General features: G+C 39.2%; 6 protein-coding genes and 2 long non-coding RNA genes across 28 annotated transcripts in view; 3 read left to right on the forward strand and 5 right to left on the reverse strand.

The window, feature by feature from the left end:
* Positions 1-1,845: 1,845 nt before the first annotated feature.
* Positions 1,846-54,422, reverse strand: NPNT (nephronectin). Of its 5 annotated transcripts, none has more exons than XM_027636169.1 (13): positions 54,315-54,422; positions 52,857-52,957; positions 44,921-44,971; positions 36,750-36,842; positions 29,765-29,884; positions 28,800-28,919; positions 23,772-23,906; positions 22,617-22,739; positions 20,358-20,768; positions 11,573-11,668; positions 11,090-11,188; positions 7,283-7,539; positions 1,846-3,421 (listed from the first exon to the last, which is right to left on the reverse strand). In XM_027636169.1, the coding sequence occupies exons 1-13, from the start codon at positions 54,383-54,385 to the stop codon at positions 3,389-3,391; spliced, it is 1,710 nt and encodes a 569-aa protein (XP_027491970.1). In that variant the 5' UTR covers positions 54,386-54,422; the 3' UTR covers positions 1,846-3,388. The 5 variants fall into 5 exon arrangements, with proteins under 5 accessions (XP_027491970.1, XP_027491967.1, XP_027491968.1 ...); XM_027636166.1 differs by lacking the exon at positions 1,846-3,421 and adding an exon at positions 3,447-5,420; XM_027636167.1 differs by lacking the exons at positions 1,846-3,421; positions 44,921-44,971 and adding an exon at positions 3,447-5,420.
* An 11,798-nt stretch (positions 54,423-66,220) lies between these two features.
* On the reverse strand, positions 66,221-73,409 carry LOC113943597. Its single transcript, XR_003526391.1, has 5 exons — positions 72,228-73,409; positions 70,869-70,944; positions 67,133-67,233; positions 66,769-66,838; positions 66,221-66,438 (listed from the first exon to the last, which is right to left on the reverse strand). It is a non-coding gene; the product is annotated as an uncharacterized LOC113943597 (long non-coding RNA).
* Positions 73,410-74,657: 1,248 nt separating this feature from the next.
* Positions 74,658-136,281, reverse strand: GSTCD (glutathione S-transferase C-terminal domain containing). Of its 3 annotated transcripts, none has more exons than XM_027635558.1 (12): positions 136,238-136,281; positions 130,237-130,668; positions 128,206-128,667; positions 124,741-124,995; positions 123,927-124,020; positions 88,959-89,074; positions 88,693-88,737; positions 88,160-88,288; positions 84,613-84,746; positions 82,807-82,837; positions 78,783-78,852; positions 74,658-75,338 (listed from the first exon to the last, which is right to left on the reverse strand). In XM_027635558.1, the coding sequence occupies exons 2-12, from the start codon at positions 130,645-130,647 to the stop codon at positions 75,202-75,204; spliced, it is 1,884 nt and encodes a 627-aa protein (XP_027491359.1). In that variant the 5' UTR covers positions 130,648-130,668; positions 136,238-136,281; the 3' UTR covers positions 74,658-75,201. The 3 variants fall into 3 exon arrangements, with proteins under 3 accessions (XP_027491359.1, XP_027491358.1, XP_027491360.1); XM_027635557.1 differs by lacking the exon at positions 136,238-136,281 and adding an exon at positions 134,807-135,450; XM_027635559.1 differs by lacking the exon at positions 136,238-136,281 and adding an exon at positions 132,045-133,027.
* Positions 136,282-136,307: 26 nt separating this feature from the next.
* Positions 136,308-153,924, forward strand: INTS12 (integrator complex subunit 12). 7 transcript variants are annotated; one of them, XM_027635565.1, is made up of 8 exons: positions 136,334-136,397; positions 140,535-140,663; positions 142,215-142,378; positions 144,297-144,443; positions 144,993-145,180; positions 148,965-149,124; positions 150,459-150,611; positions 152,967-153,924. In XM_027635565.1, exons 3-8 carry the CDS (start codon positions 142,223-142,225, stop codon positions 153,546-153,548), a joined length of 1,386 nt encoding a protein of 461 aa, XP_027491366.1. In that variant the 5' UTR covers positions 136,334-136,397; positions 140,535-140,663; positions 142,215-142,222; the 3' UTR covers positions 153,549-153,924. The 7 variants fall into 7 exon arrangements, with proteins under 7 accessions (XP_027491364.1, XP_027491366.1, XP_027491368.1 ...); XM_027635562.1 differs by lacking the exon at positions 136,334-136,397 and adding an exon at positions 137,181-137,332 and having other exon boundaries at positions 137,437-140,663; XM_027635564.1 differs by lacking the exon at positions 136,334-136,397 and adding an exon at positions 137,181-137,332.
* A 6,927-nt stretch (positions 153,925-160,851) lies between these two features.
* On the reverse strand, positions 160,852-197,549 carry ARHGEF38 (Rho guanine nucleotide exchange factor 38). Its single transcript, XM_027635968.1, has 14 exons — positions 197,363-197,549; positions 187,274-187,449; positions 184,627-184,750; positions 180,132-180,279; positions 177,193-177,210; positions 173,055-173,254; positions 172,426-172,559; positions 170,672-170,776; positions 169,375-169,497; positions 166,720-167,040; positions 164,593-164,733; positions 163,215-163,413; positions 162,774-163,033; positions 160,852-162,054 (listed from the first exon to the last, which is right to left on the reverse strand). Exons 1-14 carry the CDS (start codon positions 197,547-197,549, stop codon positions 161,869-161,871), a joined length of 2,322 nt encoding a protein of 773 aa, XP_027491769.1. The 3' UTR covers positions 160,852-161,868.
* A 10,174-nt stretch (positions 197,550-207,723) lies between these two features.
* On the forward strand, positions 207,724-245,133 carry PPA2 (pyrophosphatase (inorganic) 2). Of its 4 annotated transcripts, none has more exons than XM_027636031.1 (12): positions 207,724-207,868; positions 209,624-209,688; positions 211,334-211,378; positions 219,781-219,834; positions 222,255-222,374; positions 224,131-224,217; positions 225,525-225,651; positions 233,188-233,315; positions 235,089-235,174; positions 236,692-236,761; positions 241,279-241,318; positions 242,359-242,541. In XM_027636031.1, the coding sequence occupies exons 1-12, from the start codon at positions 207,739-207,741 to the stop codon at positions 242,385-242,387; spliced, it is 981 nt and encodes a 326-aa protein (XP_027491832.1). In that variant the 5' UTR covers positions 207,724-207,738; the 3' UTR covers positions 242,388-242,541. The 4 variants fall into 4 exon arrangements, with proteins under 4 accessions (XP_027491832.1, XP_027491834.1, XP_027491835.1 ...); XM_027636033.1 differs by lacking the exon at positions 242,359-242,541 and adding an exon at positions 238,157-238,194 and having other exon boundaries at positions 207,753-207,868; positions 236,692-236,762; XM_027636034.1 differs by lacking the exon at positions 219,781-219,834 and having other exon boundaries at positions 207,753-207,868; positions 242,359-245,133.
* Positions 245,134-254,593: 9,460 nt separating this feature from the next.
* LOC113943791 lies at positions 254,594-286,126 on the forward strand. Of its 4 annotated transcripts, none has more exons than XR_003526451.1 (4): positions 254,594-254,951; positions 283,266-283,664; positions 284,948-285,015; positions 285,508-286,126. It is a non-coding gene; the product is annotated as an uncharacterized LOC113943791 (long non-coding RNA). The 4 variants fall into 4 exon arrangements; XR_003526449.1 differs by having other exon boundaries at positions 283,266-283,358; XR_003526450.1 differs by having other exon boundaries at positions 284,948-286,126.
* TET2 (tet methylcytosine dioxygenase 2) overlaps positions 273,773-288,358 on the reverse strand; it is a 71,450-nt gene continuing 56,864 nt past the window's right edge. The window contains exons 5-10 of one of the 3 annotated variants that reach the window (XM_027636029.1): positions 287,082-287,290; positions 286,145-286,295; positions 284,351-284,440; positions 281,642-281,779; positions 279,861-280,221; positions 273,773-278,522 (exon numbers count right to left, since the gene is read on the reverse strand). In XM_027636029.1, the coding sequence (XP_027491830.1) occupies positions 277,123-278,522; positions 279,861-280,221; positions 281,642-281,779; positions 284,351-284,440; positions 286,145-286,295; positions 287,082-287,290 (2,349 nt within the window). In that variant the 3' untranslated portion in view covers positions 273,773-277,122. Of the gene's footprint in view, positions 278,541-279,860; positions 280,222-281,641; positions 281,780-284,350; positions 284,441-286,144; positions 286,296-287,081; positions 287,291-288,358 lie in introns of all 3 variants that reach the window. The other 2 variants (XM_027636028.1, XM_027636030.1) reach the window with 2 other exon arrangements.

Genomic DNA, 288,358 nt, shown 5'->3' on the forward strand with positions numbered 1-288,358 from the left:
CTAGACCTGAATTAGACCTGAATCCAGGGGTGTAAGAATGCATTTCACTGTGCCACTCTCAGTATTTTATCTAGACAGAAAGGTCTGGAAAAGGGGGAGGAAGTTTAATTGCACTTGGCATTCCAAAATGGTATTAAAATCCAATGAGTAAGTTCCAGCATTTGCTGGTATGAAATAATAGGCAAGAACCTTATTCTTTTAAGACAGCCAGCTATTTTTTCCTTGATTTAAAATTTGGATGTTGCCTTTGATATGTTACTCTCCACGGAGTTCATGGAGAATTAATTTCTGTTAAAGTTGATGTTATTACAAACTGAACCATTTTGAAAGGAGAATCTTTCTTAAATCAAGTGGAATATTACATGCCTGTACCACCAAACCCAAGTGGTTTTGCACTGTCTATGGAAGCTTAACGTTACCAGCCTCCTTGGAGAGGAAAAGATGGGCACTCACTAAGATACACACCCAGTCCTTTTGTTGTTTCGAAGTCAATTTTTATTGAAAGGCTTTTTTTTCTGTTCTTTGCAGTTCAAAGATGCTGGTATGGAACTGGAGCGCATGCACGCCACAGTAATCCTGCTTCATACGTAGGGGAATTCTGTCTTGAACCATCCTAACAGGGAAACTCTGCTGAGTCCATTTCTTCAAGTTTTTGACCTAAAGCAGAGGCAGGGGCAAAAGGTAAGGGTGGTGTGGTTCCTCCCTTCTGCTGGGGCAGCAGCGGTATCAGAGCAATGATGGTGTCTTCCTGAAATTCTTGTGAGTGTCAATCTCAAACTTTAGTGCTTGTGTTGCATACAAATGCAGTAAAATCATTCTCTGTGTACATGCTGTACTTCGTCTTTCCAGGTATTTGGCACACCCAAAATAAACATAAAAACTATTCAGGATGAGAGTCTGAAATGAGAACATGGGCTGTTGAAAAGCATGGCGAGGAAAAACCTGGGAGAAAAATGTGACAGAGGACTTCACCACCTGAACAGGAGGTAAAAAGTCATAAATTAGAAGGCTAACAAAAGTTACTGTAAATGCGCTGTAGTAACTCATGGTCAGAGGAAGGCAGGATTTGGCTGTATCATAGAGAGAAGCATCCTTATCCTGTGTGCCAGATACATCTTGGCTTCCTTGCTCAAACACTTAATACAGGCCTCAGCCTATTGGGCATGATATGCATGTGTGTGCACAGACAGAGTATATGCCATCATACATGAGTTCCCCACTTAGAATACATAGAATATGAGATGCTGTGGAGATGGCCCCTTTGCATGTGATGTCCGTGATACCCATAGAAGAGTCATTTCATGGCAGTGGAGGCTTGTTCCTGAATCTTGAGGAGATCTTTAACAGCTGGATTGCAGGAAAACAGTGAAGAGGCAAAAATTTGACCATATGTACAGAATGAGCTTAAATATTTCTTAAACAGAAGATTGGTTGATTCTAAACATATCTTGGGAAGCAAACTGAGGAAAAATAATGATGGAGTGTCTGATCGGTAGAGCTAGGAATTATTTGTCTTTATCCAGAAAATTCAGGTCCAATTTGCTCTGTTGTTTGACATGTTATTAAGAAATTGAGGGATAAATCTATGCTTTTGACATATATCAAGCACATGGAAGCATGATATCCCACCTGGCTCTCTGCTGTTAAACTAGAGATTTCTTAGAAGAAAAAAGGCAACCTAACATGAACCCACAGTCCAAGAAGCACTCGCATCCAAGTAATTGGATCAACTATCCTGTAATCCAGTAATGTTATCCGGGCTGTTTTTCAACTTACAGATGAGAGATAAATAAAATATAACCCACTTTTTTTGCCCCCAAAATAGGCCATTTCAGCTTAGAGCAATCAGCATAGAACACTGTCTAGAGGACAATTTGTTTCAAATCAAAGGACCAGGTTTTGGAAGAGGTCACACAAGTGCACAAGGAGAATTGGTAAGAGCAGACCAGCTAGAATGTGATTTGATTCATTTTGGTTGCATAGTCCTGAAAACCCAAACCAAGATGGTTTTTAAACTCTAGAGGTGCTTCAGTCTGTACTGTTATAGTTGTCTTTGTGGTCCCTGATGGTCTTTAGTCTGTTGGCATCTTCCTCTCAAACAAATGGAGCATTACAGATATTCCAAATGCATTTCTTCATGTATTGCTAGGTCAGTTTAATGCAGTAGATGAGGTCTGACCATGCATTAACTTTCAGATCTTGAGGAGATTTCTGTGATCTTTCAAACGACTTCTGAAACTTACCACTAAAATATCTCATATTTATTTCTAAAGTTGCAGGTTTATGCCAATACATCACTCAACTTCTTTTTTTTTTTTTAATTGATGTCGACAATCTGAAATGTCATAAAACACTGTGTGACTATAGGACATCAGGATAAAATAGCAGGTAAGAAAATATTTTAACCACCAGGAAAACTCTGATATTTTTTTATTTGAGATATAGATCTATATAAATAAAAATTGCATAAGATTTAACTGGGCCTCACTTGCTAATTAATAACTCTATACATCTTACATTCAGAATTCAAATTTTGAAGGCTGACAGCCATAGTTTATCTTGTTGCATATCTTTAAATGCAGAATGAATAGATTTCAAGGTGACTGTCACAATGCATAGCTTGATCCAAAGTCTATAATTTTAGCAATGTTCCTGACAATTACAGTGCCTCATCTGCAGGGAGAAATAACCCCTAATAGGCTATGTGTATATAGAGAGAGCTGGCCCATGGGTTGGAGGCAGGTGCTACTGTGGCACCTTTTCTTCATGAGAACAGAGCAGGATGATGGAAGGCTGCTGTCAACAACATTCTGCTGCTAAGGTTTGTCTTCTCATGATTATATTACTCTTATTAGGGTGGTTATTGTAATCTGCAACTACAGTAATACCCAGGTTTTGACCTCCAAGTCTCAGATACCTTATTTCTGCCTACTTTCTGAATTAATTCGGATTCTGGGTTCTAGGTACCATTTGTAAAAGAGGCAAAAAACTCTGACAGTGTTGCATAGATAGGAGATAGGTTTCTATTTTAACCAGGGAATCTTAATCTCAAAAAGATGTAGTAATGTGTGAAGATGTGGTAAAGACCATCTTCATCCACTGTACATGAACCAGACTAAAATGTGTTATTCTTCTTAGATTCCAAGGAATATAACAGTTTGTACAAGTTCAGTAGTGTGAGAACTATGAGAGCTGCTTCTTGTAAAATGAAGCAGAAGCTCTTAAATTACCTGTGAAACTTCTCTTTTAAAAAGTTAGGTTGAAAATTGTCATTCTTCCTTTTGAATAATACATATAATTCTCTCATCATATGATAGTGAAATGTATTTTGATTTTTAAATCTGTTAACAAGACCTATTTCACTTTGGTTGTATTATCATCTTTTGGTTCATTTCACTGCAATGAAAATGAGAATTTCAATCTAAAAATGAAAACAAGATTTCCAATTAGTAGCAAGTAACAGTCTCCTTTACTGATTACTTTAAAATAAAGACAAGGTATTTCAACTATTCACAAATATTTCTGACTAATCACAAAGTAATGTAAGAGAAAAAAGATCATGATCATATTTGAAGCAAAATAGTTTAAAATTTAATGTTTACAAATGCCTTGGGTTTTTTCCTTTTCAAAATGTTTGCTGGTACAGTTTTGCAGGAAACTCTCTGTTTGGTCATGTACATTTCTGCTATACACACTGTGCTTTGTCCTAGGGGAGAAATGGGAAAAGTATTTTCAAAGTGGTACTTCATCAGAAACGTCTAATATGACATCTAATGGTTTTGCAATTTTATCTCTGTGGACTTTGTGTGAGACTTTACATGTATTTTTTTAATGATGGTTTTATAACATGATATGCAGCTGACATTTATTTTACACTGTATTTAAATATTCAAAAGATCTGAGACCTATTTTTTCTATATATACATTTTGAAGCTTTAAGGCTGCACCACTAATGGCATTTTACCACTCTTATCATTTTCTTAAATGTTAAATTACTTTGTCAAATTTAGAATTGTTAGCAGTGATGATGATGATGCCAATTTAAAAAATCCCAAACCAAACAAAAGAATTCCCTGGGAAACTGCACACCATGTGCATGATACATAACTAAAAAATTAATCCAAAGTTTTGATAAATACTTATTTCCAACTAGAGCTAATAGTTGTTCTAGTTCTAAAGGATAAAATGTTTATTATATACAGAAGATTGGATGGAATATGGACATTTGACAAAGATCACTGAAGGCATTTCACGGTCTGAATTGTTTGTACAGTGCTAATGCAGCTGCCCTTTTTGCTTATGTGTAGGCTTGTGCCACCTGTGGGAAGGGAACATTCCTGGTGGCGTCAACAGGCTCCACCTTACAAGATCCAAGTTCATCTTCTCCTGGCTTCTCAGTCTTCGACTGAACCAGGAGATTCTTGCAGGACTGAGAGCCTTGCATCTGAGCTAGATGCAACTTGTACACCATTATCAGATGCCAGTTTATAGCAGGTGAGTGTTTGGTCTTTTGCCTTCAGGACATTACAAGATGAAAAACTGCACCAGAGTTTTTCAATGAGCACCATTAACTGACTTTGGTAACTTGGCATGACCAGCGGTATTGAAGAATATGCTGAACTCCTGTCTTGTACAATAAGAAAGTACAGCTGCCAAATACCTTGGAACTAGAGTCTGTAAATATTAAAAACATAAATATGTTAACCATACACATATACACAAAACACAGCAGTAGCAATATTACAGGATGCAATGCCTAGTCTATATAACTGGTTTTTGTTAATACAGATGCAACAGCAAAATAAATGCTATTTGATATAAAGCAAACCCTTCTTCAAAGTTCAGTGGCAGTAAGCCAAAGTTCAGGTCCAGGCTTTCACTGATCCAGTGTGACTCAAGCTACATCAATCCCACTGTCTGTTAAATCTAATCATTGAAAGAGTAGCACTATGGGATTATCAGTTAACACTGAAACTTTGAGCTGGAGCTTTCTTTTGCCATCATTTGAAATTAATTCTCCCTTTTTCATGAGTGCTCTTTCTGTGAACACTCACCAGACTTAATAGGGGATAAAGTTATTACATAGAAACTATGATTTAAGGGTAAGGATTAATAGAAAGAACCAGCCTGATTGGATATCCTGAATCCTGGGAGGTGCTCTCCATGTATTTAAGTGAAGTTTCCATGAGATTGCACTTGGAAGACCACTAAGAAGTTGTTGCTCTCCCACTTTTTCTTCTTATTCATGCAGTTCTGTTTCAAAGCTTGGTAGGAATTCCATAAGAAGGGCGAGAGGAGATGACTGTGCTGGTCCATTGTCTTTGCTAATGCTCTTCAGAGCAGCGTCCTCTCCTCAAGATCACATCATCTAGCCCAATATCCCCAGTTCTTCCTTTCCCTTTCTCTCCTTTGAAAATAACCTAGGAAGAGAAATAGAACACTTTGAGGGGGTGGGGGGGGAAGTAAATTGAAAGAAGCATTGGTTTAGAGAGCCTCAACAATAAGGAAGCAAAAGCCTAAGAAAGCTCAGGCAATCATAACTGACTCACAAAAGCCTATTTATTCTGCTTAGAATTATGGCTGCATTTTCCTACTCTTGATCCTCTTCCTTCTCTTTGGCAAGATCTTTGTGAAGAACCTGCAGTTCAGGACAGACTTGCTCCATTGGGACCATCTGCTGAGGTGAGATGAACTTCCACAGAAGAGGATCTTGAGGGCTTTCCACATATCATCTCTGCACTGTCTTCACTGTCCCTCATGGAAACATGTAAAATCCTCTGTGTTCTCAAAAATGCTGCCTAAAAGAGGAGCTTTCCATTGCTAAAGCACATTGCATCTACCTTAGCTGTGGGAACTAGAAACACCTATCTTTTATTTAACCAGTTCTGGGTCCTGTAGTCTCATGATGAAGCACTGGTTCCTTGTGAAATAGTGGCAGAACTTTGGGCATGGATTTACACAGATCATCAGCAGTCCACATTTAGCCTGAGCAGAAGAAATTCAACACATAAAAAGCCTGACTAAAAGGACTGCAGCATAGATTAAATATTCAGAATGGCCAGCTGACTTTAAGAAACACTTCCCATAAATCAGTACTGCTCACCTGTGCTCCTTCTGTAGATTCCGAAGCCTGAATTGTTTAATATGGTCAGCGTGTCTGACCAGGGCTTAGAAATTATTTGATGCCTACAACAAAACGTTGTAAGAGTCTCCTGTTATCACTGAGCTGGAAAGAGTTAATACTGCCAGAAACGTGAAACTTAGCAAGAAAAAAAGGTAAAAATATAGCAAATATATTGTTCAGCTGTTACAAATGTCCATACTCTCAGTCTGACACTCAGGTATCTTTGTTACTGTTGCTGAGGTAAAGTTTTCAGAAAATTATCTGTAGTAATTACAGCCTTAATATTAATTTTAGGACTATATACTGTGTGTGTCTCATAGTCTGCTCCTACCATGAACATTATGATGTGTGAACTTTTCACACCACCTGATATCTAAGTCAGAATAAAACAGGCCCTGAAGCACCTAAGCCAGTTCTTCAGATCTGAAATAGAAACTACCTTCAAAGGTAAGCAGAGGTTGAAGAATAACACTGAGCTTTTGATATCAGTTTATCCCAAAATGTTTTTAAGATTTCCAGGTATTAAAAGATTCTCCACGGTACTTCAGACATCTTCTTTTGATTGCACATTTTGTGTTATGGGCATAGTTAGGTCATCATTTACCTCCTTGGCCAGATCAGCTGCAGGTATGCTGAAGATCATAAAACCACATGTGATTGCACATGTAACCTCCCTGCATTACCGAAACCGACTTATTTTGAATATCTTTCCCCTGGTTTAGCCAGTTACCACTAACCCACAGAAGACGATGCTTCCTTTCTCGGGGCACTGCGTTATTCAAAGCATTGTTCACAAGGAATCTTGATACAGGTTTTTTTTGAAGTCTGTGTACAGTATGGCTCTGTCCATTAGGCTGCTCTTTCCCATATGGTGATTCCCTTAAAATGGACTGTGCAAGGTAGCTCAGGAAATCACAAAATAGCCTGTACTATGAGCCTATTGCTGTAGGTGGGATTTCTTTTTTTTTGCATAAAACTAATTAAAAAATATGCCCAATGAGTCTCATATCCTTAATGTGATTCCATTGACAGGGATCAAAGTAGTAAAACACAGACTGAAATTGGATGCAGAAGACAAAAAAACCAGCGCTACACAATTTAAGTGTCTTCAGCTTCTCATGCAAAAAACCAAAAGGCAGCACAAGCATCAGTACTTACACTCTTGATGCCTAGTCCTTGTAAAGTTATGTGTGTCTGTCTCCAGCCATGGCCACCATTTCTTCCCCAAACAGCTGGTCCATGAGCACCATTTTTCCTTACAAAGACTTGGAGGGCACCAGAATGCAGTCCAGGCACCTTATGCCTGAATGACAGGCACAAGTCTCTGGCCTGAGCCATGTGATCCAAGGGGAGGATAAGATGTGCTGCTCTTCCCTCTTGGCCTCTGGGATCAGAGATGGTAAGATATTGTCCCCCTGCCGTGGAAAAAAGAGTTAGTTGTTTTTTGGGATGTTTTTTGTGTGGGTTTTTGTTTGTTTGTTTGTTTGTTTTTTTAATGCTACTAGCTTGCAGGACCAAATGCAGAGCAGTTATTAAAACATTAAAAAAAAAATAATAAAAAAGGGCTCCACAAGGTCCAGTGAGTGTTAAATAAGGCATATAGAACCAAGATTGGTGCATCTGCCCCCTGCAGGGTAAGATTTACAGTGCTGCTCTTCTCTTTACATTAGTACCTGGCTAGGTGTTGCCCATCTAATTCCTTTTGACAAGGCAAATAATACCGCTCCTGAAAACTAAAATTTCATGTATTCCTAAATTTCTGACGACGCCTTGGTGACTGCGTGATTTTAAACCCACAGTGACATTAAAGCCACCGTGTGAATTTACGCACCTTTCAAGCTGCAGTGTTTTGCTCTCGAATAGATGAAGGAAAAGGCCTGAATAAATGCTATTATATAACTGAGCTATGATTCTGTCCCTTTCCTTTTGTTTGGGAGCTGTGTTAACAGGTTAGGTCTCAAAGCATATCCATTTGCAACCATGAATAGCGTTTTTTTATTTAACCGTAATATAAATTCTTGATCTGGATTTAGATACAGAAAACTAGAAGAAGTAATGATTTCAACATGGCTGTTAACCCTGAAGTCTACTCTAACAGTGGGAAGTTGTCAGTGAACAAACATCTTAATTCAAAACCCTATCGTTATCTCTGACCATGTATGAAGTAAAGGTCCCTTGCAGAAAACACTTGGAACATGAGAAGCTGAGGATCTCAGATATGGCAACATCCATTAAACATAAAAAAAAGGCACCCTTCACACTGGCACTCAGAACTGCACTAAATGAGACTTCACATCTTGGAGGAAACCCAGACCGGCATTTGTTCTTTGCACTTTTCGTTAAAACTTTTGCAAGGTGGATGATAACTTCAAAATCTGAAATTACTAAATGGAGGAAAGTTCACTTTTAAAAAATAATAGTAAAAGAATTTTTATCTTACAGTGAACCTAAGAATCCTTTTTTTATGAGATCAGATTTTAGATTTTTTTTAATCAAAAATCCAAGTTTAATGAACTTAATCAGAAAATCCAAGTGTTTTAATGAACTTAGAGTATAGGTGGCATTTAGGCTCCTTAGTTGAAACCGATGATGTAGAAATATTTGGAGTTTGTAATATTGTTGACATCCACAGTCTTCACTCAATTATAGGATAAAAAAATATTTTCTATTTAAATTGTCTCCCTGTTACTATTCAAGCTTTTCTTTGAAAGTCACAATGATTTCTCTCAAAAGCTGTGAGGTTTAATGACAATTAAACCAGGGCTTGTTGCATACTTAAAAAGAAAGCCAACCTTGTCTCCAATTCACTATTTCTACATAGGTTTTAAAGTATTTTGGTCTCAATGAGATTTAACAAAGCAAAGTATTATGCTGCTGTCTGGGCCCCTAGATGTTAAAGCCTTTGGTGGGTATTCTTTCAGATTTTTTTTTTAGTATTGTTTTTGCATCAAGGTCACTAACTGCTAAAATAAGCATAATAGAGTTTAAGTAACTGTACCTGTTTGTTGAAGATACAATTATATCACTATAAAAGTACTGACTTGACTCATTAACTGCATTGGTTTCAGATAGTTACTGTGACTGAATCCAATCAATAGGAAACAGATTTAGGTAAGCACAAAGCAAACGTAGCTGTAGGCAAGCCCCTGCAGGAAAAGGTCCACTCAAATCAGCATTTTCTGCATGCAAGATAAGCTTATAAGGCTTCAGCACAGCACCTTTTAAAATGCAGATTCTGATAAACCAATAAATAGCAGACTTTGAAAGGTGAAAGCAAACACTCAGGAACAAGCTGTGAAAATAAATCCTTGTAACAAGGTATTCCAGACAGGAGGGAGTGGGTGGGTGACTTCAAGGGACTAGTTTTAACAGGTTATGTCAACAGCAGCAGAACATACACAGGAAACAAAAAGCTGAGCTTGTCCCTGACTACTGGAAAGCAACACAAGAGAAAAGTCTGACAAAAAAAGCCAGTTAAAAATCATAGTTTTGGAACTTAATATATATTAATAGCAATTTTTGAGTACAGATAATGACTATGCTTTGAATGACTGATTTAGAAAGAAAGCACTTTTAAAGCCATTGTTTAAAAAAAAAAGGTATGAATTACATGTGATCATTTTTTAAATGTCAGTCTGCAAGCAGGAGACAGCTACGGGTTTTCTCATCTACAGGAGGAAGGCACTCTGCTCTCCGAGTCACTCACAAGACATTATAAGTGTTGTAAGGAGCACCCAAAATACTAGAGCATGCCTGTGTGTGGGGAGGGGGCTTGCCCAGCAAGTGAAGACAGCACTTCCACTAAGCGAGCTAAACAGCCTGGAAAAGATGCCAGGTCACCTGCTGCGGTGACAAATGACTGTGTCATCAATGGTAGCATAAGGACAGACATCTGTGATGAGGTGGTGCATAAGGAAAATGGCTCTCAGTGCCCTTGCCCTCCCTCATCTTAACTTATAACATTTTACCACCTGAGAGCGTGGTTCCTTCCTCAGTCTGCCATCCCCTCACATAATGTGAGCATTGTGCACTTCAAAGGCTGCTCTTCTGGGTATGAAGTAATCCCATCATTATGGGGAGCCAGGGATGTGTGTCTAATCCCCAGCACCGTGGGGCAAGCACTGCTGGGGGAAGGGTATGCAGGCAAGGACAGCCAACCTCTCAGTGCCATACAGTAAAGTCAACAGGGGACAGAATACACGCGGCTTCCAGCAGTGTGGATGTGCACTTCTCCTGGGACAGCAGAGGTGTGTGAGGGGAAGGGTTGTTGCTTCAGCTGACCAGCAGCGCCGATGCCAGTTCTCTCCTACTCTGCAAACCGCTAGTACACACTCCTCTGTAATGTTCTTTGTAAGGTCACTTTTTACCATCTCAAACAATCCCATCTTCAGAAGCTTCTGCATATGAGCATTTAACTTCTCTGTGTTCTAGTTACTTAACATTTTTTCTACATACAGATTGCTGTGGCTTGGAGTAAAATTCAATAAAATCAAACTGAGAGGTTAATCTAGAACATTATGTTTGGCAACAGAACAAAGACTATTTCTAGCACTTTCTATAATTTTGCTAGTGATAGAGAAATAATTATGTTATTATATAACATGGTAGTTTGAAAAATAAGCTTTGTTTCACCATAAATAAAAGTTGTTCTCAAGTTCATGTTTTTGTTCTTTCATATTCTTTTAAGAAAGATAGACTTTTGCTGAATACATTTACTACTCCTTCAGAGACATTCCTATTTTAAAAATAACAGGTATGATAAAAGTGCAAGTTTTCAATTGCTCTTTCCTGCTGGGAATCCTCAATTTTGATTTTTATACACAGAAGGAGTGTGAAATACATCCCAGAACTAAAGGGAATGGAAGCTGTGTAATTTGTTCTAATGCAGGAACCGTCATCAACCTCAAGCCTGGGTGGTTCTGCAACTGCAGGATCATACACAGTGATCATATACAGTCAACTTACCTGACCCATCTCTCACTGGTTCCCAGTGCAAGTCGTCATCTTTGTCCTTGATCCATCCACACAGTCCACTATCAAAATTACAGCTGTGTACCAGCACACCTGGCAGAACAGAGCAGGAGGTCACAAAAAAAAATAAGTGTTTGGATTGTTTTGGTTTTTAATTTCCAATATGGTTGACACTAGCAAGTAAATATGAAAATTAAATGTAGAAGGAGCCCCAGAAAAAGAATCTGAAAAAATACTAAAACAACAAAAAGGACACTTTTATTATTAACACTTCATACTATTTTTGTGCTAAATCTGTTAGGAAATAAAACTTATTATAAAGGTTCACATAGGCAGTGGTTTGGGTTTTTTTTTCCTTTTACAACACATAGTTAAAACAAGCGGCTTAAGATGTAGGAGTCATGTAAAAATGTATCAACACCCAAGAAATCAGAAAATCCTAAACCCTAGGCCCTGAATAGGAGACATGGTCTTTACCTGGGTCATCATTTGCTTCAAATTCATCAGCAGTAATCCCTCTTTCAATTTCAAGTATTTCTAACAGATTATTGCTCACTCCAGGCTGGCGTGGAACTGTGAGAAAAATGAACAAGATAAGGAAGTAGGTCACTAACTTTAACAAAAACCAGCAGAGCAGCTCTAGGCATTGTGCTTTTCTTCGAGATTTCAATATATTTAATTATATTAGACATGAAGACTCATAAGCTTTATGCCTATGTGATTTATGATTTATGTCCTAACATTTATCTGAGCACTGTAAGAGGTGATCCCATGTCTCCTAAAGGTTCTTTGAATGAAAGCTCCTTTTTAACCACGGGGGAAAGCTTTAACCTTGAAGCACACTATTGCTTGCCAAATGTATTTTTAGAGATAGTGGTTTCTCAATAAAATAAAGCCACATTAAAGCTCTTGCTAACCCTTCCACAGACAATTACAGGAGAACCTCAACAGGAGGCAGCAGTACTTGGAAAAGGCACTTAACCTTTGAAATACAGCTGAAGGTACATCCATCTATTTGCAAAGAAGTAGAGCTCCCTACACAATTATCAGGATTGTACTGAAAGTTGAGAAGGAGGATCTCTAGTGGAAGCTGGAATTCAACTGTAATTATACTTTTTGCTTTCCAGCACAGTCTGTCCTTCAGCTGTTGTTCCCAGCTGCAAGGAGAAGGAACAGCTCTTGGTGGTTAAGAGGCCCGGAGGTTATTAGACATTCAGCATCCAGGACAACCTGAAATTTAAGAGGTCTTTGTGGGAATGATGGCTGCCAAAGTCAGGTGGCTGCAAAGACTCCCACATAGTTCTGAAGATGCTGTGCCAGTCTGTGTAAGCCTCCACAAATAACATGCAGTTGTCTTGCCTGATGGACAGCTGTCAGTTAAACAGACTGCACTGAATAGAGCTGTCTTGGAAAATTCCTCTTTTAGAGGCAGGTCTAGTGCATAATTCATAACAGTAGTAATGTGTTTCAGACATGTCCTTAGATGTCATAGGTACCTCTGACACCTAAGGTATTTGTAAGGGTCTTATCTATTAAAAACTTGACACATTTTCCATTTGCAGTGCTAAAATAACTATCTTAATGTCTCAATAGACTTCTGAGGCAAGGGAGAACAAGAAAAATTGAGACAACTGAAATAAAGTACTGTTGTTTTCAGAAAATCAAATCAAAAGGTAAGAAGGAACTTCTTTTGCACTAGGACAACGTGTACTAGTACTGCTGCACAAGTTCCTCTAAATTCAGAAGACAGAAAAGCAAAAGATTTTTGAAATCAGGACAAAATAAGCAAACACTAACGTATTTTAAAAGTGCTATTCTAGGCTAAAGATCTTGAATTGAAATTTTTTAAGGTTGACTTGGGTAGTAGAGGACTGTTAATTTTTAAAAGATATCTTGTTTTTAATAGTATTTTTGCTGCTTTGTTTCATCTGGGATTTTTTGCTTATGTTATTAAAAACTTTGAGATTTAACATGAAAGAAACCTTACAAATGTGCACAGTCCACACCACCTAGGCCAGTAATTGCCCTGCAGTACACTGACACACAAATACTATATTCAATTATATTAAAAAAAAAAAATCCATTACCTCAGGCAGCAAAGAATCAAATAGGAATGCTCCAAACCCATCTTTCACCCTTAATCTCTCCCAGCAGTATACTGCTGTCTTTCCTTGGAGCTCTGTCTAATATGAAGGTGGGACAGCTGAACAAGCACATCCTACAGTGGCAGTCACATCTGCACCAAGGTGCTGATGGTGACACAGGCTGTCCTGACACATTGCAGCAAGCACACTCTTACATTGTTACAGTCATGGACAGCCATGAGCAGTAGCTTATGGAGCAGACACCTGTATGAACTGCCTGTGAGTACCCAGACCACTGCCACTATGGCACACACAGCAGCTATCGGCACCATTTAAATTCAGCTGAAGTGGGTTTTCTCAGGAATGTTAAAAACCGGTAATTGCATTTTTTGGACTTACTGCGGCCAGCCAGCTGGGACAGCAAATTTTGTGGGAGCGTGTAGTTACAAAGTCTGCTAAACTAACAGCACCCTGTCAGTCACTTACTGTCATTTCTGGTAGGGCAGAGCTGTGACTGAAACTTTACCTCAGACAAGCCCTCACAGGGGAGTTTCACCTCACATTACAACCACATTGCAGGCTGCTGCTCCCTATGAAATGCAGCACTCCCCACACATGGGACACATCTATGCTGCACACCCAAGGACTACCACCTTGCCTTTCCTCATCTCAGGTTGCACTGAGGGCAAAAGATACTATTTATTTTCTATACTGTGAAGAACAAGTTGGCAATTAGCTTCAAAACTGCGGAGCACAGCATCAGTAGATACAGTAGCTGCTAGTCTGGAACAGTGTCTTTACATCTGCTGCATCCACAGGACACAGGGATGGAAAGAGGCCAGCCCATGCGAGCAGATAGAAAAGCAAGTTGTCCTCTCTCTGGGCTGCAGGATGACTCCCGACTTCAAAGAACCTCACAGACATCACTCACGATCCCCCACGCACTCACCAGCAATGGGATGCTCCTCTTATCTAGGGAAACACAGAACAACACACTGAACCTCCATATCTTCCTGTTCTTCCCCTGCACCTTATGATTTTTCTGAGGGATCAAAGGCTGAGGCCACAGGCTCACAGACAGGTAGTTACAAGGTTCTAAATGAGCACTGTGGCAAAGAGCATTGAGGAAACCCACTGCCATGCTTTAAGATTTGTAGGATACTCAGGGGGTCACAGTTTCAGGGTACGTGCTTGCCCTGTGTACCCTCTTCCCAGCCTATGGGAAGTCTATTTCCATAAACCAAGTCTATAGCCTTGGTTTATGGAAAATAGTGCAAGAAATATTATGAATTTATTTTGCAAACTACTACAGTTTACCATTTCTAATGCACTGCTATTTTATACAAACCTGAGTTACATCTGTGCACACAAGCATTCTCCTAATAAAAGTTGATATATTTGCCTATGATCAAAGCTCTAAAAAAATATTCCTTCAAAAATTTCCCTTAAGTCATTTCCAAACACTGTTTTTATGAACTTCTAGAAGAATGTGTTGCAGTGCATTAAACCAGTCACTTCAGTCGTCAGACCTAATTAGAGGAATGTGCACTCAATTTGAAACAAGAGTTATCATAAGAGATTCAGGATGCTAAATATGATCCAGGTGTACACTTCTTTTTGCTACAACAACTAATATATTGAGTGGCGATCGTGGGAGAAAGTATTTTCTGCAAGCTTTCCAAGCCCTTTCTGTGTACTTTATATAGTGTATCAGTGTGCTTTTCACTTAACTTCAATGGTTTGATAAAGCTTGTTAAATATAAACTTGGCTTCTTTTTCTCTTGGAGAATTTTATAAGCTGAGCGAGCCAATACATCAACACTACCATATTCTCAAAGTTCATGAGCTAAGTTCTTCATGAGTCTGGGGGAAAATATTAAATAACTGCGTAAGAATTATTTCTTTCCAGTTTTTCAAACCTTTGGGAAAACAATAGGGCTTTTTTTTTTCTATTTACTTGCTAATTGCTGAGTTTAGGAGTATAAAAAACTGCATGTACATATATCGGCTTGTTCATAATAAACAGAATAACTGCTGTTTTGGTGTTACAAAACAAAAAAGAGAGTGCAACTTCATGTTATTAGTAATTGTTATTACTATTAATTATGCAGTTCTCTGGCTTACAACAAACACTGGTTTTGCACTGTAAGTACACAATAATCATGATCAAGCTTCCCAGATAACAACAAAAAAGGACAAGGAATTTTTTGATTGAATTGTTATGACTGAAAGTGTTAAATCCCGCTTCCAAAAAATCCCCACAAGTAATGAGGTCTCACACAGAACCAGTAGAAAACAGCTAAAAGTAAGGGTAGTCCAGAGGTCAGTTAGACTGAGAAAACAAGAATAAATCCAGTTTTCCTCAAGGGAAGATTTTGATATATGCTGGGCTAAAAGGAAGAGGCAACAGAGAGGTACACTTAACCCTTTTGTCTGGACACCCACAGTGTCCAAGATATGTTTCCTACAATTCTGTAAAATCAAATTTTGCAGTAAGATTTATCTCAGGAAGGGCTTTCATGGACTGTCCCACCCTCTACAGCATCATTTGCATACAAGGGGAGAGATGCTACCACTCTGAAGTCCAATCTTGCATTTCTCAGGCAGTTAAGAGGCTCGTTACCCTTGACCACAGTCAAGTATCTTATTACAATATCTTTCCAGATTTTCTGCAAAGTAACCTGCCTGTTTTTCAATGAACATCCATTCTGGAGGTGCAGAACGCCAACTGAGTTTCAGGGAAACACAGTTAAAACAAGTAGTCTACAGAAGCTTGTATATCAGATCCAGGGATAAAAGTAGCTGGAAGATTGATTGAGGGTGTGATTTCTAAGACTCCTAGATTTTATGACTGAACTCCAGGGTATCAACAGGAACAAAGTGCCTATCTTAAATGCTTAAATATTAAAACATTTTAAAAGGTGCCAGAACAGTGAAGACAAATGAAATGCTACTCTAATGATATAAAGGAATAACAACTCCCCCATTCTTTTCTTTTAGCATTTCCCTTTATTCAACAGCTTCATGGATCACACAACTGCATTTACTGCACTGAGGCCTTTTCTGTCACTGAAAGGAGGAACAGAAAGAATCAAGTTTTAATCTTTAAATTTTTTAATAGCTGTTATGAGAAAAGTTTCCTAATTCCAATCTTTCCAGCTCCACTAAGGGCTAAGAAGGAAAACTGCTGAACTGTCTCTTAATACAGATAAGGGGTTTTGTTCTTGCTCTGCTGATATCTAGGATTATGCTTTAAGTTTATGATTTTAATAGTTATCACCCAGATCCCACTGGTAGCAGAAATTCATAGTCCTATTGAGAAGTTTGTCCTATTTGTTAGAGACTTATCCATCTGAGTAACTAGAAAAGATTCCTCTGTACTTCACTGTAGTTTGTATCAGTCCTGAAATAGTTAAATATTAAGCCATCACTGCATTCCTCCCTCATTGCCATTCCTCCCATATCCATATCAGGAGAAGATTATCCTTGGTGCCAGATTCCACTGTCTGCTTCAGACTAAGTGGTTCAAAGGCCAAGTGTAGGAATTCTGTTTTAAAAAATACTAATTTTTTGTTCTCTAAAAAAGCAGCTCCCCAAAGTCACTGCAGGCATTCTTAGAAAAGGGGTAAAGCATCTAAAGAAAAGCAACAACCCAATACCTTTCACAAATTGCAAAGGCATTTAAATAACATTATCACCATTTTTATAATTTATGCTCATTGTCACCACCAAACAGACCAATTTCACTGGTCCTCAGCTGATTTCAAGCTGAGCAATGCATTCAAGAGATCTCTGAAGTGAAAGCCTAGAACAAATTTACTCACTGTGTGGGATAGCAGGTCAAATAACAACACAGGGAGGAAACAGGCAGCAACGAGTCACCAAGGGTCAGCCCAGGAAAAGATTAACTAATGAAAAATTGGAATTTGAGAGATACAGAAAAAAAAAGTACCCTTGCCCTGACTTGCTTCCTCTCCTCATGTGAACCAATCCTAGACCACCACGATTTGCAGGATTTAGTCTGGTACACTGGGACATCTATCCCTGTACAGCAGCCAATGACCCCTTTGCCATAGACTGCCTAACAGAAGTACCACCTATTTACTGTCATGCTGCTTTGTCTAAGTCTGGCTAAGGCTTCAGAGGCCCAGGGGGAAAAACGGATGGAAAATGTCCATGCATCACAAGATAACCTAGTTGAAAACACAACTTTAAATACTGAGGTCTTCAGCAGATGTTATTGGCTGGAAGATCAGAACTGCCAGTGGTTGCTGGGTACACTGCTCTCTGTGCTGGGTTCTGCCCACCCCTGTGAGATAAAACACCACCTTTTGGGACTGTTTGGGATACCACAGCCCTTGGCGACACAGCAGGAAGCAGTCATCTAAGATGAGACGGTAATTCTTCTGAACACTTTCCAAAAACTGAACAGTAAAATCCTACTTCATTACCCGAGTGGATCTAATATCAATTTTCCCCTCTGTTTTCCAAGACAGTAAGTGTTACAAGACCACTGAGATGTTGTCTGCATTCTCCAGTGGGAAACAAGGCTATAAGAGTGAGGCTTTTTCTTCTCTTTTCAGGGAGGCATATGGGAACCAGAGTGTGAATTAATTTTTGAGAACTAGCTTCTTTGCTGCCTTGACTGGAGAAGCAGATGATGTGTGGAAATGAATCCAAAGAAGCTCAGCATAAGCCGAACGAAATAAGCTCATATCCACAATCCAGGAGTGCTGCAAAGATGTCTGATGTAGGTGAGACTAAACCAGCAACAGCTTTAAAGAAGTTGAAGGAAGTAGCTCAAAGCTCCCCTTCCCTGAGGAAATATAGAGCCAAGTGAAAAATCCACATATGTTTTTGGAGGTGGGGAGGATTTGGCACATCCATATAGCAGATAAGAAGCAAGTCAAAGGTTAGCTAAATGTTACTAGTTATCCCAGTTTGAAATTCTGTATTGTCTCAACATCATGGTTTCTAACACCGTGTTTGGCTGCAAGGAACACTTTTTGAGAGGCACTGGCTTACACTGGGTGAGAGCTCTGCCATCCTGAGCTTGCAGTGCCTCACACTGAGCAGCTGCCTCACACTGAGCAGTAGGTTTCAAATCCCTGACAAATGCTTTCGTGCACTCCCTACATAAATGCCTCTGAGCAGAGAGAAGGCAGGAGGAGACATCAGTCACCACTACCTAGAAGATACTTTTGAGGTGTCCAGAAGATAAAAGAAAGAAAAAAGAGCAAAAAGGAGAGTGGAAAGGAGAGAAAAAGATCAAAGAGAGAGGATAAAAAGGACACCAGCTTTGTTAATGATTACACTACTAGCATCATCTAGAGCACAAGTGGAGTATGTTTGCAGTCACACAGTTATGTCACACACATATGTATATCAACTGTATCTCTGGCAGGAGATAGGAAAAAAAGATATGGGATTAAAGACAGACATCTGTTGACCTATCTGAGGAGCTATCTGTCTCTGCATTACATACTGGGGCCAGTAAGAGCTGATGGTGCTTGACCCGTTGCAGTCCTGCAGTGTTGTTCACTTAAGCCTTTGAAGCTATGTATGTATATCACAAACTTCAAAGGGGGGCAGCTGACCTAAACAAATAGTTGATAAACACTTTGCAAAGATCCTGTGTTTGTTATATGTACCATAATATAAGCTTGCAGTCAGATCAAACCCAACTTAAAATGCTTTTACTTTCCTGCTTTCCAAACTCCTGTATCTAAAGCATATCTCTTGAAAGCATTAGCTTCAAAATCTAGCCTCTAGGGACAATACGGAAAAACTAATAGTAAATAATAAGCTTTAAATAGAGGATTGTTATGACTTCATGAAAATAGCTGAAAACTATTCGTCTGCTTTAGAATTCCAGAGAACACTTGCAACACAAAACACCCGAGAAGCGCAATGCTAGAGTCTATAGTCATTTCCATAAAACTCTTTATTTTTAACTATCAGTTCACATTACACAAGTTTTGGGAGTCTTTACTATATTTCCTTTTAGAATGTTACATAAGCATGCTTTAATATTTTTAACTGAATATAGATTGTTTAAAACATAATCTTGAAAAAGTCAAAACCACACTCTACTAAGTAGTACCAGGATTTGTCTTCTAAATTTTAAGCCAGCTTCTGTCTCCATTTTAAATTTATCTAACTGTCCATAACAGATAAAATGTCACAGGGAAAACTTTTCTACAAGGAACAAAATATTTCTCTATGTAATGACCTACAGCAGCAAAGTCCAAGAAGATACCACAGAGATGACAAAGTAATTGGAAAAAAAACTCCCAAGTTGCTTGTGCACCTGCTCGGAGACAGTAAACTTCTCCTCCTACAACATTGCTTCAGCAGCTTTATTGTACAGCAAGCTGAAGGAGAAGGTCTGATCCAACACACCCTCCCCATCTCTAAAATTAGCGGCAGAACTAGAGATGAAATCAGGTGTTGAGTATTTCTTGGCAGATATGCATAGCTCTGTAAGTGCCAGTAATGTCTGCTGTGGTATGCACTAAAGCTGGCATGTTAGTGCTGTACATTTCAGAGAAGCTCTTAAAATGACACGTGTTCATTCTATGAGAATCTTTACTATCTTCAGCTTTTCATGTATCCCTTCTCATCATAGACACAGTCCATAAAACTACCCTGTTATTTTTATGCAATCTTCCCATTGCTTAGTCATGAACATCTGAGACTATTTGAATTCACACAATATAGGTCCCATAAAAGTCTTTAGGTAATCAGATATGGTCCCATTTCTTACCATTCTTAAAGCTATGGAAATATGCTAAGAGTGACCCTCAAATCCCTGAATTTGAATCCATTGACTATTTATGAGTTATGTTGCATTTCAATACTTTTCAATAAAATGTCTTTCATTTCCCTAAAACTTTCACCTGAAAGCATAATTTAGTACTTATATAGGACAATATACTCAGTAATTTCAGAGAGAAAAAAAAAAAAGAGAAATTTTTAGATTAATTGATTCAGAACTTACTTCCCACACTTTTTGTTAGGTAATAAAATCAACTATTTGCGCAGCTTTACCACATGACCATTTCATGCCTTTGTTCTCATTAGTAGAGTGTTCCAAACAAACCAAACAGTACAGTGTACGCTTTCACCTCACTGCATCTATAGGTCTGATAAATGAAAGGATATGTAAAATCACTTACTGAACACATCTCCTCGGGGTTTCTGAGGATCTGGCTGAATCCTGTTGTCATCTATAATTCCTTGCGAAGATGTAGTTTCAATGGGAACTTGTGAAGGTTCTTCAGTTATTATAAGAGGAGGTCTTTGTGGTGGTAGTGCAGGTCTTATCGTTGTAGGTTGAGGTGGTGGTGGAGGCCTGGTTACTGGTGTCATTACTGGCCTTGTTGTCACTGGCACATATCTAGTGGTTGGTCTTGTTGTCACTGGCACATATCCAGTGGTTGGTCTTGTTGTCACTGGCACATATCCAGTGGTTGGCTTTGGTGTCAGCCAAGTTGTCGGCCTAGGTGTAGGTCGGGTCGTTGGTCTGGGTGTAGGTCGAGTTGTTGGTTCAGGTGTAGGTCGAGCCGTTGGCCTGGTCACCGGCTTTTCTGTAACAAAAGCAGGTACATATGATGGTCTGAGGGGTTGCCTTGTGCCTCCAGCATCAAGAATCCTATTCGTTATACCACCATCTCCTTTAGGGGGATTGCAGTTGTCGTTGAATATATGATATGGACCAGGTGGTTCAACAGGAAAACACTAGGAATAACTGCAAAGAGAATCAAAATGGGACCATAATGGACATCTGAGCCTCTCACTCCAGAAACTTAACAATCTATTTCATTATGAGAACAGAGAGACTTTGCTGAAATAACTTTTTTCTTCTGAATGTTTCCATCATTTAGAAACATACTTCAGCATCAGCACTGCTGAGTTATCACATCCCCTTAGATAGTACTTCTCATTGCAGCAGTTTAGAGATCATTTAGAATGACTGAAGGCCAAGAGACTTCCATCCCCACCTCCTCCCAAGCACTACGTCTCTTTCAGAGTTAGTAAAACTTACCCAAAAGCACTGCTGGTTAAAAAAGCACAGGCAGGAAGCTGCAGGTTAAGCAGACCTCTAAACTAGACAGGTTCATAATCAGGTGTGGAAGCAAGTTTAGTAAGATTCCAATGTTACAACCATTTTGGTCACAGAAGGGCAGATACCTTTGGCTTAAGAAAATTATCTTTCAGACCCCTTCTTCTAAACTTTTCTCCTTGTCAATAAGCAGTAATCATTTTACAAAGACTGAACCTAAGCCAGCCTTCATTTAAATCTTTACCTTTGCCAAGCATCAGGAAACTGAGTAAATTACATTTTTTCAGGCTCCACAAAAATGAGGTGAACTGAGTACCACCTACACCACATCTCCTCCACTATTTCATAAAGAAAGGACAACAAACTTTAATTTGGTTTCACAAGGGGAGTTTCTGCAGACATGAAACACAAGAACATCTGTTTTGCTACTTATAATTTTCTATTTGTTAATAAGGCTTTTATATCTCAGTGGAGATCTTAAAAGGCCCAATGAGAACTCTAGTCTCATATTTTGTTTACAAGTCGTTCAAGTATAACACACGTTTAAAATTAAGAACTACTGTTTGTTAAGCAATGAACTGTTTGATGATAGCAGGTAAAAAAGTTTTCCCTCTGGCCACTTGTGTATATTAAAATATAAAACATACCATAGGACAATGTCCCAGTAACACACGTGGAATGTGACCACATATAATTGCAAGCACTCCAGTTGTGAAAGGTCACCTTTTACCATGATAGCTACAGCCAAAGGAAAAAATGGTATTGGCCTTTAAAAAAACCAGAGTGTCAAAGACCAGATCCCACAAATGAACACAGGGTCCTTGAAAACATTCAGCAGATGTCAGAGCTGCACAGTCCTGTGGGATGCCAAATGTGGGGCCTATTCAGTACCAGAGGGAATGGCTGCTTCTCCCAAGAATAAGGTGAGGAAGCAAATTCTCCGACAGTGAATCCTTTTAGAAAAACCCTTCTTCTCAGCTCTGCTCACATCTGGGAAGCAGCAGGGAGTGGATGGGGTGAGCTGCTGAAATGGGCCAGTTGTGGAGTGTACACAATAACAGGGTATGAGTAATACGTACTGTTTGATCAGACCTACCCTGCTTACTCAGTTGTTCTCATCCTCAAGCAATCTCTAGAATCAAGTTGTGAATAGGGAGAGGTGAATTTCTTTCTAATTATGAAAATGTCTCAGGGAAAGGTATTTTTACCAAGGCATGCTAAGACTTAGAAAACTCCAACTACATTCCCCAGCCCCTTGTTAAGTTTTAAAAATAGCTCAGAGAAACTGAGCCTGATAGTGCAGTACCTTAATGTTTACAAAATGGGATACATTAACTTTCAGAATCTCTTTTTCAAAAGGAGCACTACATACGTATGCAGTTTGTTCCATTGTCTCTGTAACCTTCTTTACATTTGCATTTGTAGGATCCTGGAATATTGTAACAGTGCGAAAAACTACCACACTGATGGTGGCCAAGGGAACATTCATCTATATCTGCAACAGAGATTTACATTAAAAAAAAATCATTTGCTTCAAAGAAACTTGACTTTCTGCTTATCCCTGCAAAAACACAAACGTTATTATGATTATTTTAAAAAAGTAATAAAACTGAATTGCCAGTGGGAAAAGGAAGGTAGATAGTCACAAATAATGTGGTGATACAAACATTAGGATAAAAGGGACTACTGGGCAACTTTCATATTGTTCAGCTTATACCTAAGCATCACCTTCAGACATGCCTTGGGATAGACTGAAGTTGAGATCATGAAGATCACAATTTTACTAACCACTTCTTACAGGTGACATAATAAGAAAAGAAAACCAGTGCAGGAATATTCCAGTGCTCTGCATAGAAATTTCTCTGAAAAAAATACACTTAAACAAACATAGAGCAATGCCTCATTATCTCCACATGATCATTTTTTCAGTGAAAGAATCATAACCAGTTGAGATCCTGTGAAACTAAGGCAGTGGGACCTGGGAATATTTTCGTCGAAGGGCATACACGAGCTGCATTCCAGTCTCATGTCCAGACACAGACAGGTTATTTCCCAACTCCTGCCTTCTCCCCACCTGTCTTCAGGGGAAGGAAAGTTGGGCAGTCTGGGATGGAAGTAGCTGGGGTGTGCACATTTCCTTATCTTGGATCTTGGGGCATGCCATGGAGCAGACCGGTGTTACAGCTCAGATACAGTCTAAGCTCATACGCTGCTCCAAGCCTACAACTGCCTGTGCACAGTGAACCCTGCAGGGACAAAGGCTTTGGAAAGGAATTCCTGGGGTCATCAGCTCTGCTCTCTCACTAACTTCAACACAAGAACCAGTTAGGAGAATGTGGGCCAAATATATGCTTTCTCTTTCATAGTCTATTTCTGGAATCCACCCTTTCTTAAAATACTGATGCAGTGTAAAAGAGTCTGCTTCAATACTTCAGCCACAAGAAATAAAAATTCCTCTTTAAACCATTAATTTCATTTTAGAATATGAAGTTCTATTACAAACATATAAGAAATAACTTGTTTTTACCATGGCATTGGTATTTGCCTCCAATGTACATCAGATCAAAGCCTTGGTGACACCTGCAAATGTAGCTTCCAAAAGTATTGACACAGTGCCTAAATCTTGGACAGATAACTCTCCCAGTAGCACATTCATCAATATCTGTGGAAACAAAGGAACTGTATTATTCTCAATAGCAGTTCAAATACAGTTTATGCTGTCTAAATTAAACTGATTTCATATAATGGAAAGCTAAAGAATAACCAAAATATTTTTCATAAAGTCCCTTGGTCAGCCAGCAGTAATACCTGAGCACTACTTCTGACTGCCGTCTTACTTCAGCTCTTGGTTACATGCCCAAATTTTTATGCCTCCTATGTGAGGAGCCTTTTCAAATGCTGCTGTGAGTAACAAGAGATGCACTGGCATAACAAGCAGTGTTACCGAATTTTGAATGCTTGCTCTATGCACTTGCTATCCTGGTACCCTTCCCCTTGGAGAAGAGACGTTTTCTAATTCCCCACAGAATGGCATGACAACTTCCTCAAGGTCTCAAAGCACTCATCTTTGAGACTCTAATGGTATTTGTCTGAAGAGAATCTATTCCATGTTATTTGTGTAACTTTCATTTGCCCTGCTAAGCCCTGTCTGGTTATAAAGACAGCACCTGGATTTACAGGCAAGGAATAATAACTAAAACTACCCCAGTAATTCTTTTTCTGAAACATGCCTGAAATATTGTTCCTGTAGCACACGTCATATGTGCACATTCAAAGTACACAGTTGGAACTGGCTTGTTTTCTTAAAATCTCAGGTGTCCCTAATCCATGACCAGCCCTTTGAGCCTATCAGGGTATCTTCATCTGTTCAGGACTTGCTCTAAACAAAGGGAGTTCAAGCTAATGCTGGGGCTGCAGCATTTCTGACCCTCCTACCAGTTAGCTGCCACAGGCCAAATGTTTTTTCAGTACCCGTTCTTTTCAATCTCTTATGTTGCACAGTGCCTGGGCTGCAGCTGAGGCCTCTTTCACAGAGAAGCTGGTTACTTAAGTGACCTTAACATGTCTCTGAAGTGCTGAGATACATGGCTCCCAGCAAGACCTGAAGCAGTGCTGCTGTTCTGCATGCTGACTAACAAGACAGGCAGACGCCCAGGGAGCAGCTGATGCTCACCCAAGGCTGCTTTCACTGCCTGGGAAACTCTCAGGCGAGGTCAGGCTGACACACAAAAGCTGCTTGCGCTACTACCACTCATTCTGTAGTCCTTGGATCCTGAACTGTAGCCTGCTGAGTGCTAGAACACTAATTCTTCACTGAGGCAGAGACCTGCCATGCACGGCTGCCTCTGACGCACGCAGCTCCTGATGTTTCTTGGTTATCTACAGGGCACAGTTCAAGCCTTTGCTCTGCAGCTCTATCAGGCTCTTGATCTATGGGAAAGCAGGATTTTGCTCTCCATGCAATTGTTGTCCCAAAAGGAGCACTTCAGCTGCAGATGTCAAGAGTGCAAAACAAAGCCGAGTGATTGATGCCCTGCTGCTTGTAAAAGAGGCCTGAACAGGGCAAAGAGAAGCGGGAGTCTCTTCTACCACAGAGAAAAAAATGTTACCACAAAGCCGCTGGTTAGTTAGGGTAGCCACCTGAGGCAGGGGAGAGGTAGCTTCAAATTCTCCAAGATGTGTTGTTTCCCACAGCCAAAAGAAGTGACTTACAACCATGAAATTACTGGCCAGATGGATTCTCCCAGTAGCTCCTTCTGGCACTGTCCCACTCTGCATGAAGAATTACTGAGGACAGGAGGGATTCAACCCCTGAACTCCCACACTCCTGGCCTGTCAGACTGTTCTGACATAGCTGCAAACCTATGGAGAGCACTGCTGGAATGGTGCAGTAAAGGCTTGAATGAGAAGGAAAACAAGACCAATACTGGGTATCTCTCCACAAGCCTGAATCTTCCTATAAATATCTTCCTGATTTGAATCTATTATTAATGTTTTCAGCTTTGAGTACGTTATTAAGTTTTACTCTACCACATTTTTCACTAGAATTTTATTTACAAGTCACAGTTTTTTACTCTTTATTAAAATATTATTTCAAGGCTGCAAGTTTCAGACTCTTGATTACTGTTAGTCGTGTTCTTTGTTGGTTTTGGTTGGGTTTTTTCAATCTTTAAACCACAACTTCAGAAAGTAATTCAATAAGGAAAAGATTAGCCATTGAATATATCTCCGAATGGATTATGATCTTTAAAACCTAATGTAGCTTGTCCTGCTTTTCCCTCTCCACACATTCACATCAGGCAAGTAGTATGTTAGACGATGAGAACAGTGTCGTGGTATTGTTTCATTTTCTAGGCAGTTATACCTCTTAAAGATACAGGACTGAACTGCTAATCAATACACTTTTGAAAACTGATACAAAAATAATGGAAAAATATAACAGTCTTCTACATGCATTTAACAAGAGATGCATGGATGCTCATTATTGGGGGGAAAACCAGGTTCTGAACATTAGCTAGAAGATGATGTGTGAGTGTTTATGATTACTTTCCTGCAGTTCTCAAATAGTACAGTGACAGTGGCTTCTTTCAAGTCAATTCACACGTGGACCAAACGGTGTAAGGCTGTTTACCTTTGCCTGCTACAACATGTTGTGGTTCATACCTGCTTCCTAAGAAAAGCAAGGATGAAGGGGTGAGTTGTATTCTCATCTCAGTGCCAAGGAGCTGCTTCAAAGGCACATAATGCAGACAGCATCTAATGAGTGTGATGGTTAGTGTCGAACAGAGAAGCAGAATTACAGTCTTGTTTCTCTCTTGCTGTGAGGATGACCATATTACCAATTCAAGCACAAAACAACTAGGAGACTGATCTAAAACCAGTATGATTTTTAAGTTTACGATGCCATATTTTCAAATTTTTATAAAAACACACACACAAAAGGGGAAATAATTTATTTTATAGTGAAAATCACTATTTTCAGTCCTCAAATAGTTTCAGACCTTCTGAGGCTGAAATGTATCCTGCTTTCATTAAATGAAAATCCCAGTTCAAAAATCTGGCAACACTGATTGATTTATTGATTCAACAGTCATTAATCAATTAATTAGTTGCTTAATCCACATTTTCACTGAATACTTTGCTGATTTATTTTTCACTTTGTTGTCATTTAGTTTATATGATTTACCTTCACAGCCAAATTTGTGTTTTTTTCATGACTGTCTGGAAGGAACATTTTAACAAGAGAATGATCAGGACAGGTTAAACTAAGAATAAAATAGTGCCTAGAGGAATTTCCACCTGTGCTAAAAAATGGAATTACATTCCCAGCTGTTCTTCAAACTCTCCTCAAACAAGGACTTCCTGAGATGTAGCCAATGCACAGTTCAATTTTCTTACCATCATCTACGCTTCTATTTGCACTGCAGCATTATCCAGACCCTTGTTGGAGCTGAGAACCTCCCAGCAGTGATGGAATTGTACACATGTGAGGAAAAGGCACAGCCTTAGACCCCAATAACTTCAGTTTTTGCAAGCATTTAATACAAATCAAACTTGATAGAGAAATGGCACAAAAAGGGCGCACGTTACAATCACTTCCTTCATACCAAAAAAGGGGAGTACATTATGTTATGATGTGGAAAGAACAGACATCTCCAGCTGTAACTACTTTCTCTGTATTGTACAAGCCTGTTCTGAAATTTTTCTGGAAATTTTAGAAATGGGTTATGAGATCAATCTGAATGATGTACACCCAACTGAATTGTGGGTACACAGTTCTTCACCTTTCTGGGAAAAAAAGTGCTTTTTTAAAACTACTCCGAAGAACTGAAAGAGCTTCATATGACTGGTTTGAGTGCTAGTCTTTGGCATTAAAGTACACTTTATTTATCTCAAAGTATGAAGTTTGCCCGAATATAAAAATGCACACTAGGAGAATGTTGCAAGCATTTTTTCTAGAAAATTTCTCTACTTGGCATAACTCCCTTGAATTTGTACTTAAAATCACTCAGCTCACTATGGTATGGCACAAATATCTTCCAAAGATCTCTGTCTGCCATAATGTCCAAAATGCGATTAATCATAATTTAATCCCTTCAGCACGTAACAACAGTGGAGTTTTTTTCTCCTTCTTTCCATTCTTTTCCATACATAAATATGCCAATGATGTACTTTAGAAAGCCCCCAACTTAGTGTGGAGCCTGCTCTTCACATCAGAAGATCTGAAATCTGTCCCTTTCTCTGCCAAAAAATTCTTGGTCAGCATAGGTCAGGCACTTGGAGAACTACCTGCCCTGTAAACAGCCAAGACACCCTAATGGATGATTAGGACATCCACATTTTCTTGCATTCTTTCGGGGTTGTTACTGGTTATGGAACTGTAGCACTGCATAGGTTATAAATAATAAAATCACTGGAGCATTATATACACTCAGGATGTATAGTTAATGACTAATAAAATCACATGTCACACTGTTCTTCAGGCCACAGTAGAATCTGATTAACCATAAGCACCTTTTCCATGTCCACAAACAGGGAAACAAAACATTTCACTTTTATACACTCTGAATTCCTGAGTTTATTTTAACCTGGAGTTTTCACAGTATGGCAGAAAGATAGTAGATTCAATTACATTAATACTGGAGCATGCATAGACCTCTGCCTTGTTCAACTGTAATCTCAATGACTTTTGCAAATTATCCCTCTACCCCCTGACCTAGGCACCACCTTGTTGGGTATGAGGGAGAGCTGACCTCCCATTCCTTTTTTTATGCAGGCAGGTATTTTGGAGTCTTGGGCCCAAGGGTCTGGATACCAAGCAGTCTGTATGGGCTTTAGGCAGACAATGAAACTTGTAGGACTGTAGGAAAACACTGGCAATCTCTGACACAGATCACTTGAGCAACACGCCTCATTATAATTCTCATTAGCAACATCTTTAAATTGCATGTACAATGCATTCTAATTTCATCTGAAACTCTCTCGAACTCCATTCAGTGTAAGGATAAAAACATTTTGGAGAAAAAAAAAATTAAATCTACATTTGATCACCTACCTATGCAAGTCCTGCCATCAGGCCCAAGCTGCAGCCCTGGAGAAGGACACCGGCAGCGCACTTCCCCTTTCAGCACATCACAGCCATACTGACAATTTGCCATCAAGCAAGAAAGGGCATCTAGAGAAAAATAATTGAACATGTTTAGATAAAGGCTCTGATCAGTACTAGAAAATTACAGAAAACTTTGGAGAATTAAGATGTCACATAGTTATGATAGAAGTGGAAAAATGTTTGTTGAATTTGACAGGTATCCTTTCAGGCTTCAAAGAGCAAATGCAGCTGCTAGTAAACTTTTTCTCCTCAAAAACTGCATCTCGGGGGGGGGGCGGGGGAAGAAAAAAATAGAGAAAACCACCACAACTGTAGTAAGTCATGCCATAGAACACAGCCCCCATGAGGAATATAAAGCCCAGTATGTATCAAACTCTCCTGGACAATACTGCCGTTTTAAAATAGGAGCATCTCTAGTTAAAGGTAATTTCTCTTCCCTTTCCTCTGTCCAGACATTCAAAATAACCACTTTTATGGGAGCGAATAGGAACCTGATCTCCAGAGAGACAACAGTACAGTTTTATATCAGTCAAACAACCAACATCTGCAGCATTAAATATTTTACATTCATAAGGCCATAATACAGCAGAACTGCAGGTGTCTTGCTGCAATGAAAACTGCAAGCACTTGTCCTTGAAGGCCAATTAACAGTGATTTACAGCACTGAAGAATGCTTCTGGGGAAACTTGTAATAAAACTAATAAAATCAAAATAATTGCTCTTAGGTTTTTTTTCAGCCTAATTTTATTAGGCAAAAAAAAAAAGAAACTCATCTTGCGCAACTGCCTAATTTCCAGGAAGATTAATCTTTTACTTTGGAACCCGTCTTCGTTTCATGAAAGTTTCCCAGGGAAACTCAAGTAGGGATTTTGAGAAGCCTGAAAAAAAGCAAGCAACAAGCCTTGCCGTACTCGAGCACGTTCCATCTGGCATAAGCATGTAGCCGTTCAGACAGTAGCACTTGTAGCTGCCGTAGGTATTCATACAGCGGTGTTTGCACGGCCGTGGCTTTAGTCCACACTCATTCAGATCTGAAATGAAGGGCACAAGGGAAGAGGGTGGGAAAAGAAAACACACAAAGCGTGCGTGACAAAACTACTAGCTCAAGTTGCTGATGAAAGAAGGAAAAATATGGCAATTAGCTTTTTATATGCAGTTCAGCTGATCCAGAACGTTCTGTGTGAAGCACTGTTCCTCCCTCCTGCCAAGTGGCTTATTGTTTTTGGTTTCATTGATATCTTTTTAGAAATGATAGCATTAGTATTAGATGAAGTGTCAACCATTTCATTAGGGAACGCACAAGCTCAGGATGCCGCTATTTATGTTGATGCCATGTCCAGGACCAGCCAGCACTTTGAAGGAGCACAGGAGGAGGAAGAAGAAAGCAAATGTCACTCTGTAATCACTATCAGCAATTCTGATAGCAATTCAGTGATTCACTACCATGCTTCAAAATTAGTTGCAGAGGAAGGTAGGAGATGTTGATGCTAACCTACTTTAAACAATCTCACAGAGAAAATTTTTTTATTTACTATCGAAAAAATACTAAAAAAAAAAGTATCTGACATCAGTTATATTTGTCAAGGGCTGTCCATGAAGGTCTGTATTCCGGATTTACAATTTAATACAGAATTTAACACAAAATATTCAGCCTACAATTTCCATATTAGTAGACAGGGCTTTAAACAAGAAGTAAAGATTGAGTGATTCCCTTCAGAATTCTCTTCCAAGAATGTGTTGATATTAACTGAGTAAACCAGAATACTGTAACAAATGTGGATAAAGCCTTCCCAAATCTTCGTTCGCGAAGCCCAGCCATGATGATGAAACCATAATAATTTGTTACTTAGTTATTTGTATACTGATAAACAAAGATGGCAATAAAGGTGAAAGTAATAAATCTATTCACAAATCCAGCCAGTGAGTACTTAAAAAACTGAGTTAATATTGCACAATGCTCTTTGGAACTCTGTCACAGAAGGAAAACTGCCATTATTTCCAGAATTTTTCAAAGAGCCATCTCCCACTATTAAGCACTATCTCATCAAGTGTCAATCCCTCATCCATGTAGCAGAAAAGTAAGCCTTGGTGCTCCTACCATGTGGTAGACCCACACACACAGTAGCCACTTCATAAAATAACTGAGGAGGCGACACATGCTTTCTGCAGGCTAGAGGTGAAGGCTCAGGGTTAAGATGTTAAAACAGAAAGATAAATTTACCTCTTGTTAGAATAAAGTCAGTAATAAGTTGATTGCTTTTCAGACTAAAGTAGAAAACTTAACAGGGTCTACGTAGTAAATGGAGTGAGGAGAGTTACATTCACTGTGGAGAAGAAATTAGAGAAAACATTGCTTCTAGACAACTATGCCTGGAATTTTTCAAGTTCCTGATGTTTGGATTTTAAATTAATCCTGAAACACTGTAATCACTTAGTTTTAGAGAGCAAGATTCTTCATCTTATTCTTTTCAGGTCAAAATATTTTTAAATGGCATTCTAAAACTGAGAAATACTTTCCCTTTCATTTTGACTGATAAAATGCAGAGCCACCAAGAGAAAAAAAAATGTATCAGACTAAAAGTCACTGACATAATCCAAAAGCAGCCAGAAGGATGTTGCCTGTTACATCACTGCTGCTCCTGAGAGCTCCTAACAGTGTTTATGTGTATCATAAAATCTGTTGTCTTCTGACCTACTTTGTTTTCATCTTCATGGGGTCAAGGAATAGCGAGTGAGGTATTTGCCCTTCCCCTCAACCCTTCCCCCAGCTGACGGATATGACCTACTTTACTTCATTTTCCAAGGCCTTGGGAAGAGCAGCATGTTTAGAGACAAGAATACTTCCTGTTCCCCTCTTCCACAGGAGGGTAGTGGTAAGGGATAGAATTTCCTCTTTCTTCCTATGGAAGGCTGACCGAGATGTTTCTAGGAAACCTGAAGGGGAATATTTGCTCCTCAAGTGGTAAGGAAGATCAGGTGAGTGTACACTGGACTTCACTGAGGAAAGGTTGCCAAAATAAGGGCTAGACCTATGCCTGATAAAGAAGGAGTGATGACCATCCCTGCAGTCCTCCTATGGATCATATGCCACACAAAGAGCACTCCATTTCAACTCTCACTCTTTGGGAGTTTCAGTAGTTGCTAGGAGAACATACTTCTCCAAACAGGCACCAATGCCCCAATCACAAAAAAAAAAAAAATGCACCTGCTAGGTTTGAGAGAAACAGTTGTAGAAGAATGTACATTTAGTCATGTGGAAACAGACCTGCAGGATAGCATATGTGCCTAGGTCGAACGGGAATGCAGCAGGTGATTACGTTAGAGGGGAAGGACAAGTTTTCATTGTGAAAACCTTTGAGTAAAAAAAGCTTTACATAAAAATGTTCAATAATAAACAGATGAAAGCTCACATTTTGGAAGTTAAACGTCTCTCGGCAGCACCAAAAAAACCCCTGCTTTATTTTTCCTTTCTTCTGTAAAACATACAAATAGGTAGTTCCTGACAGACATTATAACTGCATGAACATATTTATTACACATACAATGTGTCTGTTAAAAAAGTCATTGTTAAATTAAAAAACTCTGCTAGCATTTGATTTCAATTCATAAGCGTATCCCCAAGGAGCCCACACTATTGAATATACTGAGGTTCACTGACAACCATCATTTTGAGATGTAAAGTAAGAGAAAGTAAAAAGTAAGAGGGGAAAAAAAAGAGTCCTCCATGTGTAAGATACGTGTATTTTTCCTCTTTCGTACAAAAAGCATGACTTCACAAAACAAATGTGTAACAGAACTAAGTATAAAATACTTAACTAGAAGTACGGGCAGAACAAGGAAAGGTAACATTGAAATTAAGTTGACAGAGCAGGATTTTAACAGTGCCTTATGTTAACTTTAGTGCTTAAATCCCCCTGCAATTCAGCTCCTAAGTTTAGTTACTCCTGAAGACTTAAGAAGTGTCTTGCACTTACTTCCAGAGTTATGACCACAGACTCAAAGTTGAAAATCATAAAAATTTATGACTGTTCCCAGTTTACCATCTTGAATAAAGTACAGATTACATTATGAGCCTTAAATAATTGGATCTTTCTGTAGGACTCTGAATTCTACACCACCATTTGGTACAAAATATTCTTAGTACAGAAATGAAAGTTCTGGTACTGACAAATAGACAGCTATTAGTAACATACTCTGAGAATAACCTGGTATTATAAAGCAGGCACAACCAACTGTATTACGATATCATATCACATGCTTTCTATTTGTAGAATTTTGGCTCTAAATTATTTCTATTGCCTTCATTTCATTATATTTCTGTCTATGAACAAATGCTGTCTGACTCCTCTGATTCACATCTTAAAAAAACACCTTGAAAAATAAAAATTTTAAGTTTGGCTGATGTAACAGAAACCTAAGGTCACCAGATAGCAAAAGCAGGCTGTTAGCACAACTCCACTTAAACCTAAATCTCATATGTCATTTGTCTTCACTTTTGCCTTTGAAACTGGTTATTGAAAGATGTCTTTAACCTTATGGAGTCAAAATGAATGCTACTGTTCAGGAAAACAAGTACTGGCAGTGCTATGGCTACTCAAGAGAAAAGCCAGCCTGCAAACAGATTAGGTGTGTTAGAGCATACTGCTCAGCCCATCTAATTTTTCCCAAAATGCAACTTTTCTTCTTTTCAGCAGTGCACACAGGCACATACTCAGAAACCACATGACAAGCATCACACAGTTCCCTAGGAGGCATATTGTACAATTCCTAGCAGGTCCTACCAGTTCTACATAAAGGCCTTTATGAATATGCTGACAGCTGCCCTGATCCACCTCCATGCACCCATAATCTGCAGCAGTATACTTCCCTAAGAAACGTCCGGATGTGCTGCACAGGGACAGGGAGTATTCCTGCTATTTATATACTGCTATTTAGATCTGTTTGAGAGTTTCTTTTTCTTTAAGTAAAGGTTACTTTTCAAGAACAGGCTCAGGCAAATGTCAGCAGCCAAAAAAAATCAGCCATAACAACACGGCTCTTGAAGAAATGCCGGTTACTTATCAACTGTATATTTCAAGCAACCTCTATAAAGACATCACAGTAGAAATGTCTATGCATCAAAAGAGGAAATAAGAAAACAGCAGAAGTTGCCTCTAAAAAAATTGAAAGCTAAAATGTATAAACTCAAAGGGTAATAAAAATAACATTTTTACATCGTTTTTTATTTTAATAAAATACGATAACTTCTTTTAGTCACTTATAATCTCATACCAGCATTTAAAATATAAAGTGTAACAATATTAAAAAGTTTAACAAATCTCTTTTATTTTCTTGTGGGGATGTCCACTCACCGTCCTATACCCGGAAAATTTCATTGATCAGCCATTTAATTTCCCACATTGCCTACAATTGTACAGTCAATGCAAAACCAGTGTTCTTAATTTCAAAATAACATAAGAGTACAGCACATAAAAACAGACTGACAGTTTTGAGCACTATGGAAAGCAGGTTCATAACAAACACAGGCTGCTGAGCACAAGTATTTTATTTTTTAAAGATTTTTAAAGAAGTGAAATGAAAATATGAGTACAAGGAAAGGACAAGTGCCTTTTGCTGGCAAATCCGGATGTGAATTCTTTGGTTGCTGTGTGGTGCCACACACGATCTTGGACCAACTTCAGTGAACATTTAACAATGGGGCGTTTATCCCTAGCAAGATACAATACACTTCTATTTTTAATTAGCTTCTGCAGACTCCAGTACTCAGTTTTCCTGCCTTTTTCTATCTATTAGCTAACTTGGATCAAGCAACACAAAAGTCAAATATTCAGTACCTCATTCACTCAACTTTGACAATAGAAAACAAAAGACCAGAAACCAAGTACAAAAATTAAACTGTTATCACCATGCTATAAACAGTAGATCAGCTTTCATTTCCAGCAACTAACATCACAGTACCATGTCAAAATCGAGAGATCTGTAACCCCCGAAGAGAGTTTTGTTCACATCACTTAGTGTGATTAATCAACAGCTGCCAAATGCAGAAGTTAACCCTCATTTTCTACAACTTCCAACTTTATCTAAATCAGTTTCATCTTCATCTAACCTGATAATCAATTTCCATTGCTCTCACTTTACAAAGGAAGTTAGAAAAAAATAAAAAGGGCAGGCCTGGAAAGAAGAGCAGAGGAAAGAAACAAATGCCAGTGACAACCATGAGTGTGGTGGAGAGTCAATACTCTCCAGAATACAGGCATAGAACATCAAGGTAACACAATCAGTTATTTGCTCTGCATGCTAATGGTACTGCAGGTTCAGCTTTCTCTTCACAGCCATCAGTCTATTAGCCTCCATCCCCTTTGCAAGAAATTGTACTACTGCTTCAAGCCGTGCAGGTAGAAGGATCACACCACCTGACACACAGGACCACCTCACCCCTTGACACCATATTTCTTGCATGATGATCCCAGGGGGTGGAACAGAAGTGTTTCACGTGGCAAGAACACATACTCTGATCCCAGGAACAGCTCGAGGGTCTCATCATGTAATACAATAGCAGTAGTCACCTGAACTGGTGTACATTTGGGGCACCACAGTCAGTAGGCATCTCAGAAACCTCATGCACCTCGGTTGCGGCAACTTTGTCACCAATACCATGCAAGAATATTTGATCAATACTGCCTAGAAGACTTCCTTTAATCATTTATCAACACAGTTTTTTCCTTTTTGCCTTCCATAGCATTTAGTGGCAAGTACATAGTTTAGTTCAAGATTGCAGCCTCCAGCAACTTGCACAGCATTTTTTTTATATTATTAAAGTAATTAGTACATATAAAACCTGTTCCATACACATACAACAACTGCTAGTTCACTGCACTGTTTTCTAAAAATGTTCTAGACTGACTAAAACATGTATAGAATAAAATCATAACAACCCATCCTTTAAGATGTCAGCCCAAAGTAAGGGGATAAGAAGACAGGATAATTTGACAGATGACAAACTTGTAAAAAAACTGAAAACCACAACATTCATTTCCACATCAGTTCAGGAGGGATTAGTAAATCCAAAAATAAATATGTATCTATTTTTAAAGAAAATAACTCTAAAATTCAACACATCATAAGAAAGTTAGCCAACATCAGGATATATTTTTCAACAACAAAACCGTTCTAAATATCACACTCTTCTACCATACTTCCTCAGCACTCAGAAAATGCATTAACCTTCCCTGAAGGCTGAGACAACTGAAAAAGAGAACAGTCTCACTGAGATATCTTTGTTTGTATGTTTGATGCTTGGCCAACAAAATCTAATAAATCATGTATTACAATTCTGTTTTATACTCTATGATCTTTATACCATGACATGTTTTGGAAGTAATTTTCAGGAAAAAAAAAACAAACAATGAAACTATATTGATAATTCAGTAAAACAACACAGTCTTTACACCAACTCTTCAGTATGTAGTACAATTTGTTGCTACCTAGTTAGTTCACGATTAGAAAAACAAAAATGAGAATGTATGAATGATAGGGGTTTTTAATTAAACAAATACTATTTCACTATCCAAAACTGAAAATTGTGACCTTGTAAAACAACAATCCTGACCACAAGTTTTAAATAATTTGTTTCAGATTCAGGAGAGCGTGTAAATACATACTATATACTATTCACATTGATTTCAGCTTAATGAAAGCCATTTTTCCCCTGTGTCATCCCACTGCAGATGTCATTCTGTCTACAAATGTCAGTCCCAATCAGAATAGCTACAGCAGTAACAGACCTGGTATATGAGTTCATTACCCTATAAACACAGGTGACACACATAGCATTGGTAGAAGGGGGTAGAGGGATCAACAATACTTCCATAACTTCAAAAATAAACTATTTCTTACCTTGGTTGCAGGTTTTTCCAGTGTAACCTGGGTGGCACTTACACTTGTTTGGCCCAATGCATTCACCATGTTTGCACCCTGGCTGGCATATAGCTGCAAATAGAGGAATACTCATTATTTTTCCACTCCAGTTACAGCTGACAGTGCTTTTACTTTGAAACAAATGGCAATGACCTAACAAATAGTACTGTTTATGTTCCTCCCAACAGCAACATTATATGCTTCAAATACCACTGTTAACATCAGGTGCACTTTCAAAACCAACCACCACCCCAATACTTGTGGGAAGAGGGAGATACTTGTAAGTAGTCTATTTTTGTACAACACTACATCATGCTCTTTCTGGCATATTAAACTTTTAATACCTAATCAGCAAGTAGGCACTATGCCTTCACTTGCTCTGTGTATGTATGTATGTTCTATGATTCAAGACATTAAATTTGATAAACCTGGAATATGCCCCAGCTATACAGAAAATGTGTACATCAATGTCACTGGCAACACAAAAAGCCCTTGTGCAGTTATTAGTAGGCAGTAGCAGAGATCCCAGCATTCACTGCCTTCCTCTATGACCACAAGGCAACACTCTTTACCCTCTCATTGAGCAACATTTTCCCTGAACCTCTCCCTTTTGGGTGCTTGGATTCTGGTATAGGAATTGCTTTTTTTTTTCTCTCTCTTTTGTTTGGGAGGAAAAAAGAACTGGGCAAAAGCAACACTTGACTGTAATACACCACTTTATCACTGCACACATCCAACTCACTTCTCTGAAAATTTCAAGCGTTTATTATCCACCCTGCTGTTTAGATACAGTCTCAGAATGTACAGATCATAGCTCAGAAATTATGGTCCATTCTGCTTCCAGAGTCAAATAAACACAGAGCTCCAAGAAACAGTAGTTAGGAAGCCATTTTTTGGTACCTCTCTCAATATAACACAAACAAAATTCTTAAAGCAAACTTTTAGAACTTCAATAACACAAAGATAAGCATTGCTTTTGAAGAAATATGACAATTCATGCACAAATTTACACTGATGCAGGATTAGCTAATAGGAGTATTATCAGAGTGCAATGAATTCTGCAAAGCTCCAGAAACCATTTGACAGATGAAAATTTTAAACATTTCCAAGTTCTCTTTATTAGAAATGTTTTTCTGTTACAAAACATAGTGTTTCAATCTAGTGGAAAAGTGAAGTATTTACTATGCTCTGTAATATTGTTTATCATTATATGATAAAATGCAGATGCAAAGTTCTGGTGAGCTCACTGTTTAAGCAAGACAGACACCAAATAGACAGCAATCAGAGGGTGGTATAACTTTATTAGCCTGTAATCAGTAATCAGAATTTATCTATTTACCCTGGCTTTAAGTTCATTTCATAAAGTAACAGTATCATTTGGAATTTGCAAAGTAACTAACTAGATCCAGCTGTAATATTAATTAATTTGACAACAGGCTGTATCATAAAACTGGATGTATTAAGGATGTAATTTAACAGAAATCTCCAGAACACACTCAAAAATGTAGCTTGCATTCTAGCCAAGCTGTTCAACAGGGTTGAATTAAACAAAATTAAAACAAAACCAAGAGATTAGTCTTGGTTGTGGAAGAACCATGCAAATACATCTCTGACCTTTTAAAATCTTTTCCATAAGATTCAAAGCATTCAGAATCAGCAATTCCCTCAAATACATATATAGAAGCAACTGCTCGCATAGAAGGAGTTTGCTCCAGTTTTAGGACTGCATTTGCCCTTTATTATCATTTTTGTTTAAACATAGTATATACATATGGTCAGTGATATCCACTGAGAACATAAAGCCTTATTTTAAATCTACAGCACTGCTCTTGACAGATCTTTCTAGTATGATGGTGAGGTCCCTTTCCAGAAAATTGTGTTAAGGAATATCTTAAAAGGCAACAGAAAAGGATGTTTCTTAATTAATGTTAGATTTTTTTTTTCTCCAATACACACTGTCCAGAAAAAAAGAAATGGGATTCAGATTCAGAAACACCTCTCACTGACAGTGTAAAGGAAAGGGGCTTCTTAGACTACTAAAAGGTATGTTTGGAAAAGTATGCTATGCCCTCATGGAATGGACAGATCTGACTGAAGAGCAACTGCTACATCATGAGAAAATTCTAGAACATTGTACTTGGAAACATTTACTGCTTTTTTTAATCACGATGATCATAAACATAAAAAAAGTATCTTCTTTGTGTAAGAGCCCATTTAGACACTGAGAATCATCTTCCTGACATCATAGACCCAAGTCTAATTAGAGGTGATGGTGCCAAAATGAAAACTGTGAAGACCAACATCAAAGTCACTAGGGGAAAAGAAAACGTAATCTAAATCACAGGAGAAAAAAAGAAATTACTATTAATATGTTTTTGAAAGTTTCCATTTAATTTCAACCACACTACAAAGAAGATCCATATTGTGAAGTGGGATACACTTAAATAAATCCTTTTAAAAAACACAAAGTACCATGGGATCAGCTTGGTGTGAAGTATAACAGTTCAATAGCTTAACCTGTGGCGACTTCAGTTTAGTTGACTTTAAAGCCTATGTTTCTCCCTCAATTGCATAAATTGTACATTAGCAGCAGCTCAGATAGAGGAAAAAACCCTCATGCTTGAAGATGAAATTATAAAATACAGTTATGAAATAAGATGAAATTATAAAATTCAGTTATGAAATAAGATGAAATTATAAAATTCAGTTATGAAATAAATGGGATTTTAATTTCATTTAGAAATAAAAATATTCCTCTAATTCAAAAGGTCAAATACATTTGTATTGGGAATCAGATGTTTTGCTTAATTCTCTCAGTTACCCAAGCAGGTCATATATTGTAATGAATAAAAATTGCATATTAGCATTTGTTTAAAACAACTTCTACAGATATGAAACATGCAACACAGGCCATGTTATTACATCATGGAATTGGATCTATGTGATCTCCAAAATCTAGTCCAACACATCTCAACAAATGTAGTTTCACTTTATGTACGATATAATGTCTTGTATTACATACAGGTAGGTAACAGTTGATCTAGTCTACCTCCTAGTCTCAAGATATAATTAAGAAATGCACTTAAATCACATGACAGATATCTCTCTTTTCTGTTTTTAAAAGTTTCAGTTAAAGGAGATCTCAGCCCCTCAACAGTCTACAGCTCAAGAATCTCTACTACCCCAAGGAAAGCTTCCTAATGATTAGAAAACCACTATCCAGAAAGTCAAAGTCATCATAAAATGCTTTTTTTTGCATATTAAACAGGTATTTGGAAACCTTTGTGTGCTGCCAAACACTGTACTTGAAGAAATCCTGCTTATTAGAGTACATTCTATGCAATTTGGCTACTTAAGCATTATGCATCTTATTTACACACAGCTGACATTCAACACAATGTTACAACTGAAGAATTTATATATAGAGGAGAAAAATGTTTTAGAGTTAACATAGCAACATCTGTAACTCAGCCAAAACCATAGATAAATCTCATGGCATTTCCAAGCCACTCTCACAAAAGGTCTTGTATATCCTCCCATTAACTGTAATGGGGCTTTGCAGGGTGCTCAGGACTTAAGAATCAGATGGTGTTCAAGCAAGCCTGCATGCCTGGCTAGGGTTCCACCAGGGACATCTGCATGCCCTTCCCACTGATCCCTACCAGAGTGACCAGGCTCAGAGAGGTGGGCCAGCTCCAGCTCTGCCATCTGCATCCTGCAAATATTCCCTCCCTTCTCCAAAGGAAGAGATGCCCTTGCATGGCAGCAGATACACTCACTAACTCACAACGGGTTCTATTTAAACACTCTAAACAATGAGATCCAGGTATAAAAATAAGCTTAAGCCTGACTTTCAGCATTTCTTTTAATAGCAAACGACTATTTCAGCTGTTTGGTATGAGTCTGAGCATATACTATGTGTGCCCATGTGACTGGGTGTTTTCTTTTAATTTTTCCACTCTACTTGTTTTCTTGCAAAATTCCAGATACAACAGACCAGAATACTTCAGTCGCTCTGCTCACACACAGACACATGGAGTTTATCCATTTTTTTAAACAGAAGTAGACTCCCAAGTAGCAGGGAAAAAAGTCTCCCAATTAGTATTTTCTGCATCTTAACAAGCAAAAAATTCCTCCACAACCAAGAAACCATCATTTCCCTCCAATCAATCCACATTTACAATGACTGAAATAAGCCATGTCGATTGACTTCAGCCGGTTATGTAATACTTGTTTCCCTACTAGGCAAAAAGGAAGTGTAGATAGTGGAGAGGTACACCAGGCTGAGAAAGTCACTCTCTTACACACTTAGGGCAATGAAGTACAGAAGATAAGAGTGTGAGAAAGGTTGACAAAAAGAAGCAAAACAATAGCAATTATTTTAAACGAAAGTTAAATTTACGCTTGTATAGAAAAGTGCCACTAAAAATGAGATTGCTAATTTATTTTTGAATCAGTATCAAGATAGACCTATCACTTCTCCAAGTATTCCTCTCCGAAAAGTGTTAAACTGTACTCCCATTGGGCAGTAGTGTGGGCTGAGATAGACAGAAAAAAATTCCTAAGCACAGCTGTTTTTGACTTCAGTCAAATGTTGCTTATTTTATCTCTGCCACTGAATAAACAATAACCAAACTTCCCTTTTCATTTTGTTGACCCATCCATTCAAGAGACATCAGCAAATAAACTCTGCACTCAAGAGTATTCATTTCAGTTTGATCATTTTAAATTCTTTTTGTTGGGCTGGATGTGAAGATTTGCTCCTTCTCAGTTCCCACTAACTTCAATGGAGTCAAGGAGGTATCCTGAAGTCTTTTATCTGGCCATAAATCTAATGGAGTACCCATTTTAAAGGTTGACAAGAACTACCTTTTTCCTCCAAAATAAGGTGAAAAATATCACATTTTAAGTCTCACTTAAACTTCAGGACAAATTAAACTTTCTTTAAAAATAACACAAGGAACTGAAACATGAATGAGTGGTTTAGGCTTACAACTATGTTTTTGGGTTTCTTTTCAATTGTGGAAGAGAGGAAGGAAGAATTTCTGGTGAAATACATACACTGTTAGCATGTGTTATGCTTGTGTAAAAGCCAGAAGCCACCAATCTTCCCAGTCACTGATTGCTGCTGGTGGTATTTGAGTATGACTCAACCATTCTGAATTATTTTTTTAATTGCTGCATAAATAAAACAAACGAAAAATACATTCAACCTATTCATTACGGGTCTATAATGCTGGTTTTTAAAATTTCACCTGTATTTTCTCCTTGCACACAGTTCTCTCAGAACAGCTTTGGAAGTACCCCTCAGGCTTTGACAGTTCCTCTGCACTAAGCTATCCACCTTTTGATGGCATGGGCGACTACCACATGCTGTCCCCCTCTGTTCCTTCTCATCTAGAATTTTAACGTTAATGACTTAGTTCTTGATTACTAAACACTGTTTGGTGGAGTCCTAACCACATGGTTGCAATGCCTGGTTCCTACCTGCCTACCTCCTCCTCTTCATTTTTGGCCAGCAATGGAAATCCCTGAGCTTTCTTAGTGGAGTATCTCTAGCAATTTAACTTTTCATTGGTTTTTTCCCAGCACTCCTAGCTATGTTTCATCAAAACAGCGTTGAGTGTAATTCTTATGTTCTTTTTCTGTGCTTTGCCTCTTAACTTCTGTTCCTTAATAGAGGGTTTCTTTGCCAGAAGTTGCCCTCAGCGTCTTTCATTGCTTTTTGCATCCCTCCACTGAAATCTGCCTCAAAATGCCAAGCTGCAGATGTCCAGCGTGTCCTTGAACTTCTGTTTTCACCTCTTTGAATCTAAAAATATACACAAAATACCTGCATCTGAAACAACCTATGCTGACCATCTGCCTGAACAATCTTGTTTCTGCCCTCTCTTCCCAAGTAATATATACCCCCTTATTTATTCTGACTCCAGATCCCAGCTCCTTAACATTTAGTTTGTTCAAACACAGAAAGCAATTTGTGCAGCAGCCCAGAAATGATTACATATTATTTAGTTCCACAAACTTTTATTGGATCCTCTTACACTGATGATTGCAGAACTTCCAATCTTAAGATTGCTACTTACATTCCCCTGGTGCCAATTTTATAACAGGACTTGCATGCTGATGAAAGAAACTTTCCTCTCTGCTGCCTCTCTCAACTGAACCTGGTTGCCTTTCTCCCATGGTGCTAACAGACCACAAACTCAAGTTCTATCATACTTTTCTTCAGCTCACACCTGTCTCTGTCTATTTTACTTTTTGCAGTTCTTTGTATATTATGCAATTGCATAAACACACATTCAGAAAAATTAATCTGTCTTACTCACAGTAATTTTGGTCGAGGATCCCAAAGGTATGAGCCAATTTGTAAAATAAATCACCGTAACTCCTTCAGAGTTACATATTTCTTTTTTGTTCAACTACATACTTCAACTACTCACAAATGCCGGAGAATGCATAAAGCTTAACCCACCTCAGAGTTACCAGTAGGTGGTAAAAATGCATCATACCCACAACTCACATTACAGAATTACTTCCAAAAAAGTGACTTTGCTTCCCAAATAAGTAGTCACAATATATATCTCTGCAGACCTTATTAAGCCTGACTAGGGCAACTGGGTATTAATTTTCAGATCATTTCATCTGCACAACATTCCTTACTCTATTTTTTGTGGAGATAATAAATGTCCTTGACCAACTTCTATAATTAGAAACCGATAATATCATCAGATAAAACGGTAATATCTAATGCCTGAATATTTTTCACTAATTACTTGCCCTTTTTTGTGCCATCCATGACAACAAATGTTGTCAAAAGGCATGCTAAAGCTTCCATCTAAAACATACAGTTCCTTTACATATGCAGCTCCTAATTTTTCATGCACAACTACTACATTTGCCTGGGTAAATCAGTTACTCCATTTGCACATATGATTCCGGTAACAGCACATTAACATGACAAACTGCAACCAGTGTGGGCTATTCATTGCACTGAATTCTTTGCTTGGCTGTGACTGCTGCCAAATATGTTTCTGAACCGCATGGACAAATCCAGACCCTGGTTCATGAATGCCTTCCTATTCAGAACAGCACTAAAAAGCATGCATAACTTAAGCATGGGCTAAATCAACTGGATTTAATGAAGTCAGTGGAAGTTAATCTAATGCTTATATACTTAAATACATCTGATCTAATACTTGTAAAAGTAGAAAAGCAAGAAATATTTCATGCTTTGTCAATCTTTCCGTGTTTGCATTTCAAGTTGTTCATTACAACTGCCAAAAGAATGGTGCTCTATCATCTCAAATGTCTGTTCATTACCTGAAATCCTTCTATGTGTCTACTGAATTCCAACAGGTAGAAGCATGAATGTCTCTATGCCTGGTGGCAGAAGACAAACTGGGTCCTATTGGTATTTTGTTTATTCAAATATAACATCCCCTGGCTTCAGTAGAGTAACTCCTGTATCACAGTAACAAAGCTGACTTTCCCAGACAGATGAATAGCTGACTGACATTCTCCCCCCCATTTGAAGACCGGCACCCCTGCCACAGGGGTAAGCAAACAAGACATATTAATTCCTGAGCAGCAGGAGACTACAGCCCTGGGTACCAATGCAAACTAGTGTAGATTTCATTTTGCTCTGACATGCCAGGTTGTACACTGCTGCAGACCTGGGGCTGTAAAGTCTCCCTGTTCTGGGAATGACAACCTGTAGTGGAAGTGCAAAGCAGGCAATGGGGGGCAATAAGTGCCTCAGGCATCCCAAATTAACCTCCCGTTGTTCATGATTCAATACTCTGAGAGCAAATTAGGCTTCCTAAATCTGACCGCTTGTAAATATGATGCGAAGAGTATAAACAACTTGCAGGAAGGAAAAAATATTGCGCAGGGCTTGAGGGTAAAATAAAGAAAAAGAAGAAGAGTGAAAAGGGAAAAGTGTAATAGTTTAGAAAATAAGTATCTCATTAGGTGTCTGGGATAAAATAGCCCTGTTAATTTCCTTCCCGCCTTATCTTCCCCAAATCAAATATTTAAAAAAAAAAAAATCTTCTTGTCATATAATTTTATGTAAACTGATGACTTAGAGGCCATAACTCCAAGTCATAACCTTGCCAAAGTTATTTCAAGAAATATATTCAGCTAACCTTTGGGCTGGCACCTTAGGCTGGCTATTCTCTGCCTTAAGACGTAGAACGCTGCAAAACAAATATCCAAAAAAGAAATTCCAGCTTTTTTTTTTTTTCCTGTAAGGAGGATGGACTTGGTTGGGGTTTTTATCAACTTGTTACATTCCTGGAGAATTACACACATTCAACATTCAGAGTTTTTCTGAAATAAAAAAAATTCTCGTACACATTTAAAAGTGGAAATACCTTACATCAGTATTTCATAATGAAATTTAAAAATACATTCTGATATATAAGTGTAATTAAATATAATGATGTGATGCTATTCTTATTCAATCAACTAAGGAGCTACACTTTGTCATGTTTCATATGGTACATAGTTGTAAAAATTCTCATGTTTCATGGTTTAGGTTCAATGCTTCCATCAACAGAACACAAATGCTTTTCTTAAAGAAACAGTATCCTTTCATTTAAAAATAGGTATATATTTTTAATTTAATGCTGCATCTCCAGAGCAAACATGAAGGTTTAGCATCTGGATGCTAATTTGAGAGCAATTAAAATTACACTCATTTATAAGTATCTGAACATCTGCAACCAATAAACCTGTTGGCAAATAAATTTACTGGTAATTTTTATAATGTTTAAAAATTTAATGTCATCTAAATTAAAACTAATATTTAAAGACCTTTTCAGCTCTTACTACCACATGAAAAAAGATATGCTACAAAATTTAAATAAGATGGAAACAGATATATGTTTAGGCTACTTTAAATGAAATTATTTGCCAATAAATTTAACATTAGCAGGATAACTTGTTAGGCTACATATCCTTATTAAAGAAGACTGGGAGTTAAGCAACAGCAGCTCTTTGTATTTTAAGGAGTATTTTACCCACACTCATGGATTTTCTATGATTGCAACTTCTACTGATTTAAATAAGTTTTAACAAGAAAGTCCCTTAGCATTTGTTACAGTGGAGAGAATCTCTCCAGGTTGTTGCTGGGCTTTGAGAGAAGCTCCAGATACAACTATACTAAAGCTGTAAACAGACAAATCGCGTATGTGTTGACATTTTCTTGGGAAAAAATGGGCTGCAAAACTATTACTTCATGTATGAAGTGCAGGAGGGATGCAGCAGGGAAGTAGAAAAGGATACTGTATCTTTAACATAGTAAAGTCATAACTGCTTTAAAAGCATAAAGGTTCTAAACTGAAAAAAAAAAAACAACTGAATAAAAATAGCAAAACCTCATTTTTTTTTCTTCCATAGCAGCATAAAGCAGCACTGCAATTCTGTATAAAATGTCTTTTCTTTGAAAAGTACCAGGGATGCACAAAAATATTAGTCATTTTATAAGAAGCAGACATTCTGCACATAAATATTCATTAAACATTGTCAATACAATGTATTAATACAGACTGTGTTCTTGCAGTCACAAATTCAGCAGCAAAACTCTTACTGACTAAGGATGTTTCTGCTGATCAGCATCCTAGAAGCCAATATTTTCACAGCTCATTATCCTCACAATCATGGTTTTATTTTTGTGCATCGTGGACTATACAGAATTGCCGTTCCCACTGAAAGCATTGTTATGTGCAAGAAACAGAAGTCCTAAGCACCTCGTGGCCTCTTCTCCCATTGATGCATGGGATGATTTATGGGGGTAAATTAACATTAGTTATACAAAATCTCCTTCTATGCATCAATGAGAGCACAGCCACCTCTTCCTCCCCCTCCCACTACCCTGCATCTCTGCAAATAGATTTGCACAGTCTTTAAGCTCATTAGGACAGGAGCAGCAGGAGAGACACGAAGTTTCTTCACAACTGTTATAAAAGGCAGCAGCATGCACAGTTCCCAGCAAAGCACTCAGTTACGCCTGCATCTGTTATGTATCAGTTTGTAAAAGCTCCCCTCTTGCGCTTGCAAGTCCTTTTAAGAACTTCCTGAAATTGGATACTTACTACTAGGCTTGACTAAATCTACATTCTAACCTGACATCCTTCAATTAACATTTTCTAATGATGCAAAGCTAAGGGGAGGTGTAAACTGATGGTTTGACTTTACTGTATTCCTCCTGATTGCTTGGTCCCTAGGTTTTTAAACCAATTTTCAAGGGTTTAGTGCAAGGTGGCGAGAAACTACTTTGCTGACCTTTTCTGGGTTTGCTCCCTAAGTAACACACAAATCTCAGCACAGGGAGATAACCAGATGGAGTTACAACAGATGGGTGCTCTGAAAGGACACACTCATCTTCACCTTCTCAAGAAGGATTTTATTCCTGTTAAGAAACTTCTGTTGGTCAAACTTGCTGCTATCAGACAAAATCTGCTGACTCCAACAGCCATGTAGACTCCCGACAACAGAGGATCCAACAGTAGATCTGCATCTGTTTATAGCAGCTGCAGATCTAACCTTGTATTCTGTACATAAATGAACACAGCAAAAGGAACCATTTTGCTATCACCTCTAGCAAAGGAGTTGTCCAAACCGTAAACCAGAATGATAATTCAAGGTGTTTTATATTGCTTTTCTTAAAAAAATCTTGCTTAACCTTTTAAATCTATGTTAAAGTATTATCTCTTTCTACTAGGTTATTGGCTGTTAAACTGCAGCTAAAATTTTGAAGCAGTCTTTACATCTTTAGTGTACCTTGACTACATACAACTATTGTACAAATCAATTACAAATAGACACACAACCATGTACAAAGCAGGTGTATTTCCTTCACAAAAGACACACACGAATGGAAACAATTTGTATAGCTTTTGAAAGAACTACATGGATATTTGTAAGCCAGCTAAAAGCAAGGCAGGTAGAACATTAGTTCTAAGAATAATTTTCAGGAAACCAGATCGGATTAGCGGCAGAAACATCCACAAAGAATTATTTTTCAGATAACTCCTAGCACAGCCTGTCAGAAACTGAAGGGAAGATCTTCCACTTTCATACTGGAAAATAAAAAGCATCATACTGCTTCTCACACAAGTCTCTGCATGAACTCAGGGCATTTCTTATCTCGTATTTTAGTTTTCTGATAGGCCATCAGAGTGCAGTATGTGAATATACATTCACAGTTGATTTCTCTACACTGGATTATCAGCAAGGGTCAATCAGCACTGGTTCCAAGGACTTTCCTGCTGCTTTATCTATCTCCAACCTAACAGAGACACTTGGAAAACAAGGTCCAGGTTATTCTTTTCTTGAGAAACACTCAGAAAAACGCCCATCCCTGACAGCAGAACACTGCCACAGACATCTTATTAGGGGGATAATATAACAGGCTGCATGCAGCAGGTTTCCCAGACTACAGTAGCTAAAATAGAGGAATGGACATGACTATTTTCTATTCTACAGTTGACATTTTTCATCCAGTTCAAAGAACTGAGCTCCAACCCTACCACTGCTGAAATTCTCTTCCCTCAGATATTTCAAACAATGAAAATCAATGCTGAATAACACATTAAAAAAAAAAAAATTAATGAACTTCTTAAGGCAATTCTTGCTGCTGGCATGCAGAAATACATTTGTACAAGATGCATGCAACGATTCATGTCCCAACTTGTTTTCACTGTGTCCTTTAAAACCCACTGAATGGGTTTTGGGTTAGGACAATACACTCAGTACCACAGATGCCGTTGCCTTACTTTTATTTAGGAAATAAAAATGCAACTATTGATACCTGCTCTCACCAGAAACACTATGTCACAGGAAGTCGTCTCCCCTACTCTGAGAAAAGAAATCCAGAAGAAATTCTTTCTACCCTCACTTTTGCTCTGGCCTATAGTTTTGCTGTGTGCACAACAATAACAGATAAAAAACAACCACCTTCTTTTTACACACATCTCATCAGTTACTTTATCAACATACCATCTTACACAGAGGTAGGCTTTTGTGTGATTACTCCCACTTAACAGCTATTACTCCCACTTCTACTAATTAAGGTGCAAGTAAATCCCACAGGCTGGGCAACAACATGGGATTTTTGGACAAATTTCAACTGGGGTATATAATATCTAACTTTAAAGCACTGATGCTGTGAGTCCCTCAGTGTAAAGGAGGATCAGCTCTACCAATGATGAGGGCACTTCATGTGAACTAATAGTTAGTGCTTAAACAACATTTCTGCTGCTTCCAAATTAGCCTTTCTACACACCAGGTTTAACTAATGAAACTGGTTTATATATCAAACCCAAACCTCAGAAAAGCTACTTAGTTACATTAATAATCAAATATATCCACAGTTCTAAATCTAGGCCACTAAATAACTGTGGATGGACTTTTAATTTACAAAGACTGAGAAATGCCAATGAATTTGAGTTACATTTGTTCAGCTCCTTTGAAAATCTCAAAACGCATCTAGCTGCCTAAACCTTGATCTTACTTTGGTATTCACAACCTGCAAGAAAGAAAAAAAAATCCAACCTGTTTCAAAGTTCTTGATTATTTCAGTTGGAAGGACACCTTCTAAGTGCCTTTGCTGGAACTGGAAAGGGCACTGGGGAAGGGAATTTCATGTCACTGCAGAGTGAATGTTTCCACTAGCTCAGATATTACAGCTGCCACTGACAGGCTTTGGAAGCAAGTTTACAGACAGATCAGACCTACAGGCACAAGTCTTGATTGGTTTGGTTTAATTTATTAAGAGGAGACAGAGGAGGTTGTAAAGGAAGAGTGTAAATTAAAGGAGGGGCCCTATTTCAGCTTCTTCCTACATGTTTATAAGAGCAGAAGGGAGCCGAGTTATGCTGACTTGCATTAGTAAGCAGCAGTAAGCACAACTATGCTCTGTGTGCACTCCTTTGTCAGTCAAAGGGACATAAAAGGAATAACTCCACACTTCACAAAAGCAAGTTTAGCTAACACAGTTCAGTTTTCATTTGCAACTGTATGGATGGATTATGGATGAAAGATCAGGAACATGGAATCACCAAGGCTTAATAAATTACCACTTGTCAGCTATGCCACACTCCTGCCTCGTTAGAGCTGATGTAATACAGGCTTAAACATTTGTCACAATTAAACCTTTGCCTTAAATCACACAGTTGGTTTACACTAACACATTTTTTTCTCAATAGCTGTGGGCAGAGGCCATGCCACATGCTTTTGGTGGAGCAGCTAAGTTGGACAGCAGAAAACGTATCCAGGTATGTTAGCGATCACTTGCCCATGGCATGTACACTATCATGTATCAGAGCCTATATGCCTGCTACACTGGCTCCAGCATGGCTCTCACCTTATACTTATTGTCAGAAGGATAAATTCAGAGGTAATTAGTGCCCACACAGTAAATTACGCATGAGTAAGCAGGTGAGAGTCCAAAGGTGCTGTAGCATTTTCAGGCATACCAAGGATGGCCCAAATTAGTTTGAAAAAAAAGCAGTTCAAGCTCACTAATAAAGAGCTCAGTACTATTGCTGGAATATTTAAAGCTTCTTTTTTAGAGTAATTTGTAAACTGGGTCTCACTACTAATTTTTAAGCCTGACTCTATACTTACTTTCATTGTGCAAATACAACTTATTCTAGAAACAACAAAGAAAACGTACATCTAGTAGAGAAAGTCTGACATCTATTTATGCCACTCATTTCACGGACAGGACTCAGAGGTTTGCCTTTATCCATAGAGAAAGCTGAAGAAATAATCATGTACTCGGCTTTTTGGAAAATTTTCTGTGATATTCCTTTGTACAGTTAAATACCCAAGTTTTCCTTTGAGGCCAGGAATGCTGCTTTCTGTGCCAGGTTAATCCTTCATACTGGGTGCCACATTTCCAGGTGGAGAGCTGACTACAGATTTTCTATTTGGCTGTAAGCATTAGAACGATTCACTTTCACTTAGTGTAATCTCCCACGTCGTGATATGTCTGGAATTTTCACCACCCACAACTGGGGCAGATCTTCTTGCTTTATTTTGCTAAGAGGTTGGCTCCCATTTAAAACTAAGAAGGAGCTGTCATGGTTTTGGTAAGGTTTTCACCCAGATACCTGAGTCTTTTCTGAATCAGCAATTAAAAATTATCAGCACCCAATATGAAAAAGAAAAAGAGGAAAAAATGCCTTTAGACACCTGAGTGATAAACGTATTCTTTTGAAAGTCTGGTCCCAGCTATTGGAGATGATCACAGAAAATACACCTCTACACGTCTTCTAAATGTGCATGGAAAACAAATCTGTGAATAATGGACTACAATGCAGGGGAAGGAGGTGAGAGAATTCACCTGGCTTTACCCTTAAAAAAAAAAAAAAAAGAAAAAGAAGACCACTTATAGTACCTGGAAAAGCTGGCACTAAAAATACTAAAAATTACCTTATTGACAAATTCAAAGAGTAAAAAATAAAAAATACTTTCTGTGTATTATTACTTCTATCTCATTTTCAATTTTGAGTTATGAATCTTTTGATAGTATCACTTCATGCTATTCCTGTCTCCCAAGATCATAAAAATGCAACCAAAAATCAGAATGGGCAATAATGAGAAATAAACTTCCACCTAAACATAAGCTGCAATTTATGGTCACAACACAGGAGACAACTTGTCCAAGAAAAGGGCCACAGTGAGACAGTGGTCTGGGCTTTTTTGGGTTTGGTTTGATTTTTATAAACTATGCAAATTACTGATATTTGCCAGTTAAGCCTCCATAGCCTCAAATATTTAAATGCACAATGATCCTCAAATAAATCTGTATTATGAAAGGTGGGCACAGATTCTGTTGTCTCTGGAGTAGCCTCAATCAATCTACTACTCCTTGTCCTTCCTTCTTTATAAATATTCACCTCAAGGAAAGGACTACCTGTTACCAATTAGGGCCCTAAAAATCAAAATGATTCATGGTATGGCCTGAGAGGTATCAACCTGAGAACTCTGCATCAAAGAAATAGTATCAGGGATGTTACATTCCAGAAGTACTTCACATAGCTTTTACAAGTAATCTTATATACGTATTAAACATTGTGGGCTTTTAACACATTTGGGAAGAAAGAAGCCAGTCTTGCTGTTTACAGATTTGAACAAAACCTTTGCTGAGAGTTGCATTGCCAATGCTATATCTATCTTTTGCCTAATATTTGCCACCTACAGTCACCGCCCTGCAGACTAAGCAACTTAAACATTTAACATCTGTTTTCCTTTAAAAATGGCCTGGTAGAAAATAATCTAGTCTGTATATGTTTGTATCTAAATAAAAAAACCTAAGGACCAGTGTCTATAGGTTTGCTCCTGCATAAATTTCAGGGATGTCACTCATGCATGCATTGTTAAACACATGAGCAAGCGTTCCCAGTATCAAAGGCTGTAATTTTAACAAGCTGAGGTCTCTATAACACTCCTCACAATTTTAACTTCTACACAGTACTAGCTGCCACCACAAAACACCTCTTGAACATGTAGTTAATGATGAAGACTTCTCTACTGGTTTATCCCACTATTATATCAAAGATTCTAAATAGATGAAAGAATCTCAGAGATGCTCCTCTTCACGTATGACCCAATAAAAGGATGCTGTCAGGCAGATTTACTCCCTTAGTTTGGGGTTTGCAAAAGTATGTTTGAACTTAATACTAATTGCAACATCGATTTTTTAAGAGAAATATCAATAATTTGGGTTTCCTTCTTGGATGCAAATACTCTTGCTCCACAGTGCTTGTAACATGACACAGCATAGTAACATCAGGTTATCAGATCAGAGCATGAAATGAAGCAGAAACCGAACCAAACTTCCCAAATTCTCATTGCTCTAACTCAAGTTCACCTTACTTGATTGCAATTGTTTTTAGTTGAAAACAAACAGAATTTCAACATGACAACATCCTTCTAAGTAAGTCAGACTCACACATGCAAAAGCCTAAGCCCTGTGTTGTAAGAATGTGTGTGAACATGTGAAAGACGTGACTAGGTGTGTCCAAGCCTTTTCTACAAGTGACTAGAAGCCCCAGCAGCAATGATACTCACGCTGGCATTGTCCCCAGGACACTCGGGCCCAGCCCCAGCAGCAGTCAATTCTGCTTCCAAACCGACAGAGTCCTGCAGAGGAGACCATGTGTCTGGGCCACCTGAACAACACAGTCCAAAAAGGTCTGGTGAAGTATTTTGAAAGTAGCTAAAATCATCCTAGATTTAGAAAAAAGAAACACTCAAAAAACAAAACCAAACCAAACAAACAAACAACTAACCAGTTAAACAAACAATGACCAGCAACAGCCTCTCCTGCATGGAGATATATAATCTTTTTAAAAGAAAAATAAAAAAAAGAGTAACTGCTCAGTAGAGCTGAGCCGCTAATATTTCTATCATTAATACTTTGTTTAGTTCAAAAAATGTAAATGACTATAGGTGAAGAGGCGAAAAGACAATTAGAGTAACTCAGCAAAGCTTGAAAAAACTGACATGCTTCGCAGTATGCTCACTGCTGCCACTCCCAGGCTGGCATTAAACAGATTCAGAAGTCTGAAACAGAATTTATAATATGGAATAAACACCATCATAAAGTTTCGGCATTGGTTTATTTCGCAATATACAGTCAAATTTTCTGAGTGATATGGCCAAATTTTCGCACTGGAACGTCATGGGAAAAATTCAAAACAAAAGCTTCCTGGACAGTTAAGTAGAAATCAAATACAAAGGAAGAGCTGTAGTCTTCCCTCGTCCCAAGGAACTGATACCACGTCTTCAAGTAGTTCTAAAATATTGACATGAATCAGTAACGTTTCTTAACGACAAGCTGAAACCCCGTGAGCGCTGCACTTGAACAAATCTAAGAAAGAAATCCCAGGAGAGGGAGGGGGTCGCTCTGGCCGATTCCCACGCACACGGCAGTGTCCGCTCCCCGCAGCGCCGCCGATCGCGACACCTGTCACGACAGGGCGAGGCCCGGCGGGCACGCGCGCCCCGAACTTCGTGTTAAAACCTGAGTCGCGATCTTCGCCGTCGTCTGCTGCAAGTGCCTCCCGGCGTCAATAAGCTAATTTTACCTTTACAGCGTGCGAAGCGCTCTGGTTTTTTGGGTTTTTTTTCAATTCGCGGCCCTGGCGGCGCAATAAACTTTTTTACACCTAAGCCCGAGTTTAGGCTGCCGAGCAACGGGGGCCGAGAGAGCCCGTCCTGGTGAGCCCCGGGAGCAGCACCTCCAGCACCGCGCCTCCACCGCGGCCGTGCCCGCGGGCACTTCTTCCCGACCGTGGGGGGACGGGAGCGCCGGGACACGTCCCGCCGAGGGCTCCGGGGGCCGGTGCCAGGCAGGAGCCCGAGGGCCATCACAGCGCCCGCCGTCGAAGCCCCCCCGCCCGCCCGGGAAAGAGCCCAGGCTCCCTCCGCTTTCCCCGCGGGGGCTCCGACCTGCCCGAGGACACACCGCCCTCTCTCCCTTGCCCGGCCGGTCCCGGCCGCCGCCCCCGCTCGCCCCGCGCCTACCTTCTGTCAAACTCGCCGGCCGCCCCCAGGGAGAGGCAGGACGCCAGGAGCAGCCTCAGGGAGAGCTCCATGGCCGGCGGGCGGCCAGGGGCGGGCGGCGGTGGCCGGGGCGCTCCCGCTGCCGGGCGGACGGGGGTACGGCTGCCGCCCACGCCGCTGAGCTGCCGCGGCTCCGGGGCGGCGGCGGCAGCTCCGCGCTCCCCCTCTCGCTCTCCCTGCCTGCCCGCCCGCCTGGCTGCCGGGCGGAGGAGGCGCCGCACGGGGAGCGGCAGCGCCGCCCGCCCCCGGCAGAGGCGCCCGCGGCCGGGCCGCCCTCCCGCCGAGGGGCACCTGGAGACACCTGGGGCAGGAGGCAGCAGGAACGAGCCCCCGCGCCTTCGGACGGGGGTCCCGCGAGGCAAAAATCCGCAGTCTGAGGGCGCTAAGAAGGGTGGGCTTTGTTATGATAAACTTTTCTAGCTCTAACTTCCTGAAGTAGGACGGCTACGCCCTCTTCTTTGCAAGTCCTCATCTAAAGTGAAGAGGGTTAAGATTTGGTCTTCTTCTAACCAACCAAACCTCCCTCAGAACAAAGCTCTTTGAAAGAATTACAAGGTGTATATGGGGTTCTTTTCTGGCTCAAACACTCCTATTAAATAGCTGTCAGGTGTTGGCATGTGCGACATTAGATGTCCCAGCCCTCGTCCAGAAGAAAAAGTGACAAGTTTAAACACTAACCACACAGCGTGTAAGGACATCCTTGCACCACTACTGACAGCAAGGACTGCATCTGTACTCTACATTAACATGTTAAAATAGAGCCGTTATTTTTGTTTGGTTTCTATGAACTACCGTTCTCGGGACTTACCAAGGCACACTTTTAATAACAGTCTGTCACCAATTTAGGGTCAGAGCTGATCAGATTACAGACAGATAGGGTCAACAACTTGGACTGGGTTGCAGAAGTGGTTTTGATTTGTGCCTAAATCAAGGCTAAAGCTCATCAGCTGTTCCTCTAAGAGTCTGGCAGTAGCTTAGAAGCAGAAAACAAAGATCTTCTCTGGGTTGTGTTGTAGCACAACGCCAAATCCTTGAGGAAGCATTTGGATGCCAAACACAGCTTAAAGCTTCAGATTTGAGCTGGTCGTTCTATACAGAACATTTTCCACCTCCAAAACACTTCACAGATAATTCAAGCAACACTGCACAAAGGTAACAACTTTTTGCACAAAATACAAATTGTGCCATTAAGCTTTCGAAAGTTAAGCCCTCCCCGGAGTGGTTTTAACACTTTCTGCTCACGTTTGAACAGAAAGCCCCCTCCAATGCTCCTTCCCCTCTTCTTGTCATCTTTTCATGACCATATGATCCCATGCTAAGCATTCTGTCCACAGCCTCAACCCAGAACTTTTCAGACACAGAGGAAAAAAACAATTGTAAAAGCTACAAGGTGATGATTCTGCAAGGTGCTTATTACCTATGCTCAGGTAACAAGCAAGCCCCCTTAGAGGACTCAGATAGATATAAAAACTGCACTGAGGACCAAACCTGGTTCCCTTCATTCACATGAGAAGCTGATAGCAAATCAGTGAAGGCAACAACACAGTGACATTTGGGAAAGACAGAAGAGCATCTGGGTCATATTAGATCCTTGCTGAAATATAGAATTGATTTCCAGCTCTTGACTGATCACTTTTTTTTTTTTCACTTGTTTGTGTGTTGTGGTATAACAGACCATACATAATGAAATCACTGTCAAGATTTAATGGGCAAAAGGGGAGGAATCCTATTTGTGATAGCCACAAGGATTTCTTTCTAGTAACAGCATCTGCCTGCATTTCTCCAACTTGTAGAAAAAAAGTGTCCACAAATTACACCACAGCCAAGTTCAGGATGAGTGACAAAAGTAACATCACTGTGAATTAAGGTCTAGGGCAACGTGACACTTTACTTCTGATGTCCATGTCATAAAGTCAATTCTTTTCATGCAATGCTGCATAAATGGTACTTACATACACAGCAACTTTAAAGCACACGCTACTTCTTTAAAGCATGTACACTCACAAATGACAGTAAGATCACTTAATCTCTCCAGACTGCACTGAGTATTTAAGATTTCCTCAGCAGCCTGTTTGGCAGTCTTGTATGTTAATACTAGTGTGCTGGTCAGATGTGGTGCCTACTGCAATTAAGACTGTCTGCTCTTGGTTAACTGCCTCTACAATTTGTTTTGGAATATACGCCTGAAAAAAAACAGTTAACCACTCACTGAAAGATCATATACTGCACTTCCATACCCATCAGTGGGACTGAACATCCAGTCATTTATGAATTCATTTACTTTGGCAATGCTTTATCAATACTAGTGGAGTTTTTTTAACAAGGTAGTTTCTCATATCCGTGACAGTAGAAGGATTACTGAGTGAACTGTCAGAGAACCAAATCTCTTGACAAGTTAAAGGTGTATAAAGTCGTGTGGGTATACATCAAGGTACTATACAGAAGATGTAGAAATTTTTGGCAGTATTACTAGGAGCACTTTCATGCCTTATGTTTAGTGAAGCAGTATGAAAGTCTGGAAAAATGTTGAAGCCATGGGGTGGGCTGTCCTGATGTTCAGCAAGACTTATCTCACAACAGTAAAAGTCCACAAGCTGTGCATCAAGTGCTCAGATGAATGAGCAGAACGAGAGTCCAAGAAAGTTTTTTCAAAAGTATTGATAAGACACTTGATTGAGCACAACATGATAGTCAGGGTTTTAGCTGCAAATTAGCAACAGTGAAACAGAAACACAGAGGAAGGCAGTATTTTGTACAGCACTGCTGCTACTCTTGTGCATAAAAAATGTCAAAACACATAGAAAGGTAAATTTTCACTGAAAAGGTGTTAATTTTATGCAAGCATAGTGATCCTTCCTGCTTATTTTACTCTTCTTCATTTCCCCATAAAGATCTTTACATACTTGGTACCAAAGAAGCCACACTATCAGCCACAATCCTTGTCTTACTTTCAGTCTCATGGATATATTCAGCTCAGTTCAAGACCCTTCTATGCATATCAAGACTTAAACTTGTAAAGATATGCTGTGTTGGTTGAGAGCAGAGGAAGAGTCTAAAATACTTGCAGCTGACCATGCCATTAGCAAGCCCATTAGGTTCTGAATTATCTATAATTTCCCAGGGGATGATGTCAGAGGTATATATTCTGTTGCTGTTATTCTACACCGTAAGTGATACAGGCATATGTGACTGTACACAAAACTGAATTTTGGTGATAAGGTGGCAGAGGGTGAAGAAATGCCAGTTCTAATGAAGTGAAGCTTACCTACAGTTTTCTCTAGTGAAATAAACCTTTCTTGTATGCATGAGATCTGCTCCTCTTGAACAGCACTACTTACTTTTACTTCACATGGGGTAGACTGTGCCCAGCGGTCTCAAATGTTTCAAACTTCAGCTGCAGGGCTAAGTACAGGTTATTAAAAGCTCTTTGTTGCTATAACCATTCCCAAGAGGGAAAACCAACAGAACAAAAGCAGTTTCTGGAATACTCTCTGGCATCAACTGGACAGGCAATATTAAGAAAAAAAGACCTGAAAAGATACAAGTGGCAGATATATTAGGCTGACAGATATTGGTAAATACAGTAGATGATAGAATATGGTAGATATGACAGAAATCACACAGAAACAACTTTAAAATTTATTTTCATTGTTTCAGGCAGCTGTGAATTGGACAAACACACAGAAGACATTGTTTTCAGGGTATTCTGCTGCCAAGTAACTTTTCTTTGAGGGAGGCATTAAATGAGTAACTTCTTTCAAATCCACTTTTTTAATATTAACTTTCTCCTTGTTGTCCTAAAACACGATATGAATATTAGTAAATTAAGTCCTCTATTCAGTAGAATCAAGCAATACTATGGTAACACTCACATTTACATAAACAGAAATTAAGGAACAGAAAATTACTTTTCCACAAATCAAATAATCTGTCATCAAACTAGAAACAGATCTCCTGTTTTCCAATTTCATACTTAGACCACAAACCCATCCCTCCTCCCTTCTAAGTATTTCACCCACATTCAGGCTACAGAAGTTGACCACAAATCCCACACTACTCCAAGTCACTAAATCACACTATGACATGTGTAGAAAACACTTGATTTGTAGTTAATGGCAAGCATGATCATAGTCTGCATTTGTGGTGCTAAAGTAACATGTATATTTCTTGCAAAATGGAACAGAAGAAAAGAATCCAAGTCCAAATTATCTATGAGACTTTCAGTGTCATTACTTTTTCTCTGGGGTTATGCAATTCTGGTTTTCAACCAGCTTTATATGTGCTATATTTAAAAGTAGTATTTATAAGGTAAATATTCTCTCTCTCATATGCTAGGTAAAAATCTCTATCAGTCTCATCCTAATAAGAAAACTATGAGGCATCAGGAAAACACAGCAATCCAATCAGCTAAATCAATCTTGGTACTCCACCTCCCTCTTAGTAAATGTTCTTAAAAGGGTAAAAAAGTCATCAAGCCTGTCAGACACTGTAGCATCCCCTTACCTTCTAAACAGATAAACCCTGTGCTTTAGATACTAGTTCAAAAGCTTCCAAATGCTTTTCCTGCATCAGGTCTTCCAAATTAATTTGCTTTTTCTAAAAAGTTTCTTCCACACATACTTGATCCCTTTTTACAAACTGTGAGTGGTATTTGTTTTGAAGTTTACTGCATTTCCTTACAGTGTAAAGAAGTTATTTTCCCCCATAAATAAACAATAATTTACCTTTCAAAGCCCAGTAAAATTTCACCTCACTTAGTCTGTGTAAGGTCCTACTGTTCCAATAATACACCAAGACCATGTCCAGGTAGCTCTTGAATAGCTCTAAGGATAGAAACTCCTCGACCTTTCTGGGCAACCCATGCCAGTACTCAGTCATCCTCACAATGAAAAAGTGTTTCCTCCTGTTCAGGTGGAATCTCCTTTTGTGTCCGTTGCTTCTTGTCGGACACCACTGACAAATGCCTGGCTCCATCTGCTTTAAAACTTCCTTTCTGGTATTTGTCCACATTGCTGAAATTCCGCAAATCCTTCTCTTCTCCAGGCTAAGTGATCCTGGTTCTCTCAGCCCTTCCTCTTAGGAGAGATGCTCTTGTCCTTTAAGCACTTTAGTGGCCTTTTGCTCAGCTCCTGTCCAGTAACTTTGTATCTCTCTTGTATGTGGGAGTCCAGAGCTGGACCCAGCACTGCAGGTATGGTCTTAGCAGTGCTGAGTAGAGGGGAAGGATCACCTCCCTAGACCTGTTGGCAACAATCCCCCAAATGCAGCCTGGGATACTGTTATCTGCCTTTGCAGTGAGGGCACACTACTGGCTCATGTTCAATTTAGAATCAACCAGAACCCCCAGGCTCTTTTCTACAAAGCTGCTTTCCAGACAGGCAGCTGTCAACATTCAGTGCATGGGCTTGTTCCTCTGCAGGTGCAGAGCTTTGCACTTTCCTTTATTAAACCTCATGTGGTCCTTGTCTGGCTTTTGCTCCAGCCTGTCAGGGTCCCTTTGGATGGCAGCACGACCCTCTGGCTTGTCAGCCACTCTCCCCATTTGGTCTCATCAGCAGACTTGCTGAGGGCATGCTGTGCCCCATTATCCAGTTCATCAATGAAGCTGTTAAACAGATCATGATCCAGTACTGACCTCTGTGAAACTAGCAATTTATACCAATAAAGTTTTCATATGTTTTAAGTCAAAACAAACAAACAAACAAAAATCTCTCATATAAATATAGTGTAGTAATAGTCACATAAAGCATGTGACTGGTATGATGATAAGTAGACAGCTGCTTGGGAGTCTTTTAATGCCTTTCAGCATTACAAATTCTGTTTGTGGTTTTCATTAGGTAGGATTTGAGAGACAAAGTTGTGCATGAACTTCACGTCTTCAGAATACGCTGTGAGAGACTTGAGGATACAAAAGATTTAAGATGGATTTAAGTGCTCAATATGAAAGGAAATTAAGCAGTTCTGGGGTTATCTACAGGTTTTGGTAGACAGTTACCGATTCTTCTATATTCTGCTACAACAATGCAGTAGCATTCAATTTTACTTTGTATTATGTTCTTTTTGAAGCTATATATTCAAACCTCAAAAGTACAACTAACACTTTTGAAGACTTTTATGTGTTTTACGGATATCTTTTGAGACAAGACAATAACTACTGTGCTTGTTTTAAAATGTAATTCAACACATTCCTGAAGTGTTGGAATAAACCACAATTCTCCTGAAATGTGATTTTCATAAGGCAGAGAAATAAAACAGTTCTAGACTGGGAACACGAGACTAGAAGCTGTCTCCATCAGTAATGAAGAGACTGCAGCAGACAAAGTGAGAAAATTTCAAAAACAGAAAAAATATTGGTAATGGCTAGCATGAAAGGAGAAGGGAAATCTAAGGAAGAGACTGCAGCAAATCTATTGACAATTTTAAAAACTGTTTTTCAGATGATACCAAAATATTCTTAGATGAATTAAAACCAATCCTGTAAAGCTCTACAGAATCCACAGGTAACAAACTTAATGACAGAATTAATGAACAGTTCTATGGACAGACAGATGGAACTAGGGCAAAGCAATAACAGTTGGTTCATGTCACATTTCAGAAAGAACATTTTATTCCTGTCTTTTTAGTTTTAATACAAAAACAGCCATAAGATCATAGAATGGCTTGGGTTGGAAAGGACCTTAAAGATCATCTAGTTTCAACCCTCTCTGACCATGAGCAGGGACACCTTCCACTAGACCAAGTTGCTCAGAGTCCAACCTACTCTGCAGAGCAGAGTAGGACAATCCCGTCCCTCGACTGGCTGGCGATGCTTTGCCTGATGCCCCCCAGGACACAGTTGGCCCTCCTGGCTGCCAGGGCATTGCTGACTCATATTCAGCTTGCCATCAACCAGGACCCCCAGGTCCCTTTCCACAGCACTACTTTCCAGCATCTCATTCCCAGTCTATGCGTACATCCAAGATTTCCCCAGCCCAGGTGCAGAATCCTGCACTTCCCCTTGTTGAACTTCATATGGCTGGTGATTGCCTAGTCCTGTAATTTGTCAAGGTCTCTCTGCAGGGCCTCCGTGTCTCTGAGGGAGTCAACAGCTCCTCCCACTTTTGTATTGTCTGTAAACTTGCTCAGTATCCCTTCCAGTCCTGTATCCAAGTAATTTATGAAGCTGTTGAAGAGCACAGGGCCTAAGATGGAGCCCTCTAGAATCCCACTAGTGACAGGGCACCAGTCTGATGTCACCCCCATTCACTGTTACCCTCTGTGCTCGACCCCTGAGCCAATTGCTCACCCACCACAAGATGTGTTTATCCAGCTGTGTGCTGGACAGTTTGTCCAGAAGGATCCTGTGAGAGACAGTATCAAAACCTTTACTGAAATTCAAGAAGATCACATCAACTGGCTTCCCTTGATCAGCTATGTGGGTTACCTTGTCACAGAAAGAAATGAGGTTTGATGAGCAGGACTTTCCTCTCACGAAGCCATGCTGGCTGTGACCAATGACTGCGTTGTCTTTCAGGTGTTTATCAGTATATCCCAGAATAATTTTCTCCATAACTTTACCAGGCACTGACTGACAGGTCTGTAGTTTCCAGGGTCCTTCTTCTTGCCCTCTTTGAAAATCGATACATTTGCCAGTTTCCAGTCAACTGGGACATCTCTGGATTCCCAAGACCACCCAAAAATCATCAAGAGAGGCTTTGTGATGACATCAGCCAGCTCTTTGAGGATTCTTGGGTGGATTCTGTCAGGCCCCATAGATTTGCAGGGATCCAGCTGGAACAGCAGTTCCAACAGAATTTCAGGGTTGACTGAGAGTTGATCGTTCTCACAGTCATGGTCCTCCAGCTCAGGGCACTGAGACCCCCTTGATCCATCATCTGTGTTGAAGATAGAGGCAAAGAAACTGTTAAACATCTTGATTTAGTCTCTGTCCCTGTTTGTGAGGTGACCATCCTCATCCTGTAAATGGGCCAATGATAGTTCTGTACTGCCTATTGCCATTAATATATTTGAAAAAAACTCTTTTTATTCTGCCCCTCCTTCCTTCTGGCAGCTTCAACTGCAGCTGAGCTTTGGTTGCACAATTTTTTTTCCCTACAGTGGTAAGTAGCATCTCTGTATTCTTCCCATGTCACTTGACCTTGCTTCCACTGGGCATACACCTTCCTTTTTTGTCTTACTCTAAGAAAAGATTCCTGTTCAGTGCATTTTGTGCATATGTGTGCCTAGATTTTCATGGTTAACAGACAAACTTCAGAGAGACATTAACATTCTTCAAGGTTACATTCATAAGACAAATTTTAAAACTATATTCTATAGTGATCTCCACACAGTACAGCAAATTCTGTATAAGGATGGTAGAAATGGTGCTGTGTTATCCTCAGAATTTGAATGCTCCCACTTCTTTTAGGCAAGGTAAGTGCTAACATCATATTAATTAGATTATTTATGTCTGTCAGGTAGGCAGTGCAAATGTCAATGGCATTTATTCTTGTAACAGTAGCTTTGGTGTATACCAATAGTACACAGATACTCTGCAAATGCAAACTTACCAAGAATTAAAACCAACTGCAGTTACAAATTCCCTCAGTAAGGATTTTTCAGCTGGAACATGTTTCACTTCAGAGGGCTATTTGGTATTTACTACAGAGCACATAAAAGCGATCCAGTTGTAGTAAAGATTCATAAACCAAGCAAAGGTTTCAACTTGCATAATTGCTTAAAATCCCTTTAAAAAGGATTTTATTTTCCAGAATCCTACTTTGAACGTGAAATGTTATTCCAACAGGGATGAGGTATCTATTTATAACCAAATGTTTCTGTGTAGTGGTCAAATGCAAAAAAAGAGGAATTGAATGTTTATTTTAGTCTTGATTTTCTTCCAATACCTTGTGTAATTTGTCCTGAAATTCTAATTATATCCCCCTATATAAACACTGCAAATATGAAAACCGAAAGACTATTTGCTACAGCTTTTTTCCTCCTTTTTTCCAAAGTAAAGAGATGCCTGTGGTCAAATTACTTAATGAAAAGAATTCAGTGTGTCAGTGATCATTCCAACAAAGAAAACATGTCCATTTACAGTATTGTTTAACTATTTCTATGTTGGTGACCACATTAAATGGGTATTTGAATGGAAATATGCCAGATGAATAAAAACAGCCTTCATGGGTGCCAAACATTAGCTATTTCTACAAAATTAGCTAAAAGTTTGCAAAATTACACACACCTATTATAAGTGCTGGCCTCTTAGGCAACTCAGAAGTCTATTGCTGATGTGATTTTAAGAAAGCAATGCCAATAAAATACACCAGGAGTTATTACCAGCCCATTATTTCATCATCAAAGCTTATGTTGAACCACAGCAATATATATGCATTATAGCTCAGGAACTGTGGCACAGCAGGAGTATAAAAATGGGTATCTATTTATGAAAGAAATCTACACTTTATGCTGAAAAGTAATGTTAACTGGACAAAACCCATAATAACCAGAAGCTGTGCAATTCAACAGCCTTTTCGTAGTTGCAGAATAAAATTGAATAAAAGTTAATTTTAAGAAGTCAGCCACTGCAGACCTCAATTAAAGGAAGGTGCCTGGGATTTGCAGTAGTGAATCGGAACTCTGATTCTTCTGGTTGCCAACAGTGGGCTGAACTGAAGGCCTCTGAGAAAGGAGCAACAAAGTTTTTAATGAATAGCAGTTGGCCGAAAAATCTTGGCCTAAGTTCTAAACCATGAGGCTTCTATCCCTCATGATCCTTCCCTATCATCCATTAAAACTATGTGTAACTTCGTTATCCTTATTTAAAAACCCCTCTATTTAAATTCTTGATTTAAAACCTAGCACAATGGTAGTTTGTCATAGGAAATTCCACTGGCTAAATACAGATGCCACAAAGAAACATGCACATTATAAATACAATCACTTGGCTTTGAGTTTGCAAACTTACTGGCACCCCTAGAGTGCTACACAAAGATGGTTATGTTATCCCAGACCACCATTTTTGTATTTTCTTTGCAAAATAATAGTATTCTTTTTAAAAAATCACCTACATGATTTTCTTCAGCTGATGCCTGTGTTTTAATATGTATTTTTATATATACTGAATGCAACCAAATTGTAGATCAGCTTGTCACAAAAAAAAAAAAACCACAAAAAAACCCCATAAGCAGCTCTTACCTCTATCAATTCAAACAGCCACTGATAAGCCAGAAATGGTCCACAGTCCAGGAAATACCAGATTAAAAACCTTTCTACAAACATATGTCAAGGTAGGGAAACAAAATTGCTAGAGGGAGAGAGTTCCACAGCTAGGGTATGTCAAATACCCATCCTCCATTCGACTCACGCTTCTCTCTCCACAATTATACCTCACTGCTCCTCTCCATATGCCTACACCAGAAGTACCCCAGCTCTCTTGAAAATATTAGATTAAAACATCTGATCAGTGGAGTAGCTACTGTGTGAGGTTTTCCTCCTTTTTTTTTTTTTTTTACTCAAGTAAGTTAACAGTTGCATTTTAGACTTGTTCATGTTTATTTCAGAGGTCAGAAAACTTACCTGTTTCCTCCATGTTTAAGATTTCCCATCTTACCACAGCTACAACCTGTTTCCCCGACTTGGATACAGTTCTCTAACTCATACAAATCCATAGGAGTAGAAAGGACCCATCTGAGAGTATTTGGAGAGCTGGCTGGCATCATCATGAGGCTGCTGTTTACTGTCTTTGAAAGGTTGTGAAGCCTGGAGAGGTTCCCCAATCATTTCAGCAAGAAGGACAACACAGGTAACTACATGGAGGTCACTCTTTCTAGGTCTCCTGGAAACCCTCTAGCCCAATACATTTACGATTTCCATCTAACTCTGCAGCCTCCTTAAGAAATGAGTATCACCTCCCCACACAAGCTCCTAAAACTACAAAACTTTATCCTGCTTCTTACCTGTAACACCATTTTGAGAATGTTTGGCCTATTCACCCCTAATAATTCCAAAATGTTACATTTCTAACTGGAGTCAAGGCCTTTGAGATGCTACTGTTTGTGAGTGACCAAAATTACAGGAATTCAAAGAAAAAAACACTAAAATTGAGAAAGGCATAAAAATTTGATGTCAAGACAATGCTGGAGATAAGGAAAGCCAAGTTTTGAGTTTTCTGTTTCATGGCACAGATGAATCTACTGTTGTATTGTTTACCTTGGATGTGCCTTTTCCTCTTTATTACTTTCATATAACAAAAGTTATTTTCTTTTCTCTGGACAATTAATTTCACTTTACCGTAACTGAGAATTATATTGGTATAATTGAAGGAGCTGGAGGTACAATACAGTCGTAGTGCTAACAGCTCCAACTAACTTCATACATTCAAAAATACATTCCTTCAAAACCCTCCAAATTCTAATTATAATGGTAAACAAAATGTTACAACACTAACTGCAGCAGCTTGTTTATATATCAGTTATTCTCAAAGAAAATATTTTTCTTTGGATGTGTGCACAACCTGTTGCTCTTTCAATCTTCTGGGCACTGAAAACACAACATTTCCACCAAAATATCTACCTGAGTGCATCCTGAGAAATAGAAGGCCTCTCACCCCAAGCAGTGCCTGTTTCTTTTCTCCCATACAACACCCACTGGCCACAAGAACTACAAAGCTTTAGCACCTTTCCCCCAGAATCAATGACTACACTGTGGTGAAGAGAACGAGTGCTTTTGATTGGTCAAACCAGGAGTGTTATTTCCACCTGTGAAAAGACATCTCTGTCTACCAGCAGAGTCTAACATAGACTTGACTATACTTAAATTAATCAATGCTTTATTTATAATTAAATTCAAGAAAAATAGAACTATATACAGGAAGAACTATGTATACAAAGAAACAAGTCTTTACACAGCCTATCCCCCAAGATCCATCTGAGTCTGTCTGGAGAAATAGTTCTCATATATAAATGGGATGATATTTTTCATGACTGAGTTCTGTCCTGCAGGCTGGGCAAGTGCTGGCAGTCTGAAGAGCAACAGGGAGGCATCAACTGCAGTAGACACGACCACAGGGGGTCGATGCAATCAGTTGTTCACTTTGCGCAGTCTGAAAGAAAGAAAACCACAATATGTATTGGGAGGAAAGAATATAAGTTTGCTGCTCTATTGGCACCAGACAAACAGGACTTGTAGTATTTGGAATCAGTAGATTACTACTGCTAGAATAATGAGGGACCCACAGATCTTCCAGAGCCATCTTGGCAGGGGTTTCTCTCTCTATGCACAGCACCAAAAAGTGACTTGTGGAGCTTCACAGCAAGGTCTGTGCTTCAAGCTGCCCGTAGCATCCCACATAAGACAACCGAGTTGAGCAACTCCCCCTCTGCCCCAATCCCCTCCCACAAAACAGAAAGGATGACAACATATGGATCCTTACCCATGAGTAGCAATCCATGCAAATCCCATGGAAGACAGTACCAGAGAGCCTTGTATTACAGAGAACAGAACTAGAAGGAACATTCAGCCATTAATTTCACCATGCATCAAGGGTTATGGAAACATAAAAGGTCAGAAATTAAAGCATCCCCTATTCTCATTTAGCAACATCCCAGCCCAGCAACACACTCATTGCAAGAACTTTTATGTACTGCAAGCACTTCAGCATATCTCAAGCCATATAGCAAAAAACATTCAATAATGATTTCATGAACAGAAGGGAAAAGCCCAAAAACTTGGCAAAAACCTGTTTCTACAGTATATCAGAAATCAGACCTTAGAGAGACAATTTATATCTCACATACCCATCAATATCTCCTTGTTCGTCTTCATCATCACTAATCAGTAGCACTACTGGATTATCTGCTGCTCTGGAGACAAGTGGGTGCTGGTGGCCCTGCTCTGACTGTGGCAATAAGGTAGAAATGGAATCAGCTTAGGAACCACCTGAACACCCCCTTCCCTGCTCCTCCATTTCTGTTCCCTAATTGGATTTCAGCTGGAGGTGTTTGTTTCCCTCTTTCTCCTCCAAACAGGCAAATTCAGCTGTGATAGCCACAAACTTTTGTGTAAGATCAACAGCTGCTGCAGAAAGGAAACCACAGGAACTGAGAATAAAGAATTACAGTTTGTTGCTCTGTTGGCACCAGGCAAACAGGACTTGAAGTATTTGCAAATTGTCAGTCACTTCTAGAACTATAAGGAACTATAAGATCTGCCAGTGTCATCTTGGCAAGGATTTCCCCCTGAATGTACACCATCAAGAAGTGACATGGAGGGTCATGCTAATTGGAGCATCAAAGCAAGGTCTGTGCTTCAAGTCAACAAACTCCCAGTCACCAGAGCCCTCGGAGCAGGACTCCCCATGGCGTGGTAACATTTCATGCCCAGGTAGCAGGAGTGCACTTTGCATCCTCATAGAGTTCCAGAATGCCTTGCCTTGGAAGGCACCTTGAAGATCACCTAGTTCCAACCCCTTGCCATGGGCAGGGATGCCACTGGCTGGATCAGGGTGCTCAGGGCCCTGTCCACCTTGGCCTGGAATGGGGCCTTCCAAGGATGGGACATCCACAGCTTCTCTGGGCAGCCTGTTCCAGTTTATCACCATCCTCAGCACTTCTTCCTAACATCCGATCCAAATCTCCCCTCTTCTATTTGAAACCCATTCCCCTTTCTCCTATGACTCTCTGCCTCCTTTAGACACTGGGAGGCTGCAATGAGGTCTCCCTGGAGCCTGCTCCTCTCCAGGCTGGACAGCCCTGGCTCTCCCAGCCTGGCTGCAGAGGAGAGCTGCTCCAGCCCTCTGAGCATCTCTGTGGCCTCCTCCAGCCCCACTCTAACAGGCATATCCTGCCTGGATGCAGCACTCCAGATGGGGCCTTCTGAGGGCAGATCAGAGGGAGACATTCACCTCCCTCCCCCTTCAGCCTGAGTAACACTGTAGCCTTTCCATGGCTAAGGAAACCCAACCAAACACCCCCTAAAAAGAAACTCAAACCCTTCCTTAGCCTTCCTCCTTCATTATTAGTCTGTTGCTGAAAACTCTTACAAGACTGCTTTTACCCTAGTAAACAGCAATTAAAACTAAATCAATTTTTTTTTAAACTGTTGAAAATCCAACAGTTTAGATCCTTATTTCAAGTCTCTGAGGTCTTGACGTTTTCAGGCGTTCAACTATTCCTCTGCCAGCATTTCACAACAGGGCTGGGAGGAGGTTTGCTCTGCTCCTGGGGACAGCACCTTCCTACCAAGGCCCTGCTCTGCTATGAAAGGTGAGACACCAAAAAAAGTCAAATTAAAATTCTGTTTGCCTTCTAGGCAGTCTGCCACTGAACCTGCATTCAGAGGGATCAGCTGGGGCTTCCAAGAGGCAGCAACCCTGTCTCAGCCCTGCCAGATGCAGGAATGCTCCTCAGCCCCTGCTCCCATGGGTGTTCTCAGGTGTGGGGAGGATGGTGAAAATTCATCTAATGCTGTGGATAGTGTAAGGATATTTTCAGCTCATGCTCTACATGAGGAGGTCATTTCTTACAAAAACTTCTGTTATGACAACTCTTGCTTTTAGGTAATTGGCAACATGTTGAGAGTTTGAATGGGTAAAGATGACTTTCCCATTTTCCTGAACCCTGTGTCTGGGAACTGAAGCAAAGGTTTCCGTCATTCTATTTGCATACTTCGTTTCTCATATTCAGTGCTTTGAAACTGGTATGAAGTACTTAATTATTCATATATTAAATATTTATTTGGAATTAATTTAGCATCTTAGCATTTTTATATCAAGCCTTACATCTCCTTTAGGATTTTTGTAATCTAAAATTCTGCCCTTTGGACCCAACATTTTTGGAAAGCAAAAGCATTTAAGCTGAGATGAAGCACAAGTGGATTTACTGGATTATGAACATTCCACATGTTAAAACAAGGAGCCTGTCCACTCACGCTCCAGGTACAGCTGAGGTTGGCTGAGTGGACTCAGCACCACTTGTGTTTTGGGGCAGGACTGGAAGGCTTTTAGCAGGAATGTGTCCTCAGGGGTAAGGGAAGAGGGAACACTGAGGAAAAGGAGGGGCACCTTTTAGTAAGTCAAACATTTGAAGGCTATTGGGCTTGATCCCCCTCATTGCTGCTAGACAATCGCAGCAGGGGGCTGAGAGACCTTTATGGTAAGGCCCAACACTTTTTAATTAAACCTGTTATTGAAAATATTCATCACTCAGTTGTGGGAGGGAGAGAAACCTCCTGTCCATTCTCTGCAAATGCCAGGGAAGCTGTAAAGGCCACATACCTGTTTTATCTCCTCCCATGTGGGCAGTTTTGAAGCAAGGTGCAAGACCTCTGAAACAACCTCTGCCTTTCCACCACAGGAAGGAAGAAGTTTATCAACTTCCAAAAAAAAAGGTTAATTATAAGAGATGCTGATTTTGAGCTGTGGGTAGACAAACAACTGCACTCCACAAGGTGGCAGAGGTCCAGTAACCAGCCCAGTCCTTCAGCCCCATCACCATGACCATGGTTGCCCACAGGGCTCCTGCCCACAGGGCACCCAAGCGAAATGTGTTGTCCTCATGTGTTGTCCTCATGGGCTGCCAGGGATTTGTAGCTGGTTATTGATGGGGGGTGCGAGACACCCGGCCCTCCACATGGCTCAGCACAGGAACAGGGTTGCACTCCCCAGAGCAATTCGGCAGACCAGTCCCTCTAAATCCACCATGGGGAAATGTCCCTCTACATGCACACAGAAATAGGAAAGGATTACTAAAAGGATTATCAAAAGAAGCCCTAAAGAGATGTTATTATTGACAAATAATAATTTGTACTAGTCTCACTGAGGATTGCATTTCACTTCATGTGTCAATATGTGCCTTTGCTTGACTACAACAATGGCTGTGACTTCAGAATATGTTTCCCAAAATCTTCATAAGGAAGTGCTGGTGGGTGGTCTATTAGAGAAATATATATTAAGGCTGTTCAGAGTAAGTAAAAACATTTCTGACGTCCCCTGATGGTAGTCCGTAGTGAGTGGCTTCTTTTGCAGAACTAAAACCCAGGTAGGTTTCTTTTTGCTGGGGCTGCTTTGCACCTTCCTTAATACCTTCCTAGTACTTCTCTTGGCAAAGGATGGAGGCTTTGCAGCATCTTCCATCCTCCAAAAACCTGGATATGCTTAGGCCTCCTCCAGTTGCCCAGGCTTGTCTGCCAGCTGAGGAGTAGGAAGGCTTAGCACTGGAAGGAGTGGTTTGCTGGGGGTCTGGGTGGTATTTCAGCAAATCTCAGTCCCTGGTCCTTGGCACAGGATGATGATGGGTCTCACTGAGTAACTATAGCCTGTCAGGTGAAAATTGTTATTGTCCTATAGCTGTGTTCCTTCGCTTTTGAGAAGCGCTGCTTCCAGCTGCTCTCTCAGGTAGTGTTAATACTTGGAGTCTGTGTTTTCTAAGTGAAAGTGAGTAACATTATTCCCAAGCGGAAAAAATGAAAGTGAAAAGGCATCACGTTCGCACGGCATAACACGTGCCCGTGATGGGGACAGGGACAGCAGCTTACCAAGGTTCAGGAAGGCTTACTCCTGTTCTGCTCTGCAGGTTTCATGTCCAGGAAAACACATTTCAGGCCTGAAATACTGCAAGTGAAACAGAAACCAAGGGAGGTTGCAACTTCTGATCAGCTTTTTAGAGGCTAATATTGGGATAATGTTAACTCCTCTCCTTTTATTTTTTTAATTGACCTGATAGTTTATTATAAAACTATCCTCAATACCCTTACCTATTTCAAAAATACAGGTATTTTCTTAAATTCACTTTGAGGAGAAGACTGCAGAGCAGGATATTTCATTCGATTTCTCATTAAAGAAAAGCTATAAGCAAAGAGAAAATTATTTTGGTTTCAGTTTTATTCTTTGTGTAGAATCTTAATATATTAATGTAGAAAGTTTAATTTCCTTTTATGATAATTGTAATAAGCTGAAACTTGCTAAGCATAAGCTACTGAACCGAAACCATGACAGCCAGGTAGTTTAAGTGCAAGTCTGAGCACGGAAAGTTTGGAGGTTGTCTTTATTTTATTAGAGGTATGTAAGTAATACCAGACATATAGAGAGGTAAATGTATGATACCTAGGTTTTCCTTTTGTTAGAAAAGAACGGTAATAAAATCATGGCAACTTAGACTGAGACTGTATTTCAGGAATTTGTTATGACAGGAAAATGCTCCCAGGCAAAAACACTGAAAATACTGTCTGGCTTAAAGGAAAATGTGTTTTTCTTTGTGCTGACAACTGAGCACTAAGACTGAAAACAACTTCAACTGTTCAGTTACTTTTTGCTAATCAATGCTTTTCTAGCTTAATACTTTTTTCAAATTATATATATATATTCATTGAAAGGGTAAATTACTAACGCTAAATCAAAATCTTAAAGAAAATTGCCACAGCTGGTGTCTAGCCAAACTACCATCTATTTAAACCCATTATAAAATCAGCTGTATGCCATTTCATTGCAGGTTACTTAAAGCTCAAATTGACTTGACCTAAAGGGTTTTTTAATTGTTCTTTTCAATGAGAATACCTGGCACATCATGTCACCTAAGAATACAGCTATTTAAAACAACATTTCTGCTTATTGTCATTTCATCCACCAGTTAGCTAAAAGTTAAGCAATAATGAGGAATGGAAAACATCAGTCTAAAATTTATGGCCATTCTATGAATAAATCATTTTGTATGTGTCTTTCTAAGAATGATAATTGAATAATTTTGACAACTTGTAATTTATCTACTAGGAATGTCCCTTGTTTATTACTACCCCTGCCTAAATATGGCAACACGACTAAGGAAGCAGATCATTAACACACTAAAGACAAAAATTAAAAACCAAAAATAAAGATACATGTACACACAGACAACTCACTTTAACAGACAGAGGAGCTCAGTTCAGTTTGGTCATCTGTTCCTGTTATAAGCATACTTTTTCCAGCATTACAGGCTACAAGGGTAACATAGAGGAAGACTGTCAAAATGATTGAAAATTATGACTGTGCTAGGACAACATTTTGTTCATTCTACAGCTGGTCCCAGTGGGGCCAGACACAAAACAAACACAAATAGTATTTAGGTATGCTCCTTGGACATCAAACTAACTCCTTGCATAACAAGCAGCTAGAAGAACAACAGCTGTTCACTCACCAGGACCACACTGTCTAGTCACCTTGTTTGGGGAAGTCTAGGCTCTATTAATTCCTTACCATTTATGTATACAGAAACATAGAGCAAAGTAACATACCTAAAAATTGTGTTCACATTTCTAGAGAAAAGTACATGGCAGAGTAGCAATTTAATCTGTGGTAAATTAGGTATTATCAGTTGTTGCAATTATCTTCTGCTTTTTTATGCTTTTTTTCATCTGCTCCTCTTCAGTTTTCAATAAACATCATTTCATCTCAAGTATCATTCTTTATTATTCATACTAATATAGCTCCATCCTTAGATATAAGGAGGATTCTGTTCTGAGAAGAAAAGAAACCAGAGCCCATTGATGCCAATAGCAACAAAGTCACAAAGCAGTATTACAAATGGAATGCAGTCTCACTAATCCTGTAAACCATCAAGATGACGGATACTGTGATATGCCATCAAAATATTCCCAGTCTCTAGGGGAAAAAAAAAAATTGTCACAAGCTCACTTTCTATAGTTTGGCTTATCCAAGAAAAATGGGATGTCATGATGCATATAAACGCAGCTCTACTTTTACTCCCTTGCATCTATAAACCTTTTCCTCCTGTGAAGCCTATTTCTATGTGGGGCAGCAGATATAAAATAATTTACTTAAGTCACAAATAAGAAACACCTGTGGGAAACTGTCATCAACATGAAAACAGGTACTTTAAAAAAATGGGGGGAAAAATCCACCACATGAAACAGAGATTGGTATTCGGATTCTTGTGTGACTAATTGTTTTTCTTGACCATTCAAAGCCCCTAATAACCTCTTAGACTATTTGTTCAAATAAGGCTCCTTTTCCAACTCTCTTTCTAAGAAATACTGAAATTTTTATCCTTTATTCAGTAGCACACATGCTCCCTGTGGCACATCCCATATAACTATTATAGACTATTGATATAGGTATTGTAGAAACTGTGAAGCATGTAACAACACAGATCTTTGCTCTACTGAAAGCCATTTATTACTGCATAACATCAGATCATGCCAAATATTCAACATCACCATAATTAAAACATTGATAATGCTACCCATTGCCTGGAGCAGAGCAGTATGAAAATCCTTACTGTAAACAGCATCAAAATTTCCAACAGGTATCTCACCTTGATGAGTTCTTCCTTCAGCACAAAAAGGCCATGAAGAAACATTTTCTCACTCCAGAAAAGTAATTTAACATGTTCAGATTGACACACCACCATCTCAGAAAGCAAATTCTCTTTGGGCAAGTATGAGAGAAAACCCTGGAGATAATTGGTATCACCATGTATTTTATACCTGCCATTTATGCCATTGCCATACCAACCTCCAGTTACTCCTGTAACTATAAAAAGTTGCAGAACTCAGGCTAAAGGTAGGAATTCACTCCTACTTGCTCACTTTTGTGCTTCCAAGTAAGTGGGCAGCATCCTTCAGTTTTTCACATGAAAAAAACCCCAAGCATTTAGATCTTTTAGATATCTAAGTATCTATGAAGAATAAAATATTTCAGGGTCCTTTTCCCCCTCTAATATCTATTGTTTGTAATTCAGCTTGCCACATGCACTGAAGCTATGTTCACAGTTTTCAAACTTATCATTATTTAAATTAAAACATGGCAGAATTCATAAATATGTAAAACCCTTAAACATGCAGCAAAAATTTCATTAGGAGCTATTTTCCATTGTGTTAGTTTCAACAGATGATTTTAAATTAGGGTAGAAAACTGAACACAGAAGGCTTATTTTCATTTTAGAGTAACATGACTGTGACTGATCTTTTCAAATCGTTCCACAATCGCAACTTGGACCAAATTTTAAACTGATAACAAAATCAATGAAGATAGAGTATATAGACGCAGGAACTATTCTTAAAAATTTCTTCTGTCAGCAGAGTTTTTTACAAATAGGAAGAAATACACTTGAATACACTTCACTTAGCAAAGGTGATAATGAAGTATGCATTTGCTGACATCATCACTAGCTCCCACTATCTGGTCAATGGATAACTAGGGGCTTGATTTCTTCAAACACAATTTCAAATACCTGCTAACAGAATTCTTGTGTAATACTTAATACTTAAATCTTGTTAAAAAATGACTGGCAAGTTTGAATACATTTTTAATAAACAGAATGAGGCCCAAAGTAATCTGATGAACTTTTATTAAAAATAATCTTCCTACAGTAGTATGGAATTCTTTAGCAAAGTCAAGCCACCACCTGTTCCACATCCTTCTTCACTAACACCGTAAATCTGATCTTTTCTGTTCCTCTAGTGATCAGCACTTCTGGCTGATAACTGCTCCGCTTATAAACCCAAACGCAGCTTTTGACCACGAACGCAATTTTCAAGCAGCCAAGAAACAGTTTTACTGAAAAGGAAACCACCTTCCCTTCAATGAGACCAACTTTTTTCTAAATCTTTACAGATGGATATAATTCCATGCACAGTCATTAGATCCAGAAACTTCTCAGAAGAGAACCAAAAGTTGCTTAATGACACATCGCAAGTTGATTTGTGATGCTCTGCATGCAGTTTGCTTTTTAAGACTTTTTGGGCTGCTTCCTTTTCCGAGTGCAATGCATTCAAGATGCGTGATGTCTGGTTCCCAGCTCTGCTTCTATCTGCTGGATGTCATTATGCACTGAAGATTTATGTTCTATTTCGAATCGAATGCAAGTTTCACACTCTAAGTAGGGGTGCCCACAAACATATTGTTCTTTGGAGAACAACTCTCTGGCTCCATAGATATAACTTGGACAGAGTAGTTCTGTTCTTCTGCAGCCCATGCCCGATCCAGGTCCACAAGCCCCATACACTGTTTTCCTAAAAGGAGAGCAAGGGAGAGCATGGAAACTCAGAATGTAGAAATGTTATCAGAAACGTGCACTTCAATATTTAATGTTAGGAAAACACATCAGTAAGCCATCTAAACATAAGTTCCACATCTACTTTAAAAACCATCTTAATCTGTTTTACTTCAAATAGACACTCTTTAATAGTTCCAAATCACATCTGTGACTTGTAACCCTCATTTAGCAAAGATCTTGAGAAGATTATTAACTCTTTATATATGGAGAAAGCTTAAAAACAGTCGTGCCTTTCTCAAAATGTACAGAAAAATCCATACTTTAATGTAAAAGCCACAGGAGGAAGAAAAATGCCTCGTTTACCCCTTAGCTCCTTGAATTTCCAAACTTCTACTCCCTTTATGACCATAACTGTTTTCTTCCTGTACTTTCATCTAAAATCTGAAAATCTCTGATTATTGAACTTCAACAAAAGACTACAACACAAAAAAGTTATCCAGTCTAACTGATTTGAGACATATTAATGTAACTACTTGTAAACAAGAATACTACATTGGTAATGCAAATTAAGCTTATCTCAGATTTATCTGCAGAAAAACAGGAAGGATAAATGGAGATTTTCAGCTTAGACATTTGTATTACGATACAGCCATGCCAAGATGATGGGACCATTTGTCTTTACTTATTTACTCATTATAATTGATTATTATGTTCTGAAATACCAAATTGACTTGTCAGATTGTATTTCAGCAGTTTGAAACGCTATTGCAAGAAAGGTTTAACACTTCCCTGAAACATTTTATGACTAATAGTCATACAGTCTCAAGTCCTGAACAGGGCACAATCCTCCATCAGTCTCAAAGCCAATGATCCTACCTCTTTTCCTGCTCCTGACAAAATTCCATAGTTAAATATATTTGGGGTCTGAGACCAAGGGAAGAAACAGGAGCACATCGTGTTTACCATCAGGATATGAGTCTGGCATATTCCTCTGGAGCTCCTCTGGAACTGCTTATCTCTTCCCTGAATGTATACAGAGCTTTTGCATCTGCACCATTATAAGCCCTGTTACGCACCCTGGTTAGGTGCCTGCAGAAGTTTTGGTGGGTGGCACAAATGCTCCTCAGAATCCTTGTATTTCAGAACAGCTGGTGCACATCACACTTTAATACAATACTCAATCCAATCTATTCTGTCCTTCCACAGTGAGCTGATGGCCAGAACTATCTTCTCCTTCTCAGCTGAATTCCTTAGTTACAAAATAATTTCACTACTTTGAATTCACCAACATTATGACATTTGGACTCTGTTCTGTTGGTGGCTTGGAATTTGAGAGGGGTAGTAATTGGGTAGGAGACAATTTAGAGACAAAATATTAAGGGAGGGCCTAAAAAAGAACTTTGCAACTCAATTCTGTATGGATCTATATGTTGCAGGGAGAAATTAGCAGTTTATAAACCCAGGCCACAACTCTGCAAATTACTCTTTGTGGTACTATTCTTCCCACATTTGTTGCTTCATAGAAAAATCACCTTCTGTGGCTGGTTGAAAAAAATGGTATGTACACATTCCTGCCACTGACAGCAACATCCTTATTATTCCATGTGTACACACTAAAGGGCAGCTGGGATTGTCACAACTGGGGCCTGGTTCCCTGGGTGCTCTCAGTAAGACTGTGTGAAATGCATGGAGCAGTTCTGTGTGAGCAGGTGGGCTGTAGCAATGTCCACAAAGCCATTTAACCATTCTGTTTGCACTGCTGCATATAGTGTGTAAAATCCACATTTCCAGTGACAATGATACACAGAACTTTGTTCATTTAAAAGGCAATTGCTGTGTGTAGCAGAACTGAGTTCAACTGTATATTTTTACCTTCAGAGATACTACAGAAATCAGTGATAACTCATCCGACAAATGTGTTGTTTCAGCGATGACAATCACAGACAAATGCTGTATTTTAACTTACAGGTAATGAAAGCAAATGATTTGTCACTTATCTGAAGCTACATAAATTCAATGGTAATTGCTAAAATGTAGTTTACAATATAATTCTAAAATATTAAAGAAGTAGCAGAATAAGTGATTTTTGCCACCATTTACAAGAGAAGAAAAAGCCTCCACCTGTTCAGGAATACTCTCATTAACTGAAATACACAGTTTTCTCAATACCTGCTCATGCACTTACCAAAAATGTTCTCACCATGACTGTAACACTGATCGCATGTAATTGTTTGCAAGGAAAACGTAAAAATACTGCTAAACAGTATTCCCACAAAACCAGTTTCAAAGCTGAAGCAGAACAGGGAAATGGGAACCATCTTCAATGAAACAGACTAATATTACAGGGAACTTTAAGAAAAAGTAACATTCTTGAAAACAGAAAAAGCAATGATGTAGGGGAAGAGGAGAATAAGATTTGTATTTATGGGTTTTTGTCAGAACAAAACATGTGAAAGTTACATTTGTGGAAAAAAACCCTGCAGTTTCAGACATGGTCAACAGATAAAAATTCCAATCTTTCAAAAAATAAATTTGGGTCCTATTTCAATTTTCAGTCCACAGTGTGGGGTGCTACACTGGTAACTGAACACTGCCCGTTTTAATTTCTTTTTTTCAAATACTGTGATGATAACAAAAGAAGATGCAAAATTTCTCATCAGCTTGTATACAGAATCTGCATAACTTTCTTTTTGTGCAGTGAGCATAAGAAATCTCTTGAATGCTTCAAATTAAGCTTTTAAAGAACATTATGATTATTTGCTACTACTGCTTTAATGTAGTTTGTAAGTACTTCTTCTAAGCCAAGAATTCAGAGTTATGTTCTTAGAGTTCCAAGCCTCGTCTGTCTTTTCTGACCTGGAAGCTCATTTACAGCTTCCATCAGAACAAGGACCACGCTTTTGTAAGTCAAAGCTTACGCCACGTATTTGAAGTAGTTTGTATTTTGCTGTCCTTCTGACCAAAGCCAGCCCAACCTCTGCAATTTACCCTTTTTGTTTGCAGCTGGCATTAGATGTCTACCCTCCTAAGAGAGTTATCCCCAGTGACTATGAGCAGGACAAAGGGGGCACAGTGAAAGTCACTACTATGAATAGTCTGTGCTTTTAATGGAAGATGAACTGGCAGTAGCAGGACATCAGTGAACTTTACTAAGATCTCATGCTCTTCATAAAATGGTAGGGGAAAAAAAAAGGTCAAGCAATTAAAAAAAAAATAAAATAAAAAACCAAATCAGTAAAATGCAAACTCTCTATCTTGTATTGGTGATTTTGACATAGGGGAAGTGTTTCTATACCACAGAATGGAAGAGTAAGAGTGAAATGTGACAAAACTAAAATTTTTCAAGTTTTATGTGAAGACAGCAACTTAATGCCCCATTCATAAAGGTCTACTTCTTCCTTTATATATCAAGTGAAATCATTACTGAGATGGTTTACACAGCAGCTGCGGAAATTCATACCAATTAGCCTGCGTTCAGGTGGAAGCTGAACAGCTGTCTGATCTGCAAATCTGCAAAGAATCATGTGCTCCTAAAAAAAAAAAAAAGAAGATAAAGCACGAAAAATCTAATTAAATGTTTAAAAGTATTAAAAGTGCTATTACACTGAAGACTGTATTTCTAGAAAATTTATCTGTGTGCAAATCCCAATTTTTATTCTGCAAATGTGTGTAAATCAAGATTTTGTAATCACTATCTCATTTCTCCTCATCAGTATTTGTTCCTTGCTAAACTTTCTAATTATTTTCAGCACTTGAATTGGATGCAGTGTATACAAGAGAGCATTCTTCAAAGACATACTGCAGACTAATTTTGCCTTCAATAACTGATAAGCAACACAGTCTTCTTTTAGTGCAGTCATCATAGGGCTGCACCTCTGCATCAATAAGCAGCCAAGATAAAATTCTTAAACAGGTGATTTGAACTACTGCACACTTCTCCAAGCAGTGATTTTGAATCCCAGAAGAACAGCCTCATGGTCAAACTTCCTCTGCCCTGCCAAATCCAGTCAGGATCAACTCAAAAGATCCTGAAAGCAAAAAATACCTGGCTGTGAATAGGAAAGTCTCCTCCATCAAAATTATCATAATGCAATTTCAACCTATCCCTGTTCCACTAGGAATTTTTGCAAAGGCTTCTACAACAGCTGCTGTTGATTTCTTCCTATCCTGTCACCCAGGAGGATGGTGCAGTGGACGATGCATTTCATTCCCTGTTTAGATCACTACACAAGCAGGCAGAACCCCATATCCTCATTTGCCTTCAAATCCCACCACCTATGTCAGCATTATGATTGCTCAAAGACCAGCAAAGCCAAGGAATGCAAGTTAGCCAGATGGTGAAAGAAAAAGCCTTGCAGGTGTAGCAATGAAATGAATGCTCTGATGACCGCTGTGTTCTTTGGGACAGCTGCAATATTAAGTACAGGACAGCGTAAATCAGAACCATCTTAGAATTGTACAATGTTCCCAAGTCTCCTACAATGTCACAGGGAGAAAACAGAAATGGACAACAACAAAAAGTGCTCTCCAAAGCAAAACTTCCAGAGCTATAGTTCTCAAAAAAAGGCATGTGTCTTGCATCAAAAACATTTTTTTTTTTAATTCTTGCCTGATAAAAAATTATGACATTAAAGAGTTGGTTCTTGTACCAGATGGAGAGAGCAACTTCACCTAAGGACACTTCAGGTTCTTTCAGTATTCTGAAGTAAGAATACTTACTCCACCTTTTTATCAGAGGGATATAAACATCCAAGAGTTTCTATTCCACTAAAAAGCTTCATATTAAATCAAGATGGTATCTACCCCACCGTACACTTCATCCAACTCATAAATTTAATAGACACCTGACTGCAAAAAATTTTCTTATATATTATAAAATAAAATATTATCACCATTTGATACTCAAATATTACTAATTTAAACAAATTTACACTATCTTGAGGTAAGGATATTTGTTCCCTAGTACAGCTCATTGGCATGAAGGTTTCCAGCTCACAGCTTCATAAAAGATATGGAAGCAAAATGAGAACGTGTTATAATACATTTAGGACTTACATTTACTCAACCCACCCAGTTCCATTCAAATGTGGCTATTTTTGTAGTACAAAAGAGTTGAAAATGTCAACCCAGACATGAGTACTGGAGAACAAAGGACAAAAAAGGGCCATGGGCAATGTGGCCACTACTAGGAGAGAAGCAGCAGTGACAGGCAGCTTGGAGAGAAAAATAGGGATTTAGAGGAGAGGGAAAAGATCCATCTTAGCACACAACTCCTCACCAGCCTTCAGGCACCCAATACAACTTGGCTCTTTGCAACATCAATGTTCCAGCTCTTTGGACCAGACCAGAGCCAAGGTGAGCCTTATCACTTAACCTGAAAATCTGGACTGACTCCAATGCCTTGGCTTCTTAGAGAGGTGATCCAAAGAGATAAATTAGAGCATGTTATGACTACATTGTTTACCCATGACACACATTAAATTTTCAGAAATAAGAAGAAAATCACTTCTAAAATAATGAAGGTTATAAACTGCCCAAACTTTGTGTGTGCATAAACAGTTAACTTGCTTACTAGAACACCCTTACCTTCAATTCCTATTAAATTTCCAAAGCAAAAAGTATATGCAAAGTTATACAGTTCTACTTTCTAATTCTCCTTGTGTCTTGAGAAACAGTCTCAAAATATATCATGGTAGAAATCTACAGATACCTTATTCTTTGCAACTATAAAATAATGAATTACAGCATAATGTTCTCATCAAAAAAGTTTTGGAAATGCCAGACTGCTGGATGTCTTTTTAGATCTCACGAAAATAAAAGATAAGAGAAATTAATTTAAAATGGGAACTGGAGGGGGTGACACAAACAATGTCTGGCTAACACATGGCAACTTTGGCTGCTAGCCAATAACCTGTAACAATTTATTAATATGAAATATAAAAATGCATACAGCTAGCTGCATAACAAAAGTTATTTATAACTAGGATTATTGGAGGCACCAACCAGCCTAGACCATTTGTATAGAATCTTATGTTATTAAGAGCAGCAATATTTTCTAGCCTTGTCTTTGACTCCTGTGCCCTTTGCAACACAAATAATAAAATGATGGAATCTACAGTGTTGACAAACCCTGTGATTTAAATCTCCATGGATTAACAAATTAAGAAAAAAATTCACTGAGTTGTAATGAAGTTATACACACTATTCTAATCTAGGCATCCCTGACTTTATACTGTCACCATCTCCCTCTGTACTGTTAACTAGTTTATTTTAATAATGTTAGTAAATTAATTTCTTCTGAACTGAAACCAAAGTTCTTTGTGATTATGTGTTAGAAACACATAAATTTAAACAAGGGGAAAAACAATGACAGGTCTAAATCCATTGTGTGGCTTTTGTCATCTCAACCTGTGGGCATTTATTTCCACGTAAATTAGCAAAGTGTACATAAACCAGACTGTCATGAATGTAAGATTAGTGTATTAGCAGATAACTGAATTTCCCCTAGAAGATAGCTGGAAATTTTCTTAATTTTTAAAACTCCCCCTCATTTGAGGATTAAAAAGGATAATCTCCATTTTCCTGCCACATACAGCATCTTTGCACTGCTCACTGTCCCCAAAAAACATTTGGATATTACAAATACCTTCCTTTGCTTTCATATTTCTGTTATAAAGAATTATTCTGCATCTCCAAAATTCATTTCTACATTGTAAACACCAAGACCTCTGTCTAGGGTGTGACATGTAAATTTAGTAAAGTTTCTCTATAACCTTGCTTCTCTCAAAAGGAAACATTTTCTTTCCATGCACATTAAGTGCATCTAAATGCTCATGACAAAGTTTAACAGATCAGTACCAATTTTCTGCTGTCCACCTCTCTGCTCTTGTCCTTTTTCACTCCCCTGTTATCTTCACTCTGTCAGATCTGTGTGCTTCATTGATTCTTTCTCCCACATTTCTCTCGGACTATCTCCACAGACCCTTCCTTTGCAGGGTCAAAATGCACTTGAATACTTTCAAAATAATTTTGAAAAACATTTTTAAAACAATCCTCCATAAAATTCTTGATGATCAGTACAAGCTTTTCCTGCTTGGTATGTCCAATCTTTTAGACATAAATTAGAGGGAAAAATCTAATGATTTTTAGAAAATAACAGCTCTATTTAAGACTTAAATAAATTGGCACCTTGTAATTGTTAATGGATACATGCTGAAGTACTTTAGGAATGGCTCACTTATACATTATGATAAAACAAGGGGTTTTTTGTAGAGAAACTATTTAATTTTACTGAAGAAAAAAAGCCTTAAAACATGGATGGTGGAGAGAAAACACAATGACATCTGCACTATTAATGAACATTGCACATAACACATGACACTCCTTGCAATTAAAAGATAACCACCTATATTTCATTCGACAAGATGACCCAGTGAAACACAGGAAACTGCACATAAACCTTCCCACCCTGCCATTTTACATACCTTGTAGGACAAAATTTCTTTGAACTGATGACTGAAAAAAAAATAAATAGACCAATTTAATTAACATCTAAAACCAGCAGAGGTGGAAAGTAGGAGCAATTATTTAATACTTGAACACATTTTAAACAAAGTAGCAGTATCTGTATGCTACAGAAAGGCTTTCAAAAATACCAAACCCCACTGCAGCTCCTGTTCACTAGAAAAGGAAAAGTGTACCTGATAGTGTCTTTTTTTCCCTATTATGTTATTCATAAAAATATTCTCTCTCTAAATCATTATAAATACTAACACAGATTTACTGTTCTTTCCTCATTGTCATATAAATACTTTATATATATTTAATAATACTCTAGACAAGCATATATTTTGTCTGTATTACAAAAGTAAGGGGCCTCTACAAAGGAATGGACTACAGAACACAGACACTACGGGGATATGGGCAGACTATCATGTTTTATGATCATATAACATAAGGAAAAAAAGAAAAAGCAAACCCTAAAATGCAGCTCGAAATAGGGTTAATAATTTTCTACAGAGGCTTGTGATGCTAGATTCAAAATTTTATCAAACACAAAACCCTAATTTATATTCTTGCAGCATCTATAGCAACAAAACTTTTCTAACATAGGGAGCATTTCTAGTCTTAGTGGTCCAAAAACGTAACTGGTCAAAAGTCCAACATTATACAGTCAATTTTAAAACAAGCCAACTGAGAAAAGCTATTTGCCTGCTAGTTTTAGAAGACTTAAAATTTTATAGCCTCTTCCTTAAGAAAACTTATTTGTTCTATTGTGTTTCAAGAGAAAACAAAAATGGACACACACAAAGAGATGGAAGAATCAAATGGACTAAGAAAACACGGTTAAATCCAAAGCTTATCAAACTGACAAATTCTAAATATTTACTCTCTATGCTTCTGTGCCAGCACACTTGGGTATTACAGAAGAATATGAAAATATGAAAAATATTTAACATAGATGCATAAGATTTTTTAGATTTATTGATTCCTTGTCAGATTGCATGTTTCAGTTTGTTATTTTAGAAAATATATACTTCTGTCAGTTCCTAGTAGAATTAAATCTTGGACATCAAAAATGCAAAGCTCAGCTTTATGAAAAAAAAAAAAGCCAACCAAAACACAACCCTCTTCTGCCACCTAGTTCTGATTGAGAAGGCTGTATCCTCTTACCTTCTGCCACTTTATGCTTATCTTTTAAATTTTATTTGTAGCAAAGGCATTAAAATTCTTAAGCATAAGATACATAAGTATCTCCCACATGGCGGATTTGAAGACAAAATATGTACACAGTCCATTGAAAAAGTACTAAAAATATGAACTGAAATACAGGAGAGCTTGTCTACTTGGGAATAAATCAGAGAAGTTTCACGAGCAGTAAACTATGGTATAAAGCAGACTCACTTCTTAAGCTGATTGCTTACATCTTTCTGCAACATTAAAATGTCAATTCCCCTTCTTACAGTAATTTTCGTGAGTTTTCTATTAACTTTGTGATTTAAAGGAAAAAGGTCTGCATATTACATACTGTATCTACTATGCTCCCTGCACAAAGTCTCCTGAACTATGAAAGATGAATCCAGAAAAAAATAATCCAGCAATTACCAATCTGCCTCCCTTTCATGATGGGTTGGCATAGACAAAGGAGAAAACAGTTTCATTCTAAGTGTGAATCAGCTTAGCCCAGAAACTCGCAATGATCCTCAACTGATTAATTCTATACTCTCTTAGTATTTTATCCCATTACTTAAGTTGATATTTTAAGGCTTATCTTGTTAGCTTTCGTTTACCTTCGTGGATATTTGAACTTGACTGTGTTTTGAATGAAGCCATAACAGCACGGGGAAATGACAAAGGCTGCCCGTGCCCGGATGCAGTGCTCAATCACCATGTCTGTGGCCACACCACAGGCGTGCAGAGCCACCTACAGCAGTAAAAACAAAAACCAAGGAAACAAGAAAATTCCTTACAGCAACATTCTAAATACAATCCTGTTGAGCATCAACACCGAAGAAGCATCACTCACCAAAAGTACTCAGATGGAAGTGCACAACACTGTGATATCAAATAAATTAAAAACAAAGTTCTAGAAAAATAGTTACAGAGAAACTATTTGTGGTAATTAGTCAAAGGTTTTTGTCAAGCAAAAAGGACTTAGAAACACAAAGAACTATTTCAAAACTGGATTTTAACTTAGCAGTAAGAGAAGTAACACATATACCTGAAGGTCACATTCAAAGGAGAAAATTTAACAATGGAGGTGAGGGGAAGCATCAAACACAACTTGCCCTCCTTTTTTTTTCTTCTCCTTAATGTTTTCTTTCTTTTTCTTAGTGATGGGCTCTTCAGTTAAAACTAGAATAACATTTCATCACAACTACCTGTGAACCTTGACATGTGTTTGGGCAATGCACATTTGGTTGCACCCAAATTCTTCATACTCTCCTACAAAAAGGCAAGTTACGGCAGTACTCAGTAAAGTGCAAGGAAAGGCAAGCAGCTTTCTCATCTCTGTGATGCCAAACAGGCCAGGTGAAATGAAGACATTACTTACTCTGCCTCGTCCCATGTACTCTGTACCCCAAAGAGTAGGCCTGGTGCATAGATATTGCTCTGTGTTTTCATTGAACTAAGGACATTTTTGAGACATTTGTAATTTTATGCAGCAGTGTGGATTTATAAAACTACATTGTTTTCTTTGCTTTTGGTTCACTGTAAAGCTTTAAAGGGAAAAGATTTCAGGATTCAAAGTTGTTTTTCAAGGTAGAGCACTTGGAAGATAAAACCTTTGCTCTCAGATATAGATTAAAACAAAGTCTTTTTTTGTTTGCACTCTGCTTGCTGTAAGCTCAGCTGAGCAGACCATTAATCTTCAACTGAAATGTAACTGCATACAGACGGAAACAACTATTTTTTTCTCAAGTAGAACATTACAAAATTAACAAGAAAATAATTTCACAATGAAAGTTTTCTGCTCATATGAATTTAACAAGAATAAAACTAGTTTAACATAAGAAATAGAGTCAATATCACAGCTATCAGATTAGCATGGAATGTAATTATAGTTACTTCCTCATCTATCCAAGCAGAAAACAAAGATCTTTATTTTGCTTGCACATCTGAAAGAGACCGTAAAACAGCAGCAGATAAAACCAGTAGCTTTGCTGAGCCTATATGACCTGTTACACCAACTGATTTCTTCGTGTTTCTCAGAACCAATTTACTTAAGGAAAAAAAAAATGATAAAATTAACAACAAAGCTTTCTCAGGATATCCCGTATATCCAACTCACTGTCTGAAACAAAATAAATTGTGAAGACTAAAGCAGATATGCAGATATTTGTTCCACAAATCCAAACACCTGTAAACACAGGAAAGCAAAGTGGCCCCTGATGAGAGCAACAGAGCTAATGCAGTGTGAGACCATTGTCCTGTATTAGCCCTCTGGTACTGCAACTGCCCAGAACAGTCCAGTGCACACAGAAAAGCAAAGGGAAAAGAATGTTTCCTGAAACTTCAGGTTTACTTTAGTGATCTTAAAAATAAGAGTACTCAACACGCTCAAAAATATCCCTGCTCTCCAACCAAATGTTAAACTTTTCAACTTGTTCTCACAAATTAGCTGAGATACTGTGAGTACTACAGAAATATTAAAAACAGCTGAGATCTCAGACTCCTCTGGGTGTTGGCATGTAAATGAACACTGCACGTAAGTATTTGGAAGCTTTCACTTTAAGACTGAAATAATTTATTGTGGTAGGTGGTTGTACTACAACATGTAATAGTACAATGCACCAGTACATTTGGCACTCAAACATGTTGTTTCAGAACCTTGACCATCATTATCCCAAGAGTTCATAAGGGCAGAAATTTCATGCAGACCAAAAGGGAAGTGGTTCACACAGGGTTTTTTAACCTGCTTTTGAACTCCTGACAGATAAAAAATAGCTAAAAAACGTACATTTGATCAAGGTAACTAAAATGCATATAAACCTATTTTAAACTAATACCAAACCCAGAGACGGTGACTTCAGTCACATTCATTTTTCTATACCTCTCTAAATTTCAAGTACTATAACCAGTGAATTCGTCACTGTCCTTCCTCACATTTACACTATTGTTTTACTGAAAATGGTGAAGTCATGCAATGAGTGAATAGCTTTACAAGTCTCAGAAGATGGGTTTAAATATGGTACATTGATAAACTTTTTATTTATCTATGTATTATGGTATTTATATCCATTTTTGTATCAGACCAGTGTTTATGACATAACGAGGCAAAAGTAGCTTTATATAAAAGTATAAACTTTATATTTTTATGTTCAAACATAGGTCAGCAAACCAGACAGCTCCCATCTTAAATATGCCAAGGAAAGTTAATCCTAGGTTAATGAGCTAATGCTGAAGAGTGAATCATGGTATGATGTAAACTAATTCTGAAGCTGATACTGACACAGGTCTCCCAAAAAGGGAAAGCTCCAGGTTTGTCTGTTGAATAGACAAATCAAGTCACAGAAACTGAAATCACAGGCCCAGAAATGAAGCATTTCCAAGTGAATTTTTCTGACATATACTTCAGTATTTTCCTTGTCACAAAACTTGAAAGAGAGAATATAACACTTTTTTATTAAATAAAAACTCTACAGAAATATTTAACATAGTACTAACCTTTATAATAGACTCCCAAAAATTAAGACAGGAATTTCAATGATCACAAAACTGGAGACGCATTTCACAGAAAAACTATTAAACATTTCACACACACAGTTCAGTAAATTATTCACAAGATCCTGATATTCCTGAAATAGATCTTTAGTTCACCCACTGAGATTTATATGACACTCTAGCACAAAAGCTAAAGCCAGAGAATTGAAAATTTACACTTGGAAGGACTGGGCTAAAACCATTTATTCTCTCCTCTTTCTCCCACACTGTGTTTCTTTTCCTTTATCAAATAAACCAACCAAATAGTTAAACAGCACTGTTCATATACCATAAACCTTCAGCATTAAATGTCCTCAGCTACAGCCAAAACAAGCCCTTAGATGGATGATTTAAAGAATAATCAGTCTTGCATGGAAATCTTGAGCCTTGCCACAGAAATTCATATTCTAGTAACAGAATAAAAAAAGTAGAAGACAGGAATATATAGAGTTACAAAATACTATTTATGCCTTATTCTTCACTAGGGCTGCAGAGTTCTAGAGAATGTTCATCTAATTTATTTTCAAGGTCTGTAAGGATATAGAGAACTTTCTTCTCTCAGCTATTTTAGTTATTCTAAGAATAATGAACCAGACACTGAAGTTTTGAACTGGAAAAGTTATAATCACTTACCCCAATGTTGAAAGTCCCATTAAAATAGTCCAAATTTGCTTGAATGAACCAAATGTTGTTTAAACCTAGTTCATCACTTCTGTCTTTAGCACGGATCAGAGACAACTCCTTATTTTCTATGAGTACCACCTAGATTTCACACATAGGAGAAAGGCAAAATAATACTGAGAAATCAAAGTACAACATTACCAAGCAGAAAACTTTCTAGCTTAGTTGAGAAAACCTCTGAATTACTTGTGATAGAGTTTGTGATCTATAAAATGATTATCTGGAAACCCAATAACAATTGAAGGCATTTAATACTTGCCAATATTGATCAGTTTTCAAATATTTTATATTTTCCTACAACTTTTATCTTCTCAGGAAAGCACCACACACATTTGGGAGTTATGCTAAAAATTTCCATGTTTCAAACCTAAGTCCTCTGCTGAGACAACCGTGATGTCATGTGCCCTCCCTATATGCATATCTTTTTAAGGGGATCATCAGAGATCAAAAGCTCATACTATCTTTACTTTGTATTGAGAATTTACCTGACATGATGGCATCATGTGAGCAAGAACAATTCCAACATGGCCCTGTGAAAACAAAAACAAATGACATGGTCTGAATCACTTTTCGGTGTTCCCAGCTGTTCACTCATTATATGATGAGCATCTCATAAACAGTGACAGAACCTTTGAAAGCAGGTAAAATTTCGGCATTTGTACTTCTGCTTTGCTCTGTGGCAGCAACCACCTAGAACTGCAAAGATGAAAGCTGAAATAAATGGTACCACATAAACAGAAATATACATTACCCCTCCACTGCAAAAATCCACAATCACATCTCCAGGCTTTGCAAGCTTTGTCACCACTGCTACCAAATTGTTCAGTTGCTGTTGCTTCCTGAGAGCCCGGTCTCTAGACATCTTTCCTGGGAATGACAAGAGAAAATGCCTAAGTAGAGAACAGCAGTTCTCAACACTGATACTTTTAAATTGGTAACTGCAAAGGACTGGAAGTGAAGTTTGAGGTTAAAACTGGTTGAAACACTTGTGCATCTTAATCCACTTAAAACTAAATTCACATATTTGGTAGAGCTTTCTCTAAAATTAACCTTCCACTTGTTGCTGTTAATGTATCCTTAGGAACAGACTCACATAAACTTAATGTAAAGCAATCAAATCGGTGTAAGCTCTAGCCTGACTATACTCTAATCCTGTGATTCATTCTCAGAAACAGTGTTCAAACTTTCCCTAATAACCAGTCCTGTTTATTTAAATGACTGTGTGTGCAAGGAGGTACTTTTCAAAGCAACTATTCTTACATAGTGAAGTCTGGCTTTCCATCCCATCTGTAACACAACCAGAAATGGAAAAATGACTTATTTCTTTCAAATGTGCTTGGTAAAATCAAACATCCAGTTGCTTCAGATATAACAAATTTGTTTAGCCATCACTTACGTATTTGTAAAAATGCATTTTGTCTCAGTGGGGCTGAGTGCTGACAGACCTATTTAATACTCCTTTTGCTTGTTCAGAAAGCAGAGTTTGGCAGAGATATTGACAGCTCATCTTCACGATAAGAAAAAAGGTACTGAAACAACTCTCTTGAATGAGTTTTCACAAAGTAGGTTTAGGTGTGCCAAACAATACAAATGTTCTCTGAAATAAGAACATTTTTCTTACTTGGAGCATCACACTATATGAGAGTATGGACACTCTTCAGTTTCATATAAAATTCCTTATATTTTTCTACTAAAAATTTGTGTTTCCCAGTACCAAGTTGTATTTTAGAATAAAATCCACAAATCAGTGAAGTTTCCTGGTTACTATAAATAGGAGTAGTTCAATACTCATCGTCATCATCAATTGCATTTATTATATAGTTTATTGTTTAAAACTCTATCCTGAAAACGTATACTTTTGTATATTTTATCATAAATAACATTTCACTTTACAAATAAACCATCAAATCCAACAAACAGATAAAATTATTACTACATTGCTCTACACAGACTGAGAAAAAAATCACTTTTCAAGATACTACATTCTGTACTGTCAAGGCAAAGAAAAGAGAAAAACTGTCAAGAAGAGGCAGAGGAAGTAGGGCAGACTTCATTATGTGTAGTTACTGCACACTTTTTAAAAACACGGAATAATGACATTTTAAAAATATATTCCTAGGCCACTGCATGGTGACGTATTAAAATGTGTACTAGTTCTTAATGGAAATAAGAGACTGAACACAACCTCCTCACTTATCAACTCTCTGTGTATAAAACTGTGCATTTTATAAAAATAAAAACATGGTTATATTTCAAACATTTTTTAGACTCTGTGAAAGTTACCATAAAGAAGAGTCCCAGAAATTTTATCTTGTCAATGATAAAAATGTATACAAGGACTATAGATATGAAACTTTTAACATATTACATAAAATGATAAATACATTTTTAGGAATCATCACTTACACATGAGTAGACCCTTTGAAAAAAAGCTTTTATGAAAGATATACTGGAAACCCTAATTCCTTGTGTGTGTGTCAAGTATCTACGTGAACTGCTCCATAGCTTGTCTCTAATTTCCATGCTTCCATCTGATAAACTAATGTTCAAATGTTCTCAACACCTACAGTTCTAACTGTAGTCATTGAAGATGCAGGAATTCCAGCAAGTGTAAAATCAAGTGCTGTCATGATGTTTGAGCTAGAAATTCAGTTTCTGAGGTCAAACTTGTAATTTTTTAGGTAGACAGGTGTTGTGATTATTAATACCCAGAAAATCCTATACCTAAACCTCACACAAGTATGTTCTCTTTACATATGTACACGTGTGTACCTTCACATACCTGCACGCACAATCACAATGGATTGAGTTTTAAAAAGGAGCAGTTGTCCTGAACATAATGTTAATCCCACTGAGGCTACCTGGGTAATAAAGACTCAAGAAATCTAATTCATACTTGTCTGTTATATGCCCCAGACCTGAAATACAGATGTGGCAAGGGGAACACAATTAACGGAGACTTTTATCAGGATAATACAGGCCTCTACCTGGGTTTGTTCTCATCAATCAACATATCTTAACTGCTGCAGCCCACTAGAAGCTGTCTGTGCACAGTATCTACATCTGACCATGATTACACAGCTCTAAGAGGTGTGACTGCAGCTCAGCACGGTAAATCTGAGCTTGCTTTAAACAACCTAGTTTGGACACCAACAGCAACCCTGCTATGACAGCCCTGCATTTAGGGCAAACTAGTCTTTCAAAAATCTGTTCAGCTCCTATGCTGCTAAAAACCAAGATATCATCTTAAAATTAGCTCAGCTTATGTCTATAAACTGAAAGCACACTTCTAACTGCAGCATAAGCCTGCCCTTGTGGTTTTGCAGGTCCAAAACTAATGGACAGCAGCAGCAGCAGCAGTAGCAGGCCTAAATAGCAAGAAGTAAGCAGGGATATATCCTGGATATTATCCTGGACAGAATTTCAAGTTCAGCTAAAAACAGAAAAATGGGTCTTTCAAAAACACAGCAAAAGCATAAGCAGAGGTTTCCCTTTGACGGAATTCAGTATGGACTTGCCCTTTTAATAATCTCAAGATTGCCAAAGCACACAGAATCCCTTAGCTAGAAATACACCATGAAGATAAAAGGTGAACTCTGCTCTCCAAAATGAGTTTGAACACAATAAAACTTGCCTCATAAGTTTAGGTAGCTTAATTTATACTATAACTCATTTTTAACAGGGGTTGGTTCTCACAAGAATTATCTTAAAAAAATAACTTCGACCTTCACAAATTTTCTATTGGTGAAAACAAGTAATATAAGTACTTAAAGCTCATTCATGATACAAAGCTGCAAGCTCCCTCGGTAGAAAGCCTTCAGAATTCAAGACTTCCTCAGCTCAAGTAACTGTCACAATAAATTTACTGGGACTGGTGTAAATGTTTTTTTTCCTGATAACTTTGTATTGCTCCCTTATATCCACTTTCAACTTCAATCTTCCTAATTATGAGAGGGACCAGGTCAACAATTTTGTTTCCAATCCTATCTCTCAACAGGCATTAACACAAATGTTCTGAGTCATTTTCCTGCACAACGCTGAAGGACAGAACACACCTGTCATGCCTCAAACAGCACAAAAATTCACGTATGGAAATGCTCATACTTCCTTATCCAGCTTCTCTGTTCTTATTCTCCAACACTAAGGTTTTCCCAAGAGGTCTGGGATTTATTAGTATCAAGTCCAAATCCTGAAAAGCACCATCAAATTTTCATACTGAGCAAAGTTAGCAAATAGATTATACAGTCACTAAAAATCAGAAAGTAAAATAGTAACAAGTTTCATCAGCAAAAACAGATCCACTGCTTAGTAGTCAGTTAGTTGATCTCATGAATATTAAATTAATAAGAAATACTTTTGTAAAAAATTAGCCCACAGCCTTTAAAAACTCTGGAAATTAACTCTTCGTGATCACAAACCAACAAGGTTTCATCCTCCCTTAATGTGCAGGCAATAAGGAGTAAACATTCCCTTGAAAGATGGATAAAATCAAGCTTGAATCAATAGGTCTTTTGTCTGCTCTACCTCTGTATTTTGAGCTCAGTAGCTAGAATTACAGAAACACAGCAAGCTCTGACACATTGCCTGTAGAGAATGTTAGTTAGTATGGCTAACTAGTACTTCATTACAGCAAACAGGCAAAAATTCAGCTAAAACTTCTGTATCTAAAAATACTACAGCTCACTTCTCATTTCTCAAGCCCTGTGATAGCAAATAATGTTAATTTTTGTCTGGAAGAACAGTAAGAGAAAGAGTAGCTTGAAATTTAGCCCTAGCAGGCAAAACCTTGAAGAATGTGACCTTTTCCTACAGTACACTGAAAGGCCCCCATAAAATGATTTGCTCCCTTTGTAAGAACCCAGCTGACACACTGCAATACAGTCCCAGTAAGATTAATTTTCAATAAATGGTCACAACAAAAATATTTTATTAGGCTTCACAATTTCAACATTACTGTTAATTTAGCCCTTGTCAAGCAGAACTTTAAAGTCGCTGTGGCACTTAGAGGTCTTGCATTTTGGCACAAATAAATATTAACTTTTCAAACGGCAACCCCCCCTTTATTTTTGTATTACCTTGGTCAGTGTTCAAGTTCATATAATCCTTTAGTCCTCAAATAATACTTTCATATTTCCCAAGTTAAACTTAAAAAGTCATTAAAGTATCCTTAAAAAAAGTAAACCCCAAATATCACCTCTAAGAATTTAACCCTTTTCAACTTTGAAGTCCTAACGCAGTACATCTGAACACTGCTACCAACACACACACAAAACACACAATATGTGCATTCTCCTATTCCACAGAGTTCAACTGCATACTTAGCACAAGTATCTTTTTATTAAGTTTTCCATAAGCTGCAGTTAACTAATTCAAATGATAACATGACTCTACTTTTCATGGAAATTCAGGGAAAGTATATTTATTGCTATATTGATTAAAGACAAAAATAAGTACAGCCAAAAAGGCTCAGTAACTACAAAGGAACAGTAACAGTTTTATTACTTTATATTAAGCTGAAGAAGTTTTTCTGAAACCAATGCTCCAATGCTTTTTTTTTCTTCAGGTAGTTCCTTATGATAATTCAGCATATTCTAATTACTTCTTAATACTCACAATATGTCCTTCTAAACTGTTTTTGATAACTGTTTGGGGGGGTATTTGATTCTTGGTTTTGTGGGTGGTTATTGTGTGTTATGGGTGGTTTTTTTCTGTTTACAACAGTATTGGTCAGATATAGCTGTACAGTGGTTTTCATCCAACCACCAGAAAAAGCAGAATTCAAAAAAATAAAAGTTCAGCTGACATTTATTTACAAAGATATACTCTTAACAGTCAAAAACAGTACGACCTTCTTTTAAAGGGCTTTGCCAAATCTTGCAATAAATACAATTAGCAAAGACAATAACTTTGCTGTGGTCCATTGATCACCTTGGTTACTTGAACAATATCCTTCTTCAACTTTAGTTGCTTTTATTCAATCTGTGTGGGCCAGTCCTGAAAGCTGAAGATCTGCCCTCCCATTCTGCAGCCTGAGGCCACCTTCCAGCTGCCTCCTTTCACTGCACTGACCTGTTTCCCTTCCCCTCCCTCCCAAGCAGCAAACTGTTAGCTTTCAGCAACATCTGTTTCCTACTCTTATTGCATGACTACACCAGAGAAGAGAGGAGAAGTATCAGGAGATAGGCCAGCCAGTCTCAGCATCATCTACAAGTATGCCACGGTAAAGGTCCAGTCAAACTGCAGTTTGAAATACACACTCCACCAAAAGGCATAGAGGCAAACATATCTCAACTCTCCTCCACCTCCCACTCTCCTTTTATAATGGTGGGGAGAGGCAACTTTGATCAGGCAAATTGAATGAGCACTATTTGAATTCAATACAGCAAACAGTGTGTTTGAGATTTTTACACTTGGGTATAACTCAAAGTAGGGGACCCAGAAAAGAAAATGCGGCTGTTCAGAGAGAATTCTGACTACATCCTGTACTGGGACTTGAATATCTCCTAATTGATATAAATCTGTCTGTTTAAAAGCAAAAAGTTACATTCTTCAGAGTATGGTTTCAGCTTTGGGAATAAAGCAGGCTTTCACTCCAGAGTAGCTGTAAAACAATTAACACCACGAAACGTCCCTAACCAATTCCTCAAGGCAGTCTAGATCACAGAATGACACTGACCTTGGCTCTCCACTTTTCAGGCCCAGTATAAATTGTTTTCCTTATGTCCAACTCCCTTATAGTTGTGAAATAATTCAGTCTGGCTGTTTGAGTGATAATGGACTAAAAAGTATCTGTCACTGGAAGCCTGCCTCTTAGCTACAGAGAATGCACTCCTTTACAAAATATATGAAGTCTATTAAGTCTTTAGGTCAGAGCTCTGACATTAATGCAGCATTCAAAGGCTGGCCTCTAATGGAGTAGTTTTGAAAAAGGATTTTGTATATTTGGTTTTGCTACTTTACATTGCATTGTTAGCAATAATCTTGCTTTTTCATCTTGAGAATCCTTTTCCTTTCCATTGCTAAGTAAAATATTAAGGAAGACCTAAACGTAAAAAATAAGTCTGAGTCCACCCGGAAAAGGAAGCCTGATCCAGACCAATGTTAAACAAGTCATTTGACACGTTAAAATCTCAGAATCATAAAATTATAGGTTTTGGTTGGAAGGTACCTTAAAATCCATAGGGACACATTCTACTAGACCACACTACTCAAAGCCCCATCCAACTTGGCCTTGAACACTTCCAAAGATGGGATATCCACAACTTCTCTGAGCAACCTGTTTCAGTGCCTCACCACCCTCACTGTAAAGAATTTCTTCCTATTATCTAAACTAAACCAACCTTTTATTAGTTTAAAGCCATTCCCCCTTGTCATATCACTACATGCCCTTGTAAGAAGTCCCTTTCCAGCTTTCCTGTAAGGCCCCCTTAAGGAACTGAAAGATGCCATAAGGTCTCCCCAGAGTGTCCTCTTTTCCAGGATGAACAAACCCAACTCCCTCAGCATGTCTCCATTTGAGATGCGATCTCTGTGACCCTCCTCTGGACTCACTTCAATAGGTCCACATCCTTCTTATGAAGAAATTTTAGAAGCTGATGAAGATATAAAATAGACTGAGAAGCAAAGCTGAAAATACTCAAGAAACACAAAACCTGTTGAATTTGATGATGAAAGTACTTCTTATTATAAGAAATTCCACTGAATCTGCTGGAATTTACAAAAAAAAAAAAATCAGTCAAATTGTCAAAAAAGTTTCATTGTTTTTGCATTTTCTTCTATATCAGTTCCTTCTAAAATCTAATACAATTAATTTACACAATAGGTGAATTTTCAAAATCACTCTCATTGAAAAGCAAACAGAAACATTTAACTTGGAAGTTAAGAAGGTTAAAGAAGGTATTTAATCAGCATCTTCATTATATTAAGGAGATGTTCCTCCATCATCCTACCTGCAGGAATGTAAAAATCTAATTCACATTTTGGAAGGCCAGGAAAGAGAATCACCAGAAACAAAAAAAACTACTTTGAAGGATCTCAAAGTATCAAGTATCTCTGCAGCCAAAGCTCTATGCTGGAGTTTATATTTTATTGTAGAGAAAACTACAGAAAACCTTAATTTTTTTCTTTTTTAGTCTTCTCATCTCATTGCCTTTCCAAGACCTTAGTCCCACAGTATACCCAAAAGGTAGATGGGGCAAGTATATGCTTTCTGGCTCTGCAGACCATCACATAAAGTTATAATGTGCTATAAAGACAGAGGGGCAAGAGATCTCCAAAGACCACCAGGACAACTCAATGCTCAAGGCTTTTCAAGAGATATATCCTACAAGGTGCATTGGAAAGTGCAGATGATGTGTCTGCACAAGATGATGTGTCTGTACTGGTTTTTTGAGTGGTTCGAGTCCTATTACTGCAATGTTAGACAAAAATTCCTTTGTCTCTACTCCTACTTTTAGAGATCCTCAGTGTGTTTCTCTGTAAAGTGCTACACTGCCATAGGACATAAGATCTCTCGCTGCTTATTCAAGCATGTCCTAGTGCTCCACTCCACATTTACTTGGTATATGCACACTTCGGCTTCCTCACTGGCCTTCTCTATGCACTGTGACATTGCCCCAGAAAGCTGAAAAGCTTTTAGCACTGAACAGAATTGTTTTGTACTTACAAAGACTGCTTGTGATAGTTCTTGTAGGCTTTCTAACGCCTGTGTCCACGACTGAAGCCCTTGAAGTGTGTATCACTTCTTCTCTTTAACCACATATAATTTCCTATGCAAAAACCAGACTAGAGGATAAGCTTTAATATTTGTGTCATCAAGAGACAACATCAGCCATCCTTTTCTTTTTCCCTGATTTTGGATACAATATTAAAAGAATCATAAGGTACAAAAGGAAGCTTGCTCACTAAACAATTCTCATGAGAAAATGTAGTGTAAGGCGGAATAGCACCTATGATAAGCAATCACTTCCTTCATGACAAGCTATCATTATTTTTTAGTTCTCAGAGAAAGAAGAGTCTATTACATTACAATTAATCGATGGGTTTGTTTACAGAGGCTAAAACGTTTGTTCAATCACATACAAGATGAGATAGCCTACGGTTATTATTGACTCATTTGCTCTTCCTTTACATTTGGAAATTGCTATTCTGATCTCCCTTTATCACAGTGGTTGTGAAAATATATATGCACATATATACACATGTGTGTATATATATACACACATATATATATGAAAGTATTACATGTTTTAAACAACTATGTAGATACAAAAAATTAGTATCATAGAAGTACACTAGAAATATGCTTTCTTTTCAGCTTGGGCTTCCTGCACTGGCTTAACTCGATTTTCTCTTAAAACAGTGTTCTGATTTAATTTCAAAAGTAACAGAGTTGGGTCAAATTAAAAAAAAACAACCAACAAATGAACTAGTTCTGATTGTATCAATATTTCCTTATTTCTGCATCAGAATTTTAATGCCTTAGTCCTATCATGAAACATACTACATAGACATTATAAAACAGAATAATTGAGTAACAAACTGCAGCAACATTAACTGAAGGACTGTGCTTTTATTACTGTCCTCCACACCTCACCTCCTCCCATTTTTAAGCTCTCTCTCCATTCACTCCTTGAAAATGAAAGCATGAGCTAAAGATTCAGTGAAAACACTGTTATATAGATCAAGTTGCAACAGAGAAAGCCTCATTTTTCTTTATTTTTACATTTTACGAAATAACTTGTTTTATAAAATGCCTGTTTGAAGTAGAAACAAACACAGCCTGCTGCCCAGAGTGTATTTTTATGAATAGAAGTAATCAGCAGCCACATTTATCCAAACAGTTCAGAGAAAGGTGGTTGGGGTTTTTTTGTTGTTGTTGTTTGTTTGTTTTGTAGGGGTTTTTTCACCCTGAGTGGATGTTTATCAAAATATATTCTGGAACTATGAGGTTTGGATCTACTTGTCAGCAAAAGGGCATGTAAATGCCTACTTTTTAAAAGAAGTAACAGGCACAATATGCCAATTCTGCAGCTTCATGTATTTCTAAAAGCAGCAATCTCTACTAAATGAACAAACTTACTGTTGTCTTGGCACAGAGTCTATTCATTATTTCCTATCAGAGCACTGCACTAATTTAGTTAATCACAACAATTATTAGATTTTCAGGAAAGTTGTGTTATTTTGGTTTTTAACTAACCTCTGAGGAGGATGGGACCTACAAACAGGTTGACAAAAGCCACCATTTGTTGCCCAGAGCCCCCTTACAGCCAAGAACACAAGACTGCCCTGCACTTTGCAGTTCAGGATGCACCAGTCTACATTCTGCAAAGACCAGACTTCAAAACACTTGAATGTTACTGAGAGGTCTAAGGGAACAAACAGCATGCACAAAGTTACTCATACACACATATGTAAAAACAGCCTTAGCAGTCACTGGGGTGGGGGAAAACAAACAAACAAAACCTCCCAATCATTACGAATAAAGCCTATAAACTACCCTTTTGGGGAATGTGTAGCATGCACTGTCAGTCAACAGGTAAGGCCAGAAGAGAAAATCTCAGTCTACATTATTTTTTACAACATAAAGGTTTTTATGATGAAATGTGATGACGTTTTAGCTGCAGTCAAGGGAATAGGAGAAGAGAATGCTACAATGCCTAGTTTAAAATATATGGGGCAATAATCAAAAGGACAGGAAAGACAACTGAACTCCATGAGAGCAATTTATTGGGGTTTTTTTTTAGATAGAAGTCCCTCCAGATCTTACTAACCAATCTGCTCTTTATTAAGGCAAGCTGTGCAAAATAGCTTTATCACTTCAGGCATAAAAACCCCCTTCATCTCACATACACTATCTTAGTGTAGTCTAAAAAGGTCAGACAGCTATGAAAACTGACCCTCTTGACAACCTAAGCAGGAATTTGGCCTCTTTTCTTTTTTTTCATTAGAGGATTTTAAGCAAGCAAAGAATAAGTCACCTTTAAAAAACAAAGATCAACAGATGCCAGTAAAAACAAATTAAAATTAATGTTGGGGTCCCCCTGAATGTAACTGTATTCTACTAAAAAGAGATTCGTTCTTTGGGTTTTTTTCCAATTGCTTATCTTCAAAACTCATCTTCGGAATATTCAACAAACACCAAGCCAGGCACAAACAGCTAACATAATGTTTTCACATTAATTTACTACTTATGCTACTTTTAAACTATTTTGTACTAGATTATGAAGCCTCTATAGGTACTTAATGAGTGCTATCCACGTGAATATGTATCTGCTAGCCATGCTCTTCCAAGTTTTTCACATTATAATACTGCCAACAGCAATCTTCAGAGAAATCATGCATCAGCACCTTTCCCAAAACACTAGATTAGTTCTAAAATTCTGAGCTACTACACATTTCAGCTAACTGACAATGTCAGTTCATCCTTCTCATTTTTAAGCCTTTTTCTAGAATCCCAAAGATCAGGGAATTATTTTGTTTTTAAATGTCATGACAGAACAACAAGAGGGAAAAAAAAAGATTTGCATTTACCCTTCTTTCACATTTTTGCACATAATTCATATATTGCTTCTCTTCCACTCCTCTCTCTTTTTCTTCACATTTCTCCCTTACCTTCACTCCTTTAGGGTCAAGATACCGTAAAGTGAAGGCAATGCATTCAGAATTCATGAGCAGCTGCAGGACCTTGTGAGTTCCCTTCCAATCTAAATTACTTAATCATTCAACAATGGATGTGTTACAGGTAGTAAGAATGTTAAACATCTTGCTCAAAAAGCAGGTGTCAGAGCAGTGACAACACAGCAGACAGGTTTCTAACAGCTTTAGTGCAGTGGTGTTCCTTTAAATTTTCACCTCCTGTCCTCACCTTGCCTCCTCAGTCGCTGCTACCTACAGCCCTTTTGCCTGTACCCTATGTGCCCAAACCCACCTATCACTTACAGTGAAGCGTTTAAGTAAGATGTGAGGAGGAAAGCACTGCAAAACAAACCTTAAAAAGTGAAAGATGATAAAACATTTGGGGAAGAATAAAATAAAGGAAAAAGCAACCACTGCAGTACTAAATGTTGGAAAAGATCTAAAAGATCTCTAAAAGGAGTGCTGTTCTACCTACACACAATGCTATACCAAATGTCAGCAACATCCAGGCTTATGAGGCAGAGGGGTTGCTCACTTTCTGCAAAACTTCTTCAGATGAAGATGTCACTGTCTGACAACAAAACAAGAATCAAACGCTTTCTTTACCTCTCACAAGCCTAATATACTGATTAACTGCTACTGTCTTGCTGAGAAAGGGGAACAACTAGTTCCTGCTGAATTCAGTGTTCACCAGGGGCTAAGAGTGCTTGTCTCCTGCAAAAACAGGAGAGCTCCTTCCCCAGCAGGAACCAGACACGGCTGCTACTGAGGTCAGAATAAGGGCCAGAAGCCCCTGCCATTCACACTCACAGCTGCTCAGCAGCAGGTTGCCTCCAGGGGACCAGCTCTCAGTAGTTAAGAGGCAGCAGGAACAGAGATTTTCCTTCCTGAGCTCTGAATGCTGAATTGTTTATAACTGAATGTTAAGGAAAAGGTAAGGGCTAAATGCCTCTGTACAGTAAGAAGTAGTGAATCACAAGGAGTTGAAGGAAAGACCAAAAGATCCATCTTTTGATAAATATACCATCTCATTAATTCCCATCACTGCCTCTAAATAATAAAAAATTAAATGTTAAGTATATTAATAATTTAGAAGATTCCTGTCTTGATTTACTTATCAATTAGAGTAAGAGAGCCTGAACTAATCATCCAGAAACACAAAAAGCTGGTTCACAAGGCAGACATGTTTCATTTGGCCCTTAGATGTCAAGCAATTGAACAGCTGGCTGCAGGACAAACAGCAGTACTTTCAGCTTAACTTCACACCTTGTGCCTGGTTACTTTACAAGGGTTACTGGCTGGAGGAATCCCTCCAAAACACTTACCCTGATGAAAAGGAATTTCATCCTTGAAATTTCATCCTGCATTTCAGTCATTACAAAAATTAAATCCCACACTGCAAATGTGGGACTGAATGACTGAATTAATAATTCATTGCCATTTTAATATGCAAATAACAACATTATTTCACAATGGCTGTATATAACTTCCAAACAAAGGCATTTTAGTTGCACACAGAAAGACCAAGGTTACAGATTTCTGTATTACACATTTCTGCAATTACCACAGCACTTACAGCTTCATCCTGTATAAATCTGCAGTTTATGAAGATTTTAGTAAATTCAATCAGATTTGCTGTATTAAATGAGCATCTCTGGTATTCATGTGGTTTACATTAGTCAAAAGGGCTGAAAAAACATTCAAGAGTTCAGAGGAAATATAAGAGTTACAGAACTCCATCATAAGCTTTTAATTCACTAATAGTAACTGCTTGACGACTTAATTGTTTTCCTTTCATTTCTTATTTTTCCAATTAATTTTCTAAGCAAAGTGGGGGCAGGAGAGAATCAAAATGAACTGCAGTTTATCATTAATTAAAGGAATTAATTGTCTTTGCTGTCTACAGTTTAAGTGAGTCACCAGCTTTGGATAAGTGCTCTTTTAACCTCTGATGTTGAAGGTCAGTATCTGCTTCTGCCATGTTACCAGTCTGCCACTGTAAATACTGATGATCAGCATTTAAGTTTGTATAACCTCCAGAGTTCACTCTATAATAAATAAACTTTTGTTGTAAGTAGTACACACGACAGATTAAAACCCCCAAACAACAACAACAAAACCATTTCAATTAGCATTTCTCTTTCCGTAGTCTTTTCCCTTCAGTGCTTTCTCATACCAGGGAGGCAAAATGAGTAAGCCACCACTGGCTGAGACAGCAGTCCTTCAGCCATAATTAAGTAACTGTTAAATAGTGCCTGCTGTGCAATTTTGCAGGTGGCATACCACAGCCATGTAGGGTTACTAAGTAGTCCTTTGATATGTTTACAGTGCTCTTGGTAACCAATTTGGGTCAGAACCAACAGGTATCTCAGCATTCTCAGCTTTGAGGAGTTCTGTAACTATGTAGAACCAGATCACTTGCTAATCAACGTTGCATTTACTATCACGAAAAAAACCCCAGGTTTTGTAAAAATATAAAGACAATCAGTCCTTTGGTACCCCTTCCACCTTTATAGCTGTCATAGACATTTATTCACACTAACAGAATCAGGGCACTTAGCGGAACGCTCCTGTTCAAAGCGCTCCTTTACGTTGTTGCCAGCTATCCAAAGCACCCATACAAATTCTGCCAAGTTAGGCAAAGCACAAATTGACTATAATCAGCACAAGCAAATTATGATGCAGTAGAGGACAACCCAATGAAATGAAAAGGATAAATGTCCACTCCTTTCCTTTTAATATATAAAAATAATGGTGGTATTATCTGGATCACACTACACAGTGATAATAACCCATTATGAACAAATGCTACTTTATTTCACCCTTTATGTCAGAAAGATTATGAAGTTAAACAATCCTGCCATCAACAGAAATTTTTCATGACAAGTCAAGAACATGCAGTGTGCAGACAATAACCTTTTACATCAAGTTTAGAAGAGAAAAATGAAATAAAATTTCAACATGTTTTAATGCATTTCTGAAAGATTACAAATGAAAAAGGTGGAAATGCCTCTCAATAGAACTGTCAGCTTATGCTATACAACACTTCACAAATAAATACATTCCTAGAAGATTTTCAGAACATGTATAAAATACCAGTTAGAGACAATTTGAGTGTATCAATTCGGAAAGCTGCCTGAAGATGGATTTTTTTTATTTTAGTTCTTGCTAATTCCAGTGTAAGATCACCTCAGAAACACTGCTGAAAAGCTAATTGTGCATACAGTTCTCCACTACATATATGCCTGACAAAAGAGCAAAAGAAGGTCTTCTCTTACTGATATTATAAGAAATAAAAGCTTGAGAAGGTTGTCAAAGGTTAACTTACTTTCCTGAAATACAAAGCAGAGTTGGATTTCTCAACTCAACCAAAATTGAGTTTCCAAGACAATAAATATATACAATTGGCACTTGTTGCCCAATCAATGGTTCCAATAACAAAAGGCTCCTTTTACTTGTATCTTAAGCAGCTTTTTGCTTTGTATTATTCTTACATAGTTTATGAAAGTAAGTAATCAGGAAAATCCATAAATCCCTTCAACCATCTTTGATACAGAGAACTGGATTTAAATGGAAAAAAAAGTTAATGAAACTGTAGCATAAGCTCAGTACTGCACTCCAGTTCCCCAGGCTCTACAAGTAAAAAGCATTAGGAAACAAAGACATGACTTCATTTGGCCCTTCCATAGCAAGGGACTTGGAACAGCTGCCTGCTAGACAAAGATCAGCATTTTCAGCTCAACTTTACACATCACTTCTGTTTACTGTACAAACGACAAGCATACTTAAGTCCATCTAACTAAACAGAAAGGTCATCCATAATCTTATCTCCAACACAAAAACTCAGTATTAATTAATTTAGAGGAGGAAATGAATGATGGTATCCTCTTCCTTTTCATGTTCTTCCTTTTCATTACTTTATTATACTTGAACAAAATTAGACAAACAGTTTTGAGGGGATGGAGAGAAACAGAAAAACTGTGTAGTGTGGACCAAAGTCATTCAAACAGCCTGCTGAATTTCTATAAATTGAAGCCAATAGAAATGAAAAATTATTAACTCTTTTCCAACAAAAATTAATCAACTCCGTCAACTAAACACTCAGGCTAAAGAAACATCTGCCTTCAGAAATTTAAAAAGAAAATATATCTCCCACTAATTGCCAGGAGGCAGGTTCATCAAAACATCTTCCTTTATGAAAAAACACACAACTAAACACAAGCAAATAGTAAAAACATGAGGTAGTTGAAGAGTAGTATAGAATAGAAACCTGAGATTTTTAAAAACCAGGCCATTATTTGTAGTGCAATATGTAGAAGATGGTCTCTGTCACCAACTTTATGTGCCAGTGTAATGTCAAAGGAGACAAAAAAGCTGGAAAACAATAAAAAAAACCCATAGCAACAAGTCATCACAGCAACATTTTTTTTGGATAAGACCTCTGGAGGCCATACTGCCCTTCTAGTGCAAAAACCATCTCAGTGTTCTTTTTTCTTCATCATCATCATCATCAGCTGTGGAGTTGTGGTACTGGAGGTCATACAGACACATTTACTCTGTCACCATCATAGTATCTGTGGCTACAGACCCCCTCACCATCTAATAAACTGTGATAGGGGATGTTCTAGTATTGAAAAAAAATGAATAGCTTATGGACTTTATAGAAGTACCTGTCTAAGAAATGCCTCAGTAGTGCATCTGCTAGGCAGTGCCTCAGCTAGTAGTTCTTAAACATAAAATCTATTCTAATATTTACAAGCATACATATTTCTGATAAACGACTGCAGGAATGCTTCACATCATTTACAAATGAGGACACTAAAATCACTACATAAAAGTGCAAAATTGAAGATATTATTTTTGAAATTATTTAACTTTTTAAAATGTACATATACAAAACTTAAGCCACTTTAGCATCACTTCCTCCTTAAAATTTCTTCTTTTATATATATAATGTAGAATTAATAGGTTTTTATTTTCTCAGGCAAGCAAGCACAGTCATTAGTGCTCATTACTATTCTAACCAAATCAAGAACCACTGCTGCTAGAAAGATGAGAATATAAACGACTCAGTATACCAAGCTCAATAACACTCACACTATCAAGACTAATAAAGAACCCAGACCAGTAGCAAAACAAGATATACAAAGATTCTATACTGCAAGGGTTGTTTGGTATATTTGAACAAAGTTTGCCTGTCACACATGTCCACACACAAACGGGGCTTAAGCAAACGCTGAAGCTCAGACAGCAATGCAGTCACCTTCTTCAGAGTGGGATTAATAGTTTGCATGTTTTGTTAAACTCCACACAGAAAAATCTGCAAGATTCCTACTGCATCCCATTCTACGTACACTCTACGCACTGACAGCCAGCATGATTTTTCTGCACTTGTAACTGTGTGGGGAATTGAGAAGGAAATATGCCAATAACACCAGTCTCAAAGAAATCAAGGCTCCTCTAAGTAGCTAAAAGGAACTGAGAAACGTAGGGATCCTTCACCTTTGCATGGACCCACCTTTGAGAGCAAGGAACATGCACACTCCTGCTGATAGTTCTGACACAGATGTTCTGCAGATGCTTGAGCCCTCATAGACCCAGAGAGCAAAGTAAGCATTCGGAGAAGAGCGAGCTGTGGGGGTACTGACGTTGTGCACAGTTTCGCCTTGAGGCCAAAGACACAAAACTGTTTTGACAGTAACTAATACAGCATAGCACAAAGCCTAACCTACAGTGAAAAGGGCCATCAGTCAGATCAATAGTGTTATACAAATACAATCCTTAAAATGGATGCTTCTGGTTTAAGAGTGGGATTGTTTGGGGGCTATTTGATGGGATTATTTTATTTAGATGAAACCACTTCTTGAGTAAACCAAGCTGAAAAGACACAAAGCTAGAACAAGCATCTTTGTATTAAAAAATTATATTGTAATTACAGGGAAAAGATTTTATTACAACAGAACAAAAATCTCCCTATGCACGAGTATCAGAGTATCCATTAATTAATTAGTACCAAGTTGAAAATACTTCAGAAAATTAACTTCAAAAAAATTCGTTGAGCACTGTGCTCAGTCCCTCTCGGACACACAACAAAATTAAATCCAATGGAAAATTAATGCAGTAGGCAACACTCTACTATGCAGCATATTTGTGATATAAAACTGAAAAAATACATTAAGATTCTTAACATTTATTTCTTTGGCACTGTGTATACTGCACAGTAGCAGACCTAACTGAGTCACCCTAACGTAAAATAAAGCTGTGATTCTACTGGAACTCTTGCTGCTCAGTTTTTACACATGACCTCAACAGGACTATTTCTATCCTGAAACAAGGTACACATTGGTACACAATGAGGAAGAGTAAGCTCTAACAGCCACCGTAAAAATTAAATTTACTGAATTAAAAACAAAACCAAAAGGAAGTTTCCTTATGCCTACTTAAGTAACTTGAGAAACAAGTATTTCCTGATGGCATTTATTAAAATTAACAACTTACACAAAAAAAGTTCTACATTCATAAAGTGTCTTGAACTAGATATGACATATTTTCTAATTATTAGAGATTAATTTATCCTTGCAGGACCTTCAGAAAAAAATATACCACAAAATCTGCTCATCTCTCCAATAGCAAAATCACATAAACCTGCATGTTTTGAACTTGACTCAAAACCAGGTGAAGTGGAATCTACAAACTACTACCATGTTTTGCAGAAAGATACTGCAGATTTTCAGCCCCACTATTTGCCATTGCAACAGCTACAAACCTATCTTTATATAAAATTTTTGATTTATGGGTCAAATAGGAGCTCGACATTGATAATCTTTGCCATATGTTTTACTTGCTCCCTATAAGTGAAAATCAACTGTGACTGTAATCTTCATGCCACAGTTAAAAATATACAGAGATGTAAAATGCATGTATTAACCACAAACAAGAAGAAAATGGGGGGCACAAGCACAGAAGGAATGATCCAACCTTTGTTTACAAAACAATTAAGATCCAAAATGTCAAGACAGCTTGATTGAAGGAATGATTTATTTTCTGCACCACGTCCTACCTAACATCATACAAATAAGTTACAGAGCTTGTAATGCCAATATACATCAAGTGAGATCACAAGTGGGCCAGAGCATCCTGTAACAAGCACAAGCAGAGGAATGTCAAGTACGTGCTGCAGATAAGATGGAAAGTAATCCATTTGGCAGATGTTTCTGAATAGCATAGAACAGAGGATTAAGAAGCGTTCTGTCTCAGCTCAGATGGGTTTTTTGGGAGTTTGTTTTTATAGAAACAGATTATTTTAATTAAGAAATCATTTCCAGTCTTTCAAAAATGATAAGAGTATACTGAAAAAATAACGGCAATGCTTCAAAAAAATTGTACAGCAATAGACTCAGCTAAAAAAATAATTTAGAGAACACAGGGACACTAACAATTTTGAAAGATGGCTATATATCCATTTATGTTGGCTTTCATATTCCTGAATATTCAGGATTAGCCCACATAGAAAAGCTATACAGTTACTTTATGGCTAAAGTAAAGGGCCAAATCACCTACAAGAATAAACTCAGAAGCTGTTCAAGAGTAAACAGTCTTTCTTAGCCCTTCATTCTAAAAGTAACATAAAAAAGAAAATTACTCTAAACCTCCGAGTTACAAGACTTTTCGCAGTACTTGCTTATAGCTTCATCTTTCCATTATAAGAAGAAGGAAACATATCCATATATACTAATCCATAAATATAATTATTTTAAAAGATGTCATAAATATCCTACAATACACTTTTAGACTAAAAATACATTCTTGCTACTTGCTTAATATGACACCACCCAGGTCAGTAACAGGTTTCTGGATTATAGGTAAATTAGGCCTGGAAATCCCAACTCATTGTTTTGGAAACCATTAAAATTATTATCAGGACTCCACAGTCTTCAAAAAGCAAGGCATAAATTCTTATATGTGTGTTATTATAAAGATAGATCTATAAATTCCAATATTACATAGTTGTACGTTTCAGATTAAGCTATTTACCAAATTTATTTGGGCTGCCCATGTCTCCCTGGATTTTCCTCTTTCCCTGAAACTTTAAAGATGAAAAATTGGGAGAGGAAAAATTATTCTAAAACCAGTTAAATCCCACATTTCAGCCCAGCTACAATATTCAGAGTCCAGCATGATTAAAATGTGTTCATTCTTACATTATTACACATCATATCTAAACTTTCAGTTTTGTTTGAGGAGAAAAAGATGGGTAATTGGCTTGCATGCTAACATGGAAGCCGGGTTTCAGCTATTTCTTATTTCTCCTGTGGACCTTCTCAGGCACATCAGCTAAGCCCAGTGCCTCTGCTGTTATGTCCCATGTCACGAGTCAGCTCTGAATTTTAACATCTGAGAAGCTGTAAATTACATACCACCGTAATAGCAGCAACATAAACATCTACGATTAAAAGGATACAACTGAAAGTGTTCCACTTCTGGAAGAAACTTGTGAAAGAGAGCTATGTTGGAAAAGAACAACCAAGGAACAATCACGCTGCAACAATGCACTCATCACCACAAATTTTAAAGGTACAGACAATTAAAGTATTTCAGAGGCTGAAATACAAGGGGGGAAAAACATACAACAATTTGATTATAAAAAGCAAACAGGAAAAGAGATTGAGATGAGCATTACGTGTGCTTTCTTGTGGTGTTTTTTACTTTATTTTTAGTGTCAACATATGCTAAAAGACTAAACATATATTAATCCACCTCCTTCTGTTCTGCAATCTCTTCCTCCTTCTTCTACTAAAAACCACTAAATACTACTAGGTCAAATACAATCAGGATTTTCTGAAAAACAGAAGTCAGTAATAAGAAATGTTAAAAATATACAGTCCTGTGATTATATTAATTGAATATGTACAGACATATCCAGGTAATTGGCTTGCAAATAATTGCAACTACCTGGATAAAGACAGAACTAAGACTTGATGTCATAATACCTACAATTTGGTTCAAAAGAAAAAACAAAACCAAAAAATAAAACCCCTTAGTACGACCTTGAGTTTCCTTATTTACTGATTTACAGTAAATTTACTGATCAAAAATGCAGTCTTCTCAATGAAATTATTTCAATATCAGTCATAGTACTGAATTATTCTCAAAAGAAACAAAACAGTACATTGGTTTTACATTAGTCCAGACTTGGGCTGAAAATGTTTTCAGAGTTTGTGGGAAACAAATTTGATAGTAATGAAATGGTGTAATGGACAGACTTATCATACAACCTTTCTGATGTTCAATATGAGAAGTGAAGTTCATATTAGAACTGAGATACCCATAACTCTCTGTTACACTCTATATCCTTATCTTTTCTTCCTCAGGAAATTACTTTGGAAATTAACCAAGTGGCGGAATAAGACAACCCTAGGAAGAACAAGGGACAGATTCTCCTGGAAACAAGTTCTGGGACAAGGATTCTAAATACAGGTACACACAGCTTTAAGCAAAAGGAAGGATTCAAGATCAGGTGGAAGCTAAACAAGTTATTAAATCATGCTTGTGTGCTACTGCTACTGGACCAAAATTGAAGGTTCCTCATATGGCAAAGCATTGATTCAATATCCCCCTGGGGACTCAAATAACAGTTCTAATTCCACCCCCCTCCACCCCTCTTTTTTTTTTTTTTTTTTTTACATTTATCTTGTGCTGAAACAGCTTTAATTTAGCCAACGTTCTCTCTACAGCACTGTTTTCAAGCCAAGTCAGGTTTCAGGTGTCCTTTCACGACTAGCACAGCAGTATCTAAGCACAAGTTCCAAACTGTGTGCTAATTTGTCGCAGATACAGTAGCATGCCAATGTCTAATTCAGATTAGACTTGTACTGTAAAGAGATCTGGCAGTAAGGCCATTGCTTATGTTGTTAAATTGAAGTGCTAAAAGAATACAAGCAACAGGGAAACCTCGGCCTTAGAACTCTGCAGACCAATAGATGACTACTATGATAAGAAAACTCAAACAGTTTTGTAACAGTAATATGAAGCTTGTTAAAAGTAAAACTAGTAATTCTGTCTGTAATAGTTGAGAAGGTCTAAAGAATTAAAGTTAAAAAAAGCCCAAATCATCAACTTAAAATATTAAAAACATTAGAAATTTATCCATATTAATGTCAAATTTGTCATTTAAGTCCAAAAAATTTACCTTATGCAGCAAGTCTGGTTTCTCAAACTTAACTATATATATTTGATACCCTGGCTGATTTTTCATGTTACTACTTCTAAACAAAGATTTAACTACATCCTTTGCCCTGCATGAGGGGGAAATGAGCTACAAACACCAAATCCCTAGTTACATTATTGAAACATACAAGTAGTTTCTGTTGATGATACAGAAACATCAGAATTAGATAAATAAATAAAATTTCAAGCAAAATACACCCATTATTACTGTAAGACACAATAGAAATATGAGGTATTCATAGGTATTATATCTACAAATTGACTTATTTCTTTCACAAAGTTAGTAAATATGGCACAAGTAACAGCACTGTCTTCTTTCCTAAAGACACCAGTTAATTAAATTCCGCTGAACTTGTACTGAAACACATGTACCATCCAGTATTCAACATGAAATGCCAGCTCATGAAAGTCCGTCACACATACCAATATTTCCCCATGTCTTAAGTGAGGAAGGATAGGGAAAGAAAGCCAGTTTCCATATGCAGTCCTGAACATCACACATCCAGCCTAGAACCATTTACAACCTGATCTGACGTTCAGTGCAGCCTTAAAAATATCAAGTACAAAGTTTAGGACAGCAAGGAGTGTTTGTATAAAACAGAGAGAGGTTTAAGAGTGCATTTTTACTTTTGTTCAGTATACTCTAGTTCCTAACAAATGAAATTCTGCAGAAGACACGCAATGCAACCAAGAGCCAAGATAAGAACTTTGTCCACTTGAGCTTCAGGGAAGCACCCAGAACAGTTTATACTGGTAAGAAGTATCTTACTCTTTAGGGTGTGGGGATGTTCTTTTTTTTCTTATGTCTTGTCTCTAAAAATGCAAGAACACACAAAAGATCTGCAAATGGGATATTCAAAAGCATTTAAACAGACTTAAGAGCACTTCACCAATTAGACACATTAGAAAGTTCCAGGTAGGGTGTGTTGATGGAGTGACTACAAGAATAATACCTCAACTGGTCTGCTCTCAGTAGTTACATAAGCCATTTAAACATCCACACAAAGACCAACATCTCTGTGACAGACCTGCAAAAGTTTTAAAGCACACACTGAAATAAAATAAAATAAAAGCATCATATCTCTCTCCATTGTATCTTGATTTTTAGGTCAATGTTCCAAACTAAGAGGGGACAAATTTTATTACTTCAGATTAGGTTTAACTGATTTTAATTCTGAGATTATTCTCCAGTTCTACACTTACAAAATAATTCTGTGAACAGATGAATTTCCTACTTGCCTTTGCTCTTCAATACTTTGAAAGCTTTAAAGGATGTGAATTCCTTTTGATATTGCTATAGTAGGATGCCAGAAATTTGACATGAGACATGCACCAAAAATTAACTTTTTAGAAGCATTTCCAGACCATCTGGAGAAAATGCATTTCAAGCACAAAATAATGAATACCACCTTCATTAAAACACTAAACGTACAGTAATCTGGCCTTTCCTTTGTGCAATTAAAAGCTTTGAAAGTATCAAGCTATTCAGAATAGATTACAAATCATTCTTAACAAAGTAATTTTACCTTATTTTTTTAACACTACTAAGTTTATGGGGTTTTTTTCCTAAACACAGCAGTGCTGTCTTCCTTGAAACTGCTGATTAGATGAACAACTGTGCATAAAAACTCACTGTCAGGAAGAGCCAAAGTAAAACTCCTAACCTTACCCAATGTAAAATTGTATCCAAATCAAGTAATGCATTCATGGTTCTTAGCACGGATATCTAAAAAACAGTGGAAGTGCAGATGGAAGCCATAAGTAACTTCAAGACACAGAAAAATTCTTCCCTAACTCATATTTTGTCACAAGTGATTTACGGATTGGAAACAAATTCTGTACCTCAACTCTGCACAAAAATCTGGGTAATCACAAACTCTGGAAACAACCAGTAGCCTGAGCAATAACTTCTTAAGGATATTAAATACTAAGTAAGAGAGATGAATAGAGTTTCAATAATCAAGTAAAACAAGAAACTCTGAATATAGAATACAGCTTGAATTATTTTTTCACAAATAATCTAACGGGTTCTCCAAAGACCATTACAAAACAAAAAAAATTAAATCATCTATGAAGCATTTCTACTTCCAGCAAGTTCTCTTCTACTTCCCTCACAAATAAGTAAGAAATAATGCTTTAAAGAACTTATTTCCACAACAAAATATGTGTGTCAATAAACTTAAGTGAGAACATTATATAAATTTATTTGAAGGGTTTGCAGCATTTTGTTACCGAGGAAGAGGAGAAAGAGACGCATTCAGGCTCAGTTTCATTTGTTTTTTAGGCTGCAGTCTTTTCTGTGCTCAAGTACAGAAATTATACCTTCCTTCTTACATTTAGCTAATCTTCTGATCTTAACTTCTGTGTAATTTCCCAGCGACTATATTTTTGAAAGCAAGATTACATCAGGAAGAGAAGTCATAAGAGGTTCAATTAAGAGAGAGAATCTTTTGTGACTTGTTTCTGGCATTCATTTTCAAACTTTTGTTTAGGCTAGACAGCTCTTCACATTCTGACTACTTTCCTCACTTCCTAATGAAGAGGGTCACATATTCTTATGCGCTCACTGTGTTCCTACAAAACAAAAAATTAGTAAATTACTAGTTAGTTGCTTTACATCCTTTCATTTGTCTATTTTTTCTTCTAACATATTAAATAAATTATTTCCCTTTCCAATGAATTCCAGCCATAACCCAACCTTCAAAGCTACCATGTTTTTTAATTAACAAAACATTGGCCCTTGAACTACGGCAGGCTTTATTGATCAACTAAAAAAAAAAAATATTTAATCCCTTGCATAAATCTTCTCATGTTGTTACTTGTAAGCCAGGAAAAAATTGCTGGAAATTTCCATTAAGCTCCTCATTTTCTTACAAATATCTTCTCAGTATTATTCCTTTATCCCAAAGAATATAAAACTCCAGCAGAAGTTGAGCTGATCAACTTTCTCCCTCCCTCACTTTCTGCTCAGCTGTTACATCTTTTCTTAGACTTGAAAACATCCAAGGCAGAAGGTGTTTACATAGCACCTAGCAGAACAGACTCTACAATTTTTGCTTTTAGGTGTATTCTAACGCAATCTAATACATCAACTGTTAAATCATCAACTCTAATTTGAAGAGTTAAAAAAAATGCTGTAAATCACTTTTTCCAAAAGGTCATCCCAAAGTTTGGGATTAGAGGTTACTGAGCTGAGAATTGCCATTTAAAAAGCACCTTTCTCTTGGGTGACCCCTTAGTCACAGAGTACAGCTCCATCCATCCAAGTACCGCTCCACATCCAAAGACATTCTGCTGCCCTCCTGTGGCCTGTGAAGATTTTAACCTTCAGAAGTCACACACGAGTTCAGTGGTGAAAGAGCTAAGAAAAAATTCTCATTCTGCTCTTGAAAGACAGATTGCACAGCTCAACATTACACTTTGAAGAAAGTAAAAAAGTCAAAATGCTGTTGCAGAGGTATTGAAGGTCTCTTGATGCCTCTCTTTAAAAGGTCTGCTTCGACTTTGTAGCAGAAACACAGAGAACTCACTTAACAGTTGAGCTGATAAATTTAAAACTCAGCCATCTCTCAATTACAGTGGGTACAAAACAACGATGTAAGTGACCTATAAAAATACTGCAAAGAAAAGTAAAAAAAAATCCCTAACTTTAAGTCTTTGAGTTCATTATGCTACATAACTATGTGAATTATGAATCCCCCTATCCTGGCAAGTGGCAAATGGACAACACACAAAAGACCTAAAGGACACAAGCTGTACAACCAATCATCGATGTAGCTGGGATTTAAATCTAATGAGAAAACTTAAAGAACAACCTTCAAGTAAGCAGAGAAGACATTTTATGGCTAGAAATACCAGAATATTGAAGCAGATTAAGTACCTCTTTTGCTACAGAAGATCAGTTTAAATCATACAGCAACTGGAAATACTAAGACATTAGTATATTCTGGGAAAAAATTATGAAAACTAATGTCATCAAAATTTGACTTTTTATCAAATAGCATATTCAGAATATTTGGAGACACATGGGTGTTAACTCCTTCTCCTCCTAAATCTTTCTAATTAATAGAAGTATGATAATACATATGGAATTAATTACTATAACATTTAATTAAAATATTTAGAAAGTTAATACATCTTTCAAAAAGTGAAATATTGCCCAAATAGAGGTAAAAGTAATCTCTTTCACTTCTGTATGTGGAAACAGGACAGGATTTCTTTACACATCCTTAGAATTTTTTAGATGGTATCCAAAAGTTTTTAAAGGAATTTATATTTCAAAACCAGGACATCATTACAAAAGCATGATAAAAGATTAGGTGCATACAGAATTAAAACTGGATGAGGTACAAAAATAAATAGGCTGGAACTTTGAACACCTGATACACTTAGTTGGAAAGTTCACATCTGCTAGTGCAAAGAGCGAAACTCCTGGAACAGGCATTTAGCTCTTCCTCACAGTGGCAGACAAAGTCAATTCTGACCACACCACAGGCAAGCAAGAGAACATTAACAAAATCCACAGAATTCCTCCATCTAATTAACTGTTTATATTTCGCTGAAACGGGTAAATTTTTTGACAACTAGTTATTCAGCTGCCATGAGGACCTTCTGAGGGCCTGCAGTAGGCACAAAAAGGAGAAAGAAATGCGTCATCACTGTGTTCTCTATGAAGCGACACTTTGTATCACAGCATCACTCCTGAGTACATCTTATTGACTATTAAAGGAGATAAATTTCTATATAATTCCTCTTCCCTTGAAATACACTGATTTTGAGCCAGGTTCAGCAGAAAATGTCATTTTGAATCACGTTAATCATCTGTCCTGGATTTTTGCTGGACATTGTTCCAAACCATAATTGCTAGAATGGATCATCATTCCTTCATTCCTTAGTAGTAATATTCCAATGACCTGCACCTCTACACTGTGGAGTACTAAGGACAAACTTAATCTCTAAACCTCTGGCTTAAGAGATAAATAATACAACTTTGGGGCTCTGCTATCCCATGAACAAGGAATATAGAAATTTAAAAGAGAGAAAGAAACTAGTAAAGTCCACTACAATGATATCAGGAGGAAAAGAAAGATTAAATAGTTCAAATGAAACAAAGACCAGAGTTACACAGCAGGCTATTTAACATTCATTAAAGATTTCTGATTAAGATATGGAAAATTAATTTAACAATTCTGTTAAAAAATATCTCTAGGCATCTACGAGTTAGTGGTTTTGGGTCTTATGTCTTTCCATGTGTTTGAGAATTTTAGAGACAAAAGAAGAAAAAAACCCTCATAGTCTAACGAATAAAACTACTTTTTCTCTCTAGGGCAGATCACACTCAAACTCCATCTAGATACAGTCAGTTTAGGCCAATGACTGTCAAGTGTAGACACTTCATAAAAGTTCACTCTGGATTAATCAAGAACATGCTTCAATTTAACTGTCAGACCTAAGACTACTGCGAATTCACAAAAACTAATCATTAAGAATTGCCTTCAGCACCGAAATCATAAATCTGTAAAACATTTCAACTGGCAAGTGCAGTATTTAATTTTAATCTTTATCTATGTTCAGAAAACAAACACAAACCACAACAGCACTAAAAAAAGCATACATTGAACTTTATATACTGTATTTTACAAAACAAATCTCTCAGAAACCTAATAAACTCACAATTAACAAGGACTTGTGAACTGTAAAATCATACCTCTAGGAATTAGACTTCATCAAACCCTAAACTCCTGTTGTAGGGGATATTCAATATGAAGCATTAAGGCTTCAGAAATTCTCTGAGGGCTTACACTTATTCCACAAAGCAAGGCACTAAAAACAAATGTGACATTTTTCAGTATGATTATCAGTCTTGTGAAAGTCCATCAATCACCCTCACCACAACAATATTTTACAGAATAGGCCAAACACCAAGGAGAATGTGTCTTAACTGAATCAAAATGCAGCTGTTAGAACTTGGTATTATTCTAGTATGATTTTCAAAAACACTAGCAACTGTTGTTTTTCCTTTGCAGATTTTGAGTATTTCAGAGGCTGTAAGCATGTAATTTAGATCAAACTATCACAAAAAAATGCAACAGACTTCAAGCAAACATAAATGTACTGAACTCGTATCCCTCATAATGCATAAGCACTGATTTCATGAGGCATAGAAACCATCTATGTTTTCAAAGAGAAGTATTCATTTTAGTAAAACATTGTGCCTAAAAATCATTATTCATACTAATTTAACTTAGTCATATAATAGCTTTGCCTTCTATCTCCAAATATGCATCTTAAAAATATAAAATAATTAATTCCCTTCTCTTGTTGTGCTTGGTAACTAAGACAATCACAAATGAAAAATGGAGGAAGAGCACAGAGCAGGAGAAACAGTGTGCCTTGTCATGGATGAGTTATCTGGTTTGGTGGCATGTCTAAGTTATTACTTCCAGCTACGCATAAAGAATTTTTTGTCCAAAAATTAGTAATTGCATTCAAACTTCCACCAAAATTGTCCTCAGGCCAACTGTGCAATCTTATATTCCTGAACAGTCAAAAGATCCAAAGAAGTCACATATGAAATCTGAAGTTTTTCAAGAATCCTCAACGAGCCATGTAAAAGAAGAGTGAAATCAAAGTAATAAACTTCCATTGTCTTATATTTATCACCTCAAACACCCATGTTATCTATACTGAAAAATAAGCATTTTCCTTTCTCTTTGTTACTGAAAATTATTTACCTCTCAAGTGTTTATCAAGAATATGAGGCAACCTGACTCTATTGCCATCACAAGTTTTTCCAGATCTTGAACTGCAAAATATAATACACGCATAAATGTGGTTTAAACTTATTTAAATGAGTGCAGCAAAACTGTAACTTTAAGGAGATAATGAGAAGCAGCTTCAGTTGAGTTTCCCTTGGATTGTTACCCATGTGGCTTGCAGGCAAAGAGCTGTCTGATATGGAAAAATCAGTTGAAGAAGAAGGATGAGTTCCTGCTTCAGGATGCCTGAGATACTGAAATAGGCTAAAAAAACTCTTGAAAAAAAAAATCTTCAAAGTCTTTTAAAAAGTTCTGACAGGCTTGAAAGGGAAATAGAGAACTTTAAAGTGTTTCTTTTAACTCTTTTTGTTTTACAGAATAAATGACTGTCTGGATCTAATTTTAAAAAATACAGTTGCTTTTAATATTTAAAGTAAAACACGTAATTTGCATCTCTTGATTAGCAAAAATGTTAATAAACTATCAGATTCCCTAAACCAGCTGTGATTTTTAAGCACCATGTATTCTCAACTCAGAAAGTCTCTCAAGTCTAAATATTCAAAAGATAATACAAACATAAAAAGCAGAACAAAATAAAATACCAATGACCTATCCTCACAAAACAATCCTAGAAACAACTTGAATATATTGAATCAATTTTGACAAAAATGTCTTATCATATAACTGCATCTAATACAGCATTTATTCCACAGTTATTATGTTAGTCAGTTCTATGAGCAATTTCAAACAACTTTAACATGGACACCAAGTCACAAACTTGTGTGTAATTATCTTCTAACCAATATATGGTTAGAAGATAATTACATCATTAAGTGCTGTTCCTTTAATTAAAACTAATTTTATTTATGATGAGGGTTAGAAAATTTTCAAAATTTTCTTCTTTCCCTGTTGAGAGGCCACACTATATTAAAGTATCCTTTACTTAATACCAGTTCTGGAAACTGAAGCTAACACTGATCCTTCAGGGTTGTTGTCTGGTACGCCACTAAGACTGTTTAATCCAGTTAATTCCACAGAACTGTAACACTGTTCTGTGTTATTGTTCCAGCCTGTGTTATTCAAAGGTACTTCAGTTTTGAAGACGTTTCTAAACTATAAGTGTAAACTTTGTTTTATTCTTGTTGGTCCACCTGATAAGTTTAACAGAAGTTCTTTTTAAAAACTGGTATCCTTCCTAAATTATTCTTTCACTTTACAATATCTAACTTCATCTAGTTTATCTAGATTAAGTCTACAATATCTATTTTTATCTAGTTTAATCTCCATTCTGGAGAACTAAAGTCATAATGTGAACCTGCTACTCTTCCTTCAACCAGGTATCTTTTTAACATTAATATTCAAGCAATTACAAACTCAGTTTATAGCCAGAATCATATAGGAGACAGGTACAGATGATCATACCATCTATCTAGCTTTAAAATGTATGAACTGATGAGTTTAAAAGAGTGTTACTGATATAAAGAAACAGTACAGAGGTATTACTAGATGAGTATTTCAGATCCTGAACAGATAAAAGAAAATAAGAGTTATCGGGAAAGGCGGGAGGGTAAGAGGAGCTGGGGAGAGTTTGAGGACCTGAGAAGTCATTTTACAAAACAACACCCTATTAAACAGGTAAATGAATTTTAAAAATAGCCTCACAACTACTTGTATATTTAGACTTCAAAGAAAGACAAGAGACCTTATCTCAACTGTAGACAAATCAGCTGATGCCTTAATTCATAAGTTATGCACACTAGAAGAACAAATTCTCAGTTGACATAAATTATTTAGAAAAAGAAGACAACAGAAAGGCAGCTTTTTCAATATTATATATCTCTATTTCCTGAATGCTGCTTCCTTCCACCTCCCCTCCAAAGAGAAAAAAAAAAAAAACAAACTCATATTTACAGTATAGTATTAATGATTCTGTGGCTTATAAATCAAGGTAACAAGTCTTCACAACAATGATTTAAGGGACAACCTTTTCACTGAAAGTAGATGTTGGGCTTTCCAAATTTTGTCTCATTTTAAAAGCTAAGCATTCTAAAAACCTAGCAACTTTCTCAAAAGTCTGGAGACTGGAATGCAAATAAGGGGCATGCATCAGTCAGGGTATCATTTTATTCAGGTCAACCTTTCTGTGACAGCTTTACACAGCAATTTAATTTGGCCATCAACTTGCTGCTGATCACAAAGCAAGGATAAATCAAACAAACTTGATCAGAGTCATTCTGTCTTCAGCTAGGCAAGGATGCATTGCCTTGCAGTGGATTAACACCCTTTCCTATGTGCTGGACACAGAACATGTAAGGCCTTTCCATCTTCCATATGGGCTTTTTAAAATTTGTACATAGAAAATTTCACCTCCACAAGTCAAAACACTTGTCCCAGTCAATTCAATACTAGGAATCCATTTCACACTAAAAATACTGAAGCGTGTTATATACTTGACATGATTCACTGGGAACTGTATTTATATACAAACCATTGAATTTGTTTAAAACCATAAAGTAAAAGGGCTACATGTGTTCCATTGATTGATAAGAGCAAGCTGCATTAGTAAAATGCAATCACTTATTTTGATCTAACTTTATTTATCTGCCTACAGTTTTTTAAACAGACTTCCTTCACCTCAAAGTCTTCACACATTTTGTAACTGACCCCTCTATCTCCTACTGTGCAAGCACAGTGGTCTTTCCAGTTTCACCTGACAGTAAGTCATAGTTCAGCTAAGGAGATCTTTTTCTGACCTACTAAATGCCTTCATTAAGAAAAAAATATTTTCATGAGGAAGAGAGCATCATCTACAAGCTCACAGAATGTAGTTTCCTACTTGCCACATTCATTCTGTGAGCAGTTTCTTTGGAAAGAATAGCATAAATTTGTTCACAATTAACCACTACCTTCATAAGTAAACAGCACCACATGCATACTGTCAGTCTACGTGGTTAATTTCAGAACGAGATACTATAAATGAAAAACATAAACTGCTTAACAAGTACTTCAACTCGTGAGAAAAGAAGTAAGGGTTTGTGAAACTGAGGGACAGTTATTTCTCATTCTTGAATTTCACATCGGTAAATAAAAAGCTGTTTTAGAGAAAAAAATAGATTCCTGTGGAAAAAAAAATCTTTCTTCTTTGTTTCACAATGAACACAATGTTTGATGAAAAAACATGACAGTACCAAAGAGTCTATATATCATCAGAATAATAATGCAGTGACAAGGGTTATCACTGTCCAACCCCACACTGACACACTTTCCCACCCCCTTTAATGTGCTTTGGGTGAGCCTAAAGGAAGCACCCCTAATCATAACCAGCCAAACTGATCTTAATATCCATAAAGTCTTTGCAGCTGGTAGGAAACTAACCTGAAGACAATGAATGATTTCAAACACTTAGGACCAGGAACACAAGTGAAGACTGAAGTTACAAAAAGGATTAAAAACCCTCTTTCTACTGCTGCCTGTGAAACCACAGAAAAGATGTTGCATTTCTTTACTGCTCACAAATCTAATTAAATATAATCCCCTCTTTCCCAGACGTCACATTTAATCAGCAGTAGCACACTGTTTCCATTCATTATTATTTCAACAAGCACCTCTTCCCAAAATTTCAGCCACTGCCTTGCCAGGGAAAAAGGTGAAAACACTTTCTATAACGACATACATCGTGCAATTATTTCCTTGTACTGATGTATCTCATTTTCCTTCTGTCTCATTTTCTCTGTCTCTCTTTCCCTCCTTTCCTGTGACCACCTATATTTACATATTCTGACCTGCCACCCTCTTTTTATTGTTTGTACATATTGACAACAACATGTACCTTTACTTCTATGGAAAACTCAACACAACCAAGTACTGAGTTTGGTTAGAACTTTTGGATTGTGCCTACTGTCAACTGAAGTATTTTTTGCAAGGAAGTATTTCAATAAATATATTAATGGCATACAAGTATTTGCCTCTAACATAATTTAGAAATTCTTTTGAGATTTTACACAAATTATTTTTTCAATATCAAGATATATATTTAGCCAGACAGACTTGATTTGTGTGCTTGGGGATAAGTCTTTACACACTACGTGATTTGGAAGAAACAACAAAGTGCTGAGGCATTTTGACTTCTCTATTTAATAAACAATAACAACATATTTCTGACCTAAACATAGATTTGGAAAAATAAAGTACTGGCCAAGTTTTTTATGCAGTCAACTAGAAGAGAAAACAGCATTTACAATACATTTTTAAATAGATGAAATATTTTGTGTTAGATTCCTTTAAAATGGGAAAGTTTGTAAGAACGACTCAACGACTACAATATCCTAGAACATCAACAGTTACAGAAGGCATGAAGATACCATACAACGGGATATATTCTTTCAAATACAGTCCAGATGCTCATAGATTCATGTCTCAATACACACAACTGTACAAGCCATACATTTTGGAAGTAACAGCAGAAATTTAAAAAGTTGGCGGATATCTAAAATGTAAACATGACTCCACTTTGGTCAATCACATACCTTTTATAAACTGGATCAGGACTAGAACTAACAGAGGTTTGTACATGGAAGTGGTTCAAAGCTGCACCAAGGAAGGTATAGACTGGACATTAGGAAGCATTTCATTACTGAGAGGGTGGTCAAAGAAAGAAAGAGGCTTCCTAGAGAGGTGGTGATGCCTCAGGCCTGCCAGTTTAAGAGGCATTTGGGCAATGCCTTAACAACCACCTAATTTAACTTGATCAGCCCTGACGTGGTATGGCAGTTGGCCTTGGCAATCATTACAGGTCCCTTCAAACTGAAATAGTCTATTCTATTCTATCTCATTCTGTTTCAGAAATATGACTAAGCAAATGAAATGCAAGTCATGATGTGAAAATCTTTAGGTTTGGAACAGTAAATAATCCTCATCAAAAAAACTGAACCATCTTAAATGTATAATCTAAATAATACGTTAAAACTGCAATCATCTGTAATTCTTTTCTGTAGTAAATAGCTGTGACAGCAAGGTGGTCTAATTAGACTTACAGAGTAAATCATTCAATCCCAGAACTTCTACATACATATAACACAAATTGTGAGCAAAGAAAGTATACCACGCATGCTATTAAATTAAGATTCGCTGGCAAATTAAATTTACTGTGGATTAAAAAAAAAGGGAGTTTTTAACTGAAACATTCTCTACTTTGTCTATCAACGTTAGTTAAGAGGAAATTTATTTACCAGTTACAGGGGTAATCTGTTTGAAAGCTTGAATTGCATTTCTCAGATCCAGTTTAAAACCCTGAGAGAACCAGTGACTATTTTCTGAGCATGCCAGGTAGGATTTAGTAGTAAAATATTGAGAATTCAATTGATATAACAATGATTAGGCTGCAGTAGGAAAAGAATTACGAAACAGAGAACAGTAGCACTTAGAACAGCAGAGGCAAGTATGCAGATGTATCCAACTGAAAAGTAAAATCAATTTTCATATCAGGAAATGTCTTTTTGTCCTGTGTGACTCTGTTGCTTCCAGACTAAATGGACAACCATTTGAAGTTTCCCTAAATCAGAAAATGGCATCAGCATTATTGTGATCTTGAGTGAAGGAAGCCAAAATCTCTCTCTCAGCACCTTGTTAAGCTAGCAAAACTTCCCAAAAAATGTACTGAAAATCAATTTCATAGATCAATGTCATTAGTAACCATTTCAGGAAACATGAAGAAAAGAGAAAGCAAGCAGGAAACACAGGCAGGAAACAGTAGAAGCTGAGTTTTCTTCACAGTCTAACCAAGTCCAAGAGCCTCCTCACAACAAAAGATTTCCAAATATATATTCATTATGTGGTTTTGTATGTTATGCATCTTTTTCACAATTTTCTTTCAAACAGAATAGATCTTGACAAAAGTATGAACTAAAACTTTAGCCCAAACCCTGAACATTGGAAAGGAGCAAAAATGTTCATTCACTTCTGACAAAATACTGGAACTTGTCACAGAAATTCAAGACAAATAATCTTCCCAAGCATTTCAACAGACTACAAAGGCTATTTTAACATAAGAAATAAATCCAAAACATCCACATAAGTCTGAAGAAGCATGATGTAACATAGACAGAAGCAAATCTAAGTTTGGTTTGGTTTTGTTTGTTGGTTTTTTTTTCCATGCTAAAGGAAAGAATCTATAACTAAAGTGGGGTGTGCAACATCCCAGTAAACATTTCTCTCAGGACAAAGTCAGAGGAAAGCAGTGTTAGAAGGATGGACACTTTCTATAAAATATAAATCTACTAATGGTACACATGTGAGTTTTGTCACAGCTTTGTGAACTACACACAGATCCAAACCAGAGGAAATAAACTTGAAATTTTACCTTATTTTTACAGCTTTTATATCATAGACAAGAATACATGATTGTATTCAGTTAGTTAATTTTGAGTTATTTTTTGTAAATGTATAGCTCTTCACTAACTTCTTACTGTCTGGCAGCATGGATAAGACATTTCAGAGGACATTCTACAGCATGGTGGAAGAGGTATTCAATATTCACAACAGTGATGAAAACAATAAATGTGATAAATCAGGGGGGTTTTTTTCTGTAGAACCACAGCCCTTGGGCAACAGAACTGCCCTGCAATCCAGCAAAGCAAACTGCCCCTATAGGGCAGGGAAAAGTGCCACTCAGTATGTAGCTACCAAACTTTGCTAATTACTATTATTTTCATCACAATAAAATCATCATCATCATGCTGCTTTGGGAGACACAGTCCATGTACAACTTTTGTGCCAATGACATTAACATCATGTAGTTTACTATTCTAGGTATAAAGAAAAGCTTAAGAAAGCAGGAAACAGTGGAGGAAAATATGGTTCAGAATTCAAGGTCAATTTTTTGTTCCCAGTTTGGTCATCAGCTGTTGATGACCTGTGAGGGAAGTCCTGTCACCATGTGTCAGAAACAGACTGAATTTTACAACAGATTTAAAATTGCTTACCTGTTCCACAGAGCTCTGAAACACGTTGAAAATCTACATATTTTCCTAGGAAACAGTTAAATGGCTTCACCAGAAGAAGGCACTGTTAAATATGCACACGTACATAAAACCCCTTACCTTCCCCAGGATTGACTGCAGATGGTAGACTGGTCCAGTCTAGGGTCCAGTTGGGGCACGGATGTGGAAAAAACTTTGCTTCAATTCCATTTTCCTACATGAAATTAAGAAAAAAATAAGTTAAGACCCTGATCCTTTACCACTAAAGTTGGTATCAAAATTCTCACTGAATTTAATGGCATCAGATCAACAACAACACCTTCAGCCTAACTGAAACTAAATAGGCAGATGACTCTACATTATATGAAAGTCAAATTATATGAGATTCAAATCATGTATTTCTCTCATTTTCACAAGAAAGTCCTGTTAATTTTTTAGGAAATGCTGTCAACCTCTATGCAAAAAATACTGAGAGTTATGGAACATGATGGACAGTTTTCTTTAACAAAAGTCATTAGAGTTCCCAGATGTTCAAAGTTCTAACAAATAGCAAAAAAAAACCAAACAGAAAGAGTTGTATAATGAAGTCAAACATAAAAGCAACAGGGTTTTTTGTCATCCTTTACATGAATATCTTTAAAAGATGAATACAATATGAAAATGTAAACAAAAAGTTACTTTGATTATTCTGAATTATTGACAGGGCTTCCAGCAGTCCTATCTTTCCTCAATTCCTGAATTGATCAAATATCAGAAAAGAAAGAAAAAGTAAAATCAATTCTAAGTCAATGCATATCAGATATAAGAAAAGTAAGATGTATTAAACTGCTCAAGGCTGTCAGAATTAGCTTCTACAATTCCAATAAAATTTTACTTACTACAAATCAAGCAGAATATTGCTACTAAAGATAACTCATTAAAAAGCTTAAATTACCATTAATTTAGTCATAGTTGGCCTTGGACCACCTATAAAATGACTGTCTTCGTTCTCCTCTTCTAACTCATCAGGAACTGAAGAGAAGTCCTGTGCCTGTTCCTCTGGAGCAGACATCAACTCTGGAAGCTGGAGAAGCTCCATATTGCATTTGCCAGCAGCTTTCTTTACTCCAGGTACTTCTTGAACTCTTCGATACCAAGTGGATATCAGTGGTAAATTTACCAGGTTTCTGCCTTGCTTCTTGCTGGAAACCTAAAAAAATAAAATGGGAGGGTTTCTTCCTACAAGCCACTAGAAGGCATGAACTACAGAAGTGAGCTCAGCTCCATGCCAGGCCTGTGTATTCATAGTATGATGGTAATAAAACTGCAGGTGGAATTGCCAGTTGGCCATTTAGACTTTATCTGCAATCCCTGTTAGCTTAATAGGATGAAAAGATTTACATGACCAATGTTATTCATAATTTCAATCAGTAACAAAAAAGCTCAATTTAAATAATGTTCTTAACTGCATGCCATTTCCTAACATAGGAATGATTCATTTTGGTTGGCAGTCAGAGAAAAAAACCCAGTGCAGTAATTTGCCATGAATACTGAACTCTAAGCAAGACCATCTGAATGTTGTTCTTTCCCACAAGTAGCCTGAAGTTCTTAAAAGCTCATCCACCAACAGCTGTTTTGCTGGGATCTGCAAGCCTGAAATACCTTACACTATGTGGCAACAGTAAAACAGAAACAGGCATACATTATCCTCCTTCTTTACTAAAGTCTTTTCACTACATCTGCAACTTTTTCTAGTAGTAGTGAATCAAATTTATTTCTTTTTTTTTAAAGTCATGTATTTATTCAGACTTTTTACAATCTTAATTACATATTTTATACAATAATGGTAACCAGTATATTTCTTTTGTGAATTAAGTGTATATGATTATGAGTTGATGTGGCCTTTAATAGAAATTAGAATTTTAAGTGTAAAAAATAAAATAAAAAATTTCTTTAGTAAGAATATGTTGCACATATTAAAAAAATTACACCACATCACAATTTACATGAAGTCCAGTTACTTTTAAAAAGGATGCATTTGATGAAATTAAATCACTTTCTTTAGATTCCCAAATTTTTCAAAACAGTGAAGATCGTCCTCTTAACAGGAGAGGTTGTGAAGTCTCCATCCTTCGAAACACACTCAAAACATGACTGGACATGATCCTGGGCTCTAGCTGACCCTTCTTTAAGCAGGGGGGTTAGACAAGATGAGCTTAATTATTCCAAGCTGAACTACTTTGTGATGGTGTGCCTGCTTTAAACATAAAATTAAAAATCACGATTACAGGAAAAGGCAGAAAAGGCCACGCAAAACCAGCATTCTTCCACGTACCTGTCCGCAGTATGGAAGTAGAAATTGGTAAAGAACACTTGAAATGACGTGAAATTTCAAGCAGCTCTCTTGCATGCTGTGTTTATAACATGCTTAGGATAATCAAAAGTAATTAGCAATAGCTAAAGGAGCAAAGGAAGGATGAACTGTGTGATTTTAGCATCTAATTTAATACCCTAATAGTAACACAGGCAAAGATACAATAATTCAGTTAAGGAAGAAGTCTTTTGGAAAGCAATTCTAAGAGGCATTGTTACACTTGTTATCAAGTGTTCTAAATTGTATTTTAAAAACTGAAGAGTGGTGTCTGCCAGATGAAGAACTGAGTTTCTGTTACATTTTTATTAATTTTCAACAGTTACAACTAATAGAAAGTGTACCAAAGCTAACCTTAGGAAGATAACTGAATTGGAACGAGGTAATGAAAAACAACTCTTCAGCTTCATTATCTTACTTTTGGTAATTATAACTACAATCAGCTAGTCAAGTCCGCTCACATTTATGGTGTGTTACTTTCCAGACACACACTCACTGAAGACTTCATTATTATTCACACCTTTAAATCAATGGAAATGCAACTATTGTGATTTCTTTAAACACAATCCAGGAAGTCCAGCTATACAAGTGACAAATAACACTTTAATATGGAATTAAACTCTGGCACTTCCATCGAGAGCAATTTCAACTCACTGCTTGCAAGAAGCTTTCAGATGCATGTTATTCAATTTCAATGATAACTGTAGGAATCAAGGTATAATTTCTTAGAAAATGATCACTTATCAGAGAAGAGAAATAAAGTAACATTACCTGAGAGCTCTTGTAATTCAGATAAAAATGAAACTGAAAGCCAGGTTTTTAGGGCAATCCTTGGCATGATCTACACAAGTGTATTATAAAATATATAGTTCATAAGCTACTGAGCAGGGCTTAAGGGTCACACATACAAAGTAAATAAATACATCATTCTCAGCTGCTCACAGCACATCTACAGAACAATCTCAATTGCATTGCTGAAATCAATTAAGCATCTGATCCAAAAATCTTCTCATGCCCAGCATCAGTAAATTAAAAAATTACTATAAAAAGTTATGGTCTTCTTATTTAAAAAAGTCTTGGAAAAACAAAGATGGAAATACTTCAAAGATTTTTAAATAGTAGAAAAGCATTTTGTCTTAATACTTTTGTTTAGTATCATCCATGCAGAAGTTGCCGTTCATCTTCAGTTACGTGATTCACAAAACAAACAAAGCAGAGGTGAATTAAGAACCATTTCTGTAAAATAATTCATCATCCTAATTCAGAGGCAGTCATATTAACCTACTTCTGGACTCCAATATTGCTATCATCAATCCACTGAGGATTATGATATTGGCTAAAGAAGTTATAAAGTGGATGTTTATCACATTATTAATGTTTGATAGTCCCTATCTTGATTTTAGAGATTGTTTCTCTCAATCTGACTAGCAGCATCTTCTCCAGGAATTCCCTTTGTTTTCAAACACCATAAGGCAAATTTGGCAAAGCAACTTGCAAAATCAAAATGTCAATACCAACCTCACTCAGAGCTCTTCCTGGCAAGAGACACCAGTGTAGCTACAAATCTCATAGCATAACTGCAGGAATGCTGGTAGCAGGCAAATTCACTGTATCATTTCATTGTAATGGGAAATAAAGACATAGCTGTCATTTCCTTAAATCATTCCTGTGTATATCCTTATAAAACTAAGTACACAGATTGTGCTGAGCAAGATTCTTGCACAGTCTTGCCACAGAAGTTTTTCCCACTCTAGAATTGGTTTTGAAGTTGAGCTCAAGTCACTTGTACCAGTATTCTAAAATTACTATTTTCTGGGCAACTTGGTACCAAAATATTTCAGTATAATATTTTAACAGTTAATGGTGTTTACTAAGTAATCTCACTAATCCCTGTTTTTTGTGTTTGTACAAAAACAAAGACATATCCTCTGTTTTGGGTAAAGGTCACACTGTAAATGCCATAATACATTTTAAATAACATATTTTACAACTTTCGAGTTCTTAAAAAACATACACACTAGTTAATATTTGCAGAATTTGTCATCTTACCAAGAACTGATGGATGCATGGCAATAGCACTATATCTGCCACAGTAAAATAAAGCCCTTCTGCAAAGATGTGGTCCAAGAGCGGAAGGTCAGAAGTTTTTGTTCTCCTGATGTGGGAGGCCTCTCTGTTGACTGCATCTGATGCTTCCTGGACAAGTAGCTTGGAGAAAGCTACACTCAGTTCCAAACTTGGGGGTGGATGCTCATGCACTTCCCCTGCTTTTAATTCCCTTTCTGCTTCTTCACCAAGTATGGGCACTGCAGCCTTGGCACCTGCCTTCTGCTGTTGAAGTTTTTGCCTACGAATTTTGTCATCATTATGTACTCGGACAGGTTCTCCAAGCTTCCTTTCAAACTGTAAAATGTCAGGAGGAATAGCCTGACAGCGCTCAGGAGATGCCGTCAAAAACCTTTCCACAGCCAGAGGAATGCTGATCTCACAAAGTCTGGTCCACTGGCTAACCTGTCAAATAAATTTATGTAATTAATGTCTCTACAGAAAGAGAAACAAAATCCAGGATAGATTTTTGTTCACTTTAAGGAAAGAAATTCCAGATTTCTTTGTTAATCTTAGAAACTCAGATATTCTCTATTACTTTTGCTACAGCAGAATAAGGAAGCTAAACCTTATATATAACAGAATGAACAGTTATCCAGTATAGCATATTTTTATTCCTTATTATTGATGTAATATTAGGGTGGCTGCATAACTCATGACAAGCAAAGCTGTGATCAATCTCTACCAAATGGTGGTAATAAGATCCAATTACACCAAACAGATTTTGAGCACATTTATTTTCAGAAATGCATTATATTATTAGTGGGGTTTTAATATGCAACATCAAAAAAAACTTTTGCCTAACTGAACAGCACTTAAAAAAAATTACTTATTTTTTTTGACGCTGTTATCCTTGTCCTCTTTTTCTTATTACCTGTACTTAAAGGTTTTACAGTTTTTAAACTCTTTTCTTATTCAGTTCACTCACTTTGCAGCCCTCTGAAATACAGAATGAAGCTCTCCAGCAGTTCCAAAAGATTACAGAGGTTTATGGAGGATGTCAGGGACAACTTCTTTACACTAGCACTGTGTGCACTAACACAGAGATGTGCTCCTCCAGATCTGCTACACACCAACAGGGATGAACCAGGTTGGAGACACAGTAATCAGTGGCAACCATGGATGTAGCAATCCTGACAGGCTGGAGCTCAGCCTCCTGAGAGAGTGAGGAAGGCAAGTCTAGATGGATGAGCTGTCAGATGAGTAAACTGCTATGTGATAAATAGACTGAAATCTCAGCTCAAAGGGTAGTGTTGGTTAATGGTTCACATGCTACCTGAAGGTCAGTTAGCAGTGGAAATCTTTAAGGGTCTATGCTGGGGCCCATCCTATTTGATCATCTTTACCTGGAGGGGGGTGATGGATTACACTCACATCAAGGACAACAGTGAGTTGAGCAGAGCAGTCAACAAACTAAAGAGCTGCTATTCACATGGGCCTGCACAGGCTAGAGAATGGGCTGACAGGAATAGAATATTCCACACCTAGGAGGGACCAAACTCCTGGAATGGTACAGGCTAGGGACTGGCTGCCTGGCCACGTTAGCCACTCTGCTGAAAAGTCAGTGGACAACCTGACGAGGATAAGCTAAACATAAGCCAGCTGTGCACCCTGGCAGTGAAGGCTAACAGTATTATGGTGCTCTTGAAATCAAAATTAAAAATAAATTAGATAGTTTTTAGTTTACTTCAAACTTTTGAACTCATTTATACTGCTAGTCATGAAACAGAGATCTAACATACTTTTTGAATTTTAAGGGGGTTTTGTGCTGGTAAGTAGTATCTTCAAAAATAATTATTTTCATCTTTATGCCAAAGTACAGATATTTCTCCATTAAGGAAATTTCATTTTCTAAGCAAATTTAATTTCTCACTAAGAGAAGTTAGTTTACATCAATATTAAGAGTCTACTTCAGAGTACTTAATGCTAATAAAAAAAAATTTTAATGTATCTAAGAGAAAGAAAGGCACTCACTTCAGCACAAGCTTTTAAGCAAGTCTTCTTAAAGCCCAAGAGTTCCAAAACATCCTTTTTAGATGGATCTGCCTCGTATGTTTTCTGTATTATATGCCTTAAGACAACAGAAAGCCCAGCTCGGCAGAATTTGCCATCTTTCACAACAACTGCAGGTAAACTGCAGCTCTGCACAACCTCTGGAAGCTGACACCTGGAGATTAAATGCACCTCAAGATCGCCAGGGAGGTTTTTCGTCACACATTGATCACCCACATCTTTGCCAGTCGGCACTAAGAAAATTTTAAATAATTTGCAGTCACAGTAGGATAGCAAAAACAGGGAGATAGATGTATGAAGAGGAAAGATACTCTCTCTGTACTGATGAGAAAAAGCCAAATATAAATGTTCTTCAGTGACACAATCTTTCATCTTCCTCCTGAGTTGAAGTTCCTGAAACAGAAATCAGAGCACGACATTCATAAAAGAATACAGAACTTAGAACAAAAAAAGGTTTAAAACACTGGTTCTTCCACTATCTGCTACAACTGATTTTAATATAAGACACTACTACAGACATCCTGCCTGTATATTTGGACTGCAGGCCTTTTTTGAGAGAAAGAACAGTTTCACATATACATTGTCTCCACATACAGATCATGGATAGGAAAAGTATTTGTGTACCTTTTTTTTTTTTTATGTTTTAGCATATTTCTGACATCAAACAAAACAAACAAGAAAATGTTTTCAATTTTTAAGTGCATAAACATTTTATAGCAAGGTTTTTTGGGTTTTTTGACTCAAAATCTCCCACAACATTAACCATGTATTATTGAAAAAGCAAGTTCCTGAGCACATATCTACAACAGTCAGTTCTGTAATACACACACTTGTCTTTCTGTAACTGTTAGAAGGCATTTATAGAGGGTATTTAGGCCATGGGAAATAATATTGGTTTCTGTATTAAAAATTAATCTAGAGCCTGGTGACATAATAACTGAAGGACACATAGGAAAATAAACATTTCTTTCACAAATGCTACATGAACACCTCAAGCACCCAACTACTTTAAACAGTTGAATATAACAGTAGCATAGCTGAAATTAATATCTTCTCAATATATTAAAAGCTAAAATTAATTTTCCTCATTGTGGGTGGAAAAATTACATTTTTCCTATTACAATATTCCATACCAGTTTAACATAAAGCACTGATGCAATAATTTGAATGCTCCATTCCTCAGTGGAATTGCCCATAAACCTACAAATCGCAGCTCGCATTGAAAAGCCTTAGACACTAGATGGGGCTCTTAGAGCAAGCGTTACAGACGACAGCTCTAGTGCAGCAAGAGAAAGAAATTTGAATGTTGCTAAGGAAGGCCAGAATGTTTTTTATATACATATATACAAAGCATCGGTGACACTGGAAAAACATGAGTCTTTCAAATAACTGTCTGGATTAATAAGGTCTTTGTGCAGTTACATGAATATGCTGGAATTATTTAAAAAGCAGAAAAAGGGTTTTCATTTGATATATGCTGATTATTTGATTATTTTTTCTTCATGTAGACATGTACATCAAATTTACTACTTCATATTATCTATCACGGGGCCAAATCAACTGCCTAAAAGAAGGCAGTGGAAGAATAAAACCACATCCACCTGACACTAAGACCATACTAATGACTGTTATAGCAAAGTATCTTTAAACTATTACATGACATGTTATTGTCTCAGAAGAACAGTGGCTCTACTATGAGTACTGTTGCTTTTCTTTAATTAATACACCTGCCACACAAAGAACAAGACAATACATAATGAAATACCTACTTTCCCAGAAGCTATTTAAGTTGGATAAATCTTGACAGCACGTAAGTCAAGACAGACTAAATATCCTAAGTATAGCTCTGTGGCAGAAATTACATAGTGAAGGCACTGCTAAGGAGGCAAGTCAGAAGAGTTAGTCTTACCTGTTAAATCCATAGTCACCAGCACTTAAACTCCTATTCTTGACTACAGTACTACTTTCAATATTAAACAGTACCCTCATATGCATTTGGGTTATTATTTTCATTTTCCATGGGAACTCAAGGAGCACACAAGTCCATCTTTTCCTGGCCACTCTGGCCACTCAGACATACACATACATCTTACCAATCACTTTAGTGATGAATGTTTTCTTCTGGTTGACCTTACTGGACACAATCAGTTATTTTGGTCATTATCATGCTATATAGAACTGATAAATACTTCGGTAAATTCTGATAAGGTTTCTATTTCCAAAGTATATTATTCTATGGTTTCCAAGTATTGCAACCTGTTGTTACAAATTATTCTACATCCATCACTCAGGACTGCCCAAATAAAACACTAATCTTTTCACCACATAGGTACTCTCAACAGGTACACTGACCCTTGCCCACTTTCATCCAGAGTAGCAGCTCTGAAGCACTGTCTCACCACAAAGGGTAATGTGTCAGTAGACTAAAAATAAAGCATAAGTATTTAAAAGATGCCCAAGCAGAGGTACTACTAATCAGACTACTGCTTGAAAACTGGTAGATAAAGGGGTAAACAGCCTCAGTGTGAATTCTCCTCTAATCTGTTGAACAAAATTACTTCTACTCAGTAGCAATGAGTAACAGACAGCAGCTGTCAGACAGTCCCAGTGACAGTAACGTACTGGAAATAATGACTTGTTAGTTATCAGCCTGCTTTGTATTCAACCCAGTAAACACAGCTCATGCTATTCTATTAATCCACCTGTATTCTTTAAGTTTGAAATATTCCTGTCAAATTAAACCATTCTCATCCTCAGGTATAAAACTATCAAAAATCATGCAAACCATATAAACCAATACTAGGATCTTGTTGAAGCAGGATAAGCAGATGTAGTCCAGAACCACCCACTCCATTCTCTTTACAGGGTCAGAAAATGGGAATATGAATTCAGGCCATTTCATTTAGTCTGTAGTATCATAACTTCAAGTTACTTCTCTCAACCATTTTAGGTAAAGCTCTGGATTTTGTACTGAAGAAAAGGTACATTCAGCAAAGGTCTGTTCTTCCAAATGCCTTGAAGAGAGAACCTCTGGGAGACAGCTGCACTGGACAGTTTGAGGGTGGTTACTAACCTCCTCAAAACTCAGACTAACTTTCGTAAATATACAGTCATTTACCACTACTCAGCTGCAACATGAGCTGAGTATGACATGACAGAGAGACTGAATTATTTTTCTGAACCTAAATGAACTTCTACAAAGACAAAAAGAACACAGAAACAGTGATATTTATGATCTACTTACTCAGTAAAGCACTCATAAAAATTTTAGAGATTGATTTAATTCAAGGTGAAGGGAGAGAAGAAGGGTTAAGCTAAGACTCCTGTTTCAGTTAATTAAACTCTCCTCACATAGGAGGAGTAAGGGAAAATCCAAAGATTAGTATTATGGTCAATATTACGAGAATTTCTTTTTTAAGGAGTCACATAAACAGTGACAGTATCAATACAGCAACAATTAATTATTCCATTTAGTAATTCTGAACCAAATAAAAACAAACTGTAAATTGCTAAGTTCTAAAAAAAAAAAGTGCAAGCAACTAGTATCTTACACTTAACAGTGGAAAAGATTCCAGAGGAGGTGACAACTCCAGCTCTCATTGCAAAAATACAAATGTCTCATTTCTTTGGTTTTCAGGGAGAATTAAGAACATGGCACATTTCACAATATCAGGCTTAAATCTGAGAATAGGTACTTACATACACAAACGATTTCCAGACCTGAACAAATTAATCTCTAATCATTTATATGACAGCAATTCATTTTGGTTTGTACAGGCAATCAGATCTCTCTCAGCTAAAGGCCCTGATCCTGCAAGTTCTTATGGTACCTGACCTGAAGGCATCTTTGCAATATACTGTTCTGCTATTTTAAAATATAGTCCTAAATTCTTCTCATACACTATACTACTACATTTTTTCTTCTCAAAGCCCCAAATAACAGGAAATATCAACTACAGGGATGGTTAAAGCTGCATACTTTTCAGACCAGGAGAGCAAACTTTAAAAGGTAACGAGAGCAAGCATTGGAAAACCCCACTCTGCTTTTTGCATTGAGCTTTTCAATACCAACAGAGCTAATACTTTAGTTAATTAATACTTTAATTTCCACAAAAACTTTAAAAAGTAATTTTAACAAAATGGGCTTCTGTCATGACCACCTTACATATTTCATTAGAATAGCAAAGCATTCAGTATGTATTTATTTGTAAAAACTTCTATGTCCCTTCATCACAACAGTGATTGAACATCTCCCAAAAAGCCTTGCAAGATGCAAGTTGCCTGTGTTACCATTATACATGTGAAAAAATAGAAGTACAAAGAGAATTTTTAGTTCACTTTCACACAGGGAAACCTAAAAATTAAACATTTTTCTTAAAGGATTTGTTTTTCGGTTGGTTGTGAGATTTTGGTATTTTAAGGCCAGTCTGTGACAATGAAAATTACAATCAAGCTAATTTTATTCTCAAGTCTCTCACAGAAGAGAAACTATATTAATCTGCCCAGGAGTTCTGTCTATAAGTGACTTTACCTGTGTTTCCATATTGTTTCCTGTGAGAAGATAAGACCACTTCAAATTGTCACCTCAACTGAACTGTACACCCTTACACTGCCATATCCTACCCCTCTCCCAACATTTACTTCAGAGAATTCCTCCTAACACCTTGACTCTAAGCACTGACATTTATAAAGTTGTTCCCTATATTTTTTGTTCCCAAGACAGGTGTTTTTTCACACTGCTTTGACTCTGCAGAATCTACCTTCCTTGTGAATTTATGCACAGCCTTTCGTCTCAATAGCCTACCTGGCTGCTTGTTCTCACTTAAGTGTTTTCACATAACTGCTACCCTTGCCTTAAATGTGATACATTGATTAATCCCTTGGCAGCTTACTAAGACAACAGCAGACATAGACATACACAGTAAAACAAAACATGCAACACAGAACTGACAAAATCTAACACAACATTGCACTATTTGCTCAAAACATTTTTCCCAGCACTTTTTTCTCCAATTAGACTATAAATTCTGTGGGAAGAGGTGGCTTTTTATTCTACTGGCCTTATTTACAATAGCCGCTATTTGAAAGAGGGGAAACGAGAAGCAATGACCCATACAGGATTTGCACAATAATGTAAAGACAAGATAAATAATGTTGTCTACCTTTGGCATAAAAGTCACCGTGTAACACTATGTAAGTATAATGTTTGCTAACTGTACCGGTTTTTACCATTTTCTCTTCCCTTTCAACATGCACTAAACGACAGATTAATTAGTTTCGCTCAGCTGCCGCGTTAACAATTTAATAAAGAAAATCACTGCTTTAAAAACAAGCATTTCCTATGAAAAAGAAAAACTAAAAAATTCAAAATTGATAAGTAAGTACATAAGCATCCTCTTCCTTTCAGTTTGAATGAAATTCATTCCTTTCAGAATTAAAAAGATATCATTCATTTGATGATTACTACAGGGTAACACAGAACTTTTGCTAAAGCAAATGCATTAAGGCTTGAGAAACGCTCAATATAATGTCATTTAAAAACGCAACAAATATTTAAATTAGTGCAAAGCAATATGTGTGCCTTAAGGCACATAACTTTGGAGGATATATTTCTATTCAGACGACCCATTTGCTGTATGAGTCCAGAGCCACCACTGCACCCGCGAGGGAGCCATGAAGCTTTTCATGAAGAGCTTCAGACACGACTACCAATAGAGTGGAAGTTGTGGATGGTTCAAGAAGGCAGGACACTGGTTACGAAGAACAGAACCAGAACTCAAGGAGGCAGCGCGCTGGAACTCGGCTGTCGCAGAGAACAACACGGCCGAGCTAGAACTCTCTCACAGACCCGCTCCACAAAACCTCTGCTCCCAGCTCCTCTCAGCGCTCTGCCACCCCACCAAAACCGGACCCGGGGATTTAACTCCGACCGCTTTTCCTCTTTTCGGTCTATTTTCCTTACCCGGCCCGGCCGCGTCCGCCCCGGCTCCGCCCCTTCCTGCCCCGGCCCCGCGCACCGCCCGGAACTGCCGCCCGCCGGACTCGGGGCGCGGGGGGACCGGCGTGGTGGCGGACCCGTCTGTGCGCTTTCCCCCTCCTCCTCGTCCTCCTCCTCGCCTCCGGTGAGACCTCAGCGGGCGGCTCTGCGGGGATCGGGAAGAGGGGGTCTGGGAGGAGGAAAGAGTGGCTTGGGAGAAAGAAAGGGGGTTTTGGGAAAAGGGAAGAGGACGGGTTTGGGGAGGAGGAAGAGGGAGGAGAAAGAAGGGGGTTGGGGGGCGGAAGAAGGGGTTTAGGAGGGGAAGAAGGGGTTTGGGAGGGGAAGAAGGGGTTTGGGAGGAGGAAGAAAGGGCTTGGGAAGAGGGAGGAAGAAGGGTTTGGGAAGGAGGAAGACGGTGGAGAAGATGTTTGGGAAGAGGAGGGGGGGTTGGGAGGAGGAAGGAGGAAGAGGCGTTTTGGGAGGAGGAAGAAGGGAGGTTGGAATGGGGGAAGAGAGGGCGTTGGGAGGAGGAAGAGGGATTTAGGAGGAGCAGGGAAGAGGGGGTTTGGGGGGAAGGAGGAAGGAAGAGGGGGTTTGGGGAGGAGGAAGAGTGGACCCCACACCACACTTGGCGGCTCTTACCCTCGCACCCGGGTTGAGCTCTGGGTCTCCTGTGGGACTGGGAGGGGCGGCGGCCGCCGCGCTGTCCCGGTGGGTGCCAGGACAGTCCCTCCCGGGCACAGGGCACCCCTGGAGCCGCTGCCCTGAGCAACTCGGTGCAGGGCGGTAACAGGGGCAGGAGGGTGGGTGGGTTTTTATTATCTTAAACATTTTAAGGTGTTGCTTTCAGGGAAGAGGCACTTTGTGCATTCCTAAAGGGAAATCTCAGGGAGAGATTTGCAGCAAGTAGGTTGCAGAGGGTCGTGTTGTGGCTTTGGTGTAACTATTTCAGAAATTCCGTTTCAACTAAGGTTTGATTTTGTCACCAAGAAGTTTCCAGGAGGATGATACCCAGGAATTTGTGAGCTTGATGAGTTTCAGTATACACTGGATTAAGGAAAGGTGAAAACAGTAGTGGAGGTAAACTCAATTTGCCGGTGACTTAAACCAATGAGCAATGGCACGTGTTGAAACACCATCTTCAGGTCTATCTTCACAGAGCTGCTTTTTGTCATCTTTTAAAGGCCATGAGACTAGGGAGATCCCAAAGACTGGAGAAAGGCAAATTTTATGCTCATCTTGAAAAAGGGCAAGAGGGACTAGCAGGACAACTACAGGCCTTGCTGCTTCCATCTGGAAAGATCGTGGAGGAGGCCTTTTGTAGGCATAAGGAGGAGCAGGTGGAGACTAAGGCTAGCCATCTCAAGATCTGCCAAGGATAAGTCATGCCTGACTACCTGGCTTGTCCCCTGTGGCAAAATAGCTAGATCTGAAGGTGAAGGAAGTGTTGGATGCCATCTGCCAGGGGCTTAAGGGGACCTAATGGAAGCCTTTATAAACCTAAGGAGATTTTTGAAAAGATAGAGCTAGTCTTTGTAGTCAGATCCTTTGAGGGGGAATGAGAGACAGCACAAGTTAAAACTTCCAATTCCAAACAAGGAAATGGGGTAGTGAGGCACTGGGACAGGTTGCCCGTAAGGTTTTTCACATTCCTGTATTTGGAGGTTTTCAGGATCCAACTGGAAACGTCCTGGGCAAATTGGTCTGAATTCAGTGTTTACTTCACTTTGAACAGGAGCTTGCACAGGGTGACCGTGTGACATCCCTTCCACACTAAATGATTCTGTGATTCGTAAATAATTCACTGTTTCTGAGGAGAAAACGGCATATGGTGTAATCTTAGACATTTTGGATAAATGGACTACAGTGATATTGATTGAAATATTAATTTAGAAGTATATTATAAAATATGGTGTGGAATAGAATGTAAAATTAAGGATACCAGTACTAGTAACTACATAGCAGGAAATTTTACTCTAGTCTTAGAAGATTCTTTGAAGAAGATAACAGATAAATGAGAACTGATTAATACAGTTTTCCAGACTACTGAAGTGTGTGAGTTTTGAAATGTCCCTTGTGGAAGGTAACTGAGAAATTATGCTGTCATGAATCAAGTCCTGATTAAGATACAAAAGCAAAAACTGGAAACAGAAGTTTGTTTTTTCCTGCTTTTAAGATTTTCCTTGATCTACTTTCTTAAGATTTACATTACATCTGGAAGTGATCTGGAAGAGGTATTATTGGTAAATAAGCAAAATCTGCCACTGTCACTGATTAGTCAGGAAGAGAGTAAGTTCTGAGGAACAGAAGAATCTAAAGGGGAGGGAGAAAGTGAAATGATGTTATCATGATAAATTAATTATTGATAAACACAGTGAAGTGAGTGTGTTGGCAGGAATTATGTGCTGTTGTTTCATGTGACTAGGTTTTAAGTTTACTGCTACATATGTTGAAGGTAGCTGAAAAGGATATGTGAGCGGAAGTCCTTTTAATCATCAGTGTCAGTGAAAAATAAAAATATTTCCCAGTTTATAAAAGAATGGGTTTGATAATAACGTTGCAATATAAACTGAAGGTGTGTGCTTTCTTGGAAAAATATCTTCAGTAGTACACTTGTCTCAGAAAATAATAGAAACAGGAGTTCAGAAACAGATGGATAAAAATACGACCATATCTGAAAATGTAATGGAAGTAGATCCCTTTAACTGCAAGTTATAATGAATAAAATAATAGATATGTAGGTATGCAACATAGTAGATGGCAAATAAATAAAAAAAAGAGGGCTCTTTTTTCCTTAAGATCCTAGAAATCTAATAAGTCTATTAAATTGGAGGACCATATATTCTGTATAGTACTCCATTAAACTTGTATGTATTTGGCAGAAGAACAAAGTATGCTCAAGAAATGAGAGAATCCAAAAATTCTTGGATGTTTTAAAAATAACAACCTACTAATTAGCATTATTTTTCCCCACAGGGATTTAAAACACTTCGAATAGTACATGTTGGGAGGCTACTCCATGATTGTTGGTTGTAGGATTCTTAATATAATCTCCGATACTTCAGGGAGTTTTGTTGCCTTATGTTTGGTCTTGTGTATCCATCATCAAACAGTTCTTATATAATAGTGAAGAAGTACCAAACAGAGACCTAAGCTGAGAAAGGTACTTTTAGGGCTAGGCTGATGGCTGAATGCTGAGTTGCAAGAAGGGTGCACTTGCTTTGAGCAAAACCAGTTCTGCTCTGGGGTTTTTTTTAGCACAGTCATCTAATTTCACAGCTGAGTTATCAAACTGCTAAGGAAAAGACAGTGCTATACTTTTTTTTCCTAAACAGCATTTGAATTATTTCTTGTACAAAGATTCCCCTTCAAGAAGAAAGTCAAGGTCTGTCTTGCAGAACAGCCTATGGCATCATTGTTAGAACACTGCTGTCCTTATCTCAAGGCTATCACATTGCTGTATGCTGCTTCCACTGCCAGAGGAGCAGTTTATGAATGAAAACATGAATGAATGTAGTTGGATCTTAGGTTTATAAGTGTCAAACCACTGTTTTATACTTAAAAACTGTTTGATCTGTAAACATCTGGAAAGGGCTACTACCAGAAGCAATAATTTGCCTTTTGGACCAGGTCAGTTACTGGTGTTAGTCTGTTTGGCAGTTGTGTTGTTATGGTCCAGTAAGGAGAGCATAATTATCAATTTACTTTTTCAGGTGATTCTTTTTTTAAGACAGCTATTGATGTGTTCATCTTCCCATTGAATAGACTTCCTCTAAGTCACAAATAGATTTTTTTTTTTTAATTTGAAAATACATGCCTAAGCTGAGCATACTTGAACTGTTTAATAAACCCAGTTCCTTCCCTTCTCTTGAGAAATTTCTTGTGATATTAGTTGTAACTGAAGTAGCCTATGACATTAAAACTTATCCTCGAGAATAAAGAAAGAATTGCTGGAATTTCATAGCAAATAAAAGAATAAATACAGAGAACCCTCTTGAAATTTGGGGTTTAACAGTTCCTTTCAATATATGTCTTTAAAAAACTAGAGCTAGAAAGAAATCTTCAACTAGATGAAAATTGAATTAGTGTGTTTATACTTGTTCTCTAAATATTACAGGCATCCTGAATTGGCTGCTAATGACTGTTTGGCTACCTGTCCTTCCTGTAGACAAGTGTGTATTCCTAGTAGAAGCCTCAGAGAAGAACTGAAAGTATTGTTTTTTAGCAGGGAATTCTACAAAATTTTTGAAATTAGTGTTTTGATTCTACTTTCATTCAACAGAGGGTTTAGCAGAGTCCTGGTATAAGAGTATGTGACACTGACTCTTGTAAAAGGCATATTCACAGAACAAAGAAATGGAGGAGATAACCTACCCACAGATCTTGAGAGCAGCTTGAGCATCTGTTAGAGGTAGATGCATTAAAAAAAGGGTATCTGCTTTCCATGCACTGTGAATTCACTTTTTGTAATCATCAGAGAGAGACCGAATTGTCTGGATGGGGCTTTCACTGCAGTCTCTGCTTGATCTGTGAAAAAGCAGAGTAGCTGGTGTGTAGTATTACTAGCAGAAGTTCTGTGGCCACCAGAAAATGATTTGTCAAGTAGCAAAGATTAAGGAAGAGAGAAGAGGCTCTTGAAGAGGATTCTTAACTCTCTACTGGGTCCATTGATAAAATCCCTATGAAGTCTACTGTATGTTGAACTCCTTGATGGTCTCAGTCAAGTGATTCTCTGGTGTCTCGTGAAAGCTCAGCATGAGATAAAGGTTCCTAGGGACTTCTAGGCAAGTGTTAAGGGAGCAGGCTGCCACTGCTGGTGTTTTGGCCAGAGAGGTAAAAGTTCACTGCCATGAATATCAAAAGGAATTAATCAGACAAAACCTTGGAAGCTCCAGCTAAAAAAGCTGTCCAGTGCTTTTGAGCAGAACTGATGAAAGGCTTTTCAAGAACATCTTCTGGATTATTGTGTAAAAAAAACCAAAACCAAACAAAACCATAAAGCATCCTGATGTGTTCCCATAACTTCCCACGTTATTTCTTAAATTATTGTCAATTACTGATTAAGTTAGATCTTTTTAAGTACAATTTCCAATGTAAATGCAGTTCCTTAGAGCTTTTGTTAAAGAAATGAACCGAGAAGGTTCCAGAGTGCCAGAATGTATTGCTCTGAAGCAAACATAATATTTTTAATTAGTTCTAAACTTTTTCTCACTTTGTTCCATTTACATTGTCACTGTGGTGTATTGAAGCCGTGGATAGTCATTACTTGACATTAAAACTCAGACTGTCACATGGGGACGTGGTTAAGTCACAGTTTAAGTTATAAATTTTCTCGCTGTTCCAGCTAAATTTAAAAATGGATAGGGTGTTTTTTCAGGTATTTGTATAAAATAATACACTAGCTGTTTGTATCTTATATTGTATGCTACAATGAGCTGGGTTTTTGTCAGAAGTTTCAAAAGTTAATTTTTCTGCAAGTAAGATTTTTTAATTACTCTTAAACAAGCCATGAGTTAGAAATAACTGTAGGTGCAAATAATGTTGAGGAGAAGGGTAGTAATTGCTTTCCTTGAAGTTAACACTTGTTTTGCATACTTTTCAATATTCTTTATGTATGGAATATCAAGAATATGAAATATTTGTTTCATTTACCTGAGTGTGATGAGTTTAGTTTCTGAATATCAGATATGCCAAAGAATTAATTTGACATAATTTCAGATGTAAAGTCAAATTCAAGTTTTGCAACTCAAGAGTTCACAATCAGTCATCTTCTAGTGATAATTAATTCACATATCATCCTTCCTGTGATTTGATGTCATTCCATTTTGCAAAAAAAATAGATCTTCTGTTAGCCACAATGGTGTTTGAGTTATGCTCCAAATGAATAAAGTTGTCATTGATTTTCTTTATTTGTTTGTTTGTTTGTTTTTTTGTTTTTTTTTCATTCAAACTCCCTCTGAAGACACCACTATGGCTGCTACAGTGAACTTGGAGCTTGATCCCATTTTTCTGAAAGCCCTGGGCTTCTTGCATTCAAAGAGTAAGGACTCTGCAGAAAAGCTGAAAGCACTTCTTGATGAGTCTTTGGCCAGAGGAACTGAGTCAAGCTATCGTCCATCTCAGAAGGTATTGGTGTTAGAGAGCATGGGTCATTTTTGTATGCCTTTACAGAGCTCCTTCTATTCCTAGTTCCTCTTTTATAGCTGGAAAGTTAAAAGAGAATCAGCAGTTTAGGAAAAAAAAAAAGTAATTATGGAATGTTCATATTCATCGTTTCCCTTTTATGCAACATAATCTATTCAATTAACAGAAGTTAATGGGGAAAAAAATCTCTACCTTGTTGATATACCAAGACCTTTAAAAGAGATATTCAACATTATATCAGACATGCTATGTAAGGTGAGCCCAAACTTACATATTTCTGCAGTTACATTTCAGAGCTAAAAGGTCTTTAAAATGCCGATTACTTTTGCCACAGATAAATATGAAACAGAACAAGCTATTTACTGATAAAGCTGGGTCTCTTTCCGTGAAATTCTGTTGATGAAGTCATATGAGAATGAAAAACACGAAATGGTTCAAAGCAGAAATGATTTGCAGTCTGGAACCATTGCCGTCCAATGGACAAACATTATTTTTCATCTACCGAAAATCACTGAACACCTGCTAGAGGGACCATTTGAATCCAAATTAGTGAATGGAAATAACCAAGCGGGGATATACTCGTACTTCTACATACTACCATATGGATAACGAGGTAGTGTTCTCCCCTAGGATGCCTGGAAGTCAGCCTGGTATGTTATAATGATGATCTGTATGCTGATACATCAGTAATATTTCATTTCTACATCTACGTGGTTCCAAATAAGTAAAAGGCACTATTACTGCTCAGCATATATCATGCTTGTACGGTGTGGTCTAACTCTTTTCTGTTCAGCTCCCTGAAACCTAAACTGCAGTTCCCCCTAACACAGGTCTCAAAACTCTCGAGTGCCCTCAGAGCTCAAAGAAGCGATTTGTGGTTTAAAGAGGAAGCAGAGAGATCAATAATAGTGCAAAGAGGCTTGGGAAGCCAATTCTAATAACAGCTTGGCTGGCAGTCACCTGCCCTCAGGTGAAACTGAAGCTCAGGGCAGAGGAAGAAATCTTTTGTTCTCTTCTTTTTAGTATGTCTCTAGTATCAGCTGGATTGCAAAGCTCAAAAATAAAAAAAAAAATGTAATGGTTTCTTTCCTTGCATTCTTATAAGGCTGCAGGATTAATTTGTTTGACCATGAAATCCAAGAACAGAGTAGGGAGCACAGAGTTACCACAGTCAGTCAGATGAGGATGCAGCCTGACCCTGGATGCAACAGGAAGTCAACAAACTTCAGAGAGCTGAAGCTCAGGGCTTAGGACCTGTCTCAGTACAGAGCAGAGAATTACTACCTTCTTACCAGCTGAGAGGGGGTACCTTGCTCCTGTGCATTAGTGTGATTAATCACTCATTTACAGACTCTCTTGGTTATTGTCCATTGCCGACATTAAGGCATCATTAATGAGAACTATTGATTCCTGTTGAGATCTAAATTTATTCATCTGCTAGATGAATATGGACTGAGATTCAGCAGAGGTCAATGTTTTTCTCCGTGAAGGAATGAAGTATTGATGTCTGGTTACATCAGATGTCGGGTTATGTTTTCAGCTTATATTGAATTTTGTCCTCAGAATTATCTGAAAATTTGTGTTCATTATCTCTTTGAATTTTAAAAGCAGAAATGTCTTCCTTTTTAATTAATGTTCCAAAGAGGATCTGTCTTTGGAAAAGGAGCACCTTTCCCTCTGGAAGGTGAGTGGTAAGGGGAGGTTTTACTAATTGTCTGCAACCTATACACACTAATTTATTGATGTGGTATGAAGATATTTAAGAAATGGTTTTTTTAAAAAGTGTGTGTGTAGATGATTGGTGTTGTATGTTGTTTGCCTATCCTGGTATCTAACTAATTGCAAACTGGGAAGTATCTCAAGTGTAGGGTTTGCCTTCAATTTTTGTTTCTGTTTTTAGGAAGCCGAGCAACCAAAAGTATCTGTTACCAAACCTATTAAGCAAGAGCCTAAAACTTCTTCTAGTTTGCCCTCCGGCAACAACAATGGCAAGCCCACTGCATCAGAAAAGGTGAAAAAAGAAACAGAAAAGAGATCTGCTGATAAAGTAAGTGATTTTTGTTCTCTATTGAGATAACTTGGTATATAACCTGGAAGGTGTTTTAGATAGAAGGTTCCCTTTTCAGTCTCTGTAGCTCAACTCATCTAGTGGTGCGTAACCTGTGAGCTGCATTAGCCAATCATGCCTTTAGGCACTCCAACAAAAGTCTTGTTATAATTATTCTGTGATTGTTTTCCCTTCTCAGTGCAGGGGGAGTTGGATTTCATGACCTTTAAAGGTCTCTTCCAAGCCAAATCATTCTGTGATTCTCTGTTTTGAATCATCCTGATAATAACAAGGTACTAAAATGTAGCAAATTGAAATGTGAGTTTCCCAAAGCTTTTTCAAGGATTTTGAGGTGAAGTACAAAAAGTGGGCTTGAGCTTCTAGTTCGTAAATATTTTGAAGAAAATATGTAATTAAAGAAAATACATTGTATTTGTCCTCTATAAAGCATACCTTCTTATACTGCTAATCTAATTGTGCCAATTATTTTCTCATTTTAATAATATCTACTAGCATTTTGAGTTTTCACATTCTGTATGTGTTTAATAGACAAAAGGGGATACTGCTGAAGGAACTGATGCACCAAAGAAGCCCAAAGTAGAGAAGCAAGAGGCTCGTTCCTCTCCTATTACAGTTCAGACGAGCAAGGATTTATCCATGCCTGATTTATCTAGCTTTGAGGAAACCAGTGCTGATGACTTTGCTATGGAAATGGGATTGGCCTGTGTTGTTTGCAGGTAAGTCAACGTCTTCATTGGTAGGTAGTTACCTTTTTTTTTTTAATGTGTACCATTGAGTTAATGCTTCTTTTAGTTTTTATTCTGGAAATCACTTAAGCACATATCCAAAGTTGACAATAGATTTAAGCATCCTTCATGAATAAGAATAGTTTCTTGAAAATAGAACGTTTAATGAGAAAAACAGCTTTTCTTCAGGAAAAGGCAAGTGAAAAATAAAACTAAACATGATGCAAAACCTATCATGACAAATACCAGTTTTTAATTATTGGAAAGCAGGTTAAAGTATTAACGGCTAATGATAAGCAATTTAAAAAATCACTTCTCTCCTGAAAGCATTTGTAAGTGGCATTATTATGAGATGTATATGTGTTGCTCCTCTTTTCCTAATCATTTGACATTAATTTACACATAGCCATGTTTTCTCAGTAAATATATCTGGCAGTGAAGACAGGTTCTTTTTACTTTCCAGTAAGGGCTCTAAAATTGGATTTATTAACATTGTGCTAGCAGTACATTTAGTGTTAACAGAAGTATAAAATTCACTTTTGAATCTCTACCCTAGGATCAAATCACTCAAACCAGGGTTTGGTTTCACAGATGATTTATGTCCTTGTTAAGCCTCCACTGCTTCCAAAAGGAGCAGTTTGGCTCTCCCAATTGTACCTCCTTCCCTGTACTGTTTAGGGGGTGTATTGCACACAGGGTTTTGTGATGAGCTGAATCAGCTTCTGGATCAGCTTTCCACTTCGGTTTTTCAGTAGGTTTAGGTTTCAGTCAGCTTAGTGAGAGTAAATGCTTGTGTTGGCACATGTGTTGATACAAGAATGTAGAGCCAGGACAGAGAAGGGATTGGAACTGGTAGCAAGTATGTATTTCAGCTCAGCTTAAGTTGTTTGTGAAACTGGGCTTTATAACTTCGTTGTTCCATCATTTTCATGGTCATTCCGGTTGTGTAGGTAAGGAGGCAACTGCAGTCCAGGGATGATAAATTTCTGTTGTTGCAGCTAATTATACTGGTAACCAATTGTGAACTGATGAGATTTCATGTCACATTATTTCCATATGTTAGCTCAAATGTTTAGTTTCTTAATAGAGACACTGAAAAAGGAAGAAGTATGAAATAAATATCTCAATTTTACCTTTTTTTCCTTTAAATTCCACTTTTTCTGTCCCCTAAAAGGGGCAAATCCCCGTTTGGTGGTATGTTAAAATGCTACTAAGAATAGTATGGTATTAAGTTATTGGGCAGGAAGGGATAACAAAAAGAGTTTTTTAGACAGTCTTGAGCTGTTGTGGATTATTAATTTTCTGTCTTCCCTGGCAAAAAAAAACACATACAGGTATAATGAGAAATGCCTGCAAAGTAAAGAAACTAAAGAAAATGCAACTCCTGTGCCCAGCATGGCCAAGACTTTGCTTTGAAAAGCACAGGCTGGGTATGTGGTTCCATTAGCTGTTCCACAATCAACGTTTAACCTGGCTGCTGAAGGTGTTGCTTCTACATGCTCATGGTCACCAACTCAATTGTTCTTGCAAAAGACTTTTCTGCCCTGGCTAACTAAAATAGCTCTCATTAACTGATACCAGAGGGAGGGAGAAGTACTGCAGGGAAAGAAACAACCTGTTAGAAAGGGGATGGCCACAGTCACCCTGACACTCACGATCGCTTTCATTTTACGCAGAACTTGCTGAGACTGATGTCACATGGTTCTTCACCTCCAGCTTGTACTGAACTGGACGCTTTTCGGAGGATTTGCGCTTTGGAGTTCTGACTCCAACACACTGATCAGACAGTATTCCTCTATTCCAATATGTGCACTGTTTTTGGGGTGGCCATCTTGAGCTAAAATAATAGTATCCCCATTCATATGAAGAATAAAAGCACTGGATACTCTGTAAAATAACTCAAGTATGAATAGTATTTTTAAAATGGCATCTTCTAATAACTCAGTTATTCAACCAGTTGTGAATGAAAACGTCATGTCCAATTGCAGAGTAGGTGGAGTTCATAGCAAAAGAGTTTATATTTACATTGCTTAAGAAGACAAGTTGATAAGAACCCAGCTGTGGGTTCACAAATGCAAAAAGTGCATTCGAATATTAACTATTCCTTTTTATAGATGTAAAAACTAAAGCAGAGACATGAAATGTTTCTTCAAGATTTGCCAAGTGTCAAATGTATTTTCACAGTGATTACGAGTATTGCACTTCGATGCCTATTGTGTTTTTCTTCTTGTTCTGTTATGCCAACTTAGGCATAAGGAGGGAGAGAATATTAAAATAACTTCAACTTCTCCAGTACCTGTAGGTCTTGCAAAAACAGGACCCACCAGTTATATGACTCCTCAGTTATATGAAGAGGAAATACTGTATGTAGTTTGTAGATGATTGTGAAGTTTTCATCCCAGAAAAATCTTTAAAAAGCACTGGGTTCGAAATAACAAAATTTCAAATTTTTTGTTAATACCTTTTTTTTTGTTTTTTGATAGTAAAAAATTGTTAGGCTTGTTTCTTAGTTATCTTATGATTTAAAAGTAAGTGGTTTAACTTGTTTCTGATCATGAAGAGTTCCTGACTTTTTAATCAGTCTGGGATTGTTCTTTGTAATTTTAAAATAGGATGAGTCTCCTGCCTTGACACATGAGGTTGAAACATCACTGCTTTGTTCTGATCCAGTTTATTTAGGAATGAGAAACAAACAAAATGTCTTTCAAATACCCTGCATGTAGAATAATGGACCCTGGAATTTCAGAAAGGTTTCTCCCTCTGGTTTTAAATTGCCTGTGTAAAAGAGAAATATTTCTTAGAAAATGTTGTAGTATCAGACTTCATTTTTCTGTTATATAAAGAAATAAGGGATTACCTTTCCCCACCCATCTACAAATAGAGTTTCCATGGTTACCTGGGTACCTGCTCCTCAGGGATATGAGCAAAAGCAGCTTAGCAATTAAATAGCTTGATTTGTCCTCTGAAAGAAGAAATCGTTAAGAAAATGGTATTCGGCTAATTCACAGGCAGACTCCCAGTCACGTATATGTCACTAATTTGTCATTTATACAGCATGATTACTTTCAACAGAGGCCCATGCAAAATGAAGTCCTCATCACCAGCTTGCATGTTTGCTTCAAGGCAGGACTGCACAATTAATCCTTTCTATTCCATCTTTCCACAATTCTGGTATTATCGCAAATTCCGCGTGTCTGTTTATGTAGTAGGGACCAAAAGGATGGCTAATAAAACATCTTCAAAGTAGTGTAGAGCTTGGATGATGATGATGCTTTCAAATCCTGCAGCAGAAAGCACTCTTACCAGCTTGTCATTGCGAAGTTATTTGTTCTTGAACTGTTTTGCTCTAAAGCTTACAGCAAAATTGTACAAATGGAGACTAGACCTTTCATATACTAATATAATGAGGAAGTCATGTTTGTTATAGAGTGATATATCCATAAATGCCCAGGTGAAGCAAAGCAGGCAAGACTTATATTTCTAATATAAAAATCAAACAGAGAAATCAAAACTGTCATACTCGTGTTTAATATTGTGGAAGTTTTAGATATTCTTGAAAAAAATTACCTTTTAAAAATATCAAGTTTCTAAAATATTAGTTAGGAAGAGCTGATACAGGAAGAAAAGGAATACATTTCATTTGCCAAAGGTAGGAAATACATGTGAAAGCAAAAATATTTTTAATTTTTGTCTTAAGCCTTGCAAAATTTTCAACAATTGGATAATCCTCTAAGTGCTTTCTTCCGTAATCTGTTCTTAACTATTTGCTCTGCAGGCAAATGACAGTTACTTTTGTGAATCAGCTAGTGGAGTGTCAGGAGTGCCATAATCTCTACCACCAGGATTGCCATAAACCTCAGGTGACAGACAAGGAAGTGAATGATCCTCGACTTGTATGGTATTGTGCCCGCTGTACCAGGCAGATGAAGAGAATGGTAGGAGTCAGTTTTTTGTCTCGTGTGAGCCCTATTTGAATACAGCAGGCTATTTCTACTATGCAAGGGTATTTTATGGGTTAGAGAAATCTTTGGAAGCATGTTGGAAAACTGTTTTTCTCAGCAGTGCTTCCCTTGCTGCAGGTGTGTTTTTTAATGTAGCATCTCAAAGAGCATTCTGTAATGTGCTTCTTAAAAAACGTTTTTTTAAAAATGCAAAGTTGAGTGAAGAGGAGTGAAATAGGATTATTTCCTACTTGGCAGGCAGCAGTTGAAACTTTTTATTTTCTTTATTTCGGGTGATACTCAGTTTTTAGCATATATCTACCAAATAGCCCTACAGTTTTAGTTTTCTTCTCAGCTTTGGACATTAATGGTTGCTTTCCTGTAGGACAAGACTGCAAATTTCAGTCCAGATCTCAAGCATTGAGTTTTCTCAGGCTCAAAAACAAGCTGAGGGTAGCACATTGCAGTAAAAAAAAAAATGAAATTAAAATCTTTATTTTGGTTGATCTGCATGTTAATTTCTTGACTAAACAGGATCCCACTGGAATTGCACTCGTCTCATTATGAGAAATGAATATGAGAGTAAGACAGCACCTTGGGTGCATGAAACATTAGTGACTTTAGTTCCAACGTTTTAAAATCACACCCTTTTATACAGCAGAAAGTGTGTTTTGAAACTTCTCTGTGATAACTTAGCAAGTTGTTATCTTTTGAAATGGCTCTACTAAGAAACAAGAAAAAAAGGCAATGTAAGATCCTGGCCTAGGAATTGTCATCACTGACTGAAATACATGATTATTCTGATGGTCATCAGGCCTTTGAACTCAGAGGAGTGTTTGCTGAAGGTCAGTTCCTGCACAGGATAGCAATTGCAGCCATTCAGTAGTTGCCTTCAATATGACCTTTCCTTTTTTCTTTTTTGGCATGAATTCTGCCATTTTGCCTGCCACTTCTTAGCAGGCTCTTGCAGCCCACATCCCAGTGCTGCTGGATTATGTCCCTTTCTTCTGCAAGTTCACCTTCCTTTGCCTTATTCCTGTAAAGGCCCAGTGCTTTCCTGTTCTCTAAGTGTCACCACTGCAACTCTTTCCACGCTGAAATAGCAAGTTCTATTCAGGATGCTTTGTGGCTGGACCCTGTCTCCAATACCATAACCAGCACTATCTCCACATCCCCTATTACCTCATTTCTCATGGACCATTAAACTTGAAGTTGTAAAGACTAGATTGCAATCTTAAAATGCTCATGCTTTTTGTTAACAGTCAAAACAGTCAATGTTATAGGGTCTGTAACTAATTTGGCATGGTTTTTTCCTACCACTTACACAGGCTCAGAAGACACAAAAGCCACCTCAAAAAACAGCTCCTGCAGTGGTTTCAGTTGCACCAGCTTTGAAGGACCCATTGGTCAAGAAGCCAGAAATTAAGTTAAAACCTGAGACCCCACCAGCTTTTCTAGCATTCAAGAGAACAGAAGTCAAGGTAATGTAGTTTAAATTTGCCAGAGGAAAAGTTTACATTTCACTGCATAGATTATAATCTTTTCTCACAAGAATCATGAATGAAAACAATCTGCTATACCATGCAGACTGAGCAGCACCATAGCATTAACACTGAAAGAACAGGGAAAAAACCCTCACTTCAGCAGTAAGTCCCTAAAACGTCCAGCTCTTGACTGTATTTTTGTGTTACAAGGGAAAGAACAGAAGTGACGCTATGAAGTTTTTTAATGATGTTTTATACAAGTAGAAATCTTTATAAATGTGCCCTGGCAGCCTAGAAGGCCAGCCATATCCTGGGCTGCATCATAAGAAGCTGGCCCAGCAGCAGGTTGAGGGAGGTGATTCTGCATCTCTACTCCACTTTTGTGAGCCCCTGCCTGAACTACTGTGTCCAGCTGTCTCAGTGCAGGAAAGACATGGACCTGTTAGAACCAGGTCCAAAGGGGACTGCTGGAAGGAGCTGGGAAGGGCTGGAGCCTCTCCTATGAAAACAGACTCAGAGATCTGGGGTTGTTCAGCATGGAGAAGAGAAGGCTCCAGGGGGCCTTCCAGTACCTAAAAGGGACCTACAGGAAGGCTGGAGAGGGACTTTTCACAAGGATATGTAGTGATGGGACAAGGGGGAATGGTTTTAAACTGCAAGAGGATAAATTTAGGTTATATGTTAGGAAGAAATTCTGTATTGTGAGGGTGGTGAGACACCGGAACAGGTTGCCCAGAGAACATGTGGATGCTCCATCCCTGCATTTTTTCAAAGTCAGGTTGGATGGGGCTTTGAGCAACCTGGTCTAGTAGAAGGTATCCCTGCCCACAGCAGGGAGGTTGGAACTAGGTGATCTTTGAAGTCCCTTCCAACCCAAACCATTCTATGATTCTATGAATCATAGAAAATATATTGTTTGGTCTCTGTGGTCAAGTAACATGTGTATTTTAACAGTTAGGCTTTTCTTCCTCATAACAGTGGACTTGGATGTGCTGACTTTACACTTTGAGTTGATGATCTTGAAGGTCTTTTCTGGCCTAGACAGTTCTATGAGTCTACAATAGGGAAACTCTAGCTGACTCTGAGATCTAATTTAGGAGACTGCTGCTTCTTACACATAATTTGATCTAGTGGGTAGTGTGGGCAAGGGTGTTGGAACTAGATGACCTTCAAGGTCCCTTCCAACCCAAACCATTCTGTGATTCTATTCCACGATTCTATGTTGCTTCTATTTCTCTTTTTCCCAAGTTAAAATACTGTCACAAGTTGCTCAAAGGTGGTAAACCAGAGGCAGTACAGTAAAAAATATAACAGTCTGATAAAGCGTGACCCTTACCTAGGAAAACACAGCTTTAACTCAAAATCAAAGCAACTATTCATGCGCTCAGAGTTATGTTTACCATTGCTCTGCCTGGATGCAAACCATCATGAATAATATGATGGGTATTGCTCAAGCTCTTATACTTGAGAATACTTTTTTCACCTCAGCAGACTTATTTATTTGCCTAAATGGGTTGTTAGACCTGAGGCCTGATTTCATCCATCATCTTTACTGTTTAGAAACTCTCTGGAAATACTGTAAAAGGGATATTACTTAAATAGAGGGGTTTAGTTTTCATTTTAACGCTGCCATTTGCTGTAACTCTGGTTTAATAACGCAACATATCATCCCCATCTGAAACCTGGGGGTTATAGGGTTTAAGGTGTGGGAACTCAGGTAATGTGTACAGCACTTTGCAAGCAGGGGAGCCCATGTGTGCAGAAGGTTTGTGTTTTGCAGTACCTGAATGGGAAGAGACCTACAGAAAAGAAGTGCAGTGACTTCTTTTTTTTTTTTTTTTAATTCTCTCTGTGGTACAGGCTTTTAAGAACCAAGGGAGAGAAAGGAAACAGTTTAGATACTGCTACTTTGACCAAAAGGCTGTAATAAATGCAATAATAAATTGCTCAATGTCTGATTTTTGTCTAAGCATCTGTCATCTTGTTGAGAAGTGACACCAGGTAACAACAGTAAAAAAAAAAAAGGAAGGCAAGCCACCACCTTTTATATAGTTCACAAATTTGGGCTTTTATTGTTCATGGAGGGATCACAATGCTGTATGGTAGCCTGCTAACTGTATAGAAGAAAGGAGAGAAAAGGTATTATTTTTTCCATGTGGCTGGGAGATTAAAAGTTGGCTACACCTGGCATCCTTTCTTGTTCATGTTAGTACTTTCAACTGCAGTAAGCAGTGATGAAATATTGTCCATTGGATGATCCTGGGAAAAGAACTGAAACAGAGGCTCTGTATTCCTACTGTGATGTGTTGCACAAATAGATCCTACTATAATAAGAATGCTTTTTTATTTTAGACCTCAGCAACAGTTTCGGGGAACTCTGCCAGTACAAGTGTTTCCTCTTCAGCAACGAGTGGCCTTACAGGATGGGCTGCTTTTGCAGCCAAAACCTCCTCTGCCAATCCATCCACTGCCAAACTGGGATCAACAGCACAGAGTGCCAGTGGGAAACCGGCAGCTTCTTCAAATAACCAGAAACCTGTGGGTTTGTCAGGGTTGGCAACCTCAAAAACAGGACTAGGGTCAAAAATAGCTTCTGCCAACAACAGCACAAACCCTGTTCAGCTGAAACCTCCTCCACCTCTGACACTGGGGAAAACCACCCTGAGCCGCTCAGTGAGCAGCGACAACGTCAGCAAAGTGGGTCTCCCGAGTCCCAGCAGTGCCGCGCCGAGCACCAGCAGCCAGGGGAGCAGCGGGAATGGCAACAGCGGGAATTCAGGGAACAGCGGGGGCAGCACGAGCAAAACCACCGCGGATACTGGTAATCAGTCAGCCTCCCTAAAGGGCCCAACTTCTCAGGAATCTCAGCTCAATGCTATGAAAAGGTTACAGATGGTCAAGAAAAAGGCTGCTCAAAAGAAACTCAAGAAGTAGTACGTCTGCTTGCGAATTTTGTTGGTTATGTTCTGTGAAACAGCAGCATTGGTGTTTTTGTTAAAGGAAATCCCCCAGTTACTGGACTGAAATGGAGGTTAAATCAGGGAAGCCCAAAACTCATGTTATACAGGAGGTCAAACTTCAATAATTCTGATATTCCTTCTGCCTTGTAAATCTGTGAACTGAGTATGTTGGAGGAATTCACTGTTATATGCTCCTGTTTCTGTAGCTCAAAGCCCTGAAACTTAAAATTGTAAAAGTTGGGTATTTTTAAATATTAAAGCCCCCACATTTATGGGGACACTTAATAAAATGAACTTTCTGAAACCATCATTCTTAAATGTTAATAATAAAAGGATTATTAATCTGGGAAGTCATTGCCACTTTTCTTTCACCTCGTATTCCAACACCTAAAATGCTTGAGGTGTTCAGAGTTCTCTATATTATGCAGAGTTAATTATCTCAAATTATCAGATTCATCGTGGAAAAAAAATGCATTTTCATTTAAACATTTTCAAAAATTAACTGTTAAACAACAGTATATTTAAATGGCAAGTTTTTGGTTGGTAGTTTGGTTAATTGGCCTATTTTGGTTTTATACAGTGAGAAACTTCATGCAAAAAGAGCGGAAGAGAGTCAAGGCAGTGTTCTCAAGCTTTCTTAAACTGTAGAGGGCCTTAATATTGTCCTATTGAATAGGAATGGAAAATAAGTGGAAACTAGTGTATATTTTAATTGAACAACGTTGTTGTATGATGTGAGAGAGGGGAAAAAATAGAAGAAAATGAAGGGAATTGTCTTGAGTGTTAGTAAGTTTGCTTCCTTTCTGGCACACCTGAAACACAGAAGACTTTTTGATTACCTAGGTATTCCTTGCTGCAAAGTATTGCTGTAAAATTCCTGAGCCTGGCATGTGCCAAAGAAGAATTGCCTGCCAGCTGGTCTGGAAAATGAAGCCTCTGGTCTCTCCACTGTTCTGCCACAGGCTATATGATTGTTACCTACACCTACTGCTTTCTCATACACAGAAGGAACAGAGGGATGAGTTTGTCTCTCTTCATTTTGCAGAGCGTGAGTCCCCTCTACTTCCCTGCCCGAGCATGGTCTTGCACTTAGCCCAGCTACTGTTACGAAGGAGATTTGAGAGCTCTTGGGAGCCTCCTATGGAGGCATTCCTGACTTTTTCTTAACTAGACCTAGTTTTTACACCCAGATGTGTCCCTTCAGTTGTTTCTACATATCCTGCCAGACTCTGTTACAGCCATGTGTGGATTAATGCTTTACCACCCACCTAAGACAGGTAGTTGGGAAGTATCACGTCTTCCAGCTCTCCACTCCTACCCCTGAGCTCTTCTTCACAGTTTGTGGTCCCTGTCTTTGTCCCAGCTGGTCCAGGTTGGGTTCAGCTCTCCAGAACTGGTTCAAGCTGGGCACTGGAAAATGATCTTGAGTCTTGCTCTCTGTGACCAGCATTTGGCAATTTCTCTCTATTCCTTCTGTGATGAGGGGAGCATCTCTAAACGTCAAAACATCTCTGACTGTATTGGATTTGCATGGCCAGGTTTTGGTAGTGAGGGGGCTATAGGAATTGGTTCTGTGAGAAGCTGCCAGAAGCTTCCCCTGTATCTGACAAAGCCACTGCCAGCTGGCTCCAGGATGGACCTGCCACTGGCCAAGGCCAAGCTCATCAGCCTTCGAGGTAATATATTAAGGGGAAAAAAACTGTGCAACAGCAAGTGTAGCCAGAGAGAGTAGTGAGAATATGTGAGAGCAACAACTCTACAGGCACCCAGGTCAGTGGAGAAGGAGGGGGAGGAGGTGCTCCAGGAGCTGAGGTTCCCCTGCAGTCTGTGGTGCAGACCATGGTGAGGCAGGCTGACCCCTGCAGCCCATCAAGGTCCATGGGGGAGCAGAGATCCACCCGTAGCCCATGGAGGACCCCATGGTGGAGCAGGTGGATGCCCAGAAGAAAGCTGTGACCCCATGGTAATCCTGTGCTGGAGCAGACTCCTGGCAGGACTTGTGGCCCCATGGAGAGAGAAGACCACACTGGAGCAGGTTTGTTGGCAAGACTGGTGACACTGTGGATATCCATGCTGGAGCAGTCTGTTCCTGAAGGACTGCACCCTGTGGAAGGGACCCATGCTGGAGCAGTTCATGAAGAACTGCAGCCTGTGAAAAGGGCTTGTGCTAGAGAGGTTGGTGGAGCACTGTCTCTTGGAGGAGGGACCTCACAGTGGAGCCTGGGAAGAGTGTGAGGAGTCCTCCCCCTGAGGAGGAAGGGACAGCAGAAATGATGTGTGGTGAACTGACCACAACCCCCATTCCCTGTCTCCCCACTGGGAGAGGAGATGGTGAATTCATGAGTAAAGCCTGGAAATAAGGGAGGAATGTTTTATTTTCTCCTTATCATGCTCTGATTGGTAATGTCACGTTAATCTTCCCAAAGCTGAGTCTGTTTTGCCAGTAATGGTACTTTGTGTGATCTCCCCCTGCCTTTAACTTGACCCACTAAGCTTCCATCTTATTTTCCAGCCCCCCCTGCCCAGCTGTGGAGGGGAGTGGCAGAGTGGCTTTGGTGGGCACCTAGCATGGTCAACCCACCATGCAGACTTTCATAGGTATCCATTTTTATCCATCCTGTATTTTAGGTATGTGTAAAGCTGATACATGCAGCTATTTCCCATGCCTCATTTCCCTTCTCCACAATTAAGATTTAGGCTAACGTTCCTTAAACATTGAAAGGAATCGTTTCATTTACTCGGGATTGCCTCAGCTACCTGGGAAATTTGCACATTTTTTCAACTATTTTTTCCTTGGGAGGAAAAAAGACTTTGTAGTGCCTGTGGCTTCCAGGGCTATGTAAAAATAACAACATGAGCAGGAGGAATCCAGAACTTTTACTGCTTTTTGATCAGCCCATCCTTCTTCCTTTCCAACAGAGGGTTTTTAATGGTGGTATACTAGGAAAAGACCCCGAAGCAGTTTCCATTAGCAAGGAGAAGGCATATTTTCTTCCTAAGTGTTAATCAGAAGACTGTTGCCTAGATCTAAGTAGTAGTGTGAAGATAGATTCTTTAAATGGCTGGAGTGCTGCTATGTAAAGTGTTCATTCCAGTAGTAAAACCTGCTCCCAGAGGAATGTTCAAGGTGCTAGCTGCCTCTGTCTTGCCTCTGAACATACATGTAGCTTCACTCATAAGAGTTCAGGAGCTTACAGCTGAACTGTGCAGATTACTTTAGGTGCCACCTATGGGGTAAACACAGGCAGAACAAAATTGGTCCTTGTTTTTAAGTTGTGGTAGCTAATGCCATTTAAAATACTTCTGAGACCTGATTCAAATATATCCTGATGTTTTTATGTCTATAACTCTGGCATGGATTGACTGTAGGGTATCTCCATTCAGAATAAAATAACTTTGGCTGTACCTTTAGTGCATACTGGTCTTTTCCCTCTAATAAACGCAATTCTAGCTTGACTTGTCACTACCCCTGAATTAGCAAAATCTGCAATACAGCTACAATTTGTATCAGCGAAAGACTTTCTTCCACTGTAACTTTCCCAGCTTCTTAAATGAAATATAAAGTCTCCTTCTGCTGGTATAAAAATGTCAGTTAGGATTGTGATTCTTTGAAGTATTATATCAGGAAGGATTTATAGCAGAGACCAGGTCTTCTAAATCAAGTGTTTAGCTTGAATATGTAAGATAGGCACTGCTGAAAAACAGAGTAGATTGAAGGGAACAGTTGCTTTCTGCTTTGATGTTATAGTTAGGATGGAATTAACAACTGTATTTTCAGGAAAGGAGTCTGTTCTACAGGATTGTTTGACTGAAGTTGTACGTCAGCTTGAGGAACATAGTGTAGGGCAGAAAGAAGGAAGGCCTGTCTGAATTTTGAGAAGCATACCTCTTATTTAGAAAAAATAACTGGAAAATAGTCCTGTGATTTTTCTGTCCCCAATACAAATTGCCCTGTGATTTACTATAAAAACAGCTACATAACTTTCCTTAAATATTTTATAAATTTGTGGTAGTATTTTACTTCTACTTAAATATGATGTTTTTTTCACAGATGCCCAAAATTTGATACCCTCTGTAATGTGAAATGATAGGTTACTCTGGTTCCATAAATATTCCTTCTGGCTGGACTAGGGGATGCTGGTGATATCTGAAGAAGGTCTGACACAAAGCTCTGTAATTTACAAGCTTTTATCTACTACAAGTCATGACAGACCTCTGGCTGGACAGAGCAGTAAGTAACGGTCACAACCTCAGGAACAGCTAGAAAAGAACTATACTGATATTTGGAACCTTGAAGTGTATTTTTAAACTGGCTTAGTATTTTGAGTGTTTGACAAGTTCTAATATTTTTATCTTAGAACTTTTTATAGATAAGCTAGGATGCATAGTAGAAATGGAACATTTTGTCTGAGGCAACTCTGTTTCCTCTGCTAATTTTGCAGGCAGATGTTGGATAGCATATAAAGCATTTTGCTTCTGGAAAACATCTTGTTTAAAAAAAATAAATAAGAAGAAACATCTTTACAAAAATAGATTTTTATTATTGCAATAATTTAAAGAAGAACTTTTCCACTATTTCTGAACAAACAATATTGTAAGAGGAATTATCAGTAATAGATCTGTGGGAACAAGGATTGTCATGGCTGTGCTTCCTAGTGCAGGTGTTAGGTCCACTTCACTTTTCTTCATGTTTAAAAGCTATCTTAAAATGACAGCAGAAGTATACTTAAGTGTTTGAAGGAGGCAATTACTCAGTGAAGCTTTCAAAGATGAAAATTCAGAAGGAATAATTCTTCAATCTGTGTTTGCATTGAAGAGGTGAACCCCTACTTAAAGTTCACAGCACCACCCAAACAAAGGGAAGATGGTAAAGCACATAGGTGCCGGAGGTCAGAGCCTAGGACACTGCTGTTCACTGGACTGGGCATTTTTGGGGGTCCAGAAATGCTTAAAAATCCTCCCTAAATGGAGAAACCCTTCAGTGTGAGTGGACCCAGTCTTGGAAGTGCTTGTACATGTTTACTGTCACAACAGTTCAAGTAAGTAAAATGCACATTTGAACAACACAAAACCAGTCCATTAAACTGCAGCCTGTCCCTGCTTCAATCAAAATAAATTAGTTTTGTCATTAATGTAGAATACTGTACCCTTCCCTACATTTAAAAAAACAGCGGCAAAAGCATTACGTATTCTTAGGAATTTCTGGAGCCCCAACATAGTTTGGTTTCTAGTATTTAAAGCACTATCTTAACAGAAATGTGACTGAACAAGTCTAATATGAAGTATTGTAAATCTCCTTAATGTCAAACAGCTTTAGATTCAAGGAACATCTCTTAATTTTTTACAATTGTTGTTTGCATTCATCTATTTTAAACAAAAATAAAAGTTTGCAATATATTCATATCAAATGATAACAGCTAAAACTTTGAATTTCTGAAATGGCATAAGCCAATCCACTTGTGTACCTAATGAATTACTTTTTCTGGATCCCAGAAGTTGTGAGGCTAAAATAAAGTCTATTATCCCACAATATAAAAATTATTATGGGTCCTAACCAAACACTGGTGTTTCATTTGACCTGTGAGGAGTTCCTAAGTCCCCTAGAAATTCAGTGAAATTTAGGTGGTCAACTCCAGTATATTTCATCCTTCATTCCTTGTTACTTCAGGATCAGGATTCCTAGTGAGTATTTTGGAGAGCAGCATTTAAGTATGCTTTGAGACACCTTCACAGAGCCTGATTTTTCATGGGGAATGTGCATTAAGACTCAAAATCAGAGCTCTCCCTATGACTCAAGCTGAGTTCTCAGAGCTAAGACTTAAGAAATCTTTTTTTACTGACTCTTTCCCTTAATTAATTTCACTGTCTGACATACAAAACTTCATCATTGTGCTTACATGACTGCATTAAGCTTATTAAGTACAATTGTGTAATTTCTAAAACTGTTTCAACTAGTGCAAAGTATAGATCATCTCCAAATAAAAGAATCTAAATTGTAAAACATAACTGCAAAGCTTCTTGTGTGTATCTTCCCCATAATCTCAAAATATGAAAGCCAAAGGAGTGCAAGCTTAGTAGGGGTGAGTCTTTCAGTCCAATCTTTCCAAGCTGATACTCCCTCTCCACTTCATTTACTTCATTTAACTAAAGGCGAAGTTTTCCATAAAAGCAGCTCCATCCATTCATAAAATGAATGAGAACCCTTTTTTCTTGCTATGGAAATGGCAAGATTACAGTGCCCAAAGCATAAGTACAATAAGGCAAAATAATGCTTTATCTATTGTTACTGCTCACTGGATAGCAGTAATTCACAGAGATTCCCATACCAGATTCTGAATGTCCATCTCGGAGAACTCTAAAATTCTCTCTATTATATGATTTAATCCAGCACAAATTTCAGGTTCTAATCTCTGTGATCCACTGCATTCATCCTCTGAGCAAGACTGACAACCTTTTCTACCCTTTTATGAAAATAATCTGAAAATTGAGGACATCAAAGAAAATGAAGGTAGGTTCATTAGCATAGCAAAAACTATTGTTTGCATCAACTACCTTAACTTTTCTTATCCTTTCTTTGTTGACAGGTTATTTCCTATTAGATCTTGCTAAACATATTGAATCAGTTCATCTTCAAACCTCACATTTCAACTATAGGAAGTAGAAATTTACACAAAACTTTAGAACACTTTCTGTGTACCCTCAACCAGCAATAATCCCACCCTCACCTTGATTTTAATAGTGTTGACATTTTAATGGTCAGTGTAAGAAATTATGCAATACAGAAAATACTTGACAGGAGTTTACCTTCAATTACATTATTTGCTGCAGACATAATCACTTTTTTTGTTTCCTTGTTGCAGTGCTTAGCACAAGAAGGTGTTCAGTTATCACTAGAGGACCTTGGCATTGCTGTATTGAAATACATTGTGACAAACACTTAGTTATCACTGGTAATCCCAAAGAGATATTTTTTATCACTACTCAGTCTGGCTTAAGTGCAGGACACCAGCCTGACTTAAGGAGCACTGTAGTCAGTGGAACTAAAGAAGTGCTACTTGACGTTCGGCTCTTTCCTTGGGATGTCTTGTTTTCTATGCTCATTGAGGATGCAATGTGGACTATATTAACTTGTAAAACTGGCCTCATCTGTTTTGAGGATAGTTTAGCAAAATATGTCTTTTGACTCTGAAATCTGCAAACAGTGAATGAGCTCATTGATACATTCTTCACTGTTCAATCTAACATCAGACACTTGGAGAATGATTTTTTTTTTCTGGAAGAGAAATTTTGATGAATCTTAACTCCCAGCTTATTCACTAGACAATATGATCCCTGTATCTGACTTAAGGAATCAGATAGGCACAAAATATTCATTCAAAGGCACCACTTGACTCTTCTTCTTCTTCTTTTTTTTTTTTTTTTAATTAATAAATTTCCCAAGATAATAATACAGGTTTCATTTCACTACACAGATTTTGCACTAACTGCTTAGTGTGTAGATATATGTGGAATTTCAAATCTGGGGTAATTCCGTATTGCTACAAACTGTTTATACCATACAAAGCAGTTGTGTAATTCTTTTGAAAATTGTAACTTCTTTAATTCACAGTAGTTGTTTCTTGTGTCCCCTCTTTTCCCCCCCGGATTTCCATATTTAACTAAACATACTTTCTTCCCTGGGACTAGTCACTCGTACCACCACGCTTGGTATATTGTAAGTTGAAATGTTTCCTAAAAAATTAAGCCCCTTTTCTTTTCTCAATCCAATAATCTCCACTGAGAAAAAAGTTCATTACAAAAGTGACTGAGGATAAAAACAGACAGTCAAAAAGTTCAAGTTTTAAGATCCATCTATGTTCATTGAAATAGCAGTTAAGGAACAATTCAGCCTACAGTATCCCTGATGACTGAATTTGTCCTTTTTCAAGGCTAATTCTCTTCATCCTGAATATTATTTGCTAAATATTATGGAAGAAAAACATAATTTCAGCTGCGATTTGTACTTGTAGGTTGACTCTTGACACAGGATGCTTTGACAAAAGAGAAAATTATGGGGTAATAAAAAAGTAAGCTCTTCAGGATGTTAATCAGGATCAGTCTCTCCGTTAAATCATTCTTCACTCAGATCTTGACAAGGTGATAGCTTTTGGAGGATGGAGGTTCTCAATATCATTTGTGTGCTGGATACCATGGCTTCTGTCAATCACTTCTGAGTTTGCCTTGCTTGCTGCAAAATGTAACAGGTGATTATTCTGTTTGCTTCAGAGAGACTGACTCAATGGGCTCTTCTCTTCCTAAGCGTATGTCATCTTCCCGAGATAATTAGATGGTACATATCCTTTCTGACCTTTTGCTTCGGCCAACCACCATTCTTTATTGCCACTCAGGTCAGAAAAACGAAGTATCCTAACCTTCTGGTACTCCTGAAGACTGAGTTCTTGGTCATTTCTTGCTTGAAATGCGTAAACAGCATAGAAGGTCTGAAAAAAGAAAGCCACACAGACCAAAATAGGAATTTAAAAATGTAGCTACATCTTACCCAGTCATTGTGTATTGGTATGATTTCTGTGTACAGAAAACATGTAATAACATATACAAACCAGTGCACAACCAGTGCCTGGGATTGCTGGACAGGGCCAAAATAAAAAGTAAAATTGAAGGTTCTGGGGAATTCTGCATGAGGAGAAACGAACCAAACTCTAAGATCTCTTCACTTTACTATGCTGGTTTTCAGCTCACACCAAGTGGACATGGATTGCATGAAGAATTTTCCAGCAAGGTTTTCTCAGGGAAAATCACCTTTCACAAAGCTCTTGTATTCGAATGTGGTACATGGGTCACTTCTGTGCTGTGCTGATCAGCATTGCCACAGCTTTCTTGTCAATGGTAAGTCTAAAAATGCCCCAAACTGAGCTATTTTGCAGGTTCCTGCTCCATAGAAGAACCATGAGGCATTGTACATGGGATAATGCAACAGTCTATTTTCTGTGACATGGGACTGCAATTCACAGTTTAACTGATTATCTTTTCTTCCCTCATAGCTACTTAAGAACAGAGGATAACAAATTCTCGTGTCACACTGATAGATTAGTGCCAGTCTTTTATGGCGTAAAATGAAACCATTTAAGTTATAAACAGTATAATTCTAGATTTGAAATAGGAGCAACAAGAAGACAGGCACAGTGTGTATCATACTTACATGCTGATCATCCATATCCTGAAGAGCATCAGTCCCTGTGCCATTACTTGTGGGATTTTCACAGATTTGAAGAGAAGAGCTGCTGTCCCTCTTCTTGTGCCCTGGACTTCTTATGCTACTGTCAGTAGAGGGCCGTGAAGAGACAAAGAGGCTGATATTATCAAAATCATCATCACTAAAGCCGTTTTCTGTGACATCCTTCTGTGCTTTGGCTGGATTGTAAGGCCTCAGGAAGGAGGAATACACATACCCTTTAAGGACTAGAAACCAGAATAAAGAGACAGAAAATAAACAAACAGCAAAACACTGTTAAAATCATTTCAAAACCAGCCATTTTATGCAGCTGTCAGTATGACAGAGGCAAACAGATGGGGGCAGAATGAAAAGAAATCAATATCACAAAGGGAAGCTGTTATTGGGATCTTTGTGCAGAGAACTTACTTCCTGTGTCAACAAGCCATCTGCTTGTACTTCCGAAGGGGTCCTTTTGCTCCACAACAGCCACCAGTTCTCCTCCATGTAAATCAATATCAAATTCCTGAGTGGCATTGCACTTGCGCTTAGCTTGGTACAGCAATTCGGGGCTGTACGTAGACAACAGCTTGGACCTGTGGCCTTCTGTTTGACGTGGGGACTCCAGCTGAAAAGCAAAAAAAAAAATATTCAGACTCAATAATGCTGAGGTCATTTCTAGAGCAACTTAGATGCAGAAAAATCTGTGTGTGCTGCCAACGGACCCCACGTTTTTACATATAGACCAAGGAGTTACTTAGACAGCTATATGTGACCAAATGGCCTTTGCATATGCAGAAAGGACCTGTCCAACTGCTATATTATATATTAATAGGTCAGCAGTAAAGGGCAGATTTTAAATAAATGCAGAAATTTCACTAATTAAAGACCTCTTAAGTCTGTCCTCTGCTCTCAAAGGGATTGTGTTCTGTATGTGAACTGTCTCTTGCGTAATTGTTTTTCTGAAGCAATGATCTTTGTATTCCTATGTAATATCACCAAAAAAAGCACAATCTAAAAATGGGCTGAGGTGCGCTAAGACCACATAACAACTTGCATGGTAAGGCACTAGCCAAAAAAAATCAGTGGTACCCAAACTGTCTGCTTTTTGGGTGAAATTACCTCCTTAAATGAGGCAAGGAGCTATTAACTGCTGGAAGCATATTTGTTTCACAGTTTGGTCAGAGGGCAGAGAGGGATGTGCTGCACATCAGTATTATCTTAACATACCACAGAAGCAAGAACACATTTGCCTTACTGATGCTAAAAGGAATCCTACAGCTTCCTCAGCTTCTCCTGTAAATCTGCACTTGAGTCTTTACTTTACTGTAAACTAGACTCCTAAAAGCTCTGGAAATGTCTTATAAGATTCAGAACCAGGGGGACACAGATTTCCCGGTGGATTTTTAAAATCTGCTGTCTAGGTGTACGTTTGTGCATATGTGTGTAAACACCAGTACATATAACCACAGCTGAGCATGGGGGAAAAAATCATCTGAATTACAAGATTAAGATGAACTATAAGAGTATTTAACAAAAGAAGTAACCCAAGTTATTTATGCAACTTTAGACTTAACATGTGCTTAAAGGCCTAAGGGTAATCCGAGCTAATTTCAAGTAGATTTTCAAGATAATACATGAAAAAAGTGAAAAATCTTCTAGTTACTAGTCAGTGAAACAGCTTCACTCCAACAACCTGGTTCAGGAAGAGACCAAGCCCAAACCTTTAGGTTGCATAAAAATGGATTTGTTTCAAAAGTGATCAAAAGAGGATGCTTCATACACAATCCAGGTGTATGGTACTCACAGGAGAAGGGACAGGTTTCTTTCTTTCCAAGCTCAATTTTCTCTCAATAAATGTTGCACTGCTGTTTTCTTTTACAAAATTCAGCTTGTGAACCTCCTCTATCAATTGATTCTGCACTTCACAGATGCTTGAGGAGGACAGCTGCAAACACAAATGTGGGTTAGATCTCATGTACAAAATGGTAAGGAGATTTGAGAGAGAGCAGATTTGGCTTAATGGGCTGAATGCTAGGAGTCAGGAAATCTGACAAGTTGTGCCAGTTTTCTGCAAAGCTCATAGTGCAGTGTACTCTCTACATACAGGATGTATAGAGAAGAAAGGGTCTTGCTTAAAGAAAGTTTCTAGTAATTGCTATTAGATTTAAAAGACATGGCCATTGAAGTTAAATCATTAAAAATATTCTGAACGGTGCTGCAAATGAACAGTCTTGTACTTATGCTACTGAGCCACCTGCTTTCAGATGCAAATGTGCATCTCAGCAGCTATCAGTGTGGCCAATGTGCTGCATGGCTTGGAGTAGCTTACCCCGCAGCTGTGTGTTTGTGCAACTGGGTGCCAATAGGTTAAAAATTATTGGGTAAGCTGAGTCTCTGTCTGTGGCACTGGGTAAGTGCTTTTGGTCTATGCCTTACCCCAAATGTATCTGCTGATGTAAACAGAAAAGAAAGAAAAAGAATTTGATTTTGTAGCCAGACCTTCACAGAAAACAATGCTTGATACAACAGCTTTCAAATTTACAGGGATGCAATTTCTTCATGTGGGAAAAGTCTTCATTTTGCCATTAAACACACAGCTCTGTTTTGACCCTGACCTTGCTTTCTTAATTTTTTTCAACTACCCCTGACTATAACGTGCTCTGTTCAAGCCTTGATGGGAAGGAATACTCTAGAACTGCCTTACTACAATGTGTTTCCTATACAGTCTTGCTCTGGTTCAGGTGAGTGGATTTGGATGTGTGGAAGGCACTGTTGCAGCTATGCTTCTCAGGGGGTTCAAGTCCTCTAGGCAAAAGTATGACATAACTGAAACACAGTATGATTTTCACACAACTTGAGAATAGTTTTTCAATTTCAATCTTCAGGTAATGACCATAGTGCCCAGAAAGAGTAGAGTGGGCTGGAGGAACTAATGCTCTCCTGCGTAGCCCACACAGGCTTCTTTGGTACTTTTGGCTACATAAATGAAATTATTTGGACTTTCTATGCCAGCATAGACAAACCTATTCCTTACTGCCAAGAGATGTCTGCAGGAGCTTCTGCAGCATATTTGGGTTTAAAAGCAACTTGCTTTCCATAAAAATTATTTCATCAGATCTCCTAATTTGTTTCTCTTTTGCAGTCATCTGTGACTGCAGCTCTAGCAGTCACAGAAATGTTTATGTACTTTCTTAGAATTTCTCTTTCCTGCATTTTCTGGGCCATTTAGGGTAGATGCTAAGAAAGAAGATTAAAATGCTAGCAGCTGCCTCCTTTTTGCCTTACTGTAATGTTCTTGCCATTACTATCACTGGAACAGCTGGAATAGTTCCATTAGGATCATTCTCTACAAAAAGTCCAGGTCTGAAAAAACTTGAGCTCAGAACATAAGTTCCTCAGAACTCAGGTCTGTGGAGTGGCCTTCCAGTACCTAAAGGAGGCCTAAAGGAGAGCTGGAGAGGGACTATTCATCAGGGCATGTAGTGATAGGACAAGAGTGAATGGCTTCGAACTGAGAGAAGGTAAGTTTAGATTATATATCAGGAAGAAATGCTTTACTGTCAGGGTGGTGTCAGGAGGTATTGGAACAGCTTGCCCAGAGAACTTGTGGATTCCCTATCCCTGGAAGTGTTCAAGGTGAGGTTGGATGGGGCTCTGAGCACCTTAGTCTAGTGAAAGGTATCCCTGCCCACAGGAGCGGGGTTGGAACTAGATGAATTTTAAGGTCCCTTCCAACCCAAATAATTCTGTGATTATATGAATTTAACCTTTGCTGAGCTTGCAAAGGAAAAAAAAAACACCTGATTGTGCTCAGTAGAACAAACAAAATCAGTGTAGCTTGTAGATGTGTCCTACATAACTTTAACCAAAGCATACAGAAAGAATAAAAGACAAATTAAGTCAGAGCTATACCTGTTTCTAATGTACTTACTGGAACAGGCACTATGACAGCAGAATTTGATTGAAGTGCTGCAGACATAATATTCCTGAGGAAGGTGATGAAGCAGTGTAGGCAGTTCAACACAATCTTTTTGGCTGCTCTGTTGAATACCTGAAGTTCTTCCACTAGCTGTGCATTTAGAGCCTCATAGTCTTTCTTTGCCAGGTTCAGCTCTTCTCCAGTTGACCTCTGAAGGCAGCTGTTGTAGTCCAACAACTTGTCATAGCGCTTCTGGATGAGTTTCTGAGGGCCTGAAAACAAGGCTTGTAGTGCTGAGAGAGGAGTCAAAATAAGCTTGTCCAGTTGAGCCATCTGGAAAGGTATAAAACAGACCTACTCATTACTTTATTCATACAGTCCTTCAGACCCTGTAACAGGTTGAGCCTGATGACAGCCTGTCAAGCAACCTGCTAATTACTCTTCACAAAACATTGCTGTCAGTGGGCCTTAAGCAGTGTCCAGCATGACTTAGAATCTCCTTCGTAACACTGCAAAGGAGGGATATCAGTTTTGCAGTGTCTGGTAATGGCAGTGGTCCCTTGGAGGATGCAGCCTGTGGTACTGACCACAGGGTGTTACCACTGGGGAAAACAGCAAGGATTGGTATAGTGGTCCAATAAAACCGGGATTTCCCTAACTGAAAGGCCCATGCCAATATACAGCCTAAAGGCAATGAGGTCTTGTGAAGTGGCAGTCTTTTTTGCCTTTTTTTTTTTTTCCTGGAAACAACTGTAACTCAATTCCTGTTTAAGCAAACACAAACAATCACTTGATTTGATTAAATTAGGTTATGCTTGTTGGTTTTATCTCTAGTAATCAACAAAATTAGACACCTGGTAAAAAAAAGTCTCAGACTTTTCCATTAGTCTCTAATTGTCTCAAGGGATTAATATTGCATGAAATAAATTTTTGTAAGCCACTTGTTCAGATACAACACAGGTTTGTAGTGAGCGAAACTCATCATCATATTAAAGCTCTTGGATATTCTATGTGAATTAAGTTGTTGGATTGAATGTGAGAACACAATCAGCTGTCTCTGTACCCTCCAAAACACATCACAGTTGAGGACACATCCATTTTATCGCCAGAATTGCTCTCCCAAGGCCAAGATGACATACACTGGCTAGATAGCTCCTATTTTATTTCCACTTGAAAATTTTCCCAAAAATCTAATGAGATAGGAAGGTATTAATTATTGCACAAAGGGAAAAAAAAATTAACCCAAGCCCAGTACTGAGATCTACCTCGATAAAAGCGTTTCAGGAAAACATGTAAAGAACCCCATGGGTTGTTCAGTGAGAACATATACCCTGCAATGTCAAGACAAAAACCTGTTTTTAAAAAAACCTTACACATAGGATAGAGAATCCTTGTAATATTGTAAATCCAAGACGCAGAAATAAACAGATAATTTAACATGGTTAATAACAATGCCCACAGTTAAAACAAATAAAATTAAGTTGTTTGATGTTTTCTTAATTACATAGACCTTCAGAATAACTGGATCATGAGCTGATAGGTGTTACAATTTTTTTTCTAAAAAAAAATTGTTTCAGCTCTTGTGGAATTACTTTTACTTCTCTTTTATGTTTCTAAGTACGAAGGCAGCTTCCATAATGAACACACTCACCATTGCAATGATAGAGGGGTACTCTTTTGCACTTTATGCACTCTTTCATTGTAAAGACATTGAAAATATCTTTCTTTGAGATATTTTTGAGATTAATTTTTGAGATAATTTTCAAAGATGCAAATTTCAGAGGAAAAGATATACATCATCTTACTTCCCTGTCATTATCCTGAAGGCTGGGGTCTGCCAAATAGCATACTTTTTCTTGCAGACTGAGTGTTTTGGAAAGGATTAAATGGCTATATTTTAGTCAGCACAGAGCTAGGAAAGTGTAAGAAAACCTTCACCTCCAAATTTTTCCAGCTTGAGCAGCACTTTGAAGAAGCAGCCTGTCCCATTTTGAAGAGACATTTTAGCTATCTTATTAGACCCAGACATTAGAGTTTATTTGAATTTTGAAAGCAAAAGACTAGTTGAAAAACTCTCACCTTTTTTTTTTAATTGCTTTATTAATTACTATGGGGTATATTCAGATTTTTCATGGTTTACCTATTGGAGCACCTGACAGTGCTGTCTTAATATCTGCACTGATCCTAGAGACCTTTCCTAACCCAAACCATTCTATGATTCTATGACTCTAAAGGTAATAACTTACTTGAAAAGTCAATAAATCTGAGATTTTCACAGATCTGCGATTCTAGAGCTAACAGTACATGAGCACAATAGAAATCACAAAATTCACTCTTAAACTGCAAGTGCTGGTAATGAAAGTACAAAGGCAAAGTCTGCTGCTCTTGTCTGAAGACATAAAAATTTAGCACAAAGATTTTAGTTTAAACCCAGGAATTGAGCTTGAAAAGTTTTCTTTAGTTCTTTTATGGAAAATGCAATGCATTTACACAGAATTTTATCTTATTTTTTACAGAAACTAAACCAAAAACCCCACTCATCTTTCCCAATGGATTCCTAAGGTGGAAGGGGGGGGTTAGTTCCCTTCTGTCCTAGTCTTCCTCACATACACCTGTTTTCTCACACATACAGAGAGCTGTGTAACACTGGACATTGCATAAACTTACAAGGTCTTCACAGAGATTTGCAGTGTTGTTCCCTTTTTTCAAACAGTCATTTACTTTGTCACCTTTATCTTGCAAGATTTCCTGAAGCCCAACTATATTCTGGGCAGCCAGATGTATAGAATCCTAAAAAAGAAGATGGTAGGAAGATGAAACAGTATTACAATCTATTTTAATATACTGTGTTTGCTCGGACAGATACTGCAATAATACTGATGGAATTTTCCATCTCTGACACTCATGCAGCTGCTGTGCAGTTTCCAGCCACTGTGGGGTTGTTTACTGTGATAATATTTTCCTGTGGTTTGTCTATTTTCAATGTAAACTACTTAAGAATTAAGTTGTTAATGTTCATCTGAAAAAACTATGCCCTAAACTCATGAATGTCCCACTGGAAATCAGCTACTCCTCAGCAAGAAGCCAGCTCAAGACCCATGCATCCTCAAAAGCCTCTTTTAGCGGACTAAGTAGAACTAAAGTGGTGTATTTCACTTACTCAGAATTTTAATCTTAATGAAGTGTGGATCCATTTGGATAAGGAACTGTCAGCACCATTCCAGGCATCAACCCTTGTGGGCTGAGCTCACCGGCCTCACCCTGTTTGCTGAACCAAACAAGGTGTATTTGTAATAAGCCCCAGCCAGCTGGCTTTTGATCTTACCCACCTCTCAAACAACTTTTGAGTTTGGTTAGGGCACACTTACGCTTTGGCCTCATGCCAAAGTTGGCAAGTAGTCCATGAGAGGAAGAGGTTGATAAGTCACAAGCCAACTCTCAACTTTGGAGAGGAGGGTTGAAGCAAAGACATTTACAGAACTTGAGCACTCTTTACATCTAATGCTAGGCCTCAACACAACTTAGCAACAGGAAAAAGGAAGGAGTCCTCACATCCAAAATACATATTATAGGACATTTTAACTCATATGGCTGCAACTCAGTTCTTCCATTTTTAATGAGAAGCAGTTTGTGTTTGACTGCAGCAGATGGGTGCGACAGCTTCACACAGCAATTGAAAGTACTAACTGTGCCACCAGACAGCACCTTCTTCTCTGCGCTGCACCTGTGGATCTCTACAAAGCCTGCTTCTGTCAGGGCAAAAATGCAAAAGAGGTGGCTTCAACACTTCTTTGCCATGGGCTCAGCAATGCAGCAGCAGCACAGCTTATTTATTTAATACTCTGATGTAGACAGGCCTGCTTATAAATAATTTTGGTGTTGCCTAACCAGTGGCAGAAATCTGTGTCAAACTGGTTATGGTCAGGATTTTGTGGCCACAGATTTCAAAAAGGCTTGTACTCACCTGTAGATGTTGTGAAGAGAGTGAAATGTTCTTCACACACAATTTCACAGTCTTCTCTAAACTTCGAAACAATTTTTCTTCCCTATTAAAGATTTGATCTTTCACCTAAAATAGACATTTCCACTGTTATTTTGGCGGCCCAAAGGAGCCTGGCTAACGAAAGAAACATCCAAAGTGCTGCTAAAAAAATCCCAAACCTTCCCTGAACTCCTCCCTTTGAAAACAGATCAACCCTTAATTCTCCCAAACTCCAGTTCTAATTCAAGAGAAGTCAAAACCACAAGGCAACATGACAGAGAATTTAACTTTTAAATCCTCGTGGAGCTGCTTTTTTACGAGCATACCAGCGCGTGCCGACAAAACTCTTATTGTTGCTCCGTTTGAGGCGAGGACGGGGAAGATGGTGAGATGTTTTGGTGTCGTGGCATCACTTGCCCGGGTGCCGGCCCGTGGGTGATGGGGCGCTTTCCCTTTGGCGGGCTGTAGGTGGCGCTGTTACCCCAGAGTCGTGCCAGCCCTTCCCTGGAAACGCCGGCAGCTGGGAACGGGCTTGTGCTGCTTCTGTGCGCCAGCTGGAAACACCCTGAAAACACGTTTATTTCTGCCTACCTCTCACTTTAGAAGCCTGAGAAATCTCAAGGCTCGTCTTAGGGGTCTCGCTGTAAGGGTCACAGCATGTTTCAACATGTGAATTGGAAACTTTCTTAGTTTAATTAAGCAGCAGAGACGGCTGAATCTTTAACAGATGTATTCTGACTCTAAAATGATTCTCAAATGTTTCAAGCTTAATGAGAAACAAAACCAAAAAACATAAACCAGAAGCTTCTAAAGGGAAAAAAAAAAAATCACATATCCTCTTAATCAAATTTAATTCCGGGTTTTTTTCTCATTTTATAGCCTTGCTGGTGCCTGTCACATTCTGAATACAAAAATTTCCACTGTACAAATAAATGAACAGAAAAAAAATGTGGGTAGTTTGCATCAGAGAAAGGGGGAAACCGCTGATAAAAAACAAAACAGGAAAAAATGGCATGTACCTTGTAAAGTCACATCTAGAAAGGCAAGTGACCTTGCATGATCAGCCATCTCATGCAGTGAGGTGTACTGGATATAATTTTCAAGGTCAGTTGCAATTGATTTTCTTTGAGATTTAGATTTAAGCTTTCCTGAAAATGTTTATCCTGCTAGGTTTTGAATTACAACTTTGAAATTATGAAGGAGCATTTTAATTTTGGCTGCCCAACACCCATCAGACTCATCACAGAGTTCTTTGTCTCTGGTAGTTTTGATGGTTTCAGGTCTTTACACATGTAGAGGCAAACCCCATGGCCTTTCCTAATTAGAGGTATTGCTCATCTTCCTTAATGGGTTCCGAACCTGAATGCTACAACACGGAGCAAGACGGACTGAACATGTTCTCAGCACCAACAATAACTATTGCCAGTTTATCTGCCAAATGCTGACCTCAGGCTTAGTTTTACAAAACTACCACTCACTTCCTTTCTACTGAAGATCAGAAGTTTGAGAAACTCTTGTGTAAAAAAAGGAAAAGGTGGAGAACACATTACGTTATTTTCTATTTCAATCACAAAGATCTTTCCTGTCTTCTCTGACAGTCAGAAAATTACTTTACAAATTATGCAGAAAAAAAGCGCAACACCACAAACTCCATTTCCAATACGTTTCGAAAAACGTCCAGTGCAAAAGCAGAATTGAACCTGTTGATGCAAATCTGCAGTGGGATGAGTAAGTACCTGAGGTTCTCCCCCTGTCAGTATTTTCAGATGGCTGGTGACCCTCTTGGATTTCTTGCTGATGGAGTGAATATTCAGTCGGGAAAACTTTTCTTTAAGGGTTTCATCATCATCATTCTTCCTATACTTCAGCACTGCAGACAGAGAATTTCATTACATTAATAATCTGTATTCGCAGGACTTTTCAAAGGGACAGGCACACAAATATGAAACCATTTGAGAGCAGACACTTTGATGTCACTTGCTGTAATCTTGTGTGAAAATGCTTGAGAGGATGAAAACCCTGTTATCAACACTAACCTTGGGAAGAGTGAAGTTAGGGCTTCAATGTGGCAAGTCTATAAGAAATATTACTATTACTGCATCTTAATTATTATCAGTGTTTGCAACTGCATTACAGACAATATAACATGAATTCTTTCATAGTTTTGATACTGGAGTTACCAGGCAGATAACATAGTTGGCTGAGGATAAGTGACATTAAGGCAACTGTTACCTTCTTGAAACTCAGTGTATTGCACAGTGTGGGTGGCACCAGCCAAAACTGTTGTAGTGAAATACCTGGAGTTGAAACCTCTCTTGTAATGGACAGCCAAAACCTACAAAGACTTACTGTGCTTTTTTCTTACCTAAATCTTTCCTCCTTTTAAGTTCATTGATGTTCACATTAATGTTTTTCATGGCAAAAAGGGCATCTTGTAGCGCCTTATGGTCAGGGTGAGAAGCAGGAGTTGAATTCAAGAGTTCATGGAGTAACAAGGGATATTTCATCACCCGTTGCACTGGTTTAATCATCAGAGATCCCATGTCCATTAGATTTGGCTTTCCTCTATAATTTATACCAAAAAAAAATTGTCACAAAATAAGAAATTCCTTGAAGGCAAAACCTTGTTATTATTTCTGTCTAGTGATTGAAGCTGCTGCCTTTTATATCTTTCAGCTGAGCTTTCACCTACAGAAAATATCAAAACCAGAGAAATCCTTTGCACTGAGTAATAGCCACTTAAGTGCAATTACCATTTAAGTCAAAAAATAAGATGCAACTGTCAGGGAATGGAGCCTGTTGTAAACGAAACTCTCCTGTTGCCCCCTCAATGTGACATACACCCAGAATTTTCTGTATTTTCAGCAACCTACCAGACTATTGCTTAGACATTACTTCTGAAATTGTCCCACTCAGTCTGAGGGTGCGTGTGGTATAACTTACACATCACAACACCCAGGAAGGGAGAAGTAGGTGGAAGAACAAATAACAGGAAGTTTGAGAAATGCGTGTGAGCAGGGCTGTTACATCCTGCTCTGGCACCTCAGGCTTAAAATTTCAACATCTACATGCTGTGAGTAACTGGGATGCCAGCTCAAAATGCATCCCTTCTCACAACATCTCTGACTTGCCACCGTGACCTGACCCTTAAGCTTTACTCTCTTTTACTTGTGGCTTTTCTTTGCTGGCTGCCAGCTAGTTATTTCTAATGATGCCTGAGCTTTTAAAGGGTACCAGACTGGGCCTGGGGAAATGTTGAACACACAGGATATTCACCCAGGCTTGATCCAACCTGCTGGAAGACTCCTTACACAAAGGCAAAGCAGGCAGCTGGTCAGGGTGGCAGAAGGACAAGAGTAGGGGAGTCACAGCTTCCAGCACAGGCAAAAAGGGTGCTTTGTGGATCTAGGGTAAACCCCCACAGGCTGGGCAAGGGCAGCAGAGCAGCTTCTCCAGGCATCCAAGTGCCTCAGGCCATGAAGACCACTCGAGCTCTTGGGCCCCAAGCCAGCTGAACTCATGCTCCAGCCCTGCTCTGGACAAAAGCCTTTGCTTACACCCTCCAGGCTTGAATGGAAGAGGCTGTGCAGCGTGCAGGCTGTCACAACAGCCTGGAAGGAAACAGGGAAGGGCAAGACCGAGCCATACGTGCCTTCATTACCTTCTGCGTGGCTGGTAGAAACATGGGGTCTCCCCGGAACAAGTAACACCAGGTGATCAAGTCCTAAGACCAGGCCCAGCCACTGCTGAACCGCCAGCAGCAGGACAGACATGTCTGTGGCCTCTCCTCACTGCAGTGCTCCTCAGCAAACCAGACAAAGCTCCAGCACGAGCTACCTGGGACCTCTCTCTTGAAACTTAGCATGAGCTGCTGGTAACCATGTGGAGGGCAATAAAGCAGAGCAAGCTTTCCATTTGCATGGCCAAAAGGCTGCTTTGGAGCAGAAATGTTGTTTGACATTAACTATGCAGGAGTTAAGGGTAGGCAAAGAAGGATTTCTGCATGTGGAAAGATGAAATAACACAATGTAGGAAAGTACAAAGAACAGGGAACAGCCACTTGGTTTTGCAGGCTGACATCTATTGTTTTGTGCAGCAGAAAGAGTAAAAGAAAAAAAAGCCTTCATTCCCATTTTTATATGTGTAAAAAATACAAGAGCCAATCCTTACTGCTGACTAATTAACTAAAAATTTGAATGTCTTTGAGAAGAGACATCTGCATATTTAAACCATCTCAAACATGATCTGTAAAAAAGTTCTGCATGAAAAAAATTAACAGTAGATGCCTTTTAAGGCTTCTTGATAACCTGAAACCTTCTCATCATTTCAATCCCCCTCATTTTCCCTATACCCTACATTAAATAGAGAGCTATTTTCCCTTCTTTCAGCTTCTGGTGGTAATAATGACAAAAAAAATCTTAAATTGTTATTGTTTTCTCTGAAAAGCCCCATGAATGCAAATCTATAAAAGCTGCCTCATGAATGGAAAAATCTTCAAGTGTTTTCTCTTTATATAGTTGCTCTTTGGACAGCTGCCTAAGTGATAAACAGTCCTCTGTTTAGTATCTGCATGACACAGTCTTGCAGTATGGTGTGAGAGATAGCAGGTTTGTTATAAGATAATGACTCTCAGGGGCACAAAATGCCACAAAGTTCAACTCATCTGATTCTCCCCAGCACTATTAGCTGAGATAGCCACTCTTCCTGGACAAGTCCCATTTGCAATGCATCCCAGTAGGACACACCCAACCACTGGGCAGGACACAGCATTGCCATGCAACCCAAGCAGGAGAGTAATGGTTTGTGACATCTATTGTGCAGAAAATTAAATTGATAATTCATTTGTGATGCTACTTCAGCCTTCCCTCCGTGTTATTGTGAATTTAGCAAGTATTCTAGATCATACACAGCTGTACTAATCTCATCACAAATTATTACTGTAGCTCTGCAGTAAATGCAGCTGGTATAACTGCAGTGAGCTTCATGACATATCCTTCCTGCTGCCTCCCAAAGTCACACATACAGAAAGATTCCCACCTGCTTAAAAAACCCGTGGTGGTGAGGTACACAAAGGCAGGTGATGCAGGATTTCATTTCATTTGGTCTCATTACCTAGCAGCTTGTTCCAGTGGCAAATGCAACAGCCAATGTGGTACAGCCAGGCTGAGGCTGGTGGGATATGCAGCTTGCCAGTTTTGTAATAGTGTGCAGGCATCAGGCTGCAGAGCCAACTTAAAGTCTCGGGCTTCGTGGTTTGCTATGAGGCTTCATTTTAGTACAAGGCATGTAGGACAAATAATTCATTGTGCCGTAAGCCTCTCATGCAAACCCAGGGAATTCACTGAGGTCACGCACTTGTTAAGCCAAGCAGAGTTTTTAACCTATCGAGCTGCTAGCAAAGGGCAGCACTGTCTGGTATTTATGTAATTGTTTTCTTGATCATGCTTGAATGAAAAGCAATCTGGAAGCAGCAACATCACAGACCATTTGGAGTGAGTTAGGCTGTATTTTTCAGTCCAACGTCAATTGGATTTTTGGGTGCAGTCCTGCCACAGCTCTGCAACCTCTAAGCTGAGTTGCAGGTGATGGAATTTCTGAGCACTCTGCTGGTCAGCAGGGAAGGCAAATGCCACCACACCATGCGAGGTAGCCAAGCTCAGGGACAGGAGTATACAAGAATGGCCTTTATCAAAACAAAAGGCAGAAAAACTATTTCCTATCATAGCGTAAAGCTTGGAACCCCCAACTTTAGAGTTTCAACATGCAAATCCTTTGAAGTGTATTTTACGCAGATCATAATTATGACATGTGAATGACTGACTAACAAATTCTCTGATTTTACAGGTAGGTCTGTTCCTCTTCTACCAATATAGACCACACTTGTTCCTCTCTTCTCTTAACATTTCATCTGAAGTTGTAATCTTTTCCTTCCGTTCAGACACCCCCTCCTGTTGACCTCTCACTGCAGGTAACTACAGGCATTGCTGTATTTCAATGATCCTAACCTGCTGGATGTCCAGAAACTGCAGCTGTGATAAATTCTCCTTTATAGCGTTTCAAAGATATCACATTTTGCACAGAAGTCCCTTAACCACAACTCACCAGTGGCTGGAGGAGTTTTCTGGCTAAGCGTTGCAATGAGCTCGTCATTGTCACTGTCAGAAGGAAAATCCTAAGGTGGGCTTCTCATATAAGGCTACTGAAGGGGTCATCGGGTTAAAAATACCTCTACCTGCGAATCTGTCTGTATTGTAGCAGGTCTACAGCAGCCTATGCAGAAAGATTTCAGAATGTCTGAATTTCAAAAATTGATGCTATGTTGTTGACAAGCAGCCTTGCAGACTTCAGAGCCCTCTACATGTGTCCTGGAAAAATCTTTGGCTTATACTGACATAAAAAGCTTGTCTTCTTAAAAGTTCCACCTGTACAGTTTTAAACATACTAAAGATAAATTAAAGGTATTTTAAAGACTATTTTACATGTAAGAAAGGCAAAGTACTTACTCTTCTTCATATATCTTTCTGCAAAAGAGAAGAAAACAAAACATGTATTAGATTCCTCCTAAAAGGATTTATACAGATCAGGAGCCAGATTCTCAGATACATTTCAGTGACACAGAGCAGCTGTAACTAGCCAGTTAACTTAGGTTTATGACTGCTTTGTGTCAGCAGAGCTGTGCAAAACAGCCAGAGAGTATTGGTTAATCTGGCCCTATAACTTTTTGAAAGGACAGACCCAAACGAGAAAGGATTGTCAGAAACCTGGCTTTGGCTATGAGAGCCAGCCTAGTCCTCCCACTGTTAAGGAAGTTTGGATCACTCTGCTAGCAATTGTGAGAAATATTAAGTCATTAATACAAAAAGTAAAATTAAATATGTCATTCTTATACTTTACATACATTCCTGTCTTCTCTCTTTAAAAAGAAATGTATTTCTAAATGAGAAAGAATACCTTTTAGCCTTTTAGCATATAGAATCAATGAAGCTGTTAAGCTTTTTGTAGACTACACATCAAATGAAACCTCTCCAGAGCAGGATGGAGTAGATTTATATACTGAAAGCAGCAGGGACTTACAATTGTAATTTGCAAACATGCAAGCACATGCACGGAATGTTTTCCTTGTGATATAAATTCACTCAAATGCAAGAGAACCAAATGTCCCCCCATCTCTGCATTAGGCTTTCCTGACATCACATCCCCAGCCACTTCTTTTTGACAGCCTGCACTCTCATCTCCTTGCCCACCACTGTCTAACTGAGCATCTGGAAACTGGTGCTTTCATAGCTTTTGCACTGTCAGCATTTTGTGTGCTTAGGACATCCCTCTGTCCCTGTAACATGTGACCGAGCTACTCCAGGCTGAAAGCTGAGCAGGTAGTTGCCAGCGTCCTTTCATTTCTACCAGCTGCATTTCTTTGGCTAAACTAGCAAACAATATTCCCAGTTTGCATAATCACAGCTGAAACATGAGACTCTACAGAATTTGGATTTGCACGTCTCCAATGCAGACACCTACATTTTGGGATGAATTTTTTTCCTCTTCAGTCAAAAGGAATAGGAATCTCAGTATAGCTAATTAAATCTGATTTGCCTGTACAGATGTGCAGAGTGCCACTCTTAAATTGCTCCTGATACAGAACTTGTTTTTCACATGTCAGATATTACTCAGCTGAGGAACAGAAGTCCCTAGTAATGTCAGCTAATTTAAGATTTTTTAAAATGGAACAGTATTCTTTGTAAGGAAAAAAAAATATTTAACAAGTAAACATTTTTCAAGACTAGTCATCACCAGGCCACACCCACACACCCCACCCCACCCCACCCCCTCCCGTCCCCCTACTGCCCACATTTGTTATGTCTCACAATGGAAAACAGCCTATAACTTATTTGGTAACAATCCTTCATAATTTTCTTCCTAGGGCAAACATTTTCCAATGGGTAGTAACAGGTTTAAATGACCACAGTTCTGCATTTTAGCATTTGAGCGTGCACTTTCAGGTCTTCATTGACTGCAATCTTTAGGCACTGGGAAAAAGCACAACATAGTATACACACACCAGTGCTTTTATCGTTGGTTCCTGTTTAAAGGCTAATCAGGAAAGAAAAAGACAAAACAAGGCTTCGTTGTAAGGAAGTCTTTGTCACTTCCTGCTAGCAAAGATACAGTAGCTCAGCACAAAATATCCCTTCTCTTCAGAAAGCTCAGCTGAGATGTTGGAACAGGAGCACCTCTTGCTGGCTCTGGAATTCAAGTGACAGCCTCCACCCTAGCATGTACATGGATTCTATTTTTTATCTTTATTTTCTTCCATGCCCCCTTCAGCAGCAGGGATGAATGACAGTAGCAGCTTCTCTTGATTAGCCAGGAAAGAATATTGCAGGCATCAGCAACTAAAACATTCCCTTAGGGGAGATACCTGGTCATCCATTAGCCTGAAAGCCTGAGTTTATATGAAAATCTATTTCTTTCAACTTCCAGGGTAGCTAAAACCTGAGTGCCCTGCACATATACTTTGTTATGTATTTAATAACTGGATATATTGCACAAAATAAGCGTCATTTTCAACATAAACTGTTCTCAAAGTAAACATTTCTCTTTCAGTGTTGTTGATATTTTCCTCCACCACTCTTTCCAGATTTCACTTGGACATACTTCCCATCTCCTAAGTCTTAACACAACTCTGCTCTGAAATTGTGGCATGTTCCCTCCTGACACCTCTGTGTGATGCTTTTGGGAAAGTAAGGGGGCAAGAGAATTTATGGGTGGAAAGAGAAGCACTCTCCATGGACAGGATGAGCAGGTTCCAGTGACTGGCTGCGGGAGGAAGCTGTGGTGAAGGAAAGATGGATCTTTTATTCTGAGGCATCTCCAGTTCTTGACACATTTCCCCAAGGGGCTGGCGCTGAAGCCGATGGAATAAAGCACCTCCCACTGGTGAGACTCGGCAGCTTGCTCCATCACTGTTCGCTCTCAAACACCCCCATCATGAGGGGTTCAGCACCACACAGCAGCTCCAGACCCCTGGGGCCTTGCAACAGGGGCCCAGAAACACCAGTGCATTTGAGTAGCTCCATTACAGGCTATTTAAATTCAAGCAATAGAATTGCTGAAGACAGGGGGACAGCAAGTTTCCTGGGAGCTGGGCAAGGTGTTTCCAATAGCCCATGATATGATGCAGCATTTTTTTTATTTGCCAGTATGGGGCACTGAAACTAAGGGAAGAGCAACCTTTCTTGTGCTATTTTTGGCCATCTTAGAGAGAAAGAAATCTAATCATGGCCCCTGGCTTGTCATCTTTTCATGAAAGCAGCATAAGCTAGAGCTCCCAGCAAGCCTCATAGAACTGCAGATTTACAGGGGACCTTTCATCTACATCCATTTAAAATGTTCCCTGCCAGGCAAACTGACTATGGACGGAAATCATCATTTGAAAAGATCTTACTTTAAGGACTGTACACAGTCTCTTAAATGCTGCTTCAGTTCTTCATCCTTTTCATAGGATTCCAGCATGGTGTGTGCATCATCATGGTGATAGCAATAGATTTTATATGTGTCTTCTAGTGGGCCTTTAATCTGCAAGAACACTTCCCCTGTTAAGGAGAAAAACAAAGCATGTCAAGTCAGACAACAGCATCTCAGAAGGAGTTTTATTATTCCACCACATTAGCCGTGAGCTAAAAAGGCTGGCTTGCACTTTACTTCCCTTAGAAACGATCTTGCGTGTTTATGTGCATTATTTATTACATGTATTTCTCAGCTGCTCATCTTTGTCATAGCCAGGCATCATTATATCAGTGTTAATGCAAAAAATTCCCTCAGGAAAAAGCATGAAATCTCTATACCTCGCACCCCTTCAAACACAATCTCCTAATTCACTGCCCCAGCTTAATGCCCCTGCATTGGAAAACACACAGCAGAGCTTAACTGATAAAGGGAGACCATTTTTGTGTCATGGGCTGGCAGGAGGGATGAATGTAAGCCTGTTAGTTTTCCTTTTTGACTTTTTTTTCAACTGAATATAAACTTAATTCAGTTATAACAGGAATAATGATTCTATCTTACATTAGCCATTTCAATTTTATTTGTTTTGCAAAATCCTGAAATGGCAATTGTTATAGCCTAGAATAGAGAATTTTCTTCTCATGACAGAGGGACAATTTCCACCTCTCTCCTCATTAAGTAAACCCACAATGGATTACAGCCATTTTTATATAGTATCTAGGCTTATATACAACTGAAGAGGGAAAACACTTCCATTTCAAATCCACCACACCACCATTTTCCTCCAAAGAACAGGTGGGAATTTTAGAGGCACTGAAGTAGTCTTACACTCATTTTCCATTTAATTCTGGAGCCTAATTCTCTCAGCTTAAGACTCCTGTGTCAGTTTCTATGAACGTTAAGAAATACTATCCAGGTGGAGAAGGCATGCTTCATCTCTTCTGCTAATAGATATTATTTTGGTTCTTACACCCTCATGTAGCAGTGCTCTGATCAGAGTCCTTGGAAATACATATAATAAAAACCAGCAATGCTAGAAACTCCTGTCTTGGGCATTTACTGAAAATTACATCTATGTGGCAACAAGTCCAACATTTTATAAACATTCCTTTTGAGTTATAGCAATGATTATTAAAGTTAAAAGATGAACACCACATTAATTGGGAGCTCTCTATTCATCCACAGAGCAAGCACTGAGCTGTCATGCATCCTGCATGTTCCATCCTGACCAGAGTGCGCTGTTTCATAATACATTGCATTGAACTGCTCCGTCTTAAAGTGAAAAATGATTCAGTTACCACAGTAACACAGCTCTGGGTTTTTCCCCCTGGCAGCGAAGGTTAACTGGTCTGTCTAATGCATGTTGGTTTCAAGGTGTGAATAAGGGAAAAACAATGAAGAGCTAAGACCACCAGAGTTCATTTCAGTTACTGTAAGGGCACAGTTAGAAAAACACCAGTATCCTATAGTTAATGCTCTTTAGCTGTCTTCTCTGTCTTGTGTTTGCTGCTAATGTTGAACGCTACCAACGCACATTGCATCCTGACTTTCCCATGAACTCTCTATGCAGGTCTTTATTAGCTAACGATGTAACAGGAAACCTTAACGAGCTTTCTCTTGATCCTGAGCACTTGGTGCTTGATTCTCAGAGACGATGAGCTCTCACAGTGCTTAGCACCGCCTGTACTGTGCTAAGCACTCGAGTGAGGTTCCGTTTTCAGTGGAAAAAATGCAAGCTGTAGACTTACAGCTCCCTTCAGTATATACTAGGGGCTGGAAATTATCTTCCCCAAGATGAAAGAGATGAGTAAGTTCTGTTCACTGAAGTATTGTGCCACAATGACAGATACTTTCATTGATGCTCAGTGATGAGAAAAATTATGTGCTGATTTCGTGGATAGGGCCTTTTAAAAGCAGATGGATTTCTTAGCCTAAAGCCCTTCTTGGTTCTGAGCCATATGGACCGAATCAGATGAGTTTTGGGCATATCACTGTGGGAGCTTGCTTTATGGACCAAAACTACACTGTATTTGGGCACCAATTTAAAAATACTGTGACAGATGCAAATCTGCCTGAGGCCTCTTCTGGAGTATGGTGGTCATCAGTGTGAAAGATAAAATCCTAGGAGGAAGGCTTGAGTAACAGAAACAGTTTCTCCCCATGGCTTTCAGTGGTGCTTCCTGTGTGGACAGCAGCAGGAAAGGGAAGAAGAGGGGGTTTAATAGCTACAGCTGAGTCAAGGTTACTAAGTCTTCATATTCCTCTATATACAGCATCCAAAACAGAGAGGAGAAAAAATTCAGGGGAGAACTGTAAAGGGTATTTAACCTCAGAGGCATTTAGCATCAGAAGACCAAGCACCACAAAAGGTCTGCCTACATTAGCACTTCAGCTCAGATTAGGAGAGGGCTTCTGAAGCCAATCACTCATTAGTCCTCATCTCCCATGCCTTGTATGTGTGGTGGAGCAGTCATAGAGACACAAACTGGATCTCTTTTGGGGTGGTAATTACCGGAAGACACACTCCAAGGACACATTCTATGCAGTCCAACCACAAAGGGCATCTCTCAAACCACAGGAACAGGCTACAGCCAGTCTGAACTAAGGCCTCTTGAAATGTTAGTATGGATACCAGCTCCTTAGCAGAAGCTCTTTAAATCTGCAAGTCTGCTCCTATTGGACATTAATACTTGTCAGTGTGGACATAGCCTAAGTGTGGAGAACATAGACTAAAATAAGACATGAATATGAGCAACCACATTGTTTTGGTTTCAAAGCGCTGTATTAGCAGTTCTCCTCAATCTCATCATGATTGGGTTGCCTTCCAAAGTATGATACTTCAATGCAAGATATTTAAAAACATTAAACATGAGGGAAGATGATGGATGCGTTAAAACATTCTCGGTCTGGTTTTTCTATAGGCTGGCTTCAACAACTTTTACACTGATTGTTAAGATCCCCCCAAAAAATTACCTTGATGTAGTTTTACAGGACAATAAACCTACTAACTTACTGCTTATAGTGATGCAGTTATTCTCCCCGCTTTTGTCTCAGCCTTTGAAAGAATGTCTCACACCTTACTTGACAGCTTTTTCCCTGCCATAGCTTAGCCAACTCTGTGATCCACAATACCGTACATTTTCATGGTTCTTTGTCTGATTCTGGAGAAATACACCTAATAGATGGATGAAATTGTTTGTCTTTACTTCTGGATGTGACAGGGAACTAATAGGATGATTCTCTTGGCTGTGAGAAAGGCACTTCCTGCTAGAATAGAACATTGCTTATTAAGAGTATGACTCATCATGATGCACTTTCACTGAAATACTGCCAAACAACAGACGTGTCGAACTACGTTAAGCTGTTGCCTTGGCAAACCTGATTGAGACGTGCTAGGATTAATACTTTTCCCAAGCCTCATATGCTTTAATATCATGTTTCTTAGTCAAGTGGCAACCAGTATTTTTTGCCCCCTTATCCATGAGAAGAGGGGTACTTTCTATAACGTGTTACCTGTGGTATGTGGTCAGTTTAGAGAAGAAAGAACCTCTCTGACCTCTGAATCACAGCTGGAAGTTTTTTAAACTAAACTGTCTGAGTTTTCACTAAAGTAAATCAAATATTCTCACCTGATCCCTTAAGATGGCTCACTTAGGGCCTCTGCACTGAAGAAGCAGTTATAGGAGACCTAATGAGTGGTAACTTCTTAAATCTCTCCAGTTGTACCAGAATGTCAAGTGAATCATAGCCTTAACATTCATGGCCTGAGCTGTAGAACTTGTGACTGCTGTGACATATCCAGGGCCAACCCATTTGCTGAAAATACCCATAGTCCCTACAGACATTCCTACACAGAATCCCACAAACTTCAGATTCATTACAGCTTTCTTTCCTGTCCAAGTCCCTACTAAGCACACTTAACCACCTCTTTACATGAACTGTGTCTCCAGTGGATACATGTTTACAGTGTTGGGGTAGGGGAGGGGGTGGTAGTGTCATATGACATGCTTGTTATTCCAATCATTTTTAATGCTTTTCCTGAATGGCATAACAATGAGTATGCATTACAAGAGTTGGTATAAGCATGAGTGGATTTAGGAAGGCAATATCAAACTCAGTGAAAAGGATCTCATCAGTAAGTTGTATAACTCAGTGCTGCAGGTTTTACTCATTCTAAACTCATTTTCTCTTTCCTTCCTCCCCTTCAACATCCAGATGGATGGAAAAAAGAGCATCATAATCCTACAAGTACAGTAGAACAACTGGACAGGTTTCACATGTCATTTTTCCTGTGTCATTATGGACAGCTTCTAGTATGCCAGCTTCTGGGAGGGATACTGGGGAGGAAGTCAAGTCTGATGAGAATGGACAACAGGAGAGAGTTATGTTTATTCTTTCACGTAGCTTTGTAGAACTCAAGAGGACGGTAAACATACCGATTATTTGCATGGGTGGCTCCACATCTGTTGTGGCTTCTTCCAACAACGACAGCAGTTTGGCTGATACTTGATGGACCAATTCAATGTTGCTAAACAAGCCATCCACGTCAAAGCGAGCAATCTAATGGAATACAAATATTAAGCAGCTACTGACAAAGGATAAAGAAGGACATTGTGTATTACAGACCTTCTCTTGCTATGCCCTGACTGTTCAACACTCCAGGAAGCACCACTTCTGTAAAATCTCATATAAACATCCTCCTTGTGATTTCAAGGACACATATACAGTTTTCAGATTAGTATAATACAGTTGACGCAGTTAACAAAGGGTATGTTATCAAGTGCTTTTAACCTTTATTTTGAACTATCCCTAATCTGAAAGCGTTTACCTAGGAAGGAAATAAATATTATCATCTGAATAAAGAAAAGATCCTTAGCTGGCTTTGAAATGTTTGTTTACTTTCCCACTGAGGAAAACAATAGTTGACAATGGGTTTTACTCTCTGATTACCACTCATTAACAGAGGCTGTTAAATAAACTCAGACCTTGGCACTTTGGTTCCAGCTAACAGGTACAACGACTTCTAGAAAGCTGGTATCATTTTAAGTTAGTTGTCCTATAAATCCAAAAATACAGTCAAGATCATATAATTTCCACTAAAACAAACACTTTTACCATTTTGCGTATTAATATAACCTAACGAGCTTCCTACAGAGCCTAGGCACACAACATGGACTTCAATGAACTGTATCAATTTATACCAACAGAAAATTTGGTACTGTGTCCCTACTCATTTTAGAGGAAGTAAAAAATTTCCAGGACACATATTTTTCATTGCACAGCAGGGCAATAGTTACTATCTGGGGACAGCTGGAGATAGCCAGCGGTAATTTGCTAATATTGAGAACAAAGACAAGACCAATTTCATCATCCATATTAATACCCTCGAAACCTACCTCTCCATTTGGAACAGAATTGCTGATTTACATAGCAGCTTAGCAGATGCCAGGAGGATCAAATTGCATGCTATTGTAACAGAATCAGAAAAATACTTCCAGTACTAATGCAGTTAATTTCTTTAGAAATATTATAGGGGCTAAAACATGTTTTATCCATTTGGAAATATGAAACAAAGTCATTGTTAGGCCAATTTTCTAAAAACTATCCTTCTCTAAACACATTATAAACTTTCAATATGGTAGTTTATCTGAGAACTAGCCTTAAAACCATATAACATTCTTAAAAACCTTTCAAAAATGCAGACGTTATTACATTAAGAGAGTTATAATCTCTACATTACTTTTCCTGTATACATCTAGCACAAGACTTCTGACCTATTCCCCAGAACAATATCTACGTATATCCAAACTATGTTGTGCATGGACACTTACAGAGGTTAACACAGAATGAATGGTTTCAGTTGACTGAAAATGAGCAAAAGAATACAGCACATTTGTCAAAAATCTCAAGTTCAGCCAGGCAATACTCTTGTTCAGTGCTGGCCAGGCTGGGGAGGGAGCCATGTGGAGACTACTAAGTAGATGAACAAGTGAGGAGGAAGAAGTCAAGAACTCCTTAAAGTTATGTCATCAGAGGCCAGCTCTTCTGAAAATGGGTTATTCTTCCAAAAATGGGTTGGAACAAATTCCGACAGAGTTTTAGGAATGAAAAAAGGTCCTGCAGGAGTTTAAGCAGCACAGAGTTCAGCTGACCACAGCGTTTCCTGAAGAGGTATTGTCAATGTCAATCTAAAGACACTTTGGCCTCTGCACCTGTATTTTATCACCAGTTTCATAAGAAACTCTACATAAAGAGAACCTGAGTTAAGGTCTTTTTAAAATTATTTTTATTCCATATTTGCAGTAGATATAATTAGTGTAGCCTCTCTGAATGCTATATTTCAGGCCCCAAAAATACAAATCTTTCTCTTCACAATCTCTTCTATTCCCAGCTTTCAGCTTCACCAGTTTCCTACAATTGAAATACTGTCAAGGAAAAGGTGCTCTTTGAAGTCTCAGCTAAAAAAGAAAATGGCTATCATTGGCCTAATGAGATCTTTTGCCAGAAAGATAGTTTATGAGCCTTCCTTCTTAAATGTACCTTTTCCGTGTAGAGTGCAAATTTCCCAAGTGCTCGATGGCCTCTCAAGCATGGTGTTTATCCACCACAGCTGCCTGAAAGGATGGATAAAGTTATCCTAACAACTGAATTTAAACTTGATGCAGAGGTTCATTCCATTCCAGTTTCTATTGTAGAAAAAAACTTGGTTTTATTAGTTGTTACTGCTTTTCGAGGTACCAATAAAGATCTACCAGGGCATGTAAGAAAAGTTATAACTACAGAGCTGTACAGAGAGCTGGAAGCTGCTGTTGCAGCCCACAGGAAGGTATATAGCATCCAAGCTGGCCTCTGGGCGAGTACCTCAATGCAGGCTTTATGCAAGGGCAGCACAAGTGTCAGGAGCATATCTGACCTTCCTCTCTCCTCACCAGAGCCCTGACATATCACTTTCTGGAGCGTCAGCTCCAGCACCACGTCACTCTCGTGCTGGCACTTGTGCTTGCATTAAGACTGTCCAAAAGCAGAACGTGGGTGAGTTGAGACCTTGACATCACTGCCTTGTCCTCCACCCCCAGCACTCACCTGCTTGTTTCTCAGGGGCTGAATCACTTCCTTGATGCAAAGATCCAAGTTGCTGATATAGTCTTTCTCCGTCTGCATGAGTTCTGCGATGATTTTCACCCTCTTGGCCATCATGCGTCTACTGACTTGTTCTTCATCCTCCTGTGGTGAGGTGGCCACCTGTGGGGCCATTTTTTCTGTTTAAAAGAGAGAGAAATTTGTAACAGTGCACAAAGCTTGCCCTGCACAACCATGGGTGGGGAAACATATCTGGTGCCTGCTGGAAATTCCCAAATCACCATGGAGAGCAGGAAAAGAAGCATAAGAAGAGGCAAACCCAAATCAGACTGGGTGTCATTCCATCTCCTTCCTCTAAAAGTGGACATGGATTTGGGGAAGGAAACTGTTCCTTTGGCATTAAGAGGATAACCCATCACCAGCTCCCCCAGCTTAGATGTTATGTATTGGGCAGAAATTTTCTGTGGAGCCCAGGAAAGTCTGATGTTTGTTACACTGAAATTCAAGGATAGCTGATGCCCTTCTACTCCTTTGAAAACACAGTCTTGGTCTGACATCTATTATGATTTGGAGGATGGGAAAAATATACTCTGTGAAAGAAAAAGGCTGTTTACCATAAAAAAGCTTCACAATAATAACCTTTGTTTCGTACAATGTAACATTGAGTCTATTCATGGGAAATTGAGGGCAGCAAGTACTGGAAGACAAACTTTCAAATGAAGGCAATGTTAGTAACAATAATGATGAATCCTCTAATTCTGTTTAAAAATAATCTTTTGAAAGAGGCAAAGGAATTAAAGGACAATATGAGAAAACCTTTAATGATCAATAACAAACGTTTCTTGGAACAACAGAGATCACTAAGATCAGGACATTCTTAACTGTTTTTCAATACTTAGCACCTAGAATATCTGATTTGTTTCAAATACATGAAAATGCAAGCTAGTTTTCTACAGATGGGTAATTTGCGCACACTACACACAACCTACTTATCTGTAATGATGGTTTTCCCATTTTATGGTTTGTAAGCCAACCTGCAGAGATCCATGCCCTGTAAAAAGGGCACTGAGTTTTATCTCTGTACGCTGACAATATAATCTGTTTTTTTAATGAGGAAACACACATACACACACAAAACCAAAACATTAAAAAAACAAGTGAAATACTTCAGAGGCTATTCTGGTGTTTTTCTGCTAGCCACAAGATGGTGCAGAGTACCAACAAAGATGCACATATCATTAGATGCTCAAGTCTGCATTACCCAGGTCGAGCTTTGACAACATGTGCTTTTATTGCTCAACGGCAAAGGATGGGAATCTCTGCTGAGGATCAGACTGCTACACCTTTGTGTCAACTTCTTGTAGGGAGTGGAACGAATAATGAGGAAACAGCAAGCAGTACCAGGTGCTTTGCTCACTGACAGCCAATACTGCAGTTGTTTGAACTGATGGTCAAGGGCGAGGTCATTAGCACTCAAGTGAGCATTGAACAGCATGAGCTCACCAGTACAACACCAGCCAAGGCTCTAGATGATAACCTGGAGCTGGACTTGTGGGAAAGCCAATCAGCTTTCAGGACAGAGAGCCTCGAGCCATCTTCCAACAAGAGGTGTAAAATATAATAAACCCAGTGTATCATCTTCCCCAACTCTTTCTACAATTATGCTGACCACTGATATTCAGAAAAGACAGGTTTGCTATTAAAGCTTCTCTCACCAGGTTTTGTAGTGAGACTGATGTGACCACAGTTCTTTTCAAATAGCTGCTCTGGAACTGCACCTCTGTCTCTATACCACTAGTTTTAAACAGTGAGGACAAAGAATCCAAAGAAACTGGGACAGGGGCGGGCTGATTTTTTTAAAACCTTTTTGTGTTTAGATGTACTTTTCAGGTCTGAGTTTTTAGCCTTGAAGTCTGTATATAATAGGCATGAACAGTTTGTCCTCAGACAATAAAATGGAAACATGAAGAGGATGTCTCCCCTCCACAAGGTCTTGGCTATCAAAAGAATTTTAAGCTGAATTTTGCCCCAGTGAGTCTGTGCTGGTGTGAGTGCATGAGCTGCACAGGAGCTTGTGCTGCTGCAGAGCTCATACACCAAAGGTGCTGTGTGCTGGATAAAACAAACTCTGCCCTTATGTTAGTGAGGAGAGCAAAACTGGTACCACTATCACTTCAAAGCTCCCTCTGAGAAAGTTTCTGCTAGGGTTGCAGAATGAGACCACCTTTCCTGCTGCTGATGTACTAAACCAGCAGATACTTTTTCCTCCAAAAACTCATAGTATGTAACCACACTAATAAATTCACAAGGAACCACGTGAACAATACATTTCTATTCCAGTTCTGCACCAAAATCAGGACTTTTCTTGAGATTGGCTGTGAAAATGTTAGCATGCATGTAGCCGTATGTGTGAGTTTGGGGTAGCTCCTAAGAAAGTACAGAGAGAACCAGATATCCTGGAAGATCTCAGATGTGTTGTTTGCTCTCTGATACAGAACTGTTATGGTATCAGATAGAATTTTGAGGTAAGCATGAGATGGTGTACAAAAGAATTTTCTAATCTCTTATTCTGGTGACAGGGGAGGGCATGTGACTTCAGGCTGGAAGTCACAATCCCTTGAGAGGCTGTTCTTTCAGTTTATGCCATTAGATCTCCCTGATCAAATTTGATTCTTGAATTATGTCAGGGCTCATCTATTATCTTTATTGCATGATAGATAATAATGTGAGGAAAGAAAAGCTATCCTCAACAGGAAGAAATAATCATGAGAAATATCAGTTAAATGCTGTTTCCTTATAGAAAACATGTTTTTTAATAAATGTTTCCTTTTGTTAAATGTAATATAATTTTCCATTTTCACTCAATATGTTCAGTTTTTCATTTCAGGCATATCTGTCTCTATAGAATGCAACAGCAAGATCCTGAAGTGATGATTACAGCCCAAACGTATGATTTCATGTTCAGCTGATTGCTTTTGACCAGTTTGAGAACATTAGTATCTTGCTGAAATCCTTGTGGAGTGAAAGTTTAATGAATGCACAAACAGCAAGTGCATATCTGGAATATAAGCACATTCATTTCTACGTGGTAGTGTGTACCAGCCCTGGAACAGTTGAAGAGAGAGGATTAGCAGGAAGAGATATCACTGAGGATTAACTATTACATTAAGAATTTGACTCATTCATCCTTAGAGATGCCAGGTTGAGAAAAATGAAAAAATAGTCCATTGAATGGTATATTAAACAGTCGCACCTTAAGCCCAGTTTACAAAAAACTAGGTGGTACTTTTAGTAGGCATAAAAATAAAAAGTAGAATGCAATGTTTGAATTGTTGTTTTGTGATGTCAGCTATCTGCAGGAGTCACCATTCTGGAGGACTTTGCTTTGGAGAGGAAGGTGATGACTTTGGTTTTCCAGCTGCATATCGAAGTACATGGCTTTAGTTGCACTCAACAAGAGGTTCACTATGTGATGACATGGACAAAGCAGCCACATGTCTTACAGAAGCAGTTTCTTGCAAGTGTGAAGTCTAAAGATATCCCCCAGATGGAGACATGCCACAATGCAGCGAGAGCATGGAGGAACAGAGTTTGCAATGTGCAAATGCAGCAGCCCTTCTCTAGGCTCAGGGGAGGTATTGGGAGACTTACAGCAAGTGACTGGAGGAACAGCCATAGCAGGTTTGCAAGACCTATGCATGTAAATTTCCCTGGTTTCCACACCTAGAGAGTGAGAAGCTTCTAGAGGTCTGCTCTATCCATCCTTCCAGGTAAGATGGTCTGGTTGGGTATTACATCCACCCTTGGGGAGGGAACCCAGGTTTCTCCCTATCGAATGCTTCCCATGTGGAACTGACAGTACTGGCACAAAATACAAGAATGAGTACAGTGATGTCAGTGAATGGAGTGACTAACAGGCCTTTCCATTCCTTAGGCAGCATTAGGAGGACACCACACTTGCACTGCACAGATATGGGGATTTTACCTGGCACAAGGGAGTGGTGAAGGCACAAGTTATCAAGGTATAACAAACAAATTATAGCATTACTGTGTTTTTACGTGTAAAACATGGGGCTCGTACCACCCTGGATAAAGTTATTCCTCTGTGAAAGCAAGTCCTCAGATAGCCTGTAGCCTCAGATAACCTAACTATTACACACAGGAATGTACACCGGCTCTTATCAGCTGGATTTGGGAATGAAATGCAGGCAGCCAAGTTTAGAGACTGCTGCTGTGGCAGCTTTCCTCTTCCTCCTCACACCGTCTCTCCGGCTCTGCCCTCTACACCCCTGCTTCTGCTGGAGATGCTGGGAAGGCTGCGGGTCACAGGGACACTGGGATCCTTGGAAGTGAGGGAGCCTGAAATAGGACAAACAGTGGGGAAGGATGAAGTGTCCCACTGTGTGCAAAAGAAGTGCATCACATGAGCCAACACACAAGGAGTTTTACTTCAGATGCCCCTCCCCTTGTGAGGGATCACTTCATAAGGGCTGTCCTTACAGTTTCAAACTGGAGTTGTTACAGTGCAAACATGGTGTGAATTAGACTGCTGAACTCTAAGTTGGGCACTGAAATAGGAAAGGATTGGGAGAGGTTTGTGGAAAACCTCTTTTTTTTTTCTGACTCAGAGAGGTGTATAACAGCTGCATTGTTCAGAAATAGGTTTGTTGTGTACAGGCTATGAGCTACACATGCAAAAAGCCCTTTTCTGAATCCAGCAGGAAAGCACTGCAGGGCCAGAATGACCTTGCACCTGTATTCCTGGGCAACAGGTTTCCTTATAAAATCTGCATCAGAGACTTCCTTGCAATTAGGTCATTTGATCTTTGATCATTTTTCTGTTCCATAAAGTACAGAAAATATTTACATTCAATGCGCAGGTTCTTTCTTCAATTCCTTGACAGCAGACTGCTTTAATTATGTGTGTGCTGACAGGACTACAGAGAGCTCCCATGTGACCACTGTGGAAGGGAAGAAAGCTTATCATCAGGTGACAGAAGAATGCCCTCATTGTTAGTGCCAATACTTACAAATAAACCTTTCCAGTGTGTCATATACCAGCATAAATATACCACTCCTTCAGCACTGAGCTAGTATGTTAATAAAGTAAGAACTGAGGAAGGGTTATATCTGAACCTCTTCCCCTGGGACTCACATACCTCAAGATTTGGGGTGGATTAGCTGTACAAACTGCGAGCTGTGTGGCCCACAATGCAAAGTATCCCAATTAATAAAATGTTTGCTAATATGCTCAGAGAAGGATCTGTAAACCTCCTTGGGTCCTAGTCTTCATTCCTTTACCTGAGCTGCTGTTACTAGTTATGCTGTGGTAGCTCCTAAGAGTCCTGAGCCACAGGGCACGGCTTGTTGTGCTAAGTGCTGTGCAAACACAGTGGCATGAAATGGATTCTGCTCTGAAAAGATGAGCTCATTTCCCAGCCTGCCACTGCAATAAGTTCAAGGAATAACTCCAGCTTTATTGCAGAGCAAGTTAGCAGAATAAGATTCTCCAAGCTCAAATTTGCATGGGAGAAAATAAAAGTATTTGTTAGATCGTGACTTCTCATCACAGGGCACAAGGGAGTATTTTCATTGAACCATCTCCTGCACTTCAGGAAATAATCCAGACTTTTACTCCTTACTGTTCTTTAGTAAACCAGCTGCTCCAAAGATCATTGGATGCATATATTTTGCAGTGAAATAGGATATTTCATTATCTACATTGCAGTCCATAGAAAATTAATCAGTAAGTACAGCACAAAGCAAATAAGGAACTGAAAAGAGGCGCAGAGGATCTTTATTTCTAGTGGGAGGTACCAGAAGCTGAGTGCATGAGCAGCCCATGCAGGAAGGAGTGGTGAGCTCTGCAAGCAAGGAGGAGGATGGGATGGAGAAAGTTGCCCTGTTCGAGAAGGAGCAAAGGGGGATGAATTGCCTCTGACGGGGCTTTTGTATACCAAGGGATAGCACCTTTTCAGGAATTTGTATAATTTCACAGGTTTCTGTTTCATTTCTGGAGCTGGTTATTTCTCATAACTACATTAGACACAGAAAACACATGGCATTCTGGATTCAGATACAAGCTCTGAGGCAGTATACTATGATAGCTGTGTGATTTGAATCACTGCCTATTACTGCTATGTCACTGATGCATTTTAAAATGAAATGTGTGTAAATCATTTACCAGGGCAGTTGACCCATTCACAGCTACAGTTACAAAGGAGTTAATATGTAATAATTTGTAAGACAAGGAGTATTATCAAGGCAGGCATTGTCTTGCTGAACACTGCAAATGTGATCTTTGATTCCTTCAGGAAACCCACCATTTTCTACTGTTCATTTTTCACAGCAAGCACAAGTTTGGCATATGATTATTAGCAAAAACCAGCAATCTGTCCAAAACCTAACAGTCAGTGAACTATGCTTTAAATTCCTTTTTGTGGACTGCCCTCTTTGTTTATTAGTATCTATCCCCATGACACACTGTATGTTAATCTGCCCTGATCTTGCAAACATTTATGTGCCAGTAAACCCCTTTTACCAAAATACATAGGTACTCACAGACTGGAAGCTTTAGATTAATTCAAAAACTGATTCCAACATTCATATAATACATAAATATTAATATAGCTACTTTTAAAACTGCTGCTGATGGATTTTCTCTGCGGAAAAGAGAACAACTCTTACCAGCTAAACAGCTACAGATAATACATTTGAATATAGAGGTGCTAAATACCACTTTGTGCCACTGCTTATGGAGACCAGCTAATTCTTCATTTTTCTGGAAAATACAAATGTGCAGAATTTTCTAGTGAATGCAGAGCAGAGCAATGCATAGAAACATCACAGGAGCTCTGTTAATACTATTTCTGCATCCACCACAAATGCTAGTAAATATATCTTCCTTAACCCCATTCTTTCCTCTTCAGAAAACTGATGCTTCTGTCCAGCTAATGGAAGAAAAAAAATGTATATGGCTCGATCAAGATATTCCTGGACTCACCTAAGACTGCAACTACAACCTGGGTTCTAAATGCCTGCATGGTTGTATCATGAACCTGACATTTGATAGCAATCACCTTATTTTCCTCTATCTAAATTGGGGCTGCAGGCACTTGGTTATCTCACAGGATGAGCTGAAGTAGAGGCACCAATGCTTGCCAAGCTCCTTGAGAATATAATAGTTACTTTGCATCTTATTTCCTTTTTAAAAAGAGAAAAGTCAGGAGGTGTTGCATAGCCATTCACACCAGATAAGGTATTGAATAGATGTATCCAGTATAGTAATTAACCATGAAAATACTTTCTTGTGTTCTAATGATTCCTCAATTTTAAAGTGAAAAACACTCGCAGAAGTTTTCACCTTTGACAATGCCTTTGTACTTGTGTTTGTAGACTGACAGAGCAAACCACCTGGATTACCCTGGAGATCTGGGTAGTAGGCTCTCTTTCTCACTCTTTATAGAAAACATTTTGGATTCTGCATAAAATAGCAAAACTTCAGTAAAATCCAAGGGCAGAAACTGAATTCTCAGGAGTTTTTATGCTTGTCTGCTTGCTCTCTTGTTTTCGTTTGGGTTTGGTTTGGTTTAAAGGCTTTTATTTGGGGACCTATGTTTCCAACACACTAAGCAGTACTTTGAACATACACTTCAGAGCTGCTGGAAATGGCTGTAGGGGGCAACAGCCTAGTTCTTACTCAGGGAACCCTTTAAAGCACATAAAGGGCTGGAAAGGCCCTTGAGAGATGTCTCACCCATGCTTCACCTTGCACAAATGTACTACAATGCCGAAGCAGGCACTAGGATGTGTAAGGACACCTTGGTTCTCCTGCTCTGCCAAGGTTGCCTGCCAATAGCATAGGTGAGGGTCCTGAAGCCCCTGACTTTTAGCTGTGGAAACCTGACCCCCTCAGAAAAGATTCCCTTCTGCAGAGTTTGCTGCTGTTGCATCTCTTTCTCTTACACCTCCTTGTCTGTGCTAATACCAACCCCAGTTCTGCAGAGTATGTGTTAGAGAACACATTAACAGGAGACTATAGGAGGGAGCGGCAACTAAACACTGAGTTTTCCCCGCAATTTGTATGGGAAGCAAGTGCAAATTAGCATTTGTTTTTGGTTTTTGTTTGTGTTTTTTTGGTGTTTTTTTTTACAAAGCATTTACCATTCATGGGTGATCAGAAAGTCCTGACCTGGTGATACACAACAGACTACCTGTCACCAACAGAGCCTGGGTTTTCTTATCAGGAACGGAAAACTCAAAAGCTTTGTGCCAACAAAACCAGTTCCCTCCCCCTGAAGTGAGCTGCTTTGCATTCAAGTGCTACTGAGAAAAACAAAGAAAATAAAGGTGTAGTATCATAGCACATTTTCAGCATTGGCAGGTAGCACGTTAGGTCCGGGATCCGTGATCGTTATCAGATTCAGGCACATCCAGCTCAGGAAAATTTGATTCAGGTCAGGCCTTGGTACACAGCTGCATTTCTTTCTATGGCAACTGTAAATATACTTCATGGGAATTTCTACTGCCTTTGTATTTTCACTCTGAGGACAGGCAACCTCTAATCCAATATAAAGCCTGCAGGTACCTTGTTAACCCATCATCGTTTTTCTTGAACAAAAAGAAGCAAGCGGAGTGAGCCGATACCGGACCAGTGCTTTGCAATATGTGGCCGCGGCAGTCTCAGCTGGTGGCAGGAGCTGTAAAGCTGGATTTGCCGTCTCCTTGGAATGCTGCCATAAACATAACCTCACATTCTGCCATGACTTCCTAGGCTTCCCCACCTCCTTTGCTTCAGATTTTAAACAGGAGACATTCATGGCATGAATACAGCCATCATGAGACAGAAAGATCTCACACTTTTTGCTGGATACTGCTCTGATAACCTCGACCTCACCTGGACAACCCCATTCATGACTTACAAACTGTTTTGGTAGGACGTTTGCCAGGAACTTGCCTGCTCAGCCACAGCAATCCATGCCTGTGCCCTGAAACACCCCCACCAGATCTCTGAAGCACGGGCCTGACTTAACTGAATATTTTTCATCTCCTCATTGATTAGCTATCAAGAGGAGGGAACAGCATAATTGATGAACCACTCTGTTCTCAGCATATGCAGCCCCCATAGAAAACCTATTATTTTCAGGTTTATTACTTTATTTTCTGCTTTTGTTGTCTTTCTGAAGCAATGCTACTTCCTAATTAAGTGCATCAAAACCACAATACAAGTATTTTTCTATTTTATTTCTCCATAAAGGATTATGGTCGCAGGAGTAACTGTCACTAGATAGTTATATGACTATTAGTAATACACACAGCATAATAATACTCAAACCCTGCATTTGCGATGGGACCCTGTTGTTAAAAGACCCTGGAAACCCACAGGAATTCATCGGTTCGTGTTCCAGAGCACTCTCAGAAATAGCCATTCACATTCTTCATGCTTTTCCTCAATTTGTGGCATCACATTTAATTTTTGATTGACAAGCCCAATACTGGCATACTTTACTACAATTTGTAGTCCAGATGTAATTTGGCTATTTGAAAAGAAACCCTCTCCATAATGGTGTAATTTGAATCAGTATATCCATCCAACCATGTATTTGGACATACTTAGTTCAGGCTTGTACAAACTATGCAACGGATAAATACATTATAAATCCTGATATTTTTAACTGAGAAAAAAAATGCCCTTGATGCTTCTAATTACTTGGCATAAGATCCACTTGGTACAACAGCCAATGACGGATAGGACAGAGGAATCCTATTTTCACATAACAGTTTGTGCTGCAAATGCATCCTGGTGATGAACAAGAAAGACCTTGGTTGCATATGCGTTTTGCAGAACTCAGCAAAACCTTAGATTATATTTTGTGTCCTGTCTACACAACACTATTTAGAAAAATTAGGGGAAATATTTCACACCCTGGAGATGAGGGGCAAAGGTGAGAGGGGCCATTGCTTATTCCGACTGTGAGTGCATGGGGGCAGACATGACCATTCCCTTCTTTATCTCAAGGCTGCAGCCTGGAGGGCATTGAGATACCACCCCAGCTCAGAGCATCCCTAGCACCAAACAGGCTTCCCCAGTACCTTGTAGTTTCTGGCTGTACTCTGTCCTGTCGGACTGACTCCTCCTCAAGGTGCCATGGTCCCCGGCGGTGGTGGTGCTCTCCACCACGGGCTCTGTCCTCCTCCTCTCCCCCATGTACAGCTTGTTCCTCAGCAGGGCCAAATTCCTGTTCCTTCCCCCCACGCCTTCCTTCCCCGGACAGTCCATGCTCGCCGCGGACAGCCTTGCTTGGTGGTGGTGGCAGGGTGGGCAACAGCTTGATTTTCAGGGAGGTGAACTCACCGCCCAGGTGAAGGCTGGTTGCTTTAGGCTTGGTTTTGGAGCAGGGCTCCCCAGGCTCCGCAAGGCCCCGGGCTCAGCCCTGCCACCTGTGCCGGAGCAGCTCCACCCCCGGGAAGGTGACGCCCCAGGCAGCGTTTGCATTCACCTGCCTTGTGTTCAAGCGCGCCTGGCGGGGCTGCTTTCAAGGGCCAGCCCCAAACCGCAGCCATTCACGGATCCTTTCCTGCTTCAGGGCACCCTCCTCGCCCTGCCGCACGGCCGTGGGTGCCGGCACCCCAAAGAGGGAATTGCATCCTCCTGGCTTTCCAGCAGAGAGATGCCCGAGTGCGACAGGGCACTGCCATGCTTTCACCGGACCCCTTCCCTCTGTGCGCTGCAGGGGCAGTGGGAAGCAGAGGCAAGGCAAATGGGAAGGGGAGGTCAGCCACCACCTTCACCCTCACTCCTCCTTCCCCTGGGCTAATGCCCAACCGGCAGCCTGGTCAGGACCCCAAACTGAGTTGCATCTGCCAGTCCCTCAATCCCACTGAGAGGTGTAGCCTTTTCGCTGGAAACTCCGGATCTACAGGTTTGAAAGGAGACCTATCCCTCAGGCTAATGAAGAGAAGGGCTGAGAGGGAGACAAAAGCCCCTCTGGAAGGTGGCAAGCAGCGTGGAGCTGACACTTGTCTCAAACCAGGTTCTGTCCTGCTTTACACTATGCACAGGGAGGGCAGAGCCAAGGCAATGCCTGCCAAGGACATGTGAAGGTTGCTGTAACAAACCACCGTGCTCTGATGGCTGAGGAACTGGACACCAAAACACCTGTTTGTCATACCTCTGGATCAGCCCCTGGAAGAGATCTTATTATCCTGTCTGTTAGCAACGGCCTCTGGCACACACGTACTGTCTAGTGATCCTCTGTAGTGCTGGTCTAATCAAGCTCATGTCAAAACAGCAGGAGTTGCTGGCATCTAAGCTTGGACCGGACTTATCCTGGAAAGAGACCCAGCAGCCATCAGTAGCAATCACTGCTGCTGCTGTGATACCCAACCCTGTGGCCCTCGCTGCCACAGGAAACGCCTGGTGGGAGCCCCGTGGTGCAACCTAATCGGTGTCAGTCTCACACACAGTCATTGCCACAGCATCTGCCAGGGGACAAACTAATGTCCCTCTGACAGATGCTGGCAGAGCTTATAGCTTTAGCACTGCCACACTGTGTCCCTGAAGGAGTGTCTAGTAAAAAACAAGTGGCAATGAAACGTAGTAGTGTAACCTCGTTTCCAACTTTTATTTTTCTTTACAAAGCTGGTCCTGTCATGCAACCTCCTGATCAAAGACCTTCATTTCTACTCAGCAGTGAAAGGAAAAGGTTATGAAACTGTTAAGCAATTTACTACGTCAAATTGCAGCACCATGCCAGTGCTGCACAAAGTGTCCAGCCCAAACACAATCTGGCAGAGGAATAAAATGTGAGGGAAATACTTGGAAGACTTTGTGCTCACACAGAGAAGTCACATATTACATAGGCAATTCATGTGTTACGTCTTGCCTCCTCTCTGATATTTCCTAAGAAACTCTTTATTCTGCAAGTCAGACCACAAAAGTTCCTTGAAAGGCAGAGCAGTGGTGACAGCAGGGAGAGGCGTAGGCAGGGACAGGCTGGTGTCACACTTCTGACAAGCATCAAAGCCCCAGCAACAAGTAGTACGCAGATTAAGATGTGAGTTGAGGAAAATCAACCACCCCATTTCCTTACCCTGGGACTTAGGGAGGAGCTTTTTTTGAAGCAATGGCTTGGCATTCATTGAGGGTGGTAAAACTGGTTTAAACAGTCACCACCCTGATTGCCCCTCTTCCCCAGATGATTTTCTTCCCATTCTTGCTGCAGGGTGTAAACACACGAATTTGAGATGAGATGGAGAAATTGATCTGGCAGAAAACTCCCTCCCTCACCCCTTTTCCTGGGGCTATTTTCCATCTGGATATGTGCTCCTGATTAGTTCATCACCCAGCTACGAAAGAAGTTGTGGCAGCTTGAGGCAGGGGATGACGCAGGGATCTGAGCAGCTGTGGGTAGGACTAATGGTTGCTTAAACCAGAGTCACCCAGAGAACGTATCTTCCCCTACCAGGATTTTACAGTGTCATGCATTTCGGAAGACACAGGTCCCATAATTTACATGAGATTTCATCATATTTATTTAAATTGAGATGGTTTGGGGGAGAACTGAGGAATGTATTTTGGCTGGGTGGAGGTGGAAAAACAAACTTTATTAAAGTCTTGCCTTTGTAGGCTCTGCCACAATATGCAGTGCTACAGCCAAGATAGGATATAGTAAAGTTTGCTCAGGTGTTTATTACGACAGCAACCTACCCACATGCAAAAGTGGTCTTCCTCTTCCTCCTCAACTCAGTCACAGAGTGTGAAAAGGTGTGTGTTCATTCAGCAAGGCAATTATTATGGGGAAAACCAGCTGTAGTCTGCTGCTGCTGTTGTACTTGCTGGCTTCAGAGAGCAGCATTATTTCAGAGGCAGCCAGGAGCCCAGAGCAGGCTTACAAAACAGTTTAGAAACGTACATAAGTACTTTCTGCAAAATTCAAAATACCTCCTCTGTGCCACTCACCATGGAAAAGGCTGAAAATACCATGTCTTCTGTAATATTCCAAACGAAGGGGACACATTCAGGACCAGTGGCTTCCCTATCTCCTCTGGACAGAGGGAGGTTTGAGACATGACTTATCCATCTTCACATTAAATCCCATCATTGTTTTACACTAGTGGATTGTGCCTGTGCAGTCAACAGGAGAAATATGTAAAAACAATCAGATGAGTATTTGAGTAAGGTACCCCTATAAACTCTTATTAGTGTTTACCAAACTTTATTTTGGCTATAACAACATGCCACAGAAAGCACAGTAAGAACTGCATGTGAAGTACTTGACTTCAGCTGCCATAGCTGCCATGCACAATAGTATGAACAACCCTCTCTCAATTTCAAGTTATTCCCGCTCTCTTCTGGCCCCAGTGACAACTGATGGGCACGCAGTATCAAAGTCAGTAATCCATAAGACAAGAAGGAATATTTGACATCTATGTGGACAAAATGCTCATTTTACAATTAATGTGATAATCTCTTTAACCACTCTATGTTGTGCTCATTTAATTCTACAAAACAAACTGGAATCCAGTTGATGCGAGCACTCACATAGGAGTTATTTGCATGGAAGCCACCCTGCTTAGGAGACAGAACAGGTGCTGGTGTCAACACAGAAAATATTGGCATTGCGTTCCCAAGCAACTGTATTAGGCACATATAAAAGCTTATTGTTGCACAGTCAGTGCTAACCTTTATCTCAGTCCTGAGCTATAAATGAACCAGGAGCGCCATCAAGACTGATGGCCATTAAGTAAGCAAACAATTATTTGTTTTCTTGTAATGCCTCACAGCTGTTACAAAAGATTTCTTTTTAACTTAGTATCCCCAAGGATACATGAAAACTGTTGGTGTGGGTTGACTATTGTGCCTGTTCCCTTAGAGGGGAGGCACAGACCACTGCTGGAGTCCTGTGGCAATAGGACAGGACTGGCATTTTCGAGTTTGTTCACTGCAATGGCCAGCACAGCCACCAAGTAAAAAGACAGTCTCAATCTGCAGCTGCAGGGTGAATTCACCAGCCAGTACCAGTATTGTTCAGGTAAAGAGATAACATTCAACAGGCAGTGGAGAAGCAAAAAGGTACCATGGTACTGTTGCAGAAAGCTGTCCTACCCTCCTCACAGATGCAGCTCAACAGCAAAGAACGCAGATGTCTCTACAGCTGCCTGCCTCCATACAGAGAAGCCAAAGTGCCTATAAAAGCAAGCCTGTATCTCTTGTCACTCTGCACGAGTCATAGCAAAGATGTCTTCTGAGGGACAAAACGTTTAGGCTTTGATAAGAACAATCATGCGTAAGGCCCACCGAGGACTTTGAGCACTGGAAAGTTGCTGGTACGTACGCCCTACCTGCTTGCAACCATACTGGTAAGATAAGAGAGTGACAGGTGGGGATAAAAGCAATAAAAAGAGAAGGCTTAAGGACAGGTAAAACTGAAGTCTACACACTGATTTTTCACAATGAATGAATCAAAATTACTTTGAAATATACATAGAAAAAAACCACTTCAAACACCTTTCAATAGTACAAAAAGAGAAAAAAGCCTGTCTTGTAGGTGAAAAGTTATTTAGTGTGGCAGTCTCACCTTCACTCTTACTGTTGATCTTGCCAGACTGGTGATTCCTGTAGAGAAACAGGTCTTTAGAAGTAAGTGCACAGCGATAATTTCTTTTAGCCCCGTCTACAGTATTTCTTGTCTAAATATTTGTAGGAAAAATTCATAAGGTACATGCCTGCCGGGGCTCAGGCTAGACTGCTGATATTTCTAAGAAGGGATGGCTCAACCTTTCAAGCTATGCAATCCATCTTCTCCAACTGCTGTGATGCTTTTTTACTCCAAACAAAGCCTCTGCTCCAGTTTACACATACAAAAGGCTGACACGTTTTCTGCCTATAGAGCGGGACCCGTCTCTCAAATCAAAACACCTGCCAGAGAGGAGAAGGGATGCTGAGAGAAGGGTCGGCAGGGCTTGCATTGTCCTTGCAGTGCCTGTGGATCTGTCACTATCCAGCTGGGCTTTGTGTAGGTCTGTGAAACAGTCTCAGAGCTGGGCCAGCTCCCAAAGGCGGACATCTAAGGGCAGTGCTGCTTTGAAAGGGCTAGGAGGTGAGAAGGAGAAGGAACTTGCTAGGAAACTGAGCAGCCCTTTGATTTCTTCGGAGTTACAGCTGCGTAGTTATTTTCTAAGGAAAATAAACTGACTCTGTTGATCAAGTAGATGGCACTGTGATATCAAAGCTAATAAGGAAAGACAAGCAACCGAGTGAGGCACAGGTAAAAGAACAGGAAGATGAATCTTTGTTATTGTTATGTGTCAATGTAAAATAGGGGGGTGTAGAAATTACCAAAGGTGAAATATTTTCTCTAGGAATCTTTGAGAACCTTATGTCTGGCAATTCACAAATCAAGATGGGAATGGAGCCAAAAAACTATTACGAACAACAGGCAAGATTTTCCTTTTAAGTCCCTATTTTGAATGATTATAGATTTGCAGCTTCACAATAAAACTTCATATTTCCAGACAGTATTTTTATATCATGAACTGGAGCCTTTTTTCCCCTCTCTTTATTTGTGTTTGTGCACTTATGTGAAAGAATCAATGAAAGAATGAACAGGAAAAGATACTATTTCATAATTTCTGTTTTGTGGTGGGGAAGCTGCCTTGGGTATCGAAGATAAGAGTCTTAAAAAAAAATAAGTTTTAGTTTTTACTCACAAACAAGTTTTGATGAGAGTTAGGGTAGGCTGAAAATCCTTGGTTCACAGAGCTTAAAATGAACTTAATACAGATGTCTAAGAGGAAAAAACCTGCCATAGCCTACAAAACGTGACTCAACTATGGTGTCTTGGCCTCAGGATAGCCAAATCACTTCCTAGGCAGAGGTCCAGAGAAGCTAAGTCTGGCAAGTGAATCCTAACATACATTACAGGGAGCCTAAACAAAAAGCATGGTTAAAAAATAAACAAACATCTCAGATAAACAATTTATTCAGAAAAAATCCAGGATGTAAACTTTACGTCTTACCATTTACATGGTAATGTAAATCCAAATTTTGCATAAATACAGAGCATCAGTCTCTTTAAAGCAATTGGGTTGCTGAAGTGAATTCACCCCTACCAAAAAAAAAGGGTTCACAGTCTGACCCAGGGTACTTAGTTTCTTTGGGATAGGAGTCTATGTTTTTATTCACACTGAGAGGGAAAGTAACATAACTTGACAAACCTAATTCTAGTTACTGAAATAGAAGATTATTCCTCTTAGCAAGATGATGTAGTGTTTTGTTGCCATCAGGCATTCATCCGTGAGCAAAATGGAAATACGTGTGTGAGTAGGCTGCGCGTAGACATCCTCTCTAGATGTCCTCTCCCAGATCCAGCTGTGCCAATGAAAGAGGTTACTAACTCCCACAACTCATCCTCCTCCTCCTGCTGCAGACTGTCAGTGCACAGATCTGCAGGAGGAGTTGTTCATGCTCCTTAACTTGTTTTGGCTGTAAAGCAGCCTGACTAACTCAGCCCGATGTCTCTAAGCTGCCTCAGCTGGCCTTGCTTGTCTTGGTCTGATCTAGGGAGCACTGGTACGAGCTGATCCATCAGCACCTTGGTGAGATGGTGATGGCTGAACAAGGAAACACTGGCAAGTAAGTGCAAGCAGCGACCTGTTCCACAGAGGTGGTTGGACAGGGAGGATGGCTATCCTCCCGCTGGCCTCTTGCACACAAAGAGCAGCACAACAGAAGGCTGGCAATGGCAGGAATTGATTCCTTCAGATTAATGGTCTTATAAACCATGGAGATAGAAGTTCTATTACAGCAAAATTTAACGATAATGATGTGATCACCAGTCAAGAGCAAGTGCACTGAAATAGCACATAGTGGTACTAATGAAATTCTTCAAAGCCTTATTAGCTGAAAAGATGAAAATTATTTTCATTCAGGAGGATAGGTGTCTTTAAATTATAATACAATGTTTTTTGTATTTAATTTGCACAGCATTTTCATGGGCAAAAACCTTAATTTTAAAATATATAGGTATGTATATAAAAATTTATCTAAAATAAATGTAAATGTGCACTGCAGAGTACAAAGTTTTAAAGAAAGCATGTCCTTCAGGCTTAGATGATTATATTGTTGCTGAGTTTTTGCTATACTCCAGTGGCGTTTTGCTGGAATGAGATTCACCCCTGTGCAGAGGGCAAGCATAAAACCTAAGTACCATGTAAGTCCTACTTAAGTCTTAAGGATCTTGTTCTAACTCCATTGAAATAAATAGCAATATTTTTATTGTTTTTCAGTGGGAGCTGTTTCAAGGTCAACAAATGGGATTAGTCCTATAAATGCCTATTGCTGGCCCAACTGGAATCATACTACAAGGATCTGGATGTAAAATGCTTAGGAATGAATGTGAAAAAATCCCTTGGTAGTAAAAGACTTGGTAATTCTGGACAATTTGCTTAAGGTAAATACTAGAACAAAAACATTGATCTGTTTCAAAGATTCGAGGATGTTAGGTAGATTTATTCTAATCAGGAAGCTATCTTACCCAAATATGACTCGAGGAGTTATGTGCATACTTCTGCCATATTCTGTGTAATACAATGCACGATACTGAAAAATACAGTAAAACCTATTTAAATCATTATCATTTCTTCAGTAGTAGGGTAATTTTGGATACCTCAGAGTCCTAAAATGTGATGTTCTCTGCTCTGGCAGCATTAATAAGGTTTCTCTGTGGTTTTCTGCCGTATCATCTACCCTTGCTAGGTAACGTGATGGCATCAATCTATGCATCTAAACAGTACCTGCACAGAAACTTATTTATATTTTATAAATTAAAAATGAAGTGCTTCACAGCCCATTTCCCATTACAGATGAGAGAGCTTTAGGTAAGACCATGTTCACAACACAAAGCAATGGAGAAGTCTGTGCTCAGACTTTGTGCATCTTACAGGGACTTCTGGCCACTGCAGTGTATTTCACTTTCAAGCCTGTATAGGGAAATAAATATGTATTGGACTCCGACTACAATAACCTTGCACCCAACTGCTAGCTTTGCAAGTGTAAAAGTACTGTGTGCGTGCTCAGTAAGTGATTTTCAAAGGTTCTGACGTTCCATAAATGAAATCCAGATTCCTCAGAACTCAGCAGAGGCGGAAGGCTAGGCCCGTGGCACGTTTCCTTTTAACCTTGCCCATTTCAGCAGCAGGCCAACTCAAAGAAAGCACACAATAGTAGATTTTATTATAATAGAAAAAAAAATCCAGGTTTTCCCTTTTTTAACTATTCCATATGAAAAGCAGATTATTTGCCCTCTTGATAAACTTAAAATATCAGTAACTTCAGAGACCTTCTATTACCTGAAGGGAGCCTACAAGAAAAATGGAAAGGGGCTTTTTAAAAGCCCATGTAGTGACAGGACAAGGGGGAAGGGGGAATGGCTTCAAACTGAAAGAGAGTAGGTTTAGATTAGGAAGATGTTAGGAAGATATTAGGAAGAAATTCTTTACTGTGGGGGTGGTGAGGCACTGGAATTGAGAAGCTGTGGATGCTCCATCCCTGGAAGTGTTCAAGGCCAGGTTGGACGGAGTTCTAAGCAACCTGGTCTGGTGAAAGATGTCCCTGTCCATGACAGGGGGAGTGGAACTAGATGGTCTTTAAGGTCCCTTTCACCCAGGCCATTCTATGATTCTATGAAAAATTTCATCCCTACATGTCAAATGGAGGGTATTAGCCCGATAACCTTGCATTTGATGAACTCAGTGAAGAAAGATGCCAACTCCTCTAGTGGAACACGAACTATTATTTTGCAGCTTCTGCAGAAGTGAGCAATGGGCCTGCAAAATAGCATGGAGATAAGTCTATTGTCATAAATACAGCAAGCAGTGGCACAAATCAGAGAAGACCACAGCTTTTTTTTTTCCCCGGAGCCTTCTTGTAATGGAAAATCTACATACTAGAATACAGATTCATTAAAGATCCAGAGCAGCAACTAACATATTTCAATGTAGTATATGGGGGACCAGTGACTGAGGCCATCATGAAAATCTCCTGCTCCAGTGTAAAATCATTCTTTGTCCTTTCTGCAAATGCTGAATATACAATCCTGACTCTTTCCTGATCTACCAAAGTAGTAGAGGGAAGAAATAATGGGAAGAAGTAGTTATATGCTGCTTAAATCTGATTGAAGAGACTAAGCCTTTCTGCTGCAAATTGATAATTCCCAGTAACATTTAAAATACTGTATAAAATAATGAGGGTAACATGGAGTTACCCTGCAGAAATCTTTCAAGATAATTCAAACTGAAACAGCTAAAATTCAAAGCTAATATTGACCACCTTTAACGGTGAATACACAAGATAATTGGCTTCGGATTTAAGTGATGATACAACAAAAGTTGTTGTCTCATTTTCTCCATCGATGAAATGCAAATAGTGGTATCTGCCCCTTTTCAGGAATTTTTGAAAGATCCACAAATAAGGAGCACTACTCCAAGAACTATCACCCTTATCAACAGAGGAAATTAATTTGAAATTGCCCTCAAGGATCAATGAAAAGGGAATTCAAAGGAATCAGATCATATGTAGAGGTATTAAGCTTTAAAACCAGCACAACATGAATACAGATGATAATCTAATATAAGTATCAGCACCATTCAATATAAAAATTCACCTGTCATTGGCAACCCATGCAAATAGCCCAACCATAAGCAGTGCAGACAGACTGGCTTGAGTGACATAAAACCATGTGCCAAGAATAAACAAACAAACTAGGGAGCAGTATGGTAGGGTCCTCACACTGCCATGGGCCTCAGGTAGGGATAGCAACCCTACTACCATCACCCCTAATTTTGCATCCACACATTACACAGAATCACAGAATCGGTGTTTGGAAGTGGGTCATCTGCTCCAACCTCCCTGCACATAGCACAGAATTACACCCAGACAGTTCTTGAATATCTTCAGTGAGAAAGACTCCACAGCCTCTCAGGGCAGCCTGTTCCAGTGCTCGGTCACCCATACAGTAAAGAAGTTCTTCCCCATATTCAGGTAGAGCTTCCTGTGCAACAGTTTCCGCCCGCTGCCTCATGTCCCATTGCTTGGCATCACGGAGAAGAGCCTGGCTCCGTCTTCTTGGCAACCCCTTCCATGTAGCAGTGCTGGTGGCCTGAGAACACCTCAGCCTGGGCACAGCTGGGGTACGACCCTGCCCAGGCTTTCCTGGCTCCCGCTGGTGGTCACCTGCAACCTCGTGTAGGGGTTGGGTTATTATTATTATTATTATTATTATTATTATTATTATTTTCAACTCGATGGAGCTCTCCGTTGAGGCCGGGCACCCCACAGCCTCCCTCTCCGCCTGAGGTGCTCCCCCCGGCCCCGGCGGCCCCGCGGCCTCCGTGCCGGCGGGGGCAGGCGGGGCAGGGGCCGGCGCAGCGACGGCGGCCGCAGGAAGGGGAGGGCGGCCGCCGCCATCATGCGGGCGCCGCGGGGGCTGTCGCGGCTGCTGCTGGCGGCGCGGGGGTGGGGGCGCCTGGGCGCCATGGCCCGCTACAGCACGGAGCAGCGAGGCCGGCCCAACTCGCCCGATTACCGCCTCTACTTTAGTAAGTAGCAGCCCCCGGGCTCCGTAAACTCCTTCCTTCCTCGTCCCGCGGGGCGCACGGAGGGGGAGAGGCGGCGGCGGGTTCCCGCTCCCGCGGAGGCTCGTCGGGCTCGGTGAAGTGTCGCCCCTGAGCCTCCCCTCTTGCTGCAGGGAGGGAGCAGTGTTTTCTAGAGTGTGGGGGCGGATCCTTTGGAGATCCCGGCTTTTGGAGGGGATGCTGGGCCTGCTCAGCCCCGGCTCTGCCGTGCCTTTCCCCAGCCCCGGAGGACGAAGGGCGCCGGGGGTGAAGCGCCGCCGTGTTGTGGGAGCCTGGGCGCGGGGGGCTGTGGTACCCCGGGGACAGCCGTGGGAGCCTCTGCGGTGTGACAGCGCAGCCTGTCCCTTGTGACCGGGGCACCCCCCCCTCCCTCCATACACGTCACTGAGACGGGAGGCTGGCATCCAAAACGTGGGGCTCCGGCCTCGAGGGGGGTTCCAGCCAGTGGCACGGCGAAGACACGGGCAGTGCTGCAGGAGGCTTCTCAAGGCCCGCTGAGAGCTGAGGGTGTGCCGTGTTCAGTATTACCCATTTTCGTAACGATGTTGTCTGCTTGTGTGCCAGTTCTCTGGCAGTGGTTTTTGAAACAGTGTTGTCTGTCTGAGTGCCAAATCTCTAGCAGTGGTTTTGTACGTTTTTGGTCCATTGACCTATAAGCAGTCAATTCTGACGTCCGCTGGTGTGGGAGAAGCGGAGGCGTCGCGTACCCGGTTGGCAGCGTCCTGCCAGAGCTCCCTTGTGCTCAGTCCCTGGGGCTGCCAGCCCACGAGCTCCTCTAGGAAAGTCGCTTTCTTTAGTGGGAATAAACAGCCTAGCGCTAAACTTTGTTTTGTTTGGGGGAAGCATCTGGGAGGCTTCCAGGAGTTGCAAATCAACTCCATTCACTTCTCTTTGCTGAGGTGGTCAAAGTTAAGTCCAAAGCTGAGTGACGTTCCTTGTCTGCTTTTCCCTTTACTGTGAATAGAGGTGCTAGCAGAGGAGAAATTCCTTGAGGTTTGAGTTAGTGTTTGCACTGTTTTGACGTGGTACTTGGGCTTTTAGTATGTTGAAAAAAATTCAGTGGAGTAGTTGGAAAAACTTAAGCATCCTCTCCAATGAATTTTGTTTCTTTCTCGAGTGGGAGCAAGGCTGAAGTGCACATTGGGCCCCCTTTAAGTTAATGTCAGTTTCTGTGGTATTTCATGTCTAGGGCCTGAGCAACTGTCCTGTCCCTCACTCTTTTAATCAAACTTTGGCCTGCTATGTTGGAGGATTTTCTCTTTGTGGTCCTGAAACCCGGTTTATTAGAAATACAGTGAAATCACACTGTTCTAGAGACATTGCTAGAAACCCAGATTAATTCATTTATTGCTGATGGACATGAAGTTCCTTTGTTTTTTTTTTCTCTGTTAATGGTTGTGTATGGCCAGTGAGAAGAAAAGAGAATGAAAGGATCTTTTCGTCTTTACATAGCTTGTGTTGCCAGGTAGTCAGAAGAGGAGCACGGTGTTGAATACTAAAGCAATAAAATTGATTCTAATGAATCCTTATCAAAACAATCAAATTCCTTGTCCTGCATGTAGGTTAATTTTTAGTACTTGAAATTAAACTTCGGAAGAAGTTTAACTGATGCATAATCGTAGCATATATACATTTCTGTATTGCATGATATTTAGCAACACCAACATCATATGGCACATCTTTAGGTTTGCAATGCTGCTTCTTTGTTCTCTCTTTCAGAGAATGCAGATGGTAAATATATTTCCCCATTTCATGACATTCCACTGTTTGCTGCATCTAAAGAGGTATGTACTTATGCCTTGAAACACAATTAATTTCAAGATTTTTGGATAGTCAATGGAGGGATGTATTGTACCAGAAAGGACCAGTCTAACCCAGGCTGATTCCTTATGTAATAAAGGCACAATAACTCCACCAAATTTTCTCTACTGAGTTCAGTAACTTACAATGAAACATAATGACTGCTGTGTAGGCAAGCTTAGGTGTCTCTCTAAGTCCTCAAGTGACTGAGGGCAGGAGGAACCCTCACTGTACCTTGTGTTTATTCTCTGTGTTTAGGTTTGTGTTTATGTGTGCTTGAATTAATTTTCTGTTGCTACTCTTTTTAAATTGGTGGTTTCCTACATCTGCAATTAAAAGCGTACATTTCTTTGTAGTATATGTACAGCACGTGCTTGCGCAACTTACAGTGTACGTCTTTAATTCCCAGAAGGAGCGTTGTAATTGTAAGGCAACACTAATGCCCAAGAGAGAAGTGGTAATCACACCTTTGGAGAATGGCAGTGCGTGAGGTGCAGCTGAGCACTTTCACGTCTTGTTAGCCACCCTCCCTGGGGCTTCGTTATAGCAATAATGAAACGCCTGTTTTGTCTGTCACTGGTGGGAGAACTGCCAGTCTTCAGTTTAGGTTTAGGTTTGCTTATCATGGTGTGCTTGTTACACAAACAGGTTGGGAGGGTTTTAGCTGTTTTCTTGATCTGTTGCCGAGTCTCTATGGATGATATGAATGGTGTGAAAGGTCAGTAGTTTTAACGTGTTCAGATGGAGACTTCTGAACTGATGAGCCAACCTTGTGAATTATTAAAACCGAGAGATTTAAAATATGAATGAAACCTTTTTTGATCAGGAGACCCAAGTGCTAGTCAATGGAAGAGGTAAGTCATTCAGAGTGTCATTATAAGATGCCCTGTTCATTGGGTGCTAGTGCTGGAATATTAATGGGCATTTTCATCACATGTTCTCTGTTGGCCTTGCTGTTCATGTATGTAGAGTTTAGAGTTTGTAGGAGCGGGCTATAGTCTGTAATTTTTCAGTAGATTAAATTAGAGTACAGCAGTGTCTGATCAATGTGGAGAGACTTTCATTTTGGTATGTGAGCAGGAAAATAGCATTCCATCTGACAGAGAGCCTGGGCAGGGCAGGGTGGGGGGTGGCAAGAAGGGGAGTCATTGTGAAGCTCTCCCTTAGTTTTGCCTTCTTTGTCAGAGGAGGACTTAAAGAGTTGTATGTTACAGGCTTTCCACCTCGTGGTCTAAGCTTTGTGGACTTTATGATGGATAACTCCAGCCTTATTTTCCATACTTGTTTTGTTTATTTGGGATTTTTTTTTTTCTTCTTTGACTGTACAGAAGGATGACTGTGTTTTTAATCAGTTGAGGACAGGCCTAAATTGCTGCTTAAATTTCTTAGTAGTTGGGAGACGGTTGATGTATCCATGTACATTTTTTATCTTCTTCTGTTAACATCTCGAAGGTAAAAATGTCACAGTGAAACAGAACTGAGTACTTACTTTTAAAAGTTATAGTTTAGGCCTTTATGCTCAAAAAGGAGTGTTTCAATTGCATTGCAAACTACTGTTGTCTATAGTTATGTGAATACGGTATTCCTCTCTGATGTTCTTGATACACTTTTTTGCTTGATTCCCTATAGGATAAAGAAATTCCTGCAAAGAGGGCAAAGACTACTGGATCTGAGGTACTGCTACGTTTTGGGTTGGGTTTTTTTTTTAACTGTGTCGTCTATTTACTTTCCAACATCAGTTCACTATTCTGCAAAGTGAACTTGCTCTCAGTGAATAAAGTTGACATGTCATCAAATGCAAGTCTTTTAGGAGGAAAAGGCTTAAAGGGATTTAATATTCTCCTCTTTGAATGGACTGGAAACGTCAGAATTCTTTTATTCGTCAAGATGTTCTCAAAGGCAAACACTTATACCACTGTTTCAAAGGTTTGTTGTGACTAGTACAGTGTAGATGTGTAGATCTTTTTTACTATTGCATTCAGAAACATTTGCAGTTAAACCTCCATTAATGAAATATTCATTATGCTCTGTGGATAATCTTTGTTATATATACAGAACTTCAAAAGTCCTAAGTATCTTAGGGCAGAAATTATACTAAGTATCTGCCTCTCAAAATTGAGGATATGTTGTTTTCTATACTCATCTGGGAAGCCCAAAGGGAGAAAAATCACATCTGCTAATAGTTCAGCATTATCCAGCACTGAATTTAAGCCTAACAGAAGCCCAAAAAACATGGAAGATCTGCTCAAGCTTTTTCTGTGAAACAAGATTTGTTTATGCAAGTGTCTTTTCCAAAATGTAACACTTTTTGCTCTGCTTTGGCTGACACGGGCTCATCTAAAAGTTAGTAGAAGAATGTGAAAGAAAAAAAAATGAACCAAACTATGTTTTAAGGCCATGATGTATGTATGTGGGTAGGTGTGTGTCCCAAGCTTTATCTCCTCATATCTGTTCGACCAGTCATATTGCAAAACTGTAACTACCCATCCGATGTGAAAGAACTGCTCTAACTGTCTGGGTTCTCATAGTTTTGCAACTAGTGTGTGGTACACTGGTTCTTCTGCTGTGCAACAGCCCCCACACAATCCTGCCCTGTGTATTTCCTCTCCCTTTACTGTGTCATTCATTCAAGCTACAATACCTAAGTAATGCATTTTAGATTTCCTGTAGCTTGATGCCCATTTAAGTACAGTCTAGTAGGTGTAGAATCATGTCTGAAAGAGGAGTTATGCAGGACAAAGAGTATGTGCCAGTTGACTTTTTTGAAAAATCATTGTCTTGCAACGTCAGTTTTTATTTACCACTCTTGCTGCAAGTCAAGTATTCTGTTTCTTACCTGCTTATAAATACTGTGACAATACCTGCCAGGTGCAAATATGTTTTATGCAGCATCTAAAAATGTTCAAAACTGCATTTGTCTGTGCAGTGAGAAGCATGTTAGCTTGTTGAAAACCATGTTTCCTGTAGTCTGGGGAGAGGTGGCTGGAAAATGCCAGTGAGGATGAGCAGCTCTTGTTTTCTGGGGCAGTGTAGCATCCAGAGCTGCTTCACATAATTCTTCCTGTTAGAGAGTTCTGGACTGTGATTTAATAGAGCTACAGAAAATGAGCAAAGGCAAATGTACATTTCAATCTTAGTGGGTTTCTGATGCAAGTAAGCAAATGCACAGACTACAGGCTTCCCAAACGTTCTTGGTCTTTACTTAGGTGGTGAGATGCAAGAACACAAATCGTTTAGAAAACCCTTTTTCATCATGATCTTTGAGAGTTGAGGAGGAGAGAGAAAACAGAGGAATCTTTGTGTTCAGGAAAGCAGTTTCTTCTACACTGGGCTCTTCAGCAGCTCTTTTTGCCTTGGCCTGGTGAGAAATGCATCCTTGTGCGTGTGTATGCAGGGAAAGTGTAGCTTAATCAGGGCATAACAGGAAAATCAGGAATTGATTGTCATGTACTGATTTCAGAAGACCTTTGAAGCACTGTACTCCTTCCTCTTGTCTAGGGATGCAAAGGTTGCTATTGATGCCTGGTGTTCAGTTGATCCTTGCACTGAATTTGACCAGAATTCAAAGATGATACTTGTTCTTAACCTGGAAACACACTGACATCTTTAAAATTTGTGCTTTTAGAGTGACAGTTATTTGTTACTCTGGACAAGGGCAAACCCTCTTAAGAGTGTGTGTTAAATTACGCTGAGCTGCTGTTCATCAGATGGCATGTGCAAACTGAAGATAATTCTACAAGAGTCTCTTCAGTCTATCTAATCTACTTTAAATTGACCTAGGTGTTCCTGATGCCAGAAAAGAAAGTCTCAAAATAGACGAGTTTTAGCTTTCAGCAGTCTTGGGGTAGGGGAATGCACATCCTACAACTCACTGTTTTGCAGTGTGTTTGTAGTTCTAAGGGAAACGTGCTGTTTCTGTAGGAACTGTTTTCAATAATGCAACCATTTCACGTAACATTTTAGATCTTCCCAAATCTCAGTTAAATTTAGCTTTGCAGACACTGCTGATAACTGACTTTTTGCTTTCACAGATGATTTTTGACCATTTGAAGACTAGAGAGAAGTTACTTTGAGGGAGAAACTATGCTGAAAGAAATCATATTCAGCTCCGGTCTCAAAATTATTAGCGGTTTGCAGTCTGAACTCCTGCGTTGCCTTAAGCATTGCAAGCACTTGGAATCCATTCCTGCCCAAGTAAATCTCTGTGAAAGGTTTCAAAAGTTTCACATCTGTGTCTGGAAGAGCGGATGTTTCCACTGTGGTTACAGTCAAAACCGTCAGAGCCTGATTGTTGAATATGGGCTTCCATGTCTGGCAGGAAGAAGGTTTGAAGAGGTCATAGTTTTCTTTTCAAGACTAATGTGACATGTTGCTTTCCTGCTGTAGTGAAAGCGTTTCTAATCTGCTTGTCATTGTATGTCTTTGGTAAAGTATTCACATGTCACGTCATTCAGAGGACCCAGGTGTTCTTGAATACAAAGTTTTATTTCAGATGTAGGTCCTGGTAAGGAATTTGTCCAGGCATGTAGAGATTATAGTTCTCTAACTTGCAGACACTCACAAGAGCATCTGAAAAAAAGTAGAAAGAAAGAAACAAGACAGCTTTTGTTTTGTTGCATCCTGTGGGTTGCACAGTGCTGGAATGCCCTTGTGAACTTCAGCTGAGTTGCTTCTGTGAGGCAGAAATTTCTAATAAATTAACTAGTCAGGTGAGATATAAAGGGTTATCAGAGTGGTCATGCTGTCTGAATAGGTGATCTGATAGAGGACTTTATGCTTCAAACAGTGTTCAAAACTGTTGTCAGAGTTGTCTTATGATAAAGTCAGTATGTTTCTTAAGAAAGGAAAAGCTGTCATCATTTTCTGTGCAGAACAGGTGCATACTTTGTACTGACTTTGTATTCTGCCTTAACTACAGCCTCTGTTACAGTTCTTGCTGATGTTAGACCTTTTTTTAATATATGTAACTTGGGCTATAATGCGTCCATTATGTGGTCAGAGATTTGTATTCCGAATTTTAGATTATCGGTGAATCTTTCACTTTGATACTTGAACTTGCCCAGCTCTTTTCTGAGGATGTGTCCATTAGCTGCAGCCTTGCTTTGTGTTCTTGTAGAGGGACAAATACTGAGAGTAGAAGTAGTCTTCACTCAGCAGTCCACCTGAAATCTACTCAGAGTAGAATTGGTTTACTGAGAAAGTTACATCAGCGTTTTGATCAAACTTAACTTCAAACAAGTGGTTCCTTAAACTTGAGAAAACCAGTGTTTCATTTTTATTCATGTCATGGTTGTACACTGTAGTTTTGCATATGAATGTGTCCCATAACTGGGTGATCAGAGAATATGCCTGACACCAGTGAGATACCTGTGTGTAAAAACCTAAATGTAGTGTTTGTGATTCCCTTTTCAGTATAACATGAGAGAAGTACACTATGAAGAGACTGCAGGCATTTTGCATTTATGCTGGGCACTGCATTCCTTTTTTTGCTATGTGGCACGTTAATTTATGTTGGAAAAGTTCCACTGCTTTCTCATTTAGATACAGTCTATTTGGTGTCCAGATGTTGCTGGCGTCTGGTTTGTTGTTTTCATTGGCAAATACCTTACAGGAAGTGTTACACTGGGAATGCTTATAACATGGGTACTCATTTTATATAGAAACCCCACTCCATTTATTTCTGGGTATATTTAATGACAGTCCATATTTTCCTTCTTGTTTTCCTTTTTCTTTTTCTTTCTTTCAAACATCATCCTTTGTTCACACTGCTGCTGGACTGCAGCTCATTCTCATTAGTCCTCAGGTGGATGATGCCATGTTCAGTTGATGAGAATCCCTGCAAGACTGCAAATTAGCAGACAGAAAATAAAAGGAAATGATAGCTGCCTTTTCTTCTCTCTTTCTTCTGAGCTCAGAACTTCACTGTGACGAAGAGTGACCAGCTGCCTCTGGTGCTTTCAGATTTTTTTAAGTACTTTTCTATAAAAACTACTGAAATAATTGTGAGCTTTAGCATATCTTTTCTCCTTGTCATGCAAGGTGATGGTGAATCACAATCAGGCCTTAAAAAGTGGTGATGTTTGTCATTTTATGAAATTGTACTGAGTTTCTGTTCATCTCTTTACCTCATCACTTTCCTCGCTCTACAGAGGTTGCTCCACTTCTGCTTCAAATTAGCTGCACCTTCAAAGTTCAGCATTAAGGGTTGCAACCCTCGAGCAAAATTATGCTTATTCAAAACCCTTTCCTCAAGTACACGAGCTGAGGAACTTGGAATGACTGGGAAAGGAAATAGTTGAACAACAAAGGGAAAGTTAGGTAAGGAAGAATTGTTTTTGAGATGGGTGTAGGGCATTCCAGAAAGGCAGATTGTAAAAATAGTGTCAGAAAGGTCTTTTTGTTTTTTTTCTCTTCTGATATTCAGATTTCTAATGACAAACTCTGATCAAAATGATCTATCTTCTGTAAGAATCTGTACAGCCAGAACTAGCAGTTGTTTTTGGCCATCAGTCTTGGAGTAGAGAATGATGATTAACAGTTTACCTGGGTACAGCAGTCTGTGTTTTGCTTGTTTTTCTCGAAATATGCCGAAGTAGTTTTGTGTATCTTTTTTATCTTCCTCTGATTTTCTTATTTCAAAAAATAAACCCCATTTCTGTTGTCTGTGTGAGAGAGAGACATTTTTGCTTGTCTCAGCAAAAACTATATCATGATACATTAAAAATGATGTTCAGCTGAAATGGAATACAGTAAGTTGCCAAGCAGTGTTAAAGACAACACCCTGATAAAGCGAACAGTTACAACCTATGGGAGTTCCCATGTGATGTACTTGGTGTGTAGTTCTTAGGAAATAAAGGGTATCATTTAGACATGCTGGTTGTTCCTACTGTTGTCATTTTCTGCTGATTTGCTTATTCAGTTTTAGGAATTAGGAAATGCACTTTTGACTTCTCTGTGTTGAGCAAATAGATTCCACACCCCCCCGGCCCCCATCACCTCTTCAAGGTATAATAGAACAAAAGTACAAATGTCTGTCTCGTGTTCATATTGACCCAAAGTCAAAAAAGCTACGTAATACCCTGGGTTGAAAGTCCCTCTGGGCTCTGTCAGTGCTCTTTCCCTAGCAGATGAGTTTTGTCCCTTTCTCTGAATCTAGGAAACTGTTTCCTCCTTTTTTCTTGCATGCTCCAGGAATACTGTCCTGAGGAGACTGTCAGCCAGCAGAGTTGGCATGAGGCTGCTCCATCTGGCCTGTTGTACAGTTGGCTCTCCTGGAGTCCCTTCTACATCAGGCGCTTGCAGAGTGGGATTGAATCTGGTCTGCAGCTAGCAATGATCTCAGGCAGGCCAGGTGACTGCTATTGTACTTAGGCAGTTAAATGGTAAACTTTGCAAGCAATAGTTTTTGTTTGATGAGAGATCTTTTTTCTGTCATTTGAAGGTGTGTCAAATGGGCTATTGAAGCAGTCTCACCATTGCTTGAGGGGGTAGAAGTGCTTACTTGGGGGTTTTGTGGGGTGGAATTTTTTGTTTTACTGATTTAAAATAAAGATAAAAATATCAGTTACCAGATGCATTCCTCAGCCAAAACTAACCACTGAATGACATATGCAGATGGTAATCTGTGAAGACAAGTGGTGTCTGACACTTGCATTTCTGTTTTCAGTTGAGGCGGGAACAGTTTTCAGCAAGGGATGGGAGACAGCATTCAAGTGGTTAGAAGGAGTAGGTGCTTGGTCTGGGAAAATAAGAGTGATGGAAATATTCCTGGGTGATACTTAGGCAAGGAGGGAAACAAGATAGGAAGAGGAGGAAAAAAACTCCTAAAAAACCAGAGGAGTCTACTTCTCTCTATCTGTCAAAATATATGCTCTTCTTTCCACACCAGTGGATCTAGTCTCACCACTGTGAAAATTTGATTGCCCTATAAATAAAACTTTTTATTTTTAAATGTAAACACCATATGAAGTCATTAATCTCTTGTAAATGCTGGTGGCAGCTTAGAATTAGAGAGTATTTCAGGGATTTTTTTTGCGTACAAATTAATCTGTCAGGCTGTCACATTTAAGACTCTTGACAACTCGCATTTGACTGATACCACAAATTTTGAGGGCCTGGTCTTTGAGCTGGTTTTTTTGTTTGTTTGTTTATGAGAGCAACATTGTGTTCATTTCAGTCCAGTTGTTGTCCAGCCCCGAGGGTTGATTTGGTGAAGACCTGGACTAACTGTTGACTAATTAAAGCTCAAAACCAAGTTTAGAGGTTGCTGAAGCCATTATATTTGACACGGTCAGAAAAGTGTATAGCAGCATCTGAACAAGAAAAATACAGGATCATGGTAGAGGAGAAGACATCATATATAATTCCAGGAGTAGTTTGTAAGTTCTCTACCTGTAGCTACCAGTCAGAACAGTTCTTCGACCTGCTTGGCAGTTCCGTAAGAGTTTCTTGTCAGCACTGGCTTTCATGCTGAGCATTTCTGTTTGCCACATGTTTCCCAGATGGATGTGCAGACATTATTGGGCACTCTTCCAACCCTTCTCTTACCTGCTGGTGCATGTGTGTTGCTTTGTTCTGTCTCCTTCCTCAGTGTTGACATTTTTGAGCCCTTGTTCTGATTACTTTTGTTTCAACTATTCTTATATACATAAGGTGTACTTTATGTAACTGAAACTTATCTGAAGCACCTTTCTTCTTGGTTTTTTTTTAAATCTTTTTTTATTTGGTCATGACCTGGTTGAGAAAAGTGATTCCATCTGAGGTGCCACAGATTACAGTATGGGCACAGTACTTATGGATGACAAATATAATTTAAATTTGTTGGGAATCTGCTGTTAGGATTGTGCATAGCTTGTGATCTCATGATAGAAATGCTCAGTGACAGTTGGGATTTTCCTTTGCTTTCTTGCTTTCCACATTCCAGATTTGTTTGGGAGGACATGATCATAGAACCATTGGAATTACTTTAATCAGACTGTGACATTGACCCTGGTAATGGTATTTGTTTGTTGCAGCTGCAAGATGCAAGGAGCAAAAATACAAATATTTAAGGTGTAACTTTATATTTTTTTCCTACAAACTTCTGCAAAAACATACTTTGCCTTTCCTGAACTGTTGCGATTGTTAATACCAATGTAAGTTTTCTTTGCCTATGAAGAGATGTCCCAGGCAATGTGATATTTTTGGGGTTATTTTAGTAATCTGAAATAGGTTGTAGACATTACCTGATGGTTTGGTCTAGTTACCCAGTTCAGTTAATACTCCACTCCTTGGTAGTGCTTACCTCTGACAGCTTCAGAAGAAGAAATCTTATGGCAGTTACACAGAGTTTTTCTCTTTGGCAAATACTGCTTTAACTTCCTCAGTAAGAAAGGTGTAGACCACTTATTTTTCTTCTAAAAGCATGCAAGTTTACATGTTTTGGGTTTATTCCTCCCACACCCCCTTCTCAAAACAGCTTTCACTTAGGAAGAAGGCTAACACAAATGTGAGGTATCTGTGTCCATGTCCTTCCTCAGCCATCGCTTTTGGATTAGTATCACCTCACTTAACTAGATTTGACTGAGAATTAGAAATATCAGTGGTTGTTGCATTTGCATGGGTTTTAAAAAAAAATTAATGAGTCAAAAGAGGAGGGCCTTAAAGAAATAAATCCTTTGGGGGAAAAAACCAGAAGCATTGTCCTTTCCACTGCTTAAGGGAAGCTAACTCTTTTCTATAGAAACATCCAGTCCTCTTTGACTAGTAGGCTGAATCACTGCCATGTGGCAAACCATTCCATGGAAATTCTGAACATTTTGTGAAGAGTAATATCGATATGGGCATAAAAAACATCATGTGTATTTCCATTACTTTTTGTTGTTTGTATTCTCAAAGGAGTGGGGTGGGGAAAGGATGAACTAAGGAAGTTGAATATCATTGTGTGGAACTAAATGAATTGTACAAGTAAAAGCAGCTGGAACAGAGAAATGTGATGTGTGTTGCTGCTGAATGCAGAGGAGAGAATTTGTGTTACTGTAAAATACTAATTGCCAAGAGGAATTTATTTTCATTTCTGACACTGTTTCTTGTTTTAGGTCCTATATAATATGATTGTAGAAGTGCCTCGTTGGACTAATGCAAAAATGGAGGTAATTAAGAAAAATACCTTGATTATATAGGTATTTATGGAAGTTATGACAATGAAGTGACTTTCAATAATCTGAGTTTAATCACGTGGATTACTCTTTACACATAAAATCTCTGTTAAAAAATTGATTTGAAGTGGTGCATACAGACACTTTCCTTGCAATTATAAAAAGTGTCTTCTTTTCAACCATCTGACTGGAGGGTGCAGCATACCTGCAGCAGAGTCTGGAAGTACTGATATTCAGGATGTTATCCAGCATTTTAGTCTTACTTTTTCTTGCTTATGGAGCATTCCACTCAGAGAATTTAATTCATCATTTCCACTCTAGGGTGCTAGGCCAAATCCTGACAAATGGAGTTGCAAATAAAAAAGCATTTCCTTGTGACAAAAAAAAAAAAAAATTACTTTGGGACCTCACTGATTGAAAGTGTCTCCTGCAGGGAGATATTTTACAAATAGCACTTCATCTGTAGTGTTTGTGAAACAACACATCTCACTGGGATATGTCCTATCTTTCTGAACACTGGTATTAATCTTAGGGATGTTTTCCATCTGCTTTAAAGGAAGCTTGTGGTTGAGCTGTTAACTATTTTAATTATTGAAAATAATACCAAAGAACCTCCCCAGCCTGTTATTTCAGAATTGTTTTCTCCTTTCCCTGATTATAGAAAATTATTTGAACTGTGTTTACCTTCACAGTTGTTATTCTGCAACCAGGGTTACCTTAGATATTTACCTTGTATTTTAAACTGATGATTTATTGTGGAAGCTGAGTTTTCTTTCTTGGAGTTTTCCTTTGACAGTTCTACTTGAACTCTTTACCTAAAGCTCAGGTTACTCTCCCTCCTCTTCTCTTGGCACATTATGTCAGGGGTAGAAAAGTTTACTGTCCTGGTAGGTTCAGAAATCTGTAGTGTGTAGACTCTTCTGGCTTGATAGAGGAGACTAGATGTAGTTCTCTAACATTTAACTTCTAATATAGCTGAAATTTCCTGCATCAGTCATTAAGGCAGTTGTCTTGCCATGCCATTGTGTCCTGGCACTCCTTCAGTCCAGACTGTGGTAAGCTGCTAATACCTGCTAATACCTTGTCTGCATCTCTGTGCTGAGATTCCCTCTCGTGGAATGGAGATTGTAGGAAATTAAACCTTGCCTTAGAGTGAATGTTACCTGCTGTTACATCCCCAGTGACAGATCTTCTACTCATCACCTTGTTGTGTTTCTGTTGTTCTTCCCTTGATTTTACTGAAGGGGCTTTTCATGAAACTTTTGTCTGCTGCTGGCAGTCACTCTTCTTTGTCCCAGTTTCCATTGCTAAGCTCCACTTCTGTCAGTGTCCCAGGTGGCACATTTAAGGTCTTCAGTGTTAAGTTGTGACCAGAAGCAAATAGAATCCAGTGTGAAACCAGAAATGTGTGAACCATCATCTCAGCTGTTGGGGAGGGTTTACTTACACAATAAGTATGTGCTATTTATTGACAGGCTGCTGTGGTTCAGAAAAGAGGAATTCCTTGGGGATGGATTTGTAACCAGAGAGAGGTGATTTAGGTAAATGACAGGGATGTAAAATGAATATGGACTAAGGGCTGTGTGCTTATGCATGGAAGCTGTGCACCACCTGAGTCAGTGTAACCACTTCAGCTGGTAACCAATGTTTTGCCATTCAGATGAGTGTTCATAAGCAAGAGCCAAGCTAACATGGATTGGATTGTGGTATGTAGTGTCAAAAGGATGGTTACAGTGAATTAGCTGTGGTAGGTAATTCATATGGCAGTGGGTTTGTAGTTGGGGTTTTGGGGAGGATGATACTGTTCAGCTTCTGTCCTTCTGAGAGTGCTTCCTTGGGACTAAGAATGCCCTCTTCTAATGCCAGCTTAACTTGTTCCAAATCTGCATTAAGTTGGCATTTGGTGACTATAGAGAATTCGTGCTTGCTAAAAAGCATTTGTATGCTGAAAGGTGTTGGAAATAAGGGATGTGTGCAATAGGAGAGCAAGGAACAGAGGGCAAGAAGAACATGAAACATTTCCTCTGTGAGTGTCAAAGTTTGTCAGAAGAACTTGTGCCTTGAACTTGTACTATAAAGTGCAAGAGCTTCTGACTTAAGTTCCTTTCAGTATTTATGTTTGACCATGACAGTCTCCTTATAAATTTATTACTTTCTCTTCTAGATTTCATTTTTTTCTTGCACACTTTACAGCATTATTTAAAACCTTAATAAGCTGCTTTTTGAATATGACCCTTGAGATTCAGACTGAGGCTATTGTACTTTTAATAATTCTCAAACCACAAGCATGTGCGTGCCAGATGAATTTTTCTAACTGGTTCGATATGGAATGAATTGCTTTCCATTTTATCATTCTCCTTCTCTCTCTCTCCCCCTTTCCCCCCCCCCCCCCCCCTTTTTCACGATCTGCTTAGATTGCCACTGAGGAGCCATTGAATCCCATTAAACAAGATATAAAGAAAGGGAAGCTTCGATATGTGGCAAATATCTTTCCTCACAAGGGTTATATATGGAATTATGGTGCCCTCCCACAGGTAACATTTTTGTTATAATGGTGAAAGTTTTCTGTCTTCTGTGTAAATTGCCTTGTAAATCTTTGATACTGCCTGAATGCAAATCAGCTGCAAGAGGGATGCTTCTCTTGGATACATTTGTAAATTAGGATTTTTTTTATGTTGAACTTTATTGTGTCCATAAATTTTGATCAGAATTTGGGTGTGCAAGTAAATCTGAGCTATGTTTTAGGAAGGAGTTAAATGGTCAAGAAATCTCAAATCTTTAGTCTGTCTCTGTGCTGTAGTGACAGACTTAAACTGTCATGGTCTGCCATTCAAGAACACTTTGTCAAGTAGCTCTTTCCTGCTTAAACAAGGCATTTTTTAAAAAACTCATTTAGGATTTTCATGTGCTGCAGCATAAATTTTAATTGGGATTTCTTAATATCTTTAACTAAGAAGAACACAAGGGCTGTTCTTTTTTAGATTAAACCTCAACTGCCTTTCTTAACTTTTCTCTGAACTGTGAGACTTTACTGATCAGGAGGCGTTCAAAGCTTCAAGCCTTGAAAAGCCCAACTAATGCATGAAATTTTGAGCATAATGAAAAGTTTTAAACTTTTTTCATTTCTATGAATAACCCATTGGACTTAAATTAGTACTGAAGAACATGATGGAGCTTGAAAAGAGTAGTTTATTTTCTTTACATTTAACTGTATAAGCACTGAACGTTGAGCCCTGAAATCGGAGAGGGCTGGAAATAATTGTAATTTTTATTTTTTAATATATTAGAATATTTGCTATCATAGCAGAAGCTGCTCTGCTGTCCAGAGAACAGCTAGTGAGCTTTCCTTTTAACCTAGATGTGAAGAGATGAAATTGGGCAGAAAAGTAACACTGATATAATGTAGTCTTAAATAAAAAGCCCTTTGGAAGAGTTTTGGAAAAATAAACAATTTTGAGGTGGAGTTATGATCATGGACAGCAGGAGCTAACAGCATAGCTCCTTCAAAAAAAAAAGAAGCTTTCTAAAATCTTTTCAATGAAACTTCATTGGACTTAAAATTGTTAATTAACAGAAAAACTTCTCAACTATAGAATGAGTTACTTGCCAGTAAGAGTAAGAACAAGTACTGGTCTAGTAATTAAATTAGCATACCTTGGCTAGGACTCCTTGCTTGTACAGTGCTCAGAGCAGGGGTTTAAACTTGCCCTTGAAGAAACTTCTTTGGTCTTAAGCAGTTCGCTGTTCTTGGGAAGGTACACATCTCAAAATATTAAGAAATACTTCATACCCAAATCTGAAAACTTTAAAAAGCTTATTGGATTCTGACAAATCCATGCCTAGGAGGGTAGTTAGCTCAAAGCCTCCATATTTTTGCAAGCAATAAGTGTCAGTGTCATGGTATTTGAAGAGTATAATGAAAACGTAATTGTAAGATGTCCTAGCTTGATCCCATAACCATTAGTAACTACAGAAATCCGTATTCAGCATCCTCTGATGCCTTAATCACTGCAATTGGGTAAAGTGTATCTGCTGAGTCATGGATGCAGTTAATATTTCTGTTTCTGTGTACTCAGTAATCCTCATGTTACTTGTCCTGAGTGTAAGTTACTCAAGGTCAGTCCATTGGCTGTTTGTTTGTTTGTTTGTTTTTTCTTCTCCCATTGAGCAAGCCTGTTCTCAGAAAGCTGATGTTTTTATTGGTGTTTTTGTTAGTCTTAGTAATTTAGTGGTAAGACAAGTTATGATTACAGTTTAGTTGATAACTGATAGTTCTCTTTCCTTTGGCAGACCTGGGAAGATCCAAACCATACAGATACCATTACAGGATGTTGTGGGGATAACGATCCTATTGACGTTTGTGAAATAGGTTCAAAGGTTTGTCTTTATTGAGATTAATTTAATTTATCAAGGTTAACTTAATAATTTGGTAACAACTTCTGGAAGAGAAGGTCAGATGGAAAACAAAAAAAATGGTAACAGTATTAGGGGTTGATGAAAGTATAAACAGAGGGTCTAAGGAGAGAATAGGTAAGGAAATTGTGGATTTTTAAAAAGGAGGAAAAAAAGAAGGATTTGGTAAACTCTTTGTAGTTGATAAAAGGGAAAATAAAAAAACACCGTCCTGAAGTTCTGTGGCTGGACGTTGAGTTTTGTATGAGATAGGAGGGAGTTAAGATTTTTGGGGAAGGAAAAGATTTATTTCTTTTCCTCCTATTAGCAGTATTGTAGCTGTGAACAGGTTGTTGAAAGATGAGGAAGTATGACAGCCTTAGCACATTAAAATTACAAGGTCAGACCCACAAAGGAGGTAAGTTTGAGTTTACTCATGGGTGCAAACAGAAGTAGATCCTCTTCTAGAGAAGACAGGAACCTGTTACCGTGTTGCAGATTTATGAGTCACAAAGTGGATGGATGAAAAAGAGATGCAGAAAACACCATTAGTAGGTATAAAGAAAAGGTTTAGCTCACTGAAAGAAAAATGTACATATCTAGAGGCAGTGAAGAATGGAGCAATGTTCTGTGGTATCAAAAATGAGGTTATGAAATGAATGAGTTTGGAAGAGAGATTTCTTGGGATATTTTAGGTAAGGGGAAATTTAATTGGTGACCTCAGTGAAGGTGGTAACTGACTATTTGAGGTGAGGAGCCTAAAGATGAATTTCAAGGGATCCAGAAGGAGTTACAAAGGGAGTATCTTCTGGTAGGGAGAAGGTTCCTAAGATAATGGAAAAATAGTTGTGCTGTTATTTCTGGGGAAGGGCTGTGTTTATGTGTGTATATTGGAGTCTAGAGGAAGGAATAACAAGAGATAAATTACAACCCCGAGCTGAGAAAAGTAGAGAGTCAAGAGGCAGGAATAAGTTAAAAAATGAGTTTGAGCTACTTTTGACTTACAGTTTGGAGTGACGATCAAGAAAGTGGAGAGGAACTAGTGTGAAAAGGAAGGAAATATTTTCTAGCTTCTTGTGTATTTAAATGCTGACTAGAGGATTGAGGGTTGACAAATAGTAATAGCAGGAGAAAGGCTAGAAATGTTAAATACATGTATGCTAGGTTTGCAGATCTATCTTGCAATAGTGCTATAGCTGCTAGTCAAAAATGTAGTAAATCTATTTTTTTGTAAGGTAAAGGAGAAATTCTTTGTGGTGTTTTCCACATCTTTGTGATGTGTTCTGTTTCAGGTTCGTTCTTCTGGTGAGATTGTTCAAGTGAAGGTTTTGGGTGTTTTAGCTCTTGTTGATGAAGGAGAGACAGATTGGAAGATAATTGCTATCAGTGTGGATGACCCAGAAGCTCATAAAATCCATGGCAAGTATTTTGTCTTTCTTAATGCCAGTTAGGTCCGCAACTTGCACAGTAGAATGGTACCTGAGTTTAGACCACCCAGGACAAGAAGAGGCACACAGTGGAAAGGCAAGACTTTTCTTTTATTGTTCTGTTTAAGTCAGGTGCTTCCTTCAAGGAGGGTATATGTGCTTTCACAGTAAACTTTTTTGAAATGGTTCACTTGGATTTTCAAGAGGACCTGTCATACAGAAAGTCTTTTGACTTCTGAAACACGACTGCCTTAGAAAGTGACCTCCTAAAATTACAGGCTTATCTCCTGTGTAATAGTGAATATTTACCCACTTGCGTTATATAGCACACTGCTGTTTTCCTTGTTGAAAGTGTTTGTGCCTGTTATATTTGCAGGCATTGTGTTGCATTCTGAAAAGGGTGTATATTTCCAGTACTTTGTCACTTGTAAGTGTGTTACTTCCAGGGTTTGTTGCTTACTGTGTTTCCCCTTTTAGCCTGAAAATTTGCAAAGTAAACTGCTAGTGCAGCTCACCCTAGTGAGCAGGGGGAAATATCCTGTTCAGACTTATATTCCCTGTTACCATTCTTCTGGTATGCAAATGAAATTCAAATACTGAAATGTGTCTACGTGAATAGCAGGTGAGATCTAATTTTTACAGCACAGGTAAAGTACAGCTTTTCTCTGGATAAATGGAGGTTGTCTTCCTCAAATGCAGTGTTTGAGAATCATGAGAATTAAGTGAGGAGGTTTGTCTAAAAGTGATTGTTATGAGATCAAACCCCATGTGTATATATATACATATATATATCCACACACAATCAATACCCATCAGGTATGTACAATCAGAGTTCTTTGTTGGTTGGGAGCACCAAGGCACAGAGTGGCCTTTCTGTAGGAGTAGGGCTGTCCAGTAGTTTTTTAAGCAATTATGTTCCTCAGCCATTGAGGCTTTATCCTGGTTTCTGAACATAAAGTAAGTATGTCACTGGACTGGCCCTTCATTCTCAGTTTTCTTGCAGGTTGCTTTCGCATGGAGAATACTTGACTTGTGGGGAAAGAAGGGGAGAAGAGGAGATGAGGAAAAGGAAACTCTTGGGTTGATGCTGATTTAAATCATTGGGCAGATGAATTACTACATAGTGTTTATGACTCTTTAACCACTTTGATAGAGATTAAGAAGTTCAGCTTAAGGAAATAGTAAGTAATAGTTTGCTGTTAATGTTAGTATCAATTTAAACCACTCTGTGATGTGCAGCAAAATGCATAAGTGTCAGTAGTTAAAACACAAGTAATTGGCCCTTCATTTCTAGACACTGTTCTGTTTAAAGTCTTACATTTTTTGCTTAACAGTTTCTGAGAGAATGTAGTCAGAAAAATGGATGAAAGAATTTAAAAGGAGTCTACTAAGTCTCTGTGGCAAAACTGTGGCAGTTTATTCCAGTATTATTTATTATTTTGGATTAACAGATAGTTAAAGTCCTCTGCTGGTTTGTTGGTTGGTTGGTTTTTGTTTTGTACCACCACACCCCCCCCAGGTAATGATTTACTTAAATTCTGTTACAGCTTTAGTTTGTTTGGGAGTGGGGGAGTAGGAGCTTTAATCTTATTGTAAAGAAAAAAAAGGGGGGAGTATGGGCAAACTATTGCCTGTAGTTTGTTCCTGAGTGCCTACTTTCTTATCAAAGAATATGTGCAAAACTTTGAGAACTGCCCTGAGATACAGAGAAGTGCAGAAATATTTATCCAATTTAATATGATTTCCCTTTGGGATTGGAGTTACAGCCTAGAATTTACAAAAGAAAGAAAAGGGGGGAAAAAGCCCCCATCTGCTTTCACAAAACACGACTGGCTTGCAGTGTTTAACAGCAATCATTCTCCTGTCTGAAAACAAACAAATCTGTTGGAGCCAGCAGTACAATATGTCCTTTTATACTTGTTTTTCCCCCTTTCCAAAGTTGTTAATTATTTCAACGTAAAAGGATGGCAGCTACTGATATAAATGGTCTCTCTTCAGTAGTTCACGTGCTGCTGTTACAGAGGTGGCCTCCTGGGGAAGATGAGGCTAAGTGTTGCCTTCTAGTCCTGTCCAGTCACTTTTGTATAATTTGTTAAACATTTCCAATTGGACTGAGAATCATCACATTTACTTTCAGCTCAGTATGTGCACAGCCCCCAGTGAACATTTGGAAAAGATAATTCCGAGACACCAGAGCGGTGATTACTCGCAAGCCCCATCCTGAGCCTGCGCAGTGTGTTAACTCCTCTTACCGCTTTAAGCACACCCCAGGTACTCTGTATATTCTCCTTCTGGGATCGTGAATGTTCTCATGAGTGCCACTGATTTTTCTGAGACTTCACAGAACTTAGAACTGAGCAGTCCCAACTTCTGAGTGGTTCTCATTGTTCATTCATAGCACTCCGCTGTACTGTGTCCTGCAGGCATTTATTGATAAATACTGGTTTAAATTGAAGACCCTGCCTAGAACTCTCTCTTTCACACAGAGCAATGAGAAACTCTAATTTACAGTGACAATACCCAGGAATGATTAGCAATGCTTAGCACCTATTCAAGTGGGAACTATGTCATCAGTGGGAATAGCAAGGGCTTAGTGTCGTTTTGGACTGACTTTGGAAGGCAATCTCTTTGAAATAATAGCACTTAATTCTGGTGGAAGTGGGGACAATCTCACACCAAATATAAGCTGTATGTCAGATGCAGGTAATTGTGTGTGAAAGTTTCTTTTAGAGTAAAACTAGACATCTTCAGATTTATTTATTGGCTATTGTCTTTGTGCTCAGGCGTTGCTAGGCAGATGGCCATTAGTGGACCAGCAAAGTAACTTTAGACCAAGCAACTCTAAGAAAGGACCTAAAGCTCCTTGCAGACTGAAACACTAAATTTTGGTGATGTAATAGGCCTGGTTGATTTTCTTATTATTATTATTATTTTTGTTGTTGTTGCATTTTGGTTGGGTTTTTGTTTGGTTTTTTTTTTTTTTCAGTGAAATAGTAGCCAGGAGTAGAAAGGCTGCTTGTCTGCTTACCTCATAATTTGGATTGAACTTAATATATTGGAGTTTACATGCATATCTGATGTACTTTACTAGGTTGAGGCCATGAAGGAGGAGTGATGTTTTTGTGCTGTGATTTGGTCTAAATGTATGTGCCTCTTCACGTTGGCCAAGAGGTTTTAAAAGTCACTGGCAGCTGAAGCAGGAATTGTGTTTGAAGCAGCTTATGAAGAGTCTGACTCTCAAAAGGTCAGCTCTCCTTCCTTCTGCAAATTGGACTAGTCATGTGTGCTGGGTGGCATTTGGGAGATGTTTTACCAGCCTGGAATCTTAGCAGCCATTTTTTGCTATTATTCACTGGAAAGGTGCCTGGATGTATTCAGCAGCTGTTGCTGATGTCTGGTGACTTTGTTGCTCTGCCTTTTGCTGGCACTGGTGTAGTTAAGTGTGCTGTCGTGAAGCCTAGCCGTGATGTTGCCATGCTGCTTTTATAAAGTGCGTCTCAAGATAGGGTTAAGCAATCAAACCCTAAATGGCAAAACCAAAGTATATTGTATATATTGTTACAGACCCTTCCTTGCATATGAGTGTATTTATATGCAGAGAAGCAGCAGAGGCCCATAAAACCTTTGTTGTGGATTTGTGTAAGCACTCAGTATAAAGAAATTAATTATATGTACCAAGGCTCCTCTCCTACCCCCTGCTCAAAATACACCAAATGCCTTTATATGGAATGTAGCTGCTGCTTCCTGTAAATGTTTATAAGATGTTATTAAAAACATATGTCCTCTCTTCCCACAGACCTTGTTTAGAAAGCTTGCTGCAAGCATGTTGCTTTAGCTTTGCTTGCAAGAAGCAGCATCTGTTGTACTAAAAATGGTAGTTTTGTACAAATGCTTTTGTTGTTCTCTTTTGTAAAGCCAGATAGAAGTGGGATCTGTGTTCACATTGGCTCACTCCCTTGACAGACAGCTAGCAGCAGTTCTTTGTGCCAGCCTCTAGAGATTTTCCTTATTGAGACTATACTGCAACCCTCAATGTGATTAGCCATCTCTTTTTAACCCTTGGTGCTTAACTTTGGTGCCCAGAAAAACGAGACCTGTGGTTTTATGTAGACAGTATAAAGAAATAACCACCCAGAGCCCAGTGAGTACCTGCTGGCTGGTACCTGTGGCAGCCTGGCCTTTCTACTCTGTCATTTTGAGCAGGGCTTGCTTGCAGAGATGAACTACCATAGTTTCATGGGCCATGTACATGCTTGCTACTCCCAAACCTGCCTAGCCCGTTTTGACATCAGTGTAAGTATATAGCTCTGAGGGAAGGTAAGCAGTCAGGGTCAGAAAAAAGTGTCTTAACAGTGTTTGCTGTAGAAACGACATCTAAGTTGTTTTTGTTTTTTTCAATTAAACTAGTTTGCAGCTATCTTCTATAGATATTAGTGTGGTAAATCATGGTACTGCTTATTGTGATCTTTTCTTTCACCTTTCTTTGCTTGCTCTTCTGTTTTCTGAGTATGTTTTTCTCCTTTTCCCCCTGATGTCCCAAGGAGGCTGTTTGGATTTCAGAGTGGAAGATGAGCTGTCTTTAAAGTTTTTCTGTGGTGACTTTTAATGAACTGATCAGGTGGCTGTTTAGTGATGCAAGAGCTGCTGTTTTCCTTATATTTTCTACTATGTGCTGACTCCACAGCAACAGGTTCAGGTTTTTTGTTTGTTTGTTTTATTGCATTGTTGCACTTTATTCTTGCCACCAACTCCCACTATAATACAGATGTTTTGGGTCTTTTTTTTTTTTTCCTCAAGCATTTAAGCTTCATTTAATGCTCAGTAGCTGTCCTTTATAGTATAGAGAAGTGAAGTGAAGCACAGGGATGAAAGAGAATAACTTGCCAGGAACCAAGGAAATAAAAGCAGCCAATGCTTGTCTTCTTAAGTCCTCGAAGACAGAGTATTCAGCAGCCATATAAAGCTGTAGCCTGATTCTGTTTAGTCATTTTACCTAGGCAAGGTATTTTCTGGTAAGAGAGAGCGTGAAATTCAGGGAGATAATTCTATCCATGAAGATGGTCATCCCTATCATAAGGAAGTAAAGTCTGTCCCAAAGCCTATCCTAATCTTTAAGTCATTTAAAGAAATTTAAATAAAACTTACAAATAAGGGACAACAGTTGAGAAGGACCAAGTGTCAGTTAGTAGACAGTAAAGCATTTTTGATGAACAGTTTTTATGGGAATGGGAAGCAAATAACCAAGTAGGGGGAATGGAGAAGCAGAGTTAGGAGAGAGATTTGCTGGAACAGGAACCAGAAAAAAGGAGCAGCAGTGTGAGAAAGCATGCTCGAATTTAAGTAGTGTCTGGAGACAGAGATCTGGAGTTTGTCCACTGCTGGGAGCCAAGGACATTGCTGCAGCAGCCTGGTTTGCTTTACAGACTTGAGGAGATACTGTCTTTTCAACAAATGCTATAAATTGTGAATTCAGACCTCAAAAGAGGAGGAGATGACAAGGGTTCAAGTTGGAGGAGGGATATTCTTTTGCTTGGTGGGAACAGGAAGATGCACTGGAGCCCTGAAAGCGATTTGAAGCTGCAGTTTTTTTAGTGACCAAATGGAGCATTCTGGCTCCAACTAAGATCCCACCCTTTTCTAAATCATTCCTTCTGGTTGGTCTTGCCCACCCATCCTAGTGAAATGCCTCTTGTGCTCTTATACACGTATTCCAGCTAGAAGACCTGCCTCTAGCACAGCCTTACGTGCCCTTGTTTTTTTCTGGGATTCTGCCAATGCAACTCCCTAATCTCCTATAGACAGATGGCTGGCAGCCAAGTTCAAGATGTGTTTTACTCCAAGTCCGTAAACACGTAGCCCTATTGAGTGTGTGCAAAAGCAAAAATTTACATGGGGTTCTTCAAGGTTTTATGCTTTATTCTCTGCGTAGTGTGTAATGCAGTGGAATTTGGGAGTGGCATCTGTCAGATGCTTATGAATACTCAGCATATCTTTGCACAGAGGTTTGGCCTGGCAGTTCAGTCCACATGTCATCTCTTATGGTGGTCTACTGAGAATTGAATGGCCTGTAGCACAAGACCTTTCCTCATCTCTTACTACTCTCTTTAGAAATACTTTAATGTCTTTGTTCAGGTTCACGATGAAATTTTGAAAAGACATTTAGGCACTTCAAGATGGAAAGCACGTAAATAGGTGTCAATTCCATGGACTAAACAACTCTGAAAATCTGGTTTTTAGGACTGGGTAGACAGAAGAGTATCTTATCAGGAATCACTGCTAATCAGCATATGTCATTAAATGAGGCATATCTATGGGAGAAGAGAATGAAGTAGCCAAGCAGTATTGAGAGAGAGCAAGAGGGAATAGGGAAGGGAGACACGAGTGAGTGACTTGCAAAACGGTAGAGAAGGAGAGTAACACTATGGAAGGTGGCCTGAGCAGAGCAAAGTTATGAAATAACTGGAAGACTACAGCAATAAAGTCAGCTCCCATTTCCCTCAGAAGTGACTGTAAAAGGGAAATAGAAAGATTACACCAGATACAGAGTATTTGGTTTCTGGAAAGGACAAAATCCTTTATTGTATAAAAATCAATTAGAAAAGTATTGAAGGCTTTACCGCGTAAACATATTGACAGGGAATTAATTTGCCCATGGGTTAATAGGACCACCCCATTGCAAGTAAGCATTTAAGATCATGAGCTGCATTTTGATACAGCAGTGTAGTCTTCAAGCAGAATTACTATGTGAGTGTTTAATCTCAGTGTACACACTGTGGCAGTGTTCATCTCTGCCTCACAAGGGTGTCCTACAAATGGCATACGTTCCCCTTTGTGTCCTGTTTGCACATTGGGATTATAGAGGTAGAGGTAGACTTGCTTATCATTGTGATGTGCTTATCATATGCAGATACCAAGGCATTATCAGTAAAGTTAGTGTTTAGTGCTCCTGGCACATATCTGTCTTTTATTGAAGGGGCTGAATTTGGAAGTCATAAATTCAGAAGAGCAAAGGGATGCCTTTAATACAACTTTGAGAAGTCATGCCTATATTTTGTTTTGAGGTGCTAGTTTAAAAATCCATGTGTTGAAATTGTTTTTACTAGCTATTCTTTCATTATCAAAAAATGCTTGTAGCCCTTGCAGTTGCTGGGGAAAAAAATTACCTCAGTGAATAATGTAAGTATTGCAAGAGATACCTACTAAGATGAAAGTCTATAAATATGGAATTTTCTTCTTCTCCTGTCACAAATATCTTCCTTTTATTCATTGTCCCTTTGAGTCTTAATTAACGAATGTCAGGAGGCAACTGGTTTACCTGCTTAGTGTGGCTGTGAAATTGTAAGATATTCAACTCTGGGCAGCAAGTGTAATAAAGTGAAGTTCCCCAATGACTTTGAAAGTGCTCAGTGCAATCAAATTGCTTGCAGATCCTCTAGGAAATTTTAAAAAATGAATGTTACAAAACCTATGATTAAAAATGATTAAAAATGATCCAGTCTTTTTTTTTTTTTTTCTTTTCAACCTACAGATATTGATGATGTCAAGAAGCACAAACCAGGTTACCTTGAGGCTACAGTTGACTGGTTCCGATTATATAAAGTCCCTGATGATAAACCAGAAAATCATTTTGCTTTTAATGGAGAATTTAAAGACAAGGTAAAGATAATGCAAAATCAAAGATGCATCATTCTCTCATGTGGCCTCTATAATACCTCCTAGAATTTTTGGAATTGTGAAGGAAGAGGTTTAATGAAAAGAATTTTGATATGAGGGACTTCTGAATACAATTTATTAGGCTACGATTAAATAATATTTGCTGCTGTCCATTTTATTCAGGGAAAATGCATAGGTTACTAAAGGAAGTCTACAAAAAATATTCAGTCCTAATGCTGATGAGACTTACACACACATCTGTGTGTTTGTAGGTGTTTTTCAAGGCATTTTTCATTCTGTCAGAGTAATGAACAGATTGTCTTTTCAGGTGTTTTTTCAGTCCTGTTTGATAATATTTCTGACTTTTATTAAGGCTATGCAGACAATGGGTTGCAGATTTTTTCATATTAGGTATTTTCTCAAGATATACTTTTTCCTGGTAATTCTGTGTAAAAACATTTGAACTGTTTGGCTTGAAGGCTGAAAAAATATTTCCCCCCTTTTTTTTTTTAGAAAATATGAATGGCTTTTTAAACTACCTACAGTTAAAATGGCTGGTGTTTGAAAGAGGAATGGACCCAGGAGTAGACTTTGTTGAAGAAAATACCTGGATTTTTCCAGAGGAAATTGGATGTGATTTCAGTAAAATTGCTTTGCAACTTGTATATTACACACTCTGTAGATTATTCTTGGCAAAGAATCACAGGTTTCTAATGAATGATGTCCATGTGTCAGCTAGTTCACCTTGCAGGGTGCTATCTAAGTTATATAATGTCTTCTAACTAGCACAGGCAACTTTACATGTTTTGGCTGGTTAAAGAGATGCCCTGACTCCCTTCTGCACTAAAACTGTCTTTAGAATCAATCAAGTGTGGAGTTGTAAGGTTTGATAACCTGACCTCTCCTCTGTTCTCCCAGAACAGCTCTTAGAGATTTTCTGTGCTGTAAAGCAGAGTGTGGCCCTGTAGCCACAGTTGAACGGCGTATCCCCTGTCAGGCCATTGGAGTTCAGCCTGGAGGCACTAAATGCTCTGAGATAGCTGGTTTGGAGCACTTGAATAATTCTCAAGCATTTCTAGAGACCCAGGGTGTGGCCAGGCGGCTGTGGCTGTGCTCCAGCAGCACTGGTGAAGTTCACAGTGTTCCAGTGGCACTTTTCCAAGTCACTCCTTGTTAGGAAATGTGAATGTTCTGTTGGCAGCTTTTTTGCAAGCCAGTCTAGCTATCATCATCTGGATACTGAGGGCTTTTTTTACTTTATTTTTTTTTAAGCTTAGTCTTGTTTCAAACAAACAGAAACTATTAAGCAGCTGACGTTACGTTCTTGCAAATGCTTCAGTATACGATTGGGCAATTAATGAAGTAAATGCAAATTTTGTTACTGGAGGGGAAACCCTAATTCTGACCCTGATGCTCACATGTAGCAGCAGAGTCATAGCTCACACACTTTGTCCCATTTAGGACCTTGTACAGCTTTCTGCAGCAGTAGGGGTCTGCTTAGCATCTAGTGCTGATTTCATTTCTTTCATACACCATTCATATTTTCTGGCTGAGGACTGAGGGAACTTCTGAATGTGTAGCCAGTATATTTGAAAGATAGTGAAGTTTGTTTCTTTTCATAGAAAGGATGTTATATTCTCCAGAAATTTAATGAGGCCTCAAAGGAGGCCCCTTAAAATACCACATGAAATAGTATATTGTAATAAACTAGTTCTGTGGCTTTTTTTTGTGTTAACTAACAGTTTAATTCATAAAACTTTCCTTCATGTAAACTAGGATTTTGCTGTTGAAATTATTAAATCCACCCATGAACACTGGAAAGCTTTGCTTCATAAAAAAGCTGATGGAGGTACTATTAATTGGTAAGTATCCAGTCGTGTCTCTTGCTCTTTGTGTTGTGCTGGTACTGGTGCTATTCAACATGTTGCTGCTGTCCATGAACTGCTTAATTTTTTTTTTTTGTTTGAGATAACAGGAATACTCATGGGTTTGATTGATAATTAATTGATAATAGAGCATGACTGATTAATTGCACCTTGTATGATGATGATTTACTGGTAAGTGGCATTACATAAAAGTGGCATAGATTACTTTGGCTTTCGAGGAATGGCCCTAGAGTGTTCGAGATCGTTTGGGGAGAATCTTGGTATCCTATACCAGTCCTCTTGTCACTGTTTATTCTATCCTTCACTGTTGCACTGCTCTGTTGCAAAATTCTTTGGCAGCTTAGCATTCCATATTTTTTAGTTGCTCTCTGGAGTGAGAGAACCAAACTATTGTTCTTTACTAGTCTTTGGCCTGGTCTGAATTAAAATGGACTTTATTAAACTCTCTGGACTGGTTTGCATTGGCAGTTCTGGCACTAGAGGCCCTGAATAGCAGGGCTGGTGCTTTCCAAGGACTGTAGATTGTCATTGGCTAAACCAGAGGGCAAAGGCTGTGGGAAGAGCTGTTCTCAGGTAGTTATTGTTGTCTTCTGCTTTGGGGAAATGTGACTTTCTCTTTCTTGGAACTGATTGTCCAGCAATTGCCCAACACCTTAGCAGTTGGACAGGTTGTTAATTTTACTTTTGCATGGCAAGAATACTGTAGGATAATATTCAAATTTTGGTCTTTATCATTTAAGAGGCACTTTGAGCTTCATGTTGATAAAATTAAAAAAAATAAAATTAAAATAGCAGTCTTACTTTGAGTAATTGAAGTTCTTGCAGTTTACTCTGTAGGGCATTAAAAACTCATGACCAAACTCACTTTCTGTGTGAAAGGATACAGATTCATAGGGAAACATTTCTTCAAGGGATTTAGCCCCAGAGTTTGTCTGCTGTCTGGAAGTACTATAGGTATCTCCTCCTTTATGTAAGAGTAGAATTTTCGCCTGCTTTTCCTTCCTGTTAGATACTGCAGATAGGTTACTGAAGTAACCTGCTGTTACTTCTGTGACCTGCCACAGAATCTGTTCATCCTTCAAGGCATAAGAGATGGGGGGTATTCACACCATCTGTGCTGGCCATCTAGGTGTTCTTCAACTGCCTCAGGAAGTGCCAGCTTATCTGTGCTGACTTTTTGGGGGGATTTGGTTTCTTCACTGTGGTCCTCTGAACTGTACCCAAGTTAGCAGCCAGAAGCACTGAGTGTGAGTACTGCTTGCACTAATGTAGAACATAGAGCCTAAAAACCCCCTCAAACCCAAAGGAACAACGAACTCTTCCACATGCCTGTTCCTTTGAGCCTTACTGGTTGCTTAGTGTTTTTAACTTCCTCATTTCTTGCAGATACACAGCTCTCTATGTGAAGGTGTTTTTTTTTTTCCATAGGTACTTAATTGTGTGTGGCTTTTTCCCACTGATTGATAAAGCATGTTTTTAATTTAATTTTTCAGCACAAATGTTCTGGTGAGTGGCAGCCCATTTTGTTGCAGTGAGGAGGATGCCCGGTCAATTGTTCAGTCGGTAAGGGTTTTTACTCCCCTCCACCCTCCCCTTTTTTTTTTAACAATTAATAGGAAAAGAAGATTCAGAGCTCCAGAATTGAAAGAAAGTAGCTAAACTGAAATGGTCCTTAAGCAAAAAATTAAGGCATAAAGTAAAAGCAGGAGCACAAAGGCTGTGGGGGAAGAGTAAGCTTTGCTATAGAAAACTATCATTGCAGTGATCCAATTGTGCTTTCTAGCAGGTTCATTACTGTTCTGGTGGGGTTTTTTTGGTTTTGTTTTTTTATTTTTTTTCATCCCTCCGCAGTTCTGTTTCTTCTGATCCTGAATAGCAAGATGGACTGCTATTTGTATCTAGTCTGCTGTCTTCTCTGTCTCCCTGTTGCCATGAGTTACAACTCAGTGTTAGAAGTCATTGACTAGCTGACTATAGTCCCTAATCACTAAGCAGACCCTTTGTTTGTCTGCTGGTATAATTAAATGCAATACTGTAAGAGAGTGGGATGCTTTTTTGAATGTTTCTTAAAGATTGCCTGTCATATTCTGAAAATTAACATAAAATTAAAACATGCTGGTTTCTTGTTCAGGCAAGAAAAATGTCCTGCAGGTCTGATGCTTTCATGTGCAAATGTTAGTGGAGGAGAATTTTTTCCATTTCAAAATATGCTAGTTTGGATGGCAGAAATTAAGCAAAGTTACCAGAAATTACATGGAGAAAAGTGCCCCCAAGTATTACTTTTTCTTTTTTAACATGTGCTGTGACTGAGCCTGTGCTCGTGACCACATGAGTGCAGCAGGTATTTTGCACATGTGCACGGTTGCCAGGGCACCCAGTGTTTTGCCTCAATAGTCACAGTAATTATGCAAGTTCAGGTGTCAAAGGACACGCCATCCACTGTCTGTGCAGTTAACATTCCAACAGCATTTCTAGGAAGAATGTGTTGTCCTGGGTGCTGTTTTGTCACCAGCAAATAAGACTGTCAGTTGTAAAGAAAAGTTGGTTTAAGTCATAAAGAAGTATCAAACCAAACTTTTTCTTACAGAGGTCTCCTGCTTTCGGCATTTCTTTAAAAGTACCTTTATCGTTGCATTTTGTGAATGCTGATTAATGGGACTGTAAGTTTTAAATGAAAGAAAAACACATTTTGGAATTCAGGTATGGTTTTAGACATGTCAGTCACAGGCAAATATTTACCTCCTCTGTACTTTCAAATTTGCAATAACTTTTAGTGAGTCTTCAAATGCAACCAAAACTTCAAGTCTCGACATATTTGAATGGTGACACACCTGCAAAGGAATATTTCCTTTTGCGTTCTGTGCTCTTTGTATTTTGAAGCACGTAGGGTAAATAATTATTAAATCATCAGTATGCCTTACTTGGTCTCTTAATAACAAATCAAATTTTTTCTTGTTTTGAGGGGAGGACGTTAATAAAACCAGTTCATAAAACAGGCACCTTGTATCAAACTTTAATGCTTTTTTTATTATGAAAGCTTGCCTTCTTATCAAATAGTATCATTTCCTGGCTTTTTTGTACCTCACATTTTTTTCTTTAAGTGATAATGTTTTTGCAAAGTTGTCTCCACATACTCCATTGCATGATTCTGTTTCAGTTCAGTCTAAGTCTTTAATTATGTCTTTGATGGGTGCTGTCTCTTGGCACTTTCCAGACTGGGAAAATATGCAATACTCTATTAAATACTGTTCATGCTGCATGCAATTGCCAATCTACGATAACTAAAAATAACGCTAACTAAAAAAATTTAAATGACCTTGAAATAGGAATAGTGAACAGTTGAACTCTAAATATAAGCTGGGAGGTTGACTTGCACATTTTAAGCAGGTATCTTTTTGTCTAGTACACTATACTGCATGCTTTGGTTGTCAGACATTCATCTCTTTCACACTGAAGTGAAACTACGTGAGTGTTGGCTGCAGAATTTTAATGGCTGTGGTGATTTTTAAGTGAAAACTGCCTGTGTCTGTCTGCAGGGGTGTTTGTGTTTTTTGTTGAGTTTTTTATATAAACTAAAAGCAGATACATTTCCTTCTGATTTATATCCGTCTATTAACTCCTGGATGAAAACAAAATATGAAAGCTGAGGAAGAGATTTTGTATGCAAGTACAGTGAGAAACATATTTTAGCTACTGCAAAACATCTGAGCTATTTGTTCAGTGAGAGCTGGTTACCTACAATTCTGTTTCCAGGGTCAGACTCCAATTGTGGCATTTTGAGTGGGTGATAATTGCCTTAAATCAGATATATGTTCTCAAAAAACCCCCAAAACAAACAAAACCTGAAAGAAGACACCAAAACCCCAAAGGCAACACTCAGTATTGTTATGGAACTGTTTTCATGGCAAGCCGGAGAACTATAACTAAAAATCAAATGGAAACCATTCAGATCCTTATCAAATGTTTACCAAATTGTGCACTAATCAGAATTTCATATAGATTTTGATTGGATAATTCCCAAGTTCGTACAGTTGATTTCTGAATTGTTTGACCTTTCAGTATTTTACTGATGGGGGTTAAAATGCTTGTCTGCGTTGGAGAATTTCCACTCCATTGAGTTAGTTCCCGGCATGTGTACTGTCATCTGTATTGGTGGCCAACTAGGAATGATTCCACAACAGGTGAAGTTGCCATGTTCAGTCAATTCCAAAGATTTGGAAGATAATCTGTGCATATAAGCACATGTACTGTTCACTTGAACCAGCCAAAAATGCACCAGACCCCTGCAACAACAAACCTAGTTGAATTTTAACACTACGCGGTGAAAATTTCTAGTGTTCTCTAGCCTCTGAAATTTGTTTCATCTCCTTCTCAGCTTCACTGTCAGTATATGTTGAAAACTAAACTCAGGGGGAATAGAGCTTTGTAGATGAACCTGTTAGTGCTAAGATATACTGTTTATTTGAGGCTTTTAAGTGTTGCCATCTGTAAAACTGACCAGGACCGCCAAACCTTTGTTTAACATTAATCCTAAGAACTGCTTGCTCTCTGAAGAAGCTGCTGAGGACTTTGCAAGTTGGAAAATCTCCAAGACAATCTATATATAGTTAGTAGGGCAGTGTTTCTCAGACATATCACATAATTCTTCCCTTATAATATTGGAAAGTGAGCTAGGAAAGCTTTGCTAGATGATGTCTCTTTTGATAAAATGCAGAACAGTGTTTTACAGGGGAAAATATTTGACTTTTCCTGATAATTTAAAAAAATCTCCAAACAAATTTGAATCTGTATGTTTACTAGTGTGTTTTGAATAATTCAGAACTAAGCAGGAAAGTCTTTTAATTGCCTTTCTCCCTACATGCTTTCTGTGTGGACATTTCCATTTGGGACTTACTAGAAGCAGAATTTTCTGTACATTTTTCAGTTGTGAAACAAAAGATTGGTGGGTTTTTTACTCTGGAGTTTGGTTTTTATTAATTTATTTGGTTTTTAAATGGTGTTCCAGTTGAAAGTCTTGTGTAGTGAAGAGAATCCTTGTTCAGTGGGATGAGGTTTTGATCTGATCCTGGGGGATCAAACCTTTTGAGCAATTAGAACAATTGAGCACTTTTGAGAAGTGGCAGGCATCTGCTTATACGTGGTGACCACTGGTTCTCCCTGCCTTATGAGGTAAAGCTTGGGTTTTACTGGAAAGAGAGGCGATAGTCTGTTGGTATGACCTGGAAGACCTGGGTTACATTTGTCTTACTGGTACATCCTTTCAGACCAGTCACATAATCCCCCCTTCCTGCCTGAAGTGGGAAGAAGAATCCTCCTCCCTTCCCTCCTCGTAGGCTTCAATCCGCTCCTCAGTGTGTAGAGCCTTGTGCCTGCTCAGGGAATGTTACATCAGTGCAGCTCAGTCCAAGTGCTGCGCTGTGCTAAGGAAGGGCAGTGGAGGATGGCTGCATCCTCATCACGAGGCAGGTTGCTTCCAGACAGTGTTAAAACTGGCTTTAATTTTGTCCTTAATGTTACAGAACAAGACATGCTGTGTAATACTGCGATTGAATAATGGCATATCCAGCTTTGAAATGTCAGACCTAAATTTTAAAAGAAATTGTCGCTTTTCCGCAGAACTGAATCGTGCTCTTGCAAAGTGTGATTGTAAAAGAGTATCATCACATATTTATTTTAAATTGTTTTCATATATGTAATGCAAATTTTGTGCATGTGTGTGTATATTCACATGCATATCTTACAGTGGAATATGGAAAGGCATTTTTACCCTTTTGTATGTAAAAAACAAGTCCTGTTATCCTCAAAGATGATAGAGTGGGAAAATCCCATTTACATTAGGTAAGGCGTTAATCTGTCACTAATTATTCGTGTGCTTGTTTTGTCGTTTATGAGCAACAGAGAAATTTGTAGAGTGGGGGTGAGAAATCTGTAAGGTGGAATATTGTCCTGTGGGAGCAAGAGAAAGTTCTGTTTTTGTTAATACCTCTTGCCTTGAGGAGTAAAATAACTTGGAGTTTGGGTGCTACCTGTAAAACCTTAACTAAATACTGATACCTTGGTTTGGTTTGTTTCATTTTTAGGCACCAGTGCATGTGAATGGAGATTCTGTTTCCCCAGAAGGTACCTTTTTTCCCAGATGCCATACTATTTCTCTAACTGCTTGCTTTAAAAATTGACATAACTGTTTTGTTGAAAAAAGGTGGTTTTGTGTATATGAAAATGATAATAGTTATATCCTGTCATATCATATCGCCTGTCCCCTGTTAAATAGAACGTAACAGAAATTCATGGATGGTTTGCAGGAGATTCCTTTTGGGTGAAAGCATAGTCCACATAAAAAGATGAGAAGACAAAATTTTTCTGTCATTGATTATGGAAGGCAAATGCATGACATTTATCCTTTTTAAAGCAGAGGAGATAGGCTGCTTTGCCTTAGTTTTTGTCATACCTCACAGTAGCTAAGTAATCAAATGAACAACTCCTTTTCCCAAAATTGTCATAACCATACCTACTTTTCAAGTGTAAGTTCTAAAGACAAAACTTTATCTTTTCACTGTTATGACTGTTTTTCTTGTTAACAGAACATGTGTTTTTCTTTAGGAAATAAGAATGCATACTGCATTTTCATTTTTAACTACTTTAAAAAAAAATTTTCCACTGGCAGGAACTATAGAGAAGGCATACATTCTTTTTGAGATGGAGGGAATTATGAAAACAGTAACTCAAACTTAGTCATGAGCCGAGTTCCAGATTGTGTACAAAGTAACATCTGTGTAGTCCATGTCATGGAAAGCAAGTTGCATTCCATTTGCTTTTATATGGCATGCCAATAAACAGCATTTATTTACCGAAGTATTACATCTCAGACCTCTGACAGACAACTGAATATAATCTGGCTGGTCTTTGATGTTTTCCAGAGATGGTCACAACAATGTTGTAACTTGTTGCAGGATTGTTTCAGCCAAACTAATTGTTAGAGTGAACAGATATTATTTTGGGGCCCTGCTTTGCACAGGTCGGGGATAGAGCTCACCCAGAGGGATTGTTGTGGGAGAGGAGGTAGCTGAAAGTGAAGAATATTGCTTTTTCAAGTGTTTGTGTCAGGCTGGTTGTGTAGAACTCATATCACTCTTGATGTACTTTCTTTTTTGTTGTTTTAGTTGATTTCTGGTACTTTTGTCCCAAGTGATCATCAGAGTCTTCTGGAGGTGCATCATCAAATCTTAAAGCCGTCCCTTTTTTTGAAGATGGGCAAGAGCACTAATTGTTGGATTCCTGTTGAAACAACTTTTCAACTTGTGTAAACCTTCTCTCTTGTAAATAAACACTGCCATTATAATAAATGTTTCCTTTCCATGTCTGTCTTTGTGTAGGGTGGAACAGAGGGAAGAGGAGGGCTTGCTTGTGTGTTTATTTCTGCATCTCAGAACTCCAGAATTGCTTGGATCCACTCATGAAGTGTAGTATTGAATGAGATGGGAGATAAGTTGTCTTTAACCTTGTTCTCCAGATTTTGGAATAATCCAGCCATCGAGTGCATAGAAGACTGTTAATTTATATCTTAGGGCTTTTCTGGCCACCCTGACTTTAATCTGTTTCAAGTAGACAGTAATCTTTATGTAATAGGCTTAGGAGTTTACCATGTTCTTTGATAGGTGACTGTTTCCTGAGTTGTATTTACTTTTGTGCCCAGTTGTCTCTGCATGCTTTGTAGAGTTATGAGCAGAGCATACTTGCTTTAAAAAAAACAAACACAACATCATTGCAAAGATTAATTCAACTGGGAAGGGCTAACGCCATAACAATTGAAGTAAGGATGCACATGGCTCTCTGTTCAGCATCCTGTTTTGATAACTTGTGTGTTTCATCATACAGGAAGGATTTTCCTTATGGAAAGCTTCCATTTTTAGAATTGTGTATGCTTTTGACAGTTAGTTATTCATTCAATGAGACAAGATTAATAAAATGTACAGAACTAAGTTTTGTACTTTCATGGTAAAAATATCTGCCATTTTTTCCTACTGCAGGATTATATCTGGCTTGTCTGTACGACAGTGTTCATTAAAGACAAAAAAAACCAGCTGTTAAGTAGAAAGAGAGGAAATGATAATATAGACAGACAACTTCATCCAGCTTGTTACTAAGACCAAAGGTGAGCATTGTCTGCTTTGTACAGTGTCGGAAACAAAAGGTTAATCCTGCTGACATAGGAGGGAAGTGGAAGATAAAGAACTGAAAAAGTTATGCTGTGGCTTGCCATGGAGGACTAACTTTTCCTATACAAAGAATAAGTTTTTAGTAAGAAAGCTTTCACCTTTGGAAATGTTTCTTTGATTTTAGGATACGATATCCCTGGTTTAGAGACTCCTCTAGTATACTGTCTAGTGTATAAGCACCAGTCACTTCAGTCTGGGCCACAGCACTTAGGAGCAGATGAAGTTCTCCCATCTGCATAGAGCTCTGCATTGTTTTATACACAAGAGTTCAGGTGTGGTATGAAAAGTGCAACATAAATCTCAGATATTAAGGACTACTTTCATTTTTTGTAGTCAAGGCATATGTTGCATCCAACGTACCCTTACAGTACTGATTTTCTGTGTTTATTTTATAGTTTAGAATTCTATATGCATGCAGCACTATAGGTACTGTCTTTCTTAAATAGAGTAAATGTTTCTTGAGTGCCTTTTGTTCACATCGAGCCTCTCAGGATGAGTTTCCTCTTGTTAGAGGTGAGCTCTTGTAGCTTACACAACAGCTACTGCATTTGCCTGTATGGCACTACACCTTCGAGGCATACTGTTTTATAAAGTACCTAAGGACAGCTGGACAATAAAGGGCACTGTGTAAAATCAAATTATCTTCCCTATACAGTGGTCACTGCTGTCCTTTTTTTCCTTTTTTTTTTTTTTTTTTTAAGTTACTTAATTTTTACTTCAAATGATTTTAGTAGTGGTTTTTAATTTCTAAGTGTATTGCTGGAATGTGGTTATGAATTCAGAAGGAAAAATAGATTTCTAAATCAGATTAGGCTTTGTGCAAGAAAATGACAAGGAGTACTTGGGAAAGCTGAAAATTGAAGTGATTGGAAATGCCTAATACTGCCATAAATTTGAAAATGTTAAAATATTTCTTCCATGTAGAGTATGTAAATAGATGACTGTCATGCTGAAAGTAGTCTGAAGACAAGTGTTTGTGTACATTTTCTGAAGATTTTTCCCAAGTGGGATATAAAGATGTGCTGTTACACATAGCCTTGCTGCCAGAATGTACTGCATGCTACTAATGTGGATCTCAGAAATTCAGTGTAATTAAATAGCTGTGGAGAGAATGTCTGCTTATAAGAGGATTAGAGGAATGGGACAGAGAAATTAGAATATTATTTTTCAGATCTCCTCAGGAAAAAGAACAGTCTGTGCAATAAACACATTATTTTATTTTGGCTGTTTTGTATTTGTATGTTTGTATTTATATGCCTATATTGTTGTATTTAAAATTGGTTTCACTGTAGCAGGAAGCTAAGTGTAGCAATAGTTTTATGAAAAGAACTTTTTAATATCTGATACTGATATCTTCTGTAAGTAAGAACATGGAGAGAAACGTTATTTTTTTTCCTCCAGGAAATAAATCCATCTTAACTGTATTTTTTTTTGTGTTGAACATAAAATACACATATTTCTTTCAAGGATAATTTTTCATCTTGCTTTCCTCTTTTTGTGTGTTTTGGAGAGAAAGGAGAGGTTACCTTTTTTTTCCTCCTCACTGTTATGACAGTGAAGGTTCTTTTTACTTCTATAATTAGCTGCTGCTCAAAGTATTACCTTTTACTGGATGGAGTCCACACATCAATCCCCCCAGTGGAAAGTGGGGTTTGAGTTTTACTTATGTGGAAATAATGTTCATTATTCTTTTTTAAAGTGTGAAAATAAAAGGACTGTGAAAATAGTGTGATATTGTCCTTGTTAGGATGTTATTTTCATGCTGTTAGTAACAATGGACATCCTCTGAAAACCCCCAAAAGAATAGGAAGTAATTCTGAAATATGTTTGGGAGAACTGTTCATAGATGTTATGCAAGGAGATGTTATGCCTTACCATAACTTGTCTGTGGTTACCATTTGTGTTAACGCTTGAGAACCACAGCAGAAAGCAGTCTTAAACTGACTGAAGTATTATTTCATGCTTCTCTTTGCTTTTACTGGGATTGAATCTTTTTAATGGCTTGTAGTTCAATTTTAGTCTAGTGAGAATTCAACCCCAATATTAAGTCAGGAGGGTGCAAAGGTTGTTTTTCTGCCCTTGCTATGAAGTGTAAGATGATTTCCTGCTGGGTTTGACAACCTGGGTTCCGCTCTCTGCAGACAGGAGTTCTGGGACTTAGACAATGAATAGGAAAAAAGTTGGCTCGAAGAGGACAGAAAGAATATAAGGCAGATCTAGGAGGGTCAGGTGAATAAAAGTAATGAATAGAAAACTAAAGAGGAGTGACTGAAATGCTTTAAAACAGTTATGCCTAAATGTTAGAGCAACATGTAATAATGCTGATTACATGTGACTGGAGAGGTCAATAGGATGCATTTGCCAAGGAAGAAGAACACTTACCTACCATACAAAAGTTGAAATTGCATCCCATAAGTGCTCAGAAATAGTACTTTAATCTTTGGTCTTTTGAGTGAGGGAAAATAATGGAAAGCAGCAATTGCATTTATTGTTAAGTTGACTTTCTGAGAGTCTCTTGGGTTATGCAGAGATGACGTGGGTGCTCAGCAGTGCTGACGACTGATCCACACACAGTTGATGATTTCTCACAGCTTACTGTTACTGTTCTGTGCAGCAAGTCCTCTCTTCCTGAAACTACAGATGGGGGCTAGATGGTAGACTGAAAAAAGCCAAGCTCACTGCAGTAGATTGTTGCTTTGTGATTATTTGTCACCTTTGGCTAATTAACTCCTTGCTAATTCTTGTGGCAGAAGTTTTTAAGTGTTTTGCTGCTATAGGCAGAATTCGAGTAGTGCTGCATGTTTGGGTTTTTTTTTTGTTTTCATTCTTGATCTGCTAAGTTAAAAATGATTCAGTCTTGTGAGTGATTCAGTGTGCTGAGTCAAAAGAAAGATTTTTGTTGATGATTTGGTCTACTTGCAAAGATCAAAAAAGGGTTTCGTTTTGTAAGGGAAAATGCAGAAGCCAAGAATAATTTCATGAAGAATATGTCTTATGTGCCAGAACACTGCTGCCCATCAGCTTTTCCCCATAAAGTTTGTGGAGTCTTCACAGATATCACCAAATTTAATTCTAACTTTTTTTGTTCATTATCTTTGGAAGAACAATACTTGCATTACCCAAGTGTTACTACACATGTGCAAATTCATGTGTTCAGTTGCACACCTTGTAGTTTGCTTCTGTGTATGTATTAATACTTGCCTGGAAATTAGGGGGTTTTTTCAGACCTGAAGATCTGGTTTTGTGTGCAGTGTTCAATTCTAATAGATCAGTGTATGGTCCTATAAGCTTCTCTTCTGGGATGAAGAGAGTAAGTGTAGTTACTGAAATGGTTGCACTTCGTAGCTGTTATTGGCTTTATGTTCATTTATTGATGTGTATATCAGGATAGGGATATTGGAATGTTAGGAAACTGATTTGTCTATGACTGACTGCTGCCTGCTGCTATTATACCAACTACAGGTTTGGGGATTTTCTTAAGCGTTTTGTATTTCACATTTTAAGTATACTAAAGAGTAAACATCCTTCTGGTGTCAAAAACCTTGGGTTGGAATACAAAGAATTAACTTTAAGTTCTGCTTCTCCTTAGGGTATCTTGTGGCCTTGGGCAGGCCATGTAATCTTTATTGCACTTGTAAAATGAGTAGAAAAGTTTCTTTTATCAGTGGTCTGACTTCTAACAAAGACTTGTCCCAGCACTGAAGAGGGGAGAAAAACAGGATACATCCAGCTTTGTTTACAATGAGGTTAGCTATACTAACAGGCTTTCTGAAGGATTGACTGAAGACTCAGGCTTTTCTAGTCACACTGATCTGCCAAGGGTTGTTTGATGGGGTAATTATCTTAGGAGTGAAAAGAGCATCAGTGGTGGTAAAAGTTCAAGGTGTAAATTGGCATCTTTGTCCTTGTGAGTTCTTTGGGAGACTAGACTCAATTCTTAAGCAGGCCTTAAAGTCCCCTAATGGACCTATTCATGGTGTTTTTTGGAGTGCAGAAAAGCCAGTTTCAAAGTGTAACTTGTGACCACCTGGGAGTTCTGAACATTTTAACTGTAAATCATAGGAGGCCTGGGAACAAAACTGGTTTAAGAGTCAAAGTGAAAATATCCTGGTATTCAGAAACCTACTATGTAGTGAAAAAATCACGTCTAGCTGAGTGGCATTTGGCAGCCTGCTCTCCGTGGAGAGCTGAGGTGAGAGGGAAGGCACAGTCAGGTGAGGACAAAATTCCCCTGACAGAGCTGTTCACTGAAATTTACTTCTTGTCTCACTATTGCCTTGATTTAACTAGATTATTTATTCCTTGCCTGTGTCAATTTGGGAACAGAGAGTTTAGGAATTCGTAGCTCTTTGGTTGGGCAATTTTCTGACTGACAGACCACACTAACCTCTCTCCCTTTTTGTGTCTATAAGTAGGGATAGTATCTGTTTATGTTACAGTAATGTTGTGGGCATTAGAGGCTTAAAAACTTTAAAGGTCAGGGAAGTCTTATTACTGACAGATGTCTGTCTGACCCTGTAGGTTGGCAGCACAAAGCTTCTAAGTGTTCAGACAAGAGGAGTTTTGGAATCCTGTCAAAAAAAAGTTTCTATAGCTCTATGTATGTGGAAGGGAAATCCTGGAAGAGAAAAGAGTCAGGGTAAGAGCTATTGTGAAGTGCATATGAAAAGAAAGTTGTAGCTAGTCATGCAACTGGGAGAGCAAGAAGAGAGAACAAGGAGACACAACTGTGGGAAAGAAAATGGCATCTCCTGTCCTAATTCAAATAGAAATTTGAGATTTGTGTTTCTGTGGACCTAAGTGTCATTGGAACACCTTTGTCTGTTACCTACAAAGCCTGTAAAGGTGTTCCTCCCCGATTTTGATTATCTGCTTTGTAAATGTAGCTCTCTGATTCACTTAGCACTCTATCTTGAGCTGGAATGGTTGGAGAGACCTCCAACTGAAATGCAAATTAGCCTTAGATGTCTCTCTTCAATTCATACTTCTTGGAAGAAGTGACACAATTCTTGAAAATATCATAATGATGTTTCTGTGACGTACAAGCTCTTTGTTATATATATAGTACAGCTACTCTGAATCATACCAGTGTGCTTATGGTCTGCCTGAAAGTATAATGTATGCAAGTTGCACAGCATGTGATATTTTTCACTGAACATGTGATCTAGTGATCTCATGTAAAAGAAATTTTTTCAGAGAAGGGAGAGAAATAGATATGGGGAGATGTGCCCTTTACCAAGAAGGGACCAAGCAAACTGTAGCAGTTAGTGAACATATGCACACCAGCTCCTAAAAACTTCAGGGTTTTTTTCATTTTAACTTAAAAGCCTAATCCCTTTCTAAATATAAGCTTATTAAAATAAGTGTAGCAAAAATGATTTCTTTATGATGATTAGTTGTATAGTGAATAGATGTAGCTGACTCATTCCCAGATCTCTTCTGTAATAATTGGGGTTTGCTTTCTGAATTTTTAAATTATATATTATCCTATTTAAAAATTTCTATTTTTAAATTATTCATTTCAAAACCATGTTGCACTGAAGTCTTCTGACCCATCAGATGACAGAGTAATACATAAAAATTAAATGCTTATTCTGTATAACAAAACTAGGAAGCTATTTTTTCTGATTTTAAAGATGGTATTTTCTAGAATATGAATAATGAAAAAACCTAATTTTGCAGCCATGACCATTTTCTGCATCTATGAGAACTTATAATCATGATCAGAGGGCATTGTAGTAGGTACATCAAAATATATTTAGCACCTCAAAGAGCTAACATTTTAAGTATTAAAAAAAGATCAGATATGGGAGAAAAATTAAATGCTATTCCTGTTCTGCCACTGAGAGAACTTGAGGAGCAGTGAACATTAGTGGGTTACTGAGGGGCAGTGGCTGGTATGTGAAGGAGGTGAACTCCAGAGATTTACCTTACCAACTTCTGTGCTACTGTGTCATGGTGCTATTGTTTTGACAGTTATGTGTTATGTGGAGGAGAGTGGCTGCTGGTAACACAAACAGTCATGTAAGCAGGACTCAAGTTTAAGTGTTAAATTAGCATGCCCTAAATAGTAAAAATGTAGGATATTGGGACCTTAAATCCATGCTGTTGTATCTTCAAGTCTTGCTGATCTACGTACCACATGTTGCTGAGGTGCAGAAAAACAAGCCTTGTGTTTCCAAAGGACATGAAAGTGCGACTCACCTTGAGGAAGTACTTTTCCCTGGAACTAAACCCTCTTGTGTCCTTTTGTCATCTGAATCCTAGAGCATTCATGAACAACACCAACCAACATGTAGTTCTCTGACACGGAACCAAACCGTGAAGAGCTGCTGCCTTCCAGGAATTAAGTAGCACCACTGGAATTGCTTCTGCAAACCCTTTGAGCTGGCGTTTGGAGATTGCTGACCTACCCTGTGTTACTGTAAAACACTCCTACGTCACTGACACAGAACTCTCACCTCACACCTGGTGGCAGGGGTAGGAAGTTAAAGTCTTTTATTACATGAAGAAACTTCTGCACATAACACAGACCTACTGTGGTCCTGTCTTTCTTCTTAGTTTCAGTCTTGCATGTTGATGAAAGTATAAACTAGAGGCAATTCCTTTGGCAGGGTGACTGAAAATAATTTGGATGATGGGACTGTAGCCATCTAAGTTGAACTATTCATACAGTCCCAATAATTAACTATATTTTTTAGCAGTTTTCCATTAATAAGAAATTCTTTTGTAGGAGTCTGTGTATTTAGGGTTTTATTCAAGCTGATGATGTTTGCTTCAGTAAAAGTGTGCTGTTTGGACCATATGTTCAAATGTTAACATGTTTAATGCCAGCAGCAGAATATTTACATTAAAGGACATGGAGCCAAGTTAAACTCAATTGCAACTTTATTCACTGGATTACAGTGTTACCAGCAAAAAATAGCTGTGATATCTTGCTTTTTTTCCTCTTTCATTTTTCAAACAGGCTGAGGCAGATCTGCCCTTTTTGGAAGTTGTGCTCTAATTACTATTTTAAGCCCTAGTGCAGCAGGGTAGAGGGGGAATGCCAAGAGGAATTCTGATTGAACCTGAAGCTCTTGAGAAGGAGGGATAGGAAGGTAAGTATATGCAGAATTTTATTCCATCCTCCGTCTTGTCAGGGGATTAGAAAATGTTACATGTCTTTCTTTTGACCATGCACAATTTAGCTATGTTAAATTAAGCAGTAGTTCTGGAAGAGAGATTTTATGGGTAAGATTGAGACAGTTGAGTAGACTGTCCCCAAAAGGCTGTGGATGCACAATATCTAACTGTAGCAAATGTCTCATGAGCTTTCCACCTCTCAGATCAGGCTTTCAGAGATTTACAGTTTTTTGATTGTATAACTGAAGCAAGGGCATTTTGATAGAAACAGCTAACAGAAGGATAACTAGACTAAACAAATCAGCAGATTTGAGGAAGTGGTAACTCTGAGCAAGGCATGGTGTGAACAGTTAGTGATGGACATCTCTTCTGCTCTGTCGCAGCAGGGGGAAATGGTCTGTTCATAGATCCTGTTGGAACTGGGGCTGCCATGCAGGAGTAAAAGCTCTGTACTTTGTTTTAAACATTAAGGAACAGGGTGTTACCTAGTGGAGTCACTGCTAGTGGTAGGATGATGTGACCATGAAATGCAGAATTTGAATAAGCACTCAACCTTCAAAAAAACACCAAAACCCAACACACTAACAACAACCTCAAACCCTGGATGACCAAAATGCCAGTTTGGAAAGAGGATCAGAAAAGTCTTTCTTTTTACAGTTCCCCTTTCCATCTGAAAAAGAGAACTATCTGAGAAGCACAGAAAGGAGAAGTTCAACGGAACTTTTATGGTTGGTTTATTGGCAAACACTTAGTCATTTTTTTTCCTTCTTCCCCCCCTCCACCCCCTTTCTTTTCCCATTCTGAAGTTGTTAATTCTAGTTAGGCCCATTTCAGATGTTCTGGGAGAGGGCTGACAGGAACTTAACATCATAGTATGATCAAGCCACAAGTGATTCCAGCAGAAGATGGACCTTTGGCATCCCATGTGTATCTTGTGTGAAATATGTCTGCCTTTAGAGGCATTTTGACTTTTTTTGTTGAGACAAGAAGGCAGCAGAAGGGATGTACAGTGGAGAATGAAAAGCTGAGGAACTTGCACAAAGGAAAATTTGATCTGCCATGTGGATTAGACAGCAATAGAGCTCTAGACTGTTTTCTCCTTGCTGAGCTTATGTTTCTGGGGCCGGGGACAGTGAATGTTCAGGCAGGGTGAGGGCTTGTGCACTCATTTTTGTAGAGCACAGATTTTTAGGAAGAGTGTTGGAACTGGAGTTATCTGGGTGTTCCAGGTGAGAGGAGTTGATATGCACTATGGAGGTGATACTGATGAAAACGTGAGAGAGATCAGGGTTCTAAGACAACTGTGGAGTTGAAGGAAGCAAGTAGATTGTGAGGGATATTTTTTCCCACCTTGTGTGTTACTGCTCTGATTTTATATTTGTGAGCATGAATGAATGAAAGAGGTCTCTCTTTCCCTGGTTTGTTTCTCAGAGCCTATCAGTTTTTCTGTATTATTTGCGAAACCCTGTGACACACACTGACCACAGCAGCTTGTTTCTCATTCTGAGAACATGAGCAGACTGTGGTGAGGGGTTAGGGAGGTGGTATCCTCAACCTCCCCAGTTACTTTAGGTCCCAACCACTTCTGAAAGAAGGATGGTCTTAGGGGGAACCATTGATTAATTCACTGCCTAAAGCCATCCAGCTCTCAAGCAATCTTGTGTTACTTTCCTAGTTATGGTGTCTTCTCAAAAAAAGATCCTGTATGATGCAAGCACTGACCCAAGAAGAAAAACAGTAGTTGGAAATGTTGGGAGAAACAGAAGAAGTACTTCCATGTTTGCAGAAACTTTTGGTCATGCATTTACCATGGTTTTCCAATTTTTTTAGATGTTTATTTCCCCCTGTATTCAGTGAGTTTGCCCAATTCCTTGTATCGAGACAATGCTTTATTTCCTTAAAGTAGTGACATGTGGAAATTGGTTGAAGAGCACAGTTCAGTGGTGCAGACAAATGAAAAGAAGCTCAGGCCTTAAGGAAATATGTTGGGGGGGAGGGAGCTGCAGAAAGATTAAGTTAAAATGAAAACATTATCCGAAACAAACAGTGAGCTTCAGCCTGAGTTAATTTTCCCTCTTGAAGTAGGTGGGAAATTGTCTCTTGCATTCCAGGTCCCAAATTTAAAGTGTGGTCGTGCTTTGTGAAACTGAAGACACATTACAGATGTTGATTTCTATATGTGATTTAGTGGTTACAGCAAGTGGCAGATTTACACCATCACGACTTTCAAGTTTTATTGCAGACTGAATCATTTAGTGACCTTTGGGTGACTCTTGTTAAACACCTACAAGTTTGGTCTTGAGCAGTGAGGAATGGCAGCCGCTTCCCTGGGCTTGCCCTGAGCTTGGCCAAGACCCGGGCAGAGGGCAGAGCTGGCACCCCGCACTTCTGCCTGCCATCAGCAGGGGTAGCTAAGCCGCTGCTGCCCGGGCAGTCCTCTTCCCTACTTTCCTCGCTCTTGCTTGCCTGGCAGAAGGGGCCAAGGCAGTAACCACAGAGGTTCTCCCCCTCGCTGCCTACACGGGGATCAGGACAGGAAAGGGGAAGTGGTGTAGTGTGTCAACTCAGAGGACTGCTTTCCTGGAAGCATGCTACTTCCTCTGGAAGTGTGCATGGAAATGGGAGTTACTGTCATTGCTTTTCTTCCCCCCCCCTCCCCCCCTCGCTCCCCCCCCCGCCATGCAAAACTTGATTGAATGTCCTGAAGTTTGCTTTCTTGATGTTGGAATGAGATTGTGGCAAATGCTGCAATACTCTGAATGGAAAAATGCCATTTGAATCTCTGTGAGACTTCCATGAGAAATGGAAAGAAGGAAGGTAAGATGAGGGAAATGACAGCTTCATCCAGATTAGCTTCCAAGTTAGTGCCACATGGCAGTCAGATGACTCCGCACAGCTGCATGGCTGCACAGTCACATTATCCACATCCTCACTAAATTGCTGTTGGTTACTTCAGGACAAGTCAGGGAAAGGGAAGGCAGAGAGACTGGTAGGACCCACTGTCATGTGCACAGGAGAGTCTCTGATGCTGTACTTCATGCTGGGAAGTGAAATTAGTGAATGGTGAAACAGATACCTTTGTGCACAGAGCCTGATTCTGTGAAAACCCAGGCTGAGAGGGCAAAGCAGCAAAAGAATTCTTGTGCAGATGAGTAAATGCTCGAAGATTGCTAATTTCCACCTTCTGCATTGACTTTTTATCACACAAAGAGATGTGGTGGCAGGCCTGGGGCTGCTGGCAGGCACAGGAGGAAGCATTCAGCTGCATGGGCAGTGTTTACTGTCCCCATTTCCTCCAGAGAAACAACTGTGGGTGGGTCTGGGTTTAGGACATATCTCTTCAAATTGGCTTTGCACATTGTGCATGGTGTGGAAACCACGGCTTGGGAAGTCCTGACCTAGATGAAGGAAAGCCAGTGAAATTACTGCTCTTAGCTTGTTTGAAACTACAGTGCCACAAGTGCTGAACTCTAAAAGGAGCTGTTATCAGTAAGGTGCAGGAAGTTTGTAGTGGTATTCCTTGTCTGATTATTTGAGAACTGCTGAATCGGACATGCTGTTTGCATTAGTGTCCAACACTAAATGTAGAATGCAGGTAGAGGAGGGAAAAGCAGACATTGTTGCTGTAATCCTTTTGCCTCATGGGATGCATCAGAAAAGGATGGAAGAGGCATGTATGGCTGGATGTCGTGATGGAGCAACTCTTGGAGAAAGTGTGTGAATCTGAAAGTCACGGAATAGTTGAGACATCACTTCCTGTAATTACAAGGAGAGAGGAAACTGGAACAAGGGGTCAGACCCTGGCTAAAGGCAAGTCCTGTGAGGCAAAGGATATCCTCAAGGGATGCTGCCCTACCGGCGGCCATGGCCGCTTCTATGGAAGGGCAGGAGAGAGAGGCTGCATAATATTTCTCTGCCATTCTGGAAATGCTCCAAGACTTCATGACCTTATGTTGAATGTATTTAAAACAGCGCTGGTTCTTACATGAGGCTGTTAGGGTATGCCTACCATGCTAGTTTTCATGAAAGGCTGTTATGCTTTGGTAAAAGAGGAGGGGGATTCTATGAAATTGAAAGATCTCAAACAAGTTGGTTGTGAACTCTGCAGTTTTTTTTCTTCTTTCTTGAAAGAACCACACCAAACAAACCTCCCCAAAACACAAGAAAACCCCCTAGAAAACAAAACCTCTGAAAACATTGGAGAATTTTGAAATGTTCAAACAAGCAGTTGTTTTTTCAGCTGTTGCAGGTATTAAACAACAGCAAGAAAATCCTCTGCTATGACCTGTCATTAGAAATAATCCTTTCTTGGTCATGCTGAACAGCTGGGTTCATTGCTTCTCCTGCAACTGTAATCTTCAACTTCTCGACTTGTTACCTGCACAATGATTCATCAAAATGTTAAGCTAATGGTATGAAATGCAAAATAATGAAATTGCAGATGTTTAAGTGCATCCTTGGGATTCATAAATTATGGGAGCTACAGTGAATTGTTGTTAGGAATGAATTAGGTGTTTGGAAGTGACCTACTTTGAAGATACTTTTCCTTTTTTCAAAATGCTAAATGCTTTTGACCTTTCTCCCTGCTGCAATGCAAGTGACCACCTAATAACACCACTTCAACGTTGTTGCTTTTTTCTGATAATAAATAACATTTACTTTCAACTGTGATACTTTAATTATGCAAATCAAATTCTCACTAATGGCTTTTTTCAGACCCCATAAATCTGCAGTGTAATTTTTTCCTCAGTAAATAGGTCAGGGGAAATGCAGCACTGACAAAAGTGTGGGCAGATTCATTTTGGATTTGGTTTAACTACATCTATGCTGTGTAATCACTTTAAAAAAAAAAAAGCCAAAAAGCAAAAAAACCTGGTAGCCTGTATAAATGTTAAGAAATGGAAATCAAGATTGGAATTACTGTGCTTTCTGTTGTTAGTGTCAATAAAAGGACTGTTTAATTCACTTCAGAAATATCAGTGGAACCAATCCTGAAAAATCTTACTCTGAGAACATCCTGTAGGCTTCCTTTACTTGGACACCAACATGTTTATTTCTGGCTTGAATCTGCTTATTGTTTAGATTAAAATCTGGTTTGCATGGTCAACATAGTTAAAAGCAAGCAGATTGCCTTATGACTCCTACAATATCAACATAAGAATTATTACAATCACAAATAAAAGGGCAGGAAATAACATGCATTACTTGAAAAAGAACACATAACCTTCATGTTCACAGATTTTTAAGGTTAACAGTTACTTTCCCTTCTTTTTTCCTGTTTTCAAATCAAAACAGAATCCTATCCCTGAAAAGCACCAAAACATCAGGAACAAGCAAACCACCCCAAGAAGCTGAGAAGCAGGCAGCTGTGATTTGTAATTGCTGGGACAAAAAAAAATGGACTTTTGTTATGTCAGATTTCTAGAATCATATTTGAGAATTGTACAGTGATTGAATTGTTGCTGTGTTGCAGAAATAAAAGCACAGGGACATACTGAGGCAGAGTTGCCAGAGCCAGACAGACCAGAAACCCAGTGCACTGCAGGTGGGTTTAAATTCGGTATGCAGCAATACAAAGCAATTTCTGGATGATGTTTATACATGTACATCAGCCAAGGCCACTTCAGCTGGGTGAGAGTCTAGAAGATAATATGAGAAGTGCAGGGTCATGTAATGGGGACTTGGTAGGAGCATAGTGCTTAGCACCATCCTGTATGTTGAAGGTTGTGTGATAGCTGTAGCCAAAAAAGGTGCATTTGAACAGAGAAGATTAGATATTCTCCATAGTATGCTTATACTTTACCATCTTTCTGGCATTCTAAGTTTTTATAAAGAAAATTGGAGTGTAAGAGCATGAGACACCTTAAAGAATCAGTAGGTGAATACCAGTTCTTTGAAGATAAGCACAGTCTGTCTCAGAGGACTTGTTGATTATCCAACAGCAACTTGATCTCGTGGTCTGTTGGTTCAGTGATTTGACACACTGTGTTGGCATTGTTATTTAGGGTGTTTTATGTAAACCAGTATGAGCTGGTTTATCCTGTTTAGAGTGTAAGCTAGTTCTCCCATTCCTGCAACTGAACCTAACAATTCTGTTACAGTGACTGCTTTCCTTATTTGTCTCTGAACTCTTAACTGTGATCACAAACAAAACAGCTATGACCTCTGTCTTTGACATGAGGTTGTCAGAGTTTTCTTAATACAAGACAGGGAGTACTGCCTTGCCTGGCTTTGGATAGCTGTTCCCCATTACCTTCAGAAATGAAATCATCTTTTTAGAAAAGTATGGTAGTATCTGAAGAACTGTCAGTGTTTCTCAGGCTACAATCCTGGATCGCTGGTCAGCCATAAAACATAGGGCATTATCCCAGGAAGGATGGAAAGTAAAACACTAAATTTGTACCATGTGTGTGCTCTCACACATTTCAGCAAGTCAACGAAGTGGGAGAAAATGGGCAAATCAAAATAGCAAATGTACAGAGTTTTAGCTTCATTTTTTGTTGAGAGATTTTAGTAAGTAACAAGCAAGCATGGCCTTGGATATTGTTTGTTTAATTTTCTGATGGGGCTGATAGTCCTAGGATTTATTTATTTCTCAGTTGTTGGGAAGCACTGTGCTTGGACTCTTCTGGTGGGTCTGATTATCGTAGACAAGAGATGCCGTCTCTCCTGCCTCTGATCTGGAGCACGGGTGTTGCAGGCACTGGTCTGAAGGAGGAACTAGTACAGCTGTTGCAGCCAGCTGTGATCATCTAAACTTGGAAACTATACGATCCTAAGTTTTTGTACGTAAATCCTTGGACTTGGACAATCCTGCTATTGCCATTCTCAGAAACGCCTTTGTTTTCTTCGGGGCTCAGTGGCGTGGCACGTCTATCTCACCTGAGCCATAGACAGGCTGCTCTCCCTGCAGTGCTCGATCCAAGCAGCTTCCAGAGTGGTCTTTTTACACAATAGCTCATGGTGTTCAGTTCCCCAATTTCTGAGGAAATTCAGCCCTTGCGAAACTGAACAGATGGATCTGAGTTCCAGCAAGTAGACGCGGAACTGTGTTTTATTCCCACATCCTGAGCGAGTGCTCTAACCGCTAAGGAAGGGCAAGGAAACTGCTGCTTCCTCTGGTCACGCCGTGTGTTAAGGATGTTGCCCTTCCTCATGAGAGCAAAGAGGTAGGCAGGGCAGAGCAAAATGTGCTGAACTGCAGATGGAAAGAAGGGCCTCTTGTTGCCCTTCATGAAGAGTCTGAGCCCCCTGAAGAGGTGAGTTTAAGGAGCTCCTTCCTCCCCGGTGCTCCCTGATTGAGCTGATTGAGCCAGCTTATGGTGCAGTGAGCAGTTTGCATGGATTGTGCTCTGGAGCATCAAGCCCTTTCCTGTGCGTTGCATGGGGAACCTACTTGCCGAAATCACAACTGTTGCTTTTGCTGCAAAATCCAGAGACTACAGCAGTTCATGTCCTTTTGTGTAGCCCTGCTGTGCCAAAAACCTAGGTCCACAAATAGATTAATAGCTTGTTCCTTAGGGGACATTAACACCACAATACCCTGGACGTATGTGCTTGTACAGAGGAAAAGTAGCATTTGGCACTGCTTTCTTCCCAAACCCTCCTCCCAGCAGGCTCTATATTAAATATACATTACCCCCCCCAATAACTACACAATTATGACAGTTGAAACAGAATTAGAGGAGCTAACATAAAGCCAGACTCTGTGTCCCACCTGCACCGCAGGCTGCCGGCAGAGCACCTGTCAGTCGTGATTTGCATCTGTGCAATGGTTTCTTTCCTGGAAGAAAAAAACAAAAAGCAGCCTTACTTCCATTCCAGCCTGCTACCCTGAAAAGTTTATCAGTCACAGAGACAGCAGAGGCGTAGCGAGGAGCGCTTCTAACGTGTGCATCGCTTTGCTCTCAGAAGCATTGATGACAGTGCTGACAGTCAGCTCCTTGCATCTTGTTGCACTTCTGCTGCTGGTGGGATGTCTACCAGCTGTTACTAAAAAAATCCAACTGTAGCATAAGCAAAGCGTGCACTGGTATTTGTGTGGATCTAACAATCAATTTCTTAGTCTTCCATTTGTGTATAAAGTACATAATAAAATAGTTGTACAAGAAAAAAAAAGGTCCAGTTTCTCTAGAAAGCTCAAAGCTCTCTGGGATGGTCTAACACCCTGAGTCCTGGTGATCTATGCATTAGCATCATTCAGGAATGGATGGTATCTTTCTCTTGAATAAGCAGCGTTGCGTAGCAGTAGAAATAAGAAAAAAGTACCTTTCCAAATGCCTTGTATAATGCACTGGCGTTTTCAAAGGTGGATCTGGACTTTCAGCATTTACTCTGGTAGCCTTAACTCTGAAATTTCAGTGTGTTGCATTCCTTGCTTTGGATGGATGCCTTCTTTCTTTCTAAGCTAAGACCAAGCACTGAGGCAGTTATAGTTTAAAGATAATAATGTCTTTAGTTAAATAAACCTAAGACTGCCATTTAAATGTAGCTCTAACCCATTTGTTGCAAATTATGACTTTCTTTGTTTGCACTGCTGTGACTATGCTGGTTCCTGATGTGGGCTCATTAATAGATTATTTCGTTGTTAGCTGTAGGTAAAGCTTTGACCTAGAGCTGATTAGGGAAAAGAACTTCTGTATCTATTATCTTTTTTCTTTCATAATTATTATAATTATGCTTCTGTGCCCCAGACAGCAGTCTCAGACAGACTGCTGTGGAGCCACAGAAACCGTCTGGACTCCCCGAATGGGAGTTTGCTGTTAAGCAAGAGATGGCTGGGTTCTGTAGTGTCAGGGAAAAGCTGAATTACAGCATTACACAGAAAGTAACCAAACCAGTGGAGAGAGATTTCCCTTCCTCCCCACCCAGTTAAATTCAATTAACTGGTAGGAATGCAAAAAACAGGTTCTGTCATTTCCACTTTTTTAAAGATAAATTGGCACACCTATGAGACAGAATCAGTCAAGGGCACAGTTTATAGGCATTTCAGTTTATAGGTGAAAATGACAGTCAGTGTTGCAGAGGAAAGCATCCAGCTGAAACTACTCTGGTTTCGACACAATACTACAGCTATTTAGTAATGTGTTCACCTGCTCTCTGTTGGCTTGGGCTGGTTGAGAGTGTTTGCAGCTGGGTAGAGTGGGTGTGACTGGGGCTAGTCCAGCACTGGGGTGGGGGCTGCTTTCCAGGAGTGAGAAAACGGTTTTGCCTTCCCAGGGTTCACTGGCTGCCTCTGAAGTGAGGTTACAAAACAAAAGCAAAGGAAGGGAGGACTCTTTTCAAGCCTTTAGGGGAAAACAAGGTAAGGAGGTGAGTTTGGTTTAGTACCTACTACTAGAAAGTCTGGAAAGCACTGAGCAGTGTAACTGGCAAGAAATTCTGAAGCTTAAACTTTGAAGGAGTTCAAGTGTGTGTTGGAGACCACTAAGAACTGTCCTTTTTATTGCCTCTCGGCCCTCCCACCATGTTTTCAGCTTAGAGTACAAGTTATAGTACAAGTTATTTTTCTTTGTAGTGCAACTGCACCAACAAGATTTAGCAGAACTGTTGTTCTTTACAGTCATTTTGGGTATCATTGCTCTGGTACAGTGGAAGAATAATTCCCTTCATGAAAGGGCAGCTGTGGCTGAAATGCAAAGCTTAACAGAAGGAGGAGGCAGATTGTGATAATGTGAGGCAGCAAGTGCAACTCCTTCCATGGGCTCAGGGCTTGGAGTCCCCACGTAGTGCATCGCAGTGGAGTTCTCCAGTGAGGTGCAAGTGGGTAGTTGTTCAGTGGGAGCAGCCTTCATACAACCTTTCGAATTAATCTTGCAACCTCAGAGACTTACAGCCTGAGTGCCTGTATCTCAAGTGGAGAGGGAGGCTCTAGTGTTTCATGCTCTTCTCCATATAATGATAAATGCATGAGCAGCTACTGGGAGAAAGAAGAAAGCTCAGGCTCTGGGATACTGTTGGCTTAAGTGTTAAGATGCTTTCTTGGGAACTAAGAGTTATAAATTTGAATCCCTTCCAGAACAGAGGGGGTTTAAGGCATAATCTACTACATCTCAGCTAAATGCCAAGCTAGTTGTGGTCTGAAGGCAATGACTCCTCCTCTTAAAGTAGGACTAGAGGCGTTTTAAGCAGAGGATGTGCGTTGTGGACCAATGATGCTGCTTCTTAGTAAATGCCTGAAGGTCTCAGGGAGGCTGTAGAAGCTTCTGCCAGGGATCTTGGGCTGTACCACTTGTCTGCCCCTGCATCTCCTTCTGAGGAACCTGATTGTCTTTGGACTTTGTGTGAGCTCAGTGATTCTGTTAACACAGTCCCAAGCTCCACTCAAGGAGTGCTGCCTGTGGAGCTACTTGAGTCCCTCTGTGGGCTGAATTCCTTGCTGTTAGCCCTCAGCTCTGTCAGGAAAGAAAACACTGAAACATATGAAAGTACTTTGACATAAAGTACCTGGCAACTGACGGGGTATTTGATTTTTTTTCCCCCCTTGTTTTTACTGTATAACTTCTAAAAAAGTAAATTAAAAAAAATTATTAAGTAAAAACATAACCCAGTTGGGAAATGATAAAACCACTCTGGGTTATGCTGCTGTGTTGTGCTGTGGTGTAACTGTCCACATTTTTTCTGTGTTCCACATGTGATAAAATGACCTGGGGGAGGATAGGGTGTCTGTAATACCGTCCCGGCCTTCTTGCCTGGAGGTGTTCCATAAGCAAACCCAGAGATGAGCCGTGATGTGAGGTTTGTCATCTGTTACGTTGGTGAAGCAAGGGAGGGTGTGAGAGGCTCTGATTAAAGTTATTGTGAGGCACTGTGAGACAGTAAAAGGTGTGTGAACCTTGTTGGGTTTTCGATGGAAAAAGAAAAGTTTTGTGACGTTTGGACAAGTCTGCTCCTTCATTGAACCATTTTCAGGCTGTGATTAAATGCTCTTACAGCTAATGATTGTCTGATTTTTTTAATAAAGCATTGGTAAGACTTTTGTTAGTGTAATAAGTAACACATTTTGGTAGTAAATATGTCATTGAGCACAAGAGCTTGTATGTCCAAGTTAAGTCAGTGTCTTGGGGCCCAAGAAAACAGGTAAAACCACCTGTCAAGAGGAATGATACGGTTTAATCCTGGGTTAGCAAACAGAAATTTGAGATAGTAAGCAAACAGCACTGCCTGCATCTGTAAAAGTTTCAGGCTTCAGCTAGATTTTTTACTAACTTTAAGAGACCGCGTTCCCACTAAGAAGCAGGAATCGGCTTATTAATTGGCTGGTACTGACCTTTCTCTCTGTTTACTCATGTTGCTAATGCTTTCTGTGCATTACAGAAGAAATCACAGCTTACACTCTCTTCCTGTGGAGCTGGCAAGCATTTACTTAGCAGCGTGAAACCCCTCCCTCCAGCTGATAAGGAGCAAACTGTGTTGGGAGTGCAACTATTCAAACTGAGACACAGCTCCCAGTTGTGCAGGGTGGAGGCTTCGGAGTGCTCATTAGCAATGGTATGTCCCCGTTCCGATGGGGACAAGCCCAGCAGGAGTAAGGCTGGCACAGAGCAGGTGAAGGAACAAGATGATCTTAAACCTGTTTACACAACTTACTGACAGTTTACCAACCAAATAAATAAGCTTGTATGCTGCCTGTATCCAGAATGAGTCAGGCCATTTTACAAGGTGTCTGTTTTGGCTACAGAAATGCAGGTGTTTTCTTCCTGTGAAAGACTTCAAAAAAGTGTGAGACCGACTTGCTTCTAATGTGTGTGGACGTTCTGGCATTCACTCCTGGGGTTTCCTTACTTCTTGTTTGCTTGTTACCTTACAGTGTATTACTTTTCCCCCCAGATTCTCTGCATAAAATTTATTTTTGTTAGCTATGCAGTTATCATGCCATCTTCCAGCCTAAAGGAATTAGTCATCCCCAGCTCCATTTTTCCTTTCTTATTTTCAAGGTGCCTTAATCAAAAATGACTCCCTGTTTTGGGTGTGGCTCCCATGTGAGAGTACTTGAAGAGATTGTTGTCCACTGACTTCCCTTTCAAAGTATCCAGAGTGAGGGGCTTTAATTCATATGTTTTGCTTCTCTTAAAATGAATGCATCACAATGCATATCAGTGAATTTTGAGTCTTATATAGCATCTTGATTTACATCCTGTTCCTTGCCACTTTGTGAGAAAAGCTTTTCTATTAATATTCTTACAGGTTACAACTATTTTTTTATAATACTGGTTTCTGTAGGAATGGTAAACAGGTTGAGTTGCTATGAATGGAGGTAGAGAGGATTGAAAAAAAAAAAGAGGAGGAGAATAAAGAACACCTGTAGGTATAATTTCTAATCTTTTGGAAACACTTTGAGCTACAAGCACCAAGAGATTGGCATGTCAGTGGCTGCAGAACGTGGTATGATGTTCCCTTCCAGGGTCTTGTGTGAGCTCCTGTTGAAATTTTTTGTTAATTTTTTGGAATTAGCATGGATGGTCATAGTAATAAACAGGAAAGTATCATGAAGGCATAAGCAGGTTTTTTTGGTTTTGTTTGGTTTTTGACTGACGGAGGGCGGTGCACAAGCATACAGTTTATTAAAATAACCCTCTATGAGCAGAAATAACGTAAAGACAAGTAGAAGTCACCAAATAATTCTCAGAATGGCTTTTTGTTTTTCCTCTTAAAGTTTCTTTGCCAGCTGATGTGTTGAGTCTGAGTGGTGAACCTGAGAGGTTCACAGGGGAGAGCTCTGAAAGGGTGCTTAGCTCCTGTAAAGTTCCAGTCAGCATACACTGGGGTTTGAAGGTCTGAGACTACTGAGGGATGAGGAAAGCATGATTTCGTAGTAGATGGAAGAGGTCTTGTAACTGATGCATAAAAGTCTGAGTAATGGTGCTGACTAAAGACCCTGGTTATCTTCTCTATTAGAAGAAATCTGTTTCTAACATGTTGGGCAGATAGATCTCTTCAGCACCTGAAGATGGATGCAGAGAAGCAAATCTTCAAATCCCTAGGGGAAGTTGGAAGCTGCAGAAACTCATGGGACCCTGAAGAAAACTGAGACTTTTTGCAGTCATTGTTGATGTCTTGGTACTCCCATGCTGCGGGTGGTGCCAGCTCTGAAAACTGTCTTCTGGTTGCCTGGATCAATTTCTGTGCCATTCCCGTGGATTCACTTTCCACCCAACCTCCTCCTGCTCGGTTCCCAGGGGCATGCTCTGGAGGTAGCACTGTCTGGTCACAGCTTGTGTTCAGGTCCCTGGTGGGATTATGCTGATTTTCACTTTTTCTGTTGTGTTTTTTTTTTAATTTTTCTATAAGGGGAAAGTTGAGATGGAACATTTTCTCTTTTTTTTCTCTCTCAAGCCAATCTTTCCTCTGTCACATATGATCCATTCAGAAATCCCCAGTCCATATCTGACTTTTATTGGTAGCAGTTACCAGATGGTGCTTCTAGTTCAGTACAGCTTGTGTGCATCTTGGAGTAAAAACTGTGGTGAACCTGGCTGGAGTTCTGCAAAGTTTGCCTGGTTGTTGTACTGCTGACAAATAGGCAAGGGTGAGTGCAGTTCACTCGCTTTTTTGCAAGTTCTCCTACCTTCCTGGTTACTCTGTAGCACTCTGCAGAATGGGTGCATTGTCTTGCCTTGAACTTTCCCACAAGTCCTATATCCACTGTGATCTTAGTGCTTTAAAAGGTTATTAATTGCCTTTTGGGAAGAACCTTTGGAGAACTAAGCTGTTGTGAGAGTTTCTTGGAGTCTTGAAAGGGCAAGAGGGTCAGTACCATCCTAAATAGCTCTAACAGGCTGAGCTCAGCCTTGTAAGCAGTGCCTTGAGAAAATTGTTCATTTCATAAACCATTTCCCAGAATCTGTACTACTTAAATCCCAGGTTTTGCAGAGTACCTAGACTATTTTGTGAGCAATCAAAAATTGTATAAACAAGGTCTATTATTGTAAATCTGTAATTTGGGAAATTAAAAAAAAAAGTTTTAATAAGTATGGAAATAGATGTTACTGTAGTCTGATCCACAGTTAGTCTGCACTCAAATACTTTTCAAAGTGGCCAGCTGAGTGTTGGGTAGTTAATGCGAGATGTTAAAAAGAAGCTGAAGTGCCTGCTTATATTCCAAGAATCAGGTGGCTTTAAAAGGTTTCAAGCTGTGCACGCCGAAAACCTGGGAAGGCTCCAAGAGTTTGTAGCATTTCTGGCCATGTACTTTCTATAGACTTAAAGATTTGCTTCATTCTTTCACAGAAAAATCACAGAATATTCTGAGTTGAAGGGACCCACGAGTCCAACTCTTAAGTGAATGGCCCTTAAATGACTGTGACAAAGGGGGAAGTGAAAGTGTTTGCTTTCTGCATATATGGACTTACACTAAAGGAAGAGAATTTCAGTATCTTCAATTCCAATTATCTTACCCCGAGTGGACAACAGAATGCAGTTCAGTAGAAAATACCCTTTGCCCCAGGGTCATCAGCTCATTAGAGATCATGGGTGATTAGTTTGGGATAGGGCCCTTCTGTAAATCAACAGCGAGATGCACTTGTTGGCTTTACATTTGGGACAGTTCACTGGAAGTTGGTAGAGTTTGCTTGCAGACTGTTTTGTTTAGTGTTTTGTGCCATTATTTCTGAACAAGGCAATACAGCATGTCTATAATGCTGAGAGCTAATCCTTTTGCATTGCTCCTGCTGTCCCAGACAACTAGAAGCATGGTTGTTGAATTGGGTGTCACTTCTCCACCTGAAAGTTGATTCTGGCTGGTGGATTTTGGTTTTTTCCCCTTGCAGCTAGCTATTACTTGATGCGATTAGAATTGAAAAGGAAACCATTTTGTATGGGCTTTTACTGGGAAAAAGCAGTAAGCAGATCTGCATCTCTGTTTTTGCTTTTTTTTAGTGTTTTCGGCTTTTTTTTTTCTTGCTCCAGACCTTACAGAACCTTTCCCATCTTTTGATGCTGCACATAGGATTTTATGAGTCATAACGAAATATTTTATTGATCATATTATGAAAAATCAATTAAAAAGTTGCCCTGGCTGTCAATTTTGTGCTGCCTACTCTGTGTGCACTGGCAGGTTTGACTGCTCACCATTGTGAATGAGAAGAGAATACCTTGGGGTGCCCAATTATAGCAGCAGTGAGAGGAAATTCAGAAGAGTAATTTTGGCTTCCTTCATTGCCTTTATGTTGGCCTCTGAACGAGTGGCCGTTCTCCTCCTTTCACATATCACAGCAGTGAGAGCACTAATGGCAACTCTGTGCAATTTTGACTTCTCGTGTCCATGAGATTGAATCAATGCTTCTCCTTCCACATTTAGTAAAACAATTTTATACGCATGCTGAGCAGCTATTCTTGCCTATACCTGCTTTGAGATGGGCTAGATGAACTGGAAGATTTTATAGAAAGCCATCTCTTTCATTCCTTCTCCCTCACCCCCCTTTTTTCTTTTTCTTCTCTCTTTTTTTTTTTTTAAGTAAACTTCAGATTGACAATGGAACAATTCTGTAAAGGGAGGTATTTTTAAAGCAAAGATGAGGAAAAGCCAAGTGTTTTAGTAGAGCTTATCTCATAGGGGTGGAAGTTTAAAGCAGGAAAGAAGAAAGTTAACATAAACAGGAAAAAAGAAAAACAGCTGAGCTCTCCCTGTTCAAGCATATGAAATTCGGGTGCTGTTACCACAGTATCTGAACACTTAAATTATTAATGTATTTATTGCTGTAACATTCCTGTGTGGTTTGGAGGAGACCCTTTTGGAAGGGAACTGTGACCCAGAAACTGAGTTTAGGGGCTTGGGTACCTAAAGTAGGTTCTAAGCAGAGTTTAGATGCTGAAATCCATGACTGCAATCCGTATATTCCCTGCTCAGTCACTACTTACCCCTGGAGGTGATGAATCTCCCTATGAACAGATGGATTCTGCTTTTGTACCTGCCCAGGGCTAGTCAGAATGGAAGTCCCACAGCACAGCTGTGGACAATGTGGACAGTAGGGACGTGTGACCTGACCCCAAAGCAAAGAGTTCCTCTGCCTAAGTTCTGATCAAAGCACACTCATTTCTTGGGGAAACCGAGCTCCTGACAAGCATCACACCCCTGTTTGGGCCACTTTTAAGTTGTAGCTGGGGAAGGAGAGAGCCTACTGGGGAAGGTGCTTGTCTGTGAAGGGAAAGGCAGGGATCAAGTGCTATCTCTGAGCACTGTCTTTTAATGTGCTGTTTAATATTAACATCACATCCAGAAGCAGAAATAAGAACAGGCAGCAGAGCTCTTCTCTACTACCAAGTCATGCTTCTCCTTAGACATAGTTGTCTCCCTCTGGCCCAGCACATGCATTATTATAATTTGGATTGAGTGGCAGGAGGAATCCCCTTCCTCGAGAATGGACATGTCTCGGACTAATGCTTCCATGCTCTCCCCTGCACTGAAGGCTTGACTCTCTTCTGGCAGTCGTTTAAAAATGGTAACCATGCTTCCAGATGTGTTTTGGAAGATGTTGGTGTGTGTGGCAGGGGAGAGATCTCTTTCCAGCCTCTGTGGCAAGAAGTTGTGTAATGTATAATCTCTCTTCTTATCTGTAATTGATCAGTGTTAACTGAACATGCAAGAACTTTGTTTGCTCTTCTCCCGGAGTTTGGGAATACTTGCTAGCAGCAGGGCCCTCCATGGATCAAACAGTGTCTGCTCATTGCTTAGTCTGTGCTCTAGAGCCAAGCAGGCAGGCATCACATATGCAGCAGATCTTTGGTTAGTGTTTTATCAGCACAAGTGTAACACATAACCCTTCTGGAAGAGGGTACTGGCTTTTCTAGGGTGACAGTCCATGGCTTTCTCTTTAGGTAGATCTCCACAATGTCATTTAACAGCCATGTGTAACTTGTGACTATCAACTGGCAGCAAACTACTTTCTTAGGAGGAGGAATAAAATGGCTGCTGATGTTCCCAGGTGGTCAAATGTCAACTGTACCTGACTATATGCAGGAGAAGGAATAACCCCCTGCACCAGCACAGGCTGGGGGCTGACCTGCTGGAAAGCAGCTCTGCAGAGAAGGACCTGATGGTCCTGGTGGACAACAAGCTGTCCATGAGCCAGCTGTGTTCCCCTGCGGCCAAGAAGGCCAATGGTATCCTGGAGTGGATTAGGAAAGAGTGTTGCCAGTAGGTTGAGGGAGGTGATCCTGCCCCTCTACTCAGCCCCAGCGAGGCCACATCTGGATTGCTGTGTCCAGTTCTGAGCTCCTCAGTACAAGGGGGACGTGGAGCTCCTGAAGTGGGTCCAGGGGAGGACAACAAGGATGATGAGGGGAGTAGAGCATCTCTTACAAGGAAAGGCTGAGGAAGCTGGGTCTGTTCAGCCTCGAGAAGAGACGACTGAGAGGGGACCTCATCAATGCCTACAAGTGTCTGAAGGGAGGGTGTCAAGAGGATGAATCCAGGCTCTTCTTGGTGGTGCCAAGCAATAGGACATGAGAAACTGATGTACAGGAAATTCTACCTGAACGTGAAGAACTTTACTGTACAGGTGACCAAGCACTGGGGCAGGCTCCCCAGAGAGGTTGTGGGTTCTCCCTCGCTGGATATATTCAAGAAGAGTCTGATGCAATTGTGTGTCATGTGTTCTAAGACCCTGCTTGGGCAGGGAGGTCAGACCAGGTAACACACTGTGATCCCTTCCAAACCGACCCACTCTGTGATTCCATGATACCTGTACTTAGCTGTGTATTTGGGTAGTTCTATAGCACTTAACTGCAAATGCATGAAGAGAGCACATTGAGATACTTGTTGGATTCATGGAAACTTGTCCTCTTCAGACTTTTTGAAGTTTTCTTTTTTCCCTCACATTTAAAATGTGGTTTTTTGGGAGGAGTCTAAGAATGTGTAACTAAGCTGCTTGCCTGCCTTTCCCAAGGAAGCAGCTGCTGCTGTGCAGCAATAGTGAATGTGCTGGAGGAGGAGGCAGCACTGTTTTCTTCATGTAACTGGCACAGCTGCAGGAGATCTGAAACCTCGTGGCTACACTTGACCTGGTTTCCTTGTCAGAAGCACATCTGGTTTTCAATTTGATTTAACCTGGAAGCTGTGCTCTGCCTGCACTGGGACCAGGAGCCCTGAGATGCAAATCCTTCTGTAAAATGCCAGTGTGTTGCTACTGGGAAAATTATCAAGAGAGCAGATCTAAAAAATTTCTTCTTGGTAGTCCTGTGAGGGAGGCTTATCTTTGTCTTGTCACCTTACATGGCTGGGATTTGTGCCTGGCAATTCGAGTGGTCCAGGAACTGTCAGACTCCCTTCTCCTCCTTTCAGTGCTTTGGTTTGGCTGGTATCCCCTGGCATCTCCTCACAGTGTCGTTGTCCTGGTACAGATGAGTTTCCTCTGGGATAGTATTTATTGCCTGGCATTTTGTACAAGGCGAGCCCAGCATGTCTTCTGCGAAGCATGTGCGCTGTGCTGTGGACTTAGTCCCTGTCTTCACTGGAGCAGCTTAGCTGAGGAGTTTCTGCAGCTTGCCTAAGGGTGCTACAGGAGCTGGGTTAAGGTTGAAACAGGCTGCTCTTAGTTGTATCCTGCACCAGAGATGTTGGAATGCTGTGGTGCAAATGAGAAATCGTTTTCATCCTCAGAGCTGGGAGAATAAATGCCTGCAAACTGCAGCCCTCTGACAAAATGCCTGTTTGTTTCTGGTATGGAGAGTGTTAACAGCAGAGAGACAGAAGGGGACATTTGCCAGGGTTACTGATTATAAGAGTATAATTCCTTGAAGAGCAGGCAAGCCCAAGGTTTTAAAATTCTGCCTTATATGGTCCCTTCCAGTATCCTGTCCTGCCTTAGGAAGGCTACATGGATGCTGCAAAGGTTCAAATACAGATCCAATATGTGGAGTCTGGATATTTTAAACCAGGGCCTGAACTGAAGGACTGTCATGCAAAGCAAATGTACCCCGGGGGGTGGTGGAGGAGGGAACAACTAATAGATGTTTTCCCCTTGCTTGACATCTGTCACCTCCCCCCATGCCAACCCTTCCTCTGTTTATAGCAAACCATTTGCTCCCATTAATTAGAACTGGATTCCTGCCATCTGACCAGCTTTATGCCTGTACAAATATCAACAGAGCCAGGACTACACAGGTGGGGAGAAGGGCTAGTCAGAGGAGATCTGTTGCATCTGTTTGGGGAGGGATAGATGGGGGGAAATGCCACCCCCCACCCCCCGCTTTCCAAATCAGGCACATTAGCCTAGACAGCCTACAACAATACTTGAAATGCAGACTGGGAGCCCCAGGATGCCACTTTCCCCATTCCTTTTCAGAGCAAACTGCACTTTAAGCCCTCCCCTCCAGTTAAATCTCTTTACCAAAGTGGTCTGTATGAAGGCTTACATACAAGATGATAATGGTGCTGTCATTTTTACAAATAATCACAACAGGAGCAGAAAAATAAAAGGAAGATGATTACGCCTGAAAATCCAAATGAAGTTCCAGTAGCTAATGCAGTGGAAACTAAAAGGAAGCTGAACAACAATCCCAAGCTGTTCTTGCCAGTCACTAGGCTGGTTTTTCTGCTGTGATTTAGGAGTGTACAGCTGTGTTGCCATGACATTATAAGGAAGTGTACTTACCCCGGGATGGTTTTCCTTGTGTGAAATACTATGAAGACAAAGTACTTGATGTGTTAGTTGAAGCAAACCTTGAGTGGAAGAAACAGGTTAACCTAGATTAGCTTGGCTGGGTTGTAAAAGAAAAAACCCCTGAAAACTCTCCCATGGCCACCTTCAGCAGTAAGAGCTCTGGTTCTGCTGGGGTTATGACTGAAGAGGACGGCACTGGTCTTAACACTGAGAAATAAATCCTGTCTTAAAAGGAAGTGGAGCAGCAGGCTCTTCCTTCCCCCGCTCCTTCATATAATGATGGGAAGTACTTCTTTATGTGGCATGAGAAGGCTTGGGTGATGTGATGTGCCTGTGTGTACCCCAGAGTACTTTAAGCCTTTTACATCCTGGAAGATGATGCTCTGAATCTGTTCAGGCATTGAGGACCTGAATGCCAAGGTTTTGACTACTCCAAACATCAGAACTAATGGCAAAACGGTGTGGGGGAGAAAGAATGGTGCCTTGCTCCTGCATCTGAAAGAAACAGGTGCAGGCTCCAAGCTTGGAAGGAAGGAGGAGATTTCTCAACAGAAACACTTTGGGGATGTTTTTACACCATGCTATAGGAAGTATGTAATTCTTTTCTCCGTGGTCTGGTATCTGGGCTTCCCTCCTTTGTGTTCCCCTGTGCGGATGGGGCCACCAGCCCCTGCTCTGCTGCAGGGGGGCTGCAGTGAGCATGGTGCTCACCTGGGGCTCAAGTGCCTCATGTTGCAACGTGCAGGTCAAGTATGTAACTTCAACCTTTAGTGTTCTCTGTTGTTCAGAAAGAGCAGAAAGGACAGCAGTAGGTCTTTAACAGACCTTTCCCGTCTTTCTCACATTCGTACCCCAGTGCAAGGTTTTCCTTCCCCCTAAAAACAAGCCTTTTTTTTTTTTTTTTTAAATCAGTGGCACCTTCTGTGTTCACTTCATGTGTGTCAGATATTCCCTTCACGGGTTAGAGGTGGGGCAAATAAAACATAGAGCTGACTGACTTACCTCTTAAGGTCTGCAAGAATCTCTCCTAGCACAACATTTGCACTAATTAAACTAACTTAGGGAATCATTTACAGGTCAAAGTAAAGGGACCTACTTAATGCATAAACATAGCAGAATGTCTCAGAGAGTGATGGAGGGAGAGGGGAGAGCTGTTAATTGTAGCTCATGGGGTGGTGGGGGTGAAACTGCCAGTCCTCTGAGACAAATTGGGTGTTTCCTGAGTGTCTCAAAATTAGCGGTTGTGTCTGCATGAGGTAAACATACTTGAGCGTAACAGAAACTTGACAGATGCATGTTTTTCAGGAAAAAAAAGAAGTTACTGTGTCAGTTAAATAGCAGAGTATTAATTTACTGCTGAGATACTGATATGTGCCAGTTCTAGTATCTGTGCTGCTGGACTATCATCAGCTTTTACAAGTTTGGTGTGACATTTGTTGTGCAAGTGTAGGCGTAAGGAGAGCTCTGCTGGAGGGCCTTGCTCTTGTGAACAGCCTCAGGGCAAGAGTGTGTGCTCCTAGAATCTGTTTTGCAGCCAGGTGTAAACCACAGGGTTCATGTTTAAATCCAAGGTTTTGTTCCTCTGCTTTGAGTTTTACCTGAATGAAAAGATTTGGTTTTTAAATATTTCCAATTTGAAAGTGTGTTGAAAGTGTACATATGAAGAAATCACCATTACCCACTAGTCAATCCTCACCTTCTTCTGTAAGGTGCTTTGCTACTTCAAGAGAAATCTGTTTGTTTTTCCTTTGCTCCCTCTTCCGTGTTGGATGCTTTCCTGTATCTCTGAGTATCATCACCTGTTGCTCTTGGGGTTTGTTCACCCTGGTTTGGCTTGTCACCACAGGCTTGTCAGTTATTCCCATAAAAAAACCCCTGCATGGTCCTTTGTGAGGTGACAAAAGGCGGAAAATGACAGAACAGACTGGGAAGTGAGGAGCGAAGGTGAGGCAGAAGCTGCCTGAACGCTCGGCCGGGCAATCCCCAGTTGTTACTGACGTGCGGTGGTTCGGGTAGCGACTGTAGGCGGTGCCTTGGTCACGGCCACCGGCGGCACACGAGCGAACTGCCCCTGTCTGGGGGAGAGCCCGTGCTCGTGGGAGGAGCACAGTGGGCACATTTGGCTCCTCAGTGGTCTTGGCCGTGAGCGTGTTGTGCCTGTGTCAGCAGCACCTCTGAAATGAGATCTGTCGAAGTGCACTGAGGAAATTACGTTGAAAGGCAGCCGATGGGAATGTTCATTAATGGCAGGATTCTTTTCCAGGGAAGGCTAAAGGGGTGCGAGACCTCCGTTAAAGCTTGTGCATCTGTCGGTTCCAGCTGTCTAATGCATGAAAGTGCACCTGTGCACGGAAAAGAGCAACACTTGGCTGCTGCAGTGTGCTCGCCTGCCTCAAGACGTTTCCATCTGGGAATATGCTGAGAGCCAGGGGTGAACATTACAGATCGCTGAGTTTTAAATCCCCGTGTCCCCAAGACACTTAGCACATGAATGAGCATAGCAGGGGGGCTTTTCCCAAGGTGCGGTGGCATTGATGGATGGGGTAACAGGGGCTGACAACAAACTCGGGCTCTTAAAAAAGAAAGCTTGAGAAGCTTTTAAGTACCAATTGTCGCAGAAACATTTTGCTACTGTGGAGAGTAATTTCTGTCTATTCCCACAGAATAGGATATTTCAGTATTCAGTCCTGATATTCCTTGAAGCTAAACAATGGGACCATGAAAACAAGCTTTTGTCTGATGCCTGCAAGAATGTATGTTCTGGTATTGATTCAGACACACTTTCCTATTGCTTCTGCTTTCCTTTAGCTTATGTGTGATTTAGATTATACCTGAGGTTTTAGGCTTTTATAATTTTGGTTTTTTTCTTAATCACAGAATAACTTAGGTTGGAAAAGACTCTTAAGGTCAATAAGTCCAACTGTAAACCTGCACTGCCAAGTCCACCACTAAACAATGTCCCCAAGTGCCACATCTACATGTCTTTTGAATACCTCCATGGATGGTGACTCAAACACTTCCCTGGGCAGCCTCTTCCAATGCTTGACAACCCTTCTGGTGAAGAAATTTTTCCTAATATCCAATCTAACCCTTCCCTAGTTCTGTTTGTTGGAGCATCCTGCCATTTGGGAGTAATTTGAAATCAAGTACAAAAATGCATAACCGGGTAGAGATAAATACCCCAAACCAACCAGTGAATCCCTAGAGTCTCCCCTTTGTTCTGGCTCTGCCAAGTGTGTATTTGTGGCTGTTACTTGAGCAGCGGGGCCATTCGACAGCAAATACGCCATATTCATTTGTGTACACAAACACCAATAGAAAACCAGTAGTGACACTCTACTCCCTCTTCCTACTCACGAAAATACCTCCCTCCTTCACTGTAAACACAGATTTTAAGGAGCAGTAGCCTGGGCTAGGTAGCCTGCATCCCAACCTGTAAGAGTCAAAGCAGAACTAGGAATAAATGTGATGCCCAGACTGCCTGTTTTGGAGTCCCGAGTGATGCATTTTGTTTGACTGTGATGATTGAGTTGAGGGAGATGGAGGTGGGAGAAACTGATGTGGGGGGGTGGGCCTGCTTTGTTGTTAGCTGATAAAAATTACAAGGAAAGACAAGTTTCTGCAAGACAGACTTAGAGTGCATTAAATAAATATAAATTTTATTAAAAACACCCACATCTCAGCGTTATCAGGAATGATATAATAATAAACAGCTTTCAAATAACCTGCATTACATTACAATACTTACAGTATTTATAACCATCCTCAGATTCTTTTTATAGACATACCAAACATCTCATGAAAATGAATGAAACTAAAGTAAAAAAAAAAAAAAGTAGAACATAAGCATAGAAAATGCACACAGAAGTTCATTACCTTAGTGTCAAACTGCTAAAGTTTCCTACACAAGTTAACCACTAGCTTTAGAAGTGAACTTTATACCGCTGTGCGTCAATCAAGATGAAAAATTCATTCAAGTAAAGTTGACACCACTCAGAAGCATCTTCAAGTATGGCTATAGTCAACCTGATAATCCTATACAAGCAACTCTGTCTGCTTTGTCATTCGTTCCAACTGAGGCAGGGTTCTGTACACCACAAATTACAGCTCACGTATGTACAATACAAAACCGATTCACCAACCGAGCTTCCTGCTCCTGCTGCCAGCAGTTTGGCAAATGACAGTGCACGGCATATTAACCAAACATCTGCTATGGGTTACGTGAAGTATATAGGACTTTAAAAAAAAAAATCACCAAAAGATGAAGGTATATAATGATTTAATTAATCTGACATAAAATCAGTGTTATTTTTTCTTAAAAAAAAGGCGAAACTTTTGTTTCAACGCAGTGGGTAGAGTCGCTGAGTGAGAATTAAAAACCAAAACTGCCATAATAAATATTTGACCATTAAACCCAAAGGCCTCCTTTGATTTACTTGAGTCAGGTTGTGATTCTTTTAGTTAGAATTTCTTTTGACCAAACTTTATCTTACAGTATATTGCACAAGATATATCTGGGACATGGAGGTTTGCATGTTTAGGGAAGCCCTTGTACAGACTGTACCTTTTTATATTTTATTTTATTTATTACAGTATCCAAGAAGCCTTGTTTAGAGAGTGACTTGAACAACTCTAGCAAACAGTCACTTGCCAAACCCCTGCCTTACATTTTTCCCTTTAATCAGCTCAGTGCATTCTACTTTCTTTTTGTTTATTCATTTGAAACAGTCAAAACATTCTAAATCTCTTAAACACTTCCATTACAATAAAAAGAGCTAACGAATTTACAAAATTAGTTTTAGTTACACAATACATGTACAAGAAAAATAAGAGAAGGGATTCAAAAGAAAAACATTAAATCCCTGAAAAAAAGAACAAAACAAAACAAAAAAACCCAAGAATAATATATTTAACCTACAACAGCTTTACATACACACAGGTGACACGTTGGCATAGGAGAACATGAGCTGAAATATCCCTGAATTTTTAGAACCAAAAAAAAGTAAAAAAAAAAAAAAGTTGAAATTCAAGTTATACTTGCTAAAATGTCAAGTATCGAGAGTTTTTTTTGTTTAGTTTTTTGTTTGTTTGTTTTTTCAAAGGCTATTGGGGGAAAAAGATGGTATACAATATATAAACTTTCACACTCAGTTCAATATCCTATTGCCAAACTAGTGTTGAGGTATATGACAAGTAGGAACATCACTCAAACCTTTTAATGTATTTTTAGCTCACATTATGATATATTTGTAGCAGGCTGAGTAGCACCATGATGTGAATTCAGCTCAAAACCCAAATATATATAGATTTAATATTTTTACAGTACTAAAATACTAAAGCATTGCGTTAAAAAAAGTTTTGTTTACAATTTAATTTACTATACAACTCTCCTGCTTTTTTTTTTAATAGAAATTAATGATTTAAAACCACCACAGCAAGCCAGCTGCCTATTTTTTTTTTCTATTTAATCAACGGAATCACGCAGAACTAACCCTGTTTCATTCATCTTGTGTAGGCATCGGTCTGCTCAATCTTCCTGGAAAAGAGGACACTTGCACCGAGAAATGACTTGCACCACAATGTACATAATTATCAACACAAAAGCAATCTGCCATTCGATATCTGGGGAGCGTACAGATCTCTAAAACCAGCAGAAGCCCAAGCTAACTAGTTGTAGTTTGTCGCATGCTGCTAATTATTACCTGTGGTTAATATAAAATTCTTTCCTTAAAACTGTACATATTTGAGCAATGAACTTGTCATAATAATTGTAGAAAACAGTTTACAGTATAGCTGTGTGAGATGAGCACCAGAAAAAGATGTGTTTTGTGTACTAAAGTATTCCCTTATATCCAGTAAGCCCCATTTTTATCATAACTGACTGTATTAAAAATGGATATGTAGCCCACTAGCAGATGCATGGCTAAACCAAAAGTATTTAAAAGCTTTTTTAGTTTAAAAAAATTATCTTTGCATTTTAAAATCAAAGTAAACTCTTTTTTTTTTTTTTAATGTCTTAGTACCTTAGCATTGTTCAAGTTGCCAAGCTTAGGTAGACAAAGTGCTTTTGAAACACTATTTAAAAAAAAATATCTCTCTCTATATTTTATTGTCCTTTTCTAGGACTTGACTGGATGAGCAAAATCCAGAGGTCTTTGTAATTCCCATATGTTAAAAAGTAAGCTTATTTTAACACCAGGTAAATTCAATACATACATGAATGAAAAGGTCCTCCCTGTTGCTGAAGAACATTTGACTACATCATTGACATTTTGTTAAAAGGCATTAACTGTTTGACTGATAAAATAAAGACACCATTCTCTTAGATAGCACCATGGTTTTAGAATATTCGAACAAATTCAGTGTTTTGCTGTCTATTAGTTATGTTTTATACTTATCTACTTTGTTAAATAAAATCAAAAGACTAATAAGATTACAGTAAAAACTGCATGTTAAAAAGCCATAATTCCAGTATTTCAGTACATCACAGATTCAGCACCAGATGTTATTTTAAGATTCCTGCAGTTGTAATACTACAGTATTTTTTTTTAGGGTTTTTTTTTTGCTCCTGTTTCATGACTACGCAAACTTGATGACATTAAAAGTGGCCACAGATGTGCAAAACTGTAAGAAAAAAAAATCCATTTGCAGATTTTCTCTTTCAGTAATGGAGCCAGTGTTTTCAAATGTAAATTGTGAAACACTTTTTTGTTGTTTGGTTTTTTTGTTTTTGTTTTGTTTTTTGCATAGGATGCTTTGGTCTTGTTTCCTACGTGCCATCTGTGACCACTTAAAAATCAGTGGAAAATAAGTGCGCTAGTGAGTTTACCTCTTTTTTGCTGGTGTGGTGAGGCTTTTTCCACCGATGAGTTCCATAAAAACACTGTTTTCTTCTCCACCCTTGCCCTCCCCAAAACCTAAAGAACTACTACCCTACTGACAAGGTATTTTTTCGAATGAGGTAACCAGCAAAGGTGTGAAGTCAGATATATCGGTTGTAAGGCCCTGTAACCCGTGTAAAGGCATATGGAGATGTAGTTACTGTGGAGTCTGTGGTGACCGACAGTGTCCTTTGTGCAAGAGATTTGATGAAGCGCACGTACGTTGGCTCAGAGGGTTCGTGTGGCTCCGCAGGCTCCCGCTTCGCTTTTTTGCCGTAAGATTTCTGAGGCACATAGTCTGGACCGTACTTCTCACACTCCTCTTCCTTCTCTCTTGCCTTCTCAGCCATCTTTGCCTCCCACAGAGCCAGACCGTGTTTTGGCTCATTCATGCTCTTGTGCTGGTAAAAGACAAGGGATATTCTGGTGGGATGGTTCCTGTTGGGGTTTTTTAAGGGAGTTGTTGCGTGGAGCTCACGTTTTGCACACTCTATGAGAATTGACCCATGAGATGGAGCAACTGCCACTCCTCCAATTTCTGGATCCAGAAAGTTCTGCTCACTATCTGACCAGACTTCATCGGGATCCTCTGTTTTTTCTGGATTCAGCACATCAGTTTTATCTAAACCACCCTGGGGAGTAGTCCTGTCATGGTTTTGACCTGGAAGCATGTTAGACAAACCATTAACTGCATGTGAAATAATTTCATTATCCTTATTTTGGAGGTGCAGTGAATTAGGAGGACTACTAAACATACTTGGAGCAGAATGGTAGTCGTGTAGTAAATGAGGAGGGGGTTGCACGTGATGATGTTCACTTGTTTTACTTGTGGAGGCATAATCCATGCTCGGGTTACTCAGATTAGATTTTAACCTTGAGGCAACCTCCATAAAATGACCATTGGCCTCATGGGTGGAGTAAGAGGAAAAAGACCCTACGTGGTGTACATTAGGTCTAATGGTGCAATTACTGAAGGAGTCTACCTCCATATTTTGGTTTCCATAATTCAAGTACTTGGGACCAAAACTCTGGTTATTCCCAAACCTGTGCTGGTATAATGTTTGAATGGGCGGTAGACTTAGTTTAGACATATAGTCTTGGCTCTGGCAACTATAGAAGTCCATGTGCTGATGCTGGGAAGGGTAGGAGCCCAAGTAAGAGGGGCAGTTGTCCATAGGTATGTTTCCATTGCATTGGTAGGGTGGATATTGGTTATTTTGACTTAATGATCCCGAATAAGGGTTCATGGGACTGGAAGAATTCAAATAAGACCCCACAGGCTGTGATGAGGTTGTATAGAGGTTCATGGGACTGGACCCTCTGTAGGGATCTGAAGTGTATGATGAGTTTGGATAAGCATTGGCTGGATTAGGCAACCTTACATAGAGATTTGCAGAACCTGAACCCGAGTAAGAATTAATAGGATTTGACTGAGAGTTGTTAGGGAGAGTGCGCTGTGGATGTTGATGCTGCTGCTGCTGCTGTTGTTGTGTGGCTGGTCCTGAAAGACGTAAAAGATCTGTAGATGTGAAAAGGAAAAAACAAACAACCACACAACAAACAGCTTTAGGAAAAAAAAACTGCCAAAAACCCAAACAACAACCCAACAAATAACATACTTTATAAGACTTTTCATGACATGTATCTATGAAATATCTAAGAAAAGTATATCATATGATGCATTAACAGAGACTCCCTTTCTCAGACCTCAAACACAATCCTTTAATTAAAAAGCCGAATAAATACTAAGTCTACTCTTCTTTTTTGGCAAATATCCAGTGAGATCAGATGTTAGTGGTAACGGGGAAAAGAGGACAGTGCAATCTGTTCAGAGTCACATGCACAAAATCCAAAGAGTTGAATCATCTTTTAAGTCCATGAAAGGGGGCATCAAAGTGCTCCCAAACAGCCGTGCACAAAATTACTTCCTTTTCCCCAAGAATATCTAATTCTTCCCATCTATATGAATAGAACTGTCTTCAAAATATGTCCCTAGCTTTATGTAAAAAAGCAACATTCACTGATAGACAGAACAGTGCAGTAATAGGTGAGATTAACTGAAGTTGTAAGAGCAAAAATATAATTCATTAAAGTGCAATGCCATCGTTTAATGGTCACAACCCTATCCTGGGTCATGGGACAGCTGACTTCTATTCAAAGGTATTTCAGTGACCTTCTGGGTGGCCTTGGATGTATTGCTTTTTTCCTCTCTGAGAAAACTGCTGTAACAATAAATTAGTCCTGATGAACCCCTTTGCTCAGGACTCTCAAATCTACTGATGAAAACTGCCAGGGATTGTTGAGTGGATTTTTAAACTCTTACTCCACTACGGAAAACCTGTTTTGCTTTTGGTCTTGAGGCAGAGTATAAATACTGGTAAAGAGGTTATGCTTGAATCCCCTCAAATTAGGAGGTTCTCCGTTACAGTGGCAGACATCGAGTGATGTGTAGGTCATTCTTTCTTTGGCAGCAGCATCACACACTTCTCTTCACGGCTTCTAGCACTACTAGTCTTTTAAAGATACTTTACAATACACTGGATGACAAGCAGAGTTTGCTTCCAGATTTCTACAGGTGTTAACTATCCAACAGTAAAGGATTTCTCATTGCAACTTTTCTTTTTTTTTTTTTTTTCTTCTCCGGAGTTGCACCAAATTCAGTACTCTAGTATTTACAAATATACATTATTGATATTCACTTTCAAGAATTCTCTTGCCTTTTTACTTCAATACGTTCTTGGGCTGAATAATGGTTTTCTTGAGATTGATTACAAATGGCCCTGGTTTCTAGGAAGCTTACCGCTGTTGATAAAGATCCTGACCATATTCACGTGTTTACCTGCTAGCTGCTTTGCATGACCTCCCACTTCAGAGTTGCCTTGCTTGTTGCGTGCTGCAGCAGACTTCTCTCTCTCAGCTTTGCTAGACCCGTTCTCCAAGGAGGAAAGCTTTTCTGCAGCTGCTTTCTTTGCTTCCAGCTTCCTTTGCCGACAGGTCTTAACGGGCTCTGCTAACATCCTTACTTTTCGGCGAAAGGAGGTAAGGACCTGGATGCTGCCGTTCCTCTTCTTCTCCTCCTGGCCTTCAGCACTTCCAAACTCATCCACATCAGAGACTTTGTATAACGGGAGCACGTGGAGCTGCTCATCTTCTGGTGTTTGGCCAATTTCACGATTGTCTTCTCTAGTTAGTGTGCAAACCTGTAGGAAGGGTGTATTAGAGATCTGAAACACTGTCTCTGCATTTTGCCTTGCCCTGCCACTGTCAGCATTGGCATCTGGCAAGCTATTTGTAAACTACAAGTTTCTGTGCAATTTATGCATATCACAAGCCTGCAATTTCATTCCTTCCATTACTCTGTTGGACGGTGTTAAGAGAAACAGAAGGTATATGTATCTATTTCTTTTACTTGTGCTGAAATGGACATTATAGTTAGGGACTGCCCTAATGTGAAATAAACTGTGATCCACTGTGCTGTGGCCAGAGAGCTAAAGCAGTGGGACCTGGGACTTTGTACTCACCTGAAGATTTTTTCACTAAACACATGACGTAGCTACCTATTAGAGATAGGGTGCAATATAACATTGTATTGTATTTCATTCCCAGTCAGTGGTAGCTTCCAAGACTTTGTGAAGGAGCCAACTACTGTAATGTTAATAATAAGATTTAAGAAAGTTGCTGTTGTGTCATGCAGCAAGCTCATTGTGTTAGTTCCAGCTAAAACAGGTATTGGGTGGATCTTGGTGGAATAAGATGCTGATGGACATATTCTGCAGCAAAATCATTACATCAGCTGGTTTTAGGAGGAAAGCTCAGCTGGAAATGTATATTGTATTGGTGGTGATTAACTTGACAATTAAGTCAGACCCTGGAAACAGGAAAAAATTAGTTGGAATTAAAGAGGCAGATGCTCTATTTGGTTGTAATAAGAGCTGCACTGTGAATCTAGGTAGTTGCTTCAAACTACAACTATGATGATTATTCAAAACTGAAGAGTATTCTTTCTCATATTTGCCCCAATTGTATTGTCACAGAGATAGCAGGCAAGGAACAGAAATAATCCAGTACACATTGAAAACCAGCTTGCTTTTCTAGTATCTTCTACAGCCTTTGCTGTACATGCTACATATCAGAACTGAAGAGAGTAAAGAGTGCATGTACAATGCAAAGGATGGCAAGTCTTGCAGACTTTCTGCTCATCCCAAGCAGGAATAAAATTCAAAACTTTCAAAACCCTCTTGGAAAGAAGTTGTTTGTTTCCACTTTATTAGAAGATATAATCCAAAGTTGTTAGAAAAGAAGTATTTCAAGGGGACAAATATAAACCATTTTGTGCCAGCAACACAGAAACAGGCATTTCAGCCCTGTTGGGATCTTCTTTCCATTGTCTTCACAATTCCTCTTTCACCAGTTCTGTATTAAACCTTTCTTTAATACACTATCTCAGTTGAAAGAAAAATTGTGTAGGGGATAATAAGCTAGCTCAGTTACTGCTTAATGTTTCTGGGTTTTTTAGCAATCTGCATTAGGCAGGTGTAAATTTAAACAGGCGGGAGATAACGTATTGAAGACATGAGGTGAGTGCTGGAGTAAGGAGGCTGTTACACGTCACAGACTTACCAGTGTGCTCCCGTTCTGCATGTTGTGCAAGTCTCTGTGAGCATGAGCACAGAAGTCCAGGCAGGCAGTGACCCCTGAGAATGGGCGACCTTCTTTTAAACCCAGGCGACACTCAGGTGCTCTGTGTTCGTACTCGATCTGGAGAGACAGGACAGGTTTCACTGCAGCCGAGCTGGATGCTCCAGTATTAGCACCCAACTAGCAATGAATGCTCCCTGTGACAACGTGCAGGTCTCCCTAACGTCTTGGAGGTGACAACAAACAGATCTTGAAGGCACATCAAATGAATAATTTGATGGCAATTTCGTATCCATGCTTCATTCCTCACTGCTTTGTTCCCTATTACCTTCTCTGGCATGATTGTGAAATTAGCCAATAATACTTTTCCTCATGTATTACTTTTGATTTTCTGCCAGTGGTTGGTGTTTTTACATGACAAATGCAGCACACAGTTTCCGTGACTGGCACTGTGAAAGTGATATGTTTGTGTAGACTGGAAATATACCAAGCTATTAAGGGAAAATGGCTGTAGAAAACTGACTTCAGAATTAATTCATGAAAAATAATAATTTGCTTTTTGATTTGTAATATTTTGGCATGCTAAACATGTATTTCATTAGCTTAAGTACAGCTCTAACCCCTGACTAAAAAGAGAGAGAATTCAGTCCAGACAGTATTTTGTACCCATGCACTCATTATTAAGGAGATTTATAAAGAATTCATAATGCAACAATAAATCTAACATAAAAAGAAAGGATTTTTTAATGGAAGATCAAGCCTTAGAAAAATGATGGTTTCATATTTTATTTAGAAAATTAAAAAAATGAAACCACATTTGTAAAAATGCTTTGCTGAAATTCCTGAATCTTTCAAGTGAATACACAAAACATCTACACTTCGTGGAACTTAGTGGATCTCATTTTAAGTTAAGGTTAAATTGGAAGTTTTGCCAAGTCTTGATTCAACATCACTAAAAATACATCGTTTGCTCACACACATTTAATTTTAAATTTGAATTATTTACTTCCCTGGAATTTGAAAATAAAAGCAGAGCAAAACTTGAAATGTATAAACTTCTTTAGAATTAAAAGTGAGTGGTCTGAAATGTTAGCCAGACTATAATTGTCTGATTAGACTATACTGGTGCAACTGCTCTCTGAGATGTTCTGTTGGGTCCAGTTGGGAAAGCAGACCCTTTAATCCAGAAGCGGTCCAGATTTGGATTAGAATATATCCGAGAATTTGAAATTTCAGAATTTGAAGAGTGATTGGTTTTAGGGCTTTTCGTATTTAGAACCTTTTATAATATCATACAAATTAGAACTTGATAATCTCTCTTTAAAGCCACTGACCATAGCTGGATGACGGTTTCCCCAAAAATACAAGGTCTATGGGAATCTTCTGAAATAGGCCAAAGTATATACATGCCTCATTACATAAGGTAAAAATTGAAGCTTGTAAAAACATGTATTTTCAACAAATGTTGGGGAGGACCACAGCTTACTTGGACAAAAGTTCTTTTGTGAATTTTTCTGGGAAAAGAAAAGCAGCCCAAGCAAAGAACCATTTTATTGTTCACCACCCCCTCATTTTTTCTTCTTCCTCTTCCTTTTTTCTCTTGCAGAATGTCTCTCAGATATTTGGACACATAACCACAGCTAGTGGGCACACAGCCATAGTTTTCTCCATCGTGAGTCTTCAAATATTATCTGATCAGGTAAGTAAAGCTGGTTAAGTCTGTACCGAATCTGCTTACCCTGTCTAGCTGCTACTAAATATGCAGTAAAGGAGTAAATTTTACAGTAGATAATAATGGACAGTTCTGTGTTCGTTTACTGTTTCTGTTACAGTTGAAAATCTGTCTTGTGCTGGTTGCATAATGCTGTCAACAGGGAAGCAAGATGATGTCACAGGTTGCAGTAGATGTTGATAGTTTGGAAACTGTAAATTCTGTGAATGTTCATAATAGTAGGGAACCCGAGCAATGAAAACGAAGGCTATAGCAGTTATATGTTTGCAAGTGGTATGTTGTCAAATTTTGATGTAACTATCTGAAAGACGTTTGGTAATGAAATGTAGATGAGACACAGCCACACTGGTAACATCATCAAGGCTCTGAATGTGCTTGTGTCTGCAAACAGCTGATACACAGAAAATACACGTGCACAATCCCCTCACGCAACAAGGCCGGTACAGGCACTTGTGTGCATACACAGGGCTCAGTGTGTTCAAATATAAAACTTCCCTTAAAAAGCATGTTTATCATGGCTATTTTGGTGAAAACTAAATTCATCTGCTGCTTGAGAGAGCAGAAGTTAAACTGTGGCTTCAGGACTGGAGTGCAGTATGATATGCTGCCTTCTGGCACTGTTGCCAATCTCACACCATCTTCATGGCAGTTTTGCTAGTTTAGGTGGTAACTCCTGCTAAATCCAAAAATTTGTGTGTTAGAGCTGAAGGCTGAAGTAATTTTACTGTGTTGATGTAGCAAAATTATTAGTTCTATTTAGTGGACCAAATTCTGCTAGTTTTACTTGTGAAAGCATTTTAAGTGGAATTGTTCATTTCCATTTGTCTTTTACCTCATGACAAAGAAATGCTGGCACAAAATATACATAATGGTTTGTTGCAAGGCTGAAGCACTAGGAAGTGTGGTAAAAATCAGGTTATTTCCATGACTTCTCCATTTCCTTTTTTCCCCTATCATACCTGGTTGTTATATGCATCAGGTGCAAGCTTCTTGTAGGTGGGTGCCATCAGGGTTGACAGATTCTGCAAATTGGATTCTAGTTTTTCTTCCTGTTAGGAGATGAAATAGAATTCAATGACATTTCCATACTGTATGCCTGGGATCTAAGCAGTTAGGCTCTTTATACAATTATGTTTACACTGATGCTTGTGCAAAGGCCTAGACCATTATCATTCTTGATTAGACAGTAACTGTTGTGAATCTCCTTTTAATTTTATTGTTCCACAGCCCTTAAAGGAATGAAGCAATTAAAACAGAGTAGAAGGATCTTTGCAAGAGGATATCGTATACTGTAATCATAATTTTTTCTGTATTAAGAAGAATCACATTCTTCATCATGAAGGTGTTTTAGATCTAACTGTGGTAATCCTCATTATTTTCCCTATTGGAGTTTTGGGAAAATAATATCCTTCAGAAAGCTTGAGAGATATAAAACATCAGAATGGTCCATCAAGTAAATCCAGCTAATTTAAGAGTTTTGCACATTGTAATGACAGCACTTTGAAACCCTGAAATATCTGTATGTGCAGCAATTTAAAAATATTGTAATATTTCAGCCTTCAAAAACTTCCCAGTTCTTAAGCAATGAAGAATAAGGATGCATCTAGTAATTGTTGATATGGAGGTAGGAATGACCACATTTCTTTTTTTCTATAAGATGTACACTCTCAAAATAAAAGACTCTTTAAAAATAAAGAAATCTAATAACATACTCCAGAGTTTTTCCCTATCCTCTTAGGATGAGAATCCCAAATTCAAACCCTCACATTGCGAGGCCCTTATTTTTAATTTCAAGTGCATAAAGAACAGTGGCATATTGCAGTGATATACTTGTTTTTAGGAGTGTTTGTATTTTAGGAGGGTGTGAAGAACTGTGAAAAAACAGGTTTCAGAGAGGCACGTGTTTGGTTTGTAGTTCCTACCATGGGACCATATCCCAGTTTGTGAGTCTAAAATGACATTATGAAATTGTCAAAAATATCTTGCTGTGACCTTGTGGCTGCTGCAGGAATTTGAGCTTTTGTATGGCCTGTAGGTTACTATTTGTTAACGTAACTTCTAGTTTTTATTGGTGAGACTCCTATTTGGGCTGACTAAATTTGCATGTGTTTTCCAGAAACCAGACTGGGCCACTGAAGCTTCACATGAATCGCTGGAGGTGTCCAGGAGTTGCTGCACTCATAAGTGTAGAGGTATATTGTATCCAGGCTAAGGTCAATGTTTGTTACTCTGACTCATTTTAAACATCTGCCAGTTTGCTGTAACACAGAGTCCAGTCTGGAAACATTCAGTGGGGCAGGACTGTATGTAGAATAAGTCTTCCCATCTTCTTCTTCCTATTGTCCTCTCAGAGTTTCATCATGTTTGTCTCCATTGAACCAGTCTGCTCTGGTTCCCAGTGGCAGTGTTATGTGCCATTAGCTGGTAAACCTTCCACGGGCCACTGGGGAATGCCCAGTTGCAGGCCTAATACAGCCAGAATTATTCAGGCCGTGCCCTCTCCTCTAACTGTGAAAGCCTGCAAACATAGTTTCAAGTCTCAGGGCTTTTACCAGCTGTCAGAATTTGGACAGTCAATTCAGCTGGCTCAGTGACTGAAATCAGTCGTTTTGACTGGCAGTTATTTAATTGTCCTACTTGTACAGCATCCAGGGAGGCCTCTGGCCCCTGCTCTCTTGTACTGTATCTCTATTTACAGAGTGACAGAAAACATTTCCTTGCAAATGAGGCTCATTTTAGAAATGGACACCAACCTCTTTTGGGTCGTCCCCCATCAGCTTAAACTTTCTTGGAATCTTGCTTCTGGCAAACTTACAACCATTGTAGTACATGCTCCAGGAGCAACCAAAGGAAAATGAAGCACCACAAGTTTCAGGGTCCAGCCCTTGACATGCACAAGTCCGTCTAGAAGAGAATACAGCTGTTAGCAGCAGACAGGTCACCCTGGAGCATTCCCACAGTGGGCATCGGCATTCTGCCAGCTCTGTGGGGAATCAGGGGTACAGATCATCTTCCATCAGTAAAAAATGAAGAAATGGAAAAGGGAGGTTTACACACTATAGCAGAAAAATTTATCATAGTGAATAATTTCATGGTTACAAAGCAGGGTCTATGGGGTTTGTACACTTCTGTGAGAAACTCGGCTTTGCTCGGAAGAGGATATGTTTGTGTGGTGCCTTGTTAGGTACTGATATTCATGGCACCTGAGGGGTTTATGCTGACAGCACTGCAAGAATGTGGGAGCCCTCTGGCAGGGGCTGAGCAATAATTTTTGAAATATGACTCTACCCATGAAGTCAAAGTAACGCACAGTGACAGCTATGGTAATTTTGGTCTAAATGTTCTTCTCTCTCAGAAAGGCGTGGGAAAATGATACAGTGCAATTTGCTTAGACTGAGGCTGGCTTCTCTAGGCTTACAGTATGATTCAATGCATCTAGCTTTTATTTCAGGGTTGAAGTATCTGCTATCCTGGCCCCCGCTGAGATGCTTCACAACTCTGGGAAGATGTTTTTTCCTATTTATAGGAATGTTTATTTTGCTTTTCTTACAAGGTTTGTGGGCTTCCAAACCACCTGAAATAGCTGAGAAGGTTATACATTTTTCAGGGTAATAGCATGAGCAGAGGTGCTGGGTGCGGGGCTGATGATGGGGCTGCAAGTTTGGTGAGCACCCCCTTTGCTCCACTTACTCTTCGTTTAGGGCGCACCGCCGGTTCGTGAGCGTGCCGTACTTCCTCAGGGTGTCGGTGAGTTCGGAGTAGAGTTTGTCAGCCAGGCTTGTTGGGATTCCCTCCCAGACCAGGATGAGAATCACGATCACGGCTGTCTCACACGTGTGGCCTGCTCGCTCGCGCACCAAGCAGAGCAGCTTTTCCTCCTGACTGCTTCTGCGGACTACCTGCATGCACAGCAACACACACCCCAGAGCCCCAACACAAACAGTGCATTTCTTAATGGGTAGAGCAGGAGAATTGGAAACCTCAGCATTAGTGCGTCTGTGTGGAGGTTACTTCTACTTTTGTCTTCCTCTTTGTTTCTGGCACTTCGTGATGTAGGCCATGGCTACCCTTTCTGTTTAATGAAGCTGACTCTTAAGAGGTTGACTGATGGCATGGAAAGCCATGGTGGTGGAAAACAGCTTTGTAAAGGTATTCCCTGTGCTCTGATTCAGCAGGAATACTCTCCTGAATCTGTGTTATGATTGTGGCCCAGTTTGATTGGTGAGCAAAAGTGAGCAGTGAGATGTCTCCCCGCACAGAACCGGATTGTGGACACCTGTTCTTAGGGCAGGAACTGGACATGGAAGCTCTCTCCCCTTCCAAACTTAAGCAGCTAAATTTGTAATTAACCTCACTGCTTTGTGACTCGCTCTTACTACATATAGACATTACAGTGATGAGAGGAAAGCAGTAGATAATTTTAAAATAAGACAGGATCCTTCCAGTAGCATAAGCAGTAAGAGCATTTCTGAAAAAAAAGGTGCAGTCTGGCATGCATAAAGATTATAATGTATCAGTTTTTCCTCATCTTGTCTTTCCCCAGCCGATCCAAACCACTCAGTAATTTGTGCCAAAGTACAACAGTGTTTGACAAGAGGATGCCCTAACACCTCTCTCAAACTCGGAGTATTTTAAAATACCCTATTTTAAAAACATTACAGTGTGCACTTACTGGACATACCTGTAATCTAAAATTAAACAGCAATGCAAATGTCTGGTGTTGTGAATCTTAAATCTAAGCAAAAGTGCCTTTCTGCTTAGGTTTTCATACCTTTAAGCCAAATTTTAGTCTCGCTATTCACAGTGCAACAAGTAAATGAAGTGAGAGATGGGTGGGAGCAGGCTAGAGGCACCCTGTAGTACTGCTGCCATTGAGCTATTTTAAGTTTCGTGGTGTCAGCACACAGAAGGACGTGTCACTGCTTTCAGCTTACGTAAACCATCATACTGAACTGGATTAATTTGTG

Source organism: Corapipo altera, unplaced genomic scaffold (genome assembly GCF_003945725.1).
Source record: "Corapipo altera isolate COAL_440 unplaced genomic scaffold, ASM394572v1 22b, whole genome shotgun sequence".
NCBI classification, from domain to species: domain Eukaryota; kingdom Metazoa; phylum Chordata; class Aves; order Passeriformes; family Pipridae; genus Corapipo; species Corapipo altera.

Bases quoted from the DNA above. Each gene is read 5' to 3' on its own strand.
- NPNT (XM_027636166.1), bottom strand. From the start codon at position 54,385: ATGGAGCTCTCCCTGAGGCTGCTCCTGGCGTCCTGCCTCTCCCTGGGG. The intron at 36,843-44,920 runs GTTAGCTGAATA...CTCTATTTGCAG, and splicing joins CCTAAGGTGCCAGCCCAAAG to CTATATGCCAGCCAGGGTGC. The intron at 20,769-22,616 runs GTATGTAGTGCT...CTTTTGTTACAG, and splicing joins CAATGGAACAAACTGCATAC to AAAAGCCGGTGACCAGGCCA.
- INTS12 (XM_027635563.1), top strand. From the start codon at position 142,223: ATGGCTGCTACAGTGAACTTGGAGCTTGATCCCATTTTTCTGAAAGCC. The intron at 144,444-144,992 runs GTAAGTGATTTT...TGTGTTTAATAG, and splicing joins AAAAGAGATCTGCTGATAAA to ACAAAAGGGGATACTGCTGA. The intron at 150,612-152,966 runs GTAATGTAGTTT...TTTTTATTTTAG, and splicing joins TCAAGAGAACAGAAGTCAAG to ACCTCAGCAACAGTTTCGGG.
- PPA2 (XM_027636031.1), top strand. From the start codon at position 207,739: ATGCGGGCGCCGCGGGGGCTGTCGCGGCTGCTGCTGGCGGCGCGGGGG. The intron at 225,652-233,187 runs GCAAGTATTTTG...TTCAACCTACAG, and splicing joins AGAAGCTCATAAAATCCATG to ATATTGATGATGTCAAGAAG. The intron at 235,175-236,691 runs GTAAGTATCCAG...TTAATTTTTCAG, and splicing joins GATGGAGGTACTATTAATTG to CACAAATGTTCTGGTGAGTG.
- GSTCD (XM_027635557.1), bottom strand. The intron at 88,289-88,692 runs GTAAATTCTCAA...TGTGAAATCTAG, and splicing joins ACATGATGCCATCATGTCAG to GTGGTACTCATAGAAAATAA. The intron at 78,853-82,806 runs GTATGTAAAATG...TTTTTTTTTTAG, and splicing joins AAGAAATTTTGTCCTACAAG to GAGCACATGATTCTTTGCAG.
- ARHGEF38 (XM_027635968.1), bottom strand. From the start codon at position 197,549: ATGGACTGTCCGGGGAAGGAAGGCGTGGGGGGAAGGAACAGGAATTTG. The intron at 187,450-197,362 runs GTACTGGGGAAG...TCTTTTAAACAG, and splicing joins GTACAGCCAGAAACTACAAG to AAAAAATGGCCCCACAGGTG. The intron at 169,498-170,671 runs GTGAGTACAAGC...CTTCTTTTTTAG, and splicing joins TCTCTTCACAACATCTACAG to GATTCTATACATCTGGCTGC.